The 288,358-nt window shown below is 44.7% G+C and overlaps 1 protein-coding gene across 1 annotated transcript; it reads left to right on the forward strand.

Moving 5' to 3' along the window:
- The first annotated feature begins 281,539 nt into the window (after positions 1-281,539).
- Positions 281,540-283,194, forward strand: LOC123429864. The gene is made up of 3 exons (XM_045113840.1): positions 281,540-281,637; positions 281,724-281,873; positions 281,964-283,194. The coding sequence occupies exon 3, from the start codon at positions 281,999-282,001 to the stop codon at positions 283,085-283,087; it is 1,089 nt and encodes a 362-aa protein (XP_044969775.1). The 5' UTR covers positions 281,540-281,637; positions 281,724-281,873; positions 281,964-281,998; the 3' UTR covers positions 283,088-283,194.
- The last annotated feature ends 5,164 nt before the right edge of the window (positions 283,195-288,358 follow it).

Consider the following 288,358-nt stretch of genomic DNA (forward strand, 5'->3'; position numbering starts at 1 on the left):
GATGGAGAAAGGTTGATGATGACGATGGCGATGATTTCCCCTCTCCGGAGCCCGAAATGGACTCCAGATCTACCCTCCTGATGAAGAACAAGATGTGGTGGCGCCTTCGTATCGCAAAATGCGATGAAACCTTCCTCTGATTTTTTTTCCAGGCGAAACGGAAGATATATAACTGAGATTGGGGGTGGTGGTGCCACGTGGGCCCCACAAGCCTGCACGGCGCGGCCATAGGGGGTGGCCGCGGCCTGTGGGCTTGTGGCCCACTGGCACGCCCCCTCCGGTGGATCTTTGCGCAGGATGTTGCGAGAACTTTTATTTCTGCACAAAAACAACACCATGGCAATTCTGCTGAAAACATCGTCAGTCCGGGTTAGTTCCATTCAAATCATGCAAATTAGAGTCCAAAACAAGGGCAAAAGAGTTCGGAAAATTAGATACGACGGAGACGTATCAACTCCCCCAAGCTTAAAGCCTTGCTTGTCCTCAAGCAACTCAGTTGATAAACTGAGAGAGACAAAAGAAAAACTTTGACGAACTCTGTTTGATCTTGTTGTTGCAACTATGTTTAACTCACAACTAGAATTTCAGCAAGATCACAATCAAACCTCATAAGCAAATGTCATCTAGGTCTCACGGTAAACTCATATAAATGGCATAATCGACTAGCGAGCAAATAATAATAAGTCTCAAGCGTCAACACTTCAATCAAAACAACATGAAGCAGTACGAATAGATGGTATCTCGCTAGCTCTTTCTGAGACCGCAAAACATAAATGCAAAGCACCTTCGAAGAACAAGGGCTGACTAAACATTGTAATTTCACGCAATGAGGATCCAGTCATAGTCATACTCAACACAATTAAAAGCAAAGCATAAAAATGACAAAGGTGCTCTCTAATTAGTGCTTTTGTAAGAGGAGGATGACTCAACAGGAAAATAACTAGACAGGCCCTTCGCAGAGGGAAGCATTGATTTGCAGAGGTGCCAGAGCTCGAGCTTTTCAAACAGAGATAATAATTTTGGGTGGCATGCTTTCATTGTCAACGCAATGACTAAGAGTTCTCAACATCTTCCACGCTACACATGCTATAGGCGGTTCCCAAACAGAAAAGTAAAGTTTTGACTCCCCCACCTCCAATCAATCACACTCCACGGCTAGCCGAATCCTCGGGTACCGTCCAAACCAACATCTATCTTGGGGAGTTTTTTTTGCAATTATCTTTTCGATTTGAACTTGGAACTGGGAATTCCAATTACCGACCCCTTTCTCGTGAATGATAGTGAATAAACACATATCGAGGATAACACTCCTAGCATGGAAGATACCAATAGCCCCCTATCACCACATGAGCGGTTCGGGCATGCAAAACATATTATTTCTTGACGGTTTAGAGAGTGGCACATGCAAATTTACTTGGAACGACAGGTAGATACCGCACATAGGTAGGTATGGTGGACTCATATGGCACAACTTTGGGTTTATGGAAGTGGATGCACAAGCAGTATTCCCGCTTAGTACAAGTGAAGGCTAGCAAAAGACTGGGAAGCGACCAACTAGAGAGCGACAACAGTCATCAAAATGCATTGAGATTAACTAACATTGTATGCAAGCATGAGTAGGACATAAATCACCATGAACATGAACATCATAGAGGCTATGTTGATTTTGTTTCAACTACATGCGTGAACATGCGCCAAGTCAAGTCACTTGAAACATTCAAAGGAGGATACCATCCTATCATACTACATCATAGTCATCTCAACATTCATGTGGGCATCCAAGACAAACCATTATAAGCTCCTAGCTAAGTAAGCATGGCATAAGCAACTATGATCTCTAAGTTGTCATTGCAAACATGTTTCTCTCACAACAAAGCTGAACTAGGAACAGTGAGTTAGTCATATTTACAAAAACAAAATAGATCGAGTTCATGCCAGCTTTTCCAGGCTCAGTCAGTTCATCGTATATCGTCATTATTGCCTTTCACTTGCACGACCGAATGATGTGAACAATAATAAGAGTGCTCGTGCATTGGACTACGCTGGAATCTGCAGGCAAACACAAAAGAGAAGACAAAGAAATATGGCTCTATGAAAGCTAAACAGGTATGCATGAAAGAGCCACTAAACATTGTAACCAATATCTTCTACCTTGACCTAAAGAAAAAGAAAACTATCTACACGGGAAAGCTCCCAACAAACAAAAGAAGAAAAAGGAAATCTTTTTGGTTTTTCTCAAACTAGACAGACACACAAAAAGAAAACGAGAAAATAAAATAAAACTAGCATGGATGATACAGTGGCAAAGTGTGAACACCGGCTAACAAAGTGAAAGCATAAGCAAGAATGCAAAGTCGGTGAGAACACGTACTCCCCCAAGCTTAGGCTTATGGCCTAACTTGGTCTACTCCCAAGGAGGGAAATAACCAGCTCCGGGGTACTTTTCCACCGGACGCTAAGATAGAAAACAGGGAAAACTAAACTAAATCTATCATTTTTCTTCTAAGCAACCTAAAGTGAAAGCTTGGAACAGAGATTTGTGACTCCTTGATTCATCTATCTCATGGTCATCATAAGAAATCCATCAATGGGGTTGATCAAATCCCCTCGACAAAAATTTCTCGAATCGCAAAAGAGAACAGAGAATTTTAGAATAGTCACTAGGTCACCTCAATGGGGATGTGTATCTCCCCAACAAGCAAATCATACTTCATCTTGACACGAGGAATAGGGCATTCAAAGCTCCCAATAAGAACCGATGAAGTTTTTTCGATAGGATTGATGCAATGTACTCGATATTGTTTCTTCGGAAAGTGCATCGTATGCTCATTACCGTTGACATGGAAAGTGACATTGCCTTTGTTGCAATCTATAACAGTCCTTGCAGTGTTTAAAAAGGGTCTTCCGAGGATGACAACCATGGCATCGTCCTCAGGAATATCCAAGATAACAAAGTCTGTTAAGATAGTGGTGTTAGCAACCACAACAGGGACATCCTCGCAAATGCCGATAGGGAAAGCAATTGATTTGTCGGCCATTTGCAGAGAGATTTCAGTGGGTGTCAACTTATCCAGTTCAACTCTACAATAAAGAGAGAGAGGCATAACACTAACACCGGCTCCAAGATCGCATAACGCAGTTCTAACGTAGTTGCCTTTAATGGAGCAAGGTATAGTGGGCACACCGGGATCACCTAATTTCTTGGGAGTTCCACCCTCCAAAGTGTAGTTGGCAAGCATCGCGGAGTTCTCAAGATGAGGTATCCTCCTCTTATTAGTCACAATATCTTCCGTATACTTAGCACACGGAGACATTTTGAGCATATCTGTCAAACGCATTTGCAGAAAGACAGGTCTGATCATTTCAACGAATCGCTCAAAATCCTCATCATCCTTTTTCTTGGATAGTTTGGGAGGAAAGGGCATATGTTTCTGAACCCATGGCTCCCTTTCTTTAGCATGCTTCCTAGCAGCGAAGTCATTCTTATCATATCTTCTATTCTTAGGTTGTGGGTTATCAAGATCAACACTAGGTTCAATCTCCACATCCTTTTCATTGCTAGGTTGAGCATCTTCATGAAAATCACTATTGATATCATCATTAGGCTCATGTTCATCACCAGATTGTGTTTCAGCATGAGAGACAGAGACATCGTTAGGACTCTCAGGGGTAGCAACAACAGGGTTGCTAGTGTGCAAGTTCCTATCATCTTTCTTCTCCTTTCTAGGATGAATAGGTGCATCAGTGCTGACTCCTTGAGAATCTTGTTCAATTCTCTTCGAATGACCCTCAGGATACAAAGGTTCCTGGGTCATTCTACCGCCTCTAGTAACGACTCTGACAGAATTGTCATTCAACTCAATGAGCAAGTCATTTTGAGCTTTAAGTACTTGTTCTATCTGAGTAGTTACCATAGAGGCATGCTTACTCAGAAGCTTAAGATCATTCATGTTTCTGTCCACACAAGCACTTAAATGACTAAGCATACGAGCATTATTTTCCAATTGTCTGCTAACATAATCATTGAAACTCAGTTGTTTGGCAACGAAGTTATCAAATTCATCCAGGCATAAGCTAGCATGTTTATCAAAAGGAATATAACTCTCATCAAACCTACATAGAGAATTTACTTCTACTACCTGTATCGGGTTATCGAGACCATGGATCTCTTCGATAGGTTTTTGACATCTTCAGATTTAATGCCTTTCTCTCGCATAGATTTCTTGGCTTCTTGCATATCTTCACGACTGAGGAATAGAATACCTCTTTTCTTCGGAGTTGGCTTAGGAGGTGGTTCGGGAATAGTCCAAGCATTCTCATTGCACAAGCTGTTATACAGTAGAATCTCAGCTTGTTCTACGGTTGTTCCCTAAAAATATTACCGGCACAACTATCTAGGTGGTCTTTGGAAGCATCGGTAAGTCCATTATAGAAGATATCAAGTATTTCGTTCTTCTCAAGAGGGTGATCAGGCAAAGCATTCAGTAGCTGGATAAGCCTCCCCCAAGCTTGTGGGAGACTCTCTTCTTCAGCTTGAGCAAAGTTGTATATTTCCTGCAAGGCAGCTTGCTTCTTATGGGGAGGGAAATATTTTTCAGAGAAGTAGTAGTCCATATCCTGGGGGCTACGCACACATCCAGGAGCAAGAGAAGTGAACCAGGTCTTAGCATCATCCTTTAGCGAGAAAGAAAACAGCTTGAGCATATAGTAGTGGCGGATCTTTTCCTCACTAATAGTGAATAGGGTGGCTATATCGTGCTGTTTGGTAAGATGGACTACAACCGTTTCAGACTCATAACCATGAAAGGGATCAGATTCGACAAGAGTGATTAACTCAGGGTCGACAGAGAATTCATAATCCTTATCGGTCACAAAGATAGGCGAAGTAGCAAACTTCGGGTCATATTTCATCCTAGCATTCAGAGATTTTTCTTTCCACTCGCGCAGAAGTTTCTCAAGACCATAGCTATCCTTACATGCAAGAAAGTCCTCAACTATCTCTCCCTCCATAACATAGCGCGTATCAGGCATAACAGGCAATTCAGGCATAGTAGCAGGTTCTACTTCAATAGTATCAGCAGTTTCAGAAGTATCATCACATCTAGCAGCAGCTCTAGCAATTCATGCATCAAGGGCACCTAATGGTAAAGCAGTATCAGGCATTGTATCAAGCATATCATCATCAGGCATAGTATCAAGCATAGCATCATCATGCATAGTATCAAGCATAGCATCATGAGGCATAGTATCAAGCATAGTAGCATCATCAAGCACAGGCCACATATCAAGATTTCTAGCAGGAGACGAAGTCGCAAACTTACTCAAAACTGAAGGTGAATCAAGTGTAGAGCTAGATGGCAGTTCCTTACCTCTCCTCGTAGTGGAAGGTAGGATTTTAGTTCTTGGATCTTTCAGATTCCTCATAGTGACCAGCAGATGTCAATCCCAAGTGAATCAGAGAATATAGTTGTGCCTCCCCGGCAATGGCGCCAGAAAAAACCTTGATGTCCCACCAGCGTATGGGATCGCAGCAGTTTTCGAGGGTAGAGTATTCAACCAAAATTTATTGATTCGCCAAGACGGGAAGCGAAAGAATATTCTCAAGTATTAGCAGCTGAATGTCTCAGATTCAACCACACCTGAAAGATTAGTGTCTGCAAGCAAAGTATCAGTAGCAAGGTAGTATGATAGCAACGATGCCAGAAACGATCTGTTGACGGCAGACTATTCCTAACTATTGTATCAAAGGCGCCAGCACGTGGACGGGGGATTATTCTTGAGAAGAATGCTTCCCCAGATACGGCTCCAAAAAAGTCTCGCAACAAGTAACAACGGAGTAGTAAGGAACAACAGTAGCAGCAGCAACAGAGTAACAAGTAACAACAGTAGTGACAGTAGCAGCAAAGGAGCCCAATCCCTTTGGTAGCAAGGGACAAGCCTAGGCAAAGTAACGTAGCGAGAACCAGTAGTAAAAGACTCGTAGGCAGTGGATCGGTGATGGATGAGTGTGATAGATGTGATTCATCATGTAACATCTATAACACAGAGAGATATGTAACTAGCTCCCGTTCGTCAATCTAATGTAGGCATGTATTCCGTATGTAGTCATACGTGCTTAGGGAAAAGAACTTGCATGACATCTATTGTCCATCCCTCCCATGGCAGCGGGGTCCTAATGGAAACTACGTGACATTTATTAAGGTTCTCCTTTTAATAAAGAACCGGACCAACGCATTAACACGTGGTGAATACATGAACTCCTCATACTATGGTCATCTCCGGGAGTGGTTCCGGCTATTATCACTCCGGGGTTGCCGGGTCATAACACATAGTAGGTGACTACAACTTGCAAGATAGGTTTTAAAACACACATATATTGGCGACAACATAATAGGTTCAGATCTGAAATCATGGCACTCGGGCCCTATTGACAAGCATTAAGCATAGCCAAGTAGTAGCAACATCAATCTAGAACATAGTGGATACTAGGGATCAATCCCCGTCAAGAACTAACTCGATTACATGATAGATCTCATCCAACTCATCACCGTCCAGCAAGCCTACGCTGATATTACTCACGAACGATGAAGACCATCATGGAATTGTCGATGGAGAAAGGTTGATGATGACGATGGCGATGATTTCCCCTCTCCGGAGCCCGAAATGGACTCCAGATCTACCCTCCTGATGAAGAACAAGATGTGGTGGCGCCTTCGTATCGCAAAATGCGATGAAACCTTCCTCTGATTTTTTTTCCAGGCGAAACAGAAGATATATAACTGAGATTGGGGGCGGTGGTGCCACGTGGGCCCCACAAGCCTGCACGGCGCGGCCATAGGGGGTGGCCGCGGCCTGTGGGCTTGTGGCCCACTGGCACGCCCCCTCCGGTGGATCTTTGCGCAGGATGTTGCGAGAACTTTTATTTCTGCACAAAAACAACACCATGGCAATTCTGCTGAAAACATCGTCAGTCCGGGTTAGTTCCATTCAAATCATGCAAATTAGAGTCCAAAACAAGGGCAAAAGAGTTCGGAAAATTAGATACGACGGAGACGTATCAACTCCCCCAAGCTTAAAGCCTTGCTTGTCCTCAAGCAACTCAGTTGATAAACTGAGAGAGACAAAAGAAAAACTTTGACGAACTCTGTTTGATCTTGTTGTTGCAACTATGTTTAACTCACAACTAGAATTTCAGCAAGATCACAATCAAAACTCATAAGCAAATGTCATCTAGGTCTCACGGTAAACTCATATAAATGGCATAATCGACTAGCGAGCAAATAATAATAAGTCTCAAGCGTCAACACTTCAATCAAAACAACATGAAGCAGTACGAATAGATGGTATCTCGCTAGCTCTTTCTGAGACCGCAAAACATAAATGCAGAGCACCTTCGAAGAACAAGGGCTGACTAAACATTGTAATTTCACGCAATGAGGATCCAGTCATAGTCATACTCAACACAATTAAAAGCAAAGCATAAAAATGACAAAGGTGCTCTCTAATTAGTGCTTTTGTAAGAGGAGGATGACTCAACAGGAAAATAACTAGACAGGCCCTTCGCAGAGGGAAGCATTGATTTGCAGAGGTGCCAGAGCTCGAGCTTTTCAAACAGAGATAATAATTTTGGGTGGCATGCTTTCATTGTCAACGCAATGACTAAGAGTTCTCAACATCTTCCACGCTACACATGCTATAGGCGGTTCCCAAACAGAAAAGTAAAGTTTTGACTCCCCCACCTCCAATCAATCACACTCCACGGCTAGCCGAATCCTCGGGTACCGTCCAAACCAACATCTATCTTGGGGAGTTTTTTTTGCAATTATCTTTTCGATTTGAACTTGGAACTGGGAATTCCAATTACCGACCCCTTTCTCGTGAATGATAGTGAATAAACACATATCGAGGATAACACTCCTAGCATGGAAGATACCAATAGCCCCCTATCACCACATGAGACGTATCGGTGGCTCTCTCTCAGAAAAATGAATCTGGCAATGAACTGTGTGCACCTAAAGTGGCCAACTCGGTGACAGCGAAGTCATGAACTCGGCGGTACCGACTTGCACAAAACACAACAACTTTTGAATCTTGGTGGAACCGATATACAGAACTCGATGGCACCGAAAAGGTGGCTAATGGCCAGATGACACAACTCGGTGGCACCGATATCCAAACTCAGAAATTCCGATTTTGTGTACCGAGGCAACAGAAAGTTGGTCACCTAAACTCGGTAGCATGGATATGGTTTCGGTTACACCAATTTGGTGGCCATGGCTAGGGTTCTGTTTAAGATGAAAATTGGTAGTGCCAAAACTGGAAAGTTGGTGGCACCGATTTTGTGTATGAGGCTTTGGATAGAATGATTATGTGGGAAACCAGTTAATTTTAATACCTCACCTCCTTTTAATAGTATTGGCTTTCCTATGGATTCAAAAGTGGTTTCTCAAATATAAAATGAAGAGTCTTCTAACTTGAAGACAATCTTATTCCTTTCTTGCATCTAGGGGCATCTCCACGTAATCCTATATTCAATGCTCTCTATGGACTAAACCTGAAATATACTAGGTCAAAGTGTTAGTCCAAGAGACAACGTATGTTGTCATGAATTATCAAACCGCAAAGGGAGCATATGTGATTTTAACACACGAACACCGGTTGCCGCGAACCTTGACACCATCGATGATTCCGGTGACCCTACGGCCATCTGACCAACGAGCTAGATGCGGACGAGCATGGGCTACCTCCTGGTGGTCTTCGCACATCCAACCTACGACATTTACACAACTCAGGCGTGAAACCGCTGTTGGTTTGGTCGCTGCCGGTGAAGCTCTAGCGATGTCCAACATGGCCAGCCATTAGCAGACTAATGCACTAATTAGTAAACCTAACAAACACTAACATTGGGCCCTACACTGGGTCAAAGCCCTAGCCAACTCTGGATTAACCCCGAGACAATGAAAAACGACCACTACCTATTAGGTTTGACCTGGCATGGACAGTTGACCTGCTGAGGTCATGCTCATGCTTTGGTGACGTAGTAAATCATTTTATGGTTTTAGAAATAAAGAGGAAAATCCAGAAATTGCCAAAAACTTCTAAAATTCATAGTAAATCAATCATAATTCATATGGAAAATATTTATATATGAAAATGATCAGAAAAATCCAAGGAAACCATTGGTTCTATTATAATGCATGTTAGAGCAAATTATACGTGCTGATAATGTCAAATCAATTAAATGGTATTTGAAATACCTCATGTGGAGTTTGAATTTGAACCTTTGGTTCAAACCAACTTAATTTAAACCTAATGGAAGTTGCATTAGCTCATTCAACATCATATTGCCATGAAATGCTCATGCATCATAGTGTTGCATTTCCATGAAGCAAAAGTTGTTCTTTTCCTGTTTGCTTGTGTGGTTGCCTCTAGGTAGACGTTGCTTCCGATGTTGTGATCGTTGACACTCATGAAGATAAGTGCTATCTTCAGATCTATCAGGCAAGCAACCCCCCTTGAGCATACCAATATAAACCCACTCTATTTCTCCTGCCCTTTGTTGTTCCATTAGGACAATCACGATTCAACTGTTACATGTTCTTGGTAGTTTAACCCATTCCATCACATGACCTGTCTTTGTCATAGTAGATAGTTGAAACCACTTAGCATGAGTAGCAACAACTTGAGCCTTGTTGTACTTACTCATCCATGCTTGCTTAATGTGTTTGCTATGCATGCAAAGAGTTGTGTCAGGTCTGATCCATCTGGGCGTTGAATCGGAATGATGTGTTCATGTTCTACTATGTGAGAGCTAAGTGTGTGAATCTGATTTGGTAAAGGTAATGATCAGAGGCCATGTAGGAGTATATTGCAGGTTGTCTCATTGGGACCGTCCTTAAGAACTGAGTTCTATGTATGTGATCCAAGATAGCTCCTACCACACTTTGGGCCCTGAAATATGACCCTGCTCGACCTATTAATCGCCTTGATCCTTGTCCAGGAGTTGCAACTAGTTTCTGGTGTTTGTAGGACAAGTATTGGCGGTCGTGTTTAGCGCTGCCTGACGGGGTGGGATTTAGTACGATAGAGGCACAGTGGCACGATGAACCAAGTGGCACCCGAACGGTTGGCTTGTGGAACCCTGTGCACATTGTTTGAGGCCGTAGAGGATAATTCGACCGGACTTCCTTGTGTGTTCAGTCTCAAATAGGTGACAAACCTGGACTAGGGTGTGGGATCACTACAAGGGATGTCTAGAGGGGGGGGGGGTGGATGAATAGACTACTTGACAAATTAAAACCTAGCCTTTTCCCAATTTTAATTGTTGGCAGAATTTAGCATTTATAGCAAGTCATTCACACCCTACAAATGCAAGTCTACGAGTATAACAGCGAAAATAAAGACATTCACATGGAAAGTAAGGAGTAGAGTCTAGGAAGATCAAATGCAAAGATGGAAACAATGATTTTTGGAGTAGTTCCGATAGGTGGTGCTATCATACGTCCAGGTTGATGGAGAGTTCAACCCATGGAGGGTAACGGATGTGCGAGTCCACGGAGTACTCGACCCATGAAGGGTTGACGGAGAAGCAACCTTGTATATTCCATCACGGCTATGTCCACGAAGGACTAGCCTCACTCGGGTAGATCATGATGAAGTAGGCGATCTCCTTGCACAAACAAACTTCTTGGTTCAAATCCACAGCATGAAGTAGGAGGCTCCCAAGCAACACCTAACAAATCTAGGAGACACCACTCTCCAAAAGGTAATAGAAGTGGTAGTACGATGAACTTCTTGCTCTTGTGCTTCAAAATATAGTCTCCTCAACACTCAATCACCCTCTCACAGATTTGTCTGGGTAGAAGATATTGATTGGGTGGAAATCAACTTGGGGAGGCTAGAAATCAAGATTCAAATTGTAGGGTTGGAATATCTTGATCTTAACACATGCGTAGGTTGCTCTCTCTCAGAAAATTTAATCTCGCAAGTGTATTTGTGTTATGAGTGCTTCCTCTGCGAATGAGAGGTGGTGGAGGGGTATATATAGACATCTCCAAAAATCCAACCATTACAACATTATTGCCCAACTCAGTGAAACGGATGTGAAACTCAGTGACACCGACTAGTGCAAAATGTGGCAACTTTTTCCTTTCTGGTGAGACCGATATATGAATCTCGGTGGTACCGATTTTGGCTCGCCTAGTTATTTTCCACAAATCGGTGAGACCAATTCACAAAACTCGGAAATTCCAATTTTAAGAAGTTGGTTAACAGAGTCTGGGGCACTGATTTCGGTGGCGCCCAAATGGAACTTGGTGGTACCAAGACTCTAAGCTATAGCATGGGGATTTGTGTGATGTAAATCTTGGTAGGGCCGAATGGAAAAAGTTGGTGGCATCGAATTTTGTACTTTGTGCATTTCGATAGAATATTTGTCGAAGAGTTTCATGAGTATTTTTGGTGGCTATCTCTAAGCACTTGAGCAACCATATCATCATAGTCACCTCATCCCCTTTTAATAGTATTGGCTTTCCTATGGACTCAAATGTGATTTCTCACAAAATGCAAAATGTAGAGTCTTGAAGCTTGGACAATCCTATTCCTTTCCTTCCTTGGGGATTCTCCTCACAATACTTAGCCAATCCTTTGTGTGGACTATATCTGAAATATACTGGATAGAAGTGCTAGTCCAAAAGACAATGTAAGTTGCCATGAATTATCAAAACCACCAAGGGATCATATGTGCCCCTATTTTTGTAATTGATGAAAACATACAATCAAAGCTTCAAAAAGATATATGTATTAGAATATGACAGCTTCAAAAGATACATGACTGATACAAGACCGCCCTAAATGTGTGCAACCCCTTTAAGAGATATTTGCTTTCGACTGCATGGGCACACACATGGTAGAAGGGACAAGACAAGTCATGTGAATCTTGGCTATATGCATCAAACATATGTGAATGAATGATTTCCATGTTCTAGACTCACTCTCGCAAACAATATGTGCAAGAGACAAGAGAACATCCTGAACAAGGATATGATGCATATACTTACCTTGAGGTTCTTGATCATCTTAGCAGTAGGAGTACACTTGAGAAAAAAATTGTTAGATAACACAAGTTTATTCTATTGTAAATATACGAAGAGCTTCAAGATTACCAAGATATGGAAGACATGTTGAAAGTAGGATTTGATGATAGATATGTCTCCAAGAATATTATAGAACTTTCTCCCCTATGTATGGATATGTAGGATTACCTCTCCCCCTGAATCATAGCATGTAGATATTGGGAGTAGGTAGGGTGAGACAAGTTTCCTTCTTATATTGGACTTAGATAACTCCCCTTCTTAATAATATCTCTCCCCTTAATGATATCTATCCCCCTGAAGATATTCCCCCCTGTAAGATATTTCTCCCTTGGAAGCTTTGATATATTTCTCCCCCTTTGGCATTAATTTCCAAAAAGGTCACATGGTAAGGGTTCCTTGAGAGTAAGGGATCCAGTATTTTTCTTCCTTTGTCAAGGGTTCCTTGATTCTTCTCCCACTTGAGTATAGATAATGGTTCCTTGATTCTTCTTCCCCTTGAGTATAGGTAAGGGTTCCCTAAAATTTCTCCCTGTTTTAGTAGGGATCCTAGATGTTTCTCGCCTTTTGAAATTTTGAGATCTTTATCAAAGAAGTACCCCTTTTGTGAAAATCCAGATAAATCTCTAAGAGCTCAGGTAGCATCATAATTCAGAATCTCCGAGGCAAAGTGGTTATGTACAACCGATATTGAATTTGGGACTGTGGGACAAGTCGATAAGACCAATTCTCCCAATTCGGAAAGTCCAAGTTCCTAACTAACACTTAGCTACTTGAAAATATGGAGTCAATTTAACTCTCACATAAGTCCTTCGTACCCATTTTTTCAATAAAATTCTCAGATATTTTGGCCAAAGCTCTAAGAAAGTATTCAAATGATTTTCAAGAAATTTTCAAAGAGATTTGCATGGAATTTATCACAACTAGATGAGAATCGAATGGTTCCAAGAAAGCTTGCAACAAAATATGAACCATACGAGAAACTTCAATTAGATGTTGGTCAGTGACTAGGTCACCTATATTAGAGAATATTGACTTGAGGAGCCAAGCAAGAATGCTTAATCATAGGTCATTCTTCGTTAAGATCAAAATGGGGTTACCTTTTTTGGTAAGCATTTTAATGTCTTCATATCACTTGAGTTTCTTTACCTCATGATTTGGTGTAAAGCTTTATCAAGGATATGAGTACATACCTTCAAATGATGTTGATGACGTGGCATGTAGGTGAACCTTTTTTGTGGATGGTCAATGTTGATGAAGATCATCTTGAGTTGCGAGCAATCCTTGTTGTTTTGGTTCACTTTTCAACTACATTTGTTAGTCATGAAAGGAAGAACATAATATATCCAAATGACAAGAGTGAATTTATTCATCAAATAGTTGTCAAGGTTATGATTTTGTTGTCTTCTTCCTCCATCTCCGAAGTAGGGGTTGTTGATACTTGGCCATGACAAGATTTATTTTGATGTGAGTTGATGGCAATCTTGTGAAGTGTAGTTCTTCCAACTACCTACAAAAGGTTAGATGGAATAAAGGGGTGCATAGTTTTCCAAGATATAAGATAGTGTCATATCAATAGAATCATGGAATAATCAACTAAGCTCATGCCTTTGCATGCATCCGAGTGAGTCTAGCTCAAGTTTGAAGCATCAATGATGTTCAACTCAATCCTTAAAAGACAAAACACTTTCAAATCAAGTGGCTTGGTAAAGATATCGAGCAATTATTTGTCGGTACGAACATCCTTGAGATTAATATCTCCTTTACCAACATGTTCACACATGAAATGATGTCAAACTTCAATATGTTCAGTTCGAGAATGTTGCACGGGATGATGAGCAATTTTAATAGCACTTTCATTATCATACAAAAATGGAACATGTTTCACATGAATGCCATAATCCTTAAGAGTTTGCGTCATCCATAGAAATTGCGCACAACATGATCTAGCGTCAATGTATTCCGCTTCAACGGTAGATAGAGATACCGAGTTTTGTTTCTTGGATGACCAAGACACAAGAGATCCCCCAAGAAATTGACATATACCCGAGGTGGTTTTCTATCAACCCCGTCTCTCGCATAGTCCGAGTCAGAATAGCCAACAAGACTAAAAGAAGATCCCTTGGGATACCATATGCCAAAGTTTCGTGTATGTATCAAGTATCTCACAATTATTTTCCCATCCTTTAGATGACACTCCTTTGGTGGCGCTTGCTATCAGGCACACATGTAAGCACTCAACATCATAACGGTATGGGAGGCACATAGATATAGCAATGAACTGATCATTAATCGATAAACTTTTGATCAAGCGATTTGTCCTCCTTGGTGAGGCCTATCGTGGGAATGAGCTTGATAGTAGAGGTGAGGGGTACATAAGGATAGGGAAGAGTCCTACCTACGGCGAGGTTGTACACACGATGTAGGAGTTCAGGCCCCTCTCATGGAGGTAACAGCCCTACGTCTCAGTGCTCAGGAGCTCTTGTCATGTGGAATATGTGTGTTACAGGGGGTGCGAACCCTTGTGCTAGAGGGGAGGGGTGGCTTATATAGAGTGCGCTACCCCTCATCAAGGCCGGGAAACCAAGGGTTTGATTAATAGAGATAAAGGTGTACGTTACTGATAACGTACGTAATAAATGTTACTTATGACAACCAGTCGAATGCCCGCTTGTTGGCCTGCCTCGAGTGGCTTCTAATCTTCTGTGATCGACTGGCTTCTAGTTCTTCCGAGTGAAAGTCTTCCGTCGACTGAAGGGAGAAAGTCTCCGAGTGGATGTTCTACAAAGAGACCCATGCACCATGGTGACTCATCCAGAGCCTTCCTTGTAATCTTTAAGTATTTAATGTAGTGCCTTGCGTATTACATGTAGGTCAGGCCTATGACCCTACCCTAGGTACATATCCCCATCATTAGCCCCCGAATCGATCGGGGTTTGAGTGGGAAAGGGGTCGATGCAGGTTCTGATAAGACATGCAAACTCCGAATGCACTTTAGGGCTTAGCAGAAGTGTGTGTCGATTGAAGTCTTTGTCATTCATCCTGATCGATTGTGTCTTGAAATGCATCCGAGTGAATTTGAAAGTGAAAATTGGTCCGAGTAATCAACATGATCTTTTGATGTAATGGGTCGTTTCGTCAGTTCCGGATTTCACGGGATTCGAAAATTTGGTAAGGGCACGCCACGCGATAATGATGCAATGACTCGGGAAAGTGGGAGCATGATGCCTCGATTATCATGTCGTCCTTATTGCCACATATCACGCTTCCTCTATTATCGGGATATAAAAAGATCTGGCGGCCCCATTGGTCAGCGACTCACTCGGAAGGTTATAAATGTGAAAGTGGTAGGGTTGGAACAAAGCTCCTCCTCAATTCCCCTCTGTTTCTCCACCACCTGTGCCTTACGAGAACTGCTCTCATCCGTCTCCACCGCTGCCATGGAGATGATGAAGGGGAAGACAGGGAAGCTCCAGCGGGCCAAGAAGCCATTGGACACATGTAACACCCCAAAAAATTTGCCAGAATTTTATTTATTGAATTTGGCCAGGATTATTTTGAATTTTTCATCTCTGGGTTTTCTTCTGATTTCAGAGCCTTTCCTATTCTTAGTTTTATGAAAAACTCTTTCTATGAGCTAGAGCTTTTTGAAAATTTATTTGTGACTTGAGTGTTGACTCAAACATTTATTTAGTGACTATTGAACAGAAGGCTTTTTCCATAAATATTATCTCCCAATTCTATTTATTCAAAACTGGTTTTAAACTACACTCACCTGTTAACTTCTTATAAAAATTCCACAATAAACTTGGAAATTACCTACTATGCTTGTTGATCAATTTTATATAATAATATAGCCAAGTGTTTTGCATAATTTAAGCAAACTAATTGATTTCCCTTTGTGATCCAATTGGAGTTTTGTACAACAACCTCTTAATAAAAGACTCCAAAAATTCTGCAAAAATTTGTAGTGGTCAAGGGATTCACATAAATGAGTTTTATGCAAAAATATATATTGGTCTTTTGAAAAATTTGAGCACCTCTTCTTGTTTTATGTTCACGACCAGATTGGCATTTATACTGCAACCCCACTATTTTCTTCCCCAATGACCTTGAATTTTTTTGCTTATAGTCCATCCTATAAAACCCTTAAGTATGAAACTTCAGCCCCATTGGAGTTCTTTTGACCCCTGTTGCATTGTCATCTTTTTTCTCACCAGAAATGGATTTTTGCTATAATTGCATTATGAAGTTGTTTGGTTGCTAGATCTAACCATACCACATTTGTTTGCATCCAAAGAAACTCCTATCTGGTAATTCTTGTGGTTAGCAAGTGCCTCTAGATGCCCTTGGCATTTTGTCAAACACCTGGTGTCCCTGACCAGATTTGGCATGAAGTTTTGTTTGTATGGTGGAGTTGAGCCCATGACCAAACCAGCATGTCTAGTTGAGATTTAGTAAGGCCCTTAGTCATTATGGAGAATTTCACCTCCAGCCTAAGCCCCTAGCTAACTATGGCATTTCACCAAGCACCTCGCAGGCATGCCAGAGCGCGCTCCAGAGCACGCGTGTTGCAGCTAGTGCAACCGAGCCGCCGCGTCGTAGAAGTGCCACCCCCTCGCTGTCTAAAGCGACCACAGCGCGTGAGCACGCCCGCATGATCTTCCTGTGCGCTCATGTTGCCCGTGCTGCCCCTGGATCCTCACAGCCGTGCTGGCCTTCGTTTAGATGCATTAGTTGCGCAGCAACGCAGTGCCGCCCAAGCCTCCCCGAGCGCTACCTGCCCCTAGGACCATCCCTCTGTGACGAGCCCCTCCTTCCTAGGACTGTTGCCACATCAGCCACCCCTCTGCCACTGTCAAGGTCTGTATCTGCCGAGCTTATCCATCTCCACCGTGGAACCGACCCCCGGGGCTATAAATAGGACCCCTAGTGGCCTCGGAGCAACCCAAGCCCTCCATGGTAGTCGTAGCCAGCCCTTTCGGCTCCTATTTGCATCGAGACCCCTTCGTCCCCAACTACGGTGACCTTCGATCACCGCAGCGCCTCGGGTCAATTCGGTCTGGTTAGAGCACCTCCGCCCCACCTAAGCCCATCGCTCGAACCCCCTAGACACAACGGAGCTGCCCACCCCTCGCTTTGAACCTAGGGCCCCTCCTGGCTAGCACCTCGTCGGACCCGAAGCTCCTCCGCCGTGGAGGAAGAGCTCCGCGCTCTCGACCTCCGTCACGGCTCCTAGTCCCAAAAATGGGTGCGCCAGGAACTCCCGAGCAGATGCATAGCTGGGGCGAGTCGAACGGCGCACGGTGTCACCGACAATCGTCGCCGGAGCCATCCCCTGCCACTGTCAGTGAACGCGGGAGGAGAGGGACGAACCCGACAGATGGGACCCATCCGTCGGCGAGTGGCCTAGCCACCGCAGCCACGCCAGGGAAAGCTTATTCGCCCGAGTACGTCTTCTTCTTGCGCTAGCGCATCTTCTCCCGAAACTTTTTCTTTTCTATTTGTTTTTAAAACAAATTTTTGACCTAACTTTTACTGGCTATAACTTTTTATAGAAAACTCCAAATGAATTGATTCTTTTTCTCACCTCTTTCAAATTCTGTCTAGTTTATTTTATTATTTATTTGAAAAATTTCTAAGACAACTTTCTCTGCTGTTTTTATATTGTGTGTTAATTAGCATATATTTTTAAATAGTCGTTGAAGAGAGGAGTCAAAACTTGCAAAAGTTTTGTGGTGAACCCTACCTCTCTATACTTTGAAAGCAAGCATCCTCAACCTACATTTATCTTGGTTATGTGTGGTTTACTTGGTGAAAATATCATAGAGTTATGTTATATATGTGGTGTCATTTCATGTGACAATCATGCATGTGGTTCATAATTTATGAGCGAAGATTGTTTCATTGTGGAGCATGTACAGTGGTCACCTTTTCTTACCCTACATGCCTACCTGATGGGATTCGGTAAAAGTCGATGTCGTGTGGAGACACGACCGTGGAATTGACACCTCATGGACGAGAGTGGTCAGCAAGGCATGTTAGGCGGGTAGTGACTCTGTCTGCATATGGTTTGTGCTAATCATGCAGGTAATATTTAAACCTCCCGAGTCGACCATAGATCGAGTCTTGTCAGTATGTCTCCTTATTTGCGTGCTACCATAGCTTCCTGGATAATGGATTTGGTATAGTCACTTGCGGACCTATTATCAGTCACACACCAGTAGAGGGGGCGGAATGAAGGTATCCACGACCGTGGTCTAAATCTAGTCATACGGTCAGGGGGCATGGGTGTTTCTGGTCTGGGACCGGAAGGGAGGGCACTCCCCGTTAGCGCGCGGTATTAACTATTTTTATCCCATGCTAGTCGAGGTCGGAGCCTCCACGTCTTATGGTTTTGCCTTGGTAGTGTAGTCCGGGTGAAGTCGGGCTTCACGGAGGTGAAATGGGTGTGTGCTAGTTCTAAGTGTCCATTTCTAAATTGCCGTACACAGAATTAGTCACGATGACCATTGAAAACCGTGAGCTATGGGGAAAGAGTACACGCTTTGCAGAGTCAAAACTATTCGAGTAGCCGTGTCCATGGTCAAGGACGTTGGTTGACTAGTCAAGTGCCGGTCTAAGTGTCGTTCTTCAGAGGTAGTTAAAGAAGTATGAGACTAATCGGGAAATATGGTGGATGAGTATAAACATTATTTGATTTTGTTGAATATCCCTGGGACGGTTTTACCTCCTCCGTATTCCTTATTATTTCATGTAAGCCTTTTATGTGGTGTCGCTCAGACGCCTGACTGTGGTATGTTTATTATTTCATATAAGCCCTTTATGTGGTGTCGCTGAGACGCCCGACTGTGGCATGTTTATTATTTCATATAAGCCCTTTATGTGGTGTCGCTGAGAAGCCCGACTATGGCATGTTTATTATTACATATAAGCCCTTTATGTGGTGTCGCTGAGATGCCCGACTACGGCATGTTTTATATTGCATCTGTTATTATTACCCTTATTGATTAGTTAATAAATTTCAGTATGATTATAATTTCACTACAAATGCTTGAGTAGTATTTTTGGGTTGACGCAGTATCATGGCATCATTATGAGTGTATAATTAACACTACAAATCATATGTCTGTTCCTTGATGTTTGCAAGTACATTCAAAGTACTGACTGGCTTGTCCCTGGCTATTGTCTTGGCCAGATTGCGAGCTTCGAGAGGATAAGCTTGATGATAAACCTGGAGCATAGGCATCTAGGACTGCAGCCGCGGGAGATAGGAGTTAACCCGGTCAGGCGTTCCTGTGGGAAATGGAGTCACATAGTCATTGGAGATCCCTGAACCTCTTCCGCCATCAACCCCTGGAAAATTTTTGATGTAATCATTACACCACCTTGGTCTTGTACCTCAATTTGTATTTATTTTGCTTGGACTTTTGTATCAAGGAAAGGTGTGCCAGCTAACAGTATTCCTGGGGCTGGTAAACTTAAGGGCCTTTTGAAGGGAAATTAATATCCCCGAAAATCCGGTCCCCACAACCTTGGTATCACAGCCATCCTGACCGTTGGTTAATCCTATCTTAGCCAGATCAATAAGCACTAGATAACCACCCATCAAACCAGTGCCATAGCCACGAGTCAAGTCTGTCCTAACTAGTAGCTGAATAGTGTTCGCCAACACCTTTCGGCAAAGCGGTTCCCAACCTATCACACTAGCCCTATGGTCACACGCCAATGACCCACGACCATCTTGTCCTTCTCGCAATCTTGCGAGAGAAGACTTCGTTCTCCTTTCTATAAAGGGAGAGATTTCCCAGCACAACACATCACGACCACAACCACCTCAAGATGCCAGGCCCCATTGTCCACAATGAGACCACTTCTACGGACCAAGGAGGTTTTGTAGCAATCCTAGCCAGCCTAACCCATTGTGCCTTTGCCATGGAAGAGCCTTCGGGGTATGTTGTGTACCAAGAGCGCACGAGTGGTGACATTCATTACTTCTAGGCCACAATACACATCTACAGCAAGAGTATCACCCAAGAGCGTCCCCATTGGTTCACCGGAAGGCCAAATTCCTACGAGCCCGACGCCAACCAGCTGTCAGCTCGAGAGGCAATAGTTCAACTCCCGCACAAGTCGCCAAGAGTTAACTGTCGCTCCTTCCACTACTATCCTAGTAGAGAAGGTTATGGTAGGCCGATTCAAGTCGCCAGCGGAGACCATGAGACAGACCTTGCCTTGTTGCACCATGTGCGCTACGTGAAAGCGCAAGAGGCACTATACGACCAGTTCACGCTCGACCTGATTGCAGCTTGTGCAGAGCTTGCTCGTCTGAGGAGGAGAGAAGCGGAGCCCGAAGCTAGCAACCCTGTAGTGCTGTTTGGGAGGCCAATTGAGCTCCAGCAGTCTGTCCCAGCTGCCAACCCAAATCATGCGGCTATCTCCCCCAAGGAGCTTCGCCCTTTTTTAGGATTTCCTCCAACAGAGCGGTAGCCACAACACCCCGCAATGGACACCACCGCTACCCTGACCTTGTAGCTCCACCCCCTTCCCTGAGCAACCGTGACACCGTAGTTCCAGTAAAGTCGACATCCGCAAGACCCGCCCACCTAGATGTAAACGAAGTACACTAAGCCTTGACCCTGTTGTAGAGTTCTCTTGCATGTAATGTATGACCTAGTATTTCATAAATGAGCAACTATTTTTGTTCTATTATTTTAAGCACTGTAGGTAATCACCTGTGTATGCTTTTAGACTGCAAAACTATAGTTGGACGTAACTGTGGCAGTCTACCACAGTAAGGTGTCACATTTCATGAACTTTTATCTATGGTCTTCACCAAACCCCGCTAGAGAGAAGCCAGCCACCGAGACCAACCCAACCCACGGCTTGTGTCCCAACCCCACCTATATAAGGGTCAACCAGTGATCTTCCCAGCAACCCTCACCTTGCGCACTGCTTTCACAACCTTTCGTCATGCTACCCCAAGGAAGTTACCTCAGAACTCCAGATGCAACTCCGGGCAGTTTTGTTAAAGTATTATGGGATTTTACCCGAAGTACCATGGGTTCTTTCCTTCCACCCTGATACGACCTGTCAAATCGTGGATCACTTCCACCACCTCAAAATATTGGGCAGTTGTGCACATTTGCCCAGTAGACCCTAACGAAGACCCCACGGAAATATTCTTCAGCGAAAAATCTATGCCTACCTTAAAAATGGCCATAGAGGTTGCTGCCTACGAAGCGGTTACTCGTCTTCGATATGCAGTACCATATGCCAGTGAAAGGGGGTACAATTATTTTCTGAGGGTAGAGCCCGGAGGAGCATCATCTTTTCCGGGAACCAGTTCACAGAGAGACCCCGTGTTGATCAGGCTCGTGCAATACGTCATTGATAACCCACAAGTACAGGGGATCGCAACAGTTTTCGAGGGCAGAGTATTCAACCCAAATTTGTTGATTAGACACAAGGGGAAGACAAAGAATATTCTCGAGTATTAGTAGTTGAGTTGTCAATTCAACCACACCTGAAAGACTTAGTATCCGCATCAAAGTATCAGTAGCAAAGTAGTGTGATAGCAACAGTAGCGATGGTAACAGTAGCAGGAGTGACAGCAATAGCGGCAAAGTAACATAGCAAGGACTAGTAGGAAAAGCTCGTAGGCATTGGATCGGTAATGGATAATTATGCCGGATGACATTCATCATGCAACGGTTATAACATGGGGAGATATGTAACTAGCTCCAGTTCGTCAATGTAATATAGGCATGTATTCCGTATATAGTCATACATGCTTATGAAAAGAACTTGCATGACATCTATTGTCCATCCCTCCCGTGGCAGCGGGGTCCTAATGGAAACTATCAGATATTAAGGTTCTCCTTTTAATAGAGAACCGGAACAACACATTAGCACTTAGTGAATACATGAACTCCTCATACTATGGTCATCTTCGGGAGTTGTTCCGGCTATTATCACTCCGGGGTTGCCGGGTCATAACACATAGTAGGTGACTACAACTTGCAAGATAGGATCTAGAACACACATATATTGACGAGAACATAATAGGTTCAGATCTGAAATCATGGCAATCGGGCCCTAGTGAGAAGCATTAAGTATGGAAAAGTAGTAGCAACATCAATCTCAAAACGTAGTGGATACTAGGGATTAATCCCCATCAAAACTAACTCGATGACATGATAGATCTCATCCAACCCATCACCATCCAGCAAGCCTACGATGAGATTACTCACGAACGATGAAGAGCATCATGGAATTGGCGATGAAGGAAGGTTGGTGTTGACGATGGCGATGATCTCCCCTCTCCGGAGCCCAGAACGGACTCTAGATCTGCCCTCTAGAGGAAGAACAGGTGGTGGTGGCGCCTCCGTATCGTAAAACGCGATGAACTCTTCTCCTCGATTTTTTTCCGGACGAAAGGGTCTAAATAGAGCTGGAGTTGGAGGCGGCGGAGCCCTGAGGGCCCCACAAGCCTGCTAGGCGCGGCCAGGGGGGCCCGCGGCTCCTGGGCTTGTGGGCTCTTTGCTCCACGCCCCCAATTGATTCTTGCGCTAGTATTTTTTATATATTCCACAAAAAATCCTCATAAATTTCCAGGTCATTCCAAGAACTTTCATTTTTGCGCAAAAACAACACCATGGCAATTCTGCTGAAAACATCGTTAGTTCGAGTAAGTTCCATTCAAATCATGCAAATTAGAGTCCAAAACAAGGGCAAAAGAGTTTGAAAAAGTAGATACGATGGAGACGTATTAACTCCCCCAAGCTTAAAGCCTTGCTTGTCCTCAAGCAATTCAGTTGACAAACTGAAAGAGACAAAAGAAAAACTTTTATGAACTCTGTTTGATCTTGTTGTTGTAATTATGTCTAACTCATATTCAGGGTTTTAGCAAGATCATAAGCTAACCAAATAAGCAATGACATTTAGGTCTCAAGGTAAACTCATATCAATGGCATAATCAACTAGCGAGCAATAATAATAAGTTTCAAACGTCAACACTTCAATCAAAGCAATCATGAAGCAATATGAACACATGGTATCTCGCTAGCTCTTTCTGAGACCGCAAAACATAAATGCAGAGCACTTTCAAAGACCAAGGGCTGACTGAACATTGTAATTCATGGCAAAGAAGATCCAGTCACGGTCATACTCAATAACAATTGAAAGCAAAGCATAAAAATGACGGAGGTGCTCTCTAATTGGTGATTTTTGAAAGAAGAGGATGACTCGACAGAAACATAAATAGATAGGCCCTTCGCAGAGGGAAGCATTGATTTGCAGAGGTGCTAGAGCTCAAGCTTTGAAGACACAGATAAATAATTTTGGGTGGCATGCTTTCATTGTCAACGCAATGACCAAGAGTTTTCACCATCTTCCATGGTACACATACTATAGGCGGTTCCCAAACAGAAAAGTAAAGTTTTGACTCCCCCACCACCGATCAATCACACTCCATGACTAGCCGAATATTCGGGTGCCGTCCATACCAACAACAATCCAGGGGGAGTTTTGTTTGCAATTATATTTTCGATTTGAGCATGGAACTGGATATTCCAGTTACCGTCCCCTTTCTCATGAATGATAGTGAATAAACACACATCTACGATAACACGCCTAGCATGGAAGATATTGATCGCCCCTTGTCACCACATGAGCGGTTCAGGATGCAAAACAGATTATTTCTTGAAGGTGTAGAGAGTGGCACATGCAAATTTACTTGGAACGGCAGGTAGATACCGCATATAGGTAGGTATGGTGGACTCATATGGAGCAACTTTTGGTTTATGGAAGTGGATGCACAAGCAGTATTCCCGCTTAGTACAAGTGAAGGCTAGCAAAAGATTGGGAAGCGACCAACTAGAGAGCGACAACAGTCATCAATATGCATTGAAATTAACCAACATTGAGTGCAAGCATGAGTAGGACATAAATCACCATAAACATGAATATCATAGAGGCTATGTTGATTTGTTTCAACTACATGCGTAAACATGCGCCAAGTCAAGCCTCTTGAATCATTCAAAGGTGGAAACCATCCTATCATACTACATCATAATCATCTCGAAATTCATGTTGGCATCCAAGACAAACCATTATAGGTCCTAGTTAATTAAGCATGGCATCGGAAACTATGATCTCTAAGTTTTCATTACAAACATGTTTCTCTCACAACAAAGCTGAATTAGGAACGATGAGCTAGTGATATTTACAAAAACGAAATAGATCAAGTTCATACCACCTTTTCCAGGCTCAGTCACTTCATCATATATCGTCATTATTGCCTTTCACTTGCACGACCAAATGATGTGAACAATAATAAGAGTGTTCATGCATTGGACTAAGCTGGAATCTGCAAGCAAACACAAAGGAGAAGACAAAGTAATATGGCTCCTTGACAGATAAATATATATATGCATGCGAGAGCCACTAAACATTGTAACCATGGTCTTCTACCTTGACCCAAAGAAAGAGAAAACTATTTACACGGGAAAGCTCCTAACAAGCAAAAGAAGAACGGGACGTCTTTTTGGGTTTTCTCAATCTAAACAAACACACGAGAAGAAAGTGAAAAAAATAAACTAGCATGGATGATACAGTGGCAAAGTGTGAACACTGACTAACAAAGTGAAAGCGTAAGCAAGAATATAAAGTCGGTGAGAAACACGTAGTCCCCCAAGTGTAGGCTTTTGGCCTAAGTTTGTCTACTCCCACGGCTGGAAGTAACTGTCTCCGGGGTACTCTGGAGTGTACTGAGGATGCCACTGCTGTGTGAGCTCCTCTGGATCCCACTGATAAACTGGTGTCTGGTACTCGACTGGTAGCTCGGGCACGGGCGCCTGTGGTGGCGCTATGCCCTAATATGTGTAGATGTCCGAGGGCATAATAATGTACCTACCTAGATGAAGATTGAACAAAGAAGCAGTAGGCAAAGTAATAGTCTCACGAGTACCCTGACTACATACCAGGTTATAAATCATCCTCTTATTTATATCTTTATCAAGAAAGTCATGGCGAACCATGCAATCATAATCTAGATAGCTCTTCGGAGGAAGAATCTCTTCTCCCTCGTGCAGTCTAATAGGTATCTCAAAATGTCTCGCAAGACGGGTAGAATAGATACCTCCATAAACAATGCATTTAGAACAGTTCGTATTCAACCGTTGAGCCACTATAGCGCCCAAGCTGTAAGTTTTATCATTATAAAAGGCTTCGCGCAAAACCGCAAGATCTGGGGAGCTAAGGGCCCCAGCTTTCCCATGGCCAATCAAACATTTTCCCACGAATAATGGGAAGTACCAAAGCACGGGAAAATGTATGCTAGCAACTCTAGCACAAGAGACTCCTCTCTCCTCTCCTACAACAATAGTATCTATGAAAGCCTCCAAGTCCCGTGGACGAGGTTCATGAATATCCCCAACATAAGGTAATTTGCAAACATTGCAAAAATCCTGAAGTGACATGCGCTCGGGGATATCATATAACTTGAACTCAACCATAGGAGGACTCTTCCTTGGATAGAAGTTAAAGTTTTGCACGAAAATATTAGTGAGGAGGAGGTATTGTGGATACTTATCTTCAACAAATGTGGTAAGACCTGCATTCTCCACCAAGTAATAAAAATCCTCATAAAGACCGGCGGCACGTAAGAACACATTGCTTGGCCACTCGCACGCTCGAACTTCTGCAACTCGGGGGACCGGATACTTGGGTTTCTTCTTCTCATTTTCATCATCCTTGGGGTCATGGCTTGAAGAGCCTCTTAGGAACCTCCTCATCTTTTCCTTTTTCTTTCTCTGAAAATTTCTGAAATCGTTAGTGACTCAAAGGAAAAGTGAACAAGGCTCAACGAAACCCATAGCAACTACTCCGACAAGTGCCTAGAGGCCATATCACGCATCAAAACTACTTGGGACTAGCTAAAATTAGCATGCAAAGCTCAAGAACAGGGTCACCAAGGTAGCAAAAATACGCAACGAATAAGGCACTGGAGCAAAAACTAATTGGACCAATGGAGGAGTCACATACCAAGGAACAATTTCCCCAAAATAGTTTGGTGAATGGGGCTTTGCACAAGGAGATTGAAAAACGCAGCAAGAGGAGCAAGAACACGGGTTTAAGCTATAGAATGAATTTTTCTGGAGGTAGGAGAAGGAGATGGGAGTTGGAATAAGTGGAGGGGGGACACGTGGGCCCCACAAGCCTAGTAGGCGCGGCCAGGGGGGTGCCCGTGCCTCCTGGGCTTGTGGCCCACTGGTGCATCCCCCTGACTAGCTCTCCGTCTCAGAATTTTTCAAAAATTCCAGAAAAAATCATATTTTATTTTCAGGGCATTTCAAGAACTTTTATTTTCGGGACACTTTACTACGGGACGCAAAAAGCAGAAAATAGGAGAAACTAAAGCTAAATCTATCATTTTTCTTCTAAACAACGGAAAGTAGATACGATGGCAATTCTGCTGAAAACAACGTTAGTCCGGGTTAGTTCCATTCAAATCATGCAAATTAGAGTCCAAAACAAGGGCAAAAGAGTTTGGAAAAGTAGATACGATGGAGACATATCAGTCATCGCTCAAGTGCGTTTGACACAACATGTGATGGATTTTCTCCAGAACCTCGCCATCCAGAACCCTCAAATCGCCATTGGCGAACCCTTGAGGATAGACCCAACAGGATGCATTCTGCGAGTCGTCCAACCTCTCGCCCCTGAAGACGAAGTGGATATTCCCCTGCCAGGAATATTCCCTCATGACCGTTGGATTTTTTTCTTTGCGTGCGCTGTAAACACCTAGCTGTATCTAATAGTATAGTTATGTTTGTGTAATGATATGATTGGGCCTTGTATTTTTATATCACCGCCTGCATGTGTTTTAATTTGTGTGGTCGCTGCAATTTTTTTGCCCTAGGTTGCTTCTCTTACAATGATACTTGCATAATTAATTATCTACTGCAGTAGGTATATTATTCAACAAGATTTTATTCGCATGCCGATCAGCTCACAAACTGTGCCAATGCACTAAGAGCAGAAACAAGCACACAGGACCCTAGCTAACTACCTCGCTAGCACCACAGTTTCTCTGAAAGGAATACACTGTGAGTAATTTATTTTCGTGAGACTGCTACCAGCACACTGGCAGCCACCCCGCATTTTAGCACGTGCCTAGTCTTCGTGTTCATCTCCCTTGCGGAGAGCCGCCACTCGAGGAGTAGTGTCACAACGATCATCTTGGATCATCGCACACAGCAGCGCCAAGAAACCGATCAGGTCCGCCACTAATCCAACCAGCAGGATGATTAGCCACCCTGGGGACTCATCAGCCATTGGAGCCTTGCTTCGAGCTCCTACAAACAGAGAGGAGGAAGAGGTGGAAGCAGGAAGGGTGAGGCCGAGAGTGAGGTAGCGGAGAGAACGACGCGGTCGTTTTATAGCCCGAGATCGGTGCGGGATGGATGCAGTCCACCAGCACCGCTCGTCGCTCGATCGCCGGTGTTCAGAAACGAATCCGCGAGCAGTGTAGACAAGGCACTGACCGCGACGTAAGTGCTCGCTACGTCGGCAGCTAGTACGCCGCGCACTAGCACGGTACGGCCCTAGACGCCTATAAGCTAGACACCACGCGTGGATAAAGCAGCATAAAGCGTGCAAGAGAGCGAGGAAAGAGGAGAGACGGAGGAAGAAGAAGAGACTGACCATGGGCCCTGGACCCACCTGTCAGCGAGAGAGAACACTATGCACTCGGGTACTGCAACCAAATTCAGAAATTGAAAATTTTCCTTTTTCGAAGTTTTTGTCATAGCCATTTTTAGCAACACCTTGTTTTCCTAACCGTATCTTTTGTCCGTATCACCAGTACCACACTATAGTTGCACCGATTATTGTTTTTATGGTGATTTCTTTATTTTTGTTTAGATCCAGTTTGTTATACTGTCCCTAACAAATCTCGAGGACGGGATTTTTTTTGGGGGGCTAGAGTTCGTAACACCCCAAATTTTTTGCCACAATTTTATTTATTGAATTTGGCCGGGATTATTTTGAATTTTTTATCTCTGGGTTTTCTTCTGATTTCAGAGCCTATCCTCTTCTTAGTTTTATGAAAAACTCTTTCTATGAGCTAGAGATTTTTGAAAATTTATTTGTGACTTAAGTTTTGACTCAAATATATTTTTTATTGACTATTGCAGAGAAGGCTTTTTCCATAAATATTATCTTCCAATTCTATTTATTCAAAACTAGTTTTAATTTTTCTAAAGGGTCCAGTTTTAAACTACAACCACATGTTAGATTCTTATAAAAATTCCACAATAAACTTGGAAATTACCTAGTATGCTTCCGGATCAATTTTATATAATAATATAGCCAAGTGTTTTGAATAATTTAAGCAAACTAATTGATTTTTCTTTGTGATCCAATTGAAGTTTTGTACAACAACCTCTTAATAAAAACCTCCAAAAATTCTACAAAAAATTGTAGTGGTGAAGGGATTCATATAAATGACTTTTATGCAAAAAATTATATTGGTCTTTTGAAAAATTTGAGCACCTCTTCTTGTTTTATGTTCTGGACCAGATTGGCATTTTATACTGCAACCCCACTATTTTCTTCCCCAATGACCTCGAAATTTTTTGTGCTTATAGTTCATCCTATAAAACCCTTAAGTATGAAATTTCAGTCCCATTGGAGTTGTTTTGGCCTGTGTTGCATTATCATCTTGTTTCTGTCCAGAAATGGACTTTTGCTATAATTGCATTATGAAGTTGTTTGGTTGCTAGATCTAGCCATACTACATTTGTTTGAATCCAAGGAGACTCCAATTTGGTAATTCTCGTGGCTAGCAAGTGCCCCTAGATGCACTTGGCATTTTGTCAAACACCTCGTGTCCATGACCAGATTTGGCATGAAATTTTTTTTGTATGGTGGAGTTGAGCCCAGGACCAAACCAGCATGCCTAGCTGAGCTTTTTTTGACGAGCTACTGTTGGGAATCACCTCATAGCCTTTTCTTTTATTCCAATATATAGAGAGCATATGTATATGAGAGGATTAGAATATACAATATGTATATGTCTATCTAAAGCTTTAGTAAGGCCCTTAGTCATTCTGGAGAATTTCACTTCCAGCCTAAGCCCCTAGCTAACCGTGGCATTTCACCAAGCACCTGGCTGGCATGCCAGAGCATGCTCTTGAGCACGCGTGTTGCAGCCAGTTTAACCGAGCCGCCGCATCCCTGCCCTCCTGCCCCTCGCTGTCTGAAGCGACCGCATCGCGTGAGCATGCCCTCACGAGCTTCCCCGTGCGCTCCTGTTGCCCCTGCTGCCCCTGTCGCCCCTGGATCCTCGTAGCCGCGTCGGCCGTCGTATAGATGTAAGAGCAGCACAGCGATGCAGCGCCGCCCAAGCCTCCCCCGAGCGCCACCAGCCCCTAGGACCACCCTCTCCGCGATGAGCCCCTCCTTCCCAGGACTATTGTCGCATCAGACGCCCCTCTACCGCCATCAGGATCTGTCGCCAGCGAGTTTATCCATCTCCACCGTGGAACCGACCCTCTGGGTCTATAAATAGGACCCCCAGTGGCCTCGGAGCAACCCAAGCCCTCCCCGATAGCCGTAGCCAGCCCCTCCGGCACCAATTTGCACCTAGACCCCTTCGTCCCCAACTACAGTGACTTTGGTCACCGCAGTGCCTCGGGTCGATTCGGTCTGGTTAGAGCACCTACGCCCCACCTAAGCCCACCGCTCGAACCCCCTAGACACAACGGAGCTTCTGCACCCGTCGCTTTGCACCTAGGGCCACTCCTGGCTAGCACCTTGTCGGACCCGAACCTCGTCTGACGTGGAGGAAGAGCTCCTCGCTCTCGACCTCCGTCGTGGCTCCCAGTCCCAAAAATGGGTGTACCAGTACGTCCCGAGCAGATGCATAGCTGGGGCGATTCGAACGGCGCACAGAGTCACCGTCAATCGTCGCCGGAGCCATCCCCTACCTCTATCAGTGAACGCGGGAGGAGAGGGACGAACCCGACAGATGGGACCCATCTATCGTCGAGTGCCCTAGCCACAGCAGCCGCGCCAGGGAAAGCGTCTTTGCCCGAGTACGTCTTCTCCTTGTGCTCCCGAAACGTTTTCTTTTCTAATTGTTTTTAAAACAGATTTTGACCAAACTTTGACTGGCTATAACGTTTTATAGTAAACTCCAAATGAATTGATTCTTTTTCTCACCTCTTTCAAATTCTGTCTAGTTTATTTTAGTATTTATTTGAAAATTTTCAAAGACAACTTTCTCTGTTGTTTTTGTATTGTGTGTTAATTAGCATATATTTTTAAATTGGCTTTGAAGAGAGAAGTCAAAACTTGCAAAAGTTTTGTGGTGAAGCCTACCTCTCTACACTTTGAAGGCAAGCATCCTCAAACTACATTTATCTTGGTTATGTGTGGTTTGCTTGGTGAAAATAGCATAGAGTTATGTTATATATGTGGTGTCATTTCATGTGACAATCATGCATGTGGTTCATAATTTGTGAGCACAGATTGTTGCATTGCGGAGCATGGACAATGGTCACCTTTTCCTACCCTACATGCCTACCGGATGGGATTCGGTGAAAGTCGGTGTCTTGTGTGAGACACGACCGTGGAATTTACACCTCGTGGACGAGAGTGGTCAGCAAGGCATGTTAGGCGGGTAGTGACTCTGTCTGCATATGGTTTGTGCTAATCATGCATGTAATATTTAAACCTCCTAAGTCGACCATAGATCGAGTCTTGTGAGTATGTCTCCTTATTTGCGTGCTACCATAGCTTCCTGGATAATGGATTTGGTATAGTGAGTTGCGTACCTATTATCAGTCACACACCAGTAGAGGGCCGGGATGAAGGTATCCATTGCCGTGGTCTAAATCCAGTCATACTGTCACGGGGCATGGGTGTTTCCGGTGTGGCACCGGAAGGGATGGTACTCCCCGTTAGCTCGGGGTATAAATTATTTTGATCCCATGCTAGTCGAGGTCGGTGCCTCCGTGTCTTAAGGTTTTGCCTTGGCAGCGTAGTCTGGGTGACGCCGGGCTTCGCGGAGGTGAAATGGGTGTGTGCTGGTTCTGAGTGTCCATTTCTAAACTGTCGTACGCGGAATTAGTCACGATGAATATTGAAAACCGTGAGCTATGGGGAAAGAGTCAAGGACGTTGGTTGACTAGTCAAGTGTCAGTCTAAATGTCGGTCTTCGGAGGTAGTTAAAGAAGTATGAGACTAATTGGGAAATATGGTGGATGAGTATAAACAATATTTTCTCTGGACTAACCCTTATGATTTGATTTTGTTGAATATCCCTGGGACGGTTTTACCTCCTGGATATTCCTTATGATTTCATGTGAGCTCTTTATGTGGTGTCGCTGAGTCGCCCGACTGTGGCATGTTTCTTATTTCATATAAGCTCTTTATGTGGTGTCGCTGAGACGCCCCACTGTGGCATGTTTATTATTTCATATAAGACCTTTATGTGGTGTCGCTGAGACGCCCGACTATGGCATGTTTATTATTTCATATAAGCCCTTTATGTGGTGTCGCTGAGACGTTTGACTGCGGCATGTTTATATTGCATCTATTATTATTACCCTTATTGATTACTTAATAATTTTCAGTATGATTATAATTTCACTACTAATGCTTGAGTAGTATTTTTGGGTTGACGCAGTATCATGGCATCATTATGAGTGTATAATTAACATTGCAAATCATATGTTTGTTCCTTGATATTTGCGAGTACATTCAAAGTACTCACTGGCTTGGCCCTCGCTATTGTCTTGGCCAGATTGCGAGCTTGGAGAGGATAAGCTTGATGATAAACCTGGAGCATAGGCATCAAGGACCGCAGCGGCGGGAGATACGAGTTAACCCAGTCAGCTGTTCGTGTATGAAATGGAGTCCCATAGTCATTGGAGATCCCTGAACCGCTTCTGCCATCTACCCCTAAAAACCGTTTGATGTACTAATTAGACCAACTTGGTCTTGTACCTCAATTTGTATTTTTTTTGCTTGGACTTTTGTATGAAGTAAAGGTGTGCCAACTAACAGTATTCTTAGGGCTGGTATACTTAAGGGCCATTTGAAGGGAAATTAAAATGCCCGAAAATCCGGTCCCCACAGTGCCCGATCTGCGGCGCCGCCGGGTGGATCGAAGGGGATTTCCTCCCGTCGGCCATCAAGGAGGTGGACGTCCTGGACCTTGTCAACGACGGGCTGATAGCCACTGATTCATGGAGTTCGCCGGAGCAGGAAGTCAAGCCGGAGCCGCGCAAAAGTAAGAGAGTCCTCCTCCTCACCCACGTCGAGCGAGGTTTTTCTTTGTCTCCTCACACATTCATCCGTGGATTCTTAAACTTGTTCGGTGCTCAACACCACCACTTTCCTCCAAATGCTATTGGACACCTTGTCGCGTTCATAATGTCGTGCGAATATTTCTTGGGTTGTTCCCCTCATTAGGGGTGTTCAAACATATCTTCACCGTACGTTCCCAGTCGGTAAAGAAAGCCAATCCTAGGTATAGTAGAACAAACGTCATCCAGCTGTGTGGTGTCTTGGGGATCCACAAGAGGAGTAAGAGTGCGTTTCTGTAAATGACTCTTCCTGAATCCGTCCGAGGCTGGCAGTCGACTTGGTTTTATTGCAAAGACATTGCAGCTCCAATATGTCGACTGACCTTCCCCCATTCACTTTGGAGCGACCCACTGCTCCGAGAATGATGAATGTGTTAGTCAATCTGATCTGTAGCGGGGTGACTGGGATGGACCTACTTCAGACATTTCTCAGTCGGTGAATCCAGCCTCTTCAAGCAAGAGACCACGCCATGTGGAATTATTCGGGTCCCGAGGACTCCACTCGGTCACACCTAGAGGAGGTCTCTGAAGAAACTGTGGCGCAGTGGCTCAGAAGCACACTGGGGCCTGTGACAACCCGCTGGGAGCCAAACTGGTCTTCCCATCTCTGTTGAGAATCGGTCGCCGAACATGGTGAGTTATGTCCTTGCCGAATATTTTCATATCTTTGTCGAGCCGAACATGGTGAGTTATGTCCCGGTCGGTTTGAGCCTCCCCATGTTGCCCATTCGTGTCCCCGACTAGCTCTCTATATCAGGGCAGCCTCAGGTCCCCTCCTCCCTCGCCGTGCTGACCGGAGCGACGCGTGCTCGCGCATGCCAGATTCGGCTAGAAGACCGCGACCATGCATGCACCCTCCTCCTCACTCTCTCTCCCTCTCAGTGGGTCACACGGGTCCTAAACCACGTCGGCATACCGTGGTTTTGACCCCAAGCACTCACTGCCCCTCCTGCGAGCTGCGGTGAAACCACCGACGCCACCGGCTTGGTGCATTGTCGGGGGCCTATAAATAGGCCTTCCCCCTCGCTCCAGCACCCCCATCCCACTCCTCGAGTGCCTAAATTCCACCCCTAGCCACTCCGTTTGAGCACAACAAGCTCCTATGCTCAAGATCGACCGAGGCCCTGCCGCTTCGGAGTTCCGTCGGTCTCGGGCTATGGGCCAGCTCTGACGCTCCTCTCACCTTCTTTGTGACCCTAGCAGCCTCAGCGAGCTTCCCCATCACCTCCCTGAGCTAATCCACGCCCATAGCACCTAGTTCATCAACCTCCCGAATCGGCTCCACAGCAGCCACCTCGTCGCCGGTGAACCAGGGCCTCCCCGTCGACCCCTGGACCACTAGCAGGTAGGCAACGGTGAGCTGGTTCCATTTCTGCCTTTGCTTGGACTCGAGGACATCGGTAGCGTCGCCGGCGTGCCTCTCCCCCCTCTGTGTTCCGAGGTGGAAGACGACCCCGACAAGTGGGGCTCACCTGTCGATGGCTCCTCTCTCTTCTCTCTATCGCTGACCGCAGGGGCCGCGCGTCAGGTTTGAACCTGGCCACGTGCGCGCCTGGGCTCGCTGTGTGGCTAGCTGGGCCGTCCCAAGCTACAGGCCGAGCTAGGCGTGAGCCTCAACCTCTTTTTCCTTTTCTGTTTAATCTAATTTTAAAAGATTTTTATAAAAATTGTTATCCAGTATATTTTTATTATTTTTCCACCATAATTCTTCTAAAAATGAGTAGAATTTAACAAAGCCTTTGCACAAATTTTTAAGACAACTTTTATGTTTTACAATAATTAAAAATGCTATTTGGAATATTTTTACTTCTGTTAAAATGATTTTTAAAATAATCCTTTCACTAAAACCAGAGACAAATATTTTTTAAAGGATTATATAGATTTATCAGAATGAGGAAATATTTTTAAGTGAGTTGGTGATCTGTTTTTGAGTGAGCTACTTATTCCTTCTTTATTTATTACGATGATAGAAAGCACGTTTGACAAAGGAGTTGGACTTGAAGACCACGAAGACCCCGGATACTTAGCTCATCAAGGCAAGCAGCCCTTGGACCATGTCTGAGAAAATACTATATTGCATGATGGTAGAGGAAATATTTCTGTTGCATGTGATCATAAGTATTCGGTAAATGATCGAGATGATGTTACCAATGGCTCCTCCGGAGCACTTGTATTTTGAGTATGATCCTACCACATATGAGGGTCACGCTAATACCATGTTGACAAGTAGAGCTAAGCATATTAGAAGCATGAGCATGATGATGGTAAATATAAAAGGTTTATGAAAACCCCGTCGGGTGCCACTAATGCCCGAGGGTGATGATGAGTTAGGTGGCCACTTTTGGTGAAGTGGTGCACCGGGTATTTTGGTGTGAGTAGTTTCGGAAATGGGAATTGATTTATGATGTGTCAACCGTCACAAACATACATGTGCGACCAGGTTACCCCTTTAGGGACGGGGCTTCGTTGACTACTCTGGTCGGTGCTAGGAAAGAGCCACATTACTAGTGGCGGGAGTGATGTGTGGTCGTGCCAGGTAGGACGACTATGCCGTTTTTACATATTCCGGGCACATCGTTGGTCCCTACATGGATGATACTGTCCAGAGACGGTGCTCGTAATACGTACATCATGTGGGCTGGGTACCAATCGAGTGTATCTCTTTGTCTAGTATCGTCAAATGAAAGGCATTGATCAGGTACTTACCTCGGGTATGTTATATACCTAGAGTCGTGGATGACACGGAAGTTTCCCGGATCTCGTGGGTACATCGTACAATCTCTGCAGAGTTTAAAACTATTCGAATAGTCGTCTCCACGGTCAAGGACAGTTGGGTAATCCTTCTTAACCTACATCCAGTCGTTTCCGCATAAACCAAGTGTGTGTGTGTGTGTGTGTGTGTGTGTGTTCAAGAGTTATCTGAAAGATTTGATATGACCAAGTTTGGTGACTTAGCATATTGGGTGAACCCGGAGTGTTCAACCCTTAATAGATATATTGATATCTATGACATGTTCTTCTAAATTCCTTCTAGCTTATGTTGCACATCCATCTATGATCATGTTTACTTATAGTTAAGCCGCTATCCACCAATATTGCATATTACTTGTTATCCTACAAAATGCATGGGCTGTTTGCGAGTACATTCAAAGTACTCATTGGCTTGCCACTAGTTATGTTATTGACCAGACATGGAAGGACCGGAGTTTGCAGAAGAGTACGTGATCAGAGACGGACATGCGAACTAGGACGCTTCCCAGTCAGAATGCCTGTTGGTGTAGGCTGATGGCATGGGCACCCGCTTAGCCCCAAGATTCCGCTATTAGTTGTATCATTGTGTTTTGGCCTTATAGGCCCTACCCATGTGAACTTGACCTTATTGGTCATGTGTTGTATTATTTCGGTATGTTGGACGTAAGACTCTTAATATTCAACATATGTGTGTTCGGTGAGCATTGATCTCCGGAATCACTGAGCACGTTCATTCGGCGATCTTGACTCGTAAGTCGGGTCCCCACAGGTTCGCAGCTAAGCCCCCAAGTGATAGGATTGCTCACCACTCGGAGTGTTTTTAACTTAGGCGAAGACTTGTTCGCAGCTAAGCCCCCGAGTGAGAGGATCACTTCTCGGAGTGTATTTTGAATTTAGGAAAAATCTGGTTCGGAGCTAAGTCTTCCAGTGAATAGATTGCTATTCACTCGGCTGGGTTTTAACTTAGGCGAAATCTGGTTCACATCTAAGCCCCCGAGTGAGAGGGTTGCTCGCCACTCGGAGTGTTTTTTTTAATACGAGATTGCACGATCGGAATCGTCAAAACCTGCGGGAGTCATAACTTTGATAATAAAACATTGTCTAGAACACTCTTATTACATCAAACCACTCAATCATCAAGTGTAAAAACGTCGCAGTAAATTTGCGTTCCAAGCACGTGGTTCATCGATTCTCTTCTTCAGGTTGAAGAGGTGGTAGGCCCCATTGTTCAGAACTTTGGTAATGATGAAATGACCTTCCCATGCGGGGGCTAGCTTGTGAGGCTGATGCTAATCAACTCGGAGCACAAGATTGCCTTTGTGGAACGACCGACTCCTAACATGCCTTGCATGGAAACGGCGCAGATCCTCCTCGTATACTGTCGACCAAATCAAGGCCACTTTGGTCTCTTCTTCCAAAAGGTCTACACCGTCCTGTCACGCCTGTTCAGCTTTAGCCTTAGAATAAAGCTCTACCCATGGTGAATTTTGAAGGAGATCACTCGGCAAGACGACTTCAGCTCCGTATACCAAGAAGAAAGGAGTATGTCTGGTCGACCGGTTAGGAGTCGTCCTCAAGCCTCACAGAACTAACGGTAATTCAGTAACCCAAGCTCCAGCTGCATGTTCCAGATCTCGCATGAGTCGAGGCTTCAACCCTTGAAGGATAAGGACATTTGCTCGCTCAGCTTGACCATTAGTTTGGGGGTGCGGGACAGACGCGTAATCCACTTGAGTGCCTTGGGCGGAGCAAAAGTATCTTAATTCTTCCGAGTCAAAGTTGGAACCACTGTTTGTAATGATACTATGGGGAACTCTATACTAGAACATTATTTCCTTCATGAACTCGATAGCAGTGCATGAATCCAGCTTTTTTATGGGTTTAGCTTCAATCCACTTAGTGAACTTGTCGATTGCTACAAGAAAATGTGTGAATCCACTCTGGCCCGTTCGAAGAGGACCGACCATATCCAAACCCCATACAGTGAACGACCAGACGAGTGGAATAGTCTTCAGCGTAGACGCATGCTTGTGTGACCAGTTTGAGTAATATTGGCAACCTTCGCAGTGATCCACGATTTCCTTAGCCATTTCATTAGCATGCGACTAGAAAAAACTAGCTCGGTATGCTTTGGCAACAATTGTATGAGAGGACGCATGATGACTACAGGTCCCTGAGTGAATTTCCTCCATAATCAATCGGCCTTCCTCGGGAGAGATGCACCGCTGAGCTACGCCCGTTACACTTGCTCTGTAAAGTTGTCCATCTATTACACTAAACGCCTTGGACCTATGGACAATGTGTCGAGCCTCAACCTCGTCTTCAGGGAGTTCTTGCCCAAATATGTATGCAATATATGGCACCGTCCAATCGGGCGTAGTCACCAAAATCTCCATGACCAGATCAATGGCTGCTCGAACATCAACCTCAATTGGGTTGGAAGTGCTTATCGCTTGTGCTAGCTCTTCAGTGAAGGGATCTTCTTGCACCGAAGGAGTATGTAAGTGTTCCAGAAAAACATTCCTAGCTACAGGCTTCCGAGTGGATCCAATTTTGGCTAGGTCGTCAGCTGCTTATTCTTCACTCGGGGAATATGATGGAGCTCCAAACCTTCAAACTTCTTCTCAAGCTTTCTCACTGCATGGCAATACCCAGTAATGGAAGGGTTCCTAACATCCCACTCCTTCATCACTTCATTAACCAGCAAATCTGAATCATCGTATACCATCAGGCGTCGGATGCCGAGTGAGATGGCCATACGTAACCCATAGAGGAGTGCCTCATATTCAGCTTCATTATTGGAGGAATGAAATTGAATCTGGAGGACATAGCTGAGCTTGTAACCCTTTGGAGATACCAAAACCACGTCGGCACCAGACCCATTTGATATTTTAGATCCACCAAAGAACATGGTCCAGTATGCCGAGTGAATTTGAATTGGCTGCTGCTGTTCTACCCACTCGGCCATGAAATCAACAAGCGCTTGAGACTGAATTTTCTTCTTTGCTTCAAATTTGATATCATAGTATAGGAGTTCGATGGCCCATTTGGCCACTCGACTAGCTCCATCTCGGTTGTTGATGATCTCACACAATGGAGCATCACTGACGACTAGGACTCAATGATCTTGAAAGTACTGTGCCACCTTCTTCGCTCATAAATATATGCCATAGAGGACCTTCTGATAATGAGGGTACCTTTGCTTCATAGGAGTCATGACTTCAAAAATATAGTAGACTAGACGTTGGACTTTGTAAGCTTTGCCCTCTTCTTCTCGCTCGATAGTTAGAACTGTGTTGACGACTTGGTTAGTAGCTGCAATATATAGGAGCAAGAGTTCTTTGTTGTGCAGAGCAGCAAGCACCGCCTCGTTGGAAAGCAGGGCTTTTAGATCGACAAATGATGCTTCTGCCTCGGGAGTCCACTTGAACACATTAGAGTTCTTCATGAGTCGGTATAAAGGCAATGCCTTCTCACCGAGGCGAGAAATGAACCTACTCAATGCCGCCAGGCAGCCTATGAGCCCCTGGAAATCTTGCACATGCTCAGGGCTTTTCATTCGGACGATGGCGTAGATCTTCTCGGGGTTGACGTTGATCCCCCGTTCGGAAATGAGGAAACCGAGTAACTTGCCACCAGGAACTCCTAAAGTGCACTTAGCCGGATTCAACTTGATGTCATATTTTCTCAGATTGGCGAACGTTTCTGCCAAGTCAGTCAGCAGGTCAGAACCTTTGCGAGACTTGACTACGATATCATTCATATAAGCCTTGACATTCCGACTGATTTGATAAAGAAGGCATTTCGAAATCATACGCACGAAAGTAGCGCCTGCATTTTTCAAACCAAAAGGCATGGTGATATAGTACAAACACCCGAAAGGGGTGACGAAGGCCGTCTTTATTTCATCTGGACCAAATAGACGGATCTGACGATAACCACAATATGCATCAAGAAAAGATAAACGCTCGCATCCCGCAGTCGACTCGACAATCTTATCAATGCGGGGGAGCGGAAAATGATCTTTCGGGCAGACCCGATTGATGTGTTTAAAATCCATACACATGTGGAGAGACTTGTCCTTCTTGGGGACCATGACGACATTCATGAGACACTCGGAGTGGTAAACTTCGCGTATGAGCTTTGCCTCCAAGAGTCGAGCCACCTCCTTGCCGATTGCTTTCTGTTTCTCTGCTGCCGATCGACGCAAATGCTCTTTGACGGGCTTTGCTTTTGGGTCAACCTTCAGTCGTGTCGGATTTCGGGCTCCGCAAAACCCTAAAGATTCGAACTTAGGGGCTTGTAAGAAGATCTCTCACTGGTTCGCCTCACCTAGATCGCTACTCGCTTCGGATGGCACGCAACTCACTCGATGGTGAAGGAAACACAGGACATAACAATTTAACCTGGTTCGGGCCGTTGTGAGGTGTAAAACCCTACTCCTGCTTTGGTGGATTGCCCCTCGCGGAGGTTAGTGGATGAACTAGTACAGTGCTTGGGCGCCTCCGGAGGCTGGGTGACCTTGCATGGTGCTAGTGGGTGAATGAATGGTTCGGGACCCCCCTCGATGAAGCAACCTATCCGCTATATGTAGTGGCGGCCCCGGTCCTCTTCCCTTACCGTTTTGGCAGGAAGGGATCCCACATTAGCCAATTTTGAAGGGGAAAAGGGGAACATGCTCCCCTGCCCAAAGGTAGTCTTCGCCTGCAAAGTGGTTGCCCGTGCTACAGGGACGGGCCCGAGGATGACGTTTGTCCTGGTGGCGGGCGGCGACGGCCTTGTTGCACCAGAAGGGAAACCTTTGGAACATGCCTTTTGAGACCTGGTACGTCCTTTCCCCCCTTTGCACTAAAGGCGAAACTGCTCCGCTCTGCTATCTGCTTCTCGCCTGTCCATCCCTTGCATCATCCTTGAGTCCTAAGGCCGGGCCTCGCCTCGGAATATCCGCCGCTCCGAAGGGGTCCTTTGGAGGCCCCCTACGGGTCTTGATGTCATTACTTCTTGTGTGGCTTGGCCCCTCACGAGGGCCTTGCCTTGAGTGGTGCCGAGCTCGTTGGTTTGCTTGATGAAGTGGGCTGGCCCGGGGCCACATGCAGGAAGGTCTGGGTATCCCCATTCCCAGAACGCCGATAGTAGCCCCCCGGCCCATGGTGCGCTCGAGTTGGCTTCTCGGCGAATCCTTGGGGAGACCTGAGACGTCGTGGGCTCTAGATGCGTGTGGGCCAGGCCGGTGCGCGTCACACGGCTGGCGTTGAGTCTTCCTTATCTTCCGTCTCTGCCCGAGTTATTAGGAGCCTTGCTTGTTGCTCAGTGCATTATTGCTTTCGTTCTCCCACACTCGCTCCTCGTCCTTGGTCTTCAACTCTAACCAGCATCCCTAGATCCAGCGTCGCGCCGCTCCCTCGCCAATCCAGCGATGGCGCCCGCTGGCAAGCACAAGCCAGAGGCGCAAGGTCCAGCCCCGGCTCCTCCACTCTTGGAGTGTGTCCTTTCCAAGGATGTGGATCTCACCCCCGTGCTTCCCTGGGTTGCGGCCGAGTCCAACAAGTATAGGCGGACCCTGGCCTGGCCTGGCGCCATAGAGGAGCGGCCAGCGTTGAAGGCGGTGTACCCCTTCTTCCTCCACAGTGTCTTTGCCGGGCTGGTGCAGCCTTTCTCCTTGTTCTTCACCGCCATCTTGAACCACTACGGGATACGTGGTCTTCACCTCCAGCCCAAATATGTCTTGCTCCTGTCCGTCTTCGCTTTCTTCTGTGAGGCTTTCGTAGGTGTGCAGTTTCAGTGCCCCTGTTCCGCCATTTCTTTAGCCTGCGTTTGCATGACGGCGCCCATTTGTCGACGGGTGTCTCCTTCGTGGCGGCCTAGAGCGGCAACCTGCTCCAGAAGGCCGGGAAGAAGGTGGAAAACTTCACACAACGTCGGGTTCTTATGAGCCTCAAGGAGGCCAACCCTATGCTAGAGGAGCCGAATGGGTTTCCGGAGAAGACCTCCCCGTGGAGCTCGGCGAAGCTTTCCGACCCTCGGGCCGCGCCCATACTGGAGTGCTTCTCCCATGACATCAGCACCAAGAGGCTGACTCGTGGGATGATAGTGAAGGAGTTCTTGGCGCAGCGCCTGGAGCCCCTTCAAGCCCACTCCAGGCCCATGTGGGACTACCGTGCTAGTGACAACGAGCTCAGGCTGTGGTCCCAGCACCTCCCTACTAATGAGTTGAGCAGGGTCGTGGCGATCTAGCTGGGCGGTGACCCTGGTGTCCTGCCTGAGGCTCTGGGCCCGTTGTACCGTCTTGACGAACGGGCCGACGTGATAGCCGGGCTTCCTATCTTTGATCAGACTGGGATCCTCCCAGCCGCGGGCTCCGATCCGGTAGAGGTGTCATCCGGTGATACATCCAGTGAGGGGGATCCGGTGAAGACCGTCAATGACAGCCTGGCGAGCGTGCCCCTCCCGTCACAGGCCATCCTTCTGTGCGAGCTCGCAAATGACGATGTCGCTGGTGAGGTCTCCACGGGTGTCCCCTCGCGCCCGATCTAGACCTCCAGGCGACCCGTGTCGACCCCACGTGCTATGCGTTTTGCGTGTGTGCCCGCCCCCCAGAAGTGCAAGGCCGGGTCATCCTTGGCGCATCCCGCCTTCGCCATTGGAAAATCTGAGGCGCCGGGCTCGCCCCCTCTGTGGGGGGTCCTGTTGCTCCCGCTGGCGCAGGGGCGGCGAAGAGGAAGAGGTGGATTGACCTAGAAGAGTAAGTCACTTGTCTTGGCATGCTACGTGCATTCAAAGCCCGCGCTTGGCTGATTCCCTATTTTGCCTTTTGTCCAGGGACGTCGTCTCGCTGAGGGCGAGGAGAAAGAAGTCGGGCGTCAAGCCGAAGGCGACTCCTGAGGCACCGCCAGCTCCCTCCAACGTGTCGCCGCCTGCCGATGGAGAGGGGAGGCTCGCAAGGCAACCTCCCAGGCCTCGATCGTCGTGACCCCCGAGCCCCCGAAGCGTCCTGAGGCGACCATGATGACACCGTTTCCCGAGGGGCAGCCTCTGGAGGGCCCTCAGCCTGCTGACGCACCAATGCCTGCAACCTCTAGGCAGCCTTCGGAGCCCCCTAATTCCTCGTGACGCTGCCTCCCCGACGGCACCGCCTGCAACATTATCGGAGGCTCTTCAGGAGGAGGTCCAGAGGACCTCGGTATTCACTGCCTTGCGCAATGTTGTAGTCGAGATGGGGAAAGGCGAGAGGGAGGCTAAGGCTGCCCACACTACGCATGAGGAGGTGCTGAAGGAAGCCAAGGCGGCTGCCGAACACTGCGAAGAGGTGGAGGCCCGCTTGCAGGCCTCCCAGGGAAGCAGACCAAGCTAGCTGAGCATCGTCACCTGCAGGAGGAGGGGCTTAAGGCCCGCGAGGCCAAGCTCGCCTCCCGGGAGGGAGAGCTGTCCCAGGAGGAGAATCGCCTCTGCATGAAGAAGGCGCGCTTGAAAGAGATGGACAAGGAGGCCGCTTCGAGGAAGGCCCACCTTGATGCCCAGCAGGAAGCCCTCGCTGCTGACGAGGATAAGAAGGTCGCGGAGCTGGCTTGCTTCCCTGACGTTGAGCTCGAGCTTCGCATGGCGCTCCGGTCCCTCTTCTAGAATGGGTTCGATGAGCCTCTGGACACCTCGAAGGACGGCTTTCCATGCTTGCGAAGGAACTCTCGTGGCACAGGAGGGCGCCGTCGTGCAGGTGGACAAGATCTTGGACAGCGAGTGTCGCAACCTCTTCTTCGCGGCTGCAACATGCGCCTTCAGCCACCTTGATCTTCGCGAGCCGGGATTTGACCTCGGCTTCGTGATCCTGCCGGTCCCTACCGAGACCCGCGACCGCGTCGCGGAGGCTGTCAAGGGCTCCGTGGAGGCATTGGTGAGAAGGTTCGCCCGCGTCGCAGCTCCTTTGTCTCTAGGTGCCACTGAAGCCGACAACGAGGAAGATGACGCTTCTGACATCGATGACCAGCCCCCTATGGAGGGGGCGACCGGTGGCGGCTCCTCCTGATTTCTTCTCCCTGTCTTTTCCTACAATGCACATCGTGTGTCGTGGAGGCGTTAAAATCATTTGCGTTTTCATGAACGTGCCAAGGCTTGTAATAACTGAATGCTTGAATGTTTTCTTGGCCTCGTTACTGTCATGTTTGCTGTGTTACTCTGTGTCGGCAGGGCCCGCCCCGCACGTAACTAACCGTGATTGGACCGACCAGAAACGGAGGACGACCCAAAGGGGGAAGGGGCTACGAGTGCAGTTAGGCCCCTGAGCCGCGATGCTCAGGGGTCCCCCTTGACGCGCGAGTGATACGTATCAAACGTATCTATAATTTTTTATGGTTCCATGCTCTTATCTTGTCATCTTTGGATGTTTTATGTACATTTTATATCTTTTTTGGGACTAACTTATTAATTCAGTGCCAAGTGCCATTTCCTGTTTTTTCTGTGTTTTTGGCTCTTTTCAGATCTGATTTTGGAACGGAGTCCAAACGGAATAAAATCCCCAAAATGTTTTAATCCCGAACGGAAAAAGATCAGGGGGCTTGTGGGCCAAGCCAGGAGGGCTACAGGGAGCCCACAATCCCCCCCCCTCCGCCACTAGGGGACGGCGGTGGGCAGGCTTGTGGCCTCCCTGGCGCCCCCCTGACCTAGGTCGTGCGCCTATATATTCCCTAAAATCCCGAAAAATCAAGGGATCCATGGAAATACTTTTCCGCCGTCGCAAGCTTCCGTTTCCGCAAGATCTCATCTGGAGACCCTTCCCGGTGCCCTGCCGGAGGGGACTCTGGAGTTGGAGGGCTTCTTCATCAACATCATCGCCCCTCCAATGACTCGTGAGTAGTTCACTTCAGACCTACGGGTCCGTAGTTAGTAGCTAGATGACTTCTTCTCTCTCTTGGATCTTCAATACAAAGTTCTCCATGATCTTCATGCAGATCTATCCGATGTAATCTTCTTTGGCGGTGTGTTTGTCGAGATCCGATGAATTGTGGATTTGTGATCAGATGATCTATGATATATATTTGAGTCTTTGCTGATTTATTATATGCATGATTTGATATCCTTGTAAGTCTCTCTGAGTCTTGGGTTTTGTCTCGCCAACTAGATCTATGATTCTTGCAATGGGAGAAGTGCTTGGTTTTGGGTTCTTACCGTGTGGTGACCTTTCCCAGTGATAGTAGGGGCAGCAAGGCATACATTGAGTAGTTGCCATCAAGGGTATCAAGGTGGGCTCTGTCGTAGATATGAGATTGTCCATCTACATCATGTCATCTTGCTTAAGGCGTTACTCTGTTCTTTTGGACTTAATACACTAGATGCATGCTGGATAGCGGTCGACATGTGGAGTAATAGTAGTAGATGCAGAAAGTATCGGTCTACTTGTTTTGGACGTGATGCCTATAGATATAATCATTGCCATATATGACGTCACGACTTTGCGCGGTTCTATCAATTGCTCGACAGTAATTTGTTCACCCACCGTCTACTTGCTTTCACGAGAGAAGCCACTAGTAAACACTACGGCCCCCGGGTCTATTCACACCTATCGTTTCCACTTTTGCTTTTACTTTGCTTTGTTACTTTGCTGCTTTCAGTTCTCACTTGGCGAACAGGTTCTTTGTGTTTGTGCAGGCACTTGTGATACTCCTTCACTGGATCGATACCTTGGTTCTCAAATTGACGGAAATACTTACCACCGCTGCGATACATCACCCTTTCCGCTTCGAGGGAACACCAACGCAAGGCTCCAAAGCCACGGGGGAAGTCCTTTGCATATTTTCCTAGGAAGTCCCTTAAGGCGTAGCTGTAGCAGAAGGATTCCTGGTCCCGTCAACACGACTATTTCTGGCGCCGTTGGAAGGTCTTTTGTTGCAGTAGAAAAAGTATTTGTGGCGCCGTTGCCGGGGAAGGAGAGATCTATCCAAGTAGGTCTCACAAACTCATCTCTTGCATTTACTTTTTTTCCAGTTGCCTCACGTTTTCCTCTCCCCCACTTCACATTTGCCTTTTGCCTTTTTCGTTCGCCCTTTTCTCTTGCTTGCTTTCTGTTCGCTTGTGTGCCATCTGCCTACAATATGCTTGCATCTTCGCTTGCTGAAAATCTAGTGATATGGATCCTCATCCACTAGGTAATCTCTTTAAGAGACCCACTTATGTGGAACGAGTTGCTAGTGAGTTGAGTGCACTTGACTATCTTTATGGAGTTTTGCTTGAGATGCGTGAATCTGAAAATTGTGAGGAACAAATTTATGAAGTGATTCACGAGGTCTCCTTGGATCAAAAGCATGATTGCAATGGTTTCACTATAAATTCTATTAGTGATAATCATGCTAAAATTATGCAAAACCCTAAGCTTGGGGATGCTAGTCTTGCTATGACCACTACTTGTTGCAAAGATCACGATTGGGGTGATGATTTTTCTTTTGATCTTGAAAATTTGTTCAAGCCTCAAGATGAATATGATATTTGCAATATTTTTGAAAGTGGGTTTGGAGAAGTCATGACTTTAGATGATAATCCCACTATTTTTGAAGAGCGTCAACTTTGCATACATGTGGATCATGAAAAGAATATCCTATGTGATAGTTACATTGTTGAATTCGATTATGATCCCACATGTAATTGCTATGAAAGAGAAAAATATTTTGGTAGAAACTTTCATGTTACCAAATTACCTCTCATTATGTTGAGATTGGTATTGTCTCTTTCTTCTTCCTTGCATTTGGTAACTATTGGTTGTCTTGCCAATTTGTTCTCCTATAAAATGCCTATGCATAGGAAGTATGTTACACTTAGATGTGCTTTTCACATGCTTTAGGATGCTCTCGTTGTGCTTCAATTCTTATCTTTTGTGAGAGCATCATTGAATGCCTAGCTAGGGGCGTTAAACAATAGCGCTTGTTGGGAGGCAACCCAACGAATCTATCATTTTTTTTCTGTTTTGTGTTTTCCAAAATTTCATAAAACCGTTATGATTAGACTTGGGGATGATCGTTTGGTCATGCTGGAAAAGACAGAAACTTTCTGCTCACGAAAAGAATTTTCATGTTTTTCTGTAAGAGCTTTTGAGCTGATTCTTTTTATGCTGTGTGCTACGCAAATTCTTCAGACTGTCGTAATTGTTCAGAATTTATGAAGTACCAGAAGTATACGAAATATACAGATTGCTACAGACTGGTCTGCTGTTAATAGATTCTGTTTTTGTTGTGTTGGTTGCTTATTTTGATGAAAATATGGATAGTATCGGGGGGGGGTATTAGCCATGGAAGATTGAAAATACAGTAACCCAACATCAGCATAAGTAGAATTTAAGTTTGCTTCAGTACCTAAGGAAGTGGTGGTTTGCTTTCTCATACTAATGTTATCACGAGTTTCTGTTTAAGTTTCGTGTTGTGAAGTTTTCAAGTTTTGGGTGAAGTTCTTATGGACAAAGAGATAAAGAGTGGCAAGAGCTCAAGCTTGGGGATGCCCAGGGCACCCCAAGAGATTCAAGGATGCCGTAAAAGCCTAAGCTTGGGGATGCCCCGGAAGGCATCCCCTCTCTCGTCTTCAATCCATCGGTATGTTACTTGGGGCTATATTTTTATTCACCACATGTTATGTGTTTTTGCTTGGAGCGTCTTGTACCTTAGGAGTCTTTTATTTTTTATTTTGTCACAATCATCCTTGGTGCACACCTAGAGAGAGAGACATCCACTCACCGTGATTTTGTCGAGCTTCACTTATATCTTTTGGAATACAATTCAGCTCACATGTGCTTCACTTATATCTTTTGAGCTAGATACTTTTGTTCTATGTGCTTCACTTATATTTTTTAGAGCACATCGGTGCATGGCTTGGTAGTTGATCTATGCTTTGAAAGTAATCTCAAAAGGGGTAGTTATCCAAAGGGATACGAAAACTTCCACCTTCATGTGCATTGAATAGTTAGAGAAGTTTGATTCATCTCAATTAGTTTTGAGTTGTGGTTTTGCTAATATTGAAGTCATGCTAGTAAGGTGTTGTGGATCTAGAAATACTTGTGTTGAAGTTAGTGAGTCCCGTAGCATGCACGTATGGTGAACTGCTATGTGATGAAGTGTGAGCATGATTAGTCTTTTGATTGCCATCCTTTGCGTGGCGGTCGGGATCGCGCGATGGTTTATACCTACCAACCCTTCCCCTAGGAGTATGCGTTGAATGCTTTGTTTCGATTACTAATAGAAGTTTTGCAACAAGTATATGAGTTCTTCATGACTAATGTTGAGTCCATGGTTTAGATGCATTTTCACCTTCCACCATCACTATCTTCTTAGTACCGTGCAACTTTCGGCGGTGCACAAAACCCACCATTAGCCTCCCTCAAAATAGCCACCATACCTACCTACTATGGATTTTTCAAAGTCATTCCAAGATATATTGCCATGCAACTACCACCATGACATGTGCCACCACATCTACATTGCCATTGCATGAACGTAAGATAGCTAGCATGATGTTTCCATTAATGTCTATGCCATGCTAGATCATTGTCACGGTACACTACCGAAGGCATTCCATAGAGTCATCGTTGCTCTAAGTTTTGAGTTGAAAATGTGATGATCATCATTGATGGAGCATTGTCCCATGTGAGGAAATAAAAGAGGACAAATATGCGCACCAAATGTTTTTAAAAAAAATAAGAGGCCAAATAGCCCACCAAAAAGATTAAAAAAAATATGAGAGAAAAAGAGAGAAGGGACAATGCTACCACTTTTCCAGAATTGTGCATATTAAGCACCATGATCTTCATGATTGAGAGTCTCTCATTTTTCACCACCATATAGCTAGTGGTAAATTTTCATTATATAACTTGGCTTGTATATTCCAATGATAGGCTTCCTCAAAATTGCCTTAGGTCTTCGTGAGCAAACAAGTTGGATGCACACCCACTAGTTTTCTTTAAGAGCTTTCACATACTCTTAGCTCTAGTGCATCATTTGTATGGCAATCCCTACTCATTCACATTGATATCTATTGATGAGCATCTCCATAGCTCATTGATATGCCTAGTTAATGTGACCATCTTCTCCTTTTTTTTGTCTTGCAACCTCCACCACACTCCACACCACTTATAGTGCTAAAACCATGGCTCACACTCATGTATTGCGTGAGAGTTGAAAAGGTTTGAGAAAATAAAGGTGTGAAACAATTACTTGGCCAATACCGGGATTGTGCATGATTTAAATTCGTTGTGCAATGATGATAGAGCATAGCCAGACTATATGCTTTTGTAGGGATAACTTTCTGTTGGCCTAGTTATTTTGAAAGTTCATGATTACATTGCTAGTTTGCTTGAATTATTATTGAAAGTTCATGATTACATTGCTAGTTATCTGAACATTCACGTCACATAAGAGGAGTTACAAAGGACATCTATGCTAGGTAGCTTGGAAGCATCAAAAATTCATTCTTTATCAGTTCCCTTCTCAAGGACGAGCACGAGTTAAGTTTGGGGATCCTTGATACGTATCAAACGTATCTATAATTTTTGATGGTTTCATGCTGTTATCTTGTCATCTTTGGATGTTTTATGTACCTTTTATATCTTTTTTGGGACTAACTTATTAATTCAATGCCAAGTGCCAGTTCCTGTTTTTTCTGTGTTTTTGGCTCTTTTCATATCTGATTTTGGAACGGAGTCCAAATGGAATAAAATCCCCGAAATGATTTTTTCCCGAACGGAAGAAGATCAGGGGGCTTGTGGGCCAAGCTAGGAGGGCTACAGGCAGCCCACAAGCCCCCCCCCTCCGCCACCAGGAGGCGCGGTGGGCAGGCTTGTGGCCTCCCTGGCGCCCCCTGACCTAGATCATGCGCCTATATATTCCCTAAAATACAGAAAAAAGCAAGGGATCCACGAAAATACTTTTCCGCCGCCGCAAGCTTCCGTTTCCGTGAGATCTCATCTGGAGACCCTTCGTGGTGCCCTGCCAGAGGGGACTTTGGAGTTGGAGGGCTTCTTCATCAACATCATCGCCCCTCCAATGACTCGTGAGTAGTTCACTTCAGACCTACGGGTCCGTAGTTAATAGCTAGATGGCTTCTTCTCTCTCTTGGATCTTCAATACAAAGTTCTCCAAGATCTTCATGGAGATCTATCCAATGTAATCTTCTTTGGCGGTGTGTTTGTCGAGATCCGATGAATTGTGGATTTGTGATCAGATTATCTATGATATATATTTGAGTCTTTGCTGATTTCTTATATGCATGATTTGATATCCTTGTAAGTCTCTCCGAGTCTTGGGTTTTGTATGGCCAACTAGATCTATGATTCTTGCAATGGGAGAAGTGCTTGGTTTTGGGTTCTTACCGTGTGGTGAACCTTCCTAGTGACAGTAGGGGCAGCAAGGCGCACATTGAGTAGTTGCCATCAAGGGTAACAAGGTGGGCTCTGTCGTAGATATGAGATTTTCCATCTACATCATGTCATCTTGCTTAAGGCGTTACTCTGTTCTTTTGGACTTAATACACTAGATGCATGCTGGATAGCGGTCGACGTGTGGAGTAATACTAGTAGATGCAGAAAGTCTCGGTCTACATGTTTTGGACGTGATGCCTATAGATATAATCATTGCCATAGATGACGTCACGAGTTTGTGCGGTTCTATCAATTGCTCAACGGTAATTTGTTCACCCACCGTCTACTTGCTTTCATGAGAGAAGCCACTAGTAAACACGACGGCCCTCGGGTCTATTCACACCTATCGTTTCCACTTTTGCTTTTACTTTCCTTTGTTACTTTGCTGCTTTCAGTTCTCACTTGGCGAAGAATCTATAAGGGATTGACAACCCCTTCATAGCGTTGGGAGCAGGTTCTTTGTGTTTGTGCAGGCACTTGTGATACTCCTTCACTGGATCGATACCTTGGTTCTCAAACTGAGGGAAATACTTACCACCGCTGCGCTACATCACCCTTTCCGCTTCGAGGGAACACCAACGCAAGGCTCCAAGGCCACGGGGAAAATCCTTTGCATATTTTCCTAGGAAGTCCCTTAAGACGTAGCCGTAGTAGAAGGATTCCTGGTGCCGTAAACACGACTATTTATGGCGATGTTGGAAGGTCTTTTGTTGCAGTAGTAGCGAGCTGCCCTCATGAGGAGAACGTGACGAGGATTGCAAAACTTCAGAACACCTTCAGCACTCCGCAGCGGCAGGGCTTGCCCCGCGCATACCTCCCCGCGATTGGACCAATCGGAAACCAAGGACGACCCAAAGGGGGAAGGGGTTACGGGCGCAATTCAGGATCCTGAGTCGACATGCTCAGGAACCCCCCTTGACGTAGGAGTGACTCCAGCATTCTTCCTAAAAGATATGAGGTGGCTTTTTGAGCGCACTAGGCTATACATCAGCAGGGCCCGACCCGCGCGTACCTCCCCATGATTGAACCGACCATAGTCCAAGGACGGACTGATATGTCCCAAACGTATCTATAATTTCTGCTTGTTCCATGATCTTTTGGGTGACATTGTTATATGTTTTGCTACACTTTTATATAATTTACACATATTTGGACTAACCTATTTACTCAGTGCACCCAATGCCAGTTTTTGTCACCTGATGTCTATTTTGCAGGGGTTTGACCCAATTTTCCGAAGCCCGAAAATTTCCAGGGAAAATATACAAAAAATCAGCAAAACAGAAACTTCCAGATCACCGAAGATGGGCCAGAGGGGGGCCAGGGGCTTCCCAAGGGACATGCTGGCAAGGACAAGCCTTTGGCCGCGGGAGGAGTCCGCCTGGTGGGCCCCACCTCCTTCGGTGCCCTCCTTTGGCCTATATTTAGAGCCCGAGAGGAAACGCTTCCACAACTTCCAGAATCATGAATTTCTCCATCGTTCCACCGTAGCAGCGCTTCCGTGATCAGGATCGTCAGGAGACCTCTTCCCGGCACCCCGTCGGAGGGAGGATTCACCTCGGGGAGCTTCTCCACCTCCATGGACGCTTCCCGGATGTGCCGTGAGTAGTTCTCCTTGGACCATGGGTCCATAACCAGTAGCTATGTGATGTATTCTCTCTAATCTTGTGCTTCAATGGTTAGTCCTTGTGAGCTGCCCTACATGATCAAGGCATCTATGTAATTATCTTGCTATTGTTATGCTCGGTTTGATGGTATCCGATGGATTATGAGATTATGTTCAGATTGTTATGAATTATATATTTGATTATCCTTTTATATTATGTTCCTTAGTGATTCATGCATGTTCTCCGTTGCTATTTATTGCTTTGGCCGAGTAGTAGATTGTAACTCCAAGAGGGAGCGTTATGCATGATTGTGGGTTCATGCCCCTCGATGTCTAGCTTGAGTGACTGAAACATGAGACTAGGGGATGTGTTGTTGCCACCAGGGAGAAAACAACGGTGCTTGTGACCACAGCTGCAAGGATTGTTTACCTTACGCATAGTTTGTTAATGCAGTTGTCTGTTGCTTTGAGTTTACACTTTGGGTGGGGCACACAACTTAATACCAGAGAGATGTTATGGATAAATATCTCAAGGTGGATGATTAGTAAGTAGAAGCTGATGAATAAACAGTCTAGTTGTCTTGGCGTACTGCACATTACTATCGAACCTCTAACTATCTAGTAGCATAATTAGCATTGCGGTGCGTTCATAATTCTGTCAATTGCCCAACTGTGATTTGTTTACCCAAGCATAGTTGTTTATCGTCTTTTGGGTGAGATACATCACTAGTGAACATCGTGTGACTCCGGTCGATATCACCATCATTGTTTACACCTCCATCATTTACCGCTTTCATTCACTTTTTCGTTACAATCATTATTAACTTCCCGCTTGTGTTTTGATACTTTGCAAACTATAAGACCAGAGAGATTGACAACATCTCTGTACTCGTTGGGAGCAAATTTATTTGTTGTGTGTGCAGGTCCACATCTTGTGCTAGCGCCAGGGTGGAAGACACCTACTTGTTGATCCTAGGAGTCCTCCTAGTTTGATAAACCTCACAGTCTCCGTGTGAGGGAAAACTTGCTGCTAACTACATCTTAACCTTCCACTTGGGGTAACCAACGAAGTTCGAGAAGTATATACATCATCTCGTCATCAAGCAAAGTTTTCTGGCACCATTGCCGGGGAACTGCAATCTTCAAGATAGGGGAGTTGCACGCTATCTTTTACCTTTGCTTTTTAGTCTTGTTAGTTTTATTTTTAGTTTTTTCTTTGGAGTCCTATGCCAGAAAACCACAAAAAAATTAGTTGCTTTCTTCTTGCTTGTTACCGCTGCTATGGGTTCCACTGAGAACACCAAGTTGTGTGACTTCACTAGTCACAACAACAATGACTTTATCTAAACTCCTATTGCTGCTCCCGCCACTTGGGTCACGTCCTATGAGATTAAACCTGCTTTGCTGAACCTAGTTATGAAAGATCAATTCTCTGGTGCTGGAGATGATGTTACCTTGCACTTGAACAATTTTGTTGAGCTCCGTGATATGCAAAAATATAAAGAAGTAGATGGTGATATTGTTAAACTTAAGCTTTTCCCTTTCTCCTTGAGAAGAGGATCTAAAGTGTGGCGTCAATCTTTTCCTAGGAATTGCAAAGATTCATGTCAACTACACTAGAGGAATTGTCAATCTTTTCCTAGGAATTGTCAATCTTTTCCTAGGAATTGCAGAACCTGTTAGACTCATCCACGGGAGGAACCTTCATGTCAACTACACTTGGTGTTGCCACAAAGCTATTGGATGAGATGATGACAAATTATTCTCAATGGCACACCAAGAGAGCTCCAACATGTAGGAAGGTAAACTCTGTTGAGGAGATCTCCTCCCTTAATGATAAGATTGACATGATCGTGACTCTACTTACTAAGCAAGCTCATATTGATCCTCATGATGTTCCTTTAAATTGTTTGGTTGCTTAATAAAGAGAGCAAGTGGATGTTAATTTTATCTCGTGGAACAACTTCAATAATAGTGCCTATAGGAGTAATTTTGGTAGCAGTCCTAGACCGTTCCCATCCAACAACTATGGGAACAACAACAATTATCCTAACACCATAACTCTACATCTGAATTGGAGAGCATGCTTAAAGATTTTATCACTTCTCAAAAAGCCTTCAACAAGAGTGTAGAAGAGAAACTAGAAAAATTATATAGTCTCTCTTTGAAGGTTGACAACATAGCTCATGATGTAGAGATGCTTAAAATAAGAACTTCCCCACTTGAGGAAAGGAGCATTACACCCATGAATGATATCCAAGTCCAAATTAATGAGAACATAAGAATGCTAGCCAAACTTAAAGATAGATGGGATAGTGAAAAGGAAGAGGAATAGAGAATTCAGAGCCTTCCTACACACACAACCATTGCTACTATACAAGTTGTTGAGGATCTCAAAACTTTTAGCACCCATCGCACTCCTAGTCCCAATGGACCTATTAATGGTGATGCTAATACCTCAACTATAGGACAAGAAAGTCCTTTGAATTTAGAGACTACAAAAAGAATGAGCTTAGATGACATTACTACCACTTTAATTAATGGCAGTAACCTTGATTTTGACAATTGTAGTCTCTCCGAAGTTATCACCTTTTCGCAAAGAATGGCTATTGACCCCCACACTATTACACTTATTATTGCCTTCACCGAGCATATTACCAATGCTCTTATCAAAGCTAGGGAGGAGAAACTCAAGTTCGAGACTTCTATTCCAAGAAAACTAGAAGATGGTTGGGATCCTATGGTCAAAATTAAATTTAATAATATCTCTTGCTTTGCATTGTGTGATGTTGGAGCTAGTGCCTCCGTTATGCCCAAAAGAATGCGTGATATGCTTGATTGGAAACCTTATGATCCATGTTCTTTTGGTGTTCGTCTTGTTGATTATTCCATAAAGAAACCTTTTGGGAGAATTGATGATGTACTTATTATTATCAATGATAATTATGTGCCCGTTGATTTTCTTATTATGGACATTGAATGTGATCCGTCATGTCCAATTATTTTGGGACGTCCTTTTCTCTGCATCGTTGGTGCTATCATTGACATGAAAGAGGGAATTATTAAATTCCAATTTCCTCTTAAAAAGGGAATGTAACACCTCCCTAGAAAGAATATTAAGTTACCTTATGAGTCCGTTACTCAGGCAAGTTATTCTTTTGGAGTTGATAACACTTGATCTTCTTGCATTATGCCTAGCTCAAAGGCATAAAAGAAAGCGCTTGTTGGGAGGCAACCCAATTTGTTTTTACTTTCTGTTTTAGTAGTCTTGATGCTTGTTACTACTGTAGCAACATCATTGTATCTTTATTATTAAGCTTTGTGCCAAGTTATAGCCTCCGATTGCATGAAAGCTCAAAAATTGTGACATGCTCTCGAGAAACAGATTATGTATGCTTGACGGAACAATTCGCCAAAAATCACCAAATCATCTTTTTGATATGAATTTTTTTGACAGCATGATATATATAATTTCCTTTCTCTCATATGGTCTGAGCTTTTTGATTTGAGTTGTAGAAGTGCCCCGAATAAATTATTTACCACCTGTTCTTCTGTATTTCATAGATTCTGCCATGTTTTGCGTTTCCATTGTTTTGCAAATTCTAAGCTTACTTTCTATATGAAAAAACTTTTTGGCAATCATGAGAAGCAGTAAATTTTCATGAAAATCTTTATTTCCAACAGGTAATGAATTATTTTATTAAGGGTACTAACCACTCTAATCAGCTTATGGTGAGTTTCGTATGAAGGGAGTTTTCAAGTATGCAATGGGAGATGATGAAAGAAGATACAGGAGTGTCAAGCGCTCAAGCTTGGGGATGCCCCCATGCACCCCAAGAAATATTCAAGGAGACTCAAGCATCTAAGCTTGGGGATGCCCCCATGCATCCCCTTCTCTATCAACAATCATCAGTTCGTCCATCTCCATGCTATATTTTTATCACTTCATATGTTAAGTGCTATGCTTGGAGCGTGCCGCTCTCTACTTTTTAGTTTGTTTTAGTTTTTCTTGATATTCATAACAATTCGGAACATAGCCTACCTTGTTTGGGAGAGAGACACGCTCCATTCCACTCTAGAACACAACATAGGTATTCATGCTTACCTTTTTTGTGTGTTCTCTATCTTTTCGTAGCTACTGTCATACTTACCTCTTAGTTTTCATGCTTATATTTTTAAGAGCTTTTATTTAGGTTTCTTTTGGAACTCTCTTGAGTTATCATGCTTATATTGTTTAGAGAGTTGGCTCACTGCACTGAGTTGTGTGTCTTGCATGAGTAGGTAATTGAGGTTGCTATTTAAGTATAGTAGTAACTTGCAATAGTTTTGAGGTATTAATTTGAGTAACGTTTGGACTATTGGTGCCAAGAGAGCCTATTAGTGATAGGTGTCGTATTTTGGGAAATCCGTGTGTTTTTCCAAAACTAAAAATAAGTTGAGAAATCTAGCAACTGAATTGATCGCTAACCTCTGGAGGTGTTGGAATATATAGAGTACCCTCACATTACCATGAGTCGAGGATGCGCAAGGATAACCAAACCCCCAAACACTCCTCCTCGGGGTACTTGTCTCTTTGTGAATTTCCTAACTAGATAGAGAGTTGCTGATAATAAGTGTATGAGTTCTTCCGACTAATGTGAGTATTCGACTGTTGGCACTTCCACCATCCATATTTTGCTAGCATCTTCGGTACGGTGCATCGCCCTTTCTCACATTGAGAGTTGGCGCAAACTCTGCCTATGCATCCAAACCCATGACATGATACGCTCTATCATACATAAGCCTCATTATATCTTTCCTCAAAACAATCAACATACCTACCTATTAAGGGATTTCCATAGCCTTTCCGAGATACATTGCCATGCAATATCCACCATCTCATGACTTGATCTTCATGTCATACATGCTTTTGCTTGATCATAGAGTCGCATGATAGTTGGGCCTTGCCCCAATTATTGCTACATGACGCGCTAGTATAATTGCATATCCTGCCACACTGGCAGAGGCATACATTTGCATACATCATGATAGTTTTCACTTGTCTTTATGTTGAGTACTTCTTATAAAGTGTGATGATCTTCTTTTTATTCATGTAAAACATAGAGTGTTGCCCTTAAGTGAGGAAAAGATCCCAAAGAGGACAAACAAAAGATCCCAAAGAGGACAAATGAGAGATAAATATAAAGAACCAAAGAGGCCACAAAAAAATAAAAAAGAAAAGAGAAAAAGAAAAATAAATAAAAAGAGAGAAGGGGGCAACACTACTATTCCTTTTGAAGATCCACACTCGTACTCCATTGCTATATTGGTACTACATAGAGATTATCATTCATGCATAACTATGTGGGGACCCTTACACTATAGAACTTGGTTTGCATATTCCAATGATGAGCCTCCTCAAATGAGCTCTAGGTCTTCATGAGCAAACAAGTTGGATGCACCCCTACTAGTTCCATTAGAGAGCTTACCTTAGCTCATATGTGCATCCATTACATGGCAATCCCTACTCCTCACATCATATTTATCATTTGGCTTTCTCTCACCTATGGTTGTCCTCATTGATATGAGCCTTTCACACCTTTTTGTCTTCCTTCTCCATCATTATTCTATTTGCCAACCTAAGTGCCAACATATCTTTCTTACGCTCATCCATTACATGAGTGCTCAAACTCGAAAGGGAGAGGATCATTTTGACTTGTGCCTGACTAGTGGTCTCGGGATGACTCAAAATAAGATTCCAAAGGAGACCAAGTGTGAAATTTTAGTAGATTGAGTTCTCAATTAAAAAATATGATCTCAACCCATCTCCCACTTCTTGCTCGCAAACACCATTTGGAGACATTCGAGTCACGGACAATGAGAGCTCTTGCACCTTTATGTTCTTACTTTGCTAAACTCAATACTAGATATAGACTCTTGCTTGTTATTATCTTGACTTGAATTGCATATCTTACTTGATTTACTTTGAAGTTCTTATATGTGTGTTAGCATGTCACCACAGAAATTATTGTGTTATCATTTATCTACTCGAGGACGAGCAGAAATTAAGCTTGGGGATGTTGATACATCCCAAACGTATCTATAATTTCTGCTTCTTCCATGATCTTTTGGGTGACATTGTTATATGTTTTGCTAAACTTTTATATCATTTTACACATATTTGGACTAACCTATTAACTCAGTGCACCCGGTGCCAGTTTCTGTCAGGTGATGTCTATTTTGCAGGGGCTTTTACCCAATTTTCCGAAGCCCGAAAAATTTGAGGGAAAATATATAAAAAATCAATGAAACGGATAGTTCTAGATCACCGAAGATGGGCCAGAGGGGGCCAGGGGCTGCCCAGGCGACCTGCTGGCGCGTCCAGGCCCTAGGCCGCGCCAGGAGGTCGCCTGGGTGGGCCCCACTTCCTCCGGTGCCATCCTTTGGCCTATATTTAGAGTCCCGAGAGGAAACCCTTCCACAACTTCTAGAATCGTGAATTTCTCCATCGTTTCGCCACCGCAACGCTTCCGAGATCGGGAGCGTCAGGAGACCTCTTCCCGGCACCCTGTCGGAGGGAGGATTGACCTCCGAGAGATTCTCCACCGCCATGAACGCTACTCGGACGTGCCGTGAGTAGTCCTCCTTGGACCATGGGTCCATGACCAGTAGCTATGTGATCTCTTCTCTCCAATCTTGTGCTTCAATGGTTAGTCCTTGTGAGCTGCCTTACATGATCAAGGCATCTTTGTAATTCTCTTCCTATTGTTATGCTCGGTTTGTTGGGATCCGGTGGATTATGAGATTATGTTCAGATTGTTATGAGTTATATATCTGATTATCCTTTCATATTTTGTTTCTTAGTGATTCATGCATGTTCTCCGTTGCTATTTATTGCTTTGGCCGAGTAGTAGATTATAAGTCCAAGAGGGAGCGTTATGCATGAGTGTGGGTTCATGCCCCTCGATGTCTAGCTTGAGTGACAGAAACATGAGACTAGGGGATGTGTTTTTGCCACCAGGGAGAAAAAAACGGTGCTAGTGACCACGGTTGCAAGGATTGTTTACCTTACGCATAGTTCGATAATGCAGTTGTCCGTTGCTTTGAGTTTACACTTTGGGTGGGGCTCTCAACTTAATACCGGAGAGATGTCCTGGATAGATATCTCAACGTTGATGATTAGTAAGTAGATGCTAATGAATAAACGGTTAACTTGTCTTGCGTACTGCCTATTACTATTGAACATCTAACTATCAAGTAGCATAATTAGCATTGCGGTGCATTCTTAATTATGTCAGTTGCCCAACTGTGATTTGTTTACCCAACCATAGTAGTTTATCATCTTTTGGGAGAGAGACATCACTACTGAACATCATGTGACTCCAGTGCAGATCACCATCATTGTTTTCACCTCCATCATTTACCGCTTTCATTTACTTTTCATTGCAATCACTATTACCTTCCCGCTTGTGTTTTGATCCTTTGCACACTACAAGGCCGGAGAGATTGACAACCTATGTGTACTCGTTGGGAGCAAAGTTATTTGTTGTGTGTGTAGGTACACATCTTCTACTCGCGCCAGGGTGGAAGACACCTACTTGTTGATCCTAGGAGTCCTCCTGGTTCGATAAACCTCACAGTCTCCGTGTGAGGGAAAAATTGATGCTGACTACATCTCAACATTCCACTTGGGTTAACCAACGTGGTGCGAGAAGTATATACATCATCTCATCATCACGGACCAAAGGGGGAAGTGGCTACGGGCGCAGTGAGGCCCCTGAGTCGTGATGCTCAGGGGTACCCCTTGACATACGAGCGGCGCCGTACCTCCAGTTGTCTGTCCCACGCACCGGGTGTGGGCGTAGCCACGGATGAATTGTTTTGATTTCCTTGCCAGCTGCGGGCGTAGCCATTGGCGGGTTGTGTTGGTGCCCGCTGCACGCATAGTCATTGGCGGACTGCGTTGGTGCCAGCTGCGGGCATAGTCATTGGCAGACTGTGTTGATTGCCTGCATCCGTACCTAGCGTGGAGCATAGGTCTTCCACTAGGCGTGTGGTGGACCCCTCCTCGTCCTCGTGGGGCCCTGGGCGTTTACAGCCTCGGCTCGTTATTACGTGAGAGTGGTATAATGGGGTGTATCTGGGAGGTCGCGAGGACGCTTTGGCCTCGCGAGTGTCCCTACCCCCGAGTCATTGGTGGACTGAGCTTCTCCCCAGTGCGGAGCATAGGGCTTCCACTAGGTGTGGGATGGACCCCTCCGCTTCCTCAGGGGGCCTTGAATGTATATAACCTCGGTTCGTTACTATGTGAGAGTGTCATGGTGGTGGTGTATCTAGGAGGTCGCGAGGACGCTTTGGCCACACGAGTGTCCCTACCCCCGAGTCATTGGTGGACTGAGCTTATTTTGGGTCATTGGTAAACCCTGTTGACTTCTTCTTCTTCGGGAGTGAAATTGGGTGTTTGACGCCTCAGGCGGCCTGCAAGGATAAGCTTCCACAGAAGCCCCCAAGCGGGGGTCGATAGCCAAAAGACGCAAGCAAAGTACAACGTTAGGGTCCAAAGAGGGTGAGGTGGAAACAACCGAAAGATGCTTAAATGAATGTAGTGTCTGGGAGTGCCCTGAGCTCCTGGAGGCCGCATGGCCCTGTGGGCACCCTCGGACAAGGTGAGCCAAAAAGTTACCTTGCAGCAGCCAACAAAAATTCACCTGGCAGCCATGCCGCTGAAGTGCCAAAAGCGTCGTTGTTGTCCGATCTCTTGTCTCCACGGTCGCGACCCTCACAGGTCTTCCGTCTCCCGAGGCTCGGGGCCTTCGCTCGGCCCGAGCATCTCCTCCTCTTCGTCGCCACGCCCTAGCAGGCCGGGCATGAGCATGGCCTGCTAGAGCCGCTGATAGGTGGCAGCCGTGTTCCCTATCCCGAAGAGCATGCAGGCACCAGCGCGTGGGTACACCCACCGGTGCTCAATTGGCACGGGACATAAAGGGCCTCGGGTCGCGGCTTTGTCGATTGCGAGCGTGTTGACGCAGATGCGGGGCCGTTCAACCATGCCGAGGACGGCGGCTGCAATTGGTGGTGCAAGGCAGCCCCCGCATTGCATGGCTTGGGCCTCTTTAAGTTCTTGGATTGCTCTGATAATGGACTCACGAGAGCTGAGCAGGCGCGTGCCAGAGCTCGGAGTCAAGTTGTGCTCGAGCGCCACCCTTGCCTCACCGATCAGGCCGGGAATCTCCCTGGTGGGAGCCCCCAGGCCTGACCCAAGGGGGGTGCCTAGCGCGCCTTCCGATGCGGTGGGAGGCATGGCCCCGTCCACCGGCTCAGGGCCTGAAGTCCCAGGGCACTCTGTGACGAGGAGCTGCTTCTTCTTCTTGTGTGGGTCCTTGTGATGAGCCTCGTCTCATTCGTTATGCGACCGTTCAACCGCCGCTTTGCGTTAGGCGCGCTCGAGGGTACAAACGGCATCCATCTCGTCGCAGGCGATGGTAATGATGTCGCCACTCCCTGGCATCTTGAGGATGTTGTAGCCATGGTGGGTCACTGTCACGAACTTGGCGAGAGACGGGTACCCAAGGATTGCATTGTACGGCAAGAGGATGTGCACGGCGTCGAAGATGATGATCTCGGTGTGGTAGTTCTTGCAATCGTCGAAGGTGACTCGCAGATGCACCTGCCCGATGGGCACGGTGGACCCCTCCGTGACTTCTAAGAAGGGCTTGGTCAGCAGGAGTTGTGCATACGATAGCTGGAGTTTCTCGAGGGTATCGATTGAGAGGATGTTGAGCCCCGCTCCACTGTCGATAAGGGTTTTGGTGATGAGGACGTTGCTGATGGTCGGGGTGCACATCATGGGGAGCTTGCCGGCCATGACCGAGCACCTGAGCTGAACACTTGGGTCGAAGGCGATGGTGCTCTGGGACCAGCTGAGGGGGCGCATCGCTTCCGGCTTCGGTAGAGCAGCATTCACCTCCCATGCGAACTGCTTGAAGGCGCGGTTGGAGGTTGGGGTCTGGGCGCCACCCAAGATGGAGGCCACCGCCCTGACCTCCTGGAAGCCCCAGCCCCATCATCTTGCCTATCTTCATCCCTCCTCCTGGGTGGCGGAGGCAGAGGCGGCAGTCCAGCCTCACGAGGGCGGACCTCACGAGGTTGACCGTGTCGTTGCCCCTCCTGAGGGTCGTTGCGCCAGTGGCCCTCCTGAGCCTAGCCGCGGCAGCGGTCCTCCAGAGGCTGGCCATCCAACGGTCTTCATGAGGCTGCTCGCACCACCCCTGAGGCGGCTCTCGGTTGTCCCAACGTCCTCCACCGCGGGTGGGGCTTCTGTCTCCCCGTCTAGGGCGCCTGCTCAAATTCTTGGCATGGGCCAGTCGAAGCTCTTGGCACTTAGAGGTATCATGGTCGCTGGTGCCATGGAAGATGCACATTGGCCACCCTCTTGACAGACGCTCTCCTCCTCGGCCGTACTTCGCCTCAGGCTCGGATGCGAGCACCATAGGAGCCTTGCGCTTCACTCCTTGGCCTTGGCCTTCTTCTCTTCTGGCTTCGCAGCCTGAGGCCCGAGGAGAGACAGGTGACCTTCCTCAGCCCTGGTGCACTTGTTTGCCAGGTTGAACATCTCGAGTGCGGTGCTCATTTCGTCACTCATGGCAAGCTCCTCCTTCATCTTGACGTCAGTGACTCCGTCGGAGAAGGCCGAGATGACGGCCTGCAACTTCTTGAGCTTGCGTTGGTTTTTCCCTTGAAGAGGAAAGGGTGATGCAGCAAAGTAGAGATAAGTATTTCCGTCAGTTTGAGAACCAAGGTATCAATCCAGTAGGAGTATCAAGATGAGGCACCAAGGCACCTGTGCAAAGACAAACAAACTTGCACCCAACACGATAAAGGGGTTATCAATCCCTTTACGATTACTTGCAAAGTGAGATCTGATAGTCATAATAGGTAAATATAAATAAATAAATAAAAGTGCAGCAAGGTATTTTTGGTATTTTTGTATGTAGATCTGAATATATAATGTGTAAAATAGACCCGGGGCCATAGTGTTCACTAGAGGCTTCTCTCATGATAGCAAGTATTACGGTGGGTGAACGAATTACTGTCGAGCAATTGATAGAATCGCGCAAAGTCATGACGATATATAAGGCAATGATCACACATATAGGCATCACGTCCGAGACAAGTAGACCGATACTTTCTGCATCTACTACTATTACTCCACACATTGACCGCTATCCAGCATGCATCTAGTGTATTAAGTTCATAACAAATAGAGTAACGCCTTAAGCAAGATCACATGATGTAGAGGGATAAATTCATGCAATATGATGTAAACCCCATCTTTTTAGCCTTGATGGCAACAACACGATGCGTGCCTCGCTACCCCTTCTGTCACTAGGTGAGGACACCACAAGGTATGAACCCAAAACCAAGCACTTCTCCCATTGCAAGAATTATAGATCAAGTTGGTCAAACGAAACCCATAACTCGAAGAGAATTACAAGGATACGAAATCATGCATATAAGAAATTAGAGGAGACTCAAATAATATTCATAGATAATCTGATCATAAATCCACAATTCATCGGATCTCGACAAACACACTGCAAAAGAAAGTTACATCGGATAGATCTCCATGAAGATCATGGAGAACTTTGTATTGAAGATCCAAGAGAGAGAATAAGCCATCTAGCTACTAGCTATGGACCCGAAAGTGTGTGGTGAACTACTCACGCATCATCGGAGAGGCAATGGTATTGATGAAGAAGCCCTCCATGTCCGAACACCCCTCCCGCAGGGCACCAGAACGGTCCCCAGATGGGATCTCACGGAAACAGAAGCTTGCAGCGGCGGAAAAGTATTTTCGTGGCTCTCCCTGCTGGTTTGGGGATTTTAGGGAATTTATATGCAAAAGAGGTAGGGCAAAGTAGGCAAGGGGGGCCACGAGCCTACTAGGCGTGCCCACCTGGGGCGCGCTTAGGGGGCTCGTGGCCTCCTCCGTGGCCCTCTGCCTTGGTTCTCAAGTCATCTGGATCCCTTCTGTTATGGAAAAAAAAATCATCCCCAAGGTTTTATTCCGTTTGGACTCCATTTAATATTCTTATCTGAAAAAGGTCAAAAACACGGAAAAAACAGAAACTGGCACTCGGCACTGAGTTAATAGGTTAGTCCCAAAAATGATATAAAATAGCATATAAATGCATATAAAACATCCCAAGTTGGTAATATAGTAGCATGGAACAATAAAAAAATTATAGATACGTTGGAGACGTATCAAGCATCCCCAAGCTTAACTCCTGCTCGTGCTCGAGTAGGGAAGTGATAAAGACCAAATTTTTGATGTGGAATGCTACCTAACATATTTGTTCTTTGTAACTTCTTTATTGTAGCATGAATGTTTAGATCCATAAGATTCCAAACAATAGTTTAATATTGACATGAAAACTAGTGGGTGTGCACCCAACTTGCTTGCTCACGAAGACCTAGGGCAATTTTGAGGAAGCCCATCATTGGAATATACAAGCCAAGTTATATAATGAAAATTACCACTAGTACATGAAAGTATCAAAACAAGAGACTGTCTATCATGAAGAACATGGTGCTATTTTGAAGCACAAGTGTGGAAAAAGATAGTAGCATTGTCCCTTCTCTCTTTTTCTCTTATTTTTTTGTATGGGCTCTTTGGCCTCTTTTTTTCATTTATTTTTTTTTCTTTTTTCTTGGTGGGCATCTTCGGCCTCTTTTTTTTAATTTGGGCTTCGCTGGCCTCTTTTATTATTTACTCACATAGGACAATGCTCTAATAATGATGATCATCACACTTTTATTTACTTACAACTCGATACTTAGAACAATAATAACTCTATATGAAATGCCTCCGGCAGTGTACCGGGATGTGCAACGATCTAGCTTAGCATATTACGTTGAAACATCTCGCTAGCTATCTTACGATCATGCAATGGCAATATGAAAGTGATGGCACATGTCATGAGACGAAACGGTGGAAGTTGCATGGCAATATATCTCGGAATGGCTATGAAAATGACATAATAGGTAGGTATGGTGGCTGTTTTGAGGAAGGTATATGGTGGTTTTGTGCACCGGCTAAAGATGTGCGGCACTAGAGAAGCTAGCACTGGTGGAAGGGTGAGAGTGCATCTATACCATGGACTCACATTAGTCATGAAGAACTCGTATACTTATTGCGAAACTTTTATTAGTAATCGAAACAAAGTGCTAAACGCTTACTCCTAGGGGAAGGGTTGGTAGGAGTTAACCATCGCGTGATCCCGACCGCCACACAAAGGATTACAATCAATAAATCAATTATGCTCTGACTTCATAACATAGCGGTTCACCATACGTGCATGCTACGGGAATCACTAACCTCAACACAAGTATTTCTAGATTCACAACACCATACTATCATAACTCTAATATTACCATATCCATATCTCGAAACTAATTGTGAGGAATCAAAGTTCTCTTACTAATCAATGCACTTGAATATGAAAGTTTTTATAATATCCTCTTCGGATGTCTATCATATTTAGGACTAATTTCATAACACACACCAATTACCAAGTTACTTAGAGAGAGCGCTCTCAAAATGATATAAGTGAAGATCGAGAGTTTTTATTTCTACAATATATGACACTGCCGTGCTCTACAAAGATTTAAGTGAAGCACTAGTGCAAAATTATCTAGCTCAAAATATATAAGTGAAGCTCATGGGAGAAAAATTATCTAGCTCAAAAGATATAAGTGAAGCACATGCGAGCTAAATTGCCTAACTCAATAAGTGAAGCTCATTGAGTATTCTAACAATTTCGTGATGAGTGCATGTCCCTCTCAAAAGGTGTGCAGCAAGGATGATTTTGATAAAACAAAAATCAAAGACTCCTATAATAAACGACGCTCCAAGAAAAACACATATCAAGTGGTAAATAAAAATATAGCTCCAAGTAACGTTACCGATGGATTGAAGACGAGAGAGGGGATGCCTTCCCGGGGCATCCCCAAGCTTAGGCTTTTTGGTGTCCTTGAATTTGGCTTGGGATGACTTGCGTATCCCCAGATTAGGCTCTTTCCACTCTTTATTCCATTGTCCATAAGAACATCACCCAAAACTTGAAAACTTCACAACACAAAACTTAAACAGAAACTCGTGATATCATTAGCATAAGAAAACAAACCACCAACTTTTTAGGTATTGTAGTGTAACGACTAAGATGTGGTCCTTTACGATTTGGGGATCGAGGCCCCGAATTGGAAAGAAGCGCATCTAAGTGTTTCGCAAACATGGTAACATAGCACATACATAAATACTAGAGGAGTGACAATAAGGGATTCAACTGTCATCTCATAAATATACCAGAGTTACATCATGCATCCAAACAAGGTAGTTCTACTACGGACTACAAAACAAGGGAAATGACTATGCTACCTTGCATGCTTTCCCATGATCACGACCACGCCTCAATCTTCTGGATAGTTCACGTACAGGCGGTCGTTCTCCTCATCGTACTGCCACGCCAGCTGCGTGCCGTCGGGATCACTTGTCTCGGGGGTACCTGAACCTGTTGGTGTTGTGAAGGAATCTATGAGCCACGGGGACTCAGCAATCTATGACCTCGGTGCCAGAACTAGTCAAGTTATTAGGTTGGATAGGTGGAGTATTTAGGTTGCAGCATCCTAAGCTTTATATGGTGGCTATCTTACGTAGAACTTTAATTGAAGGTGGTCTATTCTAGCGATCGATAATAGATGATCACTAAGTGATCATGAACACCTACCTACGTCAAACATAACCCCACCGTGTTCCTAATCGAAGAGAGATCTTTGAAGCGGGCAGTCACGGTTACACACATAGTTGGCAATTTTATCAGCTTATTTTTAAGTTATCTATTACCGGATGTTAAAAAATATTCCAAGTTGCCACATAACCGCGGGCACAACATTACGAAAGATTAAACCCTGCAGGGGTGCTCCAACTAGTCCATAACAAACGTACATGGGCCGCAAAGTAATCCTATATCACGGATCTCGTGATCTCGTCGGATTCCTTAGAGGAAAACCTCAACTCTGGGGAGAACCAAAGCTTCACCGGGATTCCTATACGCAAGATATATCGCTAAGGTAAAACAAGACTAGCAGGACCTCCTGTTATGTCGACGACCCTGATAAGAGCCGCGTATCTCAGTCTCAGGACACGACGGATGAGCTACGCGCACGATGGCCAGATAGAAATCACTCAAGTTGCCCTGAGTTGGCCCCTAACAGTGCTCAATTTGGACCAACACTCATGAGGAGTAGTGTTTCGGGTTGTTGATTCATTCCTCGGGGTAGCTATTCCCTATCTAGATTATTATTAAGTGATTAGCAAATTAACACCAATGTTGGGCCCTGTCGGACAAGTCTTAACACTACGCGATTTATTGAGGGGGTCCCCATAACAACCCCGAACGTGTTAGGAGCGATCATTATGGAATCAAACACCGGTAGCCGGTAACTATGGCGGTAATAACGGAACAAAACACCCGATAAAAGGCTAGGACTTCCGTTATATACCAAGTACATAGGTGCATTAATTAAACAACATAATTAAGATAATGATATCAAGCTCATGTTATCACATGAGGCAAAACACCTGCATCTAGCAACGCTAACATTATTAGCTGAGCAAAGCCTACCTAGCCATTCAAGATTTTCTAGGAAGGGATAAGTGTTTGGGTTTCATGGCAATTCAGGAGGCAATTATTTCGGTGGTAGGCAGCGAGCATATGATGGAAGAAACGTAATCTAGCATAACAAGTCTAGAGATGGAATCAAGGTCATTTCATCTTGCCTGTGATATCCTCATCTTGGAACTGTTCTTGTTTGTCCTCCACGTACTCTCCCGAATCCACGTACTCGTTCTCCGATCCCGATGCTACCCAACATAAGAATAACATCCAATGAACAATAGCACCTCAAGATGCAACAAGCACATGATGCATGAGATGAATATGAACATGCATCACTATTTCTATCACTAGCACAAGCATGAGAAGTAAATACATGTTCCTGGACAGAAATGCATTCTAAGCTATCTTGACATGCATGAGAATGACATGATCAGATGCGTCTCGTGAAAACGATGCAAAAGCATATAAAGAACATTACAAACGGAGCTACGGATCAACGGGAAACAATGAAACAAGAAATGAAGCCCTACGTGTCAAATTCATCACAACACACTCCAATGGCTCAACTCTGTTATTTCCAGGTAGCCAAAACATAAAACAAACCAACATGGATGGGGTGGTGCAAAGAATATCACCACACCATCAACTATACCCTCACAAACATCAAAACAGCAAAACTACACAATCTGCCATAAGCAGCATCATAACACTTTGTGAGCTACATGCAAAGCACCTAGAGTCACCCAAATATGCCAAATAATATATGTGGCAGTATCTATCCAAGAGTACTACAAGAACAAGCAAAAATATCACACAATGTAGTTAAACACAGAAAGTTACACAGCTGCAAACTTGTCCAAAAATATCAGATTTCAGGGACTTGGTGAAAATTCCAGATTCTCACTATCTGTTTATGCTCTGAAGCATTTTGACAGCAGCCAAAACAATATCTACAGAAATCCAAATGGAATGAAAATTTTCAGGGAGCTATACAAACACATAAGCTTCAACTTTCCAGTTCAAAGCTAAGGCTAAATCGCAACACATTGACCTGCACAAGCTCATCAACAGGAGAAGAAAATATAAACAGATTCTCAAACTTAGTGAAAATCTCAGATTTTCACTAATCTGGAATTTCAGCCACATGCCTACTTTGAATGGGCACCACTTGCACATATGATATCCTAAGAATGAAACAAAAGCATCAAGTAGTAGAGGAGGTCACCCTTAACTACCACAACCAAGAATCAAACCCTTGGGCACACCACATCTCATGGAACCAAGCTCTAAACATAGAACAAGTCTGAAATAAAGTCATGTCCAGAAAATATTCCAAAGGCAAAAATGACTTCACCAATGGATTCCTGGGATCTTTCTAATACATATGCACTTGCATAGAACAAATGGGCGCAAATTAGCAAATGAAATTTACATAGAATCCTATCTAGTGAATAATGCGTCATCACATGTCCTATTCACTAGAACTATATCTACACAAGCATATGCTTATGTCCACAACATCAATGCGGTACATGAGGGGTAGACCTCATACCCATGTGCCTTGGCACACCACCACATCACCCCAAGGACAAGCACAACATATAATCACCTACACTATCAAAGAGAGTATGCACACACTCCCATATGGACATGTGATGGTGCACACTTGTCTTAGTAGGTGGGGTGAATCCACACACACCCACACAACTACACACTCACATATGATCTCGCAAATCTATATATATATACATCCACCCATAACAACAATGCACTCCTATACATGATAATACTACACATGCTCTCCTAGTGCAAACACACACACATGCATATGACTTGAACCACATGCATATGCTCCTGCAAGCAACCTACACCAACATATATAAAAGGTGTGTGGGAGGGGAAAACCCATACACACACACACACACACACACACACACACTCAATTGCACCAAAGGCACAAACACAACATGGCAACAACAACTGCACATGCATACACTCTTGTTAGCAACACAAACACCACATGCAAGCTGTTTTAAGGAGAGGCTAATATCTCCCCGATGGTGTGAGGCACACCAAAGCTACATCTACACAAGCCAAAGGTGAACTACACAAGGACAAACAAAGCACAGCAAAAAAGGCGGGGGAAGGAGGGATCGAACCCTGTACCCCTCTGGTACTGCCCACAGATACAAACCACTCTGCTAGTGGCCTTGTGCTCGACAGAACAGAGCAGCCTAGCAGGTTAAACTACTCTGCTGCGCTAAACTAATGTGCCGAAGGAAATAAAACCGAAAAGGGTGCCGAGGGGGATCGAACCCGCAACCTCCAACTGGCAACAACAACACACTACCACTATGCTATGCATCGATGTCTGACAGAGAAGGGGGGTCCGCTGTTTTGAGCAACCCCTTCGGGATCCACTGCTGACCCACGATGGCCGGAACAGGGGAGCCACCTCGCCGGCGACACAAGCTAAATTACCCTCCGGCGCGTTGATGGAAGGATGCCCATGCATCCACGGTTCCATTTCCCTCGTTACATCTACTCGAGAGGCACTACTGCTACGCCTCTACGACGCGCGGAGGTGCCGGTGACAGGGAACAGCACAGCGGCGAACCTGCGGCTCCTACGCTCGATCTAAGATAGGGAAGGGCGAAGGAAGGATCTTCTCACCCCACAGCCGAAGAGACCGAGCCGGCCGGAGAGGAAGCAGAGGACGGAGAGGAAGGAGCCGCATCGGGGAAGTTTGTCGGAGCGGAAGGGGTCGTCGTCGACGCAGGGGAAGAAGAGGCGGTGTCGTCGTCCTAGCTGCGGGAATGGACTCCCTGGAGATCCCGTGAGCTTGACGACGCCTTGGAGAGGAAGCAGAGGCACAACAACTACGGCAGCGAGCTTCTTCACGATCCGGCCATGGCGGAAGCACCACTCCTCTTACCTGAGGTCGTCGACAGAGAGAGAGGGAGATGGGGAAGAAGTGGCAGCGGAGGAGGAGGAAACCTAGCTTTGGCATGGATGCCAAGGGGGATTAAATAGGGGAAGGAGAGGAGAGGGACGCGGCGCGGCCATGTGCGCGAGGAGCTCCGGTGGAAAGCAGAGGGGAACGGGATGGGACGCTGACAGTGGCCCCGGTATCGAGCTGGAAAGGAGGAAGAAGAGGGACGCGTTGCGGTCTCCTGCGCAAGAGAGAGGAGAAAGTGGGCCGGCCTGTGGGAGGAAGCTCACAGGGTGGCACAGGATACAAGAAATAAACCGTGGGAGGGTTTTCCATTTACAGAAAAGACAGAAAAGAAAAGAATGCACAAAGAAAACTACAAGTGCTGAAAATAAAACTAGCACATCCCTCGACATGATAAATCATGACCTATTTAATAAAAATAGAAACAAGAGTTTAGGAGCAAGTAAATATTTTACAAAACATAATTATAGGGTCTGTTTTGTAATTCCTTGCACCATCTACAACACCTTTTCAAAACAGCAAACCACACCTCCAATCACCACTAAACAAAGCTAGCACTTGGGCATTTTTAAATTAGGGTAGGCTCAAGTGAATCTTGAGCTTGGAATAAAAGGGAGAGGGAAGGGTTTTTTAAAACCTAAGCAAATCACAAGGTAGTTCCTACTAACACATGCATACTCCACACAAGCTACACATCTCACACCACCACATAAGATCACAAGCATCACATGACCTCATAAGAACACAATGCAACAACACAAGGATATGGACATGAAATAATATGGCATGCATGCATGCAAGGAAGAATAACAAGTGGCATCACATGAAATCATAGCATAGATAGCTCTCATGTCCATGACAAGTTGGACCCACATGAAGAAGGTTCCAAAAAGGGAAGGTTACACACTTGGGGCATTACATGTAGTAAACTTAATTTCCATTTATATTGATGTTATATTACTTTATTCTCACTTCTCCATGGCTCGTACCCCCCGATACTAACCATAGTTTCATCAAAATAAGCAATCAACACAACAACAAAAGAATCTGTCAAAAACAGAACAGTCTGTAGAAATCTGTATATTTCGTATACCTCTGCTATCCCAAAATTCCGAACAAATTATGAAAAATAGGGGAATTTGCAAATCAATCATCAGCAAAAAGAATCAACTCAAAATCTCTTTCTGGATAGGAATTAAAAATAATTTCGTGAGCACAAAGTTTCTGTCTTTTTTCAGCATGATTAAACAACTATCACCAAAACTAATCATAAAGGTTCTACTTGGCATAAACACTAAATAAAACCTAAAAAAACAATCTTAAAAGAATCATTATGGTGTGGACTCAACAAAACAGAAAGTAAAAAGCGAAAATAAATTTATTCATTGGGTTGCCTCCCAACAAGCGCTATTGTTTAACGCCCTTAGCTAGGCGTAAGGCAATATATTCAAGTGTTGTCATCTTTAGTGCTCAAACCATAAGTAGCTTTCATAATGGATTCATAAGGCAATTTTATTTTTTTCTAGGAAAGTGTTCCATGCCCCTCTTTAATGGAAATTGAAATTTAATATTCCCTTCCTTCATATCAATAACAACACCAATAGTCTTAAGGAAAGGTGTACCTAGAATAATGGGACATGTCGGATTGCAATCAATATCAAGCACAATGAAATCTACGGGCACATAGTTCCTATTTGCAATAATAAGAACATCACTGATCCTTCCCATAGGTTTCTTAATAGTAGAATCCGCAAGATGCAAACTAAGAGAGCACTCATCAATTTCATTGAAACCTAGAACATCATATAAATATTTTGGAATTGTGGAAACTCTAGCACCCAAATCACACAACGCATGGCATTAATAATTTCTAATCTTAATTTTTATACTAGGTTCCCACTTATCGTGAAGTTTTCTAGGAATAGATATTTCCAACTCAAGTTTCTCTTCAAGAGATTTCATCATAGCATCAACGATATGTTTGGTAAAAGCCTTATTTTGGCTATAAGCATCTGGAGAGTTTAGCATGGATTGCATGAAGGAAATACATTCAATCAAAGAGCAACTATCGTAATTAAATTCCTTGAAATCCAAAGTAGTAATTTCATCAATATTCAAAGTTTTGATATCCTCTACTCCACTTTTAGTATTTTTAGCATCAAGATAAATAGACTCCGAATCATTGGGGCATTTCTCAACCAAAGTGGATTCACATCGATCCCCATCATCATTAAGATTGACATTAGAAAACGAGGATTCAATAGGAGTCACGTCAAGCACTTTAAGATCTTCGTGATTCTCATCACGAGAACACGCCTTTTTAAACCATTCATGTCTAGCACGAATTTGGGCGGTTCTTTCTTTACTCTCATTCATGGAAACACTAATAGCTTTCAAAGTTTCATCAATATTAATCATATTCATGGAAACACACATCTCAATTTCAAAGCATCAATATCAAGAGACATTCTATCAATAGTCCTAGCCAAGTCATCAATATTAAGCAATTTTTCTTCTATGGAAGCATTGAAAATCTTTTGCAAATTAATAAACTCTTTAATATTACTCTCAAGATCATAGGGTATTTTATTATAATTTCCATGAGCATTGTTGTAGGAATTGCCAAAATTATTAGAGGGATTACCAGGAAAAGGCCTAGGATTAGAGTTACCTCTATAAGCATTGTTGTTACCAAAATTATTCCTACCAACAAAATTAACATCCAAATTTTCATTGATATTCTCAATCAAGGAAGATAAAAGCATATCATTTGGATCTAGAGGAGCACTTTTACTAGCAAACAACTTCATTAACTCGTCCATCTTAGCACTCAAAGAGTTAATTTCTTCTATAGCATGCACTTTATTACTAGTAGGTGACCTTTCAGTGTGCTTTCCATAAAAGTTCCACCAGAGGCGGAATCCAAGATATTTCTAGAAGCAAAATTCAAACTCGCATAGAAAATTTGTATAATCATCCAAAGATTTAGGCCATGAGCGGGACAATTTCTAATCATCAATTTCATTCTCTCCCAAGATTGTGCAACATGTTCATGATCTAGTTGCTTAAAGTTCATGATATCATTACGGAGAGAGATAATCTTAGCAGGTGGAAAGTACTTGGAAATAAAGGCATCTTTACACTTGTTCCATGAATCAATACTATTTTTGGGTAAAGATGAAAACCAAGTTTTTGCTCGATCTCGTAATGAGAACGGAAATAGCTTCAATTTAATCATATCATTATCCACATATTTCTTCTTTTGCATATCACATAACTCAATAAAGGTATTAATATGGGATGGGGCATCTTCACTAGGAAGGCCAGAAAATTGCTCTTTCATAAAAATATTCAACAAGGCAGCATTAATTTCATATGAATACGCACTAGTGGCGGGAGCAATTGGAGTACTAATAAAATCATTGTTATTAGTATTGGAGAAGTCACACAATTTAGTGTTTTCATACATGGTGACTTAGCAAGCAAACAAGCACACAAGCAAACAGAAAGCAAGCGAAACAAAGGGCGAATGAAAAGGCAAATAAAGAAAGGCAAATATTTTTGTAAATTTTGTTTTAGAAGTGGGGGAGAGGAAAAAGAGAGGCAGATGGCAAATAATGTAAATGCAAGAGATGAGTTTGCGATAGGTACTTTGGTGGATATGCTTCACTTGAATACTCCTCGACAACGGCGCCATAAATTCTTCCTGCTACTTCTTGAGCTTGCGTTGGTTTTTCCCTTCAAGAGGAAAGGGTGATGCAGCAAAGTAGAGATAAGTATTTCTCTCAGTTTGAGAACCAAGGTATCAATCCAGTAGGAGTATCAAGATGAGGCACCAAGGCACCTCCGCAAAGACAAACAAACTTGCACCCAACGCGATAAAGGGGTTGTCAATCCCTTTACGATTACTTGCAAAGTGAGATCTGATAGTGATAATATGTAAATATAAATAAATAAAAGTGCAGCAAGGTATTTTTGGTATTTTTGTATGTAGATCTGAATATATAATGTGTAAAATAGACCCGGGGCCATAGTGTTCACTAGAGGCTTATCTCATGATAGCAAGTATTACGGTGGGTGAACGAATTAGTGTCGAGCAATTGATAGAATCGTGCAAAGTCATGACGATATCTAAGGCAATGATTATACATATAGGCATCACGTCCGAGACAAGTAGACCGATACTTTCTGCATCTACTACTATTACTCCACACATCGACCGCTATCTAGCATGCATCTAGTGTATTAAGTTCATAACAAACAGAGTAACGCCTTAAGCAAGATGAAATGACGTAGAGGGATAAATTCATGCAATACGATATAACCCCCATCTTTTTACCCTTGATGGCAACAACACGATGCTGCCTCGCTACCCCTTCTATCACTAGGTGAGGACACCGCACAGTATGAACCCAAAACCAAGTACTTCTCCCATTGCAAGAATTATAGATCAACTTGGCCAAACGTAACCCATAACTCGAAGAGAATGACAAGGATACGAAATCATGCATATAAGAAATCAGAGGAGACTCAAATATTATTCATAGATAATCTGATCATAAATCCACAATTCATTGGATCTCGACAAACACACCGCAAAAGGAAGTTACATCGGATAGATCTTCATGAAGATCATGGGGAACTTTGTATTGAAGATCCAAGAGAGAGAAGAAGGCATCTAGCTACTAGCTATGGACCCGAATGTCTGTGGTGAACTACTCACGCATCATCGGAGAGTCAATGGTGTTGATGAATAAGCCCTCCGTGTCCGAATCCCCCTCTGGCAGGGCACCAGAACGGTCCCCAGATGGGATCTCGCGGAAACAGAAGCTTGCGGCGGCGGAAAAGTATTTTCGTGGCTCTCCCTGTTGGTTTGGGGATTTTAGGGAATTTATAAGGGAAAGACGTAGGGAAAAGGAGGCATAGGGGACCCACGAGCCTGCTAGGCATGCCCCCCTGGGGCCTGGGGCACGCCTAGGGGGCTCGTGGCCTCCTCCGTGGCCCTCTGCCTTGGTTCTCAAGTCTTCTGGATCTTGTGGAAAAATCATCCCAAAGGTTTTATTTCGTTTGGACTCCGTTTAATATTCTTATCTGAAAAAGGTCAAAAACACGGAAAAAACATAAACTGGCACTCGGCACTGAGTTAATAGGTTAGTCCCAAAAATGATATAAAATAGCATATAAATGCATAGAAAACAGCCCAAGTTGATAATATAGTAGCATGGAACAATCAAAAATTATAGATACGTTGGAGACGTATCACAGCCTCGTCTGACGCCTTGGGGATCTTGAGGCGCATGACCATGAAGCGGCGTATGAACTTGTGCAGGGTCTACCCCTCCCGCTGCTTGATGCGCCACGGGTCGTTCATGGTGGGGGCACAGTCTCGAGGGCCCTGTAAGTTGGCGACGAAGTGCTTGCGCAGGCTGTCACAAGAGGTGATGGACCCCTTCGGGAGGTTGAAGAGCCAAGAGAGCGCGCCCCCTTGAGCGCCATGGAGAACCAACACGCCATGACCTTGTCGCCTCCTCCTGCCGCCCTGATGCTCAGCGTGTAAAGTTGCAGGAACTCTACCGGGTCCAGGGTGCCATCATAGCACGGGGGTAGGTCGGGCTTGAACCTCCAAGGCCACGTAGTTGGGTAGAGTTCAGGGGCGATGGCGAGGCATACCACTGGCCCAACGGGTGTGGCACGCGCGGGAGCGGCCGGATCTTGTTGCTCCACCAGGTCTACTTCAAGCGGGACGTGCTCACGACGCGGGAGTTGCAACGCCGGGGGTGCGTGCGCGTCAGGGCGGAGCCGAGGAACCACCTGGCAGCTGGCTTCATTTCCTGGCCCCACCCTAGGCTCGCGAGGTTGGTCGCGGGGACGCGCTTCCCGTTTGGGCTAGGGACGCACGTCCTGCCGAGGTGGTGGGGGCGGCACAACTTGTTCCTCATCGTTTGCTTGGGATGGTTGGGGCCGAAACAAACAAGAGAGTGCTGCGGAGTCACCGGTGGTGGCAACGAGCTCCTCGATGCACTGGAACCAGTCGTGGTGGCGTTCAGGGGCGGGCCGGTAGCGGAGCAGCGCCGTGGCCATGGCGAGGGCGCGCCGGCTGTGTGGCATCTCCGGCCGGGCGTGCGAGGTCGCCCCGGAGGCTCGGACGAGTGACAGAGTGGTGGTTTGGCCGTCGCGGTACTCGGTAGCCAGCTGGGAAGAGCCCTGTTGTTCTTGAGCATCGGGGCCCGTGGCGGCGTTCACCACGGGCGATGGTGACCGCGTGCGCTGGCGGGGCCTGTGGGCGCCGTCTGAGCGACGCGGGCGGCGCGACGTTCGGCGCGAGCCCAGTGAGAGACAGCCATCGGAGCGACGAAGCTTCGTGAAGGTGGAACCTGGAGAAGACCTTGACACGCCCCCTACCTGGCGCGCCAAATGTTGGATTTCGGGCTCCGCAAAACCCTAAAGATTCAAACTCAGGGGCGTGTACGAAGATCTCTCACTGGTTCGCCTGACCTAGCTTGCTACTCACTTCGGATAGCAAGAAACTCACTCGATGGTGAAGGAAACACAGGACACAGCAGTTTACCCAGGTTTGGGCCGATGTGAGGCTTAAAACCCTACTACTGCTTTGGTTGATTACCTCTCGCGGAGGTTGGTGGATGAACTAGTATAGTGCTTGGGCGCCTCCGGAGGCTGGGTGACCTTGCGTGGTGCTAGTGGGTGAATGAATGGTTCGGGATCCCCCGCTACGAAGAAACGTATCCCCCATATATAGTGGCGGCTCCGGTCCTCTTCCCTTATAGTTTCGGCGGGAAGGGATCCCACGTTGGCTAATTTTGAAGGGGAACAGGGGAACATGCTCCCCTACCGAAAGGTGGTCTTCGCCTGCAAAGTGGTTGCCCGCGCTGCAGGGACGGGCCCGGGGATGATGTATGTGCTGCTTGTAGGAGGCGACGGCCTTGTTGCAACAGAAGGGAAACATTTGGAAGATGCCTTTGGAGCCCTAGTACGTCCTTGCCCCCCTTTGCACTAAAGGAGAAACTGCTTCGCTCTGTTGTCTACTACTCGCCTATCCTTCCCTTGCATCATCCTTGACTCCTGAGGCCCGGCCTCGCCTAGGAATATCCGCCGCTCCGGAGGGGTCGTGAGGAGGCCCCCTGCGTGTCTTTACGCCGTTCCTCCTCGTGAGGCTTGGCCCCGCACGAGGGCCTTGCCTTGAGTGGTCCCGAGCCCGTTGGTTTGCTTGATGAAGTGGGCCAGCCCTGGGCCACATGCAAGCAGGTCTGGGTATCCCCATTCCCAGAATGCCGACAAGTCGGTGCTCAACCAGTTCCCTAGGTAAACCCGACGTGTCAGAAGGCTTCCATGTGAAGATGTCCTAGTTCTCACGGAGGAACTGGATGAGCACGGTTTCCTATTTGTTGTCGAGTGTCATCGAGTTGTTGGTCGGGGCAGCATTGCGATATGTTGGGTGAACGCTCACGTTCTTCACATCACCTGCCGACTAAAAAGAAGACTCACAAGCGGACTTCTTGGAGCGCATCAGATCGGCAGGATCAGTGTTCTTCCGGTACTCTTCCAAGTCAACCACAACCATGTGTTCATCGGCAAGCTTGGAGCCTTGTTGTAAGCACTCCACAACCCTTTGTCAATTCCATGTGACTGTGATCACACCCTTGGGACGAGGCATCTTCATCTTGAGATACACGTAACATGGGCGGGCCATGAAACGGGCATAAGCTGGTCGACCAAGGATGGCGTGATATGCACTCTGGAAGTCCACAACTTCAAATGTCAACTTCTCCTTGCGAAAGTTCTTGGCAGCGCCAAACACTACGTTCAGCGCAATCTGGCCGAGGTACCTGGCCTTTTTCCCAGGGATAACTCCATGGAATTTCATGTTACTCTCGCTGAGTCGGGCCATGGGAATTCCCATCCCCTTCAGGGTATCTACATAAAAAATGTTCAACCACTTCCTCCATCCATCAGAACCTTGCGGAGACGAATGCCTCCCACAACTGGATCCACCACCAGAGCTTGTTGACCAGGGGCAGCGACGTGATCAGGGTCATCCGACTGATCAAATGTTATGAGGGTCTGAGACCACTTGAGGTATGTGGGGGTGGTGGGAACAGCCATGTTAATCTCCCTGTTCATAACCTTCAATCGAATTTCGCTCTCTACATCAGCAAAAATCATCAAAGTGGCATTAACCTCTGGGAAATCATCTTTATCTTCATCATCCTCCTTTTTAGGAGTTTTCACACCTGACCGGTCTTCTTTGATGTGTTGAATCACCAACCTGCATTGACGAGTGGTATGCTTGGGCAATATCAAATTTTCGTCCTCATCTTTCTTCGTGTGGATCGCACAGGGCAAATCTAGGACATATGTTCTTGACTGATTTTTCGACTTCTTGGGAGTAAATTTCCCTTTGGGCTACCCCTTATTCTTTCCCTATGCCGCCAGAGGTTTGCGCTTCTGCCTGAGAAGAACCATCAGCTTTGCGCTTCTGCTTCCGATTGGAATTGCCACCCCAAGTGTCATTGTCAACTGCATTTCCCTTACCGCTGTGGAGGCGGTCTTCCTCTTTGCCATTGGCGTACCGAGTGGCAATCTCCATTATCTTGCTCAAGGACATGTCCCATGTTCGACCAAACTTCAGATAAAGTTCCATGTACCTGACACCAGCCTTGAAGGTGCAGACTGCTTGATGCTCAGAAATGTTTTCCACCGTGTGATGAAGGGTGGTCCAACGTTGAAAGTAATCTCTCACAGTTTCACTCAGCTTCTGTACACAATGTTGTAACTCGGACAAACCAGCAGGATGTTTGCATGTGCCGTCGAAAGGTGTGATGGATACTCGGGCAAGGTCCTCCCAGCAATAGATGCTAGAAGGAGCCAACTGTTTCAGCCACGCTCAGGCTGAGCCATCCAACATCAGTGACAAATGCTTCATGGCTACATCGTCATTTCCTCCATCTATTTGCACAGCCACTCAGTAATCATCTAACCATGTTTTAGGCTTTGATTCTCCCGTAAACTTGCTTATACCGGCCACCAACCTGAAGTTGGGGGGAATGTCAGCGGATCAAATAGCTTTGCTGAAACACTCGGGGCTAGAGACAACGACACCACTTCCACTCGGACGATCTCTGTCATAACCATCTCTGTGAGCCGTGCCCCTCTCAATCTGCCTCTACGCGAGAACATTCCTCGCATCGAACTCGGGGCCCTGCTCATCGCCGAACGATTGCCTATCATCGTAGTGCCAGTGCGCATACGAACCACTCCGCAGGGGAGAATGCACTCGACGACGGTCATCATGGTGATAACGGGGAGCAAACTGATTTTGCCCCTGATCTCTGCACTGATCCTCAGGGAAACCTCTACCCCTGCAACGCTAAGGTGATCCTAGACTATAAACTAATCGAACTACGTCTGCCCTGGGTGAATTACTGTGCAATCTATTGAGCGACTGAGAAACATCCAAATTGCTTTTGCACTGCTTGAAGCAATGTACGAATATGCTCTAAGCCTCTGCCATCCTCTGAATTTGACGGCTGAGTGGAATCTTCTATTTTACCGGCGGCTGCAACATTCAGAACAAGAGTACAGAATACCTCGGCGCTGTTCTGAATTCCACTCGGAAACAACTGTTGTTGACATCGACCGGAAACTGGAGGACGTTGGCAGGCATGCTCACTCGACGGTCCTCCAACCTGGTGTGCGCCGCGGTCGAAACCACGCGTGCTATGTTGTGAACCCGCCATGAAAACCTCAGCCACAGGATTGCAGCTCTCGCACTCGTAAGGAACATTAGACTGGTCTGACACCGAGTTGAACGCGTCGCGAAGTGATTCGGCGGGATCAATAGCCGCAATCTATGGAGACGATGCTTGGCGAGCCACTGCATGCGTCACCCATCACTGGAGTCGGGAACGACCGGATCGCTTGTGGCGACAAACAATGGGAAGAGAAATAGACACCGGAGTCGATGGCTGCCGAACAAGAACGCCATAGGAACTTGCACGGAAGTGGGTCGCCCCGCGGATCGGGAGCGCCTCAATGTCGAGAGGCGCCTTGTGAAGCCATGCCGAGTCATTGGCATTGAAGGTGAGCACACCGAGACGTATTTCTCTTCCCAAGAACAAATCGCTGCCGAAAGACATGACAAAGAAGAAAATCGCAAACTTGTCGAAAGTCGCTTAGACGCCTGCCCCATGGTGGGCACCAACTGTCGTGGTATCGATTCCGACAATAGAAAGGGGGTAGGATAAAGGAGCATGAGCTATCGAGATGCAAATGGATGACGCATCGTCGTCACTCGATAGCTTGTGCGCTGTCATACAACTAAGTCATTCTTCACTTCGACACTAGATTCTATTAAATAATTGTTTCTGCATTGTCGGAATGTTAAGTAAGTCACACATGAAGTTTACTCGGAGGTCACACCATTGAGTGTACTTCTGCACTCGGTTGTTTATTTTCATGTCGGAACACTTCACTTCCACTTCATTTGGGTCCAGAACTCAAACGAGTTCAACCGGATCCTTCACTCTTTAAGACTCTTGCTGGTTCCGAACCAGCAATCACCTGGCACACCCAACGGGTGCAAATGGGTGTTATTTACACAAATCATTTCAGCAAACTCATATTACTTTGAGAAATTTTTACGTTGGCTTGTGCTATTTTTTGTACACAGGTTACACTGTCACTCAGACGCCCCTCGCATCGCCACTCGGCTGAGCGCATCTTCATCGCTTGGACACCCAGCGCGTCTCCACTCGGCTGGATGCATCTCCATCATCCAGCCGTCTCGCAAGCCGTCACTCGGCTGAGCACATCTACCTCACATGGCCGCCTCGCGCACCATAACTCTACTGAGCGCGCCTACATCACTTGGTCTTCCAGCGCGTCTTCACTCGGCTGGACACATCTCCATCATCCGGTTGTCTCGCGCGCCATCACTCGGCTGAGCACGCCTACATCATCCGGCTGCCTCACGCGCCGTCACTTGGCTGAGCACGTCTTCATCGCCTGGCCACCCAGGCATCGCCACTCGTCTGGATGCACCTCCATCATCTAGCCGCCTCGCGGGTCGTCACTTGACTAAGCACGCATTCGTCACATGGTTGCCTCGCGCGCCGTCACTCTGCTTAGCGCGCCTACATCGCTTGGCCACCCAGCGCGTCTCCACTCGGCTGGACGCATCTCCATCATCCGGCCGTTTCATACCCTGTCACTCGGTTAAGCGCGTCTTCTTCGCATGGCCGCCCCGCGCGTCGCCACTCTACTGGACGCGCCTACATCATCCGGCTGCCTCATGCGCCATCAGTTGGCTGAGCGCGCCTACATCATCCGGTCGCCTCACGCGCCGTCACTCGACTGAGCGCGTCTTCATTGCTTGGCCACCCAGCACGTTGCCACTCGGCTGGACGGATCTCCTTCATCCGGCCGCCTCACGCGTCATCACTGGGCTGAGCGCGTCTTCATCATCCGACAGCCTCACACGTCGTCACTCGGCTGAGCGCGTCTTCCTCACATGGCCGCCCTGCGCGTCGCCACTATGCTGAACACATCTACACCACAACCCCCACTGGGTGTAACACCCAATGGGTGACCTACTTAGTCGCGACTCTGTATTGCCTAAGTTAAAAACTATACCGAGTATGCACACGCTCCACACTCAAGAATTTAGCTGTGAACCTGACTTCGCCAAAGTAAAAAACTACTCTGAATACGAAAATGTTCTACACTCGGGAACTTAGCTGTGACTCCATATCGTCTAAGTTAAAAACAACTCCGAGTACGGATATGCTCCGCAGTCGGGGGCGTAGCTGCAAACCTAACTTTGCCTAAGTAAAAAACTACTCCGAGTATGGACACGCTCCACACTTGGGAACTTAGGTGTGAATCTGTATCACCTAAGTTAAAAACTACTCCATGTACGAACACACTCCACACTCGGGAACTTAGCTGCGACTTCGCATCGCCTAAGTTAAGAACTACTCCAAGTACGGACATGCTCCACACTCGGGTACTTAGTTGCGACACCGTATCGCCTAAGTTAAAACTACTCTGAGTACGGACATGCTCCACACTCGGGAACTTAGCTGCGACTCCGTATTGCCTAAGTTAAAAACTACTCCGAGTGCGGACATGCACCACACTACAGGGCTTAGCTGTGAACATGACTTCGCCTAGGTAAAAAACTACTCCGAGTACGGACACGCTCCACACTTGGGAACTTAGCTACGACTCCATATCACCTAAGTTAAAAACAACTCCGAGTGCGGGCGTGCTCCATGCTTGGGAACTTAGCTGCGACTCCGTATCGCCTAAGTTAAAAACTACTCCAAGTGCGGACATGCTCCACACTCGGGGTCTTAGCTGCGAACCTGACTTCGCCTAAGTAAAAAAACTACTCCGAGTACAGACACGCTCCACACTCGAAACTTAAGTGCGACTCTGTATCGTCTAAAGTTAAAAACTACTCCTAGTACGGAAATACTCCACACTCGGGAACTTAGCTGCGACTCTGTATCGCCTAAGTTAAAACTACTCCAAATACGGACACGCTCCACACTCGGGGACTTAGCTGCGACTCCGTATCGCCTAAGTTAAAAACAACTCTGACTGTGGACATCCTCCACACGCGGGGACTTAGCTGTGAACCTCACTTCGCCTAAGTTAAAAACTACTCCGAGTACAGACATCATCCATACTCGGGGGCTTAGCTATGACCCCGTATCGCCTAAGTTAAAAAATACACTCGAGGACTTGACCTTGGTCTAGAAATCATATAAGGCAGACTCAACAAACATTTGGCTTGATGAGCACTAGAAGACTTAAACCCTCTCCGGATTCATCTATTCCGACAGAGGCTCGGGGACTACACCGAGTGGGTTCACTAAGCATGCCCCCACTAGAAGAGAAATAGAAAAAAGAAACATTCTGCTTGGTCAGGTCCAGCAACAACATTCAAGTTCAACAGACTCTACAAACTCCAACCAACTACCAGCAATCAGTCAGAGTCTTAGGGGCTACTATTGGGGATACACAAAACATGTAGGCCCATGAAGGTTCGAAATACCATAATAGCATGGGGTCCATGCATGAGGTGGGTCCAGAAAAATACATACATACTATCCACTTAGAAAAGTACATTCCATCCACTCAGCTGATAGTCAACCACTCGGCCATATGACTCACTCGGGTATACGAAGACCAACAGTCGGCAAGGCAGTCGAAGCATAGAGGAGGTTCTGTAGTGTCCTGACATCATGGCATGAATGCCCCATCTTGTAATATAAGAGGTGAGGGGGTGGCGCACTCTATATAAGCACCCCCTCCACATAGTCAAGGGTGGCTCATTCTTCCCCCTTGGCTTCCGCGCCACTAGTCTCAGGACTTAGCTCAAGCATGAAGTGTTGGGTAACGTAGCATAAATTCAAAAAAATTCCTACGCATATTCAGATCTTCCTATGGAGAGACCAGAAACGAGAGGGGTGAGTGCATCTTCATACCTTTGAAGATCGCTAAGCGGAAGCGTTACTAGAACGCGGTTGATGGAGTCGTACTCGCGGCGATTCAGATCGCGGTGTGATTCCGATCTAGTGCGAACTATGGCACCTCCGCGTTCAACACACGTGCAGCCCGGTGACGTCTCCCGCACCTTGATCCAGCAAGGAGGAGGGAGAGCTTGGGGAAGAACTCCAGCAGCACGAGGGCATGGTGTCGATGGAGAGACGAGGTCTCCCGATAGGGCTTCGCCAAGCACCGGCAGAGAGGAGGAGGAAGAAGGGTAGGGCTGCGTCGAGAGAGAGAGAAAACCGTGTGTCAAACAGCTCCGAAACCTCAACTATATATAGGGGGAGGGGAGGGTGGTGCACCACCCCTAGTGTTCCCCCTAGGTGGTGCGGCAGCCATCATATGGGAGAGGGGGCGGCGGCCAGGGCAGGGAAAGGGGGGGCGCGCCATAGGTCGGCCTTGGGCCCTCCCCTGCGCCTAGGGTTCCCCCTCCCTCCCTCTCTGGTGCGCATGGGCTGGGTGGGGGCGCACCAGCCCACCTAGGGGCTGGTTCCCTTCGCCACTTGGCCCATCTAGCCTCCCAGGGTCGTTGCCCCCTTTCGGTGGACCCCCGGGGCCACCTCCGGTGGTCCCGGTGGTCCCGGTACGTTATCGGTGACGCCCAAAACACTTCCGGTGTCCGAAACCATCCATCCTATATATCAATCTTTACCTCTGGACCATTTCGGAGCTCCTCGTGACGTCCGGGTTCTCATCTGGGACTCCGAACAACTTTCGATAACCTCGTATAACAATTCCCTGTAACCCTAGCGTCATTGAACCTTAAGTGTGTAGACCCTACGGGTTCGGGAGACAGGCAGACATGACCGAGACACATCTCCGGTCAATAACCATCAGCAGGGTCTGGATACCCACGGTGGCTTCCACTTGCTCCACGATGATCTCATCGGATGAACCACGATGTCAAGGCTTCAATCAATCCCGTATACAATTCCCTTTGTCTGTCAGTATAGAACTTGCCCGAGATTCGATCGTCAGTATACCTATACCTTGTTCAATCTCATTACCGGTAAGTCTCTTTACTCGTTCCGTAGCACGTCATCGTGTGACTAACTCCTTAGTCACATTGAGCTCATGATGATGTTCTACCGAGTGGGCCTAGAGACACCTCTCCGTCACACGCAGTGACAAATCCCGATCTCGATTCGTACCAACTCAACAGACACTTTCAGAGATACCCGTAGTGCACCTTTATAGTCACCCAGTTACGTTTTGACATTTGATACACCCAAAGCACTCCTACGGTATCCGGGAGTTGCACAATCTCACGGTCGAAGGAAAAGACACTTGACATTAGAAAAGCTTTAGCATACGAACAATATGATCTAGTGCTATGCTCAGGATTGGGTCTTGTCCATCACATCATTCTCCCAATGATGTGATCCCGTTATGAACGACATCTAATGCCCATGACCAGGAAACCATGATCATCTATTGACTAACGAGCTAGCCAACTAGAGGCTTGTTAGGGACACAATGTGATCTATTTATTCACACATGTATTACTGTTTCCTCTTAATACAATTATAGCATGAACAATAGACGATTATCATGGACAAGGAAATATGATAATAACCTCTATGGCATATTTCCAACATGAAGATCCGTTCTTCCCTCTCTCCCTGAAATACACAATGTAACTTCATGTACAGGACAATAATCAAAGCCTCTTCATAGCACGAGACGTAGGGTTGTTATCTCCACCACGGGAGGCCCGAACTCGCAAAAATCACCGTGTCATCCATTTGCATCTCGATAGATCATGCTCCTTTATCCTACCCCCTTTCTATTGTCGGAATCGATACCACGACAAGGCCAAGATGTCCACTAGTAGGCATGGGAGTTTTCATACTTTTACACTCTTGCATGTTGAACTTCTTGATCTAGTCCTTGGTATACTTCGTTTGAGAGATAACCATACCTTCTCTCGTTTGTTTGATTTGCAAACCAAGAAAGAATTTTATCTCACACATCATGGACATCTCATATTTCTCGGACATCAACCTTCCAAACTTCTCACTAAAATGTGGGTTAGTTGATCCAAAGATAATATCATCCACATAAATTTGGTACATGAATAGTTCACCATTAACTCTTTTAGTGAATAAGGTTGCATCAATTTTACCAATCTCAAAACCCTTTTCAATGAGAAACTTTGTTAGGCATTAGGGGCTTGTTTAACACCATATAAAGCTTTAGAAGTTTATAAACATGATTTGGTTTCTTAGGGTTCACAGAGCTGTTAGGTTATTTGACATAAACTTCCCCCTCAATTTCACCATTTAGAAAAGAACTTTTGATGTCCGTTTGGTAAAGAGTAATATCGTGGTGATTGGCATAAGTGAGAGGAATATGAATGGCTCCAAGTCTAGCAACGGGGGCATAGGTCTCACTGAAGTCCATACCTTCAAATTGCATGTATCCTTGAGCTACGTGCCATGCCTTGTTGTGGATTACTTGGCCATGTTCATCTTACTTGTTTCGAAACACCCATTTTGTACCAATAATGTTGTGCTCGTCCTTGGGTTTCTCCACGAGTGTACAAACTTCATTCCTCTTGAAGTTGTGTAGCTCTTCATGCATGTCCTTTACCCAATCCGGGTCTTGAAGTGCTTCTTCTACCTTCATAGGCTGAATGCTAGAGATGAATGAGTAATGCTCACAAAAGTTAGCTAAACGAGTTTTAGAGCGAGTGATTCTCCTTGTTTGTATGTCAGCGAAGATTTGATTTAGCGGATGATTCTTGTCCACGTGTGCTCGAACTCGTGACAATTTTGTCATGTTCGATGGTGGAGCTTCCTCACCATCTTCTTATTTTTTGTTGTCGTTGGAGATATCATCTCCTTGAGGTGGTGGTGAAGAAGATTGAGGTGGATCATCATGATGCACTTCTTCCTCTTCTTCATCATGTCGTGTACCACTTGTGGATGACTCCATGTGGTTTTGTGGTTCGCCTTGATGCAAAGTAGGAGCTTCCACTTTTGTTGATGAAGTACTTTCTTTCAGCTCCTTGGGACGAATCTTGTCGATGGAAAAGTTTTGAATGGCTTCTGAAGGTTCCTTATCTCCTACATCATTTGGCAATTGTTCGACTTGCGAACCATTAGATTCATCAAACTTCATATCTAGCGTCTTTTCAAATTTTCAATTGAAGTTGTTGTAGACACGGTAAGTGTGATAGTTTGATTTGTAACCAAGTAGGAAACCTTCATGACATTTAGGAGAAAATTTAGAACGATGATGCTTAGCAAGAATGTAGCACTTTGAGACGAATACCCGAAAGTATCCAACTTGGGGTTTGTTACCAGTGAGTAGCTCGTATGTCGTTTTATCGAGTAGCTTGTGTAAGTAGACTCGGTTTGTGGCATGACAAGTTATTTCCACGGCTTCTCCCCAAAAGTGTCTTGGCTTCATATATTCGGTAAGCATCATTCTAGCCATCTCTGTGAGAGTCCAGTACTTCCTCTCAACAACTCCATTCTGTTGAAGTGTGTACGTCACCGAGAACTTCTGTGAGGTACCCTCTTCGTCAAGAAAAGTATCCACATTTGTGTTCTTGAACTCCGATCAGTTGCCGCTCCAAAATTTCTTGATCTTCACTTCAAACCGATTTTGAGCTTTCTCAGCGAATTCTTGAAGATCGTTTGTACCCGGGACTTGTCATCAGGAAAGAATACCCATGTAAACCTGGAAAAATCATCAACAATAACTAGACCAAAAGAATTTCCACCGAGGCTCTTGTAAGCATTAGCACCAAAGAGATCCATGTAAAGCAGCTCGAGTGACCTTCTAGTAGTCATGATGTTATTCACGGGATGACTTCCATCGACTTGTTTTCCTGCTTGACAAGCACTACAAAGTCTATCTTTGTCAAATATAACATCTTTAACACCTAGAATATGATCACCTTTGATAAGCCTGTCAAGATGACGCATACCAACATGTCCTAGCCTTCTAAGTCGTAACCAACCTGTACGAGGTTTGGATTTTTTAGTGAAATCGACAATGTATAGATCACCTCTAGGACAACTAGTATACACCATGTTATGATTATCTCGACAAAACACTTCGCAATCAACTTCCGTAAATAGCACACTGAACCCAAAATCCACTAATCCAGATACGGAAAGAAGATTGTAGCTAAGGGATTCAACAAGCATGACATTTTGAATGGAACTATCATGAGATATGGCCACCTTACCAAGACCAAGTACCTTATCGTTGGAGTTGTCTCCAAAAGTCACATACCTTCCTGGTCCATGGTTTGGTGTGATCTCATGAAAGATGTCTTTATCTCCGGTCATGTGATTGGTGCATCCACTGTCGAGTATCATCTCCTTTCCCCTTGCCATGTAGTATCTAAGGTTAGCCATAAGACTTAGGCTTCTCATGGTCTTCTCATACTTGATGCCAAACTTCTTGTCTTCATCATAGTAGCTATGCTCCACATTGTCATCGTCAAATGGAATATCATCGTCACAAGTATCAACAGATTCGTTTCAATTCTGACCATAACAATGTTCAAGTTTATGAATGCGAATGGCTTCCACAATGATGTTATTGATGGTAATGACATCTCCTTTAGCACTCATGGGGTCAAGAAGCTCAAATAGACAATTATCAAAGTTAGGATCATTGGGCTTCATTTTGTGAAAGATTATAGATTTTTGGAAAATGACATCAAGATTTTCCAAGTGTAGTCGGGATATCTTTTCTCCAAATCTTTCCATAAAGTATTAGCACACTCATATTTCTTCATTTGATTAACCACAATTCTTGGTAGTCCTCTAATGATGAGATTAACAGTTTTAAGATTGGCAAGCATATTAACTTCTTCATCATGAGAAAGGTGTAAGGGATAAATGGGAGGCACATAGGGGTTTTCAACACACTTTCTTACATGGAATTCATCAAATGTATCAAGCATCTCACCTTTCCATTAAATATAGTACTACACATTGAGAATAGGCGCTCTACAACTAAGTTTTCCTTAACTAGACACATCCATCTTCCTCCAATATGGTGATTAAACCAAGGCAATGGAGACCAAAGCTCTTATACCAATTGTGGGATCACTAGAAGGGATGTCTGATACGTCTCCAACGTATCTATAATTTTTGATGGTTCCATGACATTATCTTGTCAACTTTGGATGTTTTATATGCATGAATATGCTATTTTATATCTTTTTGGGGACTAACCTATTAACTCAGTGCCAAGTGCCAGTTTCTATTTTTTTCGTGTTTTTGGCCCATTTTCAGACGGAGTCCAAACAGAATGAAACTTTACGATGATTTTTTTAGACCAAAAGAGACCCCCGAAGCTTTGAAAGAAGGCGAGAAGAGCCACGAGGGAGTCACAAGCCCTGACGCCGCCACCACCCCCCTAGGTGGTGGCGACCAGGCTTGTGACCTCCTCGTGGGTCCAATTGACGCAATTCCACCGCCATAAATTCCTATAAATTCAGAAACCCCTAGAAAGAAACCTAGATCGGGAGTTCCGCCGCCGCAAGCCTCTGTAGCCACCAAAAACCAATCTGGAGCCCGTTCCGGCACCCTGCCGGAGGGGGAATCCATCTTCGGTGGCCATCTTCATAATCCCGGAGATCTCCATGACGAGGAGGGAGTAGTTCTCCCTCGGGGCTGAGGGTATGTACGAGTAGCTATGTGTTTGATCTCTCTCTCTCTCTCTCGTGTTCTTGAGATGTCTTGATCTCGATGTACCATGGGCTTTGCTACTATAGTTGGATCTTATGATGTTCTTCCCCGTCTCCCTCTTGTAATGAATTGAGTTTCCCCTTTGGAGTTATCTTATCGGATTGAGTCTTTGAGTTCACTTGATGTATGTCTTGCACGAGTCTATCTGCTGTGATCAACTTGCGGGTTTGTGACATTGGGAACCTATGCATATGGGTTGGCACACGTGGATTCATGTGAGTACTTGATGTATGTTTTGGTGATCAACTTGCGGGTTCGTGACATTGGGAACCTATGCACGGGGGTTGGCACACGTTTTGACTCTCCGGTAGAAACTTTGGGGCACTCTTTGAAGTTCTATGTGTTGGTTGAATAGATGATTCTGAGATTATGTGATGCATATCGTATAATCATGCCCACAGATACTTGAGGTGACAATGGAGTATCTAGGTGATATTAGGATCTTGGTCGATATGTATCTTAAGGTGTTATTCTAGTACAAACTCTATGATGGATCGAACGGAAAGAATACCTTCGTGTTATTTTACTACGGACTCTTGAATAGATCGATCAAAAAGAATAACTTTGTGGTGGTTTCGTACCTGACAATAATCTCTTCGTTTGTTCCCCGCTATTAGTGACTTTGGAGTGACTCATTGTTACATGTTGAGGGCTAGTTATATGATCCAATTATGTTATCATTGTTGAGAGAACTTCACTAGTGAAAGTATGAACCCTAGCCCTTGCTTCCATGCATTGCAATACCGTTCGTGCTCACTTTTGTTACTAGTTACCTTGCTGTTTTTGTAATTTCCTATCACAAAAACCTATATCTACCATCCATATTGCACTAGTATAAACATCTCTTCGCCGAACTAGTGGACCTATACAACTTACCATTGTAGTAGGTGTGTTGGGGACACAAGAGACTCTTTGTTATTTGGTTGCAGGATTGCTTGAGAGAGACCATCTTCATCCTACGCCTCCTGCGGATTGATAAACCTTAGGTCACCCAATTGAGGGAAAATTGCTACTGTCCTACAACCCTCTGCACTTGGAGGCCCAACAACGTCTACAAGGAGAAGGTTGCGTAGTAGACATCAAGCTCTTTTCTGGCACCGTGGCCAGGGAGGTTAGCGCTTGAAGGTATATCTTTAGATCTTGCAATCGAATCTTTTTGTTTCTAGTTCTTTCTCTAGAAAACTAAAAAAATGGAATTGAGGATGCCTCATTTGCTCCATCTTTTCAATGTCTTTCGTGAGCATGATGGGAAGGAAAATTGTGCTCAAGTGCTGAAAGAAGAATTACATAGAATGCTTGGCATAGAATATGTGAATGATGAGCATGATTGCAATGTTGTTAGCATGAATTCTTTGAATACCCATGATGCTAATGATATGCAAAGCCACAAGCTTGGGGATGCTATATTTGATGAAGATGATCTTTTTAGTTCTTCCACTTTGAATGATCAAAATCATTTTGATGAAAGCATGCCCCCTATCTATGATGATTATTGTGAGGATACTTATGCTATAAAGAAGAGGGATGATAAAACTTGTCATACTCTCGATAACCCCTTTGCTAAACCTCGCTTTTTCATTGTGGACACAATTTGTAGTGCTCAAGTCTTTTACGATACTCTCACTACTATTCTTGAGAATAGATTTCCTTATGTGGAGAGTAGTAAAATTCCTATGCTTGTAGATCATGAAAAGAAAGCCTTAGGTGCTGGTTATATTGTTGAATTCATTCATGAGGCTACTGAAAATTACTATGAGAGAGGATCATATGCTTCTACTTATTGCAATAGTATCAAGCTTCCTCTCCATATGTTGAAATTTTTGAAGCTATGCTTGTTTTGCCTTCCTATGCTAGTTGATTCTTGCTCCAATAAATTGTTTGATCACAAAATCCCTATGCATAGGAAGTGGGTTAGACTTAAATGTGCTAACCATTTGCTCCATGATGCTCTCGTTGTGTTTCAATCCTTACCTTTTATGTGAGCATCATTGAAATCAATGCCTAGCTAAGGGCATTAAACGAAAGCGCTTGTTGGGAGGCAACCCAATGAATAAATTTTTCTTTGCTTTTTGCTTCCTGTTTTGTTTTCTACACACCATCATAATTCTTTTATGATTGTGTATTTTGTGTTTATTTTTGTGTTTGTGCCAAGCAAAACCGTTATGATTAGTCTTGGTGATGATTGTTTGATCATGCTGGAAAAAGACAGATACTTTCTCCTCACGAAAAGAATTTTCATTTTTGTTCTGTGAGAGCTTTTGAGTTTATTCTTTTTCTGCTGATTTATATGCAATTTCTTCAAACTGTCGTAATTTTTCAGATTTTTTGAAGTACCATAAGTATACGAAGTATACAGATTGCTACAGACTGGTCTGCTGTTAACAGATTCTGTTTTTATTGAGTTAGTTGCTTATTTTGATGAAACTAGGGATAGTATCGGAGGGTACTAGACATGGAAAAGTGAAAATACAGCAACCCAACACCAACATAAGTAGAATTTAAGTTTTCTACAGCACCTAAGGAAGTGGTGATTTGCTTTCTTATACTAATGATATCACGAGTTTCTGTTTAAGTTTCATGTTGTGAAGTTTTCAAGTTTTGGGTGAAGTTCTTATGGAAAAAGAGATAGACAGTGGCAAGAGCTCAAGCTTGGGGATGCCCAAGGCACCCCAAGTTGATTCAAGGATGTCGTAAAAGACTAAGCTTGGGGATGCCCCGGGAAGGCATCCCCTCTTTCGTCTTCGATCCATCGGTAACGTTACTTGGGGCTATATTTTTATTCACCACATGTTATGTTTTTTGCTTGGAGCGTCTTGTATCGTAGGAGTATTTTATTTTTTGTTGTGTCACAATCATCCTTGCTGCACACCTAGAGAGAGAGACATGCACTCACTGTGATTTTGTCGAGCTTCACTTATATCCTTTGGTAGACAATTCAGCTCACATGTGCTTCACTTATATCTTTTGAGCTAGATACTTTTGCCCTATGTGCTTCACTTATATATTTTCGATCGCAGTGGTGCGTGGCTTCGTAGTTGATCTATGCTTTGAAAGTAGTCTCAAAAGGGGTAGTTATCCAAAGGGATACGAAAACTTCCACCTTCATGTGCATTGAATAGTTAGAGAAGTTTGATTCATCTCAATTAGTTTTGAGTTGTGGTTTTGGTAATATTGAAGTCATGCTAGTAAGGTGTTGTGGATCTAGAAATACTTGTGTTGAAGTTAGTGATTCCCGCAGCATGCACGTATGGTGAACCGCTATGTGATGAAGTCTGAGCATGATTAGTCTTTTGATTGTCATCCTTTGCGTGGCGGTCGGGATCGCGCCATGGTTTATACCTACCAACCCTTCCCCTAGGAGTATGCGTTGAATGCTTTGTTGCGATTACTAATAAATTTTTTGCAACAAGTATATGAGTTCTTCATGACTAACGTTGAGTCCATGGTTTAGATGCACTTTCACCATCCACCATCACTATCTTCTTAGTGACGTGCAACTTTCGCCGGTGCACAAAACCCACCATTAGCCTCCCTCAAAACAGCCACCATACCTACCTACTATGGCTTTTTCAAAGTCATTCAAGATATATTGCCATACAACTACCACCATGACATGCGCCACCACATCTACATTGTCATTGCATGATCATAAGATAGCTAGCATGATTTTTCCATTAATGTCTATGCCATGCTAGATCATTGTCACGGTACGCTACCAAAGGCATTCCATATAGAGTCATCGTTGCTCTAAGTTTTGAGTTGGAAGTGTGATGATCATCATTAATGGAGCATTGTCCCATGTGAGGAAATAAAAGAGGACAAAGATACCCACCAAAATAAAATTAAAAAAAGTGGCCAAAGATACCCACCAAAATAAAATTAAAAAAAGAGGCCAAAGAGCCCACCAAAAAAATAAAAAAATGAGAGAAAAAGAGAGAAGGGACAATGCTACCACTTTTTCCACACTTGTGCATATTAAGCACCATGATCTTCATGATTGAGAGTCTCTCGTTTTGTCACCACCACATATCTAGTGGGAAATTTTCATTATATAACTTGGCTTGTATATTCCTATGACGGGCTTCCTCAAAATTGCCTTAGGTCTTCGTCAGCAAGCAAGTTGGATGCACACCCACTAGTTTTCTTTAAGATCTTTCACATAGTCCTAGCTCTAGTGCATCATTTGTATGGCAATCCCTACTCATTCACGTTGATATCTATTGATGAGCATCTCCATAGCTCATTGATACGCCTAGTCAATGTGACCATCTTCTCCTTGTTTTCCTTGCAACCTCCACCACACTCCACACCACTTATAGTGCTAAAACCATGGCTCACGCTCATGTATTGCGTGAGAGTCGAAAAAGTTTGAGAAAGTAAAGGTGTGAAAACAATTACTTGGACAATACTGGGGTTGTGCATGATTTAAATTTTTTGTGCAAGGATGATAGAGCATAGCCAGACTATATGATTTTGTAGGGATAACTTTCTTTTGGCCTTTTTATTTTGAAAGTTCATGATTACCTTGCTAGTTTGCTTGAAGTATTATTGTCTCCACATCAATAGCAAACTATTGTTTTGAATCTAATGGATTTGAACATTCACGTCACATAAGAGGAGTTACAAAGGACATCTATGCTAGGTAGCATGAAAGCATCAAAAATTCATTCTTTATCACTTCCCTACTCGAGGACGAGGAGGAGTTAAGATTGGGGATGCTTGATACGTCTCCTACGTATCTATAATTTTTGATGGTTCCACGCTATTATCTTGTCAACTTTGGATGTTTTATATGCATGAATATGCTATTTTATATCTTTTTTCGGACTAACCTATTAACTTAGTGCCAAGTGTTAGTTTCTGTTTTTTCGTGTTTTTGGCCCATTTTCAGACGGAGTCCAAATGGAATGAAACTTTACGATGATTTTTTTTGGACCAAAAGAGACCCGCGAAGCTTTGAAAGAAGGCCAGAAGATCAACGAGGGAGTCAGAAGCCCTGACACGGCCACCACCCCCTAGGTGGTGGCGACCAGGCTTGTGACCTCCTCGTAGTTCCAACTGACGCAATTCCACCGCCATAAATTCCTATAAATTCAGAAACCCCTAGAAAGAAACCTAGATCGGGAGTTCCGCCGCCGCAAGCCTGTGTAGCCACCAAAAACCAATCTGGAGCCCGTTCCGGCACCTTGCCGGAGGGGGAATCCATCTTCGGTGGCCATCTTGATCATCCCAGCGATCTCCATGACGAGGAGCGAGTAGTTCTCCCTCGAGGATGAGGGTATGTACCAGTAGCTATGTGTTTTATCTCTCTCTTTCTCGTGTTCTTCAGATGTCTTGATCTCGATGTACCGCGGGCTTTGCTACTGTAGTTGGATCTTATGATGTTCTTCCCCCTCTCCCTTCTTGTAATGAATTGAGTTTCCCCTTTGAAGTTATCTTATCGGATTGAGTCTTTGAGAACACTTGATGTATGTCTTGCACGTGTCTATCTTTGGTGATCAACTTGCGGGTTTGTGACATTGGGAACCTATGCACAGGGGTTGGCACACGTTTTGACTCTCCGGTAGAAATTTTGGGGCACTCTTTGAAGTTCTATGTGTTGGTTGAATAGATGATTCTGAGATTATGTGATGTATATCGTATAATCATGCCCACGGATACTTGATGTGACAATGGAGTATCTACGTGACATTATGGTCTTGGTTGATATGTATCTTAAGGTGTTATTCTAGTACGAACTCTATGATGGATCGAACGGAAAGAATACCTTCGTGTTATTTTACTACGGACTCTTGAATAGATCGATCAGAAAGAATAACTTTGTGGTGGTTTCGTACCCAACAATAATCTCTTCGTTTGTTCCCCGCTATTAGTGACTTTGGAGTGACTCTTGGTTACATGTTAAGGGCTAGTTATATGATCCAAGTATGTTATCATTGTTGAGAGAACTTCACTAGTGAAAGTATGAACCCTAGGCCTTGTTTCCACGCATTGCAATACCGTTCGTGCTCACTTTTGTTACTAGTTACCTTGCTGTTTTTGTAATTTCAGATTACAAAAACCTATATCTACCATCCATATTGCACTTGTATAACCATCTCTTCGCCGAACTAGTGCACCTATACAACTTACCATTGTATTAGGTGTGTTGGGGACACAAGAGACTCTTTGTTATTTGGTTGCAGGGTTCCTTGAGAGCGACCATCTTCATCCTACGCCTCTCGCGGATTGATAAACCTTAGGTCACCCACTTGAGGGAAAATTGCTACTGTCCTACAACCCTCTGCACTTGGAGGCGCAACAACGTCTACAAGGAGAAGGTTGCGTAGTAGACATCAAGCTATTTTCTGGCGCCATTGCCGGGGAGGCTAGGTAAGCGGCACTAAAATCTCGTCAATGAAGCTCTTTTCTGGCGCCGTTGCCGGGGAGGTTAGCGCTTGAAGGTATATTTTTAGATCTTGCAATCAAATATTTTTGTTTCTTGTTCTTTCTCTAGAAAACTACAAAAAAATGGAATTGAGGATTCCTCATATGCTCCATCTTTTCAATGTCTTTCGTGAGCATGATGGGAAGGAAAATTGTGCTCAAGTGCTGAAAGAAGAATTACATAGAATGCTTGGCATAGAATATCTGAATGATGAGCATGATTGCAATGCTGTTAGCATGAATTCTTTGAATACCCATGATGCTAATGATATCCAAAGCCACAAGCTTGGGGATGCTATATTTGATGAAGATGATCTTTTTAGTTCTTCCACTTTGAATGATCAAAATCATTTTGATGAAAGCATGCCCCCTATCTATGATGATTATTGTGAGGATACTTATGCTATAAAGAAGAGGGATGATAAAACTTGTCATACTCTCGATAACCCATTTGCTAAACCTCGCTTTTTCATTGTGGACACAATTTGTAGTGCTCAAGTCTTTTACGATACTCCCACTACTATTCTTGAGAATAGATTTCCTTATGTGGAGGGTAGTAAAATTCCTATACTTGTAGATCATGAAAATAAAGCCTTAGGTGCTGGTTATATTGTTGAATTCATTCATGATGCTACTGAAAATTACTATGAGAGAGGATCATATGCTTCTACTTATTGCAATAGTATCAAGCTTCCTCTCCATGTGTTGAAATTTTTGAAGCTAAGCTTGTTTTGCCTTCCTATGCTAGTTGATTCTTGATCCAACAAGTTGTTTGTTCACAAAATCCCTATGCGTAGGAAGTGGGTTAGACTTAAATGTGCTAGCCATATGCTCCATGATGCTCTCGTTGTGCTTCAATCCTTATCTTTTATGTGAGCATCATTGAAATCATCATGCCTAGCTAAGGGTGTTAAACAATAGCCCTTGTTGGGAGGCAACCCAATGAATTTATTTCTTTTTCTTTCTGTTTTGTTGCGTCCACACCATCATCATTCTGTTATGATAGTGTATTTTTCGTTTCTTTTTGTGTTTGATCCAAGCAAAACCTTTATGACTAGTCTTGGTGATGGTTGTTTGATCCTGTTGGAAAAAGACAGAAACTTTTCGCTCACGAGATTATTTTTCATTTTTATTCAGAAAGAGCTTTTGAGTTGATTATTTTTTTTGCTGGTTTATATGCCTTTTTCCCACGCAGTCATAATTGTTCAGAATTTTTAGAGGTGCATAATTATGGTTAGCATTCAGATCATTACAGACTGTTCCGTTTTTGACAGATTCCGTTTTCAATGCATAATTTGCTTGTTTTGGTGTTTCCATAGATCATATTGAGTAATATAAATTGTGGAAATAGTTAGATACAGTAGGCATTGTGTGAAAAAATTACGAGTCTCATTTTGACAGTACCCAAGTGATTGATTTGCTCGTTACGATACTAACCCATCTCACGAAGTTCCGTTAAGTTTTGTGTTGTGAAGTTTTCATGGTTTGGGTAGTGTTTCGATGGACAAATGGACAAAGAGTGGAAAGAGCTCAAGATTGGGGATGCCCAAGGCATCCCAAGACAAATTCAAGGACACCAAAAAGCCTAAGCTTGGGGATGCCCCGGGAAGGCATCCCCTCTTTCGTCTTCAATCCATCGGTAACATTACTTGGACCTATATTTTTATTCACCACATGATATGTGTTTTGCTTGGAGCGTCTTGTATCGTAGGAGTCTTTTATTTTTGTTGTGTCACAATCATCCTTGACGCACACCTTTTGAGAGAGACATGCACTCATCGTGAATTCTCTAGAATGCTCATTATGCTTCACTTATATCTTTTGAGCTAGACCATTTTGCTCTATGTGCTTCACTTAGTTCTTTTAGAGCACGGCGGTGCGTTACTTGGTAGTTGGCTTGTGCTATGAAAGTAGTAACAAAGGTGATAAGTACCCAAAGAGGATACAAAAACTTCCATCTTCATGTGAATGGAGTAGAAAGATAGGTTTGATTCCTCTCAATTAGTTTTGAGACGTGGATTTGGTAATATTAAGAGTTATGTTAGTAGGGTGTTGTGAATCTAGAAATACTTGTGTCGAAGTTAGTGATTCCCGTAATACTTACGTATGGTGAACCGCTATGTTAGGAAGTCGGAGCATGATTTATTTATTGATTGTCATCCTTTATGTGGCAGTCGGGATCGCGCGATGGTTAACACCTACCAACCCTTCCCCTAGGAGTATGCGTTTAGCACTTTGTTTCGATTACTAATAAAAACTTTCGCAATAAGTATATGATTTCTTCATGACTAATGTGAGTCGTTGGTATAGATGCACTTTCACCTTCCACCATTGCTAGCCTCTCTAGTGCCACGCAACTCTCGCCGGTGCACAAACCCACCATATACCTTCCTCAAAACAGCCATCATACCTACCTATTATAGCATTTTCATAGCCATTCCGAGATATATTGCCATGCAACTCCGACCGTTCCATCTCATGACTTGTGTCGTCACTCTCATATTTCCATTGCATGATCGTAAGATAGCTAGCAAGATGTTTCAACGTCATACGCCAAGCTAGATCGTTGCACATCCCGGTACACTGCCGGAGGCATTTCCTATAGAGTCATCATCGTTCTGAGCTTTGAGCTCTGAGTAAATTAAAGTGTGATGATCATCATTATTAGAGCATTGTCCCATGTGAGGAAATGAAAAAATAAGAAGAGGCCAAAGAGCCCAAATAAAAGAAAGAGAGAAAAAAGAGGCCCAAGAGCCCAAATAAAAAAAATGAGAAAACGAGAGGAGGGACAATGCTACTATCTTTTTCCACACTTGTGCTTCATAATTGCACCATATTCTTCATGATTGAGAGCCTCTCGTTTCGTCACCACCATATGCTAGTGGGAATCTACATTATATAAGTTGGCTTGTATATTCCAATGATGGGCTTCCTCAAAATTTCCCTAGGTCTTCGTGAGCAAGCAAGTTGGATGCACACCCACTAGTTCTCCTTTTGAGCTTTCACATACTTTTAGTTCTAGTGCATCCTTTGTATGGCAATCCCTACTCATTCACATTGATATCTATTAATGGGCATCTCCATAACCCTTTGATATGTCGAGTCAATGTGACCATCTCCCCTTTTTTGTCTCACGACCACCACCACACTCTATTCCACCTATAGTGCTATATCCATGGCTCACGCTCATGTATTGCGTGATAGTTATAAAAGGTTTGAGAAAGTAAGAGAGCGAAAACAATTACTTGGACAATACCGGGGTTGTGCATGATTTAAATTCGTTGTGTGGGGATGATGGAGCATAGCACGACTATATGATTTTGTAGGGATAACCTTCTTTGGCCTTGTTATTTCAAAAGGTCATGATTACCTTGCTAGTTTTCTTGAAGTATTATTGTTTTCATGTCAATGGCAAACTATTGTTTTGAATCTTACGGATCTGAACATTCATGCCACAAGAAAGAAGTTACAAAGGACAAATATGTTAGGTAGCATTCCACATCAAAAATTCGGTCTTTATCACTTCCCTACTCGAGGACGAGCATGAGTTAAGCTTGGGGATGCTTGATACATCTCCAACGTATCTATATTTTTTGATGGTTCCATGCTATTATCTTGTCAACTTTGGATGTTTTATATGCATGAATATGCTATTTCATATCTTTTTTGGGACTAACCTATTCACTCAGTGCCAGTTTCTATTTATTTCCGTGTTTTTGACCCTGTTTCAGACGAAGTCCAAATGGAATAAACTTTTTACGATGATTTTTTTGGACCAAAAGAGACCCCCGAAGGTTTGGAAGAAGGCCAGAAGAGCCACGAGGGAGTCACAAGCCCGGGAGGCACGACCACCCCCCTAGGCCGCACCTACCAGGCTTTTGACCTCCTCGTGGGCCCAACCAACGTAATTCCACCGCCATAAATTCCTATAAATTCAGAAACCCCCAAAAAGAAACCTAGATCGGGAGTTCCGCCACCGCAAGCCTCTGTAGCCACCAAAAACCAATGTGGAGCCCATTCCGGCACCCTGCCGGAGGGGGAATCCATCTCCAGTGGCCATCTTCATCATCTCGGCGATCTCCATGACGTTATTGTTCCTGTGGTTATTGAACCATCACTTCGACTAGTGTGTAGTAGGGCATAGGAAATTGTTCCTGTGGTGCCTACACCAATTGAAGTGGAAGCTGATGATGGTGATGATTGAGCTTCGGATCAAGTTACTACAAACCTCGTAGGTCGACAAGGTCACGTACTACTACAGAGTGGTATGGTAACCCTGTGTTGGAGGTCATGCTATTGAACAATAATGAATCTACGAGCTGTGGAGAAGCGATGGTTCCGACAAATGGCTGGAGGCCATGAAATCCGAGAAAGGATCCATGTATGAAAACAAAGTGTAGACTTTGGAAGAACTACTTGATGGTCGTAGGACTATTGAGTAAAGATAGATCTTTAAAAGGAAGACAGACGACGATGGTGATAAGTCACTATTAAGAAAAGCTCGACTTGTCGCAAAGATGTTTCCGACATGATCAAACAGTTGACTATGGTGAGACTTTCTCACTCGTAGCGATGCTAAAAGTCTGTTAGAATTATGTTAGTAGTTGTTGCATTATTTTTGAAATATTGCACATAGGATGTCAAAACATTGTTTCCTCGACGGTTTCCTTGAGCAAACATTGTATGTGATACAACCAGAAGGTTTTGTCGATCCTAAAGATACTAACAAGTATGCAAGCTCCAGCGATCCTTCAATGGACTGTTGCAAGCATCTCGGAGTTGGAATATACACTTTGATGAGATGATCAAAGATTTTGGGTTTGTAAAAGGTTTATGAGAAACTTGTATTTCCAGAGAAGTGAGTGGGAGCACTATAGAATTTCTGATAAGTATATGTGGTTGACATATTGTTGATCAGAAGTAATGTAGAATTTCTGTGAAGCATAAAAGGTTGTTTGAAAGGAGTTTTTCAAAGGAATACCTGGATTGAGCTACTTGAACGTTGAGCATCAAGATCTATGGAGATAGATCAAAAACGCTTAATACAAGTTTCAACAAGATGCATGCCTTGACAAGTTTTTGAAGGAATTTGAAATAGATCAGCAAAGAAGAAGTTCTTGACTGTGTTGTAAGGTGTGAATTTGAGTAAGACTCAAAACCCGACCACGGCAGAATAAAGAGAATAGACGAAGGTCGTCTTCTATGCCTTAGCTGTAGACTCTAAAGTATGCCATGCTGAGTACCGCACCTGATGTGTGCCTTGCAGCAAGTCTGTTAAGAGGTACACAGAGTGATCCAGGATTGAATCACTGATCAGCGGTCAAAGTTATCCTTAGTAACTAAATAGACTAAGGAATTTTTCTCAATTATGGAGGTGGTTAAAGAGTTCGTCGTAAAGGTTTACGTCAATGCATGCTTTGACACTAATCCGAATAACTATGAGTAGTGAAACGGATTCGTATAGTAGAGTAGATATTTGGAGCAATCCGAATAGCACGTAGTAGCAGCATCGATAAGATGACGTAAAGATTTGTAAAGAACGCACGGATCTGAAAGTTTCAGAACCGTTGACTAAAACCTCTCTCACGAGCAAGACGTGATCAGACCCTAGAACTATATGGGTGTTGGATTCGTTGAAATCACATGGCGATGTGAACTAGATTATTGACTCTAGTGCAAGTGGGAGACTATTGGAAATATGCCCTAGAGGCAATAATATTTAGTTATCATTATATTTCTTTGTTCATGATAATCGTTTATTATCCATGCTATAATTGCATTGATTCGAAACACAATACTTGTGTGGATACATAGACTAAACACTGTCCCTAGTAAGCCTCTAGTTGACTAGCTCGTTGATCAAAGATGGTCAAGGTTTCCTGGCCATAGGCAAGTGTTGTTAGTTGATAACGGGATCACATCATTAGGAGAATCATGTGATGGACTAGACCCAAACTAATAGACGTAGCATGTTGATCGTGTCATTTTATTGCTACTGTTTTCTGCGTGTCAAGTATTTCTTCCTATGACTATGAGATCATATAACTCACTGACACCGGAGGAATGCTTTGTGTGTATCAAACGTCGCAACGTAACTGGGTGACTATAAAGATGGTCTACAGGTATCTCCGAAGGTGTTCGTTGAGTTAGTATGGATCAAGACTAGGATTTGTCACTCCGTATGACGGAGAGGTATCTCGGGGCCCACTCGGTAATACAACATCACACACAAGCCTTGCAAGCAATGTGACTTAGTGTAAGTTCCGGGATCTTGTATTACGGATAGAGTAAAGAGACTTGCCGGTAAACGAGATTGAAATAGGTATGCGGATACTGACGATCGAAAATCAGGCAAGCAACATACCGAAGGACAAAGGGAATGACATACGGGATTATATGAATCCTTGGCACTTAGGTTCAAACGATAAGATCTTCGTAGAATATGTAGGATCCAATATGGGAATCCAGGTCCCGCTATTGGATATTGACCGAGGAGTCTCTCGGGTCATGTCTACATAGTTCTCGAACCCGCAGGGTCTGCACACTTAAGGTTCGACGTTGTTTTATGCGTATTTGAGTTATATGGTTGGTTACCGAATGTTGTTCGGAGTCCCGGATGAGATCGCAGACGTCACGAGGGTTTCCGTAATGGTCCGGAAACAAAGATTGATATATAGGATGACCTCATTTGGTTACCCGAAGGTTTTCGTGCATTACCGGAAAAGTTTTGGGCTCATCGGTAGTGTACTAGCAGTGCCGGGAGGGGTGCCGGGGACCATCAGGAGGGGTGTCACGCCCCAAGGGATCTCATGGGCTATGGGAAGAGATAAACCAGCTCCTAGTGGGCTGGAATAAGTTCCCACTAAGGCCCATAAGGTTTGAGAAGGAAAAACACAAGGTGGAAAGAGTTTCCAAGTGGGAAGGTGGAATCCTACTCCAAGTAGGATTAGGTTTTGAGGCTGCCTCCTCCCCTCCCTCCCTCCTATATATAGTGGGGGTTTTAGGGCTGATTTGAGACAACTTTTGCCACGGCAGCCCGACCACATACCTCCACGGTTTTACCTCTAGATCGCGTTTCTGCGGAGCTCGGGCGGAGCCCTGCTGAGATTAGATCACCACCAACCTACGGAGCGCCGTCATGCTGCCGGAGAACTCATCTACCTCTCCATCTCTCTTGCTGGATCAAGAAAGTCGAGATCATCGTCGAGCTGTACGTGTGCTGAACGCGGAGGTGCCGTCCGTTCAGCACTAGATCGGAGCGGATCGTGGGATGGATCGCGGGACGGTTCGTTTGACGGTTCATGGGGCGGATCGAGGGACGTGAGGACGTTCCACTACATCAACCGCGTTTCATAACGCTTCTGCTGTGCGATCTACAAGGGTACGTAGATCGGAAATCCCCTCTCGTAGATGGACATCACCATGATAGGTCTTCGTGCGCGTAGGAATTTTTTTGTTTCCCATGCGATGTTCCCCAAAATATCCTACTACAAGAGAGAGGCTAAACGCAAAATATTACTACATTGTTGGTTGTTAATGAGATGGTTCCACCAACCAATTCTCATACCCAAGTTGTCAATATTACCCACGTCAATAAGATTTAATGGTTTTGAGAATTCTTGATAGTTTCAGTTCCTTCGGCTCAAGTTGTCCATGACCGTGGACACGGCTAATCGATTAGGTTTGAGTACTCTGCAGACTTTTGCACACATTCCCCACAAGATTCGATCGCCACCGTTGGAGTCCTCTCACTTCAGGATGTTTGAGAACCGGATGATCCAAACATGGTCTTTCAACGGGTTCCTCTGAGCCTCTGACAGTGCCCATCCAATCCTACCATTCTTCTACATCTCGTTGCACCGCTTGTCCAGAGTCACCACGTTTTCCAACCAAGCCAGAGACCATAATGACTTGTGGCTGTGCATTTAAGCCTTGGGTCTTGAAGTATCCATCCATCTCTTTGTGCCTGGGTGAAGCTTTCCGCAAGATGTCATGGCCCTTCTCCATGCAACCCGGGTCTTCCGCTGGTTTTTCCCAGGGAGCCCATCAAAAACGTCCTTCACCCAGAGGTATAATTTGTTTTGAGGTCTTGCGAGTCTTGGAGTCTTTAGGTCTTGATTATTAAGTTCCCACAACACTCATGATAAACACTCAACCAAACCCCGTCTACTAGGAGCATAGCAAAATAACGTCCCGGCCAAAGTAACAAGGTGATGGGTGCCTATCACATGATACTACATCAAGATCCAAATTTCCAAGTTCCTACTGTGCATGCAATTGGGTGAAGGACGTAGAACTACAATGCATATAAAATCATAGGTAAAAATATGATCAACGTGACTTGCCTTGTTGACTGAAAGTGCGTTATATCGACTAGAGGGGGTGAATAGGATATTTTAGAATTTCATCACTGAGGAAATTCATTTTGAGGAAATTCCTCACTGATGACTAACTTACAGCGGAAACAGTAAAGGATGACGAGTGCAAAGTTTCACAACAGCAGTTTTTCAGTGTGAGGAATGTGAAAACAGATTGCACAGTGAGCAGGCACGCAGAAAACAGATGAGGATTAACTAGCGTGAAGAATTTGGGGTTGAGGAATTTCAGATAAAGTCTTCAGCAAATTCTTCAAACAGTGATAGTGAAAGTCATCAACACATAATCTGAGGAATGTAAGGAGATGAGGAATTAGAACCCATTTCACAGCAAAGACAATAGTTGATGACCCAGTTCCAACTGTTGTGACAGTTGTACATCTGATTTGGAGCGGCTTGGTATTGAAACCAAAGGACACACAGTCCCGGGACACACAGTCCCTATCGTATTCTCCTTGGGCTAAGAACACACAGTCCTCGCCCAACACTCGTGGTAAGTCTTCAGGGCAGACTTCCAAACCCTCACAAACTTGGTCACCCGGCGATCCACAATTGGCTGCTGGATTGCTCTAGACCATGATGCCTAACCGTCTGGAGGATGCACAGTCCTCAAAGGTAATAGGCTTCAGTCCCACACAGGAAAAACTTCTTCAGTAATGCTCAATCAATTGGTTCTAGGTTTGTGGTTTGGTGTTTGGGGTATTTCCTCACTGATGAATTACTCTCGAAGACTCTGAGGAATTGGGTTGCTCTTATGACAAATGTCACTTTCTAACGGAGCAGCCAACCAGCTAATGGTTGTGGGGGGGGGGCTATTTATAGCCTGGGAGCATCCCGACATGATTCGACACTAATGCCCTTAAATAATATGACCGTTGGTGTGGATAAGACCAATGATGTGGCGTGGCTATCAAAACGGTCAAAACCCTCAACTGTGAGAGTCCTCATGTGACTCCTATTCCTCACTTGAGGCTTTTGGTAGGATTAGGCTTGGGTTGAGCATCATGAGGAAATTCATTCCAAAGTGAAACTTTGACCCCCTTTAACAGTACGGTGTTCCTATTACTCAAGTGTGAAGAAAACCAAACAGAAAGAGTAAATCTTCATGCTTCAAAGTCTTCAGAATGAGTTTCTTCAGGACACACCGAATTTCTCAATTTCAATATCTTCATGAGGAATATGAATTTCATAGCAGATTCTTCGCGATTCAATTCTTCAGCTTCATACCAATTTCTTCAACCGAAGATATACATTTTTAGGGGTCGATATTCATCAAATATTTCAAACTCCTAAGTGACTTATAGATCCTGTGTACACTCATGAACACATTAGATACTTAACCTATAAGTCTTCAAACCACCAAAATCACTAAGGGGAACTAGATGCACTTACAATCTCCCCCTTTTTGGTGGTTGATGACAATTAGGTTAAGTCTTCAACAAGTTGATGACAATACTCATTTGAGGAATTTGAAATCAAGATTAGAGAGACTCCCCCTAAAGATGTGCATATCTTGAGGATTTTGCTTTTCACATCAAATGCACATTGATGATTTATATCATGGAGATCCCCCCTGAGTCTTGTAAATCATGCATACATATAACATATAGTATGAAGAAAGTGAACATGCATGATGACAAATGGTATCTGACGAATTTTAGCATGTGTGCATTAAAAACTTGAGGAGTAAGCATGCGAAGAAAAACGTTCAAAATCGTCAGAGTACCATCGGGCTTAAGTTACAACTCATTACATAAAAACTTCAGAAGAGCCAAGAGTTTGTAACTTAAATATAGTTCATAAGCCCCAAAATATCCCGCTTGAAGACTAAATCTCAAGTTTCTCCCCTTTGTCATCAAGTGACAAAAAGGGACAAACTGAGGACTAACGCCTGTGAAGACTTCACTCCTTGGCGGTTGATGAAGATGTGTGGTGCTTCTTGGGAGTAGTCTTCTTTCTTGGACCGGTGGCAGTGTCGTGTTGTTCTTCATCAGATTCAGCAGTGCGGAATGAAGAAAAGGAACTGTCTTCAAGGTCTGGAACTGGAATTGGCCTGAACTTCTTCTTGGGAGACCACGACCAGTCAAAGTCTCGCTTAAACTCCAATTCTTCAAGTTCTGTCTGAGTCTTCAAATGAGCAAGTGTGGCCCAAGTGCGATCAAAAACCTCATGCAGATAGTGATGGTTAATCTTCACAAAGTTCTGTGTTTCAGTGAGGGTTTTCACAATGGCGCTGAACTGGCATTTTACCCACTTGTGATTGTGATCCAACTTCTGGTGAAGACTGAGGAGAAGCTCTCTTGTATTCATCACACGAGGAGCAACAGGGCTTGGAGGGTGAGTCTCAGTATCATCCCATGAATAATATGCTTCCGGCTCTCTAAACTGGCCATCAAGGGGCCTACGGCCTTCATCAATAACTGACTTGCCTTTTCCTTCAACTGGCTCGAAAGTATTCTTGTTGACCCTGATAGGAGGCATGTAACGAACATGGTTGTTGAAATCAGCATGGAAGTTGATGCCTGTCCTTGTCCTGATCAATCTCATGATCCATGGGGCATATATCTTGTGATCAAATGGACACATGGCATTGTCGGCCAAAGTCCTCAAGAAGAAATCATGTATGTTGATAGGAATACCATGGATGATGTTGAAGAGGATACTCTTCATGATGCCTACGACATCTTCTTCATCATCATGGCCTTTGATCGGCGCAAGAACACTGTAGAGGATTCTGTAAACAGACCTTGGTGTATATTTGAGCTCGTGGACGAGGAAGGTTTTTCTCGGTGGTTGCCCTTTAGCCAAAGGCTTCATGAGGACTTCCATCAGCCCGTTGAGCAGCTCACGCTCACCATAAAGCTTCATGGCCTCCTCTGAGGGAATTGATACTGGCAATTCATGCAGTAGCTTAGTAGCAGGAGCCTTGTAGTGAGTGTTTTGCGTCATCCAGTCAAACACCCAGGTGTTAATATCTTCAGGATCGCCAGAGATGTGAAGAGTGGCATAAAATTGAAGAATGAGCTCGCTGTTCCAATCAGAGATATCTGAGCACATTGGTAGCAGTCCAGCTTCATGAAGGGCGTTGAGGACTGGAGCCAGGCATGGTATTGCTTCAAGTTCAACATGAGGAATATGCATGTGATGGAATATCTTATTTCGTCCACACAGCACAGAGGCATAGTAATTCAGCTGTGTCCTCGTCCAAAACTTCAGATGCCTGATTTGAGGCTTGTCATAGGGATTTTCTCCAATGAAGTACATGCGTTCTTCAAAGAAGTTCTCCTTTTGAAACTGTGGTCGCTTGGAGAATGGCTGACGCTGCATTGGCCGAAGATTTTGCTGAGGAACTGGAGGGGAGACAACAATTGCAGTCTCTGGATTGAGCACGACGAAAGCATTGTCTTGGTCTGGTGCATTTTCCTCAGCATTGTCCTCAGGGTGAGGAATTTCATCAGCTTGGGCTTCAGACTGAGGAGCATGCTTGTGTTGTGCTTCAAGTTGAGGAACGGGATCTGGCTGTGCCTCAGGCTGAAGAATGTCATCAACTGGAGCATCCTGTTGAGGGTTCTTCTCAGAAGGAGGAGTAGGTTCATTCTGAGCCTCAGTGTGAAGATCTTGCTCAGGAGGAGGAGTTGGGTCAACCTGATCCTCGACTTGAGGATTTTTTGCAGGACTCTGAATTTCATCAGCTTGAGGATTTTCAGTTTGCTCTTCCTCAGCTTGCTTGGTGACCGAGCCAGATTCATCAGCTTGTGCAGCTGATCCTTTTGCAGTTGTTACCTGAGGAATGGAGGGCTGAGGACTGTCGTCAATGCGAATTTCTTTGTCAGTTTGTTCCTCAGATGCATCATCCTTCATTTCCTCATCTGGCCCTTTCCCCTGGTCTTAAAGGTGACCATTTCATAAGATGGAGCGACGTTGAGCGGCACAGGGTCCAGTGGAGCATTTTCTTCAAGCACTTTGAGGCGCTTGGCCTCAGTGTTTTCTTCTGCTGAGGAGGCCTTTCTCTTTTTGGCTTCCTTCTCAGCAGCCCTTGTCTTCTTCACGTCTGATGTAGACAGAGTCATCTTCTTCACCTTTGAAGCTTTTGGTGAAGGTGTTTCCTCAGCTGATTCATCAACTGGCTTTGAGGAACCAGCTGGTTCAGAGTCATCAGCTTGCTTTGAAGCAGCAGCTGGATCAGGGGCAGTCTCACCGGCTGTAGCAGATTCATCAGCTGGATTTTCCGTGGTGATTTCTTCAATTGCCGGTACATCCACACGGCTTTCTTGTAGTATTTCCTCAGCTTGAGGAGTTTCATTAGCTTGAGGAGATTTGTCGCCTGGCTCTTCAATCAGAGGTTGAGGAGTTGGCACTGGAGGGCAACCTTCTTGTTGTAGTCGTCAACAGCTTTAGTGGCAAATTTGATGAAACTGCTTTTGAGACTCTGACGATCAGATAGCTTGGAGTACTTATCTGTCAAAGTCTTCAACTCAGCCTGTGTTGACACCAGTGCATCAGGCGTCAGGTTGAGGAGATTCTGCTTGAGGACTTTCTCCTTTTTGAGCTTAGCAACTTTGGCCTGTTTGGCTTGCTGCTCCTTCCACTTGGCCTCGTTGATGAATGTGGCCACCATGTGGCTGATGGCAGGGGGAAGATTCAAATCATCAAGCGGAGTGTTGGGGTCCTCATACTAGATGTTTATGTAGTCTAGGAGGACTTTGGGGTCCATGGCCAGAGGAATGGTGCTACCAGAAGCTTGAGCTACCCTCTCCTGCTTGTTTCTGATTATAGCTTGCAGGGTTTCATCATCTTATTCATCACTACCCTCTGATGCTGAAGGGATTGTGATGATTTTTCTAGGGCTTGGTTTTGTTCCTCTTCCAGCAGACACCTGAGTCTTCATAGGAGGTGGTGAAGACTTTGTCTCCGAGCTGGTTGCAGCTGGGAGTCAGGAGTTGGAGGTAGCGGGCAGTGGCTTCATGACTGGCTTCAGTTCTGGTCTTGAAACGTGTGGTGGCGCTGAGGATTTTGGCGCTGAGGGTTTTGTAGCTGATGCCAGAGCTGGTTTCTCTTGAGGCTTTGAAGCCTTTGGTTTTGATGGCATAGACTTTTGTTGAGGAATTGCCGAACCAGAGGTCTCAGCAGCAGAGGAAGTAGCTGCAGTTGAAGCTGCAGCAGATGATTCATTGAATTTCCTCACCGCAGCATCTGCGTGCTTCTTAAGCTTAGCCAAGTGCTTGTCCTTTTCAGCGGGATAGTCATCAGGGGTCTTGAGGCTTGAGGGATGTGCTACTTGATGAGCCTCAAGTGGAGCCCGTTTGCCAGGAGGCTTCAGAACGAATTTCTTCGCATACATAGGAGTGACAAATCTGTATTCCTTCCACTCCTTAGCCCATCGGCGTTCTATCTTCTGAAGCCGAATCTTTCTCTTGGCCATTGTTTCATTTTCATCAGGTGTGCAATAGTCCAAGTAAATATCCTCAAGGATATCCAAAGCTGTATTCTGCTCAAGTTTCCTGCCTCCCTTCTGTTTCCTGTCATCCTCCATTTTCTTCAGCTTAGGATTTTGCTGATGAGATTGAACTCTTGAAGATTCTGATGAGACTTGAAGATTTTCTTCAAGAAACGCTGCAAATGAGTTAATGTGATGAGAACTGAGAGATTTATCAGCTGACTTGTGTGTACCTGTGCACAGAGTATAGTTGCGAGGAATTTGGAAAGGTCTTATGCGTTCTCAGATTTGAAGAAAATGGAAAAGTTTGACAGTTGAGGAATTTGACCACTGGTTGAGGAATTTGCCTAAGCATGCTGTTCTTGGGTTCCAGAGTTGTACAGATCCGAAAATTCGCACAATTGAGGAATCTCGTGAAAATCTTAGATGCTTAGTGAAGTTCATCAATAGTGTGGTGATAGGCAGTGTTTGAGGAATCAGATGCATATTGATTCTTGAGGAAAAACATATTTCAAATCTTAGATGTAGAATAGTAGATCTAACTTGCTGTAAAAATAGGGTTTTTATTTTCCCTAGATGGCGCGCACGAATAACAGAGGAGAGTTGTCGGGAGAACCTCTTCGGTGCGTGTCCAATGCGCCCTAACCCAGCAGCAGAGGACGTCTACGGCGGCGGCGGACGAAGATGGTCCGACTCCGGCGTGGTTTCGGCGACGGAAAAGTCAAGGCAGTGAAACTCTTCTTCGCCGACGACGATACTTCCAGCGGTGGCGCTAGGGTTCGGGGCTAGTGGTCAGTAGCAAAAAAGAATCAATTAAAAATATATTTTTAATCTCCATATTTAAGCAAAACAAGATTTAAACCAAATCTGTTTAAATTCAACTTTTATATCTTCAAACATGGACAAATTATATATCTACAGAAACTAAATTAAATTTGTGATCCAATGCAAAAAGAATCACCTCAATTGGAGTTATAGATTAAAAGTTATAATCAATCTAAAATTAGGTTCTAATCTGTTTCAAGAATTAAAAACATAAAAGAAAAAACAAAGGGGTGATGTGGCAGGTCCTGATTGGCTGATGGTGTGCATGATTTAGGCTTATCTAAAGGCCGGCCGCTATATACGAAAAACCCTTTCAGTTTTTATAATCTAACTAACAGAAAAACCGGTTTTTCTGACTAGACCAAAGGGGTAAGTTAAATCTAATCTACACCGTTGATATAAGAACTAATGGTGGAAAGAAAAATAGAGAGAAAGAGGAAGAGCTTACCTGCTACAGGGAGCTCCAACGACGGCAGGTGATGGGGCGGCAAGGTGGGGGGTGCTCCGGCGAGGGAAACCGATGGGGAGAGGTGGAACCAGCGGAGGAGCCTCGGCGGGGTTGGTTTTTTTCAAGGGCAACGGGGCAGTTACAAGGGGCGACGGGAGCTTCCTGGCGTGCTCCTGCTCGAGCGGTCCCTGGCAGGAAACGCCGAGGGGTGGGTCTGCAGGGTGAGGAGGTGGGAGGAGGCGGTGGTGGGGAGGCGCGGTAGGTGTGATGGCAGGATTCCAGGGGCTCTGGGGTTTCCTGGCGATGGAGGGCTGCCTCTAGGGCCTCTGGTTCGATCCTGCTTCGGTAGTTCGTGGCAGGAAACAGCGAGGGGTGGCATGGTGGCGTCGGGCAGGGAGGAGGGGATCTTTCTAGGGGAACGGAACGAGGAGAGGGAGGGGGTACTTATAGGGGTGGTGGGAGGTGCGGGGAGGAAGTGTATCTCGCGAAATCCGGAGAGGATCCTTCCTAGAAGGTGACTAGCATGGCCACGGAAAGGAAATGACGCGAGGAAGAAGAAACAGGTGTTATGGGCCAGATAGGTTTCCTAATATGGCCCAGATACCTTTCCTAATAAAAGCTAGTTTCCTATTTATTAAAAATAGGAAGGAAATCCCCGAAAAGGAAATTAATCTTTTTTAAAATAAATAGGTATTATATACCAAAATGCTCAGAAAGTTATTTGTTAAAAATCCAAATAAAATCCAAATTTTGCATTTAAATTTTTTGGCAGTATTGTTCTGACTTTTATTTTATTGGGTGTCATGTCACCTCATCTCATTTCTTGCCTGGCAAGTATTTTTCAAGAAAATTTGTGGATGAAATCTTGTGCCAAAAATAAATTCGAATTAAATACCGAAAGAAATTCAACTGCCACCATGATTCAAATTCTTTATAGTTGAAGAAGTCATGCTATCTTCTCTCACTGATTTTGAAAGGATGAATTTGAATTCATAGGAAAAAAGAGGAAAGTCATTTTATTCCCTCTCATTCAAAAGTTTTGTTTTTAAATATTTCAAATATCACTCAAGTTGCAATCACTCAAACAAACAAACAACCAATCTAATAATTATATTAACATTCCAAATTTTGGGATGTTACAAACCTACCACACTTAAAATGAATCTCGTCCTCGAGATTCGAAGAGGCTAGAAAAAAAAGGTTAGGGTTTGGGATCTTCTAATCAGATCCAATCTCCTACAAAGTCGGATCCTACCACACTTAAAATGAGGATTACTGGTCCCTCAAAATTTTAACAATCCTCTCGGGTCTTGGCATCTGACTCCTCACATTCTTCATGGTAACTTCTTTGGTGAAGCTCTTCCATTATATTCATAACGTTTCCATCAAAATCGAGGGTTCTTTCGTTGATATAAGCTTGTTCCGTCACTGAGTCTCCTTAAGTCTCGTGATCAATTCTAAATAACCTAACGATGATTCTCATGGTGCTCTACCATTTGTGGTTATCCTGCACAAAGAGGGGTCTTGGTTTCATCCTCACCGTAAAATTTCCTATGCGTGAAAACAAGTGACATGTACATGAGTCTTCATCATACCATTCTAAGGCTTAAACAAAAGCTTCAAAGAACGTCATCTCTCACTATGGGTAAGTCTCTCAGATTTACCATTCCGAATAGCAAGAGAATGATAAGAGTAAGTCGTCATGGTGGCCAAGCCATGTCGCACTAAACTCATTACCTTGTATAAGGTTTAGTGAATCTCGTATTCTAAACTTGGGCATCCTCACAAGCGTTGCAGAATTTCTCTTGTTCCCAAACGAAATTCAGATAACCCATTGATTTCTACAAGCTTAACCAACATCTATCGTTTCTTCACAACTCTCGGGTTTAGGCACGCTCCTAAGAAAATGTTTGCTAATCCATCATAGCTTCTTCCAAGTTTATTTCTTCATAAAGGTAGTGATTGATCCTTATTAGTCTCGGGGTTTGTGTGTTGCAGGCCCACTTTAACTCATACTTGGAATTACTCCCCATTTAAATCTTATGGTGTTCATTCCATCATACTCTTGGGGTAACCATCATATAATAATAATCCTCAGACTTATTTTTTGTACACACTCTACTTTGCGGGATACCCTTTTTTCCATTGGCGTGTTTACCATTAAAACGTATTGGTTCATCCATAAATCATATGCATTTCATACTCAATCCTTTATTACATCCTTAATTTTCTTCTCAAAACTCCAATTCAAAAGTACTTTATTACAAATGCTGCCATCTACATTGTTCGGTATGGTCAATTATTTCTGCCAACTTTAATCATTTGTCTCCCTTGGATATAATTTAATCCCACTGGAACTTTCCGACGTGCTCCTTGAAATCATCCTTATTTTGCTTTATCATGGTGGCCATGAGCTTCATCTCCGCATGCACTTCACTCAGGTATTCCTGGGTATGATGGAGTATTGCTTCAAGTATTTGTCCAATCTGACGTATGGCTTCCATGTCAGCTTCACAAACAGAATCAAAGAAGGTTGCTCGTGGTACTTGTGAAATGAAAAGGTATTGCCCCATAGTGTTTGGACAAACTCCTTTCACATGGTGGAGGTTTACTTACACATACCAAAGTTCCACTCCACTTTCCATGAAAGGGTAGACTTTGTAGACTGCATCTCCTTCAAGATGAATGTGCTTCATCATGTCCTTCAGGATTTTCGGGTAATCATGATCACTAGTCAAGGTCTTGATCGTTTCTGGGCCCTTAAGGAAGGACTCGTAGAGGGTTGTCATCTACAGGTGTCAGGAAATGGGTACTCACAGGAATGTATGTGTCTCCTTAGTATGCATGGTACATTCCTACTCATTGGATCCTATGGGTTTACCGATTACTACCACACTTAAAATGAAATATACTCATGCCTGCGTATTTTCTCACATTCTCATAAATGTTCAGAGATTTTTGTTCGTAGAGAAACAACACATACAATTTCAACATAGGCAATCATGACACAATAAATTTTATTGATTCATGAAGTTATTACAACCTTAGAGACTTCCATTACAAAATTCAACTCCATAATCTCATGAAAACAAGAGTGCTTCATGTCACACTTATTGTCATTGTCAAAACTTAACTACTCCATTTTAGCTTTCTTCCCCTGTGGACAATTACTAGCATAATGTCCTGCTTCCTTGCAATGAAAACAAATGAGTTACGATAAGTCTCGGGGCTTCTTGGAGTTGGCTATTACTCCTTGGTTTTCCTGCTTCCTTTTTGGGCACATATTTTTGTAGTGGCCAAATTCCATACACTTGAAACATTTGATATGACTCAGCTCTTTATGTGTAGGGATTTGACTCTGGCTGGTGTACTTTCTCTTCTTTCCGGACTCCTTCATTCTGGCCAGTTCTTCTACTTCAAGTGGATCCAACTCTACTTTTTCTATCGGGAAGTCTCCCAGATATTTATGGCTTTCCTTCGTGCAATCCTGTGAATAATGTCCTTCTTGTCCACATGAGTAGCATGCATTGGAGAAAAATCTGGTCAGGCCTTGTTCATCAGGGTCTTCTATATTTTCCTTCATCATAGGTTCTCATAGAATCTTGTTCTTGAGCGTTTCCTTCATTACTGCTTTCTGCTGCTTGACAACTTGTTGCACCTTGGGGTATATGTGACACTGGGCTGGGTAGTGGGTGCTTCCTTCACACAAGAAACAAGTCACCTGACTAGTTGGGCATTCCTCCGCTGGGTGATTCTCTTCACAATGAGGGCATTCATCCTGGTGTTCTTCCAGGGTGTGTCCTATTTCTCCACAGATCTTGCATGCACAAGGATTCTTCATCGGGTTAACATAACACTTTTGAATCAGACGGGATCTTAAGAGAGTCTTCTTGAATTCGCGTAAGTTTTTGCTCCACTAAATCTTTGTATGGCATGATGCATTTTCCACCAGATAGGAACACTTTGTGTAAAGTACTGAAGAGCGTGTGCCACTTCATACTTCCTTCAAATCAAATTGCTCCCGAAGTGGTTCTCCATGTTCTGAATCCATATTTCAGCCTCCAGCTGGGTCATTGGTCCACAGATTACAAGTCCAGCTTCATATGCCATCTATTGGGTCAAGGTTTTTGGGATGAGACGGGTAAGAGAGAGAGGGATAGAGGGAGATACACACAATACAAACAATATTTTTGAGAATAGGTTTTATTTGTGGCTGTCAAAAGAAATCACACACAAATGACGACTCACAAGTCATCGTATCTAACGTGGGCATATAACAGGGGTTTGGACTTCTAATGGCCATATAAATATTGGAACGCTTGAGGGTCTTCGAATTCTTCGGGTCTTTAGAGTCTTCAATTGGTGCAGCTTCAATTCTTCAAATGCATGTTGAAATCCTCTTTACTTTGAAGTGGGACTCAGTTGATCCTTCATGTGGTCAAAGGGGAAAGGGTATTGCCAAACTATTTGAGGTGAGAGAGAATATTTGATGAAATTAGAAGAGATGAGAAGCAAAGGATGTTCTTGGAAATAAAATTTTAGAGAGATCCTTTCCTAAGGGATCTCTAGTTCTAGGGTCACGTCCTACAATTAACATGTGTTGTGATACCATATCTGTAGCGACCCGACTCAAAACGAGTCAAGCCTCTGTGTATCTGTGCCATCCCTGGATCAGTATGCTGGCACACATAGTACAACAACGTATATATCAAAGTGCAATCACATGTAAATAACGTAAAACCGATATATACCTTAAAATCTCAGCGAAAACAGTCAAAGGGAGTGGAGTCCCAATAAACACCAACGGCAAGTTGAGTGTAGACAGTAATCCTGAATCATACTCTAACTCGTCGAAGAAATATCTGTAACATAAGACGTTGCAGCCCTGTAGGTCAGCATGTTGAATATGCCGGCAAGTCACAAAACAGGGGTAAAATATCATCTATACTATATGCATATTTGGCAGGTGTGGCTATAAGTTTTTTTAGTGGAAAGCAATGTTTTATCCCACAACAAGAGAGAGGCTAAAAGCAAAATATTACTACATTGTTGGTTGTTAATGAGATGGTTCACCAACCAATTCTCATACCCAAGTAGTCAATATTACCCACATCAATAAGATTTAATGGTGTTGAGAATTCCTGATAGTTTCAGTACCTTCGGCTCAATTTGTCCATGATTGTGGACACGGCTAATCGATTAGGTTTGAGTACTCTGCAGAGTTTTGCACACGTTCCCCACAAGATTTGATCGCCTCCATTGGAGTCCTCGCACTTCAGGATGTTTGAGAACCGGATGATCAAAACATGCTCTTTCAACGGGTTCCTTTGAGCCTCTGACGATGCCCATCCAATCCTACCGTTCTTCTACATCTCGTAGCACCGCCTATCCAGAGTCACCACGTTGTCCAACCAAGTCAGAGCCCATAATGACTTGTGACTGTGCAGGTAAGCCTTGGGTCTTGAAGTATCCATCCATCTCTTTGTGCCTAGGTGAAGCTTTCGGCAACATGTCATGGCGCTTCTCCATGCATCTCGGGTCCTCCGCTGGTGTTCCCAAGGAGCCCATCAGAACCGTCCTTCACCCATAGGTATAATTCGTTCCGAGGTCTTGCAGGTCTTGGAGTCTTCAGGTCTTGATTATTAAGTTCTCACAACACTCATGATAAACACTCAACCAAACCCCGTCTACTAGGAGCATAGCAAAATAACGTCCCGGCCAAAGTAACAAGGTGATGGGTGCCTATCACATGATACTACATCAAGATCCAAATTTCCAAGTTCTTACTTTGCATTTAATTGGGTGAAGGAGGTAGAACTACAATGCATATAAAATCATAGGTAAAAATAGGATCAACGTGACTTGCCTTGTTGACGATTGTCGAACTCGAGCGCGTCTAGATAACAAGCTTCGCACTCGAGATAATCTAACGAAGCAAAAAACCACACAATAAGCATCACAATAACAAGTAATCAAAATAACACAACAAACACAAATAGCTATAACATGTGAGAGGAAAAATTGTCTTTCGGGAACCAAAACAGAATCTGTTTTGTTGAAAACCCCAAGATAAAAATACCCTAAAAATTCTGAAATTAAACCTACTGATAAATAAGATTACTAGTGATCAGTAGTGAAAAGAATCAATTCAAAATCTATTTTTAAACTCCAGATATAAGCAAAAAAATATTTAAAGCAAATCTGTTTAAATTCAAATTTTATATTTTCTACAGAAACATGAAATTTGTGATCCAATGCAAAATGAATCACCTCAATTGGAGGTACAGATTAAAAGTTATAATCAATCTAAAATTAGGTTCTAATCTGTTTCAGGAATTAAAAACCGAAAAGAAAAAAACAAAGGGGTGATGTGGCAGATCCTGATTGGCTGATGGTGTGCACTATTTATGCTTATCTAAAGTTCGGCCGCTATATAAGAAAAACCCGTTCGGTTTTTATAATATAGCTAACAGAAAAAACGGTTTTTCTGACTAGTCCAAAGGGGTAAGTTAAATCTAATCTACACCGTTGATATAAGATCTAATGGTGGAAAGAAAAATAGAGAGAAACAGAAAGAGCTTACCTGCTACAGGGAGCTTCAACGACGACAGGTGATGGGGCGTCGAGGTGGGGGTGCTCCGGCGAGGGAAACCGATGGGGAGAGGTGGAACCGGCGGAGGAGCCTCGGCGGGGTCATTTTTTTCAGGGCGACGGGGCAGTTACCACAGGAGACGGCAACTTCCTGGCGTGCTCCTGCTCGAGCGGTCCGTGGCAGGAAACGACGAGGGGTGGTGTGCAGGGTGAGGAGGTGGGAGGAGGCGGTGGTGGGGAGGCGCGCCAGGTGTGACGGCGGGGTTCCAGGGGCTCTGGGGGTTTCCTGGCGATGGGGGGCTGTCTCCAGGGCCTCTAGTTCGGTCCTGCTTCGGTAGTTCTTGGTAGGAAATGGCGAGGGGTGGTGTGGTGGCATGGGACAGGGAGGAGGGGAGCTTTCTAGGGGAACGGAATGATAAGAGGGAGGGGGTACTTATAGGGGTGGTCGGAGGCGGGGGGAGGAAGTGTATCTCGCGAAATCCGGAGAGGATCCTTCATGGAAGGTGACTCCCATGGCTAGGGAAAGGAAATGACATGAGGAAGAAGAAGGAGGTGTTATGGGCCACATAGGTTTCCTAATATGGCCCACATAGCTTTCCTAATAAAAGCTAGTTTCCTATTTATTAAAAACAGGAAGGAAATCCCCGAAAAGGAAATTAATCTTTTTTGAAATAAATAGGTATTATATACCAAAATGCTCAGAAAATTATTTCCCAATACGTGGGCATTTTATTTTTAACAAAAGAAAATTTTCACAAAAAAATAATTTTTTGAAATCTAAATAAAATCCATTTTGCATTTAAATTTTTTGGCACTATTTTCTTCTGACTTTTATTTTCTTGGGGTGTCATGTGACCTCCTCTCATTTCTTGCTTGGCAAGTATTTGACAGGAAAATTTGTGGATGAAATCTTGTGCCAAAAATAAATTCAAATTTAATACCGAAAGAAATTCAACTGCCACCATGATTCAAATTCTTTATAGTTGAAGAAGTCATGCTATCTTCTCTCACTGATTTTAAAAGGATGAATTTGAATTCACAGGAAAAAACAGGAAAGACATTTTATTCCCTCTCATTCAAAAGTTTTTTTAAAATATTTCAAATTTCACTCAAGTTGCAATCACTCAAACAAAAAATCAATCTAATAATTATGTTAAGATTCCAAAATTTGGGATGTTACACATTGGATCACAAATTTTATGTAGTTTTTGTAGATATATAGTTCGTCCATGTTTGAAAATATAAAATTTTAATTTAAACAGATTTGGTTTAAATCTTGTTTTGCTTATATGTGGAGTTTAAAAATAGATTTTTCATTGATTCGTTTTGTTACTGATCACTAGTGATCTTATTTATCAGTAGGTACAATTTTAGAATGTTTGGAATATTTTAACTCATTATTTCGTGTGAAACAGATTATTTTTAGTTCTTTCTACAATTATTGCTACTTATTTTACTATAATTGTTTTTAATTCATTTTCTTTTATACTTGAGAATGGTTATATTTTGTTTTGTGTTAGTTAACAGTACGTTTTCAACAACAACAAAATTTTAGTTTATTTGATAGCATGAAATCAATTCTAGTTCAACAATAACTTGCAAATTGATTTCGATGCTAGTTGATTTCCTATTTTGAAAATACTTTCAAAATAATATAGTTTTATGAAAAATACTTTATGTTATCTTAGTTAATTTTATATTTCCGTTATTGTTATTATTTAGTGTTTTATTTTCTGTTAATTTTAATTACAACAAAAACTATTTAGTGATTGTTGTAGTAGAAGACTCCATAGTTTTTCTTTGGAATTTCCTTTGGATTTCTATTTGATCTTTCTTATTGATTTTGTTGCATCAATTTTATTGTTGTTTGTTATATCTATTGCTAGGATGATTTCTAGTATGATTGCTTATATGAATACTATGTTTGATTATATAGATTTCATCGGAGAGTGAGGAATAGTTCTATCAAGTAATTTTTGAGAGCGATATCTATCTCCATCAACCTTACGAGGCAAGTTCACATTGATCACAATTTTACCTATGGTTTTATTGCATTAGTTTCAACCTTCTTCACCCATTGCATGCAAGTAGGTACTTGGAAACTCTGGTTATTGAGTAGTATGTTAAATTAGGCATCCCTAAACCATTGTTACTTTGACCAGGACATTATTTTTGTTATGCTCCTAGTAGATGGGGTTTGGTTGAGTGTTTATCATGAGTGTTGTCAGAAACTTAATAATCAAGACCTGAAGACTCCAAGACTTGCAAGACCTCAGAATGAAATATACCTTTGGGTGAAGGACGGTTCAGATGGGCTCACTGGGAAAACCAGCGGAGGACCCGGGATGCATGGAGAAGCGCCATGACATCTTGCAGAAAGCTTCACTCAGGCTCAAAGATATGTATGGATATTTCAAGACCCAAGGCTTACCTGCACAGCCACAAGTCATTATGGGCTCTGGCTTGGTTGGACAACGTGGTGACTCTGGACGGGCGGTGCTACGAGATGTAGAAGAACAGTAGGATTGGATGGGCACCGACAGAGGCTCAGAGGAACCCGTTGAAATACCATGTTTTGATCATCCGGTTCTCAAACACCCTGAAGTGCGAGGACTTCAACGGAGGCGATCAAATCTTGTGGGGGAACGTGTGCAAAACTCTGCAGAGTACTCAAACCTAATCGATTAGCCGTGTCCACGGTCATGGACAACTTGAGTCAAAGAAAATGAAACTATCTGGAATTTTCAACACAAGTTATATTAATGATGCGGGTATTATTGACAACTTGGGTATGAGAATTGGTTGGTGGAACCTTCTCATTAACAACCAACAATTTAATAAGTTTTGCTTTTACTCTCTCTCTTGTTGTAGGAAAATTTGCTTTACGCAAAACTTAAACTACATCCCCACCTGCCATATATGCATGTAGTATAGATGATGTTTCACACCTCTTTTGTGACTTGCCGGTATATTCAATATGTAGACCTACACGGCTGCAACATCTTATGTTGTAGATATTTTCTTCGATGAGTAAGAGTACGATTCAGGGTTACGGTCTGCACTCAACTTACCATTGGTGTTTATTGGGACTCCACTCCCTTGACTATTTCCGTTGAGCTATTGAGGTATATATCAGTTTTACGTTATTTTACATGTGATTGCACTTTGATATATACATAGATGTATTGTGTGTGCCAGCATACTTATCCAGGGATGGCACAGATACACAAAGGCTTGACTCGTTTTGAGTCGGGTCGCTACAGTTGATCCCCCTGAGGATAAATGGTTTAAATATAATACACCTATTGAAAAAGTATTAGAGGAAACCATCAAAGATAAAGACGAAGCAATTGTTTATCATGTTGACCAAACTGTACCTGCCGCTTATATCGAGAAACTACCATTTCTTGTTAGAATTAGGGAACATGCTAAAGCTAAAACTATTGTTAATAAAATTCATGTTAGAACACCCAAACCTTCTGAACAAATAGATGTGGAGCCTAATATTACTATAGTTAAAGATCTCTTGGTTGATATACTGATGGGCATGTTATTTACTTCTATGTTGAAGCTGCTAGAATTGCAAAGAGTGTTTGAAATGAGCATGATAAGCTAGATAAAAACAAACCTGTTGTTGGCATGCCTGTTATTTCTGTTAAGATTGGAGAGCATTGTTGTCATGGTTTATGTGACATGGGTGCTAGTATTATCTCTATACATTTTACCATATATAAATAAATTATGAATGATATTGCACCCTCTGAGATTGAAGATATTGATGTCACTATTGAACTAGCAAATCGAGATACTATCTCGCCTCTTGGGATTGTTAAAGATGTTGAAGTCTTCCGTGGAAAGGTCAAATACCCCACTGACATCCTACACATCTCCTCCTTCATCACCGTGTGTGAGGCCTTCCTACCGGGTCATCCACACTTCGGCCTTTGGCTGAAGACCTTCAACGTCACGCCGAACTCGGTGAGCACCCAACACGTCGACTACGGCGGAGCCATGATAAGAAAGTTGTGTCTCGTGGCTTAGCCGGAGGGCACCTTGATCGATACCATCAAGGGCTGGCAAAAGGAGTGGTTCTAGATCACTAAGCCACGAGAAGCAAACTGGCCAGTGCCCGCCGAATTCAAGTCTGGGCCCCCGTGAGGATAACCTCATGGGTTAAAAAAGGTATAGACTGGGAATCGTCCTCGGATGTGAAGCTGTTGCGCAAGCGCATCAAGCAGATGGGAGTGGCAAACATCAATGTGACTGACATGATCCAAGTCGTGCTGCTTCGTCGCATCCTTCCCTGCCAACGTTGTTACACCCTGATGTGGGCCTACAAACCCGACGACAACGGGGTGGTATAGGAGTTCTACCGCACCGCCATGAGAATTTGTGGTGGATACTATTCAAGCCTCAGCAATGATGGTCGACCGAGGATGACGATGACGTCTTGGATGCCGAAAACTCACCTAAGGAGGTATGTCCAAGCTTATACTCGTCTAAAGCTTCAATTTCTTATCACAAGTCTTATCCTTTCTATTACTATCCCCATAGGACTGGTTGGCCATAGCCAGAAAAAATAGACGACCCAGCTCCACTGCTCGAGGGACCCAGATCGGCATTGCTGACTTCAATGCTGGTAGTGGCACCGTACACTGCGCTAGAGAAGAAGAAGTAGAAGGAGACCCGCGGAGGTCTTAGTTCAAGGGGTCCCCGGACACCAAGTCCGGGGATACTCGTGCCTCCTCCGCCAATGATGGGGAGGATGGGGAAGATGAGGAGGAGAAAGATTCCTCCGAAACAAGGAGGAGGGCCACGCGAGAGGAGGCCGAGGAGTTATTACCTCCTCGGGCCCCAAAAAGGTTGTGCAAGAGACAGATCATGCTGCTTGATGATTCTTATGAGGATCTCGGAGCCTTCGAGATGATTCCTCATCGAGCACCTAGGGTCAAGCCCCAGCCCAAAGATTTTGGAAGCCGATATCTTATTTATTGGATTTACACCAGGTTATTGTTAGTAAGCGGACGTGCATCTTTCTTGTCACAGTCCTGTCCGAGATCTCCCAACGGACCAAGTCTCAGAGGAGTTCCGTTGCCAACCAAGCTTGTGGAGAGCAGGAATGTGTCCTGCACCTCCCTTCAACGGGCTTTGGATGAGGCTGCGGAGGTGGCATCCCACCAGACCCCGTCTGACACGAGGGTCGAGGTGGTGATGGCAGAGGTGATTACCACAGAAGCGGAAGACCACGAGGTCCCGGCCACAAACAATGCGCTATTCAGAGAAGACCGGGAGGCCCTGGCCAAGGTCCACACCTCGACCGTCGGGGCCCAGGAGGTTGGTCCCTTCCCTGAAAGTGGAAAGGAGGACCAAATTTCATCCGAGCTTCCTCCAACCTCTTCGGTGCCGCCTTCGGTGCCTCCCATGACAGAGCGGGTTGTGGTCGGGTAGCCAACCTCTTTATCCGGCTCCTCCATCGCCGAGGAATAGCACACTCTTATGGGTGTAATCTTGCAGAGCATTCAATCCATTAAAAGCAGACTAAATGCAGCCTTGAAGGGCTTGCTGACGGACATTAAGGTAAGCATGCAATGTTGAGTTTGTTTTATACGTTTTATTATACCTTCGTGGGTATAACAGCCCCCAAGCCATGGGTGAGTTTGACAAAATCACCCGTGGCTCAAAAATAATTCATAGACATGAAGAAAATTAGCCCCAGGACTTCTGAATTATAACAGCTCATCGGGGAAATTCGGCCAAGCATCCTTAGTTTCGATAATTCCGAATTGTACTAACAAGCTGATTTGTCTTGCATGCCTCATCCTCGGCTCCCAATGCCAACGTGCTTGAGATTTTGGAGCTGAACCAGAAACTCAATGTTTCCGACGAAGCACTCGGCCATGTAAATAGTGGGCTTGATGAAAAGCAAGGTAAGTTTTAATGTGTTCCACAAAAATTCTTATTGCCCTTGGTAGTTAAGTACCACCCTGGATTTTGTCAGCAGCCCAGGACAAAGAGTTTGAGAAGCTCGGGGCCGAGTTGGAGAAGGGCAAGCAGGAGGCCGCTGCTCATAAAGTAGCGGCCAAACAAGAAGCTACAGAACTAAATTCTCTCAAGGTCGAAAGCACCAAGAATAAGGCTAGCGTGGCGGAGATTCAACAGGAGCTGCAAGAGGCAAGCTCTAAGTGTGAGGCCCTGGAGCAGAAATCTCGGGAGCAAATGACTGAATTCTCGACACTGTTCGGCGAGCTCAAATCAGAGGTGGTGGACACGAGGTTCTTTGAAGAGGAGGTGCGCCAGGCTAAGCTGATGGCAAACGGTAAGTGATACGTCCATTTTGCATCATGTTTTCATGTTGTTATTTATCGCTTCTTTTGTTGTTATTTCACTTCATGGTACTATTCTTATGCCTTTTCTCTCTTATTTTGCAAGGTTTACATGAAGAGGGAGAATACCGGCAACTGGAATTCTGGCCTGAAAGTGGAGCAAAGTTGAGATACCTATTCTGCGCAACTCCAAACACCGTGAAAATCAATGGGGATTTTTTCCCCCAATTTATCAAAAATATTGGGCCGAAGAAGTGCCAGAGGGGCACCAGGGGGTGCCCACAAGCCTGCACGGCGCGGCCACCCCCAGGCCTCGCCATGGGGGCTTGTGGGCAGCCCACTGGCCCACTGCCCCCCTCTTTTTCAATATGGAGGGTTTCGTCCAGGAAAAAATTAGGGAGGAGCTTTTTCATGGATTCGCCGCCGCCACGAGGCGAAACTTGAGCAGAAGAAATCTAGAGCTCCGGCAGGACGATCCTGCCAGGGAAACTTCCCTCCCGGAGGGGGAAATCGTCGCCATCGTCATCACCAAGACTCCTCTCATCGGACGGGACTCGTCACCATCAACATCTTCATCAGCACCATCTCATCTCCAAACCCTAGTTCATCACTTGTAACCAATCTCCGTCTCGCGACTCCATTGGTACTTGTAAGGTTGCTAGTAGTGTTGATTACTCTTTGTAGTTGATGCCCGTTGAATTGTTTGGTGGAAGAGTTTATGTTCAGATCCTTGATGATACTCATTACCTCTTTGGTCATGAATATGATTATGCTTTGTGAGTAGTTTCTTTTCTTCCTGAGGACATGGGATAAGTCATGCTAATAGTAGTCATGTGAATTTGGTATTCGTTCGATATTTTGATGTGTTGTATGTTGTTTTTCCTCTAGTGGTGTTATGCGAACATCGACTACATAACACTTCACCATTATTTGGGCCTAGAGGAAGGAATTGGGAAGTAGTAAGTAGATGATGGGTTGCTAGAGTGACAGAAGCTTAAACCCTAGTTTATGTGTTGCTTCGTAAGGGGCTGATTTGGATCCACTAGTTTAATGCTATGGTTAGACTTTGTCTTAATTCTTCTTTCCTAGTTGCGGATGTTTGCGAGAGCGGTTAATCATAAGTGGGATGCTTTTCCAAGTAAGGGCAGTACCCAAGCGCCAGTCCACCCACATATCAAACTATCAAAGTAATGAACGTGAATCATGTGAACATGATGAAAACTAGCATGACAGAAATTCATGTGTGTCCTCGGGAGCGTTTTTCCTCCTATAAGACTTTGTCCAGGCTTGTCCCTTGATACAAAAGGGATTGGGCCACTTTGTTGCACCATTGCTACTTTTGTTACTTGTTGCTCACTACGAATCATCTCACCACACAATCACTTGTTACCGACAATTTCAGTGCCTGCAGATTTTACCTTGCTGAAAACCACTTGTCAGATCCTTCTGCTCCTCGTTGGGTTCGACACTCTTACTTATCGAAAGGACTACGATTGATCCCCTATACTTGTGGGTCATCAAGTCTCTTTTCTGGCGCTGTTGCCGGGGAGTGAAGCGCCTTTGGTAAGTGGAACTTGGTAAGGAAACATTCATATAGTGTGCTGAAATTTCTTGTCACTTGTCACTATGGATACTAATCCTTTGTGGGGCTTGTTCGGGGTTATCTTCACCTCGAACGGAAGCACAAATAGTTGCTCCTCAACCTGCTGCACCTACTGAAAATATTTTCTTTGAATTTCCTTCGGGTATGCTTGAGAAACTGCTGGCTAATCCTTTTATAGGACATGGAACATCACATCCAGACTTGCATCTGATCTATGTAGATGAGGTTTGTGGTTTATTTAAGCTTGCAGGTGTGCCCGAAGATGAGGTCAAGAAGAAGGTCTTTCCTTTATCTTTGAAGTATAAGGCGTTGACATGGTATAGGCTATGTGATGATACTAGATCATGGGACTACAATCGGTTGAAATTGGAATTTCATCAAAAGTTTTATCCTATGCATTTAGTACATCGTGATCGAAATTATATTTACAACTTTTGCCCTCGTGACAGAGAAAGCATCGCTCAAGCTTGGGGGAGGCTTAAAACAATGCTATATTCATGCCCCAACCATGAGCTCTCGAGAGAAATTATCATTCAGAACTTCTATGCTCGGCTTTCTCATGATGATCGCACCATGCTTGATACTTCTTGTACCGGTTCTTTTATGAAGAGAGATATTGACTTCAAATGGAATTTATTGGAGAGAATTAAACGCAACTCTGAAGATTGGGAGCTTGAAGAAGGTAAGGAGTCACGTATGAATTTCACGTTTGATTGCGTTAAATCCTTTGTTGAGACAAATACTTTTTGTGAGTTTAGCGCTAAGTATGGACTTGACTCTGAGATAGTAGCTTCATTGTGTGAATCCTTTGCTGCTCATATTGATCTCCGTAAAGAGAAGTGGTTTAAATATCGTCCTCCGTTAGAAGTCAATGTAGTTAAACCCAATCCAGTTGAAGAGAAAGTCATTGCCTATAATTATCCTGTGGTACCCAGTGCTTACATTGAGAAACCACCTTTCCCTGTTAGGATAAAGGATCATTCTAAAGCTTCAATTGTGGTACGTAGAGGCTATATTAGAATACCTACGCCCCGTGAGCAAATTAGAGTTGAACCTAGCATTTCTATTATCAAAGATCTTCTGTCTGATGAAGTTGAGGGACATAATATTCACTTCTGTGAAGATGCTGCTAGAATTGCTAAAGCTCACATTAGAGACAAACATAGGCCTGTTGTTGGCATGCCTGTGGTTTCTTTTAAGATAGGAGATCATTGTTATCATGGCATATGTGACGTGGGTGCTAGTGTTAGTGCAATACCTCAATCCTTATATGATGAAATCAAAGATGAGATTGCACCTGTTGAGATAGAGCCTATTGATGTCACTATTCATCTTGCCAATAGAGATACTATCTGCCATGTGGGAATTGTTAGGGATGTTGAAGTCTTGTGTGGTAAAACGAAGTATCCTGCTGATTTCCTCGTTCTTGCTACTGCACAAGATAGCTTTTGTCCCATCATATTTGGCAGACCCTTCCTCAATACAGTCAATGCTCATATTGATTGTGAGAAGCAAACTGTCACTTTTGGCTTTGAAGGTGTGTCACACGAGTTCAATTTCTCTAAGTTTGGTAGACAACCTCATGAAAAGGAGTTACCTAGTAGGGATAAGACTATTGCCTTAGCTTCTATTGTCGTGCCTCCTACTGATCCCTTAGAGCAATACTTGCTTGAGCATGAAAATGATATGCATATGGATGAAAGGGATGAGATAGATAGAGTTTTCTTAGAACCATATCCTATCCTTAAGAATAACTTGCATGTTGGACTACTTGGGGATCCACCCCCACCAAAGGGTGATCCTGTGTTCGAGCTTAAACAGTTGCCTGATACTCTTAAGTATGCCTACCTTGATGAAAAGGAGATATATCCTGTCATTATTAGTGCTAGCCTCTCGGAGCATGAAGAAAAGAAGTTGCTAAAAACTCTAAGGAAGCATCGTGCTGCTATTGGATATACTCTTGATGATCTTAAGGGTATTAGTCCCACTCTATGCCAGCACAAGATCAAAACTGATCCTGAATTCAAACCAGTTGTTGAGCATCAAAGGAGATTGAATCCTAAGATAAAAGAAGTAGTAAGAAAAGAAATACTAAAGCTCCTGGATGCGGGTATTATCTATCCTGTTGCTCATAGAGATTGGGTGAGTCCGGTGCATTGCGTTCCTAAGAAGGGAGACATTACCGTTGTCCCTAATGATAAGGATGAATTGATCCCACAGAGGATTATTACTGGTTATAGGATGGTGATTGATTTCAGGAAACTGAATAAGGCCACTATGAAAGATCATTACCCTCTGCCCTTTATCGACCAAATGCTAGAAAGGCTGTCCAAACACACACACTTCTGCTTTCTAGACGATTATTCTGGTTTCTCCCAAATACCAGTTGCACAATATGATCAGGAGAAACCCACTTTCACCTGACCTTTCTGTACCTTTGCTTATAGACGTATGCCTTTTGGCTTGTGTAATGCACCTGCCACCATTCAAAGATGTATGATGGCTATATTCTCTGACTGTTGTGAAAAGATTGTTGATGTTTTCATGGATGACTTTTCCGTTTACGGGTCTTCCTTTGATAATTTCCTCAGCAACCTTGATCGAGTCTTCCAGCGATGTAAAGACACCAATCTTGTCTTGAATTGGGAGAAGTGCCACTTTATGGTTAATGAAGGCATCGTCTTAGGACATAAAATTTCTGAAAGAGGTATTGAAACCGATAAGGCTAAGGTTGATGCAATTGAGAAAATGCCATACCCCATAGATATCAAAGGTATAAGAAGTTTCCTTGGTCATGCTGGTTTCTGTAGAAGGTTCATCAAAGACTTCTCTAAGATGTCTAGGCCTCTTACCAATCTCTTCCAAAAGGATATTCCTTTTGTCTTTGACGATGATTGTGAGGAAGCCTTCGAAATACTTAAGAGGGCTTTGATAACTGCACCTATTGTTGAACCACCTAATTGGAACTTACCTTTTGAGATCATGTGTGACGCTACTGATTATGCTGTTGGTGTTGTCCTAGGGCAAAGAGTTGATAAGAAGTTGAATGTTATTCACTACGCTAGTAGAACTCTAGACAGTGCCCAAAGAAACTATGCTACTACGGAGAAGGAATTTTTAGCAGTCGTGTTTGCATGTGAAAAGTTCAGGTCTTACATAGCTGATTCCAAAGTCATTATTCACACTGATCACGCTGCTATTAAGTACCTCATGGAGAAGAAGGACACTAAACCTAGACTTATCAGATGGGTTCTCTTGCTACAAGAATTTGATTTGCACGTTGTCGACAGAAAGGGTACTGATAACCCAGTAGCAGATAACTTTTCTAGGTTGGAGAACGTTCTTGATGACCCACAACCTATTGATGATAGCTTTCCCATGAGCAATTGAATGTCATCAATGCTTCACGTAGTGCATCGTGGTATGCTGATTATGTAAACTATATCGTTGCCAAATACATACCACCTAGTTTCACGTACCAGCAAAAGAAGAAATTGTTCTTTGACTCGAGACACTACTTTTGGGATGATCCTCACCTTTATAAGGAAGGAGTAGATGGTGTTATTAGACGTTGTGTACCTGAACATGAACAGGGACAAATCCTACAGAAGTGTCACTCCGAGGCCTACGGAGGACACCATGCGGGAGATAGAACTGCACACAAGGTATTGCAATCAGGTTTCTATTGTCCCACTATCATCAAGGATGCCCGTAAATTTGTCTTGCCGTGTGACGAATGTCAAAGAATAGGTAATATTAGCAAACGTCACGAAATGCCTATGAAATATTCACTTGTCATTGAACCATTTGATGTCTGGGGCTTTGATTATATGGGACCTTTTCCAAAATCAAACGGGTATACTCATATCCTAGTTGTTGTTGATTACGTCACAAAGTGGGTAGAAGCTATCCCCACTAGTAGTGCTGATCACAACACCTCTATCAAGATGCTGAAAGAAGTTATCTTCCCTAGATTTGGAGTCCCTAGATATCTAATGACCGATAGTGGTTCACACTTCATTCATGGTGCTTTCCGTAAAATGCTCGCTAAGTACGATGTCAACCATAGAATTGCGTCTCCCTATCACCCTCTGTCCAGTGGTCAAGTAGAGCTAAGCAACAGAGAGATTAAACTGGTTTTGCAAAAGACTGTCAACAGGTCTAGAAAAAATTTGTCTAAGAAGCTCGATGATGCACTGTGGGCTTATAGGACTGCCTATAAGAATCCCATGGGCATGTCTCCATACAAAATGGTGTATGGGAAAGCATGTCACTTACCTCTTGAGCTAGAGCATAAAGCTTATTGGGCAATCAAAGCCGGTGAGAAGAGGTTATTTGACATTAGTTCGCTTGATGAGTGGAGAACTCAGGCATATGAGAATGCCAAGCTGTTCAAAGAGAAGGTTAAGAGGTGGCATGATAAGAGGATACAAAAGCGTTAGTTCAATGTAGGTGATTATGTCTTGCTATATAACTCTCGTTTAAGATTCTTTGCAGGAAAGCTTCTCTCTAAATGGGAAGGTACCTATGTTCTTGAGGAAGTATATCTTTCCGGTGCTATCAAGATCAACAACACGGAAGGTAATTGTTCGAGAGTGGTAAATGGGCAGAGAATCAAGCATTACATCTCAGGTACTCCCATAAATGTTGAAAGCAATATCATCAATACCATAACTCCGGAGGAATACCTAAGGGATGTTTATCAGCCTGTTTCAGACTCCGAAAACGAAGAGGTATGTGATTCGTTAAGAAAACAAAGTCCAAAACTTTTCCAATAGGAAATTTTCTCCGTTTTGGAATATTTGAAAAAAATACAAAAATTGGAAGTAGTCCGGAAAGTGTGCGAGGAGGCGACAAGCCTCCACGGCGCGGGCCCACCCCCTGGCCGCGTCGTGAGGGCTTATGGCCACCTCGTGCGCCTCCCGGACTCCGTTTTCATGCAGAGGACTCCTTCTGGTCCGGAAAAATCATTATATATACTTCCGTTTGGTCTGACCTCTGCATCACGCAGATTTCTTCTGTTTTTCGTTTCGAGCATGTTTCTGTTGCAAATCTAGATCGTCGTGACTTCCCCAAAAGATCCTAAGGACAAGATCTTCGAGAAGATCATCAATCCCTACCTCACGGAAGTGCTGCAACACCCTCAATCTATAGAGATGCGTGAGGGGATGTTGCACATCCGTGATGTTGAGGGGCCTAAGAAGACCGGAAGCATGGAGACGAGGCTCGAAGCAATGGAGCAACAAGTCTTCAAGTGCCAAGGGATGGTGGAGCGTGGACTCAATGCCAACCACATGATGATCACGGAGTTCACCAACAAGCACAGGATTCATGCCAATGACATTGGGAAGCATCTCTCGAGGCTCTATGACAGGGTTGATCAACTCTAGGGCCAGATCTATGACCTGCAGAACCAAAACTGTGAGTATGAGTATAGATTTAAATCAATAAGGTTGGCTGCAGATTTGAGGATTTCGGAGACTCGTTCATCTTTCCATGATGAAGCACCTATGCCTTGGAAGACGGAGGATCAAACTCATGTTGCAACAACACCACCATCAGCACCAAAGGAAGACAACTGAGCATTGGTATGGGCAATCCCCTTGGCTTGTGCAAGCTTGGGGGAGTTGCCCCGTTACCGTATCACCATCACATCTTTTTCCTTTACCTTTGTTTTAGTTTTCCTCTTAAGTTTTCTTTTTCTCTAGTAGTTTAAAAGTCTTAGTGTTTTAGTCTTGAGTTTTGCTTTGTGTCACCCCTGATGTATTCTTGCTCGTGAGCCATATAATAAAGAGTGTCTTAGTTGAAGGGCTTTGCCTCTTGCCATGATCAAAAGAGTGAGAATAGAACAAAAGCATGAAATATCATGTAATGATCTTATGGGAAGTGATGGCTTCACATATAAAAATAATGAGGATTGAAACTTGTTCATGCTAGGCAAACGTAGACCTTGGTCATTGTTGCAATTAATAGGAAGTGATAAAGAAGGAGAGGTCAACGTATAAATATATCATCTTTGACACCATCTATGATTGTGAACACTCACTAAACTATTGCATGCCTAGAAGTAGATGTTGGACAAGGAAGACAACATAATGAATTGTGTTTGCTTGGTTCCGAACAATGTTATATGATTAGAGATCCCTTAGCATGTGACGATTGCTTCCACCTCATATTAGCCAAAACCTCCCGAACTAAGTAGAGATACTACTTGTGCATCCATAAACCTTCAACCCAGTTTTTCCTTGAGTGTCCACCATACCTACCTATGGTTTGAAGAAGATCCCTCAAGTAAGTTGTCATCGGTGTAAGCAATAAAAATTGCTCTCTAATATGTATGATCTATTAGTGTGTGGAAAATAAGCTTTATACAAACCTGTGATGAGGAAGACATAAAAGCGACAGACTGCATAATAAAGTTCTTTATCACAGGAGGCAATATAAAGTGACGTTCCTCCGCACTAAGAGGACACGCCTCCAAACCCCAAAAGCGCATGACAACCTCTGCTTCCCTCTGCGAAGGGCCTATCTTGTACCTTTACTTTTTGTTCCTGAAAGAGTCATGGTGATCTTCACCAATTCCTTATTTTGCCTTTGTCTTGGCTACCGTCACATGCTTGGGAAAGATCTATATTCATATGTCAACCTGGAGGTAAGTATTCATGAATTATTGTTGTTGACATTACCCTTGAGGTAAGCAGTTGGGAGGCAAAACTGTAAGCCCCTATATTTCTCTGTGTCCAGCTGAAACTTTGATCTCATGAGTACCACGTGAGTTGTAGCAATTGTAGAGAACGAAAGAATGATTGAGTATGTGGATTTGCTTTACAAGCTCTTATTTGACTCTTTCTGATGTTGGGATAAATTGCAATTGGTTCAATGACTAAAGGCTATCGGTTGTTACTTCTCGGTAAGGTTCTTGATCCATGTTTTACTTTGTGAAGGAATTATCACTTTAGCATGAGAGATTATATGTTGGTATTGCTGTTCTGATCATGATCATGATGCATGCATGTTCGTATCTTGTTTTGTCGACACCTCTCTCCCTAAACATGTGGACATATTTATTGAGGACAAGCGAGGTCTAAGCTTGGGGGAGTTGATACATCCATTTTGCATCATGTTTTCATGTTGATATTTATGGCTTCTTTGGCTGTTATTTCACTTCACGGTACTATTCTTATGCCTTTTCTCTCTTATTTTGCACGGTTTACATGAAGAGGGAGAATACCGGGAACTGGAATTCTGGACTGAAAGTGGAGCAAAGTTGAGATATCTATTCTGCGCAACTCCAAACGCCGTGAAAATCAAAAGTGATTTTTTTCCCAATTTATCAAAAATACTGGGCCGAAGAAGTGCCAGAGGGGCACCAGGGGGCTTGTGGGCAACCCACTGGCCCACTGACCCCCTCTTTTGCTATATGGAGGGTTTCGTCCAGGAAAAAAATCAGGGAGGAGCTTTTCCGTGGATTCGCCGCCGCCACGAGGCGAAACTTGAGCAGAACCAATCTAGAGCTCCGGTAGGATGATCCTGCCGGGGAAACTTCCCTCCTGGAGGGGGAAATCGTTGCCATCGTCATCAACAAGACTCCTCTCATCCGAGGGGACTCATCACCATCAACATCTTCATCAGCACCACCTCATCTCCAAACCCTAGTTCATCACTTGTAACCAATCTCCGTCTCGCGACTCCGATTGGTACTTGTAAGGTTGCTAGTAGTGTTGATTACTCTTTGTAGTTGATGCTAGTTGGATTGTTTGGTGGAAGAGTTTATGTTCAGATCCTTGAGGCTACTCATTACCTCTCTGGTGATGAATATGATTTTGCATTGTGAGTAGTTACTTTTGTTCATGAGGACATGGGATAAGTCATGCTAATAGTAGTCATGTGAATTTGGTATTCGTTCGATATTTTGATGTGTTGTATGTTGTTTTTCCTCTGGTGGTGTTATGTGAACGTCGACTACATAACACTTCACCATTATTTGGGCCTAGAGGAAGGCATTGGGAAGTAGTAAGTAGATGATGGGTTGCTAGAGTGACAGAAGCTTAAACTCTAGTTTATGTGTTGCTTCGTAAGGGGCTGATTTGGATCCACTAGTTTAATGCTATGGTTAGACTTTGTATTAATTTTTCTTTCAAAGTTGCAGATGCTTGTGAGAGGGTTTAATCATAAGTGGGATGCTTGTCCAAGTAAGGGCAGTACCCAAGCGTCGGTCCACCCACATATCAAACTATCAAAGTAACGAACGTCAATCATGTGAACATGATGAAAACTAGCATGACAGAAATTCCCGTGTGTCCTCGGGAGTGTTTTTCCTCCTATAAGACTTTGTCCAGGCTTGTCCCTTGCTACAAAAGGGATTGGTCCACTTTGCTGCACCGTTGCTACTTTTTTTACTTGTTGCTCGCTACGAATCATCTCACGACACAATCACTTGTTACCGACAATATCAGTGCGTGCAGATTTTTCCTTGCTGAAAACCACTTGTCAGATCCTTCTGCTCCTCGTTAGGTTCGACACTCTTACTTATCAAAAGGACTACAATTGATCCCCTATACTTTTGGGTCATCAGTAAGTCATACTTACTTCAATGTGCCTTTGGTGGAAACAAGTTTGCCTTCCTTACGCAGATATACTTATTGCACTACGCGGCCCATGACGGGGACGTCGAGCATAGGCTTTTCTGGGATCAATTTCAGACTTCGGAACTCAACCCCAGTCTAATCTATCAGATGAAACAGCTCATGGAGCTTCATAGGATGGCGGAGCTGGCCATGAAGGATCTGTGTGTCCGGTTGTGGCCTACCGAGCCCTTGCCGAGAAGCTACTTCGCCTTAGTGCGAAAGTTGGTCGACATTGTGCATCAGATAGAGGTCCTGAAGCGCTCCATTTGTATAGAGGGATCTCGGATGGCCTTTGCGAGGACGATGATGCATTGGCCGGGGATAAAGCCCCTTAATATAGCAACCGATCCTCCGCCCACCGGAAAGGAGCATAGGCGTCCCGAGATATATTTCTCTTCCGCGATGGAAGGTGCTCGTGTTATCGAGGCTTAGTGCTTGAAAGATGTATTTTTTGAATGAATATGTTCTATTATGCCTTAGAACAATTTGTATTCGATAATTCTTGCCCCGAGTGAAGTACACTTTGTATTATTTTGACTCCTGTTTTGTACGTTTCATTTTGAAAGTTACCACTCGTCGGCTTCAGCCCCCATGTAGAGACTACTCGGGGTGTTTCAACGTTCGCACTTTAACCCTTAGCCGATGTATCGGTGCCGAAAGGTGCTAGTGCATGAAAGAAACAAGTCAATCGGACTATGTGGTTTTATCCCTTTCACTTAGCTGTATGAGCTTTAAATTCGGAGGATGGTTACAAGCCCCCAGCATTTTTGTAGTAATCGGATAAACCAAAATTCAAAATTATTACCACAAGGTTTGCATAGGTGCAACCCCCCCCCCCCGTATGACACGGCATAACCTCTATCGGCTTTCTACTTAAGCTCGGATTGCAGACCAATCCTCTCTTATTATGGCGGTCAATTTTCGGCTTCATCCATTGAGGTATTTCTAGCCAGGTCAGCTGGGAATACAATCGAAGTGGTTCTCCCTTTACCCATTTAGCCGAACTAGCGAAACGTAAGGGAGTACGCCCAGGAGCGGGGCAACCCAACTTTTGACCCAAGACATAATTCGGAACCGATGCATATAAAGAAAAATCCGAGAAACCGAACACTTAAGAAAAGAAGTAGTGACGGGGTAGTGCTTGGGGTGGTGTTATCATCCAAGCCCCCGGTCTATTAGCCGGTCACATTTTGATATGTATAAAACAAGATTGGCCTATCAGCACCGATGAGTATGGAACATGTATATGAAAAGATTTGAAAAAACTTTATGTGAAAGATGTGTGCAAGCATTTTTCATAATTAGTGGCACCAAGGTAGCTGTGACAGGTAACTATTGTTTGTGAGCTACATATTTTAAGGCAACATTTTCCCAGCGGCCTTCCACGAATGACTTGACGTCCGCCCAGTTTTTGGCTGCATTATCTCTCCTATTCTTCTTAGAGAGGAGGGGTAATATCCTATAGAGGTGGTTGTCATTGGCAGACGGGCCTTTAATGAAGGGTCTTGAGAAGTTGTTTATGTCGTTGATCTTGATGCTTGGGAAATTCTTCATGATATTCGGCCTTTGTCCGGGAAGATGTTGTTACCATAGCTAGGCCTAGCCGAGCATATGGTTCCTATTTGTGGGCCCCCGCAGCCGCCCATGGTATCTTGACAATGAAATTGTGTCTACGAGGAACATACCTTGAGGGTGTTCGGGCCACACTGTGGGTGGTGTATCCCTATTTACTCGGAGCTGAAGATTTCTCTGGGGGACTTGATTGAGCTCGCGCTGGCTTTCCTTCCAGTCGCACCTTGGTGATTGGCTTATGACATGATGCTTCGCTGTCGTGCTCACATTCCGCCGCCAAGGCGGCTGTGTGTTCCTTGGTCCGAAGGGAGCGTTATGTGTTGCCACTGACGATGATGACTCCTCTGGTTCCGTGCATCTTGAGCTTCAGGTAGGCATAGTGAGGCACAACATTGAAGCGGGCGAAGGTTGTGCGCCCGAGCAATGTGTGGTATCCACTGCGAAAGGGTGCGATGTTGAAGATCAAGTCTTCATTGCGGAAGTTGTGAGGTGAGCCGAACACAACTTCCAGTGTTATTGTTCCGGACCAGCAGGCCTCAACGCCTGGAATCACTCCTTTAAAAGTAATGTTGTTGGTTTTGATTCTTGATGGGTCTATATCCATCTTTTTCACCTTTTCTGAGTAATCAGGTTGAGGCTACTTCCTCCGTCCATAAGGACTCTGGTGAGGTGGTACCAATCTATAATGGTATCGAGGATGAGAGCGGCCGACCCTCCATCATGGATACTTGTTGGATGGTCCCTTCGGTCGAAGGTGATTGGGCAAGCTGAACACGGATTGTATTTCGGGGCTATGGGCTCTATGGCGTCGACCTCTCGAAGGGCTCGCTTCCTCTTCCTTTTGGGTATGTGGGCCACGTAGATCATGTTCACGGTTTTTACCTCGGGAGGGAACTGTTTTTGATCCCGAGCATTTGGGCTGCGAGGGTCCTCCTCGTCTTTGCTTTGTGGGCCCCTGCCCTATTCTTTGGCAGCTAGTTTGGTGGCCTCTTTGAACACCCAGAAGTTGCAGTTGGTGTGGGTGGTTGGCTTGTCTTGAGTGCCAAGAATCTGCCAGGGCCTTTGCATAAATTTTCCAATGGAGTTGGTTCATCTCTGTTCCCTTGAAAAGGTTTCTTCCATTGTCTAGGTTTGGAGCTACGGAATCCAGCATTTACTGTTGTGTCTTCGTTATCACCATTATGGTGGGGGCATTTGTTCTTGTTTCTTCTTGGCTTGCCATTTCCGTCCCAAACTTCAGAGCTTCCGGGGTCGTCCGCATTATGGCCACGCTGAGCTATCCAGATATCATCGCCCGTGCAAAAGTGGGTCATGAGGGCAGTGAGGGCGGACATTGTCCTCGGTCTATCCTGGCCGAGCTGGTGAGCCAACTATTCGTCCCAGATGTTATGCCTGAAAGAGGCTATTGCCTCGGCATCTGGGTAGTCCACACTTTGGTTTTTCTTTGTTAAGAACTGGTTCCAGAATTCACTGGATGATCTGCCCGCCTTTTGAACGACATTGCTTCGGTTGGAGGAATCCGGCGGCCGGACATGGGTTCCCTAGAAATTAGACAGGAAGGCTTCCCCGAGCTCTTCCGAGCTCCCAATGGAATCTTCGGGCAAGCTGTTTAAACAGTGCCATGTTGGTCCCTTTAATTTGAGGGGTAAGTACTTGACGGCATGGAGGTCATCTCCCCTGGCCATATGGATGTGGAGAAGAAAATCTTCTATGAACACGGGGGGGGGGGGGGGGGGGTCTATATTCCCATCATACTTTTCTATATTTACGGGTTTAGGCCCTTCCATGAATTTGTGCTACATTACGTCATCTATGAAGCACAGTGGGTGTGTGGTGACTCTGACCCAAGCTATATTGTGTCGGAGGTCCGCTCTGGGTTGAGCCTGGTATGGTTCCCGATCTTTGTTATTGTAGGTGCCCCAAGGTGGTTCTCCATCCCATCGAGTGGAGTATTACTTCTTGGATTCATAGATGGACCTGTTGTGACATGTTCTATTATCCAGGTCGTATCGTAGGTCGTGCCTACCCCGAGGTTCACATGTTCCTTTCCTTTTCTGTGGGGAGGCTCAGGTGTATACTTGGCTTCTCCGGTCGCTCTATCGCGCACTTGAGGCAGGCGATCAGGATGGTCATAGTCCGTGCACTTGGGGGACGCGGGCTTTGGGGCCTCATCGTCGAATTGTAGCAGTAGGCGCGTGTGTGGGTAGTTTTTCTTCTAAACTGGCCACCTAGTGTAGTATTCTTCTTCGCGGCCATTACTTTGGTCCACCTGTTGTTGATGGTATCATGTTCGGCGTGGAGCTATCGTTTCTTCGCTTTTAAGCTCCGGGCGGTAGCTATAAGTTGTTGTCACACTGTTCCTGACCCTCAAGGTCCTCCGGGATTGCGAAGTCTTTGTCTTCCAGGCCATTTTCATCATCAACGGGGGGGGGGGGGGGGAGGCTAATCATTGTCGTCCGACTTGTTGAGATCACCGGTGCCGTTCTGGTCTTCGGGCTTGTCCGGGTCCTCTTGTGGCTGCTTTGGGGTTGTGTTTTCCCCAGTGCCCCATGCAGAAGTGCTTCCCTTATTTGTCTTGGCATGCTTACGCTGCCTTCAGTATTCGTTGGCTCCTCCCTGGGTTTATCGCCATTTCCGGGGGGGGGGGGGGTAAGGTCACCTTTGTCATCAGGTGTGTCCACCATATAGACATCATAGGTGGATGTTGCAGTCTACCACCCGGTATTGGCTGGGATGGGGTCATCGGCCTCGTCGTCCATATCTTCGAACTCCTCGAAGGCGTAGTACAATGTGTCGGTTACCCCCCCCCCCCCCCCCCCCGTCGATGATGAAAATGGCCTAGAAGACAAAGAATTCACAATCCCGGAGGACCTTGAGGGTCAGGAACAGTGCGACAACAGCTTATAGCTACCGCTCGAAGCTTAAAAGCGAAGCAACGATAGCTCCACGCCGAACATGATACCATCAACAACAGGTGGACCAAAGTAATGGATGTGTCGACACGGTGGCTACCAAGTGGGTGGTGGGTGGGTATTAAAAGTACCCATACTCCTCCTCCTAGCCGAACTATGAATAGGTCGGACTCTGGACAACCAACATGCACGTCGATTGGATATGGTTGAGCGTCTCATTTAACATCGAGAGGTTGTCCTGATCAATCTCTTGGCGGTTTCTGGAGTCGGTCTTCTTGGCCTCCATGAGGGAGGAATGTCTCGCAAAGCCCATTTTCTATTGTCCGGGCACAGCGATCGGGTCTGAGCTAAAGGTTGACTCCTCGACAAAGAGGGGACCGAGACCATGGCCGAACGCGAGACCCGAAGTCAAAGATTCACGATCTCATCGGTCGAAGCCGTAATCTTGGCGGGGAACAGATTGCCCCTGGAATCAGCTGAGAATTCGAGACTCCCAAACCTTACTTGCTGATAGGGGACGAAGCCTCTGATCTGGCCAAGACGAGCAGTTAGGTCTACGCACAGCGTGACGATGCTGATTGAGAGAACGTGTCCGTGGACGAAGAAGTCCCCGTTGCTGATTTTATCGCTGACGATTAGGCGAGCGATCGATCCTTCCGACGATCCAAAAATAAACTCTCAATGAAAGCACCAATGTTGGTGTCAAAACCGGCAGATCTTGGGTAGGGGGTCTCGAGCTGTGGACCTTAGATCGATGGATTGCAGGAGATCGGTGGAGACAATATTTACCCAGGTTTGGGCTCTCTTGAGGAGGTAAAACACTACATCCTGCTTGATTATATAGATGTGGATGATGATTCCAGAGTTGATCTACCTTGAGATCGTATAAACTCAACCCTAGATGATTCAACTTGCCTATATGGATGAGAACCTCTCGTTTATATAGACACCAAGGTTCCTAAGGTATACGTGTTATCGACCTCAGCCGGGGACAGATGGGCTGATCTAGTCTTAACAACTTGGAGTACACGCCAGTCTTCGGAGCATTCCTTCCTGAGTATGAGGTCGTCATACAATCTGGTCTTCAATGATACGGCCCACCTATTCGGCCCACAAGAGATGGGTCAGCTGCCTGAGGACCCCTTAAGCTCGTGCTTTCGAAGGTAAGCTTTTATCTCCTCCGAGCTAGGCGCCGTCGTTGAAAACCCTGGAATTGTAGATGACATCCTTGTTGAGGATGGTAGCAAACTTCACCTGAATTCATCTGAACTCATGTATGCTATTTCCCGGGCTACTTTCCTTCATTTTCTTCCCCCATGCAATGACGTCTAAGTTTTTAAGGCATTCTCCCTCCTGTATGTACTCCTCCTTGTTGTGGATGACATAGTAGCCGTCTCACTATTTTTGGGTTGTTGCATGCAACAAAAGTTTGTTTTGTGGAAGAAGCATACCGTTTTCAATTTATCAAACTTCATATATACCTTTCTGATCAATCCTCCCCGTCTGGTACACTCAAAAAGTGCTTCATCCAAGAGTTTCTTGATGCGTGTGTAGTCTTTTTTATCTTTCCTTGTCGAATCCAAGAAATAAGTTTTGGCGAATTTCGAGGTAACAATGATGAGGACACAATGTTCTTTGCGTAATAAGGACGAGTTTATGGTTTTAGGTCGAAGCATGCACAATGAGACTGTACAAAATAAGTATACAATCAAGCTAGACAAAATTATTTGCTTCGGTTAGTTGGGCACGCGAAGGTAGTCTTTGTCCATGTTGGCAATCATGAAGTGTGTCAAATACTTTCGCATAGCTTGTGGGCGCTCAGGGTGATTGGCGTTGGTCTCGTGCATGAGGTACGGGTCCACTACCCCGAATCCTTGTTGAGCTCATATTTTGCAATGTAGGCAGCATTGACTTCCCATAGGCATACTAAGGAAGAACTAAGCTTCATTAGATGGAGCATGTTGAAGATGTCTTTGAACGACACATAGAATATTTCAGCGGGGAAATCGTCGCACAAACCAAGATTAGGTGGCACCATCACTCAAAAAAGGGGCAAAATCCACCTCCACAACAGAATCCATAGTTCTCCCTACATAGAACTGTGTCATGCAGAATCCTCAATTCTATCTGTAGAAGATCGCTAAGATCCTTCGGAAGGATGGGTGCACCAGGGGAATGGTAATTCTATCATGCAACGACTGGTCAAACTTGTTTACTCTTCTAAACCGGCTCGCTCGCATTGGTCTTCGTCTTATTACATGTTTTCTTTCTCTTCTTGCGTGTTGGGTTAGACTCGCTGGCTATATTGTCTAACAATGCATTTGTGACCGTCGCATTGAGTGTGTTTGGACTCAGCAATGCTCCCTTGTGTGGTGGGAGCTATGTGTCCGGTGACGTGGAGTACTCATTGAGTAGACTCTTCTGGCAAGGAACAACATGTTCGTGTTGACCAAGCGGAGGCATAGAGAATGCCTCGACAGGACCACCACACATCAGTCCATCAAGATTGTACATGCTCAAAGCTGATTTATGATATAAATCTTCGTCAATCAATATCACATCCTTAGTTTTAACTTTCTTTGTTAGTGCATTCATGCATGAATTTATTTTTTCAAATGAGTTCGAATTGGGGAATTATCAAGCCTCAGAAATCATTTTGGCAAAAATGAGCAAGATAAAAGTTGCTTCAAATAAGTCCAAGAAAATGTTCTTGATATTCACAGAAAATAGTGGCAAGAGGTAAAATGGAAACCAATATTTTGGAATCACGGAAATATTTATTTTGGACATTTGCGTTAATCCAAATATTATTTGCTTGGACTTATATTTGAGATGTATATAAAATATATGTCCAATTTCTGTGAGAATTACTATGTGGCTTTGGACACATCCATTTAATCCACATATAAAATTTTCATATTTTACGAAATGGTTTAGTATTTATTTGTAAGCCAAAAAAAATTGCAAAATAGAAAACAGAAAATGGAAATAGGAAAAGAGGCTTACCTCGCCACTTACCTGGCCCAAGAGGGAGCTGGCCTAGCCCAACAAGCCACTGTCAGTCGTCTTACACCTCCTCCTTTGTGCTCGAGGCCGCTGAGTGATGTCTACTATGCAACCTTCTCCTTGTAGACGTTGTTGGGCCTCCAAGTGCAGAGGGTTGTAGGACAGTAGTAATTTTCCCTCAAGTGGGTGACCTAAGTTTTATCAATCCGCGGGAGGCATAGGATGAAGATGGTCTCTCTCAAGCAACCCTGCAACCAAATAACAAAGAGTCTCTTGTGTCCCCAACACACCTAATACAATGGTAAGTTGTATAGGTGCACTAGTTGGCGAAGAGATGGTGATACAAGTGCAATATGGATGGTAAATATAGGTTTTTGTAATCTGAAATTACAAAAACAGCAAGGTAACAAATGGTAAAAGTGAGCACGAACGGTATTGCAATGCGTGGAAACAAGGCCTAGGGTTCATACTTTCACTAGTGAAGTTCTCTCAACAATGATAACATAATTGGATCATATAACTAGCCCTCAACATGCAACAAAGAGTCACTCCAAAGTCACTAATAGCGGGGAACAAACGAAGAGATTATTGTCGGGTACGAAACCACCACAAAGTTATTCTTTCTTATCGATCTATTCAAGAGTCCGTAGTAAAATAACACGAAGCTATTCTTTATGTTCGATCCATCATAGAGTTCGTACTAGAATAACACCTTAATATACATATCAACCAAGACCCTAATGTCACCTAGATACTCCATTGTCACCTCAAGTATCCGTGGGCAATATTATACGATATGCATCACATAATCACAGAATCATCTATTCAACCAACACATAGAACTTCAAAGAGTGCCCCAAAGTTTCAACCGGAGAGTCAAAACGTGTGCCAACCCCTATGCATAGGTTCCCAATGTCACGAACCCGCAAGTTGATCACCAAAACATACATCGAGTACTCACATGAATCCAGCGTGTGCCAACCCATGTACATAGGTTCCCAATGTCACAAACCCGCAAGTTGATCACACCAGATAGACACGTGCAAGACATACATCAAGTGTTCTCAAAGACTCAATGCGATAAGATAACTCCAAATAGGAAACTCAATTCATTACAAGAGGGAGAGGGGGAAGAACATCATAAGATCCAACTATAGTAGCAAAGCCCACGGTACACCGAGATCAAGACATCTCAAGAACACGAGAGAGAGAGAGATCAAACACATAGCTACTGGTACATACCCTGAGCCCCGAGGGAGAACTACACCCGAGGTACATATCATGGAGATCGCCAGGATGACGAAGATGGCCACCGGAGATGGATTCCCCCTCCGGCAGGGTGCTGGAACGGGCTCCAGATTGGTTTTTGGTGGCCACAGAGGCTTGCGGCGGTGGAACTCCCGATCTAGGTTTCTTTCTGGGGTTTTCTGAATTTATAGGAATTTATGGCGGTGGAATTGCGTCAGTTGGGCCCATGAGGAGGTCACAAGCCTGGTCGCCACCACCTAGGGGGGTGGTGGCGGCGTCAGGGCTTGTGACTCCCTCGTGGATCTTCTGGCCTTTTTTCAAGGCTTCGGGGGTCTCTTTTGGTCCAAAAAAAACATCGTAAAGTTTCATTCCATTTGGACTCCATCTGAAAATGGGCCAAAAACACGAAAAAAAACAGAAACTGGCACTTGGCACTGAGTTAATAGGTTAGTCCCAAAAAAGATATACAATAGCATATTCATGCATATAAAACATCCGAATTTGACAAGATAATAGCATGGAACCATCAAAAATTATAGATACGTTGGAGACGTATCACTGAGCTATCCTTATCTCGGTGCGGCGAGGATGGCCTCGATGTGGTGGTCCATTCCCCCTCTGCTCTCTCTCTCTCCTGCGCTCTCCTCTCTCTCTCTCTCTCTCCCGCCATGGCCGAAATATGCTCGAGCTCGCCATCGCTGCCCGCGTAGGTAGCGCCTTCCCCTCGTCTATCGTCGTGTCCCTCACGTCCACTTCAAACTCCTCGACCTTTGTGTGGAGCCAAGCGTCACTGGCAGCACCGCAGCATCGAGATCACCGTCTTCTTCAACCTCCAGACGCTGGACTGTCGTCGTCGATTTGCGCCACCCCATGGCTCCCCGAGCTCGCTATTGCCACCTCTAAAATCAAAGTTAGCCACCCTATATTTTCCCCTCTCTCTCGTGCTATTCTAACCTGGACTCTGTCGTCCTCGTGGCCTCCATCCTGAACTCCGACGTGATGAGAGGTCACCAGCTTTGAGGCTCGCCGGCCTGAGCCACTAGCTCGTGGGCCCTGCTAGTTAGGAGGTTAATTAGCCTCTAATTAAACCACTTATCGAGTGAGAGGTGGGCCGAGGCGCTTAATAACCTCGGGTTAGATTAAGTTTAAACATTGTTAAACACTTTAAACTTCGGGTGAGATGTGTTTAATAACCTCGGCCGAGGCGCTTTTGACCTGATGACGTCATGATGATGTGAGGCTTGCGCAACTAGTGACTTTCTGGAATAAAAATAATCCAGGAAATTTATGAAAACACTTTAAACTTTCAAAAGTCATTGAAATTAATCTATCACTCAGATTGAAATAAATTATACATGAAAAATGATCAAAAAAATCCAATCTTTACATTTGTGTCCTTTTCATACATCTTCGAACAACTATAGACACTATTTAGGACAATTCCATTGAAGGCATTGAAATGCTTATATCATGGAGTTGGAATTGATCTATATTGATCCAATGACCCCCATTTAACTTTTGATCACTTGCATTAGGTAAATACAGCACCATGTGAACATTTCATATTCATGCATCATTGTGAAGCATTTGTCGTGCTTATATTGTTCCTTGTCTGTTCTTGTTGATAGACTTGCGAGACGTAGTTATCGACGACATCGGAGGACAGCCTTGTCTTCCAATCTTTCATGCAAGCAAACCCCCTTGAGCATTTTGATACAACCCCACTCTCTCGCTCTTGCTCTCATTTCAATGAATTAGGACAATACGATTCAAATATTACTTGTGCTCCGGTAGTTGAACCCATTCCTTTGCACGTCGTGTCATTGTCATAGTAAATAGCCAAACCTTCATTGCACGATCAGGAGTTTCTTGAGCTATGTTGTGACCCTTCAACAATGTCATGCTTTATATGCTTAGAGTTGAGTTTGTCTGACCATCTGGGTGATGAGTTGGAATGAACATGTCCTACTAATGGGAGTGAAGTGTGTGAACCTGTTTTGGTAAAGGTAGTGATGAGAGGTCGTGTAGGAGTACATGGTGGGTTGTCTCATTGACACCACACTTAGGACATGAGACCTTGTGTTGGTATTCTAAGACTAGCTACTGCTACTGCAACAAAAGGCCTTCCAATGGCGCTAGAAATAGGTGTGTCGACGGCACCAGGAATCCTTCTGCTACGGCTACACCTTAAGGGTCTTCCTAGGCAAATATGCAAAGGATTTCCCCCGTGGCCTTGGAGCCTTGCGTTGGTGTTCCCTCGAAGCGGAAAGGGTGATGTAGCGCAGCGGTGGTAAGTATTTCCCATAGTTTTGAGAACCAAGGTATCGATCCAGTGAAGGAGTACCACAAGAGCCTGCACAAACACAAAAAGCTTGCTCCCAATGCTATGAAGGGGTTGTCAATCCCTTATAGATTGTTCGCCAAGTGAGAACTGAAAGCAACAAAGTAACAAAGCAAAGTAAAAGCGATAGTGGAAACGATAGATGTGAATAGACCCGGGGGCCGTAGAGTTTACTAGTGGCTTCTCTCATGAAAGCAAGTAGACGGTGGGTGAACAAATTACTGTCGAGCAATTGACAGAACCGCGCAAAGTCGTGACGTCATCTATGGCAATGAATATATCTATAGGCATCACGTCCAAAACAAGTAGATCGATACTTTCTGCATCTACTACTATTACTCCACACGTCGACCGCTATCCAGCATGCATCTAGTGTATTAAGTCCAAACGAACAGAGTAACGCCTTAAGCAAGATGACATGATGTAGATAGACAATCTCATATCTACGACAGAGCCCACCTTGTTACCCTTGATGGCAACTACAGGATGTGTGCCTTGCTACCCCTACTGTCATTGGGAAAGGTCACCACACTGTAAGAACCCAAAACCAAGCACTTCTCCCATTGCAAGAATCATAGATCTGGTTGGCCAAACAAAACCCAAGACTCGGAGAGACTTACAAGGATATCAAATCATGCATATAAGAAATCAGCAAATACTCAAATATATATCATAGATAATGTGATCACAAATCCACAATTAATCGGATCTCGACAAACACACCACCAAAGAAGATTACATCACATAGATCTCCATGAAGATCATGGAGAACTTTGTATTGAAGATCCAAGAGAGAGAAGAAGCCATCTAGCTACTAACTACGGACCCGTAGGGCTGAAGTGAACTACTCACGAGTCATTGGAGGGGCGATGATGATGATGAAGAAGCCCTCCAACTCCAAAGTCCCTCCGGCAGGGCACCGGGAAGGGTCTTCGGATGAGATACCGTAGAAACGGAATCTTGCGGCAGCGGAAAAGTAATTTCGTGGATCACCTAATTTTTTGCTGTATTTTAGGGAATATATAGGCCAAGGATCTAGGTCAGGGGGGCGCCAGGGAGGCCACAAGCCTGCCCACCGCCGCCTCCCCCTGGTGGCGGAGGGGGGGCTTGTGGGCTCCCTATAGCCCTCCTGGCTTGGCCCACAAGCCCCCTGATCTTCTTCCGTTCGGGAAAAAATCATATCGGGGATTTTTTTCCGTTTGGACTCCGTTCCAAAATCAGATCTGAAAAGAGCCAAAAACATAGAAAAAACAGGAACTGGCACTTGGCACTGAATTAATAAGTTATTCCCAAAAAGATATAAAAGGTACATAAAACATCCAAAGAAGACAAGATAACAGCATGAAACCATCAAAACTTATAGATACGTTTGAGAAGTATCAGTGATCCAGCCTCCCCACGGCCAATCAAACATTTTCCCACAAATAATGAGAAGTACCGAAGCACAGGAAAATGTATGCTAGCAATTCTAGCGCGAGACACTCCTCTCTCCTCTCCAACAGCAATAGTACCTATGAAAGCCTCCAAGTCCCGTGGACGACGATCATGAATATCCCCAACATAAGGTAATTTGCACACATTGCAAAAATCCTGTAGTGTCATGTGCTGGGGGATATCGTATAACATGAACTCAACCATAGGAGGATTCTTCCTCGGATAAAAGTTGAAACTTTGAACGAAAATATTGGTGAGGAGGAGGTATTGTGGGCACTTATGTTCAACGAACACGGTAATACCTGTGTTCTGCACCAAGTAATAAAAGTCTTCATAAAGCCTAGTGGTGCGCAAAAATTCATCACTTGGCCACTCGCACGCTCGTACTTCTGTGACTCGAGAAACCACGTACTTGGGGTGGTTTTTCTCATCCTCCTTGGGGTTACGTCTTGAAGAGCCTCTCAAGAACCTCCTCATCTTTTCCTTTTTCTAACTCTGAAAAATTCTGAAATTTTTAGAGACTTCGAAAGAAAAGTGAGTAAGGATTAACCCAACTCGTAGCAACTACTCCTACTAGTGCCTAGAGACCGTATCACGCGCTAAAACTACTTGGGACCAGCTACAATCAACATTTCTAGCTCAAGAACAGGGTCACCAAGGTAGCAAGAATACGCGAAGGATAAAGCACTAGAGTAGAAACTAATTGGACCAATGGAGGAGTCACTTACCAAGGAGTGATTTCCCCAAAACGGCTCGGAGAACGGTGCTTTGGGCAAAGAGATCAAAAATCTCAGCCAAATGTGCACGAACACGGGTTTGAGTTGCGAAACGATTTTTTCTGGAGGTAGAAGAAGGGGATGGGAGCTGGAATGAGTGGAGAGGGTCCCTGTGGGAGCCACAAGCTTGGTGGCCGCGGCCAGGGGGAGGCCGCGGCTACAAGGCTTCTGGCCCACTGGTGTGGCCCCCAGGCCAGCTCTCAGTCCGAGTATTTTTCAAAAAATCCAGAAAAAATCATATTTGATTTTCAGGACCATCGGAGAACTTTTATTTCCGGGGTACTTTTCTCCGGGACGCTAAAACAGAAAACAGGAAAAACTAAACTAAATCTATCATTTTTCTTCTAAGCAACACAAAGTGAAAGCTTAAAACAGAGGTTTGTGACTCCTCGATTCATCCATCTCATGGTCATCGAAACAAATTCGTCAATGGGGTTGATCAAATCCTCATGACAAAACCTTTTCAAATCGCAAAAGGAAATGGAGAATTGTCGAATAGCCACTAAGTCACCTCAATGGGGATATGAATCTCCCCAACATGCAAATCATACTTCATCTTGACACGAGGAATAGGGCATTCAAAGCTCCCACGAAGAATCGATGAAGTTTTTTCGATAGCATTGACGCGATGTACTTGATATCGTTTCTTCGGAAAGTGCACTGTATGCTCATTACCGTTGACATGGAAAGTGACATTGCCTTTGTACCAATCTATAACAGCCCCTGCAGTGTTTAAAAAGGGTCTTTCGATGATGACAACCATGGCATCGTCCTCGGGAATATCCAAGATGACAAAGTCTGTTAAGATAGTGGTGTTAGCAACCACAACAGGCACATCCTCGCAAATGCCGACAGGGAAAGCAGTTGATTTATCGGCCATTTGCAGAGAAATTTCAGTGGGTGTCAACTTATCCAGTTCAAGTCTACGATAAAGAGAGAGAGGCATAACACTAACACCGGCTCCAAGGTCACATAAGTCAGTTCTTACGTAGTTTCCTTTAATGGAGCAAGCTATAGTGGGCACTCCGGGATCACCAAGTTTCTTAGGAGTTCCACCTTTGAAAGTGTAATTGGCAAGCATGGTGGAGATCTCAAGATCTGGTATCTTCCGTTTATTAGTCACGATATATATTTCATGTACTTGGCATATGGAAACATTTTGAGCACATCCGTTAACTGCATCTGCAGAAAGACAGGTGTCAACATTTCAATAAAGCGCTCAAAATCCTCATCATCCTTTTTCTTGGATGGCTTAGGAGGAAAGGGCATAGGTCTCTGAACCCATGGCTCCCTTTCTTTACCATGCTTCATAGCAGTGAAGTCATTCTTATCGTATCTCTTAGGTTGTGGGTTATCAGGATTAACCGTAGGTTCAATCTCCACATCCTTATCATTGCTAGGTTGAGCATTATTATGAACATCGATGTCCATATTGTCACCAGGTTCATGTTCATCACCAGATTGTGTTTCTGCATCAGACGCATAAATATCATTTGGTTCTTCAGGTGTGACAGTATTTGGTGAACTGACATGTAGGTTTCTATCATCCTTCTTCTTATTCTTAGGATGACTGGGTGTATCAGCATTAATTCCTTGAGAATCTTGATCAATTCTCTTAGGATGGCCTTCAGGATACAAAGGTTCCTAAGTCATTTTGCCTCCTCTAAAAATGACTCTGACAGAGTTGTCATTTAATTCATTGAGCAAGTCATTCTGAGCTTTAAGTACTTGTTCTACCTGAGTAGTAATCATAGAGGCATGTTCACTCAGAAGCTTCAGATCATTGACATTTCTGTCTACACAAGCACTTAAATGACTAAGCATACGAGTACTTTGTTCCAATTGTCTGCTAACATAATCATTGAAACTCTATTGTTTGGCAACAAAGTTGTCAAATTCATCAAAGCATAGGCTACCAGGTTTGTCAAAAGGAATATCTCTCTCATTGAATCTACGCAGAGAATTCACCTCTACTACTTGTATCGGGTTATCGAGACCATGGATCTCTTCGATGGGCGGTAGATTTTTGACTTCTTCAGATCTAATGCCTTTCTCTTGCATAGATTACTTGGATTCTTGCATATCTTCGGGACTAAGGAAAAGAATACCTCTTTTCTTAGGAGTTGGCTTAGGAGGTGGTTCGGGAATAGTCCAAGCATTATCGTCGATCAAGATGTTATTCAGTAGAATCTCAGCTTGTTCTATAGTTCGTTCCCTAAAAACACAACCGGCACAACTATCTAGGTGGTCTCTAGGAGCATCGGTAAGTCCGTTATAGAAGATATCAAGTATCTTGTTCTTATTAAGAGGGTGATCAGGCAAAGCATTCTGTATCTGGATGAGCCTCCCCCAAGCTTGTGGGAGACTCTCTTCTTTGAGTTGAGCAAAGTTGTATATTTCCTGCAAGGCATCTTGCTTCCTATGGGCAGGGAAATATTTCTCACAGAAGTAATAGACCATATCCTGGGGACTACTCACACATCGAGGAGCAAGAGAAGTGAACCAGGCTTTAGCGTCATCCTTTAGAGAGAAAGGAACCAGCTTAAGGATATAGTAGTAGCAGATCTTCTCCTCACTAGTGAAAGGGTGGCTATATCGTGTAGTTTGGTAAGATGGGCTATGATACCTCAATTTTGCATCATGCTTTCATGTTGATATTTATTGCTTTATGGGCTGTTATATTACTTTGTGGTACCATATTTAGGCCTTTTCTCTCTTATTTTGCAAGGTTTATTTGAAGAGGGAGAATTCAGGCAGCTGGAATTCTAGACTGGAAAAGGAGCAAATCTTAGTCCACTATTTTGCACATCTCCAAATGCCCTGAAAAGTTACGTGGATTTTTTTGGGATTATATAAAAAATATTGGGCAAAGAAGTACCGGAGGGGGGCTGCCAGGGCGCCACAAGCCCTGCCACCGCCACCCCCTGGTGGCGGAGTGGGGGCTTGTGGGCTGCCTGAGGGCCCACTAGCCCTCCTCGTTTGCTATATGAAGGGTTTTGGTCTGGAAAAAATCATTCGGGGGCTTTTTCGTGGTTTCGGCGCCGCCACGAGGCGGAACTTGAGCAGATCCAATCTAGAGCTATGGCAGGACGATCCTGCCGGGGAAACTTCCCTCCGGAGGGGGAAATCGTCACGATCGTCATCACCAACACTCCTCTCGTCAGAGGGGAGGCATCTTCATCTCTTGTAACCAATCTTCATCTTGCAGCAACTCCGATTGGTACTTGTAAGGTTGCTAGTAGTGTTGACTACTCTTTGTAGTTGATGCTAGTTGGATTACTTGGTGGAAGAGTTTATGTTCAGATCCTTGATGCTATTCATTACACCTCTGATCATGATTATGATTATGTTTTTTGAGTAGTTACTTTTGTTCCTGAGGACATGGGATAAGTCATGCTGATAATAGTTATGTGAATTTTATATTCGTTCGGTATTTTGATATTTTGTATGTTTTTTTTCCTCTAGTGGTGTTATGTGAACGTCGACCCCATAACACTTCACCATATTTGGGTCTAGATAAAGGCATTGGGAAGTATTAAGTAGATGATGGGTTGCTGGAGTGACAGAAGCTTAAACCCTAGTCTATGTTATGGTTAGACTTTGTCTTAATTCTTCTTTTTAGTTGTGGATGCTTGCGAGAGAGGTTAATCATAAGTGGGATGCTTGTCCAAGTAAGGGCAGTACCCAAGCGCCGGTCCACCCACATATCAAACTATCAAAGTAACGAACGCGAATCGTATGAACATGATGAAACTAGCATGACAGAAATTCCCGTGTGTCCTCGGGAGTGTTTTTCCTCCTATAAGACTTTGTTCAGGCTTGTCCCTTGCTACAAAAGGAATTGGGCCACTTGCTGCACCATTGCTACTACTTGTTACTTGTTACTTTTCGCTTGCTACGTTTCACCTCACTACACAATCACTTGTTACCGCTACTTTCAGTGCTTGCAGTTCTTACCTTGCAGAAATCCGTTTATCAGAGCCTTCTACTCCTCGTTGGGTTCGACACTCCTACTTATCGAAAGGACTACAATTGATCCCCTATACTTGTTGGTCATCAATACTCTTTTCTGGCGCCGTTGCCGGGGAGTGAAGTGCCTTTGGTAAGTGGAAATTGGTAAGGAAACATTTTTATACTGTGCTGAAATTTATTGTCACTTCTCACTATGGAAACTGTTCCTTTGAGGAGTTTGTTCGGGGTATCTTCACAACGAACGGAAGCACGAGGAGTTGTTCCTCAACCTGAGGTACCTACTGAAAATATCTTTTATGAAATACCTTCGGGTATGCTTGAGAAACTGCTGGCTAATCCTTTCACAAGAGATGGATCTTCACATCCAGACTTGCATCTAATCTATGTAGATGAAGTTTGTGGTTTATTTAAGCTTGCAGGTTTTCCCGAGGATGAGGTAAAGAAGAAATTCTTTCCTTTATCTTTGAAGGATAAGGCGTTGACATGGTATAGGCTATGTGATGATACTGGATCACGGGCTACAATCGGTTGAAATTGGAATTTCATCAAAAGTTCTATCCTATGCATTTAGTACATCGTGATTGGAACTTTATTTATAACTTTTCGCCTCGTGACCGGGAAAGCATAGCTCAAGCTTGGGGAGGCTTAAATCAATGCTATATTCATGCCCCAATCATGAGCTCTCGAGAGAAATCATCACTCAAAAACTTTTATGCTCGGCTTTCTCATGAAGATCGTACCATGCTTGACACTTCTTGTACCGGTTCTTTTATGAAGAAGGATATTGATCACAAGTGGAATTTATTGGAGAGAATCAAATGCAACTCTGAAGATTGGGAGCTATAGGAAGGTAAGGAGTCAGGTATGAACTTCTAGTTTGATTGCGTTAAATCTTTTGTTGACACAAACACTTTTAGAGATTTTAGCGCTAAGTATGGACTTGACTCTGAGATGGTAGCTTCTCTATGTGAATCTTTTGCTGCTCATGTTGACCTTCCCAAAGATAAGTGGTTTATATATCATCCTCCTGTAGAAAGCAACATAGCCAAAACCAATCTAGTGGAGGAGAAAGTCATTGCTTTTAGTGATCCTGTTGTTCCTTGTGCTTACACTAAGAAACCACCATACCCTGCTAGGATAAAGGATTACTCTAAAGCTCCAACTATGATACGTAGGGGTTACATTAGACCACTTGCACCCCCTGAGGACATTAGAGTTGATCCTAGTGTTTCTATTATCAAATATATCTTAGCCGAAGACGTAGACGGGCATGTTATCAAATTCTGTGAGGATTCCGCTAGAATTGATAAACCTCACGCGGAAGACAAACACGGACATGTAGTTGGTCTGCCCGTTGTTCCTGTCAAGATAGGAGAGCACTGTTACCATGGTTTATGTGATATGGGAGCTAGTGTTAGTGCAATACCCCGTTCCTTATATGATGAAATCAAAGATGAGATTGCACCTGCTGAGTTAGAACCCATTGATGTCACTATTACGCTAGCTAATAGAGACACCATCTGCCCTCTAGGAATTGTGAGAGACGTAGAAGTCCTGTGTGGTAAGACGAAGTATCCTACTGATTTCCTCGTCCTTGGTACTTCACAAGATAGCTTTTGTCCCATCATATTCGGTAGACCCTTTCTCTACACTGTCAATGCTCACATTGATTGCATTAAGCAGATCGTCATAGTTAGTTTCGAGGGTGTGTCTCATGAATTTAACTTCTCCAAGTTTGGAAGACAACCCCATGAAAGAGAGTCGTCTAGTAGAGATGAAATCATTGCTCTTGCCTCTATTGCCGTACCTCCTATGGATCCCTTAGAGGAATATCCGCTTGAGCATGAAAATGATATGCATATGGACGAGAGAGATGAGATAGATAAAATTGTCTTATAACAATATCCTATTCTCAAGAATAATCTGCCTGTTGAACTACTTGGGGATCCTCCAGCACCAAAGGGTGATCCTGTGTTCGAGCTTAAACAGTTGCCTGATACTCTTAAGTATGCCTATCTTGATGAGAAGGAGATATATCATGTCATTATTAGTGCCCTCTTCTCAAAGCACGAAGAGAAGAAGTTACTAAGGACTCTGAGGAAGCACCGCGCTGCTATTATACTCTTGATGATCTTAAGGGTATTAGTCCTACTCTATGTCAGCACAAGATTAAAACCGATCCTGACTTTAAACCAATTGTTGATCATCAAAGGAGATTGAATAATAAGATGAAAGAGGTCGTTAGAAAAGAAATATCAAAGCTTCTGGAAGCAGGAATCATTTATCATGTTGCTCATAGTGATTGGGTAAGTCCAGTACATTGCGTACCTAAGAAGGGAGGTATCACCGTCGTTCCTAATGATAAGGATGAACTAATCCCACAAACGATTATTACCGGCTATAGGATGGTGATAGACTTACGGAAACTGAACAAGGCAACCAGGAAAGATCATTATACTTTGTCGTTTATCGACCAAATGCTAGAAAGGCTATCCAAACACACACACTTTTGCTTTCTAGACAGTTATTCAGGGTTCTCGCAAATACCTGTTGCACAATCTGATCAGGAGAAAACCACTTTCACCTGCCCCTTCGGTACCTTTGCCTATAGACGTACGCCTTTTGGCTTATGCAATGCACCTGCCACCTTCCAAAGATGTATGATGGCTATATTCCCTGACTTTTGTGACAAGATTGTCGAGGTTTTCATGGATGACTTCTCCGTTTACGGCTCTTCCTTTGATGATTGCCTCAGCAACCTTGATCGAGTCTTATAGAGATGCGAAGATACCAATCTCGTCTTGAACTGGGAGAAGTGCCACTTTATGGTTAATGAAGGCATCGTCTTAGGACACAAAATTTCTGAAAGAGGCATTGTAGTTGATAAGGCTAAGGTTGATGCAATTGAGAAAATGCCTTGCCCCACAGATATCAGAGGTATACGAAGTTTCCTAGGTAATGCTGCTTTCTATAGAAGGTTCATTAAAGACTTCTCTAAGATTTCTAGGCCTCTTACCAACCTCTTGCAGAAGGATGTACCTTTTGTTTTTTATGAGGATTGTGAGGAAGCCTTTCAAATACTTAAGAAGGCTTTGATAACCACACCTATTGTTCGACCACCTGACTCGAACTTGCCCTTTGAAATCATGTGCGACGCTAGTGATTATGCTGTTGGTGTTGTTCTAGGACAGAGAGTTGACAAGAAGTTGCATGTTATTCACTATGCTAGTAAAACTCTAGACAGTGCCCAAAGAAACTATGCCACTACGGAGAAGGAATTTTTAGCAGTCGTGTTTGCATGTGAAAAGTTCAGATCTTATATAGTTGACTCCAAAGTCACTATTCACTCTAATCATGCTGCTCTTAAGTACCTCATGGAGAAGAAGGACGCTAAGCCTAGACTGATTAGATGGGTTCTCCTGCTACAGGAATTTGATTTCCATGTTGTTGACCGAAAGGGTGCTGATAACCCTGTAGCAGATAACTTGTCTAGGCTAGAGAATGTTCTTGATGACCCACTACCTATTGATGACAGTTTTCCTGATGAGCAATTAAATGTCATCCGCACTTCACATAGTGCAGCGTGGTATGCCGATTATGCAAACTATATCGTAGCCAAATACATACCACCCAGTTTCACCTATCAGCAAAAGAAGAAGGTCTTCTTTGATTTGAGACACTACTTTTGGGATGATCCTCACCTTTATAAGGAAGGAGTAGATGGTGTTAGTAGACGTTGTGTGCCTGAACATGAACAGGGACAGATCTTGTAGAAGTGTCATTCCGAAGCCTACGGAGGACACCACGCTGGAGATAGAACTGCCCATAAGGTATTGCAATCAGGTTTCTATTGGCCCACTCTCTTCAAGGATGCCCGTAAGTTTGTCTTATCTTGTGACGAATGCCAAAGAATAGGGAACATCAGTAAGCGTCAGGAAATGCCTATGAACTATTCACTTGTCATTGAACCATTTGATGTCTGGGGCTTTGATTATATGGGACCCTTCCTGAGTTCCAATGGGTACACTCACAGCTTAGTTGTTGTGGATTACGTCACTAAGTGGGTAGAAGCTATGCCCACTAAAAATGTTGATCACCACACCTCTATTAAGATGCTTAAAGAAGACATATTCCCAAGATTTGGAGTCCCTGGATATTTGATGACTGATGGCGGTTCACACTTCATTCATGGTGTTTTCCGGAAGATGCTCACTAAGTATGATGTCAACCATAGAGTTGCATCTCCTTATCATCCTCAGTCTAGTGGTCAAGTGGAGTTGAGTAATAGGGAGATCAAGTTGATCCTACAAAAGACCGTCAATAGATCTCGAAAGAATTGGTCTAGCAAACTTGACAATGCACTATGGGCTTATAGGACTGCTTATAAGAATCCCATGGGCATGTCACCCTATAAAATGGTTTACAGTAAAGCCTGTCATTTACCTCTTGAGCTGGAACACAAAGCTTATTGGGCAATCAAAGAGCTCAGCTTTGATTTCAAACTTGCCGATGAGAAGCGGTTGTTTGATATCTTCTCGTTAGATGAATGGAGAGCCAAGACATATGAGAATGCCAAGTTTTTCAAGGAAAAGGTTAAGAGATGGCATGACAAACGAATACAGAAACGAGAGTTCAATGTAGGTGATTATGTCCTGTTATACAATTATCGTTTGAGATTCTTTGCAGGAAAGCTTCTCTATAAATGGGAAGGTCCTTACGTTATCGAGGAAGTATATCGTTCCGGTGCCATCAAAATCAATAACACGGAAGGCAATTTTCCTAGAGTGGTTAATGGGCAAAGAATCAAACATTACATCTCTGGTACTCCCATAAATGTTAAGACCAATATCATCAATGTCATAACTCCACAGGAGTACATAAGGGATATTTATCAGCCTGTTTTAGACCATGAAAACGAAGAGGTATCTGTTTCGGCAAGAAATTGAACTCCGATGCTTTTCCAATAGGAAATTTCCTCCGTTTTGGATTTTTTGGAAAATTAGAAAAATAAAAAGCAGTCCGGAGAGCGCACGAGGCGGCCACAAGCCCTGCCACCGCCCCCTACCCCCCTGGTGGCGGAGGGTAAGCTTGTGGGAACCTTGTGTGCCTCCCGGACTCCGTTTTCTTGCGGAGCACTGCTTCTCGTCAGAAAAAATCAATATATACTCGCCCAAAGGTTTTGATCTCTGTATCGCGCAATTTTCCTCTGTTTTCGTTTCGAGCTTGTTGTCTGCCGCAGGTTTAGGTCAAGATGTGTTCTCAAGATTCAGAAGAAGAGATCTATGTGGCCGATGATCGTGCTAACTCTAGGATTAATGGGGACATGGAACCATATGATTGCACCACTGATGAGGAAGAGGACTATGAGCCCAAGGGGAAGGAATAAACGAGTTTCGATGAAGAGGAGGCTCCTCTACCTCAACCTGCAAACACCCATGTGGAGTTCAAGAAGTCAAGCCTCCCCAACTACAGGAGGAAGCCTAAGACCATATTTATCCCATCTCGTTTCTTGCAGGAGAGTAAGCAGGAGCTTTGCCATAGAGTGTTGAACCTTGAGGAGGAAAATAACGATCTAAGGGAGCAGAACTTTTTGCTCAAGTGGAAATTAGACAAGCTCAAGACTGCTTCAACAACTCCACCACCATCACCACCAAAGGAAGACAACTAAGCATTGGTATGTGCAATCCCCTTGGCTTCTCCCAAGCTTCGGGAAGTTGCCCTAGTATCGTATCACCTTTATATATTTTTATTTTACCTTTGTTTTTGTTCTTTCCTTTTCAGTTTTTATTTCTTCTCTTAGAGGAATAAGTCTTTAGTTTTTAGTTTGAGTCTTTTGCTTTTTTCTCCCTCGACGTATTCGAGCTTACAAGCTATATAATAAAGAGTATCTTAGTCAAGGGCTTTGCTTTGTGCCATGATCAAAAGTATGAAAAGAACGATAGCATGAAAGCTCATGAGACGATCTTATGGAAAGGGATAACTTCACTTATGACATGTATGATGATTGAAACTTGTTGAGAATAAAACAAAATATACCTCAGTCATTGTTGCAATTAATAAGAAGTAATAAGGAAAGAGAGGTTCACATATAAATATATCATCTTAGACACTTTTTACAATTGTGAGCACTCACCAAACTATTACATGCTTAGGAGTAGATGTTGGACAAGGAAGACAACATAATGAATTGTGTTTCCTTGGTTCCAAACAATGTTATATGATTAGATATCCCTTAGTATGTGACGATTGCTTCCACCTCATATTAGCCAAAACTCCCGCACCAAGTAGAGATACTACTTGTGCATCCATAAACCTTCAACCCAGTTTTTCCATGAGAGTCCACCATACCTACCTATAGATTGAATAAGATCCTTTAAGTAAGTTATCATCGGTGCAAGCAATAAAAATTGCTCTCTATGTATGATCTATTAGTGTGTGGAAAATAAGCTTTGTATGAACCTGTGATGAGGAAGACATAAAAGCGACATACTGCATAATAAAGTTCTTTATCACAGGAGGCAACATAAAGTGACGTTCCTCCGCACTAAGAGGACACGCATTCAAACCTCAGAAGGGCATGACAACCTCTGCTTCCCTCTGCGAAGGGCCTATCTTGTACCTTTACTTTTTGACCTTGTTAGAGTCATGGTGATCTTCACCAATTCCCTATTTTTGCCTTTGACTTGGCTACCGTCACATGCTTGGGAAAGATCTATATTCATATATCAACTTGGAGTTGAGTACTCATGCTTTAGTATTGTTGAATTTACCCTTGAGTTAAATCGTTGGGAGGCAAAACTATAAGCCCCTATCTTCCTTTGTGTCCAGCTGAAACTTTAACACCATGAGTACCACGTGAGTTGTAACAATTGTAGAAAACAAACAGATGATTGAGTATGTGGATTTGCCTTACAAGCTCTTATTTGACTCTTTCCGATGTTGTGATAAATTGCAATTGCTTCAATGACAATGGAAGATTGTTGGTTACTTCTCGGTAAGGTTTTTGCTTCATCCTTTGCTTTGTGAAGGAATTGTTACTTTCCCATAAGAATATTTATGATGTATTGTTGTTCTATGTGTGATCATGATGCCCTCATGTACGTATTATGTTTTATCAACACCTTCGTCCCTCAACATGTGGACATGTTTATGGAACTTGGTTTTCGCTTGAGGACAAGCGAGGTCTAAGCTTTCGGGAGTTGATACGTCCATTTTGCATCACGCTTTCATGTTGATATTTATTGCTTTATGGGCTGTTATATTACTTTGTGGTACCATATTTATGCCTTTTCTCTCTTATTTTGCAAGGTTTATTTGAAGAGGGAGAATTCAGGTAGCTGGAATTCTGGACTGGAAAAGGAGCAAATCTTAGTCCACTATTCTGCACATCTCCAAATGCCCTGAAAAGTTACGTGGATTTTTTTGGGATTATACAAAAATTATTGGGCGAAAGAAATACCGGAGGGGGGCTGCCAGGGCGCCACAAGCCCTGCCACCACCACCCCCTGGTGGCGGAGTGGGGGCTTGTGGGCTCCCTGACGGCCCACTAGCCCCCCTCTTTTGCTATATGAAGGGTTTTGGTCTGGAAAAAAAATCATTCGGGAGCTTTTTCGTGGTTTTGCCGCCGCCACGAGGCGGAACTTGAGCAGATCCAATCTAGAGCTCCGGCAGGACGATCCTACCAGGAGAACTTCCCTCCCGGAGGGGGAAATCGTCGCCATCGTCATCACCAACACTCCTCTCGTCGAAGGGGAGCATCTTCATCAACATCTTCATCAGCACCATCTCCTCTCCAATCCCTAGTTCATCTCTTGTAACCAATATTCGTCTCGCAACTCCGATTGGTACTTGTAAGGTTGCTAGTAGTGTTGATTACTCTTTGTAGTTGATGCTAGTTGGATTACTTGGTGGAAGAGTTTATGTTCAGATCCTTCATGCTATTCATTACACGTCTGATCATGATTATGATTATGTTTTGTTAGTAGTTACTTTTGTTCCTGAGGACATGGGATAAGTCATGCTGATAATAGACATGTGAATTTGATATTCGTTCGACATTTTGATATGTTGTATGTTGTTTTTCCTCTAGTGGTGTTATGTGAACGTCGACTACATAACACTTCACCATATTTGGGCCTAGAGGAAGGCATTGGGAAGTAGTAAGTAGATGATGGGTTGCTGGAGTGACAGAAGCTTAAACCCCAGTCTATGCGTTGCTTCGTGAGGGGCTGATTTGGATCCAGTAGTTTAATGCTATGGTTAGACTTTGTCTTAATTCTTCTTTTGTAGTTGTGGATGCTTGCGAGAGAGGTTAGTCATAAGTGGGATGCTTGTCCAAGTAAGGGCAGTACCCAAGCGCCGGTCCAGCCACATATCAAACTATCAAAGTAATGAACGCGAATCATATGAACATGATGAAACTAGCATGACAGAAATTCCCGTGTGTCCTCGGGAGCGTTTTTCCTCCTATAAGACTTTGTTCAGGCTTGTCCCTTTCTACAAAAGGGATTGGGCCACTTGCTGCACCATTGCTACTACTTGTTACTTGTTACTTATCACTTGCTATGTTTCACCTCGCTACAGAATCACTTGTTACCGCTACTTTCAGTGCTTGCAGTTATTACCTTGCTGAAATCCGTTTATCAGAGCCTTCTGCTCCTCGTTGGTTTCGACACTCTTACTTATCGGAAGGACTATGATTGGTCCCCTATTCTTGTGGGTCATCAGGCTACGACCGTCTGAGACACATAACCATGGAAAGGATCAGATTCGACTATAGAGATTATCTCAGGGTCGACAGAGAATTCATAATCCTCATCGGTGATAAAGATAGGTGAAGTGACAAACTTCGGGTCGTATTTCATCCTAGCTTTTAGATATTTTTCCTTCCACTAGAGAAGTAATTTCTCAGCGTCATAGGCATCCTTACACATATGAAAATCCTCAGCTATCTCTCTCTCCCTCCATAACATAACCCTCAAGTATATCAGGCAATTCATATCTAGGAGAGCTAGATCTAGCAGGAGCAAAAGTAGGTTCTATCTCAATAGTATCGGCAGTTTCAGAAGCATCACGAGCATTGGTAGTAACTCTAGCAATATGAGCATCAAGGAACACCCCTACTGGCATATCAAGCAATGTAGTATCTCTAGCAGTATCAAGCATAGCATCATCAGGCAAAATAGCATCTCTAGCATCATCAGGCAAAGCAGTATTAGGCATAGCATCTCTAACAGTATCAGGCATAACATCTCTAGCAGTATCAGGCATAGTAGCATCATAAGCATCATCAAGCACAGGCGACATATCAAGATTTCCAGCAGGAGGTGGTGTCGCAAACTTACTCATAACTGAAGGTGAATCAAGTGCAGAGCTAGATGGCAGTTCCTTACCTCCCCTCGTAGTTGAGGGCAAGACTTTGGTTCTTGGATCTTTCAGATTCTCCATAGTGATCACCAGATATAAATCCCAAGTGACTCAGAGAATATAGCTATCCTTCCCCGGCAACGGTGCCAGAAAAATGTTGTTGACGTGCAACTATTCCTGACTTGATGCCTCCCCGGCAACGGCGCCATAAAAGAGCTACTTCCAGTTGCTCAACAATTAGCAATTGTCTTGCAATGGCCCACCAACGTGTGGGATCGCGGCAGTTTTCGAGGGTAGAGTATTCAACCCAAATTTGTTGGTTCGACACGATGGGAGTGAAAGGATATTCTCTAGTATTAGCAGTTGAGTTGTCAGCTCAACCACACCTGAAAGATTAGTATCTACAAGCAGGATATAAGCAGCAAAGGTAGTATGATAGCAACGGTGCCAGAAACGATCTGTTGACAAGGCAGACTATTCCTAACTGAAGTATCAATGGCGCCAGAAAAGTATTGTAGCAGATAGCAGCAGGGTAACGAGTAACAGCAGTGGCAAGGAACAACAATAGTGACAGCTGTAGCAAGTAGCAAAAGTAGTAATAGCAGTAGAGCAAAGCAAGTAACAGCAGCAGCAGGTAACAGTAGCAGCAAGTAACAGTAGCAGCAACACTAGTAACGGCAGAGCAAGTAACAATAGTAGTGGGACAAACTCGTAGGCAATGGATTGGTGATTTGTCGGATGACATTCATCATGCAACAATTATAACACGGAGACATATGTGACTAGCTCCCGTTCGTCAATGTGATGTAGGCATGCATTCCGTGTGTAGTCATACATGCTTAGGGAAAAGAACTTGCATGACATCTATTGTCCATCCCTCCCGTGGCAGCGGGGTCCAAATGGATACTACGGGATATTAAGGTTCTACTTTAAATAAAGAACCGGACCAACGCATTAGCACTTGGTGAACACATGAACTCCTCAAACTATGGTCATCACCGGGAGTGGTTCCGGTTATTATCACTCCGGGGTTGCCGGATCATAACACATAGTAGGTAACTACAACTTGCAAGATCGGATCTAAAACACACATATATTGGTGACAACATAATAATTTCAGATCTGAAATCATGGCACTCGGGCCCTAGTGACAAGCATTAAGCATGGCAAAGTAGTAGCAACATCAATCTCAGAACATAGTGGATACTAGGGATCAATCCGCGTCAAAACTAACTCGATTACATGATAGATCTCATCCTACTCATCACCGCCCAGCGAGCCTACGAATAGATTACTCACGAACGATGAAGAGCTTCATGGAATTGGATTGGGAAGAAGGTTGATGATGACGATGGCGACGATCTCCTTGATCCGGAGCCCAAAACGGACTCCAGATCTGCCCTCCAGGGCAAGAACGGGATGTGGCGGCGCCTCTGGATCGTGAAACGCGACGAAATCTTCTCTCTTGATTTTTTCTGCGACGAAAGGGAATAAATAGCGCTGGAATTGGGGGCGGCAGAGCCACGTGGGCCCCACAAGCCTGGTGGCCGGAGCTAGGTGGGAGGCCGCGGCTATAGGGCTTGTGGCCCACTGGCCCGTCCCCTCCGATGGATCTTTGCGCAGGTATTTTTCATATTTTCCAGAAATATTCTCCGTAAATTTTCAGGACGTTCCGAGAACTTTCATTTCTGCACAAAAACAACACCATGGCAATTCTGCTGAAAACAACGTCAGTCCGGGTTAGTTCCATTCAAATCATGCAAATTAGAGTCCAAAACAAGGGCAAAAGAGTTTGGAAAAGTAGATACGATGGAGACGTATCATATATCCCCGACATTAGGCCCCAGATTGAGTTGACCTTGTTCACGTCAAGTTAGTTTTGACACACAAATGAGCCAGCGACCAATGCCGGGTCAAGGTCTCTTCTTTGAGACTTGACATACCTTGAGTCTTTATTGACGTGACGTCATCAAGCCGACTACTGTTGTCTTAGGTCATCATGGCGAATCTTTTTTTTAAACAGCACTGAATCCGGTGTGGCGCGAAAATCTAGGTGCAAACTTAGCCGCTTTTTTCGTGCGACCATTCCATTTTGGTCCTCCCTTTCCTTATAAATAGGTGGGCAACCCTGCATGCTATTGTTTCCACCTTCTTCTTCCTTGCGTCTTCTACCATTACCATGTGTGTCACATCTTGATTGTCGCGGAGGAAACTCTTTGAGCGTCTCGCCGATCCACAAACCTTTGCTCTCCTCATTGAACTTTCCGAAGCCGTCAATCTTCTCTTCCGGCACCATCTGGTATGTATATTCCTTGTCGAGGGTTTGTAGATTTCCTGATGGTTTCATGTCATGTTTTTCGGGTCATCACAGAACAAAAGCTTCTTAGATCCATAACCTGGCACTACTATGTTGTTGATGCAGCCTTATCCCGAGTTGCAAAGTACTCAAACTGGGACCAAACCTTTTTTAGAACAGCTTTGTTAAAACAAACACTCATGTCAGCCTCTCCGCCACGTTTAGAACATATATTTTTATTATTTTCTGTTCAAATTTAGATCTGTCATGATAAGAGCACTTGTTTGTAATTTGTTTGTGAGGAAGTTTTTTTGCTAAGTCTTTCATGTACCTTTCCCTTCGAACTCCTCTCTCTGTTTCGCCGGCTTAAAAAACCCAGTTGTAACATTAGCCGGCTTAAAATGTCCTTGGTGGTAGTTTTGGCGACTTCAGCAATCAATAAGCCTGTCAATATCTCATGCTTGAACTTACTCCCACTTGTTTTATTTTCTAGTTGTCTCAACTCAGAGATGGCCCCTAAAAATTCCAAAGCTTGCAACTGGGCGAGATCTCAAGAATCCAAGCTTACTCTAGGCAATCTGGTCAGTGATGGACTTCTGCCACCCAAGAAAGAGATAAATTTATGAGCCCCCAAAGAAGAGACTTATTCTCAGCCTCGGGAAGAGGGAGTCATTGTGTTTACTGATCATTTGCTAAGAGGCTTCCGCCCTCCCGGCTCAAAATTCTTCAAGGATCTTCTACATTGTTTCAACCTGAGGCCGTAATACATTGCCCCCAATTCAATGACCAACATATGCCAGTTCTAGGTTTTATGCGAAGTATATCTCCAAATTGAGACAACGACAACCATATTCAAGGATTCTTCTATGCCAACCTCCAGCCCTTTTCCCGATTTTGGCGGAATTTATTTTCGGAAGAGGAAAAACAACCTTTTTCCTGAATCAAAATTGGTGAGTCATCCCAAAGGGTGGTACAAAAAGTTGATTTTACTGCAAGAATACCAACCCCGCAAATGAAAATCCCTTGTTGGGTTATAGGCTAGCGAGGATTGGCAAAAACGTGGTGCTGCATAGTTGGCCATCCGAAAAATGAAGATATGTAATGGCTTCCATCCGCACGAAGTTATGAGTCTTAGTCGCCCATGGCCTAACATGGATTGATTTGATCCGCTGCTGGCTGCAGTGGAGTATTCAACCTCTTAGCGTGAGACCCGGCTTAATGTGCGATTACTCAGGCTCGACATCCGACCCTCAACGCTTCTCTACCAACAAAATAACTAATGATGTTCTTATCAAAGAGACAAAGAAGTTCTTTGCTAATTCAAAGGAGAGGTGCGGTACCACTGGTTTGGGCCTGTTTTATTTGTTGAACCCTCCTCCTTAGGTATTGATCTTGTCCTCTTATATACACTTTGTTTCTGTGCTAGATTTATCTTTGACCCACCTTTAGTCATACTCCTTTGTTTTATGGGAAGATACTAGATTTTGGAATGTTACACCTCAAGCTCATGCCCCTTCCATGAGCCGAGGGAATGATCTGGCTCAAGGTGACTCGGCTCAAAGTTCATCTTTAGAGGAATCATAGGAGGTAGAAGTTGATTCGCTTGGTCACCTATTTATTGAACTTGCTGAAATGCCTTCTTCTCAGGAAAAATCCGAAGCCCATCGAGTCAGCAATGTTGAGGTAATTGCAATATTTTCCAGTTCTTCAGAAAATTTTATTGTGAGGAGGGCAAGGCGGGCCATCCGAAATGTAAAAATGTCAAATCCAAACGCAAGACCCGGAGCAATACGGGCGAGCTGGACCGAGGCTTGCCTCATGCACCGCCGGCTCGCAAACCTCGTGTTGAGGTAATAAGTTTGCCGGCTGCTTACTCAGGATGATCTGTGTTCAATACAAACTCTGAAACTTGAATCCTTCTTATTTTTTAGCAATCTTCCCGATCTTCAGGCGCCTCATGAGCAGCTCCACTTCCCACTTTCAACGCCAATCGTGGGTAAGTTTCTAAGTACAACTCGATTGCTTATTTTACTCTCTTAGTATAGTTACTTGACATCTCACTTGTGTAGGGTGAAGGCTAGTTTATCCAGCTGCATGGCAGGCTCATGTTCTGGTATTGATAAGCAAGATATCTTGGACCCCCAAACCAAAAAGGCAGTCGTCGAAGTTGATACTCCTGGAGTACATGTCCCGAGTGCCACGATTGATCCGGTGACTGTTGTTGAGACGTCCCTTTCGGATGAGCCAATTCTAATGGACGAAGCATCAAAACTCATTACTTCACCTGCCAAAACGATGAGCCCGGCTCGAGAACCCAGCCTGGCAACTCATACTAAAGTCCCCCTTCCGTCGGCTGATCAAAATGCTCCAGAGGTTGTTTTTGTCAAAGAACAATTTCAAGCTCCTACTACTTCCAGTACTCTTGCAAAAAATGTGGCTAAGGAAGAGATGATGAATCTTGACAATGGGAAATATCAGCTAGTGCTCCCAGATATATCCTCGTTGAGTGTTGGAGAATTCCTTCAGCAATACTTGACCCGACTCACTGAGAACCGGGATACTGAAGCTGATATGATTTGTGGTTTGAAGGAGAAATACGAGGTAAAGACTCATGCTTACTTATTTCAAAAATTGCTTTCTCTCTTTTTTATATATATCTCACTTGTAGCCCCCAACGACCAGCTTACCTCCATGAGATGAGTCGTGTCTATAAATTTAGAAATTTAATTCGACCTATAGTCCCCAAGGGCCAGCTCATCTCCTTGAGATGAGTCGGGTCTTTAACCATTAGTAATTGAATTTGACCTCTAGCCCCCAAGGGTCGGCTCATCTCCTTGAGATGAGTCGGGTCTTTTATACATTCTTTTTAAAGAACAGATACACATTAGCCCCCAAGGGCCAAGTATATTGCTTGCAATCTTCTTGGGACTTGTTTATATTTCCTCGTTATTTATCTGTGTCCTGCCTTCGGCTTGTCACCACCGTTGGGTATAAATTATCTTGAAAAGGCATTATACTTCCAATTTCTGATAAACTCCATATATTCGCTAGAATCTTGTAGGAAACACCGAATCCACAGCTGCGGATCTACAAAGGCTTCTCAAGATAGAAAAAAGGCTTCGGGCTAAAGATGAATCTATGGTGGCTCTTTTCCAAATCTCTGTTCATCAAATGCAGGATCGTCTTGATCAAGTCCACAAAGATTTTGAAAAAGAGAAAACGGCCCTCCTAGCCCGTGCTGAAAAAGCTGAAGGGAGACTTGGCCCTCTCAAGCAGAGTTACTCCACACCCGTGAAGCAAATTAACGAAGTGTTGACTGCCATCTTTGGTAAGTTTTGCAACTTTTCTATCCTTTATGCTCCTTATTTCTAATGTTCAAAAGGCGACTAAAAAAGTTTTGTATTTGTTTTTCTGTCTACAGGCTGAGAAGATCAATCCCTAGGACAGCCACCTTTTCCTATGTGGAATTCACCGAGAAGACTTTGCTCGCGTTATGAAGGAGATGCGGCCTCTGGCGACCATTCTTGCAAAGCAGGAGGACACATCTCATTGTTACCCAGCATAAATGCTGATAATGAGCGTGTTCTAATGCCTAAAGACGAGCCCTCCGAGCTTGTCCCACCTTATTATAAGAAAAAGACTTCCTTTGCCACCGGAGCTTCTACTTCAGCTGGGACCGCTTCAAATTTCCAATCTTTGAGATCAATTTGGTGGATCCAACAAGGCGAGGAACATATTGACGATGATGATGAGCCAGAAGAATCGGGTGTTGAATCGGCCAATGGCAAAAACTGATGGCGGGTCACAAATGACCTTACATGGGCAGAATAACTTTATCCTCTCATATTTTTGCTTCAAAACATATTTGGATTTTGATGACTCCTAATGTGAGTCCGTAATAGGGGTATTACAACTTTGAGGTGCTTCGGGTCAAGCCATTGAGCGTGCTTATATCAACTAGTCACCAGAGTCTTTATGGTCCTATCATTTGTAATCTAGTCGTCCATGATTATCCGATGAACAGCTTCTTCCCGAAAGGTTTAAGATATAATGCTTTTACCCTAAACCAGGTACATACAGTAGTCCGGCTCAATGGAACACGGTAAAACTGTCAATGTGAGCTTGGGTTGCATAACCTACCATCATCTCACAACATTGTTGTAGCAGAGAACTAACATTAAACTGGTTGTAGCATGTCATAATCCATTTTTATGATAGCTTTTTAGATGGTACCCCGTGATGAAAAAGATCTCTAAAAAACAATAAAGCACACAGAACATTAGTCATGATTCACATGCCCGCTTAGTGAGACACGGTTAAAAAATAGAAGATCGTCTTCTGAACCCCTAGCCTTGCTTCAACGAAGCGAGTGACATACCAATGTTTTAACCTTGCTGACTCAGGGTCCATAATGGATTGATCAGTCAAGAGTACATAGTCACCTTCTTTAGATTCGCAAAAACATACCGGCGGGTTAAATCATTTTGTGGCGTCTTTGCCGATCAAAAGGGTAAGAAGCTGAACTCGATGAGTTAGAAGCCCCCAAGTGACCTATGATCAGAATAGAAAGGTCTGGCATAGGATTGCAGAAGACAATGCTATTACTGCTAAACAACCTAGGGGCAGGTATCCCCTAGATAAGTCGGCTTAATTCCATTGACCATGATAATTTATTTGAACTTTGTAGCTTACAAATAACATAATGGATGGTAAAAAACTCAAGCTCAATTTTCATCTAAAATTGACATTTTATTAGATTCGAATATAATGGAAGTATGTACAGAATTTGGGGATCGGTATAAACAATAATGAGTCGGTAGCTCTTAGTATGGTAGGGTTGGAAATTGGTTGGGTTGAATTACTTAAACTGGTGGCTTACTTGAGGGAGGCTTCCCAAGCGCTATTTGTGAGGGGCTTTATTTTTTCAGCAGAACGGGCCGATTTAGGATAAGCCGTGCCTCCTTCCTCACATTCTTGAGCTATCTTTCTGATGCCTCCTACTGTTATGGTGCCTTTGGGACCCGGCATCTTGAGCTTGAGGTAGATATAACAAGGACGGGTCATAAACTGAGCATAAGCCGGCCTTCCAAGGAGAGCGTGATAAGGGCTTCTTATTTTTACCACCTCAAATGTTAGGGGTTCACATCTAGAATTATGTTCATCCCCAAAAGCAAAGCTAATCTTGATCTGCCCAACCGGGTATGCTAACCTTAGATGAATGATTCCATGAAAAACTGTGGACAAAGTTTGCAAGTTGTTATCCCGTAGGTACATCCACCTGAAAGTGTCATAGTATAAAATGTTGATGCCACTCAAGCCCATCCATGAAGACTTTTGTTAGGGTGTACCCACCAACCTGAGGTACTACTACCAAAGCTAGACCTCCCGGGTTATTGACTCAGGGTGGGTGATCCTCTCTGCTCCAAATAATTGGTTGTTCAAACCATTTGAGATATCTGGGAACTGCAGTCTCAACCATGTTGGTCGATGTCTATTGATACGTCTCCAACGTATCTATAATTTTTGCTGGTTCCATGCTATTATCTTGTCAAACTTTGGATGTTTTGTATGCCTTTTATATCTATTTTGGCACTAACTTATTAACTCAGTGCCAAGTGTCAGATCCTGTTTTTCCGTGTTTTTGACCCTTTTCAGAGGAGAATATTAAACGGAGTCCAAACGGAATAAAACTTCCAAAAAGATTTTTTTCCGGAACAGAAGATACGCAGGGGCGTGAGAACAAGGCAGAGGCCACCAGGGGAGGCCACGAGCCCGCTAGGCGCAGCCAGGGGGCCCCGCGCCTAGCAGGCTTGTGGGCCCCCTGTGGCTCGCCTGCCCTACTTCTTCCACCTATAAATCCCCGAAAAATCAAAAACCACGAGAGAGATCCACGAAAATACTTTTCCGCCACCACAAGCTTCTGTCTCCGCAAGATCCAATCTGGGGCACGTTCTGGTGCCCTATCGTAGGGGGGATTCGGATACGCAGGGCCTCTTCATCAAAACCATTGCCTCTCCGATGATGCGTGAGTAGTTCATCATAGACCTTCGGGTCCATAGCTAGTAGCTAGATGGCTTCCTCTCTCTCTTGGATCTTCAATACAAAGTTCTCCATGATCTTCATGGAGATCTATCCGATGTAATCTTCTTTTGCGGTGTGTTTGTCCAGATCCGATGAATTGTGGATTTATGATCAGATTATCTATGAATCTTATTTGAGTTTCTTGTGATCTCTTATATGCATGATTTCATATCCTTGTAATTCTCTTCGAGTTGTGGGTTTTGTTTTGCCAACTTAATCTATGATTCTTGCAATGGGAGAAGTGCTTAGTTTTGGGTTCATACCGTGCGGTGACCTCACCCAGTGACAGAAGGGGTAGCGAGGCATGCATCATGTTGTTGCCATCAAGGGTAAAAAGATGGGGTTTATATCTATTGCATGAATTTATCCCTATACATCATGTCATCTTGCTTAAGGCGTTACTTTGTTCGTCATGAGCTCAATACACTAGAAGCATGCTTGATAGCGGTCGATGTGTGGAGTAATAGTAGCAGATGCAGGCAGTATCGGTCTACTTGTCTCGGACGTGATGCCTATATGTATGATCATTCCCTTAGATATCGTCATGACTTTGCACGGTTCTATCAATTGCTCGACGGTAATTCGTTCACCCACCGCAATATTTTCTATCTTGAGAGAAGCCTCTAGTGAACACCATGGCCCCCCGGTCTACTTCACACCATATTTTCAGCCTTACACTTTTATTTCGTTGCACTTTGTGCCTTCAGATCTCACTTTGCAATCAATCTTGAAGGGATTGACAACCCCTTTATAGCGTTGGGTGCAATCTCATTTGTGTTTGCGCAGGTACTCTGGACACTTGGCTTGATTCTCCTACTGGATTGATACCTTGGTTCTCAAACTGATAGAAATCCTTACTGCTACTGTGCTGCATCACCCTTTCCTTTTCAACGGAAAAACCAACGCAAGCTCAAGAGGTAGCATCTACTTACACTTCCTATCCTCTTTGCAGCCACTAGTGGTGAAAACATGGTATTGACCATTATTCAGCCATTTAGGATTGCTCTGAAATCCAGACTAACTGCTATTTTGTTGATTTCCTTGGTCAGAATGTTGCCTCTTACCAGTATTCCCTTGGTGCTGATAATCTGATACAGAGCCTCCTGGTTTGTTAAATCCTGACCCTAAAAACCTCCACACGAGCCGCCTTGTCAGCCGAGTTGTCCATACTGACCAGGATGTCCACCACTAGCCCCCTGGTGGCCCTGGAAGGCTTGATTCCTAAGCTCTTGCATCATATAGAAATTCTCCCATGAATGATTAGTTGGTTTATCCTGAGTGCTATGCTTTGGGCAGGCGCCTTAATCACCTCATCATAATTGCATAGCTTATTCCCGTTGTAAGGTCCTCCAGAACGGCGCTGGTGTTTGAACCCAATGTTGGTATTGGCCATAAACTCTGAACCGCCCTCAGGCTACTTCCGTTTATTATTGTGGCTTCCTTGGTTTCCACTTTGTTGGTTACCCTTCCGCCTTCGCCTTTCTTGCCCTTGTCGGCCTTGTCCACATCTGATCCAGGGTCTTTCGTGTCATCTGTCTCGACATACCTAGTGAGGACGTCCATCAAGTCGCCCATGTCTTGAGTCTTTCGCTTTATACGACCCAACTTAACCACCAATGGCTGGAAATGACATTTTTTCTCCACGATCGGAATGGCATGTGAGGTTGTTATACTATCCGATGAATGGATTATTTCTTCAACCCGGCGATTCCAGTCATGGGCTGACTCGCCCGTGTGTTGAACGTAGTGCTGGAGGTCCACAGTTGTCATCGGGCATTTGCACGTTCAATGAATTTTTTTGATGTAATGTTCCTTCAACTCTGCCCAAGTGTTGACGGAATTGGGTGGAAGATTTTGAAGCCAACTTCGAGCCGTACCTTCTAACATCATCGTCACATACTTTGCATATACCGCATCGCTGATATCGAGCATCTCCATGGCTAGTTCGTAACTTTGAATCCATGCCACCGGCTCGAGACCCGTTGTATAGATTGGCACTTTGCAAGGTCCTTTGAAGCCTTTGGGCATGGACTCGCTATGAAGAGTCGGAGGTAAGCAGGGAACATCGACGGTCCTGGTGCTATTTCTAGCTCCATGCATTGCTGACTGGGGTTCCATTACATGTGGTTGAGCCGCCTGCCTTGCGGCCGCTTCTGCCTCCACCTGACGAGTGGCTCTTGCTGTGTCCACCAAATCTTGGGCATTCTGTAATCCTGGTCGGGTCGGGGAAACCCGAGGCTGCTGGCATCACGCGTTACAGGAAATAGTCGGTGTCATGGTATTTTCGCACGGCAGATGCCAAGGGTGGCTTAGAGAGCTGAGAGAAAGACCGTCATGGAGATCCGGAACGGGTTGGGCAACAACACATGGTGGTTTACCTAGGTTCGTGGCCCTCGCGTGGAGGTAACACCCCTACTCCTCCATGTGTTGTGTATATGGAGGGTATATGGTTGTCCATGGTTGCTCCTTGAGCTGTCTGGAGGAAGAAGAAGGAGGTTGTGAGCTCTCCTTTTCTCGTGGAGAGTGGGGAACGATAGAATGGGGGAGCCAGGGAGAATCCTCCCCCTCCTATGTGTGTGTCCTCGTGAGTTCGCTCCTGGGTAATCTTATAAAGGTTCCCAGGGGACAAAGGGTGGCCCACATGGCCTAACTTTATTGTTGGAGATGATGGGTGAGGGGGGCCACACAGCCTAACTTCACTACTGGAGGTGACGGGGGCGTAGTTATGCAGATTGGACTGTTGGGGCGCAGTGATGCAGGATGGAGGGTCATCGCGTCCTGTTTGATGGGACGTTGCAGCTGACTTTGCTTGGCTCCACACGGACGGTCTCCAGCTGGACGGGCTCAAGCTAGAGGATCTCCAGCCGAACGGGTCTCCAGCTGGACGGGTCTCCAGCCGGACGGGCTCCAGCCGGCAGCCGGCAGCCGGAGAGGTCTCAAGTCGGCAGCAAGACACGTCTCCAGCCGGCAGTTGGCAGCTGGAGAGATCTCATGTCGGTAGCAGGACACGTCTCCAGCCGGCAGCCGGACACGTCTTTTGTCTTCACTCCTTCGATTATCTTTGTTGATTTGCGGGGTATGGCGTATCACGGGCAACTCGCCCGATGTTTCGAAATGTTGTATTGTCTCCTTTAGCCTACCCGGGGTTTATCCCCCCGACAGTATTCTTCGAGCCTCCACGGGACTCGAGGAGTCGGGCAAAGGATTTTCCTTGTTATCGTAGAGAATGGCGGTGTCGAAACATGGCCAGGTGTGGGCTAGGAGTTCGCCGACTCTTGCGCTCGAAGCGCTACTAGGCGCGGACGTGGAGTCCGCTGATTCCTTTTGTATGGGGCACTGTCGTGCACGGACATGGAGTCCACTGGCTCTTGCGCATGAAGCACTGCCGTGCGTGGACGTGGAGTACACTGGCTCTCATGCACGGGGAACTACCATGCACGGATGTGGAGTCTAGTGGCTCTTGCGCTCGGAGCGCTGTCGTGCGTGGACGCGGAGTCCACTAGCTCTTGTGTGCGAGGCACTGTCGGTGTTCTGAGAATGGTGGTACCCAGACTTGCTTCTCTGTGGCCCAGGGCTCGCCCACTTCATCGACCAAGCACCAGGAGGCTTGACAAGGCCCTCGTGAGGGGCCAAGCCTCACGAGGAGGAACGGCATCAAGACCCGTAGGGGCCTCCCGAGGACCCCTCCGAAGCGGCAGACATTCTGAGGCAAGGCCCAGCCTGAGGTGTCAAGGATGATGCAGAAGGTGGATAGGTGAACCGCAGATGGCAGAGCAGTGCAACTCCCCCTTTGGTGCAAAGGGGGCAAGGACGTATGCGGGACCCGAAAGCATCTTCCAAAGGTTTCCACTTTGGTGTTACTAAGCCACCACCGCCCGCCAGCAGGGCGGACGTCACCCCTGCAGCGCGGGCAACCACTTTGCATGCGAAGACCACCTTTGGACATGAGAGCACGTTCCCCTGTTCCCCTTTAAAATTGGTTGTTGTGGGACCCTTCCCACCGAAATGATAAGGGAAGAGGACCATTTCCGCCAGTATATATAGAGGATAGGTTGCATCGTAGGGGGGATCAAAAACCCTAGCCATTCACTCTCCACCATCACAGCACCAAGGCCACCTAACCTCAGGTGGCCGAAGAACACTGTACTAGTTCATTCACAAACCTCCATGAGAGGAAATCCACCAAAGCAATAGTAGGGTTTTACGCTTCCCAGCGGCCCGAACCTGGGTAAACTGTTGTGTTCCTTGTCTTCCTCACCATCGCGTGAGTTCTCTGCCTTGCCCACCGAGTAGCGAGCCTAGGGATCGAATCTGCTACGTGGTCTCCGCGCGCGCCCCTGAGTTCGAATCCTTAGGGTTTTGCTGAGCCCAAAATCCGACATTTGGCGCACCACATATGGGGCTCGTGTCGGAGCCTCCATGCCAACAGCAATAGCTAGTCTCGCTCAGCGACTCCATGGCAAGCGCAACCACTAACAGCCGTCCGTCGGTGACGGTGGACGGTGTCCGAGCAAGCAGGGTCCTCCCTGCAGTCGCTCGTATTCTCGGGGGATCGCAGGCGCCACCGTCCGGCCGCCACGTCAAGTGTTTCCTGCAGTACGGCAGGACGGCTCGCCCAAGGCCCAAGCCCCCGGAACGCCGCGTGTGGCCACAGGTCAACATCACCTTCGGCCCCGACGATCACCCCATGGCCACGATGGCTGCCGGGGCGCTTCCCATGTTGTGCAAGCCGACCATATCTCGCGTGGCTGTCTCCAAAACCCTCATCGACGGCTACCGGGGCGCTTCCCATTTTTGTGCACGCTAACCATATCTGGCATGGCTGTCTCCAAAACCCTCATCGACTGCGGCGCGGGCCTCAACGTCAGCTCAATGGAGGCCTTCCACGCGTTGCGGTTACGCCGAGAACGGCTTGCATCCTCGAAGCCCTTCTCTGCGGTGGTGGTGGGATCCGTCGTCCCTGTGGGGTGGATCCGTCCCCTGTCACGTTCGGCACCCGCTCCAACTCCCCGCAAGCAGAGGGACTTGAGGCCGAGGCTGCAGGATCGTGTCAAGAGGTGCCTAGCCCCCTTGTGGCCCCGGTTCTTCCTCCGAACGACGAAACTCCCCGACCTCCTGAAGCCACTGAGGAGCATCACGCCCCGGGTGGACGCACCCTCGTCGAGCACCCAGTGTACTTCGTCAACACGGTACTGCAGGACGAGCGCTCGCGCTATCCCATGCAACAGAAACTCCTCTTAGAGCCCCTCATCGCCTCGCGCAAGCTGCGTCACGACTTTCAAGGACACCCGATCAAGGTCGTCTCCGCCTACCCCTTGGAGAAGATCCTGCACAACCCAAATGCGGCGGGAAGAGTTGCCGAATGGAACATCAAGCTTCAGGCCTTCAACATCGAATTCAACAGGACCAGATTCATCAAGGGGGCGGCCCTGGCTGACTTCGTGGTGGAATGGACGGACGCGTCGGACCGGGGGCTGGAAGGGAGCCAATCCCTTGCCCCCGTAGTGGAGGCACCCGAGAGATGGACCATGTACTTCGACGGAGCCTTCACGCGAAAAGGAGCAGGGGCTGGTGTCCTTCTCACTTCCCCGATGGGAGAGAGGCTTTGATACGCCATGCAGCTCTGCTTCCAGCATGGGGAGAAGGTCTCCAACAACATAGCAGAGTACGAGGGCCTCATCGCCGGCCTCAAGGCAGCGGCGGCCTTGGGGGTCCGGCGCCTCACCAAGATGGGCGACTCTCAGCTCCTCGTCAACTTCTCCAACAAAGAGTACACACCCAAGGACGAACATATGGAGGCATATCTGCAAGAGGTACGTAAGATTGAGAAACGTTTTCAGTGCCTGGGGGTGCAGCATGTCCCGCGAGGCGAAAACAAGGAGGCGGACGACATCACCAAAAGAGCTTCTCGTCGCCAGGCTCAACAGCCAGACGTTTTTGAGGAGTGACTCTTCAAGCCTTCCGCAACACCGTCACCTGAGGACCCGGCACCACGCGGAGAGGAGCTCCCCCCAGCACCACCCTCGGGGGCTCCGGACTGCGTGCAGACCTTGGGCGCTCGACTGCTCCTGGCCCTTGAGGCTCAAGACGATGACTGGATGCAGGAACTTGGGACATATCTGCTCCATGGGACATTGCAGGAGAAGGAGGAGGATGTGGAGTGTGTAGTACAGCCTCAACCTACTGCGTGCGAGACGGTGCCTTGTATCGTAGGTTCCCGAACGACGTCGCGTTGCGGTGCATTTGCAGGGAACAGGGGAGCGAACTCCTAACCGACATCCACGGAGAGCACTGCGGACATCACTCCTCTTCGCGCACGCTCGTAGGTAAAGCATTCAGGTCAGATTTCTACTGGCCTACAACATTGCACGATGCCACCGAGCTAGTTAGGTCTGGCGAGGCCTGCCAGTTCCACGCCAAGCAGATCCACCAGCCCGTGCAGGGCCTCTAGACCATCCTGCTTTCCTGGCCTTTTGCGGTCTGGGGGCTGGACATATTGGGGCACTTCCCGCGGGCGGGGGGGGGGGGGGGGGGGGGGCTTCCGCTACTTGTACATCGCCATCGACAAATTTACCAAGTGGGCGGAGGTGGAGCCTGTGCGCACCATCCCAGTCGGATCTATCGTCAAGTTCATCAAGGGCCTTGTGAGCCACTTCGGCATCCCCAACCGCATCATCATCGATAACCGTTCACAGTTCACAAGTCAGCTCTTCAAGATTTAGTGTGCTAACCTCGGTAAGAAGATATTCTATTCATCGGTGGCCCATCCGTGGAGCAATGGCCAGGCGGAGCGCGCCAACGCGGAGGTCCTGCGGGGTCTCAAAGTGAGGAGCTTCAAGAAGAAGCTTGAAGCTTGCGGTCGGGGTTGGGTCGACGAGCTCCCGTCGGTATTGTGGTCCATCCACACCACTGCAACTAAACCCACCGACGAAACCCCGTTCTTCCTCGTCTATGGCGCCGAGGTGGTCCTTCCCCACGAAATCAAGCACCGGTCCCCGCGGGTCTTGGTGTTCGATGAGGAGTGTCAGGAGGCTGTGCGGGGGGCGAACCTCGTACTTGGAGAGGAGGCACGCCGCCGGGCCTCTCTCCGAGCCGCTGGGTACCACAGGCCTTGCGGCGCTACCACTTTTGCAACATCCGCTACAGGACCCTCGAAGTCGGCGATCTCGTCCTGAGGCAGGTCCAATCTAGGGAAGGCTTGCATAAGCTTTCGCTCATGTGGGATGGCCCGTTCAATGTCGTCCACGTCTCCATGCCTGGCTCCGTGCGTCTGGAGACTCAAGATGGAGTTCCCATCCAGAACGCTTGGAACATCCAACACCTTCGCAAGTTCTACCCGTGACGACTCTGCACCGCCCCTGCACTGCCTCCGCGTCGCCTATGCATCGACCCTGCATCTTCCTTCATTTCTTCCGGAACCTACTTCATCCCGTGACACTCTCACGTAATAACGAGCCAAGGCTCTATACGCCCAGGGACCCCGAGGACGCGGAAGTGGTCCATCCCACGCCTAGTGGGGAAGACGGAGGAATCAACACAGTCCACCAATGACTTCCGGAATCACCCGCCTAATGCCTCGGGGGTAGGGACACACGCGAGGCCAAAGCATCCTCACGACCTCCCAGATACACCCCTACTGTGATACTCTCACGTAATAACGAGCCGAGGCTGTATATGCCCAGGGCCCCCTGAGGACGCGGAAGGGGTCAATCCCACGCCTAGTGGAAGCCCTATGCTCAGCGCCGGGGGCGATGGAGGCGGAGAATAGATTAGGTGCCGGAAGCGGCTTGCATTTTCTTTTTCTGGCTTGGATTTGCTGATATTTATGAAATCAAAACTCGGGGCCTTTCCAAATGAAGCTTTTGCAAAAACTTATTTTCCCTGCTACTCTTCGTACCTCGCTCTATTCCTCTAAGTCGAGGATCCGCATGTCCCCACCCGCTCGTACCTCGCGAGCGGGGGCTGGGGGGCACGGTGCCGGCACCTCGCCAAGGCCTTGGCGCCCGAACCCACGCGTGGTACTTACTAACAACATTTGGTTTTCCTCACAACAGTTGTTTCTCTTGGGACAATTTGAGTGCCTAAGGGGGCTCCTGAGCATAGCGCCTCAGAAGCCTTACCAATCACAAACCACCTGGCACCCCGGTGTCAGGGCTTGGCCCCATCAGGAACCACCTTGGTAACAGGTCGCGCCTCACGGCGGCAGGGAAATGTGTGGCACTAGGACCTGCTGACGCAGAGCTTCCTGAATGCAGACTAGGGATCCCCAAAAAACAGAACTCGCGAGGGCCTCTTGAACTCCTAAGGGGGCTCCTGAGCATCGCGCCTCAGGAACCTTACCGGTCACAAATCCACCTGGTGCCCGGGTGCCAGGGCCTTGTTCCGCGATGGCGACCTTGACGGGTCGTGCCTCACAGCAAGGAAATGTGCGGGACTGGGACCTGTCGACGTAGAGCCGCTTGAATGTGTAAGGGGGATCCTAAGCATAGCACCTCAGGAGCCTTACCGATACCAAAGCCACATGGCACCCTGGTGCCAGGGCTTTGGCCCATGAGGAACGACCTTGGTAACGGGTCGTGCCCCACGGCGGCAGGGAAATGTTCGGGACTGGGGCCAGCTAACATAGAGCACTGAGCCACTTCACCCGCAGCAAGGAAGAACCAACGGACCAACAGTCCCCCCCCCCCCCAGCGCAACAGTCATGCGTCACAACAAAGGAGTTCACTCAAGCACACGAAGCTAAGTATCCAAACCAGCATAGAAGCAACATCACTAACAAAGGGGGGCGGCCGCCCAAATCCATTACACGCCCAAAGGGCCTATCTCTGTTTCCATGGATGCAGGACAAGAAGCAAGGAGCAAGCATCTAGCAATGGAGATCCCAGAGGAGGGCTTCCGCCGCCGACGCCCGGCACCCGCACGGCGACACTCAGTCTGTGTCCTCCTTCTCCTTCACAGGCGCCGTAGGAGCAGACGAGTGGCACCATGCTTGGGGGCTCCTCCCCGAGGCTCGGGCATGGCGGCGGGGCGGCTCGTGTAGCTGTTGTCGCTCGGGCTCCTTCCGGAGTGGGTGTCGCTGTTGCTGGAGGTGTAGCGCCCATCGCCAGAGACGGGCTCATCCACGGGACCACCACGGTCGGCGTCTTCCGGGTAGCAACCCACACGATCGCCCTCGACACCGAAGATCTCGACAAAGAGCATTGCGTGCCCGTCAAACTTGAAGTGCAGGTAGCGCCTCCCCTTCAAGCCTCGGGCGCGGGCGAATGCCTACCACCTGCGGTTCAGATACACGTAGCCACAGGGGGTGACCTCGACATCCACCCAGGATGCCCCGCCACAGCTGTCGTTGGCCTGCAGCGAGAGGCCCGAGAGCCCGCCGGCCGGCAGCACCTTCGCGAAGAAGCTTGGGAGATGGAGCCAGGCGATCTCCGACATATCCACCCACGTCATGAACTCCATCACCGTATCAGTTGAGTGGAGCCACGGGCGAGGCTGACAGGTGGCCATCACCGACCTCCCACTCTGGCCACTACAGGCACCCGCACCAGTCGACGCCCCACCATCGCCGCCGATGGTGATCCCTGGGTGGGCAGAACCATGGGCCTGCCCGCCGAAGGCCGCTGTCAGCGCCGCCGTGTATTTCCGAGGGCGGCCTCGTCCCCTCTTGGTTGGTGGAGCAGCAAGACCTTTGACAGGGGCCTTCCCCTTATCGGCAGCAAAGAATCTCCTCACCTCCACCATGCTGAGAAAGTGGAGGGCTGAAGGTGGAAGGAGAAGAAGACTGAGGCGACGCAAGCCTTATCACCGTCTCCGGTTAAATAGGCAGCCGAGAGTAGGTCCCATCGCGTCCCCGGGCCCACGCAATTCGTGAGGGGACGCGACCGCGTGGAGTGTGTACAAGTGCCACCCCCAGGGAGCAATGATGGCTCGCGCAACATCCAGAGGTCGCATCAATTTGACCAGTCGCGCCTCTGGACGTTTCAGGAACTAGAGAGTTGCCACTGGGCTACGCGCCGCGTGTGAAGCCTGGCCCGCGGACATTTAGGTCCCGCGACGCTTTAGGCTGCCTTCAAGGTTTCGCCAGGAAGCCAGCCCGGGCGCGCCTTGGGCCCGGGGCTACTGTCGGTGTTCTGGGAACGAGGGTACCCAAACTTGCCTCTCTACGGCCCAGGGCTGGCCCACTTCATTGACCAAGCACCAGCACGCTCGACAAGGCCCTCATGAGGGGCCAAGCCTCACGAGGAGGAACGGCGTCAGGACCCGAAGGGGCCACCTCAGGACCCCTCCGGGGCGACAGACATTCCGAGGCAAGGTCCAGCCTCGGGAGGCAAGGATGACGCACAAGGTGGACACGCGAACCGCAGATGGCAGAGCAGTGCAGCTCCCCCTTTGGTGCGAAGGGGGCAAGGACATACGCAGGACCCTAAGGCATCTGCCGAAGGTTTCCATTTCGGTGTTACTACGCCACCGTCGTACGCCAGCAGGGCGGACGTCACCCCTGCAGCGCGGGCAGCCACTTTGCACGCGAAGACCACCTTTGGACAGGAGAGCACGTTCCCGTGTCCCCCTTCAAAATTGGCCGTTGTGGGATCCCTTCCCACCGAAATGATAAGGGAAGAGGACCATAGCCGCCTCAATATATAGAGGATAGGTTGCTTCGTAGGGGGATCGAAAACCCTAGCCATTCACTCTCCCACCATCACACCACCAAGGCCACTTAACCTCAGGAGGCCGAGGAACACTGTACTAGTTCATTCACCAACCTCCACGAGAGACAATCCTCCAAAGCAGGAGTAGGATTTTACGCTTCCCAGCACCATGAACATGGGTAAACTGTCGTGTTTCTTGTCTTCCTCACCATCACGTGAGTTCTCTGCCTTCCCCACCGAGTAGCGAGCCTAGGGATCAAATCTGCTACATGGTTGATAACCCACAAGTGTAGGGGATCGCAATAGTTTTTTAGGGCAGAGTATTCAACCCAAATTTACTGATTCGACACAAAGGGAAGCGAAAGATATTCTCAAGTATTAGTGGCTGAGTTTGTCAGTTTCAACCACACCTGAAAGATTAGTGTCTGCAAGCAAAGTATCAGTAGCAAAGTAGTATGATAGCAACGGTGTCAGAAAAAGATCTGTTGACGACAGACTATTCCTAACTTGTTGTATCAATGGCGCCAGTAAAAAGCATGTGGACGGGGAACTATTCTTCCCGAGCAACGGCTCCAGAAAAGTCTTGCAACAAGTAGCAACAAAGTAACAGCAGTAGTGACAGTAGTAGCAAGGAACAGCAGTAGTGACAACTGCAGCAAGTAACAGCAGAGTAACAGCAGTAGCGACAGCAGTAGCAGCAAAGTAACATGAGTAAAAGACTCGTAGGTAGTGGATCAGTGATGGATGAGTATACCAGATGTGATTCATCATGTAATAGCTATAACACGGAGAGATAAGTAACTAGCTCCCATTCGTCAATCTAATGTAGGCATGTATTCCGTATGTAGTCATACGTGCTTAGGGAAAAGAACTTGCATGACATCTATTGTCCATCCCTCCCATGGCAGCGGGGTCCTAATGGAAACTATGGGATATTAAGGTTCTCCTTTTAATAAAGAACCGGACCAACGCATTAACACGAGGTGAATACATGAACTCCTCATACAATGATCATCTCCAGGAGTGGTTCCAGCTATTGTCACTCCGGGGTTGCCGGGTCATAACACATAGTAGGTGACTACAACTTGCAAGATAGGATCTAAAACAAACATATATTGGCGACAAAATAATAGGTACAGATCTGAAATCATGGCACTCGGGCCCTAGTGACAAGCATTAAGCTGAGCCAAGTAGTAGCAACATCAATCTAGAACATAGTGGATACTAGGGATCAATCCCCGTCAAAACTAACTCGATTACATGATAGATCTCATCCAACTCATCACAGTCCAGCAAGCCTACGATGAGATGACTCACGAATGATGAAGAGAATCATCGAATTGTTGATGGAGGAAGGTTGATGATGACGATGGCGACGATTTCCCCTCTCCGGACCCCAGAACGGACTCCAGATCAGCCCTCCAGAGGAACAACAGGAGGTGGCGGCGCCTCTGTATCGTAAAACGCGATGAATCCTTCTCTATGATTTTTTTCCGGGCGAGACGGAATAAATCGAGCTGAGTTTGGGGGCGGTCGAGCCACGTGGGCCCCACAAGCCCTCACGGCGCGGCCTAGGGGGGTGGCCGCCGCCCAGGGGCTTGTGGCCCACTGGCATACCCCCTACGGTGGATCTTTGCGCACGTATTTTTCATTAATTCCAGAAAAATTCTCCGTAAATTTTCAGGAAATTCCGAGAACTTTTATTTCTACACAACAAAACACCATGGCAATTCTGCTGAAAATAGCGTTAGTCCGGGTTAGTTCCATTCGAATCATGCAAGTTAGAGTCCAAAACAAGGGCAAAAGAGTTCGAAAAAGTAGATACGACGGGGACGTATCAACTCCCCCAAGCTTAAAGCCTTGCTTGTCCTCAAGCAATTCAGTTGACAAACTGAAAGAGACAAAAGAAAAATTTTGACGAACTCTGTTTGATCTTGTTGTTGCAACTATGTCTAACTCATAACCATAATTTCAGCAAGATCACAAGTAAACCACATAAGCAAATGACATCTAGGTCTCACGATAAACTCATATCAATGGCATCATCAACTAGCGAGCAAATAATAATAAGTCTCAAACGTCAACACTTCAATCAAAACAACATGAAGCAGTACGAATAGATGGTATCTCGCTAGCTCTTTCTAAGACCACAAAACATAAACGCAGAGCACCTTGAAAGACCAAGGGCTGACTAAACATTGTAATTCAAGGCAATGAAGATCCAGTCACAGTCATACTCAACACAGTTAAAAGCAAAGCATAAAAATGATAGAGGTGCTCTCAAATTGGTGGTTTTGTAAGAGGAGGATGACTCAACAGGAACATAAATAGACAGGCCCTTCGCAGAGGGAAGCATTGATTTGCAGAGGTGCCAGAGCTCAGCTTTGAAAACAGAGATAATAATTTTGGGTGGCATGCTTTCATTGTCAACACAATGACTAAGAGTTCTCAACATCTTCCACGCTACACATGCTATAGGCGGTTCCCAAACAGAAAAGTAAAGTTTTGACTCCCCCACCACCAATCAATCACACTCCACGGCTAGCCGAATCCTTGGGTACCGTCCAAACCAACATCAATGCTTGGGGGGGTTTTGTTTGCAATTATCTTTTCGATTTGAGTATGGAACTGGGAATTCCAATTACCGGCCCCTTTCTCGTGAATGATAGTGAATAAACACATATCGAGTATAACGCCTAGCATGGAAGATACCAATAGCCCCGTGTCACCACATGAGCGGTTCGGGCATGCAAAACAGATTATTTCTTGAAGGTTTAGAGAGTGGCACATGCAAATTTACTTGGAACGGCAGGTAGATACCGCACATAGGTAGGTATGGTGGACTCACATGGAACAACTTTGGGTTTATGGGAGTGGATGCACTAAGCAGTATTCCTGCTTAGTACAAGTGAGGGCTAGCAAAAGACTGGGAAGCGACCAACTAGAGAGTGACAACAGTCATCAAAATGCATTGAGATTAACTAACATTGAGTGCAAGCATGAGTAGGATATAAATCACCATGAACATGAATATCATAGAGTCTATGTTGATTTTGTTTCAACTACATGCGTGAACATGCGCCAAGTCAAGCCACTTGAAACATTCAAGGGAGGATACCATCCTATCATACTACAACACAGTCATCTCAAAATTCATGTGGGTATCCAAGACAAACCATTATAAGCTCCCAACTAAGTAAGCATGGCATAAGCAACTATGATCTCTAAGTTGTAATTGCAAACATGTTTCTCTCACAAAAAAGCTGAATCAGGCATGATGAGCTAGTCATATTTACAAAAACAAAATAGATCGAGTTCATACCAGCTTTTCCACGCTCAGTCACTTCATCATATATCGTCATTATTGCCTTTCACTTGCACGACCTAATGTTGTGAACAATGATAAGAGTGCTCGTGCATTGGACTAAAGCTGGAATCTGTAGGCAAACACAAAGGATAAGACAAAGTAATATGGCTCTTTCACAGCTAAACAGGTATGCATGCGAGAGCCACTAAACATTGTAACCATGATCTTCTACCTTGACCCAAAGAAAAAGAAAACAACTTACACGGGAAAGCTCCCAACAAGAAAAAAGAAGAAAAGAAAATCTTTTTGGGTTTTCTCAAACTAGACAGACATACGAAAAGAAAACTAGAAAAAGAAAATAAACTAGCATGGATGATACAGTGGCAAAGTGTGAACACCGACGAACAAAGTGAAAGCATAACCAAGAATATAAAGTTGGTGAGAAACACGTACTCCCCCAAGCTTAGGCTTTTGGCCTAAGTTGGTCTACTCCCAAGGAGGGAAATGACCAGCTCCGGGGTACTTCGGAGTGGACTGAGGATGCCACTACTGTGTGAGCTCCTCTGGCTCCCACTGATAAACTGGCGTCTGGTACTCAACTGGTTGCTCGGGCACGGGCACCTGTGGTTGGGCTAAGCCCCAATATGCATAGATGTCCGAGGGCATAATAATGTACCTGCCTACATGAATATTGAACAAAGAAGGAGCAGGCAAAGTAATAATCTCACGAGTACCCTGACTAAATACCAGGTTATAAATCATCCTTCTATTTATATCTCTATCAAGAAAGTCATGGAGAACCATGCTATCGTAATCTAGATATCTCTCGGGAATAAGAATCTCTTCTTCCTCCTCCAGTCTAATGGGTATCTCAAAGTGTCTGGAAAGACGGGTAGCATAGATACCTCCATAGACAACACCTTTAGAATGGTTCAGGTTCAAACGTTGAGCTACTATAGCACCCAAGCTATAAGTTTTATCGCTATAAAGGGCTTCGCGCAAAACTGCAAGATCTGGGGAACTAAGTGACTCAGCTTTCCCACGACCAATCAAACATTTTCCCACAAAAAGTGAGAATTATCGAAGGAAGCGAAAATGAATACTAGCAGCTCTAGCGCAAGACACTCCTCTCTCCTCTCCTACAGCAATTGTATCAATGAAAGCTTCCAAGTCCCGTGGACGAGGTTCATGAATATCCCCAACGTAAGGTAATTTGCAAATATTGCAAAAATCATGGAGTGACATGCGCTGGGGGATATCATAAAGTTTGAACTCAACCATAGGAGGATTCTTCCTCGAATAGAAGTTAAAGCTTTGTACGAAGATATTAGTGAGGAGGAGGTATTGCGGACACTTATCTTCAAAGAAGGCGATAAGGCCTGCGTTTTCCACCAAGTGATAAAAGTCCTCATAAATTCCAGCGGCGCGTAAGAACACGTCACTTGGCCATTCGCACGCTCGAACTTCTGGGTATTCGAGGGACCAAATACTTGGGCTTCTTTTCACTTCCATATCTTTGGGGTCACGGCTTGAAGAGCCTCTTAAAAACCTCCTCATCTTTTCCCCTTTTCTATCTCTGAAAATTTCTGAAATTTTTAGTGACTCTAAGGAAAAGTGAATAAGGCTCAATGAAACTCGTAGCAACTACTCCCACAAGTGACTAGAGGCCATATTACGCATCAAAACTACTTGGGACCAGCTAAAATCAGCATGCAAAGCTCAAGAACATGGTCACCAGGGCAACAAAAATACGCGGAGTATAAGGCACTACAGCAAAAACTAATTGTAAAAAATGGAGGAGTCACTTACCAAGGAGTAATTTCCCCAAAATAGTTCGGAGAACGGTGATTTGAGTAAAGAGATCGAAAATCCCAGCAAGAGGAGCAAGAACACGGGTTTGTGCTGCGAAATGATTTTTTCTGGAGGTAGGAGAACCAGATGAGAGCAAGAATGAGTGGACGGGGTGCCTGTGGGCCCCACAAGATTGGGTGGCACGGCCAGCGGTGCCCGCGCCCCAAGGGCTTGTGGCCCACTGGTGCAGCCCCCACACAAGCTCTTTGTCTCAGAGTTTTTCAAAAATTCCAGAAAAAATCATACTTTATTTTCAGGACGTTCACAGAACTTCTATTTTCGGGGCACTTTTCTACTGGATGCTAAAACAGAAAACCCAGAAAACTAAACTAAATCTATCATTTTTCTTCTAAGCAACCTAAAGTGAAAGCTTGGAACAGAGGTTTGTTACTCCTCGATTCATCCATCTCATGGTCATCGAAAGAAATCTGTCAGTGAGGTTGATCAAGTCTCTTTGACAAACTTTTTCGAATCGCGAAAGAAGACGGAGAATTTTTGAATAGTCACTAGGTTACCTCAATGGGGATTTGTATCTCCCCAACAAGCAAATCATACTTCATCTTGACACGAGGAATAGGGCGTTCAAAGCTCCCAATGAGAATCGATGAAGTCTTTTTGATAGCATTGATGCAATGTACTCGATATTGTTTCTTCGGAAAGTGCACCGTATGCTCATTACCGTTGACATGGAAAGTGACATTGCCTTTGTTGGAATCTATAACAGCCCCTGCAGTGTTTAAAAAGGGTCTTCCAAGGATGACCGCCATGCCATCGTCCTCGGGAATATCCAAGATAACAAAGTCTGTTAAGATAGTGACATTAGCAACCACAAGAGGCACATCCTCGCAAATGCCGATAGGGAAAGCAGTTGATTTGTCGGCCATTTGCAGAGAGATTTCAGTGGGTCTCAACTTATCTAGTTCAAGTCTACGATAAAGATAGAGAGAGGCATAACACTAACACCAGCTCCAAGGTCGCATAAAGCAGTTCTAACGTAGTTACCTTTAATGGAGCAAGGTATAGTGGGCACACCGGGATCACCTAGTTTCTTAGGAGTTCCACCCTTGAAGGTGTAATTAGCAAGCATGGTGGAAATCTCAACCTCAGGTATCCTCCTCTTATTAGTCACAATACAGAGACATTTTGAGCATATCTGTCAAACGCATTTGCAGAAAGACATGTCTGATCATTTCAACGAATCGCTCAAAATCCTCATCATCTTTTTTCTTGGATGGTTTGGGAGGAAAGGGCATGGGTTTCTGAACCCATGGTTCCCTTTCTTTACCATGCTTCCTAGCAGCGAAGTCATTCTTATGGTATCTCTGAGTCTTAGGCTGTGGGTTATCAAGATCAACAGGTTCAATCTCCACATCCTTATCGTTGCTAGGTTGAGCATCTTCATGAACATCACTATTGATATTATCATTAGGCTCATGCTCATCACCAGATTGTGTTTCAGCATCAGAAACAGAGGCATCGTTTGGACTCACATGTGTAGCAAGGTTGCTAGCGTGCAGGTTCCTATCATATTTCTTCTTCTTTCTAGGATGACTAGGTGCATCAGTGCTAACTCCTTGAGAATCTTGTTCAATTCTCTTAGGATGACCCTCAGGATACAAAGAATATTGGGTCATTCTACCGCCTCTAGTAACGACTCTAACGAAATTGTCATTCAACTCATTGAGCAAGTCATTCTGAACTTTAATTACTTGTTCTACCTGAGTAGTAACCATAGAGGCATGTTTACTCAGAAGCTTAAGATCATTGACATATCTGTCCACACAAGCACTTAAATGACTAAGCATACGAGCATTCTTTTCCAATTGTCTGCTAACATAATCATTGAAACTCTGTTGTTTGGCAACAAAGTTATCAAATTCATCCAGGCATAAGCTAGCAGGTTTATCAAAAGGAATATCACTCTCATCAAACCTATGCAGAGAATTTACTTCTACTACCTGTATCGGGTTATCAAGACCATGGATCTCTTCGGTAGGTGGTAAATTTTTGACATCTTCAGATTTAATGCCTTTCTCTCTCATAGATTTCTTGGCTTCTTGCATATCTTCAGGACTGAGGAATAGAATACCTTTTTTCTTCGGAGTTGGCTTAGGAGGTGGTTTGGGAATAGTCCAAGCATTCTCATTGCACAAGATGTTATTCAGTAGAATCTCAGCTTGTTCTACGGTTCGTTCCCTAAAAACACAACCAACACAACTATCTAGGTGGTCTTTGCAAGCATCGGTAAGTCCATTATAGAATATATCAAGTATTTCATTCTTCTCAAGAGGGTGATCAGGCAAAGCATTCGGTAGCTGGATGAGTCTCCCCCAAGCTTGTGGGAGACTCTCTTCCTCAGCTTGAGCAAAGTTGTATATTTCCTGCAAGGCAGCTTGCTTCTTATGGGCAGGGAAATATTTTTCAGAGAAGTAGTAGACCATATCCTGGGGGCTATGCACACAACCAGGAGCAAGAGAAGTGAACCAAGTCTTAGCATCATCCTTTAGCGAGAAAGGAAACAGCTTGAGGATATAGTAGTGGCGGATCTTTTCCTCACTAGTGAATAGGGTGGCTATATCGTGCAGTTTGGTAAGATGGGCTACAACCGTTTAAGACTCATAACTGTGAAAAGGATCAGATTCGACCAGAGTGATTAACTCATGGTCGTTAGAAAATTCATAATCCTTATCGGTCACAAAGATAGGCGAAGTGGCAAACTTCAGGTCGTATTTCATCCTAGCTTTCAGAGATTTTTCTTTCCACTTGAGCAGTAGTTTCTCAACATCATAGCTATCCTTACACGCAAGAAAGTCCTCAGCTATCTCTCCCTCCATAACATAGCGCTCAGGCATAACAGGCAATTCAGACATAATAGCAGGTTCTACTTCAATAGTATCAGCAGTTTCAGAAGTATCATCACATCTAGCAATAACTCTAGCAATTTGTGCATCAAGGAATGCACCTAGTGGCAAAGTAGTATCAAGCATAGCATCATCAGGCATAGTATCAAGCATAGCATCATCATAAGCATCATGATCAGCAGAAGTAGCATCATCAAGCACAGGCGACATATCAAGATTTCTAGCAGGAGGCGAAGTCGCAAACTTACTATAACTGAAGGTGAATCAAGTGCAGAGCTAGATGGCAGTTCCTTACCTCTCCTCGTAGTGGAAGGCAATATTTCAGTTCTTGGATCTTTCGGATTCCTCGTAGCGACCAGCAGACGAAAATCCCAAGTGACTCAGAGAATATAGTTGTGCTTCCCCGGCAACGGCGCCACAAAATAGTCTTGATAACCCACAAGTGTAGGGGATCGCAACAGTTTTCGAGGGTAGATTATTCAACCCAAATTTATTGATTCGACACAAAGGTAAGCAAAATAATATTCTCAAGTATTAGCAGCTGAGTTTTTCAGTTTCAACCACACCTGAAAGATTAGTGTGTGCAAGCAAAGTATCAGTAGCAAAGTAGTATGATAGCAACGGTGTCAGAAAAAGATATGTTGTCGGCAGACTATTCCTAACATGTTGTATCAATGGCGCCAGTAAAGAGCACATGGACGGCGAACTATTCTTCCCTGGCAACGGCTCCAGAAAAGTCTTGCAACAAGTAGCAGCAAAGTAACTGTAGTAGCAAGGAACAACAGTAATGACAGCAGCAGCAAGTAACAGCAGAGTAACAGCAGTAGTGATAGCAGTAGCAGCAAAGTAACGTAGCAAGGACCAATAGTAAAAGACTCGTAGGCAGTGGATCGGTGATGGGTGAGTATACCGGATGTGATTCATCATGTAACAGCTATAACACGGAGAGATAAGTAACTAGCTCTCGTTCGTCAATCTAATGAAGGCATGTATTCCGTATGTAGTCATACGTGCTTAGGGAAAAGAACTTGCATGACATCTATTGTCCATCCCTCCCGTGGCAGCGGGGTCCTAATGGAAACTACGGGATATTAAGGTTCTCCTTTTAATAAAGAACCGGACCAACACATTAACACGTGGTGAATACATGAACTCCTCATACTATGATCATCTCCGGGAGTGGTTCCGGCTATTGTCACCCCAGGGTTGCCGGGTCATAACACATAGTAGGTGACTACAACTTGCAAGATAGGATCTAAAACACACATATATTGGCGACAACATAATAGGTTTAGATCTGAAATCATGGCACTCGGGCCCTAGTGACAAGCATTAAGAATAGCCAAGTAGTAGCAACATCAATCTAGAACATAGTGGATACTAGGGATCAATCCCCGTCAAAACTAACTCGATTACATGATAGATCTCATCCAACTCATCACCGTCCAGCAAGCCTACGATGAGATTACTCACGAACGGTGAAGAGCATCATGGAATTGTCGACGGAGGAAGGTTGATGATGATGATGGCTACGATTTCCCCTCTCCGGAGCCCAGAACGGACTCCAGATCAGCTGTCTAGACGAAGAACAGGAGGTGGCGGCGCCTCTGTATCGTAAAACGCGATGAATCCTTCTCTATGATTTTTTTCCGGGCGAGACGGAATAAATAGAGCTGAGTTTGGGGGCGGTCGAGCCACGTGGGCCCCACAAGCCCTCACGGCGCGGCCTAGGGGGTGGCCGCCGCCCAGGGGCTTGTGGCCCACTGACACACCCCCTACGGTGGATCTTTGCGCACGTATTTTTCATTAATTCCAGAAAAATTCTCCGTAAATTTTCAGGACATTCCGAGAACTTTTATTTCTGCACAAAAACAACACCATGGCAATTCTGCTGAAAACAGCGTTAGTCCGGGTTAGTTCCATTCAAATCATGCAAGTTAGAGTCCAAAACAAGGGCAAAAGAGTTCGGAAAAGTAGATACGATGGAGACGTATCAATTATCTCCGCGCACGCCCGTGAGTTCGAATCCGGAGGGTTTTGCGGAGCCCGAAATCTGACACGCACTGCCATGCAAGAACGCGGAGTTCGTTGGCTTTCGTGCGCGAGGCACTGCCATGCGCGGACGCGGAGTATGGTGGCTCTTGCGCGTAAAGCACTGCCATCCATGGATACGGAGTCTGGTTACTGTTGTGCACAGGGCTCTCCCATGCGCGGACACAAAGTCCGATGGCTCTTGCATGCGTAGTGCTGCCATGCGTGGACGCAGAGTCCAATGGCTGTTGTGCACGGTGCAATGCCATGTGCGGACGCGGAGTCCGGTGCCTCTTGCGCGTGAAGCGCTGCCATTCCTGGACGTGGAGTCCATTGACTCTTGTGCGCGGGGCACTTCCATGCGCGGTCACGGAGTCCGATGGCTCTTGCGCGTAAAGCGCTGCCGTGCATGGACACGAAGTTCACTAGCTCTTGTGCGCGGGGCACTTCCATGCGTGGACTAGGAGTCTGGTGGCTCCTGCACACGAAGCGTTGCCGTTGTCATGGCCGAGATTGTCGATGGTGGCCGACAGTGGGCTGCAGCCGGCAACAGCTTTCTTATAGTGGGGGCACGCTAGCGCACCCACTGGGCGTAGACTCCGAGATTCGGTCCAGCTACGTGGTTGCGTGGCAGCCGGGCCAAATCTTTGTCCTCTGATTTTTTTGTGCCCTCTTCTTAGGCGTCTTTCTTCCAATGGGGCGCACCAGCGCACTCAGTAGGTGTAGCCTCCGTGCCTCCGGGTGACTCGAAGAGTCGTGCAGAGGCTTCTTGCTATTATTGTAGCAAAAAGGTTGTCGATGGCAGCCGGCTGCGGGCTGCAGCAGGCGTAGCTTTCTTGCAGTGGGGGCGCGCCAGCGTACCCACTAGGTGTAGCCTTCGAGCCTCCGGGGGACTCAGAGAGTCGTGTGGAGGCTTCTTGTTGTTGATGTATCAAAAAGGTCGTCGACGGCGACCGGCTGTGGGCTACAGACGGTGTAGCTTTCTTCCAGTCGGCAAGCTCCAGCCGGACAGGACTCCAGCCGGACAGGTTCCAGACGGCAGGCGGCGGCCGGACAAGAGTAGCGAGCAGCCGTACATGTGGTGAGGGTTCGCTGCAAATATGATGGTGCAAGAGACAAAGTTAGTCAGTGCAGATTTATCAAATATTTAACTTTGGCCGCGCAAGTTTTATGAGGGTGGAATGTCGACTCAGTGTCGTCCGAGCCCCTTGGGTTATTTCTTGTCCCCTCGGATCTTTAGCTTTTGCTCTTGCTAGTCGGACAGACGCGATACAGTCTGTAGCTGAGACAAAGAGTGGGCCGCAGAGGGGAGCGCACAGTACTCTGACTCCGGGAGCATGGTCGGTCGGGTTGATATTCACGAAGGAAACGGCTGGTTCGCCCAAGCCGTTTTCTCCCCGGACGTTGTTCACGAGGTGACCTCCAACTTTGCTCTTGCTAGCCAGACAGTTGTGATACGGTCTGTAGCAGCGACGAAGAGTGGGCCTTTGCTACCGTAGCCGCTACTAGCTCCGTCTGCAGGGACGAACGAATCGGGCCAAACGGCCAGCACCGCGCCAAGACTAGCTGGCGTCGGGTGAGCAGCAAAGTAGCTGAAACGAATACGGTGATGGCCCCCGAGTGTCGCTCGGGGTTTTTTCTTTTGCACGTGGTGCGAGGATACACGAAGATATTCTCACATTGCTTTTGTGCAGACGAGGCAATTGTTGTCGATGGCAGCTGACATGGCTTTCTGCGATCGGAGCGCGCCGGGGCACCCAGTGGGTGTGACCGTCGAGAATTCGGAGGTCGATGGTTGTGTCAGGCGGCCGGGCCTGACGACCGAACATCGAAGCATATGGGCGACCAGGCCGGCCCGGTGTCCAACTAGGTGGGCGGACTGGCAAGGCAGCGACGCAGGCAAGCGAGCTGACCGAGTGGTGATGTTGGCGGGTGGGCGCAAATAACCCCTCTTTTTCTTTATCATCAGCAGCATTTTCTGGACTTCTCTCGACCAGTTATTTTTGCCATTGATACGTCTCCATCGTATCTACTTTTCCAAACTCTTTTGCCCTTGTTTTGGACTCTAATTTGCATGATTTGAATGGAACTAACCTGGACTGACGCTGTTTTCAGCAGAATTGCCTTGGTGTTGTTTTTGTGCAGAAATCAAAGTTCTCCAAACGTCCTGAAAATTTACAGGGAACATTTTTGGAAAATAAGAAAAATACCTGCGCGAAGATCCACCTGAGTGGGTGGGCCAGTGGGCCAAAAGCCTTGCCACCGCCACCCCCTGGTGGCTGTGGGCAAGCTTGTGGGGCCCACACGGCTCTGCCGCCCCCAATCTCAGCTCTATAAGTTCACTTTCGTCCCAGAAAAATAAAAAGAGAAGATTTCGTCGCGTTTGCGATATGGAGGCGCCGCCACAACCTGTTCTTCATCTCGAGGGCAGATCTGGAGTCTGTTTTGGGCTCCGAAGAGGGGAAATCGTCGCCATCATCATCATCAACCTTCTTCCCTCTCCAATTCCATAAAGCTCTTCGTCGTTTGTGAGTAATCTATTCGTAGGCTCGCTGGGCGGTGATGAGTAGGATGAGATCTATCATGTAATTGAGTTAGTTTTGATGGGGATTGATCCCTAGTATCCACTATGTTCTGAGATTGATGTTTCTACTACTTTGCCATGCTTAATGCTTGTCACTAGGGCCCGAGGTCCATGATTTCAGATCTGAAATTATTATGTTGTCACCAATATATGTGTGTTTTAGATCCGATCTTGCAAGTTGTAGTTACCTACTATGTGTTATGATCCGGCAACCCCGGAGTGACAATAACCGGAACCACTCCCGATGATGACCATAGTTTGAGGAGTTCATGTGTTCACCAAGTGCTAATGCGTTGGTCCGGTTCTTTATTAAAAGGAGAACCTTAATATCCCGTAGTTTCCTTTTGGACCCCGCTGCCACGGGAGGGATGGACAATAGATGTCATGCAAGTTCTTTTCCCTAAGCATGTATGACGACACACGGAATGCATGCCTACATCACATTGATGAACGGGAGCTAGCCACATATCTCTCCGTGTTATAACTGTTGCATGATGAATATCATCCAAACATATCACCGACCATTGCCTACGAGTTTGTCCTACTGCTGCTGTTACTTGTCTTGCTCTCCTGCTGTTACTTGTCTTGTTCTGCTGTTGTTACTTGTCTTGCTCTGCTGCTGTTACTTGTCTTGCTCTGCTGCTACTGCTGCTACTACTGTCGCTTGTTCTGTTGCTACTTGCTACTACTGTCACTACTGTTGTCCTTGCCACTGCCGTTACTCGCTACTTTGCTGTTACTACTTTGCTTGTAGATACTAATCTTTCAGGTGCGGTTGAATCAGACAAATTCAGCTGCTAATACACTAGAGTATTCTCTCACCTCCTCTTGGCGAATCAACAAATTTGGGTCGAATACTCTACCCTCGAAAACTACTGCGAACCCACGCGCTGGTGGGCCATCAACAGCATTCTTCTAGTTTCGTTGCCGGGGAGTGCTAGCAGCATTTTTCTGGCGCTGTTGCTAAAGATGTTATGCTTGATACTATGCCTGATACTGCTATGCTTGATACTGCTAGAGATGCTATGCTTGATACTGCTTTGCCTGATGATGCTAGAGATGCTATTTTGCCTGATGATGCTATGCTTGATACTGCTAGAGATGCTACTTTGCCTGATGTTCCACTAGGGGTATTCCTTGATGCTCATATTGCTAGAGTTACTGCCAATGCTCGTGATGCTTCTGAAAATGCCGATACTATTGAGATAGAACCTCATTTTGCTCCTGCTAGATCTAGCTCTCCTAGATATGAATTGCATGGTATACCTGAGGGTTACGTTATGGAGGGAGAGATAGCTTAGGATTTTCTTGCGTGTAAGGATGCCTATGACGCTGAGAAATTACTTCTCAAGTGGAAGGAAAAAATCTCTGAAAGCTAGGATGAAATACGACCCGAAGTTTGCCACTTCACCTATCAATATCACCGATAAGGATTATGAATTCTGTGTCGACCCTGAGATAATCTCTCTAGTTGAATCTGATCCTTTCCACGGTTATGAGTCTGAGACGGTCGTAGCCCATCTTGCCAAAATACACGATATAGCCACCCTTTTCACTAATGAGGAGAAGATCTGTCACTACTATATCCTTAAGTTGTTTCCTTTCTCTCTAAAGGATGACGCTAAAGCCTGGTTCACCTCTCTTACTCTTGGATGTGTGAGTAGTCCCCAGGATATGGTCTATTACTTCTGTGAGAAATATTTCCCTGCCCATAAGAATCAAGCTCCCTTGCAGGAAATATACAACTTTGCTCAACTCCAAGAAGAGAGTCTCTCACAAGCTTGGGGGAGGCTTGTCCAGCTACAGAATGCTTTGCCTGATCACCCTCTTAAGAAGAACGAGATACTTGATATCCTCTATAACGGACTTACTGATGCCTCTAGAGACCACCTAGATAGTTGTGCCGGTTGTGTTTTTAGGGAACGAACTGTAGAACAAGCTGAGACCCTACTGAATAACATCTTGATCAACGATAATGCTTGCACTATTCCTGAACCACCTCCTAAGCCAACTCCTAAGAAAAGAGGTATTCTATTCCTCAGTCCCGAAGATATGCAAGAGAAAGGCATTAGATCTGAAGACGTCAAAAATCTACCACCTATCGAAGATATCCATGGTCTCGGTAACCCGATACAAGTAGTAGAAGTCAATTCTCTGCGCAGGTTTGATGAGAGTGATATTCCTTTTGATAAACCTGCTAGCCTATGCTTTGATGAATTTGACAACTTTGTTGCCAAACAACAGAGTTTCAATGATTATGTTAGCAGACATTTGGAACAAAGTACTAGTTTGCTTAGCCATTTAAGTGCTTGTGTAGACAGAAATGTTAATGATCTGAAGCTTCTGAGTAAACATGCCTCTATGATTACTACTCAGGTAGAACAAGTACTTAAAGCTCAGAATGACCTGCTCAATGAATTAAATCAAAACTCTGTCACAGTCATTACTTGAGGAGGCAAAATGACTCAAGAACCTTCATATCCTGAAGGTCATCCTAAGAGAATTGATCAAGATTCTCAAGGAATCAATGTTGATACACCTAGTCATCCTAAGGAGAAGAAGAAGGATGATAGAAACCTACATGCCAGTTCACCAAATACTATCACACTTGAAGAACCTAATGATATTTCTGCGTCTGATGCAGAAACACAATCTGGTGATGAACATGAACCTGGTGACACTTCGGTTAATCCTAATAACCCACAACCTAAGAGATACGATAAGAATGACTTTACTGCTAGGAAGCATGGTAAAGAAAGGGAGCCATGGGTTCAGAGATCTATGCCCTTTCCTCCTAAGCCATCCAAGAAAAAGGATGATAAAGATTTTGAGCACTTCGTTGAGATGATAAGACCCATCTTTCTGCAGATGCGGTTAACTGATATGCTCAAGATATCTCCGTATGCCAAGTACATGAAAGATATCTTGACTAATAAACGGAAGATACCAGATCTTGAGATCTCCACCATGCTTGCCAATTACACTTGCAAAGGTGGAACTCCTAAGAAACTTGGTGATCCCGGAGTGCCCACTATACCTTGCTCCATTAAAGGAAACTATGTAAGAACTGCCTTATGTGACCTTGGACCCGGTGTTAGTGTTATGCCGCTCTCTCTTTATTGTAGACTTGAATTGGATAAGTTGACACCCACTGAAATTTCTCTGCAAATGGCCGACAAATCAACTGCTTTCCCTATCGGCATTTGCGAGGATGTGCCTCTTGTGGTTGCTAACACCACTATCTTAACAGACTTTGTTATCTTGGATATTCCCGAGGACGATACCATGGCTGTCATCCTCGGAAGACCCTTTTTAAACATTGCAGGGGCTGTTATAGATTGCAACAAAGGCAATTTCACTTTCCCTATCAATGGTAAGGAGCACACCGTGCACTCTCCGAAGAAACGATATCAAGTACATTGCATCAATACTATCGAAAAGACTTCATCGATTCTTATTGGGAGCTTTGAATGCCCTATTCCTCGTGTCAAGATGAAGTATGATTTGCTTGTTGGGAGATACATATCCCCATTGAGGTGACTTAGTGGCTATTCGACGATTCTCCGTTTCCTCTAGCGATTCGAAAAGGTTTTTTCATAAGGATTTGATCAACCCCATTGACGGATTTCTTTCGATGACCATGAAATTGATGAATCAAAGAGTCACATACCTGTGTTTTGAGCTTTCATTTTCTGTTACTTAGAAGAAAAATGATAAATTTAGTTTAGTTTTCCTATTTTCTGTTTTAGCGTCCTAGAGAAAAATACCTCGAAAATAAAAGTTCTTCGATGATCCTGAAAATTTAGTATGATTTTTTCTAGAATATTTGAAAATTACTAGGCCTGAGAGCTGGCCTAGGGGCCAGACCAGTGGGCCACAAGCCCTGCCACCACCACCCCTGCCCCCTGGTGGCAGAGAGCAAGCTTGTGGGGCCCACATGGACCTCCTCCACTCATTCCAGCTCCTAGCCTCTTCCTCCACCTCCAGAAAAAATTGTTTCGCAGCTCAAACAGGCGCGCGTGCCCGAGCTGCCAATCGAGTACCAGACGCCAGTTTATCAGTGGGAGCCAGAGGAGCTCACACAGCAGTGGCATCCACAGTCTGCTCCGGGGTATCCTGGAGCTGGTTATTTCCCACCATGGGAGTAGACCAAGCTAGGCCAAAACCCTAAGCTTGGGGGAGTACGTGTTCTCACCAACTTTACATTCATGCTTATGATTTCACTTTGTTAGCCGGTGTTCACACTTTGCCATTGTATTACCCATGCTAGTTTTTTTTTCTTCTTTTCTTGTTTTGTGTCCTTTTAAGAAAACCCAAAAATATTTTTCTTTTTTTTCTTTTGCCTATTGGGAGCTTTCCCGTGTAAATAGTTTTCTTTTTCTTTAGGTCAAGGTAGAAGATATTGGTTACAATCTTTAGTGGCTCTTGCATGCATACCTGTTTAGCTTTCAAAGAGCCATATTCTTTGTCTTCTCCTTTGTGTTTGCTTGCAGATTCAGCTTAGTCCAATGCACGAGCACTCTTATTATTGTTCACATCGTTCGATCGTGCAAATGAAAGGCAATAATGATTATATATGATGAAGTGACTGAGACTGAAAAGCTGGTATGTATGAACTCTATCTTTTTTTTGTAAATATGACTAGCTTATCGACCTAGATTTAGGTTTGTTGTGAGAGAACCATGTTTGCAATGACAACTTAGAGATCATAGTTTCTGATGCCATGCTTATTTAGCTGAGAGTTTATAATGGTTTGTCTTGAATGCCAACATAGATTTTGAGATGACTATGATGTAGTATGATAGGATGGTATTCTCCTTTGAATGATTCAAGTGGCTTGACTTGGCGCATGTCCTTGCATGTAGTTGAAACTAAATCAACATAGCCTCTATGATGTTCGTGTTCATGGTGATTTATATCATGTTCATGCTTGCATTCAATGTTAGTAAAACTCATTGCATCTTGACGAGTGTTGTCGCTCTCTAGTTCGTCGCTTCCCAGTCTTTTGCTAGCCTTCACTTGTACTAAGCGGAATACTGCTTGTGCATCCACTTCCATAAACCCAAAAGTTTTTCCATGAGAGTCCACCATACCTACCTATTTGCGGTATCTACCAGCCGTTCCAAGTAAATTTGCATGTGCCACTCTCTAAACCTTCAAGAAATAATATGTTTTGCATGCCCGAACCGCTCATGTGGTGACAAAGGGCTATTGGTATCTTCCATGCTAGGAGTGTTATCCTCGACATGTGTTTATTCACTGTCATTCACGAGAAAGGGGCCGGTAATTGGAATGCCCAGTTCCATTCTTTCAAAATTGGAATGCCCCCGGATTGATGTTGGTATGGACGGTACCCGAGGATTCGGCTAGTCGTGGAGTGTGATTGATTGGTGGTGGGGGAGTTAAAACTTTACTTTTCTGTTTGGGAACCGCCTTTAGCATGAGTAGCATGGAAGATATTGAGAACTCTTGGTCATTGCGTTGACAATGAAAGCATGCCACCCAAAATTAGTATCTATGTTTTCAAAGCTTGAGCTCTGGCACCTCTGCAAATCAATGCTTCCCTGTGCGAAGGGCCTGTCTATTTATTTTCCTTTGAGTCATCCTCTTCTTTTACAAGCACCAATTAGAGAGCACTTATGCCATTTTTATGCTTTTCTTTTGATTGATATTGAGTATGACTATGACTGGATCTTCGTTGCTATGAATTACAATGTTTAGTCAGCCCTTGATCTTTGAAAGTGCTCTGCATTTATGTTTTGCGGTCTCAAAACGAGCTAGCGAGATACCACCTATTCATATTGCTTCATGCTTGTTTTGATTGAAGTGTTGGTATTTGAAACTCATTATTATTTGCTCGTTAGTTGATTATGCCATTGATATTAGTTTACCGTGAGACTTTTGCGTCACTTGCTTTTGTGGTTAACTTGTGATCTTGCTGAAATTATGGTTATGAGTTAGACATAGTTGCAACAACAAGATCAAACAGAGTTTGTCAAAGTTTTTCTTTCTTTCTCAGTTTGTCAACTGAGTTGCTTGAGCACAAGCAAGGTTTTAAGCTTGGGGGAGTTGATACGTCTCCATCGTATCTACTTTTCCAAACTCTTTTGCCCTTGTTTTGGACTCTAATTTGCATGATTTTAATGGAACTAACCTGGACTGACGTTGTTTTCAGCAGAATTGCCTTGGTGTTGTTTTTGTGTAGAAATCAAAGTTCTCCAAACGTCCTGAAAATTTACGGGGAACATTTTTGGAAAATATGAATAATACCTGCGCGAAGATCCACCTGACGGGGTGGGCCAGTGGGCCACAAGCCCTACCACCGCCACCCCCCTGATGGCGGTGGGCAAGCTTGTGGGGCCCACACGGCTCTGCCGCCCCCAATCTCAGTTCTATAAGTTCACTTTCACGGCGATACGGAGGCGCCGCCACAACCTGTTCTTCATCTCGAGGGCAGATCTGGAGTCCGTTTTGGGCTCCGGAGAGGGGAAATCGTCGCCATCGTCATCATCAACCTTCTTCCCTCTCCAATTCCATGAAGCTCTTCGTCGTTCGTGAGTAATCCATTCGGAGGCTCGCTGGGCGGTGATAAGTAGGATGATATCTATCATGTAATCGAGTTAGTTTTGATGGGGATTGATCCCTAGTATCCACTATGTTCTGAGATTGATGTTGCTACTACTTTGCCATGCTTAATGCTTGTCACAAGGGCCCGAGTGCCATGATTTCAGATTTGAAATTATTATATTGTCACCAATATATGTGTGTTTTAGATCTGATCTTGCAAGTTGTGGTTACCTACTATGTGTTATGATCCGGCAACCCCGGAGTGACAATAACCAGAACCACTCCCGGTGATAACCATAGTTTGAGGAGTTCGTGTGTTCACCAAGTGCTAATGCGTTGGTCCAGTTCTTTAGTAAAAGGAGAACCTTAATATCCCGTAGTTTCCTTTTGGACCCCGCTGCCACGGGAGGGATGGACAATAGATGTCATGCAAGTTCTTTTCCCTAAGCACGTATGACGACACATGAAATGCATGCCTACATCACATTGACGGACGGGAGGTAGCCACATATCTCTCCGTGTTATAACTGTTGCATGATGAATATCAGCCAAACAAATCACCGACCCATTGCCTACGAGTTTGTCCTACTGCTGCTGTTACTTTTCTTGCTCTGTTGTTGTTACTTGTCTTGCTCTGCTGCTGTTACTTGTCTTGCTCTGATGTTGTTACTTGTCTTGCTCTGCTGCTACTGCTGCTACTACTGTCGCTTGTTCCGTTGCTACTTGCTACTGCTGTCACTACTGCTGTCCTTGCCACTGTCGTTACTCGCTACTTTGTTGTTACTACTTTGCTTGCAGATACTAATCTGTCAGGTGCGGTTGAATCAGACAAATTCAGATGCTAATACTCGAGAGTATCCTCTCACCTCCTGTTGGCGAATCAACAAATTTGGGTCGAATACTCTACCCTCAAAAATTGGTGCGAACCCACGCGCTGGTGGGCCATCAACAACATTCTTCTAGTTTCATTGCCGGGGAGTGGTAGCTACATTTTTTGGTGCCATTGCGGGGGAAGGTCTGTTGTTACAGAATCCGGCCACTTTTCTTTTGGGCTGCCGACCCACCCTTTGTTTTTTGCCCATGGGCAGCCGTCCACAGGAGAGCGATGTGGGGCATAGCCGGCATCGGCTGGTGGAGGCGGGCATGCGTGGTATGGACTTAAGACGGTGTGATGCATCCGGGCACAACGAGGTCGGGAAGGAGCTCTGGCACAGGAGCGAGGCGAGGCCGGCGCACACGTGGCCGAGCAGCGCGAGTGCGTGGGCCGACAACCGGCCGCGAGAGTGCAGGACGGCAGGCAGGACGGCGGCCCGACGAGAAGTAGAGCATGTTGGAATTATGCCCTAGAGGCAATAATAAATATAGTTATTATTATAATTCCAGTATCAAGATAATCGTTTATTATCCATGCTATAATTGTATTGAATGAAGACTCATTTACATGTGTGGATACATAGACAGAACACTGTCCCAAGCAAGCCTCTAGTTGGCTAGCCAGTTGATCAAAGATAGTCAGTGTCTTCTGATTATGAACAAGGTGTTGTTGCTTGATAACTGGATCACGTCATTAGGAGAATCACGTGATGGACTATACCCAAACTAATAGACGTAGCATGTTGATCGTGTCATTTTGTTGCTACTGTTTTCTGCGTGTCAAGTATTTGTTCCTATGATCATGAGATCATATAACTCACTAACACCGGAGGAATACCTTGTGTGTATCAAACGTCGCAACGTAACTGGGTGACTATAAAGATGCTCTACAGGTATCTCCGAAGGTGTTCGTTGAGTTAGTATGGATCAAGACTGGGATTTGTCACTCCGTGTGACGGAGAGGTATCTCGGGGCCCACTCGGTAATACAACATCACACACAAGCCTTGCAAGCAATGTGACTTAGTTTAAGTTGCGCGATCTTGTATTATGGAACGAGTAAAGAGACTTGTCGGTAAACGAGATTGAAATAGGTATGCGGATACTGACGATCGAATCTCGGGCAAGTAACATACCGAAGGACAAAGGGAATGACATACGGGATTATATGAATCCTTGGCACTGAGGTTCAAACGATAAGATCTTCGTAGAATATGTAGGATCCAATATGGGCATCCAGGTCCCGCTATTGGATATTGGGTGAGGAGTCTCTCGGGTCATGTCTACATAGTTCTGGAACCCGCAGGGTCTACACACTTAAGGTTCGACGTTGTTTTATTGGTATTTGAGTTATATGGTTGGTTACCGAATGTTGTTCGGAGTCCCGGATGAGATCACGGACGTCACGAGGATTTCCAGAATCGTCCGGAAACGAAGATTGATATATAGGATGACCTCATTTGATTACCGGAAGGTTTTCGGAGTTACCGGGAATGTACCGGGAATGACGAATGGGTTCCGGGAGTTCACCGGGGGGGCAACCCACCCCGGGGAAGCCCATAGGCCTTGAGGGTGACGCACCAGCCCTTAGTGGGCTGGTGGGACAGCCCAAAAGAGCCCTATGCGCATTGGAAGAAAAATCAAAGAGAAAAAGAAAAAAAAGGAGGAGGTGGGAAAGGGAAGAAGGACTCCACCTTCCAAACCAAGTAGGCCTCGGTTTGGGGGGGGACCTTCCCCCTTGGCTCGGCCGACCCCTTTGGGGCTCCTTGAGCCCCAAGGCAAGGCCCCCCTCTCCCACCTATATATACGGAGGTTTTAGGGCTGATTTGAGACGACTTTTCCACGGCAGCCCGCCCACATACCTCCACGGTTTTTCCTCTAGATCGCGTTTCTGCGGAGCTCGGGCGGAGCCCTGCTGAGACAAGATCATCACCAACCTCCGGAGCGCCATCACGCTGCCGGAGAACTCTTCTAACTCTCCGTCTCTCTTGCTGGATCAAGAAGGCCGAGATCATCATCGAGTTGTACGTGTGCTGAACGCTGAGGTGCCGTCCGTTCGGCACTACATCGTGGGACTGATCACGGGACCGATTGCGGGACGGTTCGCGGGGCGGATCAAGGGACGTGAGGACGTTCCACTACATCAACCGTGTTCACTAACGCTTCTGCTGTACGATCTACAAGGGTACGTAGATCACTCATCCCCTCTCGTAGATGCACATCACCATGATAGGTCTTCGTGCGCGTAGGAAATTTTTTGTTTCCCATGCGACGTTCCCCAACAGTGGCATCATGAGCTAGGTTCATGCGTAGATGTCTTCTCGAGTAGAACACAAAAGTATTTGTGGGCGGTGATGTGCGTTTTGCTGCCCTCCTTAGTCTTTTCTTGATTCCGCGGTATTGTTGGATTGAAGCGGCTTGGACCGACATTACTCGTACGCTTACGAGAGACTGGTTTCATCGCTACGAGTAACCCCGTTGCTCAAAGATGACTGGCAAGTGTCAGTTTCTCCAACTTTAGTTGAATCGGATTTGACCGAGGAGGTCCTTGGATGAGGTTAAATAGCAACTCATATATCTCCATTGTGGTGTTTGCGTAAGTAAGATGTGATCCTACTAGATTCCCATGGTCACCATGTAAAACATGCAACAACGAAATTAGAGGACGTCTAACTTGTTTTTGCAGGGTATGCTTGTGATGTGATATGGCCAACGATGTGATGTGATATAGTGGATGTATGAGATGATCATGTTGTAATAGATAATATCGACTTGCACGTCGATGGTACGGCAACCGGCAGGAACCATAGGGTTGTCTTTATAGTAACGTTTGTGCTTGCACATGCGTTTACTATTTTGCTAGGATGTAGCTTTAGTAGTAATAGCATGAGTAGCACGACAACCCCAATGGAGACACGTTGATGGAGATCATGGTGTGGCGCCGGTGACAAGAAGATCGTGCCGGTGCTTTGGTGATGGAGATCAAGGAGCACGTAATGATGGCCATATCATGTCACTTGTGAATTGCATGTGATGTTAATCCTTTTATGCACCTTATTTTGCTTAGAACGACGGTAGCATTATGAGGTGATCTCTCACTAAAATTTCAAGACGAAATTCTGATCTCCCCGACTGTGCACCGTTGCTACAGTTCGTCGTTTCGAGACACCACGTGATGATCGGGTGTGATAGACTCAACGTTCACATACAACGGGTGCAAAACAGTTGCGCACGCGGAACACTCCGGTTAAGCTTGACGAGCCTAGCATGTGCAGACATGGCCTCGGAACACATGAGACCGAAAGGTCGATCATGAATCATATAGATGATATGATTAGCATAGGGATGCTTACCACTGAAACTATACTCAACTCACGTGCTGATCGGACTTGAGCTAGTGTAAGTGGATCATGAACCACTCAAATGACTAGAGAGATGTACTTTTTGAGTGGGAGTTCAGCGAATAATTTGATTAAGTTAAACTATAATTATCTTGAACATAGTCTAAGTCCACTTTGAATATATTTGTGTTGTAGATCATGGCTCACGCGACAGTCACCCTGAATTTTAATACGTTCCTAGAGAAAGCTAAGTTGAAAGATGATGGAAGCAACTTTGTAGACTGGGCTCGTAATCTTAAGCTAATCTTACAAGCTGGGAAGAAGGTTTATGTCCTTAATGCTGCGCTAGGAGATGAACCACCCGCTACGGCTGATCAGGATGTTAAGAACGCTTGGTTAGCACGTAAGGAGGACTACTCAGTAGTTCAATGTGCAGTCCTGTATGGCTTAGAACCGGGACTTCAACGTCACTTTGAGCGTCATGGAGCATTTGAGATGTTCCAGGAGTTGAAGTTTATCTTTCAGAAGAACGCCCAGATCGAGAGGTATGAGACCTCCGATAAATTCTATGCTTGCAAGATGGAGGAGAACTCGTCTGTCAGTGAACATGTGCTCAAAATGTCTGGGTACTCAAACCGTCTAGCTAAGCTGGGGATTGAACTCCCGCAAGAGGCTATCACTGACAGAATCCTTCAATCACTGCCGCCAAGCTATAAAGGCTTTGTGTTGAACTACAACATGCAAGGGATGAACAAGTCTCCCGGCGAGTTGTTTGCGATGCTGAAAGTTGCAGAGTTTGAACTCCGTAAAGAGAATCAAGTGTTGATGGTGAATAAGACCACTAGTTTCAAGAGAAACGGCAAAGGCAAGAAGGTTAATTCAAAGAAGAGCGGCAAGCCTGTTGCCAATCCGACGAAGAAACCCAAAGCTGGACCTAAGCCTGAAAACAGAGTGTTACTATTGCAAGGGTATGGGTCACTGGAAGCGCAATTGCCCCAAGTATCTGGCAGATAAGAAGGCGGCCAAAGAAAAATCAGGTATATTTGATATACATGTCATTGATGTGTACTTGACCGGCTCTCGTAGTAGTGCCTGGGTATTCGATACCAGTTTTGTTCCTCATATTTGCAACTCGAAACAGGAACTGCGGAATAGACGAAGGCTGGCGAAAGATGAAGTGACGATGCGCGTAGGAAATGGTTCCAAGGTTGATGCAATCGCCGTCGGCACAGTTTCACTTCAGTTACCATCATGATTAGTTATGAACTTGAATCATTGTTATTTAGTGCCTGCGTTGAGCATGAACATTATATCTGGATCTTGTTTATTGCGAGACGGTTACTCTTTTTAAGTCAGAGAATAATGGTTGTTCTATTTCTATGAGTAACATCTTTTATGGTCATGCACCCAATGTGAGAGGATTGTTCATATTGAATCTTGATAGCAATACACACATACATAACATTGAGACCTAAAGAGTTAGAGTTAACAATGATAGCGCCATATTTTTGTGGCACTGCCGCTTAGGTCATATTGGTGTAAAGCGCATGAAGAAACTCCATGCCGATGGACTTTTGGAGTCACTTGACTTTGATTCACTTGACACGTGCGAACCATGCCTCATGGGCAAGATGACTAAAACTACGTTCTCCGAAACAATGGAGCGTGCAAGTGACTTGTTGGAAATCATACATACCGATGTGTGTGGTCCGATGAGCGTAGAGGCACGCGGCGGATATCGTTATTTTCTCACCTTCACTAACGATTTGAGTAGATATGGTTATGTCTACTTAATGAAGCACAAGTCTGAAACATTTGAAAAGTTCAAGCAATTTCAGAGTGAAGTTGAAAATCATTGTAACAAGAAGATCAAGGTCCTACGGTCTGATCGTGGGGGTGAATATCTGACTTTCGAGTTTGGTGCTCACTTAAGACAATGTGGAATTGTTTCCCAGTTGACACCGCCTGGAACACCACAGCGTAATGGTGTGTCCGAACATCGTAATCGTACTTTATTAGAGATGGTGCGATCTATGATGTCTCTTACTGATTTGTCGTTATGGTTTTGGGGTTATGCATTAGAAACAGCTGCATTCACTTTATATAGGGCACCATCAAAATCCGTTGAGACGACACCATACGAACTGTGGTATGGCAAAAGGCCAAAGTTGTCGTTTCTTAAAATTTGGGGATGTGATGCTTATGTCAAAAAGCTTCAGCCTGAAAAGCTGGAACCCAAAGCGGAAAAGTGCATCTTCATAGGTTACCCAAAAGAGACAGTTGGGTACACCTTCTATCTCAAATCCGAGGGCAAAGTGTTTGTTGCTAAAAACGGAGCTTTTCTCGAGAAGGAGTTTCTCTCGAGAGAATTGAGTGGGAGGAAGATAGAACTTGACGAGGTTGTCGAACCTCTCATCCCTCTGGATGGTGGCGCAGGGCAAGACGAAACTTCTGTCGTTGCGACGCCAGTTGAGGAGGAAGTTAATGATGATGATCATGAAACTCCGGTTCAAGTTTCTGTCGAACCACGCAGGTCGACGAGACCACGTGCTGCTCCAGAGTGGTACGGTAATCCCGTCTTATCAATCATGTTGTTGGACAACAATGAACCTGCAAATTATGAAGAAGCAATGGTGGGCCCAGATTCCAACAAATGGCTAGAAGCCATGAAGTCCGAGATAGGATCCATGTATGAGAACAAAGTGTGGACTTTGGAGGTACTGCCTGAGGGCCGCAAGGGTATTCAGAACAAATGGATCTTTAAGAGGAAGACGGACGCTGACGGCAATGTGACCGCTTATAAAGCTCGACTTGTGGCAAAGGGTTTTTCACAAGTTCAAGGAGTTGACTACGATGAGACATTCTCACCCGTAGCGATGCTTAAGTCCGTCAGAATCATGTTAGCAATAGCTGCATTTTTCGATTATGAAATCTGGCAGATGGATGTCAAAACGGCGTTCCTTAACGGTTTCCTTAAGGAAGAATTGTATATGATGCAACCCGAAGGTTTTGTCGATCCTAAGAATGCTAACAAGGTGTGCAAGCTCCAGCGTTCCATTTATGGACTGGTGCAAGCATCTCGGAGTTGGAACAAACGCTTTGATGAGGTGATCAAAGCATTTGGGTTTATACAAGTGGTTGGAGAATCTTGTATTTACAAGAAAGTGAGTGGGAGCTCTGTGGCGTTTCAAATATTATATGTGGATGACATATTGTTGATTGGAAACAACGTAGAGTTTTTGGAGAGCATAAAGGATTACTTGAATAAAAGTTTCTCTATGAAGGATCTAGGAGAAGCTGCTTACATTCTAGGCATTAAGATCTATTGGGATAGATCAAAACGCCTGACAGGACTTTCACAAAGCACATACCTTGATAAAGTTTTGAAGAGGTTCAAAATGGAACAGTTCAAGAAGGGGTTCTTGCCAGTTTTACAAGGTACGAGATTGAGTAAGACTCAGTGCCCAGCAACTGATGAGGATAGAGAGCATATGCGCTCCGTCCCCTATGCTTCAGCCATAGGCTCTATCATGTATGCAATGCTGTGCACTAGACCGGACGTTAGCCTGGCCATAATTATGGCAGGTAGGTTCCAGAGTAATCCAGGAGTGGATCACTGGACAGCGGTCAAGAATATCCTGAAGTACCTGAAAAGGACTAAGGAGATGTTTCTCGTGTATGGAGGTGACGAAGAGCTCGCCGTAAAAGGTTATGTCGATGCAAGCTTTGACACAGATCTGGACGACTCTAAGTCGCAAACCGGATACGTATTTATTCTTAATGGGGGTGCGGTAAGCTGGTGCAGTTCCAAGCAAAGCGTCGTAGCAGATTCTACATGTGAAGCGGAGTACATGGCTGCCTCGAAGGCGGCTAAGGAGGGTGTGTGGATGAAGCAGTTCATGATGGATCTTGGAGTGGTGCCAAGCGCACTGAATCCAATAACGTTGTTGTGTGACAACACGGGTGCCATTGCCTTAGCAAAGGAACCACGGTTTCACAAGAAGTCCAGACACATCAAACGACGCTTCAACCTCATCCGCGACTACGTCGAAGGAGAGGACGTGAATATAACCAAGGTGCACACGGATCTGAATGTAGCAGACCCGCTGACTAAACCTCTTCCACGGCCAAAGCATGATCAACACCAGAACTGTATGGGTGTTAGATTTATTACAATGTAATTCGCATGATGATGTGAGGGCTAGATTATTGACTCTAGTGCAAGTGGGATACTGTTGGAATTATGCCCTAGAGGCAATAATAAATATAGTTATTATTATAATTCCTGTATCAAGATAATCGTTTATTATCCATGCTATAATTGTATTGAATGAAGACTCATTTACATGTGTGGATACATAGACAAAACACTGTCCCTAGCAAGCCTCTAGTTGGCTAGCCAGTTGATCAAAGATAGTCAATGTCTTCTGATTATGAACAAGGTGTTGTTGCTTGATAACTGGATCACGTCATTAGGAGAATCACGTGATGGACTAGACCCAAACTAATAGACGTAGCATGTTGATCGTGTCATTTTGTTGCTACTGTTTTCTGCGTGTCAAGTATTTGTTCCTATGACCATGAGATCATATAACTCACTAACACCGGAGGAATACCTTGTGTGTATCAAACGTCGCAACGTAACTGGGTGACTATAAAGATGCTCTACAGGTATCTCCGAAGGTGTTCATTGAGTTAGTATGGATCAAGACTGGGATTTGTCACTTCGTGTGACGGAGAGGTATCTCGGGGCCCACTCGGTAATACAACATCACACACAAGCCTTGCAAGCAATGTGACTTAGTGTAAGTTGCGGGATCTTGTATTATGGAACGAGTAAAGAGACTTGCTGGTAAACGAGATTGAAATAGGTATGCGGATACTGACGATCGAATCTCGGGCAAGTAACATAACGAAGGACAAAGGGAATGACATACGGGATTATATGAATCCTTGGCACTGAGGTTCAAACGATAAGATCTTCGTAGAATATGTAGGATCCAATATGGGCATCCAGGTGCCGCTATTGGATATTGGCCAAGGAGTCTCTCGGGTCATGTCTACATAGTTCTCGAACCCGCAGGGTCTGCACACTTAAGGTTCGACGTTGTTTTATGCGTATTTGAGTTATATGGTTGGTTACCGAATGTTGTTCGGAGTCCCGGATGAGGTCACAGACGTCACGAGGGTTTCCGGAATGGTCCGGAAATGAAGATTGATATATAGGATGACCTCATTTGATTACCGGAAGGTTTTCGGTGTTACCGGGAATGTACCGGGAATGACGAATGGGTTCCGGGAGTTCAACGGGGGGGCAACCCACCCCGGGGAAGCCCATAGGCCTTGAGGGTGGCGCACCAGCCCTTAGTGGGCTGGTGGGACAGCCCGAAAGAGCCCTATGCGCATTGGAAGAAAAATCAAAGAGAAAAAGAAAAGAAAAAAGGAGGAGGTGGGAAAGGGAAGAAGGACTCCACCTTCCAAACCAAGTAGGACTCGGTTTGGGGGGGGAGACCTTCCCATTTGGCTCGGCCGACCCCCTTGGGGCTCCTTGAGCCCCAAGGCAAGGCCCCCCTCTCCCACCTATATATACGGAGGTTTTAGGGCTGATTTGAGACGACTTTTCCACGGCAGCCCGACCACATACCTCCACGGTTTTTCCTCTAGATTGCGTTTCTGCGGAGCTCGGGCGGAGCCCTGCTAAGACAAGATCATCACCAACCTCCGGAGCGCCGTCACGCTGCCGGAGAACTCTTCTACCTCTCCGTCTCTCTTGCTGGATTAAGAAGGCCGAGATCATCATCGAGCTGTATGTGTGCTGAACGCGGAGGTGCCGTCTGTTCGGCACTAGATCGTGGGACTGATCGCGGGACTGATCGCGGGACGGTTCACGGGGCGGATCGAGGGACGTGAGGATGTTGCACTACATCAACCGCGTTCACTAACGCTTCTGCTGTACGATCTACAAGGGTACGTAGATCACTCATCCCCTCTCGTAGATGGACATCACCATGATAGGTCTTCGTGCGCGTTGGAAAATTTTTGTTTCCCATGCGACGTTCCCCAACAGAGCAGGCGCCCATGAGGGTGGAGCCAACAGGCGGCGCGCGGCTGGGTGATGCAGCGGCGCTGTCGGGGAGGCAGAGCCGACAGGCGGCCTGGACGGGTGGAGCACGGGAAAAGCGTGGGCGGACGCGGCCATGGGCGCATGGCGGAACTGGCCGCCAAGGCGTGGGGAGGCACAGGCGTCGAACCAATGGGGCGGCCGAGGCGATGGACTGGCCGCAGGGGAGGACGGAGCCGGCGAGACGTGCAAGGGCACGGGCAAGCCGGCTGACGATGAGGCGGCCGTGGGGCGAACGGGACCGACGGGTACGGAAAGCTAGCCAGAGGATGTAGCATCGCTGGCTGGTGGGTGTTGAGGAGGACGCCAGCTAGCTGGCTAGCTGCCGAGCGGCAGGCGACACTTGAGCGCAGGGGGTGGAGCCGGTAGCGAGGCCCGTACGGGGCGGAGTAGATGCCGGAGTGGCGCGACAGCGTGTGAGGGTGAGGGAGGAGGCCGGAGCGGCGCGAGGGTGACGTCGGCCGGCGGAGCCAGCAACGCGACCGTGATGCGACGATGAGGCGGAGCCTACAAGCAGCGCACGCGGAGCCGCGGAGTAGCGTGGGGGTGGAGCCAGTAGCGAGGCCCGTATGGGGCGAAGTAGATGACGGAGCGGCGCGACAACATGTGAGGGTGAGGGAGAAGGCCAGAGCGGCGCGAGGGCGACGTCGACCGACGGAGCCAGCAACGCGACCGCGATGCGACGATGAGGCGGAGCCTACAAGCGGCGCGTGCGGGCGATGTTGTGGTGCGGCGATGGGCGATGTTGTGGTGCGGTGATGGGCGCAAGAGGGCGGAGGCAGAGCACTGGCGGTGAGACGAGGAGTGGAGGAGGTCGTCGGACAAAGCTGCAGAGGGAAAAAATGATGTCGGGGGCATCCTAAGTGGTGGCGCCCACGGGGCACGAGACGCGCGGTGGAGGCGAGGCTGTTGGGTGGACGCGCGGTGGGGCGACGCATTGAGCTGATGGGTGCAGCAAGCAGGCCGGGGTGCACAGACGGCTAGCTGAACGAGCAAACCGGCGAGTGGTACCGCGGCGTCGTCCCGCGAGGCCGAAGCACATGCAGGTGTTAGGAAGGTTGGCGTGGGGATGGCCGACAACGCGAGGCACAACGCAAAAATGCCATTGCCTGGCCATGGTCTCGGAAGTGTCTCGCGAGAATACACGGTATATTACGGGGATTATCTGGCATGTATGAGTGTTGTATGCCTTGCGTATGGGATGCGGCAGCAGCCACAACAAATGGTGGCAAAGCCCAACGCAAACCGGCAAGTCCCCCCTGGGTTGCAACGCTGGAGAGGAGGGGGCTCGAAGGCGGAGCAGAGAGCTTGGCAGTGCGGCATGCAAGCGAGAGCATCCATGGAGAAGAAAACGAGACCGACATTCGCTCGGGGGTGTGTCGATGTCAAGCCCTCGAGCACCGGCGGCAGGACAGCGGCGACGTCGTGGTAGTGATGACGAAGAGGGTCCCATCCAGACCGAGTTCCAGCAGCAGCATGCCCCACGGTGGGCGCCAACTGTCGTAGTATTTTCACATGGCACATGCCAGGGGTGGCTTAGAGAGGTGAGAGCAAGGCCGCCGTGGAGATCCGAAACGGGTTGGGCAACAGCACGGGGTGGTTTACCCAGGTTCGAAGCCCTCACGTGAAGGTAACACCCCTACACGTGCATGTGTGGTGTATATGGAGGGTATACTGTTGTACATGGTTCCTCCTTGGGATGTCTCGGGAAGGAGGAGGTTGTGAGCTCCCCTCTTCTCCTGGAGAGTGGGGAACAAGAGAATGGGGGAGCCATGGAGAATCCTCCCCCTCCTGTGTGTGTATTCCCGTGGACTGGCTCCCTGGGTCACCTTATAAAGCGGTGCCCAGGGGACAAAGGGTGGCCCACATGGCGTAACTTTACTGTTGGAGATGATGGGTGAGGGGGTAACATAGCCTAATTTCACTATTGGAGATGACGGGTGTGCAGTGATGTAGATTGGACTGTTGGGGTGCTGTGATGTAGGCTACAGCATCCTCACGTCTTGTCTGATGGGACATTGCAGCTGACTTCGTTGGGATCCACTCGGACGGTCTCCAGCCAGACGGGTTCCAGTCGGACGGGACTCCAGCCGGCAGCCGGACAGGTCTCTGGCCGGTAGCCGGACAGGTCTTCTATCTTCACTCCTTCGATTGTCTTTGTTGATTCGCGAGGTATGTCGTATCGGGGGAAACTCCCCCTATGTTTTGAAACATTGTATTGTCTCCTTTAGCCTGCCCGGGGGTCATCCCCCCGACAGCTGGCGACTCCCCATGAAAGCTGATATATGGTGTGGAGTGCATTCGATCTCGACTGTATGAGTAGTGCACCTGTTGGGCCACTGTTGTCTTGAGCATCTCAATGGCGTTACTAGCTTCAATTTCCATCAGGTTGTGTCCGTCTATAGGGAGCGCCTCCAGGTTACGTGTTACAGCCAACATATTGTCAACAGGTTTGAAAAAATGACCATGCGGTGTGTGAGAACGATGTGGTGACGCCTGAGCTGGCTGAGCTTGAGCCGATGGTGGTTGTGCTAGTTGTCCCTGACCAGGTGGCGGGTTCTACGCAACACCCTGGGTGCGGGACTAGCAAATAGGTGTGTTGGTGTTATGTCTGGTGGTAACTGAGATTGATTTATCCTCAGGTGAACCGCCTCATTGGCCTCTTACCAAAGTCCAAACCGCCACGCATGTGCCCGTAAATGTTCTGACTCATCACGGATTCGAGTTTGCACCTCTACCATCCGAACATTTTCACTATCCATCTCTTTCTAGATATTGACCATTTGTGTATGAAGTCTTGCTAGTTCTGCATTACGCTCTTCCCGGTTCTCCTTAGTGGGTGTATCCTCCAAGATTTTTGTTATCTCGTTCACCAGGTCTCTCATGGCTTGAGCCGGTGTTTTGCTCACACGCCAGCCCCATCGATGGCTCCTTCCACAGATGGACTTGGTGCACGCGCGACTCCAGCCATGTAAATAGTGACTTGTCGAGGCGGGTCGCCTAGCTCCCCGACAACTTCTTCCTTCGGACCTCCTCCAAGGTCGTGACTGAGGGGAAAGATGGATCCATTGTCTCCTATGGAAGATTTGTCATTATGATTGTGGCTGTCGAGGATGTCATTGCTGCTCGCCGGTTCATCCACAAGGCCGAGCCCCTTGGTGAATCTGACGAAGATGTGATGACTACTGATGAGGAGTTGATGGATATAGTTCTTGCCCCTCGTTGGTTACCCCAAGTGGAAGGTGGAGATGTAGTCAGCAGAAAATTTCCCTTTAACGGGGACTGTAAGGTTTATCCAACCAGGAGGACTCCGAGGATCAACAAGTAGGTGTCCGCTGCTCTGGCGCTAGTAGAAGATGTGGACCTCCACACACAACAAATAAATTTTCTCCCAACTAGTTCACAGAGGTTGTCAATCTCTCCAGCCTTGTAGTTTGCAAAGGATCAAAACACATGCGGGAATAGAGATAGTGATTGCAACGGAAAAATAAATAAAAGCAGTAAATGGTGGAGGTGTAAACAATGGTGGTAATATGGACCAGAGTTCCATGATGTTCACTAGTGATGTCTCTCTCCCAAAAGACGATAAACAACTATGCTGGGTAAACAAATTACAGCTGGGTAATTGACAGAATTATAAACACACTGCAATGCTAATCATGCTACTAGAAAGTTAGAGGCTCAAAAGTAATGGGCAGTATGCCAAGACAAGTAGACTGTTTATCCATCAACATCTACTCTCTAATTATCCACCTTGAGATATTTATCCAGAACATCTCGCTGGTATTAAGTTGCGAGCCCCACCCAAAGTGTGAACTCAAAGCAACGGACAACTGCATTAACGAGCTTTGCATAAGGTAAACAATCCTTGCAACCATGGTCACAAGCACCGTTGTTTTCTCCCTGGTGGCAACAGCACATCCCCTAGTCTCATGTTTCTGTCACTCAAGCTAGACATCAGGGGCATGAAACCACAATCATGCATAACGCTCCCTCTTGGAGTTACAATCTACTACTCGGCCAAAGCAATAAAAAGCAACGGAGAACATGCATGAATTACTCAAGAACATAATATAAATGGAGAACCAAATATATAACTCATCACAATCTGAACTAATCTCATAATCCATCGGATCCCAGCAAACCAAGCATAGCAACAGTAGGTAAATTACATAGATGCCTTGATCATGTAGGGCAGCTCACAAGGGCTAAGCATTGAAGCACAAGATTGGAGAGAAGACATCACATAGCTACTGGTCATGGACTCGTGGTCCAAGGAGGACTACTCACGGCACGTCCAGGAAGCATCCATGGTGGTGGAAAAGCTCCTGGGTGTCAATCCTCCCTCCGGCAGGATGCCAGGAAGAGGTCTTCTCGCGCTCCCGATCTCGAAAGCGTTGCAACAGCAGAACAGTGGAGAAATTCGCGATTCTCGATATGTTCCAAGGGTTTTCTATCGAAGAAGTAAATATAGGCCAAAGGAGGGCACCAGAGGAGGTGGGCCCCACCCAAGCGGCCTGGTGGCGCGGCCAGGAGGGAGCCCGCGCAGGGAGTCCGCCTGGGCAGGCCCAGGCTCCACTCTGGCCCACCTTAGGTGCTTGTGAAGCTTCCGTCACGCTGATTTTCATATATTTTTCCTGAAATTTTTGGGGCTCTGGAAATTGGGGTAAAAGTCCCTACAAAAAAGACATCAGTAGACAGAAACTGGCACTGGGTGCACTGAGTTAGTAGTTTAGTCCAAATATGTGTAAAAAGGTATAAAAGTGTAGCAAAACAAATAACAATATCACTCAAAAGATCATGGAACAAACAGAAATTATAGATACGTTTGGGACGTATCAAGATCCCCAAGCTTAATTCCTGCTCGTCCTCGAGTAGGTAAATGATAACACAAATAATTTATGTGGTGACATGCTAACACACATATAAGAACTTCAAAGTAAATCAAGTAAGATATGCAATTCAAGTCAAGACAATAACAAGCAAAAGTCTATATTTAGTATTGAAATTAGCGAAGTAAGAACATAAAGGTGCAAGAGCTCTCGCTGTCCGTGACTTGAATGTCTCCAAATGGTGTTTGCGTGCAAGAAGTGGGAGATGGATTTAGAGCATAAAAATATTTTGTAGTTTAATTTAGAACTCAATCTACTAAAACTTCACACTTGGTCTCCTTCAGAATCTTATTTTGACTCATGCCGAGACCACTAGTGAGGCACAAGTCAAAATGATCATCTCCCTTTCGACTTTCAGCACTCATGCAATAGATGAGCGCAAGCAAGATATGTTCGCACTTAGGATGGAAAAGAGAATAATGATGTGGAAGAAAGACAAAAAAGGTTTTAAAGGCTCTCATCAATGAGGCAATCATAGGCGAGAGAAAGCCAAATGATAGATATGATGTGAGCAGTAGGGATTGCTATGCAACGGATGCACATATGAGCTAAGGTAAGCTCTCCAATGGAACTAGTGGGGTGCATCCAACTTGCTTGCTCATGAAGACCTAGAGATATTTTGAGGAGGCTCATCGTTGGAATATACAGTCCAAGTTCTATAGTGTAGGTCCCCACATAGTTACGCATGAATGATAATCTCTATGGAGTACAAGTATAACAATGGAGTACGAGTGTGGGTCTTTCAAACGGAATAGTAGTGTTGCCCCTTCTCTCTTTTTATTTCTTTTTTTCTTTTTCTTTATTTTTTTTTATTTTTTTGTGGCCTCTTTGCCTCTTTATATTTATCTCTCATTTTTCCTCTTTGGGATCTTTTCATGTGTCCTCTTTTGGGATCTTTTAATTTGTCCTCTTTGGGATCTTTTCATCACTTAAGGGCAACACTCTATGTTTTACAAGAATAAAAGAAGATCTTCACACTTTATAAGGAGTACTCAACATAAATACAAATGTAAACTATCATGATGTATGCAAATGTATGCCTCTGCAAGTGTAGCAGGATATGCAATGAAACTAGCGTGTCATGTAGAAATAATAAGGGCAAGTCCAAACTAGCATGCGGCTCCTCGGTCAAGAAAAAGCATGTATGACATGAAGATCAAGTCATGAGATGGTGGATGTTGCATGGCAATGTATCTTGGAAAGGCTATGGAAATGCCTTAATAGGTAGGTATGGTGGCTGTTTTGAGGAAAGATATAATGAGGCTTATGATGACATAGTGTATCATGCCAAGGGTTTGGATGCACCGGTGAAGTTTGCACCAACTCTCAAGATGAGAAAGGGCAATGCACGGTACCAAAGAGGCTTAGCAAAATATGGATGGTGGAAGTGCCAACAATCGAATACTCGCATTAGTCCGAAGAAATCATGCACTTCTTATCGGTAACTCTCTATATAGTTAGGACATTCACAAAGAGACAAGTACCCCGAGGAGGAGTGTTTGGGGGTTTGGTTATCCTTGCGCATCCTTGACCCATGATAACGTGAGGGTACTCTATATATTCCAATCCCTCCAGAGGTTAGCGATCCATCTAGTAGCTAGAGTTCTGAACTAATTTTTTGGTTCATGAAAATACACACAGATTTCCCAAAATACGACACCTATCACTTAATAGGCTCAAGATCTTGACACCAATAGTCCAAACATTACTCAAATTAATACCTCAAAACTATTGCAAGTTACTACTATACTTAAATAGCAACCTCAATTACCTACTCATGCAAGACACACAACTCAGTGCAATAATCCAACTCTCTAAACAAGATAAGCATGATAAGTCAAGAGAGCTCCAAAAGCAACCTAAATAAAATCTCTTAAAAAGATAAAGCATGAAAACTAAGAGCTAAGCATGACAACAACTATGAAAAGATAAAGAACACACAAAAAAGATAAGAATGAAACCCTATGTTGTGTTCTAGGGTGGAGTGGAGCGTGTTTCTCTCCCAAACAAAGAAGGCTAAGTTCCAACTTCTTACGAACAGCAAGCAAAACTAAAACAAACTAAAAAGTAAAGAGCAAGACGCTCCAAGCATAGCACATAACATATGAAGTGATAAAAATATAGCATGGAGAAGGACGAACTGATGATTGTCACTTAGACGCTTGAGTCTCTTTGAATATTTCTTGGGGTGCATGGGAGCATCCCCAAGCTTGAGCGCTCGACACTCTTGGATCTTCTTTCATCATCTTCCATCGCATACTTGAAAACTCCCTTCGTAAAAACTCATAATAAGCTGATTAGAGTGGTTAGTGACCATAATAAAATAATTTATTCTCTACTAGAAATAAATATTTTCAGGAAGAGCTACGGCTTCTAAATATTACCAAGTGTTTTTTGCAAATAAAAAGCAAGCTTAATATTTACAAAACAATGAAAACGCAAAACAGGGCAGAATCTGGGAAAAACAGAACAACAGGTAGTAAATATTTTTTTCGGGGCACTTATGCAACTCAAATCAAAAAACTCATAACAGATGACAGAAAGATAAATATATAGAGCATACTGTCAAAAACATTCAGATCAAAAAGATGATGTGGTAAATTTTGGTGAATTTTTTCGTCAAGCAGACAGAATCTGTTTCTGGACAGCATGTCACCACTTTTGAACTTTCTTGCAATCGGAGGCTAAAACTTGGCACCAAACTTGAAAATAAAGATACAATGATGATGCTAAAGTAGTAACAAGCATCAAGACCACTAAAAATGAAAGTAAAAACAAATTGGGTTGCCTCCCAACAAGAGCATTCTTTTATGCCTTTGAGCTAGGCATGATGCAAAAAGAAGGATCAAAATTCACCAAGGTCATCGGAATCATCAAAACCTTCAAATGGATCCTCAACAAGTTCATCCTTATTTTTCCTAGGGAACAGGTACGTTCATTTCCCTTTCCCACGTAAGCGTATGTGTCCTTTACCTATATCAATGAAGCCTTTCATGGCTCGGAGGAAGTCCCTTCCAAGCACTATGTTTCCTTGGTTTGGCTTCATGATGAAGAAATCAACCGTTGCATTCCTTTTATAGAATGTAACCTGGACATCTTTTACCTTTCCGTGGATTTCAGAAATATCGCCATTAACATGTTCATGATAAGATAAAAAAATTGTCCATGTTTAAAAGGCTTAGAGAATCATAAACAACTTTTGGCATTGTAGAAACCATGGATCCAATATCACAATAAGCAAGGAAGTCTTGGTTAGAGATGCTAATTCTAACAAAAGGCTCCCACTCATCATCTATTTTCAAAATCTTTTTCTTATCAACCATGGATTTCTCTCTTCCTCTTAAGTCTAGAGCATATATTCTTCTTTCAATGGTAGAAAGTCTATCTATAATAGTGTCAAATCCACGATCATAAACAAGGTATTCAGATAGACAAGTAGGTGTCCGCTGCTCTGGCGCTAGCAGAAGACGTGGACCTGCACACACAACAAATAACTTTGCTCCCAACGAGTTCAGAGAGGTTGTCAATCTCTCCGGTCTTGTAGTTTGCAAAGGATCAAAACACAAGCGGGAATAGTGATTGTGATTGCAAAGGAAAAGTAAATAAAAGCAGTAAATGGTGGATGTGTAAACAATGGTGGTAATATGGACCAGAGTCCCATGGTGTTCACTAGTGATGTCTCTCTCCCAAAAGACGATAAACAACTATGCTAGGTAAACAAATTACAGTTGGGCAATTGACAGAATTATAAACGCACCGCAATGCTAATCATGCTACTAGAAAGTTAGAGGCTCAAAAGTAATGGGCAGTATGCCAATACAAGTAGACCGTTTATCCATCAGCATCTACTCTCTAATCATCCACCTTGAGATATTGCTACCTCTTGAGCTTGCGTTGGTTTTTCCCTTGAAGAGGAAAGGGCGATGCAGCACAGTACTAGTAAGTATTTCCCTTAGTTTGAGAACCAAAGTATCAATCCAGTAGGAGTATCAAGGCAAGTCTCCAGAGTACCTGCGCAATAACAGCAAACTTGCACCCAACGCTACAAAGGGGTTGTCAATCCCTTCACGATTGATTGCAAGGTGAGATCTGAAGGAAGAAAGTGCAGCAAAGTAAAAGTGTAGGGCTGAAAATATGAGGTGAAGTAGACCGGGGGCCATAGTGTTCACTAGAGGCTTCTCTCATGATAGCAAATATTATGGTGGGTGAACGAATTACTGTCGAGCAATTGATAGAACCGCGTAAAGTCATGATGATATCTAAGGCAATGATCACACATATAGGCATCATGTCCCAGACAAGTAGACTGATACTTTCTGCATCTACTACTATTACTCCACACATCGACCGCTATCCAGCATGCATCTAGTGTATTCAGTTCATAACAAACAGAGTAACGCCTTAAGCAAGATGACATGATGTAGAGGGATAAATTCATGCAATAGATATAAACACCATCTTTTTATCCTTGATGGCAACAACATGATGCATGCCTCGCTACCCCTTCTCTCACTAGGTGAGGTCACCGCACGGTATGAACCCAAAACCAAGCACTTCTCCCATTGCAAGAATCATAGATCTAGTTGGCCAGACAAAACCCACAACTCGAAGAGAATTACAAGGATATGAAATCATGCATATAAGAGATCAGAAGAAACTCAAATAAGATTCATAGATAATCTGATCATAAATCTACAATTCATCGGATCTCGACATACACACCGCAAAAGAAGATTACATCGGATAGATCTCCATGCAGATCATGGAGAACTTTTTATTGAAGATCCAAGAGAGAGAAGAAGCCATCTAGCTACTAGCTATGGACCCGAAGGTCTGTGGTGAACTACTCGCGCATCATCGAAGAGGCAATGGTGTTGATGAAGAAGCCCTCCGTATCCGGAGCCCCCCTCCGGCAGGGCACCAGAACATGCCCAGATGGGATCTTGCGGAGACAGAAGCTTGCGGCGGCGGAAAAGTATTTTCATATCTCTCTCTCGTGGTTTCAGATTTTTCGGGGATTTATAGGCGGAAGAAGTAGGGCAACGGAGCCACGGGGGGGGGGGGGGCACATGCCTGCTAGGCGCCCCCTCAGGCCACGGCTAGGGGGCTTGTGGCCTCCCCCGGGACCCTTTGCCATGGTTCTCAAGCTTCCTCTGTATCTTCTGTTCCGGAAAAAAATCTTTTCGGAGGTTTTATTCCGTTTGGACTCCGTTTGATATTCTCCTCTGAAAAAGGTCAAAAACATGGAAAAAAACAGGAACTGGCACTTGGAACTGAGTTAATAAGTTAGTCCCAAAAAATATATAAAATGCATACAAAACATCCAAAGTTTGACAAGATAATAGCATGGAACCATCAAAAATTATAGATACGTTGGAGACGTATCAAGCATCCCCAAGCTTAACTCCTGCTCGTCGTCGAGTAGGGAAGTGATTAAGACTGAATTTTTGATGTGGAATGCTACCTAGCATATTTGTCCTTTGTAACTTCTTTCATGTGACATGAATGTTCAGATCCATAAGATTCAAAACAATAGTTTGCTATTGACATGCAAACAATAATACTTCAAGCAAACTAGCAAGGTAATCATGAACTTTCGAAATAACAAGGCGAAAGGAAGTTATCCCTACAAAATCATATAGTCTGGCTATGCTCCATCATCCCCACACAACGAATTTAAATCATGCACAACCCCGGTATTGGCCAAGTAATTGTTTTCGCACTCTTACTTTCTCAAACTTTTTCAACTCTCGCGCAATACATGAGCGTGAGCCATGGATATAGCACTATAGGTGGAATAGAGTACGGTGAAGGTTGTGAGGCAAAAAGAAGGAGATGGTCACATCGACTCGACGTATCAACGGGCTATGGAGATGCCCATCAATAGATATCAATGTGAATGAGTAGGGATTACCATGCAACGGATGCACTTAGAGCTATAAGTGTGTGAAAGCTCAAAAGGAAAACTAGTGGGTGTGCACCCAACTTGCTTGCTCACGAAGACCTAGGCCAATTTTGAGGAAGCCCATCATTGGAATATACAAGCCAAGTTATATAATGAAGATTCCCACTAGTATAAGGAGGTGACAAAACAAGAGACTCTCAATCATGAAGAACATGGTGCTATTATGAAGCACAAGTGTGGAAAAATATAGTAGCATTGTCCCTTCTCTCTTTTTCTCTCTTTTTTTGTTTGGGATCTTCGGCTCTTTTCATTCTATTTCTTTTTTTTGGTGGGCATCTTTGGCCTCTTTTCATTTTTCCTCACATGGGACAATGCTCTAATAATGATGATCATCACACTTTTATTTACTCACAACTCAACACTTAGAGCAATGATGACTCTATAGGAAAGGCCTCCGGCAGTGTACCGGGATGTGCAACGATCTAGCTTAGCGTATGACATTGAAACATCTCACTTGCTATCTTACGATCATGCAATGGCAATATGAAAGTGGCGGCACATGTCATGAGACGGAACGGTGGGACTTGCATGGCAATATATCTCGGAATGGCTATGAAAAGGCCATGATAGGTAGGTATGGTGGCTGTTTTGAGGAAGGTATATGGTGGTTTTGTGCACCGGCGAAAGTTGCACGTCACTAGAGAAGCTAGCAATGGTGGAAGGTGAAAGTGCATCTATACCATGGACTCACATTAGTCATGAAGTACTCATATACTTATTGCGAAAGTTTTATTAGTAATTGAAACAAAGTGCTAAATGCATACTCCTAGGGGAAGGGTTGGTAGGTGTTAACCTTCATGCAATCCCAACCGCCACACAAAGGATGACAATCAATAAATCAATTATGCTCCGACTTCCTAACATAGCGGTTCACCATACGTGCATGTTACGGGAATCACTAACTTCAACACAAGTATTTCTAGATTCACAACACCCTACTAACATAACTCTAATATTACCATATCCATGTCTCAAAACTAATTGAGAGGAATCAAAATTCTCTTTACTAATCAATGCACATGAATATGGAAGTTTTTACTATATCCTCTTTGGATGCCTATCATCTTTAGGACTACTTTCATAGCACAAGCCAACTACCAAGTTACTCAGAGAGAGCACTCTCAAAAAGATATAAGTGAAGATCAAGAGTTCTTATTTCTCCAAAATATGACACCACCGTGCTCTAAAAATATCTAAGTGAAGCACTAGAGCAAATTTATCTAGCTCAAAACATATAAGTGAACCACACGCGAGCTAAATTGCCTAACTCAAAAGATATAAGCGAAGCTCAATGAGTATTCTAGAAAATTCACGATGAGTGCATGTCTCTCTCAAAAGGTGTGCAGCAAGGATGATTGTGACACAACAAAAAGAAAATACTCCTATAATACACGACGCTCCAAGCAAAACACATATCATGTGGTGAATAAAAATATAGCTCCAAGTACCGTTACCGATGGATTGAAGACGAAAGAGGGGATGCCTTCCCGGGGCATCCCCAAGCTTAAGCTTTTTGGTGTCCTTTAATTTGTCTTGGGATGCCTTGGGAATCCCCAAGCTTGAGCTCTTTCCACTCTTTATCTCATCGTCCATGAGAACATCACCCAAAACTTAAAAACTTCACAACACAAAACATAAACAGAAACTCGTGATATCATTAGCATAAGAAAACAAACTAACACCTCTTTAGGTACTGTAGAAAACTTGATTTCTATTTATATTGGTGTTATATTACTGTATTATAACTTTTCCATGGCTAGTACCCCCCCCCCCCCCCGATAATATCCATAGTTTCATCAAAATAAGCAATCAGCACAACAAAAACAGAATCTGTAAAAAACAGACCAGTCTGTAGCAATCTGTATACTTCGTATACTTATGGTATCTCAAAAATTCTGAAAAATTATGACAATTTGGGAAATTTGCGTATAAACCAGCAGCAAAAATAATCAACTCAAAAGCTCTTTCTCTATAGGAATTAAAAATAATTTCGTGAGTGCAAAGTTTCTGTCTTTTCCAACAAGATCAAACAACCATCACCAAAACTAGTCATAAAGGTTTTACTTCACACAAACACAAGAAGAAACACAAAAAACACAATCATAACAGAATTATAATGGTGTGGACACAACAAAACATAAAGCAAAAAAGCAAAGATAAATTCATTGGGTTGCCTCCCAACAAGCGCTATTGTTTAACGCCCTTAGCTAGGCATATGGCGATAGAATCATGTATCGTCGTCTTTGGTGCTCAAACCATAAGTAGCCCTCATCATGGATTCATAAGGCAATATTATTTTCTTTCTAGGAAAATGTTCCATGCACTTCTTTAATGGAAATTGAAATCTAATATTCCCTTCCTTCATATCGATGACAACATCAACATTTCTTAGGAAAGGTCTACCAAGAATGATGGGATGTGTAGGATTGCAATCAATATCAAGCACAATGAAATCGATGGGTACATAGTTCCTATTTGAAATAATAAGAACATAATTGGTCCTTCCCATAGGTTTCTTAATAGTAGAATCCGCAAGATGCAAATTAAGAGAGCACTCATCAATCTCATTGAAGCCTAGAATATCACATAAAGACTTTGGTATAGCGGAAACACTAGCACCCAAATCACACAAAGCATTGCATTCATAGTTTTTTATCTTGATTTTGATAGTAGGTTCCCACTCATCATGAAGTTTTCTAGGAATAGAAACTTCCAATTCAAGTTTCTCTTCAAGATATTTCATCATAGCATCAACGATATGATCGGTAAAGGCCTTGTTTTGATATAAGCGTGTGGAGATTTTAGCATGGATTGCATCAAGGAAATACATTCAATCAAAGAGCAACTATCATAATTGAATTCCTTGAAATCCAAAGTAGTAATTTCATTACTACTCAAAGTTTCGATATCCTCTACTCCACTTTCAATGCTTTTAGCATCAAGATAGATAGACTCCGAATCATTGGAGCGTTTTTCAACCAAAGTGGATTCATATACAGCCCCATCATCATTAGGTTTGGCATTAGAAAACAAGGTTTCAATGGGAGTCACACCAAGAACTTTAAGATCTTCGTGATTCCCATCACGAGAACACGCCTTTTTAAGCCGTTCATGTCTAGCACGAATTTGGGCGGTTGTTTCTTTACTCTCATTCATGGAAACAGGCATAGCTTTCAAAGTTTCATCCAGATTGATCTTGGGAGGAGCACATCTCAATTTCAAAGCATCAATATCAAGAGACATTGTATCAACGGTCCTTGCAAAGTCATCAATTTTGAGCAGTTTTTCTTCTATGGACGCATTGAAGATCTTTTGCGAGTTGATAAACTCTTTAATATTACTCTCTAAACCAGAGGGTAATTTATTGTAATTTCCATGAGCATTGTTGTAGGAATTGCCAAAGTTATTAGAGGGATTACTTGGAAAAGGCCTAGGAATATAGTTACCTCTAAAAGCATTGTTGTGGCCAAAATTATTCCTACCAACAAAATTAACATCCAAGCTCTAATTGCTACTCTCAATCAAGGAAGACAAGGGCATATCATTTGGATCTAAAGGAGCACCCTTACTAGCAAATAATTTCATTAACTCATCCATCTTAGCACTGAAAGAGTTAATTTCTTCTATAGCGTGCACTTTTTTACTGGTAGGTGACCTTTCAGTGTGCCATTGAGAATAGTTTGTCATGATATTGTCTAGGAGTTTTGTGGCTTCTCCTACTGTGATTCCCATGAAAGTTCCACCAGAGGCGGAATCAAGGATATTTCTAGAAGCAAAATTCAAACCAGCATAGAAGATTTGTATAACCATCCAAAGACTCAAGCCATGAGCGGGACAATTTCTAATCATCAATTTCATTATCTCCCAAGATTGTGCAACATGTTCATGATCTAGTTGCTTAAAATTCATGATATCATTACGGAGAGAGATAATATTAGCCGGTGGAAAATACTTGGATATATAAGCATCTTTGCACTTGTTCCAAGAATCAATACTATTTTTGGGCAAAGATGAAAACCAAGTTTTTGCTCCATCTCGCAATGAGAACGGAAATAGCTTCAATTTAATCACATCCTTATCCACATATTTCTTCTTTTGCATATCGCATAACTCAATGAAGGTATTAAGATGGGATGCTGCATCTTCACTAGGAAGGCCGGAAAATTCTCTTTCATAACAAGATTCAGCAAAGCAGCATTGATTTCATATGATTCCGCACTAGTGGTGGGAGCAATCGGAGTACTAAAAAAATCATTATTATTAGTATTCGAGAAATCACTAAGTTTGGTGTTTTCAATCATGGTGACTTCAGCAAGCAAACAAGCACACAAGCGAACAGAAAGCAAGCGAAAGAAAAGGGCGAAGAAAAAGGTAAATATTTTTGTAAATTTTTGTTTTTCAGAAGTTGGGGAGAGGAAAACGAGAGGCAAAAAAGTAAATGCAAGAGATGAGTTTGCGACAGTTACTTGGATAAGCTTCACTTAGAATAGTCCCCGATGCCAGAAATTGACACGTTGGAGGAAGACTATTCTTGACTTGATACTCCCTGGCAATGGCGCCAGAAATTATTCTTGCTACCTCTTTAGCTTGCGTTGGTTTTTCCCTTGAAGAGGAAAGGGTGATGCAGCACAGTAGCAGTAAGTATTTCCCTCAGTTTGAGAACCAAGGTCTCAATCCAGTAAGAGTATCAAGGCAAGTCACCAGAGTACCTGCGCAAAAACAGCAAACTTGCACCCAACGCTACAAAGGGGTTGTCAATCCCTTCACGATTCATTGCAAGGTGAGATCTGAAGGCGGAAAGTGCAACAAAGTAAAAGTGTAGGGCTAAAAATATGAGGTGAAGTAGACCCCGGGGCCATAGTGTTCACTAGAGGCTTCTCTCATGATAGCAAATATTACGGTGGGTGAATGAATTACTGTCGAGCAATTGATAGAACCGCGCAAAGTCATGATGATATCTAAGGCAATGATCATACATATAGGCATCACGTTCGAGACAAGTAGACCGATACTTTCTGCATCTACTACTATTACTCCACACATCGACCGTTATCCAGCATGCATCTAGTGTATTGAGTTTATAACAAACAGAGTAACACCTTAAGCAAGACGAATTGATGTAGAGGGATAAATTCATGCAATAGATATAAACCCCATCTTTTTATCCTTGATGGCAACAACACGATGCGTGCCTCGCTACCCCTTTTGTCACTGGGTGAGGTCACCGCATGGTATGAACCCAAAACCAAGCACTTCTCCCATTGCAAGAACTGTAGATCAAGTTGGCCAATCGAAACCCACAACTCGAAGAGAATTACAAGGATGTGAAATCATGCATATAAGAGATCAGAAGAAACTCAAATAAGATTCATAGATAATCTGATCATAAATACACAATTCATCGGATCTCGACAAACACACCACGAAAGAATATTACATTGGATAGATCTCCATGAAGATCATGGAGAACTTTGTATTAAAGATCCAAGAGAGAAGAAGTCATCTAGCTACTAGCTATGGACCCGAAGGTTTGTGGTGAACTACTCACGCATCATCGGAGAGGCAATGGTGTTGATGAGGAAGCCCTCCATGTCCGAATCCCCCCCCCCGGCAGGGCACCAGAACATGCCCCAGATGGGATCTTGCGGAAACAGAAGTTTGCGGAGGCGGAAAAGTATTTTTGTGACTCTCTCTCGTGGTTTTAGATTGTTTGGGGATTTACAAGCGGAAGAAGTAGGGCAAAGGATCCACGGGGGGCCCACAAGCCGGCTAGGCGCCCCCCCCCTAGGCCGCGGCTAGGGGGCTTGTGGCCTCCCCCGGGACCCTTTGCCTTGGTTCTCAAGCTCCCTGCGTATCTTCTGTTCCAGAAAAAAATCTTTCAGAGGTTTTATTCCGTTTGGACTCCGTTTGATATACTCCTCTGAAAAAGGTCAAAAACACGGAAAAAAAAACAGGAACTGGCACTTGGCACTGAGTTAATAAGTTAGTCCCAAAAAAGATATAAAATGCATACAAAACATCCAAAGTTTGACAAGACAATAGCATGGAACCATCAAAAATTATTGATACGTTGGAGACGTATCAGATATCTATCCAGAACATCTCACTGGTATTAAGTTGCGAGCCCCACCCAAAGTGTAAACTCAAAGCAACGAACAACTGCATTAACGAACATTGCGTAAGGTAAACAATCCTTGCAACCATGGTCACAAGCATCGTTCTTTTCTCCCTGGTGGCAACAGCACATCCCCTAGTCTCATGTTTCTGTCACTCAAGCTAGACATCAGGGGGCATGAAACCACAATCATGCATAAAGCTCCCTCTTGGAGTTACAATCTGCTACTCGGCCAAAGCAATAAAAAGCAACGGAGAACATGCATGAATTACTCAAGAACATAATATAAAAGGAGAACCAAATATATAACTCATCACAATCTCAACATAATCTCATAATCCATCGGATCCCAGCAAACCAAGCATAGCAACAGCAGGTAAATTACATAGATGCGTTGATCATGTAGGGAAGCTCACAAGGGCTAAGCATTGAAGCACCATATTGGAGAGAAGACATCACATAGCTACTGGTCATGGGCTCATGGTCCAAGGAGGACTACTCACGGCACGTCCAGGAAGCATCCATGGTGGTGGAGAAGCTCCCGGAGGTCAATCCTCCCTCTGGCAGGGTGTCGGGAAGAGGTCTTTTGGCACTCCCAATCTCACAACTGCCATGGTGGTGGAACGGTGGAGAAATTTGCGATTCTCGATCTGTTCCAAGGGTTTTCTGTCAGAGAGGTAAATATAGGCCGAAGGAGGGCGCTAGAGGGGTGGGCCTCACCCACGTGGCTAGGTGGCGCGGACAGGAGGGAGCCCGTGCAAGGAGGCCATCTGGGCAGGCCTTGGCCCACCTTTGCTGCTCGTGAAGCTTCCGTCACGCTGATTTTTATATATTTTTCCTGGAATTTTTGGGGCTCTGGAAATTAGGGGAAAGTCCCTGCAAAAAAGACATCAGCAGACAGAAACTGGGACTGGGTGCACTGAGTTAGTAGGTTAGCCCAAAAATGTGTAAAAAGGTATAAAAGTGTAGCAAAACATGTAACAATGTCACTCAAAAGATAATGGAACAAACATAAATTATAGATACGTTTGGGACGTATCAACGACCAACTTGAAGTCGATCGCATTGGTCATGCCGAGTCGACTCGTTGATGGTGGTGTGGATGTGTGACGTATCGTTGCGTAGATCTGATCAAAGGGGATCTGTGGATTAGTTTCTGCTAAGGCAGCCTTATAGACCCAACCTGCATTGTCGATGTACTGATTGTTGCGGCGAATCTCGATCATCATAGCCAATGACTGACTCCCAAATCCCGGAAGAGCTCCCTTCGAGAACTCAACTCCACTTTGCGATAGTCCCACGTGGGTGCCAATTTTCGTGGTTTTGTCACAGCACATGTCCTCGAACGGACATAGAGATGAGGCCATCATCATGATGTAGCGACTTGAAGGGGTTGATTGGAAATGAGAGGATGATTTACCCAGGTTCGGCCCCTCCAATGGAGGTAAAAGCCTACGTCCTACTTTGTGTTGTCCTGATGGGAATCTCGATTACAAGGCTGCAGAATCGCTAACCTAAGTCTCGGGGGTTTCTTACTTGATCTTTCTGACTTGAGGGCTCTCCTTTATATATAAGTAGAAGCCCCAACTTTACAATAGAGTCCGGGTGGAATAACACATGTGTCCTATGACAGATCTACCTTATCTTTCTTCCCAAGTTAGGAAAACTTCTGGCGTCTCTTGCCCTGTAGTCTTTGAGCTGCCGCCTTCTAGTGATGGGCCGCTTAGTGGCTTGTCGACTAAGTCATCCGGCCTAGCTTCTCATGCCGTCCATGCAGCTTGACCCGGCCCCAGAGGGTGGGTTAAATCCCGAGGTTATATCCCCGACACCATGTGTCCTCAGGAGCAATTCTTTTATACAAGAGAAATCTCAGGCTTATCCTTTGCTATAAAAAGGATTGGGCTACCTTGCTGCAGCTTTTCTACTATAGTTACTTGTCACTTGTTATGAATTCTTGTTACCAAACTGTCTATCACTGTTACTTCACCACTTGTAGAGAATCTCTTGCTGAAAACTACTTATTATTTCCTTCTGCTCCTCGTTGGGTTCGGCACTCTTACTTATTGAAAGGACTACAATTGGTCCCATATACTTGTGAGTCATCAAGACTCTTTCCTCGCACCATTGTCAGGGAGTGAAGCGCCTTTGATAAGTGGCAATTGGTAAGGAAACATTTTTGGTACGTGCAGAAATTTACTATTGCTTGTCACTATGAATGGTCACCCTTTCAGTGGCTTGTTCGGGGCATATTTACCGCGAATGGAAATTGAAAAAAATTGTTCCTCAACCTACTGAAAATATTTATTATCAGATTCCTTCAGGTATGGTAGATAAACCGCTAGCTAATCCTTATAATGGTTCAACTCATCCTCATTACCATTTGATATATGTTGACGAGATTTCTGGACTGTTTAAGCTTTCGGGTTTACCAGGAGATAAAGTTAAGAAGAAAGTTTTCCCTTTATCTTTGGACGTAAAATCACTAATGTGGTACATGCTATTGGATGATATCGTATCATGGGATTGGAATCGCTTGAAGCTGGAATTTCATCAGAAGTTTTATCCTAGGCATCTAATCCATCATGATCAGAATTTTATTTATAATTGTTGGCCTCGTGAAGGAGAAAGCATCGCTCAAGCTTGGGGGAGGCTTACATCTATGATGCACACCTGCCCCAACCATGAGCTCTCAGAGGAATTTATTATATGGAATTTTTATGCTCGGCTTTCTCATGATGATCAAACATCACTTGATGCTTGTGTTGTCGGTTCCTATATGAAGAAGACTATTGAATTCATGTGGGATCTTCTGAAAAAGATTAAATGCAACGCTGAAGACTGGGAACTTAATGAAGGTAAAGAGTCGGGTATAAAGCTTAATTTTGATTGTGTCAAATCTTTTATGGAAACTTCTCCTTTTCATGAGTTTAGCAACAAATATGGTCTTGACACTAAGATAGTAGCTTCTTTTTGCGAAACTTTTGCTACCTATGTTGACCTGCCTAAGGAAAAGTGATTCAAATATCACCCCAATTGAAAAATTACCCGAGGAACCTCTTCGAATTAAGGAGGAAGAAATAATTTTTAACCATGTTGATCCAATTGTTCCTACTGCTTACATTGAGAAACCTCCTTTCCCTATTAAGATTAGACAACATGCTAAGGCTACAACAGTGGTTAATAAGTGTTATGTTAGAACACCTACACCTTTTGAACAAATAAATGTTGACCCTAATGTAGCTATAGTTAAAGATTGCCTAGTCGATAATAGTGATGGTCAGGTTATTTACCTCTGTGAAGAAACTGCTAGAATTGCAAAACATGTTAGAAACAAACGAGATAAACTAGATAAAAATAAACCGATGGTAGGCACACCTGTCATCTCAGTTAAAATTGGAGAACATTGATATCATCGCTTGTGTGATGTTGGTGCTAGTATTAGTGCTATACCCTTTACATTATATCAAGAAATTATGCACGATATAGCACCCTCTGAAATCGAAGATATTGATGACACTATTAAGCTTGCAAACCGTGATACTATTTCACCACTGGGAATTGTTAGGGATGTTGAATTCTTGTGCAAAAAGGTCAAGTACCCCACTGATTTCTTAGTACTTGGTTCGGAACAAGATAATTTATGTCCCATCATATTTGGTAGACCCTTCCTGAATATGGTTAATGCTGAAATTAATTGTGCTACTGAGAAGTTTAAAGTGAGATTTGGTGATATTTCTCATGAGTTTAACTTCTCTAAATTTAGAAAGTAGCCACATGAAAAATAATTACCTAGTAAGGATGAAATAATTGGTCTTGCTTCTATTGTTGTACCTCCTTTAGATCCACTAGAACAATATTTGCTAGACCATGAGAATGATATGCATTTGAATGAAATAAATTAAATAGATAGGATACTCGTTTGTCAACAACCTATCCTTAAGCACAATTTTCTAGTTGAAATTTTAGGTGATACTCCTCCACCCAATGGGGATCTTGTATTTGAGCTTAAGGATTTACCTTATACTTAGAAATATGCTTATTTGATGACAAGAAGATATATCATGTTATTATTAGTGCTAACCTTTCAAAACATGAAGAAAGGAGATTACTCAAAACTTTAAAGAAGCACCGGGCTGCTATTGGATATATACTTGATGAATTTAAAGGCATAAGCCGCACTCTCCGCCAGCACAATATTAATATGGAACCTGATGCTAAACCGGTTGTTGATCATCAACGCCATCTCAACCCTAAAATGAAAGAGGTGGTAAGAACTAAAACTTCTTGAAGAAGGTATAATCTACCCTATTTTTGATACTAGGTGGGTGAGTCATGTTCACTGTGTCCCTAAGAAAGGTGGTATAACCGTTGTTCCTAATGATAAAAATGAACTTATTCCACAAAGGATAGTAACTGGTTATAGGATGGTAATTGATTATTTAGAAATTGAATAAAGCCACTAGAAACCATCATTACTACTTTCCTTTTATTGATCAAATGTTAAAAATATTATCTAAGCACACCCACTTTTGCTTTCTTGATGGTTACTCTGGGTTCTCTCAAATACCTGTGTTAAAAGAGGACCAAGAGAAAACTACCTTTACTTACCTCTTTCGAACTTATGCTTATAGGCGTATGCATTTTGGTCTATGCAATGCACCTGCTACCTTTCAAAGATGTATGACTGTTATATTCTCTGACTTTTGTGAAAATATTGTTGAGGTCTTCATGGATGATTTTTTTCGTTTATGGGACTTCCTTTAATGATTGCTTGTGCAACCTTGATCGAGTTTTGCAAAGATGTGAAGAAACTAATCTTGTCTTGAATTGGGAGAAGTGCCACTTTATGGTGAATGAAGGTATAGTGCTTGGGCATAAAATTTCTGAACGTGGTATTGAGGTGGATAAGGCCAAAGTTGATGCAATAGAGAAAATGCCTTGTCAAAGGTATAAGAAGATTCCTTGGTCATGCTCGTTTCTATAAGTGTTTCATTAAATATTTCTGGACCATTAACTAATCTTCTCCAAAAAGATGTTCCTTTTTTATTTTTATGATGATTGTGTAGAAGCCTTTGAAATACTTAAGAAAGCCTTAATTTCTGCTCCTATTGTTCAACCACCTGATTGGAACCTACCATTTGAGATTATGTGTGATGGTAGTGATTATGTTGTTGGTGGTGTTCTACGTCAAATAGTAGATAAGAAATTGAATGTTATTCATTATGCTAGTAAGACCCTAGACACCGCTCATAAAAATTATGCTACTACTGAAAAGGAATTTTTAGCAGTTGTGTTTGCATGTTATAAGTTTAGACCTTATATTGTTGATTCTAAAGTAACTATTCACACTGATCAAGCTGCTATTAACTACCTTATGGAAAAGAAAGTGCTAAACCTAGACTTATTAGATGGGTGTTACTACTCCAAGCATTTGATTTGCATATCATTGATAGGAAGGGAGTTGATAACCCTATAGCAGATAACTTGTCTAGGATGGCAAATATTCTTGATGAACCACTGCCTATTGATGATAATTTTCCTGATGAGCAACTTGTTGTTATAAACACTTCACGTAGTACTCCTTGGTATGCAGACTGTGCCAATTACCTTGTTGCTAAATATACTCCACCAGGTTTCACCTATCAACAAAAGAAAATTTTCTTCTATGATTTATGACATTACTTTTGGGATGACCCACATCTTTATAAAGAAGCAGTAGAAGGTGTTATTAGGCGTTGTATACTTGAGCATGAGCAGGAACAAATTCTAAGTAAGTGTCATTCCAAGGCTTATGGAGGACATCATGCTGGTGACAAAACTGCACACAAGGTATTACAATCTGGTTCCTATTGGCCTACACTTTTTAAAGATGCTCGTAAGTACGTCTTTTCTTGTGATGAATGCCAAAGAGTAGGTAATATTATTGAACGTCGGGAAATGCCCATGAGTTGTTCACTTGATATTGAATCATTTGATGTGTGGGGTTTTGACTTTATGGGACCTTTTCCTTCCTCAAATGGATATACTCATATTCTAGTTGCTCTTGATTACATTACTAAATGTGTAGAAGCTATTCTAACTAGTAGTGATGTTCATAACACTTCTATTAAAATTATTAAAGATATTATCTTTCCGAGGTTTGGAGTCCCTAGATATTTAATGTCTGGTGGTGGTTCACATTTTATTCATGGTGCTTTCCTTAAACTACTAGCTAAGTATGATGTTAACCATCGAATTGCATCACATTATCATCCTCAGTCTAGCGGTCAAGTTGAACTAAGCAATTATGAAATAAAACTATTTTTTGCAAAAGATAGTCAATAGGTCCAGAAAGAATTGGTCTAAGAAACTTGATGATGCTTTGTGGGCTTATAGGACCACTTATAAGAATCCCATGGGGATGTCCCCATATAAATAGGTCTATGGGAAAATTTGTCATTTACATCTTGAGTTAGAACATAAAGCATGTTGGGTAATTAAAGAACTTAACTATGATTTTAAACTTGCCGGTGAGACAAGGTTATTTATATTAGCTCACTGGATGAATGGAGGACACAAGCTTATGAAAATGCTAAGTTCTTTAAGAAAAAGTTTAAAATATGGCATGACAAAAGAATTCAAAAACTAGAATTCAATGTAGGAGACTTAGTGCTCTTGTACAATTCTCATTTTAGTTTTTTGCAGGAAAACTCCTCTCCAAATGGGAAGGACCCTATGTTGTCGAGGAGGTCTATCGTTCTAGTGCTATAAAAATCAATAACTACGAAGGTAAAAACCCAAGAGTGGTGAATGAGCAAAGAATCAAGCATTATATTTAAGGTACACCCATCAAAGAGGAAACTAATTTCATCCAAGTCATAACACCGCAGGAACACATAAAGGAAGTCTTTCGGAACACTGTAGAAACCTGAAAAGGGGGCACGTATTTGGTAAGGTAAGTAAACCTAGTCAAAAAATTGCAAAAAATAATAATTTTTACTGGGTTTGGTACTTTAGAGAAAATACAAAAATAAAATGGAGTCTTCCGTACCCATAAGGGAGGCACAAGCTAACAGGACGCGGCCTCCCTCACCGCGCCCTGATAGCTTGTGGGGCCCTCGTGAGCCTCCCGGGCTCAAAATTCTTCCTGAGCACGTATTCTTATGTGGAAAAAATCCTTATATATACTCCCGGGTGTTTTGATCACCGCATCGAGATTTTCTCCTCTGTTCTTGTTACGAGCTATTTTTCTGGCAGGCCTGAGAATATGTCGTCTCAAGATTCGGATGGAGAGAGTTACGTGTCCCACTAAATTTCACACCCAAAGATCTTTGGGGACATATATCCCTACCTTTGGTCCACTAATGAGGAATAGGACAATGATTTGGAGGAAACAAAGGAAGCCAACTCAGATGAAGATGAAGTTCCACTACCTCAACCCGAAGATACGCATGTGGAATTTAAGAAGTCGAGTCTCCCAAACAGGGTAAAGAAATCTAAGGATCAATTTATCCCATCACGTTTTCTATAGGAAAGCAAGATGGCATTATGCAAAAAGATATTTAAGCTCGAGCAAGAGAACGCTGACTTGAGGGAGGAGAATTTTATCCTCCGACGTAAGTTTGAGAAGAAGAATGCTACTACACCACCACCATCACCTGAGAAGGACGCTTGAGTACTTGGGTATGGGTACCACCCTTGGCTTGTTCCATGTTCGGGGGAGGTTCCCCAGTATCATATCACCATCACTTCCATCATTATTATCTATTTTTAGTTCGTTCCTTAGTTGTTTCGTGATTTAGAGAAATAAATTTCAGATTTTCTTTGCTTAGCATTTTTTGCTTTGAGTTCCATCTATCCTTGTAATCGAGTATGTGAGATATATAATAAATATTATTTGAGATTTTGTGGTTTACTCGTGGGCACCCATCATCATATCATGTCAATAAAAAGAAAGATAGAGATATGCTCATCCCAGGAGAAGTAATGACATCACACGAAAAGGGGCATAAGTGATAAAAGTTGTTGATAATAAACAAACATAGTATTTGTCATTGTTGCAATCTAAGAAAGATTATGATAGAGGAGAGGACACTCACGTACAACTACACTATCCAGGGCATCTTTTATGAGTGCGAGCCTTCATCAAATACTATATAATGATCAAGTGTTTATGTTGGACATGGAGGACAACGTAATGATCATGGTAGTTTATATTCACATAGAAGTTATATGGTCTTGGATCCTTCAACATGTGATGCTTGCCTTAGATCCTTTGCTAGCCCCAAAATTCCACACCAAGTAGAGATACTACTTGTGCATCCATAACCCTAAAACCCAGTTTCCTGCCAAGAGAGTCCACAATACCTGCCTATGTATTGAGTAAGATCCTTCAAGTAAGTTGTCATCGGCGCACCAAGCAATAAAAATTGCTCCTAAATATGTATGATCTTTTATTGGAGCGAAAAATAAGCTCTGTACGATCTTGTGATGGCAAAGAAATAAAAGCGACAGAGTGCATAATAAAGTTTGCTATAATAAGGGCAATATAAAGTGACGTTCCCTTGCATTAAGAGTTCACACATCCAACAAATTAAAATCACATGAAAACCTCTGCTTCCCTCTGCCAAGGGCCTGTCTTTTACTTTCACGAGTTTAACTGTGCTTGAGTCCTTAAATTTTGTTCCTTTTCCAACCTAATGATATATAGTGGCAAACATCATGTGTTGAGGAAAGATTCAGATTTATATATCCAAGTGGATGTAGATGATCATGATTTATTATTGTTGACATTATCCTTGAGATAAATAAGTTGGTTGGCAAATCATTTAAGCACTTATCTTCCTATGTGTCCTACAGAACCATGAGCTCCAAAAATATGCCTTCAGTGTGAGCCATCAAAGAATATTAAATGATAGTTGAGTATGTCAACTTGCTAAAAATAAAGCTCTTACATAGACTCTCCTTTGGATTATGATGAATTATGAATTCCCAAGTGACTAAGAACATAGTTTGTTGATTTCAATGAAGTTTATGCTTCATACTCCAAGAGTTGTGAAAGGATTGGTACCTATTTATGAGAGGTTATATGATTAAATACTTGTTTCTATGTTAATATTCATGATGCTCTCGTGCTCGTATTCTATTTTTATCAACACCTTTCTCTCAAATCATGTCGTCATTATTTTCGAGCTCGACTTTCGCTTCAAGACAAGTCAGGACTAAGCTTGGGGGAGTTGATACGCTCATTTTTCATCATGAATTACAATAGATATTTATGTTTACCATGTTCATTATCCATTATTATCACAGAATTGTTATGCATTTTCTCTCTAAATATGCAAGGTACATCACTAAGAGGGAAATATCTCGAAACTGGAATTCTGGACCGGGAAACTGAGAAAAAGGCAGAAAAATCAACTTGCTCCAAATGACCTAAATTTTACGAAGATTTTTTTTGGAATAGTTAAGAATTTTTGGGCCAAAAATATTCCGAAGAGGGGCCACCAGCTGGGCACAAGCCATCAGGGCGCCCCCTGGGCGCACTGTGATAGCTTGTGGGGCCCTGGCTAGCCTTCTAGTGACTGTCTTCTCCTATATGGTGTGTTTTACCCTAGAAAAAAAATCAAAAGCTATATTTTGGGACGAAGCACCGCCTTCTCGAGGCAGAAACCTGGGCAGAGACCCTTTTAATTGCTCTCCGATGGAGAGATTCTACCGGGGGAATTCCCCCTCCGGGAGGGGGAAATCGAAGCCATCATCATCACCAATGCTTCCTACTTCGTGGGAGGACCAATCTTCATAAACATATTCACCAACACCATCTCATCTCCAAACCTAGTTCATCACATGTATTCAATCTTTGTCTCGAAACCTCAAAATTAGTACCTGTGGGTTGCTAGTAGTGCTGATTACATCTTGTAGTTGATGCTTGTGGGATTACTTGGTTTAAGACAGTATATTCAGATCCTTAATTATTATTATTACACCTCTGATCTTGAACATGTTGATGTTGTGTGAGTGGTAATTATTGTTCCCAAGGACATGGGAGAAGTCTTGTTATAGGTAATCATCAAAGTTTGTATTCGTTCGATATTTTGATGATATGGATGTTGTTACTTCTCTTACTGGTGTCATGTGAATGTTGACTACATGAAACTTCACCATGTTATGGGCCTAAGGGAAGTCATTCTGGAGTAACAAATAGATGATGGGTTGCGAGAGTGACAGAAGCTTAAACCCCAGTTTATGTGTTGCTTCATAAGGGGCTGATTTGGATCCACATGTTTCATGATATGGTTAGTTTATTCTTAATTCTTCTTTCGTAGTTGTGGATGCTTGCGAGAGGGGGTAATCATAAGTAGGTTGTTAGTTCAAGTAAGAACATCACCTTAGCACTGGTCCACCCACATATCAAATCATCAAAGTAGCGAACGCGAATCAACTTAATATCATGAACATGATTACACAAGAATTCCAATGTGTCCTTGGGAGCGTTTGTTTTATATAAGATAACTCTCAGGCATCTTCTTTGCTACAAAAAGGATTAGGCTACCTTGTTGCACCTTTGCTACTATTGTTACTTGTCACTTGTTACGAATTATCTTGTTACAAAACTATCTATCACTGTTACTTACACCACTTGTAGAGAATTCCTTGCTGAAAACTACTTACCATTTCCTTCTCCTCCTCGTTGGGTTCGACACTCTTACTTATTGAAATGACTCCGATTGATCCCCTATACTTGTGGGTCATCATGATTGCCTATGCTTCTTGACACTTGCATCCACATGCGGAGAATTATGCAACACACGATCTGGAACTTGCCGTTGTAGTTCATGCACTTCTGACTTGGCGACATTACCTTCACGGTAATTATTGTGAATTATGCACTCATCACCAGAGTCTCAAGTATATATTCACCCAACTGTATTTGAATCTCGGGCAAATACATTGGCTTGAGTTAATTACGGATTATGACTTCGGAATATCTTACACCCCATGCAAAGCCAATGTCATGCCCGATGCACTAAGTTGTAAATCCTATTGTAGCAACCTCATGTTGCTAAAAGTCAACCACTTCTCCAGAGGAAATTTGTAAGCTTAATCTTCAAATTGTTCCTCGAGGACTGCTTTCTACCTTGGTGGCAAACCAACTCTTGAGGATCAGGTCATAGAAGCCCAGAAATGTGATCCGGGTATTTTTCAAATCAAGAGCAATATTGCTAGTGGAGCTGCTAGATGTTTCTCTGAGAATGCTCAAGGTGACGTATTCTTCAAGAACGATCTCGTGGTTCCCAAGGTATGGAACTTAAGGTAGTTAATCCTTAAAGAAGCTCATGAATCTCCTCTCACGATTCATCCCAGTAGTACTAAGATGTATCAGGACCTATGCCATAGGTTCTTGTGGACTAGGATGAAGAAAATCGCTCAATTCATTGCTAACTGTGATGTTTGTCATCGCATTAAGGCAGATCATCAAAGGTCTGCTGATACTCTTCATCCCTTGGCTATTCCCGCGTGGAAATAGTACACGGATGGTATGAATTTCTTCTGGATTTTCAATGACTGAGAAAGGGAATAATGCCATCTTCACGGTTATCGATCGCCTATCTAAAGTTGCTCATTTCCTTACAATTCAAGAAAGTATAACTGCTAGTCAGTTAACAAACCTGTATATTTCTCGAATAGTTTCTAGTCATGGTGTTCCTCTAGGGATCAATTCAGACCGTGGAAGTCTTTTCACCTCTGGATTTTGGGGAAGTTTCCAGAATGCTATGTGAACCCATCTCTCCTTTAGGACTGCTTATCGCCCTCACTCAAGTGGTCAAGTAGAAAGAGGCAATCAAATTCTTGAAGATATACTCAGAGCGTGTGTTATCTCATTCGGAATGAATTGGGAAAAATGTCTTCCTTTCACCAAATTTGCTTATAACAATAACTTCCAGTCTAGTATGGGAAAAGCTCCTTTCGAAGTGTTGTATGGACCAAGATGTCGGACGCCATTAAATTGGTGAGAAACTGGTGAAAGACAATTATTTGGACCAGATACGATCTAGGAGGCAAAAGAGCAAGTTTGCATCATTCTTGAAAAATTGAAAACTGCCCAGTCTCATCAAAAGAGCCAATATGACCGTCGTCATAAGGATAGTTATGAAGTTGATGGGAAGTCTTATCTTCGAGTTTCACCTCTGAAAGGTACCCATCACTTTGGTATCAAAGGAAAATTGGCTCCTCGTTACATTGATCCTTTTCACATTCTCACTAAAGAAGGAGAAGTTGCCTACCAATTGGAACTACCTCCACAACTTTCCAAAGTTCATAATGTATTCTACGTTTCTCAACTCATGTGTTGCTTCAAGGATCCTATCCGCGAAGTAGACCACTAAATGCTTGATCTCCACAATGGCATTTCATATCGAGAATACCATGTTTGTATTCTCGATGAAGCTGAGCGCAGCACTCGGCGTCGCAACATCAATTTTCTCATGGTTTAGTGCTCTCACCATTCCTACGACGAAGCAACCTCGGGGCACGAATATCGTCTTTCACTTGAGTACCCCGTCCTCTCCCTGACGAGTTCTAAATCTCAGGACGAGAATTTTGTTTAGTGAGGGTGAGTTGTGACAGCCCTAGTTTTAACTTTTCTTGTTAGTGTATTCTTGCATGCATTTATTTTTCAAATGAATTTGAATTAGGAAATTATCAAGCTTCTGAAACATTTTTCCAAAATGAGTGTCAGTGTCAAAACCGGTAGATCTCGGGTAGGGGGTCCCGAACTGTGGACCTTTGATCGATGGATTGCAGGAGAAGGGGGAGACAGTAGTTACCTAGGTTCGGGCCCTCTTGACAAGGTAAAACCCTACGTCCTTCTCGATTATATTGATGTGGATGATTACAGAGTTGATCTACCTCGAGATCATAGAAGCTAAACCGTAGATGATTCAATCTCCCCCATACGAATGAGAACCTTGGTTTATATAGACACCAGGGTCCCTAGGGTTGCATACAACCGACCACTCATCATGGGCAGATGGGCCGACCTAGACTACCTTACTTGATCGTCACGCTAGTCTTAGGTGCTTTCCTTCTTGGATACGAGGCAATCATGTAGTCCGATCTTCAATCAATACGGCCCACTGGGTCGGCCCGTAACAACCGAGCCGACCACTTGAGGACCCCTTTATCCTGAACTCCCTCGGTAACCCCCGAACTGGCCTCCAATGCCAATGTATAATGCTCTTCGACAGCTTGTATCCAGAGGGCTCAGCTTGCGAGGCGAGTTCCCCCTCTGATTTGTAAAGCGATGATCTAGTCTTCGACGAGTCCACGATTACCGAAGCATAGCTGGGACCATAGCTTTTAAGTCCAATCCCAAATTAGTAACAACTCTCGAACTTCATGCACCTTGATGAAGGCAAGTGTCTCAGCAGTTCCTGATGAAATTGTCCCTTATTAACTGAGGGAGGTGACATCCCTTATAAATAAATCAAGAATCAGGTCTAGGGCATCATCCCCCCTCCCGAGTGCCACCGAAAAACCCTAAAGCTTCAGCACTCAACACCATGGCAGGCTCCTCTCCGCGTCCCCTTGGCCCACTCCCACGGGATTGGGCAAGTTGCTCCGTCTCCTATCTACGGCTGCAGGATCTTGAAACTCAAGGATACCTTCCCATGTCAGTGTTGGAGAACGACGCATGGGAAACAAAAAATTTCCTACGCGCACGAAGACCTATCATGGTGATGTCCATCTACGAGAGGAGATTTGGATCAACGTACCCTTGTAGATCGCACAACAGGAAGCGTTAAGAAATGCGGTTGATGTAGTGGAACGTCTTCACGTCCCTCGAACCGCCCCATGAACCGTCCCGCGATCCGTCCCACGATCTGTCCCGTGATCCGTCCCACGAACCGTCCCGCGATCCGTCCCACGAACCGTCTCGCGATCCGTTGCACGAACCGTCTTGCGATCCGTCTCATGATCCGTTCCGATCTAGTGCCGAATGGACGGCACCTCCGCGTTCAGCACACGTACAGCTCGATGACGATCTCCACCTTCTTGATCGAGCAAGAGGGGGCGGAGGGGTAGAAGAGTTCTCCGGCAGCGTGACGGCGCGCCGGTGGTGGTGATGATCTACTCCGGCAGGGCTTCGCCTAAGCTCCGCAGAAATACGATCTAGAGGAAAAACTGCGTGTATAGGGTCGAGCAGCACGTGGCAAAGTTGTGTCTCAAAAACCCTCAATACATCTAGTATATATAGGAGGGAGGGAGGGGAGGAGGCAGCCTCAAACCCTCATGGTTTGTCCGAAATTGGAGGTGGAGGAGTCCTACTCCAATCCTAATTGGAGTAGGATTCCACCTTCCCACTTGGAAACTCTTTCCACCTTGTCTTTTTTCCTTCTCAAACCTTATGGGCCTTACTGGGAACTGTTGGAAATATGCCCTAGAGGCAATAATAAATTTGTTATTATTATATTTCTTAGTTCATGATAATCGTTTATTATCCATGCTATAATTGTATTGATTGGAAACACAGTGCATGTGTGGATACATAGACAAAACACTATCCCTAGTAAGCCTCTAGTTGACTAGCTCGTTGATCAAAGATGGTCAAGGTTTCCTGACCATAGACAAGTGTTGTCACTAGATAACGGGATCACATCATTAGGAGAATCATGTGATGGACTAGACCCAAACTAATAGACGTAGCATGTTGATCGTGTCATTTTGTTGCTACTGTTTTCTGCGTGTCAAGTATTTGTTCCTATGACCATGAGATCATATAACTCACTGACACCGGAGGAATGCTTTGTGTGTATCAAATGTCGCAACGTAACTGGATGATTATAAAGATGCTCTACAGATATCTCCGAAGGTGTTCGTTGAGTTAGTATGGATCAAGACTGGGATTTGTCACTCCGTGTGACGGAGAGGTATCTCGGGGCCCACTCGGTAATACAACATCACACACAAGCCTTGCAAGCAATGTGACTTAGTGTAAGTTGCGGGATCTTGTATTACGGAACGAGTAAAGAGACTTGCCTGTAAACGAGATTGAAATAGGTATGCGGATACTGACGATTGAATCTCGGGAAAGTAACATACCGAAGGACAAAGGGAATGACATACGGGATTATATGAATCCTTGGCACTGAGGTTCAAACGATAAGATCTTCGTATAATATGTAGGATCCAATATGGGCATCCAGGTCCCGCTATTGGATATTGACCGAGGAGTCTCTCGGGTCATGTCTACATAGTTCTCGAACCCGCAGGGTCTGCACACTTAAGGTTTGACGTTGTTTTATGCGTATTTGAGTTATATGGTTGGTTACCGAATGTTGTTCGGAGTCCCGGATGAGATCACGGACGTCACGAGGGTTTCCCGAATGGTCCAGAATCGAAGATTGATATATAGGATGACCTCATTTGATTACCGGAAGGTTTTCGGAGTTACGGGGAATGTACCGGGAATGACGAATGGGTTCCGGGTGTTCACCGGGGGGCAACCCACCCCGGGGAAGCCCATAGGCCATGGGGGTGGCGCACCAGCCCTTAGTGGGCTGGTGGGACAGCCCAAGAAGGCCCTATGCGCAATAGGAAGAAAATCAAAGAAAAAAGAAAAAAAAAGAGGAGGTGGGAAAAGGGGGAAGGACTCCTCCTTCCAAACCTAGTTGGATTCGGTTTGGAAGGGGAGAACTCCCCCCCTTGGCTCGGCCGACTCCCTTGGGGCCTCTTGAGCCCCAAGGCAAGGCTCCCCCTCTTCCCCCTATATATACGGAGGTTTTAGGGTTGATTTGACACAACTTTGCCACGGCATCCCGGCCACATATCTCCACGGTTTTACCTCTAGATCGCGTTTCTGCGGAGCTCGGGCGGAGCCCTGCTGAGATAAGATCACCACCAACCTCCGGAGCGCTGTCATGCTGCTGGAGAACTCATCTACCTCTCCGTCTCTCTTGCTGGATCAAGAAGGCCGAGATCATCGTCGAGCTGTACGTGTGCTGAACGCGGAGGTGCCGTCCGTTCGGCACTAGATCGTGGGACTGATCGCGGGACGGTTCGCGGGGCGGATCGAGGGACGTGAGGACGTTCCACTACATCAACCACGTTCACTAACGCTTCTGCTGTGCGGCCTACAAGGGTACGTAGATCGAATATCCCCTCTCGTAGATGGACATCACCATGATAGGTCTTCGTGCGCGTAGGAAATTTTTTGTTTCCCATGCGACATTCCCCAACAGTGGTATCAGAGCCAGGTTCATGCGTAGATGTCTTCTCGAGTAGAACACAAAAGTTTTTGTGGGCGGTGATGTGCGTTTTGCTGCCCTCCTTAGTCTTTTCTTGATTCCGCGGTATTGTTGGATTGAAGCGGCTTGGACCGACATTACTCGTACGCTTACGAGAGACTGGTTTCATCGCTACGAGTAACCCCGTTGCTCAAATATGACTGGCAAGTGTCAGTTTCTCCAACTTTAGTTGAATCGGATTTGACCGAGGAGGTCCTTGTATAAGGTTAAATAGCAATTCATATATCTCCGTTGTGGTGTTTGCGTAAGTAAGATGCGATCCTACTAGATACCCATGGTCACCACGTAAAACATGCAACAACAAAATTAGAGGACGTCTAACTTGTTTTTGCAGGGTATGCTTGTGATGTGATATGGCCAACGATGTGATGTGATATATTGGATGTATGAGATGATCATGTTGTAACATATAATATCGACTTGCACGTCGATGGTACGGCAACCGGCAGGAGCCATAGGGTTGTCTTTAAACTAACGTTTGTGCTTGCAGATGCGTTTACTATTTTGCTAGGATGTAGCTTTAGTAGTAATAGCATGAGTACCACGACAACCCCGATGGAGACACGTTGATGGAGATCATGGTGTGGCACCGGTGACAAGAAGATCGTGCCGGTGCTTTGGTGATGAACATCAAGGAGCACGTGATGATGGCCATATCATGTCACTTATGAATTGCATGTGATGTTAATCCTTTTATGCACCTTATTTTGCTTAGAACGACGGTTGCATGATGGGGTGATCTCTCACTTAAATTTCAAGACGAAATTGTGTTCTCCCCGACTGTGCACCGTTGCTACAGTTCGTCCTTTCGAGACACCACGTGATGATCGGGTGTGATAGACTCGATGTTCACATACAACGGGTGCAAAACAGTTGCGCACGCGGAACACTCGGGTTAAGCTTGACGAGCCTAGCATGTGCAGACATGGCCTCGGAACACATGAGACCGAAAGGTCGAGCATGAATCGTATAGTTGATATGATTAGCATAGAGATGCTTACCACTGAAACTATTCTCGACTCACGTGATGATCGGACTTGAGATAGTGGATTTGGATCATGTACCACTCAAATGACTAGAGAGATGTACTTTTTGAGTGGGAGTTCTTAAGTAATATGATTAATTGAACTAATTGTCATGAACATAGTCTAATGGTCTTTCCGAATTATGATGCGTTATAGCTCTACTGTTTTTATATGTTCCTAGAGAAAATTTAGTTGAAAGTTGATAGTAGCAAACTTTGCAGACTGAGTCTGTAAAACCGAGGACTGTCCTCGTTGCTGCGCAGAAGGCTTATGTCCTTAATGCACCACTCGGTGTGCTGCACCTCGAGCGTCGTCTGTGGATGCTGTGAACATCCGACATACACGTTTCTGATGACTACACGATAGTTCAGTGCAAAGTACTTAATGGCTTAGAAGCAAGGCGCCGAAGATGTTTTGAAACTTCACGGAACATAAGTGATATTCTAAAGAGATGAAATTGTGATTTCATGCTTGTGCCCTTGTTAAGAGGTACGAGACCTCCGACAAGATTCTTTGTCCCCAAAGTAAAGGAGAAAAGCTCAATCGTTCAGCGTGTGCTCAGATTGTTTGAGTACGACAATCGCATGAATCAAGTGGGAGTTAATCTTCCAGATGAGATAGTGATCATTCTCCAAAGTCACTGCCACCAAGCTGTGAGAGCTTCGTGATGAACTATAACATATCAAGGATAGATACAATGATCCTTGAGCGATTCACGATGTTTGACACTGCGAAAGTAGAAATCAAGAAGGAGCATCAATAGTTGATGGTTTGTAAAACCACTAAGTTTCAAGAAAGGCAAGGGCTAGAAGGGATACTTCGTGAAACAGCAAAACAGTTGCTGCACTAATGAAGGGACCCAAGATTAAACCCAAACCTGAGACTAAGTGCTTCTGTAATGAGGGGAACAGTCACTGAGGCAGAGAAACTCTAGATACTTGGTAGATAAGAAGGCTGGCAAAAGTCGAAAGAAGTATATTTGATATACATGATGTGTACTTTACTAGTACTCCTAGTAGCATGAGGGTATTAGATACCGGTTCGGTTGCTAAATGATTAGTAACACGAAATGAAAGCTACGGCATAAACGGAGACTAGCTAAAGGCGAGGTGACGATACGTGTTGGAAGTGTTTCCAAGGTTGATATGATCAAACGTCGCACGCTCCCTGTACCATCGGGATTGGTGTTAAACCTAAATAATTGTTATTTGGTGCTTGCGTTAAGCATGAACATGATTGGATCGTGTTTATAGCAATACGATTATTCATTTAAAGAGAATAATGGTTCCTCTATTTGCTTGAATAATCACCTTCAATGGTTTATTGAATCTCGATCGTAGTGTTACACATGTTCATAATATTGGTGCCAAAAGATACGAGGTAATGATGTTAGTACCACTTACTTGTGGCACTGCCGCTTGAGTCATGTTAGTATAAATTGCATGAAGAGGCTCCATCCTGATGGATCTTTATATTCACTTGATTTTGAATCACTAGTGACATGCTAAATCATACCACATGAGCAAGGCCTTGTTTTCATTGAGATGAAACAAGATAGTAACTTGTTGGAAGTGATACATTTTGATGTACGCAGTCCAATGGGTGTTGAGGCACGCAGTGGATATCATTATGTTATTACTTCAATGACGATTTAAGTAGATGCAAGAGTATTTACTTAATGAATCACAAGTCTGAAATATTGAAAAGTTCAATTCTGTTTCAGAGTGAAGTTCGTCGTAACAAGAGGATAAACTGTCTACGATATGATCATAGAAATGAATATCTGAGTTACGAGTTTTGGTACGCAGTTAAGACAATGTGGAAATTGTTTCGGAGTTCATGCCACCTGGAACATCATAGTGTGATGATGTGTCTGAACGTTATAGCCACGCACTATTTAGTATGGTGCATGCTATGATGTCTCTTATCGAATTACCACTATCGTTTATGGGTTATGCATTAGAGACAACCGCATTCACTTTAAATAGGGCACCGCGTATTTCCGTTGAGATGACACAGTATAGACTGAGGTTTAGAGAAATCTAAACTGTCGTTTCTTGAAAGTTTGGGGCTTCGACACTTATGTGAAAAAGCTTCAGTCTGATAAGCTCGAACCCAAAGCGGATAAATGCATCTTCATAGGATATCCAAAACAGTTGGGTACATCTCCTATCTCAGATCCGAAAGCAAAGTGTTTGTTTCTAGAAACGGATCCTTTCTCGATGGAAGGTTTCTCTCGAAAGAATTGAGTGGGAGGGTGGTAGAACTTGATGAGGTTATTGAACCATCACTTCGACCAGTGTGTAGCAGGGCGCAGGAAGTTGTTCCTGTGGCGCGTACACCAATAGAAGTGAAAGCTGATGATGGTGATCATCGAGCATCGGATCAAGTTACTACAAGCCTCGTAGGTTGACAAGGTCGCGTATTACTGCAAGAGTGGTACGGTAACCCTGTCTTGGAGGTCATGTTGTTGAGAAACAGTGAACCTACGAGTTATGGAGAAAGCAATGGTGGGCCCGGGTTCAGACAAATGGCTGGAAGCCATGAAATCCGAGAGAGGATCCATGTATGAAAACAAAGTGTAGACTTTGGAAGAACTACTTGATGGTCATAGGACTATTGAGTAAAGATGGATCTTTAAAAGGAAGACAGACGATGATGGTGATAAGTCACTATTAAGAAAAGCTCGACTTGTCGCAAAGATGTTTCCGACAAGATCAAACAGTTGACTATGATGAGACTTTCTCACTCGTAGCGATGCTAAAAGTCTGTTAGAATTATGTTAGTAGTTGCTGCATTATTTATGAAATATTGCACATAGGATGGCAAAACATTGTTTCCTCGACGGTTTCCTTGAGCAAACATTGTATGTGATACAACTAGGAGGTTTTGTCGATCCTAAATATACTAGCAAGTATGCAAGCTCCAGTGATCCTTCAATGGACTGGTGCAAGCATCTCGGAGTTGGAATATACACTTTGATGAGATGATCAAAGATTTTGGGTTTGTACAAGGTTTATGAGAAACTTGTATTTCCAAAGAAGTGAGTGGGAGCACTATAGAATTTCTGATAAGTATATGTGGTTGACATATTGTGGATCAGAAGTAATGTAGAATTTCTGTAAAGCATACAAGGTTGTTTGAAAGGAGTTTTCAAAGGAATACCTGGATTGCGCTACTTGAACGTTGAGCATCAAAGATCTACGGAGATAGATCAAAAGCGCTTAATGGAAGTTTCAACAAGATGCATGACTTGACAAGTTTTTGAAGGAGTTCAAAATAGATCAGCAAAGAAGGAGTTCTTGGTTGCGTTGTAAGGTGTGAATTTGAGTAAGACTCAAAACCCGACCGCGGCAGACTAAAGAGAATAGACGAAGGTCGTCTTCTATGCCTTAGCCGTAGACTCTAAAGTATGCCATGCTGAGTACCGCACCTGATGTGTGCCTTGCAGCAAGTCTGTTAAGAGGTACACAGAGTGATCCAGGATTGAATCACTGATCAGCGGTCAAAGTTATCCTTAGTAACTGAATAGACTAAGGAATTTTTCTCGATTATGGAGGTGGTTAAAGAGTTCGTCGTAAAGGGTTACGTCGATGCAAGCTTTGACACTAATCCGAATAACTATGAGTAGTGAAACGGATTCGTATAGTAGAGTAGTTATTTGGAGCATTTCCGAATAGCACGTAGTAGCAGCATCTATAAGATGACATAAAGATTTGTAAAGAACGCACGGATCTGAAAGTTTCAGAACCGTTGACTAAAACCTCTCTCACGAGCAAGACGTGATCAGACCCCAGAACTATATGGGTGTTGGATTCGTTGAAATCACATGGTGATGTGAACTAGATTATTGACTCTAGTGCAAGTGGGAGACTGTTGGAAATATGCCCTAGAGGCAATAATAAATTAGTTATTATTATATTTCTTAGTTCATGATAATCGTTTATTATCCATGCTATAATTGTATTGATTGGAAACACAGTGCATGTGTGGATACATAGACAAAACACTGTCCCTAGTAAGCCTCTAGTTGACTAGCTCGTTGATCAAAGATGGTCAAGGTTTCCTGACCATAGACAGGTGTTGTCACTTGATAACGGGATCACATCATTAGGAGAATCATGTGATGGACTAGACCCAAACTAATAGACGTAGCATGTTGATCATGTCATTGTGTTGCTACTGTTTTCTGCGTGTCAAGTATTTGTTCCTATGACCATGAGATCATATAACTCACTGACACCGGAGGAATGCTTTGTGTGTATCAAACGTCACAACGTAACTGGGTGACTATAAAGATGCTCTACAGGTATCTCCGAAGGTGTTCGTTGAGTTAGTATGGATCGAGACTGGGATTTGTCACTCCGTGTGACGGAGAGGTATCTCGGGGCCCACTCGGTAATACAACATCACACACAAGCCTTGCAAGCAATGTGACTTAGTGTAAGTTGCGGGATCTTGTATTACGGAACAAGTAAAGAGACTTGCCGGTAAACGAGATTGAAATAGGTATGCGGATACTGACGATTGAATCTCGGGAAAGTAACATACCGAAGGACAAAGGGAATGACATACGGGATTATATGAATCCTTGGCACTGAGGTTCAAACGATAAGATCTTCGTAGAATATGTAGGATCCAATATGGGCATCCAGGTCCCGCTATTGGATATTGACCGAGGAGTCTCTCGGGTCATGTCTACATAGTTCTCGAACCCGCAGGGTCTGCACACTTAAGGTTTGACGTTGTTTTATGCGTATTTGAGTTATATGGTTGGTTAGCGAATGTTGTTCGGAGTCCCGAATGAGATCACGGACGTCACGAGGGTTTTCGGAATGGTCCGTAAACAAAGATTGATATATAGGTTGACCTCATTTGATTACCGGAAGGTTTTCGGAGTTACGGGGAATGTACCGGGAATGACGAATGGGTTCCGGGTGTTCACCGGGGGGGTGGGGGCAACCCACCCCGGGGAAGCCCATAGTCCTTGGGGGTGGCACACCAGCCCTTAGTGGGCTGGTGGGACAGCCCAAGAAGGCCCTATGCGCCATAGGAAGAAAATCAAAGAGAAAAAAAAGAGGAGGTGGGAAAAGGGGGAAGGACTCCTCCTTCCAAACCTAGTTGGATTCGGTTTGGAAGGGGAGAACTCCCCCCCTTGGCTCGGCCGACTCCCTTGGGGCCTCTTGAGCCCCGAGGCGAGGCTCCCCCTCTTCCCCCTATATATATGGATGTTTTAGGGCTGATTTGACACAACTTTGCCACGGCAGCCCGGCCACATATCTTCACGGTTTTACCTCTAGATCGCGTTTCTGCGGAGCTCGGGCGGAGCCCTGCTGAGATAAGATCACCACCAACCTCCGGAGCGCCGTCACGCTGCCGGAGAACTAATCTACCTCTCCGTCTCTCTTGCTGGATCAAGAAGGCCGAGATCATCGTCGAGCTGTACGTGTGTTGAACGCGGAGGTGCCGTCCGTTCGGCACTAGATCGTGGCACTGATCGCGGGACGGTTCGCGGGGCGGATCGAGGGACGTGAGGATGTTGCACTACATCAACCGCGTTCACTAACGCTTATGCTGTGCGGTCTACAAGGGTACGTAGATCAAATATCCCCTCTCGTAGATGGACATCACCATAATAGGTCTTCGTGCGCGTAGGAAAAATTTTGTTTCCCATGCGACGTTCCCCAACAGGAACTTATTACAGCCTACTAGGGGCTGGTTTATCTCTTCCCATAGCCCATGAGACCCCTTGGGGCGTGACACCCCTCCCGATGGTCCCCGGCACCCCTCGCGGTACTCCCCGTACACTACCGATGAGTTCAAAACTTTTCCGGTGACCAAAACAGGACTTCCTATATATCAATCTTTACCTCCGGACCATTCCGGAGCTCCTCGTGACGTCCTGGATCTCATCCAGGACTCCGAAAAACATTCAGTAACCAACCATATAACTCAAATACGCATAAAACATCTCGAACCTTAAGTGTGCAGACCCTGCGGGTTCGAGAACTATGTAGACATGACCCGAGAGACTCCTCGGTCAATATCCAATAGCGGGACCTGGATGCCCATATTGGATCCTACATATTCTTCGAAGATCTTATAGGTCGAACCTAAGTGTCAAGGATTCATATAATCTCGTATGTCATTCCCTTTGTCCTTTGGTATGTTACTTGCCCGAGATTCGATCGGCGGTATCCGCATACCTATTTCAATCTCGTTTACCGGCAAGTCTCTTTACTCGTTCCGTAATACAAGATCCCGTGACTTACACTAAGTAACGTTGCTTGCAAGGCTTGTGTGTGATGTTGTATTACCGAGTGGGCCCTGAGATACCTCTCCGTCACACGTAGTGACAAATCCCAGTCTTGATCCATAGTAACTCAACGGACACCTTCGGAGATACCTGTAGAGCATCTTTATAGTCACCCAGTTACGTTGTGACGTTTGATACACACAAGGCATTCCTTCGGTGTTAGTACGTTATATGATCTCATGGTCATAGGAATAAATACTTGACACGCAGAAAAACAGTAGCAACAAAATGACACGATCAACATGCTACGTTCATTAGTTTGGGTCTAGTCCATCACATGATTCTCCTAATGATGTGATCCCGTTATCAAGTGACAACACTTGCCTATGGTCAGGAAACCTTGACCATCTTTGATCAACGAGCTAGTCAACTAGAGGCTTACTAGGGAAAGTGTTTTGTCTATGTATCCACACAAGTATTGTGTTTCCAATCCATACAACTATAGCATGGATAATAAACGATTATCATGAACAAAGAAATATAATAATAGCTAATTTATTATTGCCTCTAGGGCATATTTCCAACAGTCAGATCTCGCACCCATGCGCACTGGTTTAACCTCTGCCAATGGCGAAGCCTTCGCAGAGGAATTCCCTGCCCCGCGAAGGGGCGAAATGGTCTGCTTCGTTTCCTTCCAACTGCGCGTGCTGGGATTCCCAATTCACCCCTTCCTGAGGGGTTTGCTAGAGTTCTACAGGCTGCAGCTCCATAACCTCACCCCATGCTCCATCCTTCACATCTCAGGTTTTGTGCCCCTATGCGAGATGTTTTTGGGTTGTGAGCCCCACTTCGACCTATGGAGAAAGTATTTATGTCTCGTCCCCCGGACTAGGGGAATGTCTATTCGGAAGTGGGCGAAGCCGAGGTGTGGCACATAGCCGCTACCGGATACCCGGTCGGGATGCCAAAGAAGGTGACCAACGATTGGTCTTCGGAGTGGTTCTATATCAAACATATTCCCCTTTTCAAACCAGTTCGGAGGGGTCTACCCGAATACTCTGAGGCTCCTTTGAAGAAGCGATTCAACTAGCGTTCGAAGAGTTCTTCCGAAAAACAGAGCTCCAAAGTGAGGCTCCTATCCACCAAGGTTAGGATGCTTGCTCACAGCAGGCTGACCATCATCGATGTGATGGCCACGAGAATTACCCGGTCCGTCCAACCACTTCAGCAACGCATACAGCGGGATGAGCGATTCTAGCCGTTCCAAGCGGCAGGGACCAGACAATCTGGAGGCTTTAGCTGTCGTTCTGGTTGATCTTTTCAAGGGGGGAAAGGAAGATTTCATCCACCTTGCCCTTAAGGAAGGATTTTCGGCGTATAATCCTATTGAATGGGTAAGTATGACTATATTCACAACTCGTACATTCATGCCCGGTCATTGACCCCTAATCCTTCATCACAGACTTGGAGGCGCTAGATTGAGATGGTGAACTGTCTAGCCCCCCAGCCCAAGGACTTTGCCCATGATGACGACCCCCGATTCCATGAGGATCCGGAGATTTCAATTATTTTTTAAGAGGGGGTGTTTTATCAAGAGAATGTCAATGAGCAAAAGGTGGCCTTTTTGGTCGACAACCCCAGGTCCCTTCCCTCTTTAGGAAGCAAGAAGAATACAACTACCCGACGGGGGAATGTGCCCTCGGGTCGTTGGAACACACACCGAACAGCTTCCCGAGCTACACCAGTCGGGATCGCGCCAGCCGAGAATCAAGTTCCAGAACAAGAGATGGCAGAAAACACGTCGGTCGTTCCTTTGGCTAAGAGGTACACCCAATCAACCCTCTCCTTTACAGTTGTGGTTTCCTTATTAAATGTTCATGACCCCTCGTCGATAAATGTAGGAAACATGCATGACCCTCCTCGTACGAAGGCATGGTCAAGGTATTGGGGAGCCAACCAAACACAATGTCCTCGGTCGACGCAGGGGCCCCGAACACAGGCCCGGTGCATGAAAGTTTTGAAGGATTCTCAGTGAGAAACTCTAAAATTGAGGGTGCTATGAACCATCGACACCGGAAGGAGTCATTGCGGCACCCTATATTCTCCGAACAAGAGTTCAATGCTCTAAAACCGGCTCATCATTACCTTGGGGTTGCAAGGGTCGGGCTTAAAGAAGTGGCCCAACAGATGTCTGCTAAACTGCATGTATATCATCCGTATTTTGATAAACGAACAAAAATTTCGGACCCAATATCCCTCGAGCCTTAATTTGGTAGGCACGACTGTGTTAAGGGTCGACATGACCTTTTACCCCCTTGCATGCTTTAAAGGAGGAAAATGACAAATTATCCAAGGATTTCCAGCTAAGCCAAGCCAAACTACAAGCTAGCGGGACCGAACTGGAGGATGTGAAAAAATCACGAGAGAAGCACATGGTAAGGGTAATTATTTGTGATGTGCTAAATTTCGGTTGGACTACCTATATAACAACAGATTTTCGATATAGCACGCGAATTCATAGGCCAGTTGCAAAAGGATTTAGAAGCTTCTCGAGATTCCTAGAGGTACGTCGAATCTTAGCTTGACGCTAGTCATCGCATATTAACGCGATGCCGTGAGGAAAGCAACCAACTCAAAAAAGAGAAGAAAAGGAAAGCCGAAGAGATTGAGACTTTGAAAGCCCAATTGTCACAAAACCACGAAGAGAATCAGAATTTAAAGAGCGGTATATACTGTAAGTAAAATCCCTGACATGTTGTGTGATAAATCACTGTTTTATGACGGTAATCTTAAGAATTTGCGTCTTCTTTTGAAAAGGTCTCTTGACTCGGTGTCTCGGGCAAGAAATCGGCTCCTTTGGAGGGGATCTGCTGAAGGAGCTCTCCGTTGTGCATGAGTGGGCTCGAAGGGCTATGCGGAGTATTATCCGAGCTTTATGGCCAAATCAAACTCCTCCACAAGGGATGTCCGAACTTGCCGAGCTATTCGAAGGAGCCCGGAGCCGTTTTGAGCTATGGAAGATCTCGGCCTGCCGAGAAGGAGCTGGGGAAGCATGGTCTATGGTGAAGACCCGCTTCGCCCGTCTTGATCCCGAACACATGGCCCGGGTTGGACCGGCGGGGGCCTATGGTACGGAGATCCCCCTACACCTGGTTTATGACCAAGTGATGCCAGCAGCCCGCCTGTCGCAAGAAGACTGTGCTTTAGATGCTATGATAGATAATCTTGACCAACCACCAAGGGTGTAATCATGTGTAATGTTATATTTGTGTATGAAGACACTTCCCTTCATTTTTGAAAATATTTGTCATTAACCGGCCATCAGCTTCTACCTCCCTTGTTTAATAACTAGGTAGTGTTTCGTACTTTATATCCTATGGTAACAGGAATCAGCTTCCAATAACTAGGCAATCCGGTCATGTGGTACTAACAGACAAAGAGTGCATGATGGGATTATGTTATATTACGGTACGACATAAGAAACATCTTCCGGAAAAATAGTTCCTTGATGGGTTCCTTTTTCTGGGATGCTACATAAACTATAGTCGTTGTAGCTATGTTTCCGTGGAGTATGGATATGTGTTATGTATGGAAAAAAATGTCGATTAGATGGACCTCATTGGCAGCCGACCAAGTTATATCTTAATAAATGCTAGCTTTCGGCTTTACCCATCCGAGGTACGTATCGAGGCGATCCAATCGTAACAATCGCAGAGGTGCTCCCTTTACCCTCTAGCAGAACATACCAGGAACGTAGAGGGTAAGCACAGGAGCGAGGCAACCAAGCTTTGCAAGAATCTTGAGTTTAATTGATGCATATAGTGGCGCGAATTTATGTTGAATCAAGTTTTATAAATTTAAACATGTAGGTGTGATGAAACCATAGGATTGCTTCGTTATGAAGCCCCCAGGTGCTACTTTGAACATTCTATTTGACATGAATATTGGACATAAATTCTGAGCAATTCGGTTGAGCCGAACACATCCGGGGACAGTCTAATAAAACCCTACAAAATAAAAACAAGGAATGTTTGACAAAAGGAAAAAGAGTAATATGAAGAGATTGACGTTGTTGGTATAGCCGTAGAAACGTCGAAGGCGGGCTGCATTCCACGGGTTTGGCTCGAGGCGATTGTCTCCTGGATTGCGTAGACGATAAGCTCCTCATGTTAAAACTTCATCAATTATGAAAGGGCCTTCCCACTTTGGGTGAAGTTTATGCTTCTGCTTCTCTCGGAGGCATAGGACGGGTTCTCCCATGTTGTATGCTTTTGCCCGAACTTCTCTGCTTTGATAGCACCGAGCTTGATGCTCGTAAAAAGCGGATCGAGCCCGAGCTATGTCGTGCTCATCTTCTAAGGTGTCCAAGTTGTCCTGCTGATCTAACTCAGCCTCCTTTTCCTCGCACATGTGCACACGAGGTGCGTCATTGATAATATCACAGAGGAGAACCGCTTCGGCCCCGTACACCATGAAAAATGGCGTTTACCCTGTAGAATGATTCGGGGTGGTACGCAAGCCCCATAGTACAGACTCGAGCTCCTACACCCAGTGGTAGTCATACTCTGTGAGAGAGCGGACTAGCCGCGGTTTAATATCACTCATGATGAGCCCATTGGCTCGTTCGACCTATCCATTGTTTTGTGGCTGGTATAGTGAGGCATAATCGAGCTTTATGCCCAAATTTGTGCACCAATCCATCACCTCCTGGGCGGTGAAATTGGATCCATTAACGATTATTATGCTATGCGGGACACCATAACAATGTACGACGCCGAATATGAAATCGATGACTGCTATCCGACAGACAACAGCGCCAGAAATTGACACGTTGACAGAGGTTGGGCTTGCGTTGGTTTTTCCCTTGAAGAGGAAAGGGTGATGCAGCACAAGAGCAGTAAGTATTTCCCTCAGTTTGAGAACCAAGGTATCGATCTAGAAGGAGGGTCTCGTCAAGTCCAGATTACCTACGCAAACACAAACAAGCTTGCACCCAACGCTTCAAAGGGGTTGTCAATGCCTTCAAGATTGTTTGCAAAGTGAGATCTGAAGGCGAAAAGTGCAACGAAGTAAAAAGTGTAAGGCTGAAAATATGGTGTGGAGTAGACCCTGGGGGCCATAGTGTTCACTAGCGGCTTCTCTCAGAATAGCAAGTATTACGGTGGGTGAACAAATTACTGCCGAGCAATTGATAGAACCGCGCAAAGTCATGACGATATCTAAGGAAATGATCATACATATAGGCATCACGTCCGAGACAAGTAGACCGATACTTTCTGCATCTACTATTATTACTCCACACATCAACCGCTTTCCAGCATGCATCTCGTGTATTGAGTTCATGACGAACAGAGTAACGCTTTAAGCAAGATGACATGATGTAGAGGGATAATCTCAAACCAATGATGAAAACCCCATCTTTTTACCCTTGATGGCAACGACACGATGCGTGCCTTGCTACCCCTTCTGTCACTGGGTGAGGTCACCGCACAGTATGAACCCAAAACCAAGCACTGTTGGAAATATGCCCTAGAGGCAATAATAAATTAGTTATTATTATATTTCTTAGTTCATGATAATCGTTTATTATCCATGCTATAATTGTATTGATTGGAAACACAATACTTGTGTGGATACATAGACAAAACACTGTCCCTAGTAAGCCTCTAGTTGACTAGCTCATTGATCAAAGATGGTCAAGGTTTCCTCGCCATAGGCAAGTGTTGTCACTTGATAACGGGATCACATCATTAGGAGAATCATGTGATGGACTAGACCCAAACTAATAGACGTAGCATGTTGATCGTGTCATTTTGTTGCTACTGTTTTCTGCGTGTCAAGTATTTGTTCCTATGACCATGAGATCATATAACTCACGGACACCGGAGGAATGCTTTGTGTGTATCAAATGTCGCAACGTAACTGGGTGACTATAAAGATGCTCTACAGGTATCTCCGAAGGTGTTCGTTGAGTTAGTATAGATCGAGACTGGGATTTGTCACTCCGTGTGACGGAGAGGTATCTCGGGGCCCACTCGGTAATACAACATCACAGACAAGCCTTGCAAGCAATGTAACTTAATGTAAGTTGCGGGATCTTGTATTACGGAACGAGTAAAGAGACTTGCCGGTAAATGATATTGAAATAGGTATGCGGATACTAACGATCGAATCTCGGGCAAGTAACATACCGAAGGACAAAGGGAATGACATACGGGATTATATGAATCCTTGGCACTGAGGTTCAAACGATAAGATCTTCGTAGAATATGTAGGATCCAATATGGGCATCCAGGTCCCGCTATTGGATATTGACCGAGGAGTCCCTCGGGTCATGTCTACATAGTTCTCGAACCCGCAGGGTCTGCACACTTAAGGTTCGACGTTGTTTTATGCGTATTTGAGTTATATGGTTGGTTACCGAATGTTGTTCGGAGTCCCGGATGAGATCACGGACGTCACGAGGGTTTCCAGAATGGTCCGGAAACGAAGATTGATATATAGGATGACCTCATTTGGTTACTGGAAGGTTTTCGTGCATTACCGGAAAAGTTTCGGGCTCATCGGTAGTGTACCGGGAGTGCCGGGAGGGGTGTCGGGGACCATCGGGAGGGGTGTCACGCCCCAAGGGGTCTCATGGGCTATGGGAAGAGATAAACCAGCCCCTAGTGGGCTGGAATAAGTTCCCACTAAGGCCCATAAGGTTTGAGAAGGAAAAAACACAAGGTGGAAAGAGTTTCCAAGTGGGAAGGTGGAATCCTACTCCAAGTAGGATTGGAGTAGGACTCCTCCACCTCCAATTTCGGCCAAACCTTTAGGTTTTGAGGCTGCCTCCTCCCCTCCCTCCCACCTATATATACGGAGGTTTTAGGGCTGATTTGAGACGACTTTTCCACGGCAGCCCGACCACATACCTCCACGGTTTTTCCTCTAGATCGCGTTTCTGCAGAGCTCGGGCGGAGCCCTGCTGAGACAAGGTCATCACCAACCTCCGGAGCGCCGTCACGCTGCCGGAGAACTCTTCTACCTCTCCGTCTCTCTTGCTGGATCAAGAAGGCCGAGATCATCGTCGAGCTGTACGTGTGCTGAACGCGGAGGTGCCGTCCGTTCGGTACTAGATCGTGGGACTGATCGCGGGATTGTTCGCGGGGCGGATCGAGGGACGTGAGGACGTTCCACTACATCAACCGCGTTCACTAACGCTTCTGCTGTACGATCTACAAGGGTACATAGATCACTCATCCCCTCTCGTAGATGGACATCACCATGATAGATCTTCGTGCGCGTAGGAAAATTTTTGTTTCCCATGCGACGTTCCCCAACAGTGGCATCATGAGCTAGGTTCATGCGTAGATGTCTTCTCGAGTAGAACACAAAAGTTTTTGTGGGCGGTGATGTGCGTTTTGCTGCCCTCCTTAGTCTTTTCTTGATTCCGCGGTATTGTTGGATTGAAGCGGCTTGGACCGACATTACTCGTACGCTTACGAGAGACTGGTTTCATCGTTACGAGTAACCCCCTTTGCTCAAAGATGACTGGCAAGTGACGGTTTCTCCAACTTTAGTTGAATCGGATTTGACCGAGGAGGTCCTTGGATGAGGTTAAATAGCAACTCATATATCTCCGTTGTGGTGTTTGCGTAAGTAAGATGCGATCCTACAAGATACCCTTGGTCACCACGTAAAACATGCAACAACAAAATTAGAGGACGTCTAACTTGTTTTTGCAGGGTATGATTGTGATGTGATATGGCCAATGATGTGATGTGATATATTGGATGTATGAGATGATCATGTTGTAATAGAAATATCGACTTGCACGTCGATGGTACGGCAACCGGCAGGAGCCATAGGGTTGTCTTTATACTAACGTTTGTGCTTGCAGATGCGTTTACTATTTTGCTAGGATGTAGCTTTAGTAGTAATAGCATAAGTAGCACGACAACCCCGATGGCAACACGTTGATGGATGATCATGGTGTGGCGCCGGTGACAAGAAGATCGTGCCGGTGCTTTGGTGATGGAGATCAAGAAGCACGTAATGATGGCCATATCATGTCACTTATGAATTGCATGTGATGTTAATACTTTTATGCACCTTATTTTGCTTAGAACGACGGTAGCATTATGAGGTGATCTCTCACTAAAATTTCAAGACGAAATTGTGTTCTCCTTGACTGTGCACCGTTGCTACAGTTCGTCGTTTCGAGACACCACGTGATGATCGGGTGTGATAGACTCAACGTTCACATACAACGGGTTAAGCTTGACGAGCCTAGCATGTGCAGACATGGCTTCGGAACACATGAGACCGAAAGGTCGAGCATGAATCGTATAGTTGATATGATTAGCATAGAGATGCTTACCACTGAAACTATTCTCGACTCACGTGATGATCGGACTTGAGATAGAGGATTTGGATCATGTACCACTCAAATGACTAGAGAGATGTACTTTTTGAGTGGGAGTTCTTAAGTAATATGATTAATTGAACTAATTGTCATGAACATAGTCTAATGGTCTTTGCGAATTACGATGTAGCTTGCGCTATAGCTCTACTGTTTTTATATGTTCCTAGAGAAAATTTAGTTGAAAGTTGATAGTAGCAAACTTTGCAGACTAAGTCTGTAAAACCGAGGATTGTCCTCGTTGCCGCGCAGAAGGCTTATGTCCTTAATGCACCACTCAGTGTGCTGCACCTCGAGCGTCGTGTGTGGATGCTGTGAACATCCGACATACACGTTTCTGATGACTACATGATAGTTCAGTGCAAAGTACTTAATGGCTTAGAAGCAAGGCACCGAAAACGTTTTAAAACGTCACGGAACATAAGTGATGTTCTAAAGAGATGAAATTGTGATTTCATGCTTGTGCCCTTGTTAAGAGGTACGAGACCTTCAACAAGATTCTTTGACCACAAAGTAAAGGAGAAAAGCTCAATCGTTGAGCGTGTGCTCAGATTGTCTGAGTACGACAATCACTTGAATCAAGTGGGAGCTAATCTTCCAGATGAGATAGTGATGGTTCTCCAAAAGTCACTGCCACCAAGCTTTGAGAGCTTCATGATGAACTATAACATATCAAGGATAGATACAATGATCCTTGAGCGATTCGCGACGTTTGACACTGCGAAAGTAGAAATCAAGAAGGAGCATCAATAGTTGATGGTTTGTAAAACCACTAAGTTTCAAGAAAGGCAAGGGCTAGAAGGGATACTTCGTGAAACGGCAAAACAGTTGCTGCACTAATGAAGAGACCCAAGATTAAACCCAAACCCGAGACTAAGTGCTTTTGTAATGAGGGGAACAGTCACTGAGGCGGAGCAACTCTAGATACTTCGTAGATAGGAAGGCTGGCAAAAGTCGAGAGAAGTATATTTGATATACATAATGTTGATGTGTACTTTACTAGTACTCCTAGTAGCACGAGGGTATTGGATACCGGTTCGGTTGCTAAGTGATTAGTAACGCAAAATGAAAGCTACGGCATAAACGGAGACTAGCTAAAGGCAAGGTGACGATACGTGTTGGAAGTGTTTCCAAGGTTGATATGATCAAACGTCGCACGCTCCCTCTACCATCGGGATTGGTGTTGAACCTAAATAATTGTTATTTGGTGCTTGCGTTAAGCATGAACATGATTGGTCGTGTTTATTGCAATACGATTGTTCATTCAAGGAGAATAATGGTTACTCTATTTGCTTGAATAAACACCTTCAATGGTTTATTGAATCTCGATTGTAGTGTTACACATTGGTGCCAAAAGATACGAGTTAATGATGATAGTACCACTTACTTGTGGCACTGCCGCTTGAGTCATGTTAGTATAAACTGCATGAAGAGGCTCCATGCTGATGGATCTTTACTCACCTGATTTCGAATCACTAGTGACATGCAAATCATACCACATGAGCAAGGCCTTGTTTTCATTGAGATGAAATAAGATAGTAACTTATTGGAAGTGATACATTTTGATGTATGCAGTCCAATGGGTGCTGAGGCACGCAGTGGATATCATTATGTTCTTACTTCAATGATGATTTGAGTAGATACTAGAGTATTTACTTAATGAAACACAAGTCTGAAATATTGAAAAGTTCAATTCTGTTTCGGAGTGAAGTTCGTCGTAACAAGAGGATAAACTGTCTACGATATGATCATAGAAATGAATATCTGAGTTACGAGTTTTGGTACGCAGTTAAGACAATGTGGAAATTGTTTCGCAGTTCATGCCACCTGGAAACATCATAGTGTGATGATGTGTCTGAACGTCATAGCCAGGCACTATTTGGTATGGTGCATGCTATGATGTTTCTTATCGAATTACCACTATCGTTTATGGGTTATGCATTAGAGACAACCGCACTCACTTTAAATAGGGCACCGCGTATTTCCGTTAAGATGACACAGTATAGACTGAGGTTTAGAGAAATCTAAACTGTCGTTTCTTGAAAGTTTGGGGTTTCGACACTTATCTGAAAAAGTTTCAGTCTGATAAGCTCGAACCCAAAGCGGATAAATGCATCTTCATAGGCTATCCAAAACAGTTGGGTACATCTCCTATCTCAGATCCGAAAGCAAAGTGTTTGTTTCTAGAAACGGATCCTTTCTCGAGGAAAGGTTTCTCTCGAAAGAATTGAGTGGGAGGGTAGTAGAACTTGATGAGGTTATTGAACCATCACTTCAACCAGTGTGTAGCAGGGCGCAGGAAGTTGTTCATGTGGCGCCTACACCAATTGAAGTGGAAGCTGATGATGATGATCATTGAGCTTCGAATCAAGTTACTACAAACCTCGTAGGTCGACAAGGTCGCGTACTGCTGCAGAGTAGTACGGTAACCCTGTCTTGGAGGTCATGTTGTTGAGCAACAGTGAACCAACGAGTTATGGAGAAAGCGATGGTGGGCCCAGATTCCGACAAATAGCTGGAAGCCATGAAATCCGAGAGAGGATCCATGTGTGAAAACAAAGTGTAGACTTTGGTAGAACTACTTGATGGTCATAGGACTATTGAGTAAAAATGGATCTTTAAAAGAAGACAGACGATGATGGTGATAAGTCACTATTAATAAAAGCTCGACTTGTCGCAAAGATGTTTTCGATAAGATCAAACAGTTGACTATGATGAGACTTTCTCACTCGTAGCGATGCTAAAAGTCTGTTAGAATTATGTTAGTTGTTGATGCATTATTTATGAAATATTGCACGTAGGATGTCAAAACATTGTTTTCTCGACGGTTTCCTTGAGCAAATATTGTATGTGATACAACCAGAAGGTTTTGTCGATCCAAAAGATACTAGCAAGTATGCAAGCTCCAGTAATCCTTCAATGGACTGTGCAAGCATCTCGGAGTTGGAATGTACACTTTGATGAGATGATCAAAGATTTTGTGTTTGTACAACTTGTATTTCCAAAGAAATGAGTGGGAGCACTATAGAATTTCTGATAGGTATATGTGGTTGACATATTGTGGATCAGAAGTAATGTAGAATTTCTGTAAAGCATACAAGGTTGTTTGAAAGAAGTTTTCAAAGGAGTACCTGGATTACGCTACTTGAACGTTGAGCATCAAAGATCTATGGAGATAGATCGAAAGCGCTTAATAGAAGTTTGAACAAGATGCATGCCTTGACAAGTTTTTGAAAGAGTTCAAAATAGACCAGCAAAGAAGGAGTTCTTGGTTGCGTTGTGAGGTGTGAATTTGAGTAAGACTCAAAACCCGACCACGGCAGAATAAAGAGAATAGACGAAGGTTGTCTTCTATGCCTTAGCTGTAGAATCTAAAGAATGCCATGATGTGTACCGCACCTGAAGTGTGCCTTGACTCAAAGTATGTTGAGAGGTACAGAGAGTGATCCATGATTGAATCACTAGCAGCGGTCGAAATTTATCCTTAGTAACTAATGGACTAAGGAATTTTTCTCGATTATGGAGGTGGTTAAAGAGTTTGTCGTAAAGGGTTACGTCGATGCAAGCTTTGACACTGATCCGAATAACTATGAATAGTGAAACGGATTCGTATAGTAGAGTAGATATTTGGAGCATTTCCGAATAGCACGTAGTAGCAGCATCTATAAGATGACATAAAGATTTGTAAAGAATGCACGGATCTGAAAGTTTCAGAACCGTTGACTAAAACCTCTCTCACGAGCAAGACGTGATCAGACCCCATAACTATATGGGTGTTGGATTCGTTGGAATCACATGGTGATGTGAACTAGATTATTGACTCTAGTGCAAGTGGGAGACTGTTGGAAATATTCCCTAGAGGCAATAATAAATTAGTTATTATTATATTTCTTAGTTCATGATAATCGTTTATTATCCATGCTATAATTGTATTGATTGGAAACACAATACTTGTGTGGATACATAGACAAAACACTGTCCCTAGTAAGCCTCTAGTTGACTAGCTCGTTGATCAAAGATGGTCAAGGTTTCCTGGCCATAGGCAAGTGTTGTCACTTGATAACGGGATCACATCATTAGGAGAATCATGTGATGGACTAGACCCAAACTAATAGACGTAGCATGTTGATCGTGTCATTTTGTTGCTACTGTTTTCTGCGTGTCAAGTATTTGTTCCTATGACCATGAGATCATATAACTCACGGACACCGGAGGAATGCTTTGTGTGTATCAAACGTCGCAACGTAACTGGGTGACTATAAAGATGCTCTACAGGTATCTCCGAAGGTGTTCGTTGAGTTAGTATAGATCGAGACTGGGATTTGTCACTCCGTGTGACGGAGAGGTATCTCGGGGCCCACTCGGTAATACAACATCACACACAAGCCTTGCAAGCAATGTAACTTAATGTAAGTTGCGGGATCTTTTATTACGGAACGAGTAAAGAGACTTGCCGGTAAACGAGATTGAAATAGGTATGCGGATACTAACGATCGAATCTCGGGCAAGTAACATACCGAAGGACAAAGGGAATGACATACGGGATTATATGAATCCTTGGCACTGAGGTTCACACGATAAGATCTTCGTAGAATATGTAGCATCCAATATGGGCATCCAGGTCCCGCTATTGGATATTGACCGAGGAGTCTCTCGGGTCATGTCTACATAGTTCTCGAACCCGCAGGGTCTGCACACTTAAGGTTCGACGTTGTTTTATGCGTATTTGAGTTATATGGTTGGTTACCGAATGTTGTTCGGAGTCCCGGATGAGATCACGGACGTCACGAGGGTTTCCAGAATGGTCCGGAAACGAAGATTGATATATAGGATGACCTCATTTGGTTACTGGAAGGTTTTCGTGCATTACCGGAAAAGTTTCGGGCTCATCGGTAGTGTACCGGGAGTGCCGGGAGGGGTGTCGGGGACCATCGGGAGGGGTGTCACGCCCCAAGGGGTCTCATGGGCTATGGGAAGAGATAAACCAGCCCCTAGTGGGCTGGAATAAGTTCCCACTAAGGCCCATAAGGTTTGAGAAGGAAAAAACACAAGGTGGAAAGAGTTTCCAAGTGGGAAGGTGGAATCCTACTCCAAGTAGGATTGGAGTAGGACTCCTCCACCTCCAATTTCGGCCAAACCTTTAGGTTTTGAGGCTGCCTCCTCCCCTCCCTCCCACCTATATATACGGAGGTTTTAGGTCTGATTTGAGACGACTTTTCCACGGCATCCCGACCACATACCTCCACGGTTTTTCCTCTAGATCGCGTTTCTGCAGAGCTCGGGCGGAGCCCTGCTGAGACAAGGTCATCACCAACCTCCGGAGCGCCGTCACGCTGCCGGAGAACTCTTCTACCTCTCCGTCTCTCTTGCTGGATCAAGAAGGCCGAGATCATCGTCGAGCTGTACGTGTGCTGAACGCGGAGGTGCCGTCCATTCGGTACTAGATCGTGGGACTGATCGCGGGATTGTTCGCGGGGCGGATCGAGGGACGTGAGGACGTTCCACTACATCAACCGCGTTCACTAACGCTTCTGCTGTACGATCTACAAGGGTACGTAGATCACTCATCCCCTCTCGTAGATGGACATCACCATGATAGATCTTCGTGCGCGTAGGAAAATTTTTGTTTCCCATGCGACGTTCCCCAACAAGCACTTCTCCCATTGCAAGAATCATAGATCTAGTTGGCCAGACAAAACCCACAACTCAAAGAGAATTACAAGGATATGAAATCATGCATAAGAGAGATCAGAAGAAACTCAAATAAGATTCATAGATAATCTGATCATAAATCCACAATTCATCGGATCTCGACAAACACACCGCAAAAGAAGATTACATCGGATAGATCTCCATGAAGATCATGGAGAACTTTGTATTGAAGATCCAAGAGAGAGAAGAAGCCATCTAGTTACTAGCTATGGACCCGTAGGTCTATGGTGAACTACTCACGCATCATCGGAGAGGTCATGGTGTTGATGAAGAAGCCCTCCGTATTCGAATCCCCCCTCCGGCAGGGCACCAGAACGTGCCGAGATGGGATCTTGCGGAGACAGAAGCTTGCGGCGGTGGAAAAGTACTTTCGATGATCTCCTGATTTTTTTGGGATTTTTAGGGAATTTATAGGCGCAACCCCTAGGTCAGGGGGCGCTCAGGGGGCCCACAAGCCTGGATGGCGCGGCCTCCCCTGGCCACGGGGGTGGGGGCTTGTGGGGCCCCTGAGGCTCCCCTGCCTTTGCTCCCAAGCTTCCCGATCTACTTCCGTTCCAGAAAACATCTTTTCGGGGATTTTCTTCCGTTTGGACTCCGTTTCAAAATCTCCTCTGAAAGGGGTCAAAAACATGGAAAAAACAGGAACTGGCACTTGGCACTGAGTTAATAAGTTAGTCCCAAAAAAATATAAAAGGCATGCAAAACATCCAAAGTTTGACAAGATAATAGCATGAAACCATCAAAAATTATGGATACATTGGATACGTATCAATGACCGGCCCGGCTTTAGCGGAACTGACCGGCTTTGCCTCGATCCATTTGGTAAACTTGTCGACCACAACCAGGAGGTATTTCATTTTCTTGGTCCCCCTTTAAGTGGGCCGACCATATCTAGACCTGAGACCACGAAGGGTGAGGTCATTGGAATTGTCCGAAAGGCTGTTGGGGGCATGTGGCTTTGATTCATGAAGAGTTGACATCCTGCACAACGCTAAACGAGTGCGTGGGCATCCTCTCGGGATGTTGGCAGAAAAACCAAACTCACAAAGCCTTGCTGACTGATACGTCTCCAACGTATCTATAATTTTTTATGGTTCCATGCTATTATCTTGTCAACTTTGGATGTTTTATATGCATGAATATGCTATTTTATATCTTTTTTGGGACTAACCAATTAACTCAGTGCCAAGTGCCAGTTTCTGTTTTTTCCGTGTTTTTGGCCCATTCTCAGACGGAGTACAAATGGAATGAAACTTTACGATGATTTTTTTGGACCAAAAGGGACCCCCGAAGCTTTGGGAGAAGGCCGGATGGGCCATGAGGGAGTCACAAGCCCTCACGCCGCCACCACCCCCCCCCCCCCGGTGGTGGCGCGCAGGCTTGTGACCTCATCATGGGCCCAACTGACGCAATTCCACCGCCATAAATTCCTATAAATTCATAAACCCCCAAAAAGGAAACCTAGATCGGGAGTTCCGCCGCCGCAAGCCTCTATAGCCACCAAAAACCAATCTGGAGCCCGTTCCAGCACCCTGCTGGAGGGGGAATCCATCTCCGGTGGCCATCTTCATCATCCCGGCGATCTCCATGACGAGGAGGGAGTAGTTCTCCCTCGGGGCTGAGGGTATGTACCAGTAGCTATGTGTTTGATCTCTCTCTCTCGTGTTCTTGAGATGTCTTGATCTCGATGTACCATGGGCTTTGCTACTATAGTTGGATCTTATGATGTTCTTCCCCCTCTCCTTCTTGTAATGAATTGAGTTTCCCCTTTGGAGTTATCTTATCGGATTGAGTCTTTGAGAACACTTGATATATGTCTTGCACGTGTCTATCTGTTGTGATCAACTTGCGGGTTTGTGACAATTGGGAACCTATGCATATGGGTTGGCGCACGTGGATTCATGTGAGTACTGGATGTATGTTTTGGTGATAAACTTGTGGGTTCGTGACATTGGGAACCTATGCACAGGGGTTGGCACACGTTTTGACTCTCTAGTAGAAACTTTGGGGCACTCTTTGAAGTTCTATGTGTTTGTTGAATAGATGATTCTGAGATTATGTGATGCATATCGTATAATCATACCCACGGATACTTGAGGTGACAATGGAGTATCTAGGTGACATTAGGGTCTTGGTTGATATGTATCTTAAGGTGTTATTCTAGTACGAACTCTATGATAGATCGATCACAAAGAATAACTTTGTGGTGGTTTTGTACCCGACAATAATCTCTTCGTTTGTTCCCCGCTATTAGTGACTTTGGAGTGACTCTTTGTTGCATGTTGAGGGCTAGTTATATGATCCAATTATGTTATCATTGTTGAGAGAACTTCACTAGTCAAAGTATGAACCCTAGGCCTTGTTTCCACGCATTGCAATACTGTTCGTGCTCACTTTTACCATTTGTTACCTTGCTGTTTTTGTAATTTCAGATTACAAAAACCTATATCTACCATCCATATTGCACTTGTTTCACCATCTCTTCGCCGAACTACTGCACCTATACAACTTACCATTGTATTGGGTGTGTTGGGGACACAAGAGACTCTTTGTTATTTGGTTGCAGGGTTGCCTGAGAGAGACCATCTTCATCCTACGCCTCCCGCGGATTGATAAACCTTAGGTCACCCACTTGAGGGAAAATTGCTACAGTCCTACAAACCTCTGCACTTGGAGGCCCAACAACGTCTACAAGGAGAAGGTTGCGTGGTAGACATCAAGCTCTTTTCTGGCGCCGTTGCTGGGGAGGCTAGGTAAGCGGCACTAACATTCCATCAACGAAGCTCTTTTTTGGCGCTGTTGACGAGGAGGTTAGCGCTTGAAGGTATATCTTTAGATCTTGCAATCGAATCTTTTTGTTTCTTGTTCTTTCGCTAGAAAATTACAAAAAAATGGAATTGAGGATGCCTCATATGCTCCATCTTTTCAATGTCTTTTGTGAGCATCATGGGAAGGAAAATTGTGCTCAAGTGCTGAAAGAAGAATTACATAGAATGCTTGGCATAGAATATGTGAATGATGAGCATGATTGCAATGTTGTTAGCATGAATTCTATGAATAGGAAGTGGGTTAGACTTAAATGTGCTAGCCATTTGCTCCATGATGCTCTCGTTGTGTTTCAATCCTTACCTTTTATGTGAGCATCATTGAAATCAATGCCTAGCTAAGGGCGTTAAACGATAGCGCTTGTTGGGAGGCAACCCAATGAATAAATTTTTCTTTGCTTTTTGCTTCCTGTTTTGTTTTCTCCACACCATCATAATTCTGTTATGATTGTGTCTTTTGTGTTTCTTTTTGTGTTTGTGCCAAGCAAAACCGTTATGATTAGTCTTGGTGATGATTGTTTGATCATGCTGGAAAAGACAGAAACTTTTTGCTCAAGAAAATAATTTTCATTTTTATTCCGTAAGAGCTGTTGAGTTTATTCTTTCTGCCGCTGATTTCTATGCAATTTCTTCAAACTGTCATAATTTCTCAAAAATTTTGAAGTACCAGAAGTATACGAAGTATACAAATTGCTACAGACTGGTCTGCTGTTAACAGATTTTGTTTTTGTTGAGTTGGTTGCTTGTTTTGATGAAACTATGGTTAGTATCAGGGGGTACTAGCCATGGAAAAGTGAAAATACGGCAACCCAACACCAACATAAGTAGAATTTAAGTTTGCTACAGTACCTAAGGAAGTGGTGATTTGCTTTCTTATACTAATGATATCACGAGTTTCTGTTTAAGTTTCGTGTTGTGAAGTTTTCAAGTTTTGGGTGAAGTTCTTATGGACAAAGAGATAAAGAGTGGAAAGAGCTCAAGCTTGGGGATGCCCAAGGCACCCCAAGAGATTCAAGTATGTCGTAAAAGCCTAAGCTTGGGGATGCCCCGGGAAGGCATCCCCTCTCTCGTCTTCAATCCATCGGTAACGTTACTTGGGGCTATATTTTTATTCACCACATGATATGTGTTTTGCTTGGAGCATCTTGTATCATAGGAGTCTTTTATTTTTGTTGTGTCACAATCAACCTTGCTGCACACCTAGATAGAGAGACATGCACTCACCATGATTTTGTCGAGCTTCACTTATATCCTTTGGCAGACAATTCAGCTCACATGTGCTTCACTTATATCTTTTGAGCTAGATACTTTTGCTCTATGTGCTTCACTTATATCTTTTAGAGCGCAGCGGTGCGTGGCTTGGTAGTTGATATATGCTTTGAAAGTAGTCTCAAAAGGGGTAGTTATCCAAAGGGATACGAGAACATCCACCTTCATGTGCATTGAATAGTTAGAGAAGTTTGATTCATCTCAATTAGTTTTTAGTTGTGGTTATGGTAATATTGAAGTTATGCTAGTAAGGTGTCGTGGAACTAGAAATACTTGTGTTGAAGTTAGTACTTCCCGTAGCATGCACGTATGGTGAACCGCTATGTGATGAAGTCTGAGCATGATTAGTCTATTGATTGTCATCCTTTGCGTGGCGGTCGGGATCGCACGATGGTTTATACCTACCAACCCTTCCCCTAGGAGTATGCGTTGAATGCTTTGTTTCGATTACTAATAAAACTTTTGCAACAAGTATATGAGTTATTCATGACTAATGTTGAGTCCATGGTTTAGATGCACTTTCACCTTCCACCATCACTATCTTCTTAGTGTCGTGCAACTTTCGTCGGTGCGCAAAACCCACCATTAGCCTCCCTCAAAACAGCCACCATACCTACCTACTATGGCTTTTTCAAAGCCATTCCGAGATATATTGCCATGCAACTACCACCATGACATGTGCCACCACGCCTACATTGCCATTGCATGATCGTAAGATAGCTAGCATGATGTTTCCATTAATGTCTATGCCATGCTAGATCATTGTCACGGTACACTACCGAAGGCATTCCATATAGAGTCATCGTTGCTCTAAGTTTTGAGTTGAAAGTGTGATGATCATCATTGATGGAGCATTGTCCCATGTGAGGAAATAAAAGAGGCCAAAGATGTCCACCAAAAAAAAGAGGCCAAAGAGCCCACCAAAAAAATAATATAAAAAAGAGAGAAAAAGAGAGTAGGGACAATGCTACCACTTTTCCACACTTGTGCATATTAAGCACCATGATCTTCATGATTGAGAGTCTCTTGTTTTGTCACCACCATATAGCTAGTGGGAAATTTTCATTATATAACTTTGCTTGTATATTCCAATGATAGGCTTCCTCAAAATTGCCTTAGGTCTTCGTGAGCAAGCAAGTTGGATGCACACCCACTAGTTTTCTTTAAGAGCTTTCACATACTCTTAGCTCTAGTGCATCATTTGTATGGCAATCCCTACTCATTCACGTTGATATCTATTGATGAGCATCTCCATAGCTCATTGATATGCCTAGTCAATGTGACCATCTTCTCTTTTTTTTGTCTCACAACCTCCACCACTCCATTCCACCTATAGTGCTATAACCATGGCTCACGCTCATGTATTGCGTGAGAGTTGAAAAAGTTTGAGAAAGTAAAGGTGTGAAAACAATTACTTGGCCAATACCGGGGTTGTGCATGATTTAAATTCGTTGTGCAATGATGATAGAGCATAGCCAGACTATATGCTTTTGTAGGGATAACTTTCTTTTGGCCTTGTTATTTTGAAAGTTCATGATTACCTTGCTAGTTTGCTTGAATTATTATTGTTTCCACATCAATAGCAAACTATTGTTTTGAATCTCACGGATCTGAACATTCATGTCACGTGAGAGAAGTTACAAAGGACAACTATGTTAGGTAGCATGCAACATCAAAAATTCATTCTTTATCACTTCCCAACTCGAGGACGAGCAGGAGTTAAGCTTGGGGATGCTTGATACGTCTCCAACGTATCTATAATTTTTGATGGTTCCATGCTATTATCTTGTCAACTTTGGATGTTTTATATGCATGAATATGGTATTTTATATCTTTTTTGGGACTAACCTATTAACTCAGTGCCAAGTGCCAGTTTCTGTTTTTTCCGTATTTTTGGCCCATTTTCAGACGAAGTCCAAATGGAATAAAACTTTACGATGATTTTTTTTTGGACCAAAAGAGACCCCCGAAGCTTTGGGAGAAGGGCAGATGGGCCACGAGGGAGTCACAAGCCCTCACGCCGCCACCCCTCCCGGTGGTGGCGCGCAGGCTTGTGACCTCATCGTGGGCCCAACTGACGCAATTCCACCGCCATAAATTCCTATAAATTCAGAAACCCCCAAAAAAGAAACCTAGATCGGGAGTTCCGCCACCGCAAGCCTGTGTAGCCACCAAAAACCAATCTGGAGCCCGTTCCAGCACCCTGCTGGAGAGGGAATCCATCTCCGGTGGCCATCTTCATCATCCCAGCGATCTCCATGACGAGGAGGGAGTAGTTCTCCCTCGGGGCTGAGGGTATGTACCAGTAGCTATGTGTTTGATCTCTCTCTCTCGTGTTCTTGAGATGTCTTGATCTCGATGTACCATGGGCTTTGCTACTATAGTTGGATCTTATGATGTTCTTCCCCCTCTCCTTCTTGTAATGAATTAAGTTTCCCCTTTGGAGTTATCTTATCGGATTGAGTCTTTGAGAACACTTGATGTATGTCTTGCACGTGTCTATCTGCTGTCATCAACTTGCAGATTTGAGACAATTGGGAACCTATGCATATGGGTTGGCACACATGGATTCATGTGAGTACTTGATGTATGTTTTGGTGATCAACTTGCGGGTTCGTGACATTGGGAACCTATGCACAGTGGTTGGCACACGTTTTGACTCTCTAGTAGAAACTTTGGGGCACTCTTTGAAGTTCTATGTGTTGGCTGAATAGATGATTCTGAGATTATGTGATGCATATCGTATAATCATACCCACGGATACTTGAGGTGACAATGGAGTATCTAGGTGACATTAGGGTATTGGTTGATATGTATCTTAAGGTGTTATTCTAGTACGAACTCTATGATAGATCGATGAGAAAGAATAACTTTGTGGTGGTTTTGTACCCGACAATAATCTCTTCGTTTGTCCCCCGCTATTAGTGACTTTGGAGTGACTCTTTGTTGCATGTTGAGGGCTAGTTATATGATCCAATTATGTTATCATTGTTGAGAGAACTTCACTAGTGAAAGTATGAACCCTAGGCCTTGTTTCCACACATTGCAATACCGTTCGTGCTCACTTTTACCATTTGTTACCTTGCTTTTTTCGTAACTTCAGATTACAAAAACCTATATCTACCATCCATATTGCACTTGTTTCACCATCTCTTCGCCGAACTAGTGCACCTATACAACTTACCATTGTATTGGGTGTGTTGGGGACACAAGAGACTCTTTGTTATTTGGTTGCAGGGTTGCTTGAGAGAGACCATCTTCATCCTACGCCTCCCGCGATTGATAAACCTTAGGTCACCCACTTGAGGGAAAATTGCTACTGTCCTACAAACCTCTGCACTTGGTGGCCCAACAACTCTACAAGGCGAAGGTTGCGTAGTAGACATCACTGACGAGGGCCTATGCTGCTGCATGGTGACCGCCCGTACCTGTGTGTACTTCAGCCAAAAGTTGCCTCCCTTCTTCCTCGGATATGCACCGTTTGAGGACTCTTGTGGTGCTCTTCTTATATAGCTCTCCCTCGTGGACCTTTTAAGCCTTTGATCGGCGGACGATGGGTCGCGCCTCGGTATGGTCTTCGAGGAGTTCCTTGTGCAATAGATAGGCAAGGAATGGTTTGGTCCATGGAGCGATCACTGCCATGACCTCGTGGGCCAAAGGGGTTTCCTCAATTGAAGTTCCGCCGATGACTTGAGTGTCTCTCTCGATTGTGGGGGGTATGGTCTGCTCTACACCATCGGCTGTTGTGCTACGAGACTCGTCCTGCCATACCACACATGGCTTAAAGAGCCTTTCCAGGAATGTGTTGTTGGGGATGGGGTCATGCTTTGTGCCTAAGCGGGCGAGGACGTCTGCGACTTGGTTGTTGTCTCTCGAGACGTGGTGGAGTTCCAATCCCTCGAATTGTGCTGATATCTTGAGGATGGCATTTCTATATGCTGTCAATTTTTGGATTCTTTGCATCGAATTCATCGTTAATTTGTGAGATGTCGAGCTTAGATTCTCCTCATACCTCGAGAAGTTGTATATCCATTGAGACCACCATCCGAAGACCGTGTAGTAGTGCCTCATATTCTGCTGCGTTGTTTGAGTCGACATACATAATCTATAGCAGATACCGGACATTATCACCGTTAGGGGATGTGAGGATCACCCCGGCTCCCAGACCAGTGAGAGTTTTGGACCCGTCAAAGTACATGGTCCAATGAGCGTGAGTGTTATACTGTCTAGGTAGTTTGGCCTCTCTCCATTCAGTGACAAAGTCGGATAGCACTTGAGATTTGATAGCTCGTCGTGGCTTGTAGGTGATCTCAAACGGAAGGAGCTCGATGGCCCATTTGGCAATTCGTCTGGTGGCGTACTTGTTGTTAATTGTGTCGTTCAGGGGTACTTCTGATGTCACCATGACCGCGCATTCCTGAAAATAGTGTCTGAGTTTGAGCGATGCCATAAATACCATGTAAGCGATTTTTTGGTAGTGCGTGTATCTTGTTTTACATGGGGTGAGCACCTCAGATACATAGTAAACATGCCTTTGTATCTGCAGTTGGTGACCCTGAGCTTCTCGCTCTATGACGACAACCGCCTCACCACTTGATTGGTGGTTGAGATGTATAGCAACATCAGCTCCCCTGCGTAGGGTGCCGCGAGGATGGGGTTGCTAGCCATTAGCATTTTGATTTATTCTAGAGCTTCCATGGCCTCCTCGGTCCATTCTTCAGCAACCTATAGAGAGGCTTTCTCGCCGAGGCGAGAGATGAACCGGCTTAAAGCCACCACGCAACCTGCCAATTTTTGGACGTGTTGTAGCTCTGTTGGGATGCCAAGTTGTGACAGTGCTCGGATATTGGCCGGATTGGCCTCAAATCCTTGTTGTGACACTATAAACCCGAGGAGTTTGCCGACTAGGATTCCGAAGATACATTTGTCTGAATTAAGCCATATGTCGTATGCCTGTAGGCTGGCAAAGGTTTCCTTAAGATCGTCTACCAGCTAGTTGACGTGTCGGGTCTTAACAACCACATCGTCCTCATATGCCTCCATGGTTTTGCCGATTTGTTTTTCCAAGCATGTCTGGATCATGCACTGGTAAGTGGCGCCTGCATTTTTCAACCCGAAAGGCATTGTATTAAAGCAGAATGGCCAGTAGGGGTTATAGAGGCAGTTGCGGCCTGATCGGATTCCTTCATTTTGATCAGATGGTATTCGGAGTAAGCGTTGAGAAAGCATAGGGAGTCATGTCCGGCTATCGCGTTGATCATTTGGTCTATTCGGGATAAGGGAAAAGGGTCCTTGGGGCAGGCTTTATTGACGTCTTTGAAATCGAGGCATAGCCGCTAGGATTTATCCTTCTTTGGTACCATGCTAGGTTTGCCAACCAGTCGGGGTGTTTAATGTCTTCGATGAACCCGGCTTTGAGTAGCTTGGCAAGTTCTTCCCCCATAGCTTGACACTTAGGTTCAGAAAATCGGCACAAGGTCTGTTTGACAGGCTTGAAGCCTGCTATTATGTTCATGTTGTGTTCCGCCAACCCCCGGAGAATTCCTGGCATGTCTGAAGGGTGCCAGGAAAATATGTCCCAATTTTCTCACAAGAAAGCGTGTAATGCTTCATCTACTGCGGGCTCCACGTGGGCTCCAATGTACGCGATTTTATTGGGATCCCTTGTGTGTACTTGGAATTTAATGGTCTCGTCCTTCACTGACGTGGACTTGGGCCGCTTACCAAGGATTACGTTGTCTTTGTCCACCATGGAACATAGAGCTGTGAGTTCCTCCGCGGTGAGGGTCTCCGCTAGTACCTCTAGGGCTAGGAATGTCGTTTTATTTTTGGATCAGAGTGCTTTGTGGGGATCACTTTCCAACGTGATCACGCCGTTTGCCCCCAGCATTTTGAGCCTCATGTATCCGTAGTGTGGTATGGCCTGAAATCTTGTGAAAGCTTCGCGTTCTAACAGGGTATGGTAACCGCTATGAAACGGGACGATATGGAAAAGGGGTTCTTCGAATCGATAGTTTTCGGGGGTACCGAATACCACGTCCACTGTGATGCGACCGGTACAGCGGGCCTCTCTCCCGGGGACAATACCTCGAAAGGTGGTTATGCTTTGCTCGATTCAAGATCAGTCAAATTGCATTTTCCCAAGCGTGTCCTCGTGGATAAGGTTAAGGCCAGTGCCCCTCCATTAGTACTTTGTTTAATTTCAAGCCATCCAGGATGGGGTTCTGAACTAGGGCGGCGGGTGTTCGGCCTGTGCAGGTCATCGGCTGATCGTCTTGGTCAAAGATTATTGGTGTGTTCGACCATGAGTTTGCCGCCACAACATGCTGGATTTGATGGAGTTCTCGAAAGGCTCTCTTTCGCTGACTCAACGAGGAGAATGTTTCGTAGATAGCTAGGATCTCCGCAATAATATTTGGCAGTGCCTGGGACGCCTCTGCACGTGGTGCCTTAAGCATGTGTTCCCCACTTTTTGCACTTTGCTTGACGACCCAACATGCTCAAAGGTCGTGGGTGGAAATTGAGTCCGACATGGCAGAATGTATGGGGCATGGTTTGTCCAATAGTACGTCGAGGACCGACTTAGCCCTTGTCTGTGTTCTGTTTATCTTTTCTACATGCCCGGAGGTAACCAGCCTCATAAGTGGGGGTGAGCGCCTTCTCCGAATTTGCCTATTCTGCTCGATGTAATTAGGCTCGATGCACAATTTCTGCATTTGCCACGTGCTTTCTGTGGCGCAGTACTTGAGCACTAGGCTTGACATTTCGGTGAAGGTTTGGACCCGACGATGGGCTACGGCGTTGAGGATGCCCTCATCCCTGCAATGCTTTCGGAAAGTGCTTATTATCTCACGGTCGCCGTGACCTTCTTTCCTTTGGTTGAGGAGGAATCTGGTGCAAAAGTGTTGTATTGATTCACCTGTTCGTTGAATGACCGCGTGCGGGTCTAGTAAACCGAACTATGTTGCTTTTCCCAAGGGATGATCGAGTTGGGTGGTGGGTGGGACGAAGATTTGAATTCTCATTAGTTGTGGGTTTGGAATTTCGGCGACCGCGTCCTTGACATGGCTGCATATTGAATCAGTCATTGGCCCCGAATTGTACCCGGGGTGAGGTGGAGGCTTCAGATTGTTTGGTAAGTGCGGGTGATTGGTGTGGGTAGCCCTTAACTGGTCACTCGACAATGCTGATCAGATGTGTGATGGGCGGGACGCGGATTTCCCTGTCATCGGGTCTGAGCCCGATCTGAGCGTAGATCGTAGCTTGACTGTCCGTCATACCCATAGCTTGGATCTGGTTGAGTAATTCGTGCAGTACCTGGATCTCGATGGAGTTCATGTCGCTTGTGTGTTTGGGGCTAACATGTGTCACTGATCCCTCGGCGGCGCTTGAGGTCACCTCTCGAGAGGGCTCGACTGATACGAGTTCGGACGTGCCGAGCACATTGGACTCCAAGGGTGGATGAGGGGTGAAGGTCGTCCCGATAGCAGGGTTCATGGCCTTAGAGGCCGAAGCGTCGAGGACCGTGGGCTCCTCGAGAGGAGCAAAGAGCCTTGTTAAGACAAGGTCTCCCCGGGGGTCAGCGATGAACTCCAGGCTTCCAAACCTGACTTCCTGACCGGGGGTAAAATTTCTGACCTTACCGAGACGACTGGCCGTGTCAGCATGCAAAACGATGCTTCCGAACGCGAAGATTTGCTTGGGACGAAAAAGTCCCTGTTGCAGATCTCTTCGCTGATGACTAAGCGTGCCATCGAACCTTCCGGCGACCCAACAACGAAACCCTCAATGAAAGCACCAATGTGAGTCTCAAAACCGGCAGTTCTCGGGTAGGGGTCCCGAACTGTGGACCTTGGATCGATGGATTGCACGAGAAGGGGGAGACAGTAGTTACCTAGGTTCGGGCCCTGTTGATGAGCTAAAACCCTACGTCCTGCTCGATTATATTGATGTGGTTGATTATAGAGTTGATCTACCTCGAGATCATATAAGTTAAACCCTAGATTATTCAACCTCCCCCATACTGATCAAAACCTGTGGTTTATATAGAGACCAGGGTCCCTAGGGCTACGTACAACCGACCTCTCGTCGGGGACAGATGGGTCGACCTAGACTACCTTACTTGATCGTCATGCCAGTCTTCGGTACTTTCCTTCTTGGATACGAGGCAATCATGTAGTCCGATCTTCAATCAATACGACCCATTGGGTCGGCCCTTAACAAGCGAGCCAGCCACCCGAGGACCCCTATCCCGAACTCCATCAATGAGCAAGATAAAAATTGCTTCAAATAAGTCCAAGAAAATGTTCCTAATATTCTTTGAAAATATTGGCAAGAGGTAAAATGCAAATCAATATTTTTGGAATCATAGAAATATTAATTTTGGGCATTTGAGTTAATACAAATATTATTTGCTTTGACTTATATTTGATAGATATATAAAATATATGTCCAATATCTCTGAGGATTATTATGTGGCTTTGGACAAGTCCATTTAGTCCACATATAAAATTTTCAGATTTTAGAAAATGGTTTAGTATTTATTTCTAAACCAAAAAAACAATTTGTGAAGTAGAAAATAGAAAAGAAAATAGGAAAAGAGGCATACGTGGCCACTTACCTCGTCGAGGAGGGAGCCGGTACATCCCAACTAGTCGGTGTGAGTCGTCATCCACCTGTGCGAGTAGGCAGAGGCGAAGGCGAGCATGAAGAGTGACCATGACGCCTCGTGCTTTGTGCTCGAGGCTGCTGAGCCATCCTTATCGCTGCTCCGCGAGGATGTCGTGGATGTGTTGATTCATCCCCCCTATGCTCTCTCTCTCTCCGACCGTCTGCTATCTCTCTCTCTCTCCTGCCATGGCTGATCTTTACTTGAGTGGCCGCCCACGTATCTAGCGCCTCCCCTCATCTGTCATCGCGTCTTTGAGGTTTGCTGAAACCCCCTCGACCTCTCTGTGGATCCAAGCAACATCGGGAGCACTACAACACTGAGACTGTCATCTTCTTTAACCTTCGGTCGCACGACTGTCGTGATACTTGTGATCTGAGTTGGGTTTTTCGTAAAGAGGAACGGGTTATCGTATCACAATATGGGTAAATATTTCCCTGAGTTATGAAACCAATGTTTATCAAACCAATAGGAACATCAACCACAACTGTCTTCAGCGGCTGCACACAAAAGAACAAACAACTTGTATCCAACGCGGGCAAGAGGGTTGGCAATTCCCTTGGTCTCGTTATTTGCAAGCAAGTAAGGTGCGTAGATAGTTGTAGATAATTGTAAACTACAAAATAAAATAAAAACAAATAAATGACAACAAGGTATTGAAGCTTTTGTAAATATGTTGTGAATAGATCCGGGGCCATAGTTTTCCCTAATAGCATCTGTCATGGGAAATAGCATATGGTAGGTAAATAAATTACTGTTGGACAATTGATAGAAATACGAATAATTATACAATTTTCACGGCAATGATCAAGTGTATATAGGCTCCCCCGGAGTGAGAGGCACACAGAGAAAGCTGTGCAATTCTACCAGGGACAATCGATCCGATTGATCGAGTCGAAGCTAGCAAAGGCGTTCACGTGTATGTGCGTGTTAATCAAGCGTGTAGAAGAATCAATCAAGCTATCTTTTTCTTAGCATAATTCAGACGCAAACGTTTATATACACGTGCATACACTCATCCTTATAAACGTATACACGTACACCCTATCCTTATGAACACCTTCGAGAGACTGAGCCGGTATATCATCTTGAGATTTATGAAGTCATTGTAGGCACTTCATCATCAACGAAAACGTCTCCTTCCACCGAATGTGCATCTCCAAAAATCCTGAAATAAATCCAGAAAAAAATGCGAGCACCAAGATTTGAATCTTGATGGGCTAGAGATACCACAGTCCCTCTAAGGATACAATCAGAGGTTGATTCGTATCAATCAAGCTATGTGTGTACTTGTTTGAGGCTAGCTTCGCACGTAAGGGCAAAATGTTCTTTTCACCCCACACTTAACACAATTAGTGTCTAAAATGGACAAAAATGTCATATAAGGAACACAGTTTACTGTAAATGTTAAATAGAGAAGAAGAAAATATTTTGGATCTAATAGAAAAGCAAATTTTAAGAAAGGGTCAAAGAAGGAATTCTCTCTTATAAAAATCCCATTTCTTTTAAAATCATGTACTTTCTTAAAATTGTGTATATGTTTTTTTATCAGGAACATTGTTTCTCTAAATTTTCGAATTTATTTAAAATTTAAATTTTTTAATTTTTAATCTTTAAAAAAATTCATGAAGTCTTTTAATTCGTGATTTTTTAATGTTGATTGTTTTCTAAATTTTGTGAATTTTAAAATATATATTAGTTTCATAGAATTTTGTTGAGATGATTTATTTAAACTTGTTTTGTAAGAAAGTGGACTCTTTATTAAATATTTATATTCAAAAAAATACAGATAATATCGAACAAACGGAATGCCACTCGTGGTGTCGAGCAGGAAGACAAGAAGCTGCCTTGTCATTATGTTTTCTCTTCTCATGAATGAATTTAAGCTTGTTGATGGTTGATCTCCTTCAAAATCCAAAGCAACACAACATTTCCATTATGTTTTCTCTTCTCATGGATGAATTGAAGATCCCGAAAGTACCCGTGTTGATTGTGTGAAAATGAAACTTATTGGCAAGGAGCACCAGTCTCAACGTTCGCCACCACCTTCACACAATCCAAAACAACACACGCAGAATCTAAGTGAAGTTTTATTGCCGCAATGCTCCATTGCAGGCTTGAGCTTCAAGTGTAGCAGGGTTCATGAGGCCATCAAAGACGACGACGGATGCGACTATGAACTGGCCATTTTTATCCCTACAAATTGTTGTCACCGCACCTTGGGAGCCGTTCCCAGGGAGGCCACCATCCATGTTTATTTTCATGGCATGAGTTACAGGGCGAAGCCAAGCATTAGAGATAGCGCCGACTCTGTCACACTACCACATGCATGTCCCAGGAATTGCATGCACGTCCATGATATTCACATGCAGGCCCTTCGATGACGGATGCACGTCCTTAGAAGTAGCGATGTTAAGTGTAGGGACAAGATCAAGATCTTCCAAGAATGTCTAAATGAAACAGTTGGTGCTCATAGGACTTTGAAACTGATCACCATGGATATATAAGACGTCATTTGACCCACCAAATCGCCCACATCGTGACTAATGTTCCAAAATCATTAATTAAGGAGTACTTTTTTTCAAAGATCACTCATCTTGTAAGTTTGCGCCAAGTGACGTGTTGTATGTGTGCCACTTGTCGTAAACTCGGAATTTCTCTTTTTTCATAGAATCATTTATTTAAAATGTTTTATCTCTTGAACCGTACGCCCAAATCTCGAATCGTTTTCTCTGTTGGATTTCTCGCGTCGATATCTTCAAAACTAGATCCCTGATAATTGAACAAACTTTTTTTCATGAAAAAAAGAATGAAGAAACTAAACCGGGAAGCACGTTTCTTTCCTTTTCGAAGAGGCACTAGTCGAGAGGCACGCCGTGCCTCTCGCGGAAGCAAATCCGTGTCTCCATGAAAATTAAATACGTGCCTCCCACGAAACAAAATAAAGTTAAAAATGTATTTTTTCCTTTCCGAGAGTCATGACTCGTGCCTTTCATGAAATGAAAAAAAACACGTTTTCTTTTAAAATCGAGTTTTTTTCCAAGAGAAAAAAAATCCATACCTGACCCTTATGAAGGCTCTGGAATAAATACTTGCTTTCATAATATCCATGTTAAATCGCGCGGGCGAAAGTGTGTCCACAAGCCATAGTACTCAAATCTTAGGATTTTTCGAGCCTTTTTCTTTACATAAGGATCTTCCGAGACGGTAGGAGATTATGATCTGTAAAAAAACAAATAGGCTCAATCCCCGAAGAGGCCCATGTGTGCGCTCTCACTTGGAATGGGCCAAGCCGCACTGACGCGTGCGGAATTCGTGAAGGCAAAATCGTTTGGAGACGAACCGACGAATTTCAGGCGCCTGAATTGGAATAGCAGACGCGCAAAAAAAGAAAAAAAAAATAGAATAGCAGACGTGCAAAGAAGAAGAAGAAAAATGGAGGGGCGGAGCGCCGCCGGCCACACCCACATTCGGCGACTACGGGAGGGACGGCGCGGCCACACCAAGGTCTTGGTGACCTCGAGTGGGGCGGCGCGTCTCCACTGTAGACAACGATGAGGCTGTCAAAGATGACGATGGACGCACCCATGAACTCGCCGTTTTTATCCCTACAGATTGTTGTCACCACACATTGGGAGTCGTTCCTAGAGAGATCACCATCCACATTTATTTTCATGTCATGAGTTAGAGGGCAAAGCTAGGCATTAGAGATAGCGCCGACTCTGTCACCATATCACATGCATGCCCCAGGAATTGCATGCACGTCCATGATATTCACATGCAAGCCCTCCAATGACCAGAGCACGTCCTTAGAAGTAGTGTCATTAAGTGTAGGGAAAAGATCAACATCTTCCAAGAATGTCTCAATGAAACAATTGGTGCTTATAGGACTTGGAAAATGATCACCATGGATATATAAGACGTCATCTGGCCCACCAAACCGTCCACATCGTGACTAATGTTCCAAAATCATTAGTTAAGGAGTACTTTTTTCAAAGATCACTAATCTTGTCAGGTTGCGCCAAGTGACGTGCTGCATGTGCGTCACTTGTTGTAAACTAAGGATTTCCTTTTTTTCATAAATCATTTATTTAAAATGTTGTATCTCTTGAACCGTAATCTCTAATCGTTTTCACTGTCGGATTTCTCACGTCGATATCTTCAAAACTAGATCCATGTTAATAGATTTCAACACAATTTTTTCATGAAAAAGCGAACGAAAAAACTAAACCGGGAAGCACATTTCTTTCCTTTCCGAAGAGGCATGGGTCGAGAGGCACGTCGTGGAAGCAAATCTGTGTCTCCACGAAAATTAAATACATGCCTCTCATGAAACGAAAAAAAATGAAAATGTATTTTTCCCTTTTCAAGAGGCACGACTCGTGCCTCTCGTGAAACAAAAAAACACGTGTTTTCCTCTCGCGGAACAAAAAAAAGTAGTTTTTTCATTTTTCCAAGAGAAAAAAATTCGTATGAGCGGTTGAGAGCGCGCTAGATGATCCTTATGGAGGCTCTTGAATAAGTACTCCATCCATTCCTAAATATAAGTCTTTTAAACGATTTCACTAAGGGTCTACATACGGAGCAAAATGATTGAATCTATACTCTAAAGTATGTCTATATACATCCGCATGTAGTCCACTAGTGAAATCTCTATAAAGACTTATATTTAAGAACGGAGGGAGTACTTGCTTTCATAATACCCTATTAAATCCCGCGGCGAAAGTGTGTCCATAAGCCATAGTACCCAAATCTTAGGATTTTTGGAGCCTTTTTCTTTACATAAGGATCTTCCGAGCCGGTAGGAGACTATGAACTCTAAAGAAACAAATAGGCTCAATCCCGGAACAGGCCCATGTGTGCGCTCTGGTTATCCATCGGAATGGGCCGAGCCACATTGGCGTGTGCGGAATTCGTGGAAGCAAAATCGACTAGAGACGAACCGATGAATTTTCGAAATCACTAATTAATGAATACATCTTTCAACTATTAATCCCACATTCACAGGTTACGGCAAATGGCACATTACATGCGTGTTATTTGTCATAACCTGAAAGTTTATCCTTTTTTCATATATTTGTATGTTTAAAACGTTTTATCTTTTACACCATGCGTCTAAATATCGAACCGTTATTATTGTTGGCTTTCTCCACTGCCTTATAGCCACACGGGCGCTCCGGCAACTCCAGATTTTCCACGGGAGTGGAGCACGAGCGCGGCGGCGACTCCTCCGGCGACCACGGCGCGGTTCTCGCGTGACCAGGTGACCCGTTTTTCCTTTCAATCCCGATTACACTCTTGATTCGGCTCCCCTCTCCCAACCCTAGTTCCCTCCTGGCTCTCCTGTAGGGCGTTCACCAGGGTCAGGGTGGTTCTGCTCCGACTCGGGCTCTAGGCCGTTGCCTATCTGCAATCCGAGCCCGGCTGGGAGTTCGATTAGTTAGTCATCCCGACGCTCCCACTTGATAAATAAGGGGAGGGATCCCACTTCATCGCCAGGTTAGATCTGGATTCTAGTCACATTGTCGTCTCCTTGCCTTCCGTTTGTCTATAAATTCCTTCTCCTGGTCCTGAAAATTCAATCTTTAGATCCAGTTAGGACCGGAAAATCGATAGGAGGAGACATGTCTAAACGTCAGCACTCCCACCTCGACGGCGACCGCACCGGAAAAAGGCCGCGGCGTGCGCCGAAGAAGCACCTCTACCTGGTGCTGGATGATTGGGACACGGGCTTCAGCATCTACAAGGTTGATGCCGACACTTTGCAAGATACCTGCACCGACGTGCAGCTTGGGTTCCTTGACCCTCCCGTCCTCCGGTTTCCCGTACGCCGTCATGACATGGGCTTCACAGCCTTTGGTAACAGCATCTTCATCGCCACCAACCCACGCTGTCCACAGACTCCCACCCTCATATATGATACCGAGACAGCGGGAATCACCATCGGGCCAAGCCTACCACGTTCACTGCTCGGTGGCATTGACATCTCTGTGGCTCTCGGTGGTATGCTGTATGCGTTGAGATCTTGCCATGTCGGCGAGCAGCACTCTTTTGAGGCCATGTCATGGGCAGCCACGGGAAATGATGAGCTGTGGTATCCACGGCCAGACATGGATTGGTCCTGGAAAAGTGTGCCATCACCGCCGCCATTTGCCGCAGATGATATAATTTCCTCTTACGCGCTGCACCCAGACGGGCACACCATATTCATGTCTGCACACGACAGATATTATCAACATGTTCCAAAGGGTACATTCTCATTTGACACTAAGCGTTCTGAGTGGAGGTGGCATGGGGAGTGGGCGCTACCTTTCCAAGGGCAAGGCTACTACGACAGCGAGCTAGACGCATGGATTGGGCTGTGTAATGACGGGTACATTTGTGCCTGTGAAGTTGCCTCCCGCAGCAGCGAAAGTGATTTGCAGCCATATTGGAAGATTGTGAAGGAGAAGATGTTCCTCAAAGTCCCGGAGCGGCGACTGGCAGCAACAAGTGCCACTCTCGCCTACATGGGCAACAGCAACTTTTGCCTTGTCGATTGTGTGCAGCGCGAGGGAGTGGAATCCGTCTTCGATTGTTGTGTGCTCCATATGAGCACGTTTGGCCTTAAGTATGATCGCAGGGGAGAGCTGCAAACCACGCGTCACTGCTCTAACTCTTGTGTAGTGTCTAAGCATATCCTGTCCTTTTCTCCTCTAGTGTTCTGGATGTAAGAAGTGTTTTGCTTGTTCTATGCAAGCCTGCTGTGTAATCTTGATGTAAGCTGTGTGATATGTGGCACCACGAAGAGAAATAAAAAGAAGTCAGTTCCCTTCTGCAATTTTCTTGAACCTGAGCCCAGAGATGGTCACATGTTTCAACAACTAGAATCGTTGTACTTTTGTTGCTTGCGATATCACGATTGACAGAGATTAGAAAAGGTGGTGCAACTAAAGTAGTGTTTATTAAAAAAAAACCATCCAAAGATTAGATACTCCTGTATCTAACTGCCGTAATCACTCTTTCACAACTAAGAGTCAAGATCCCCATTTCGAGCTTCACCACAAGTCTTACTAGTACTAGACTGCCGAAGGTGACCCCTCGGGTGGAGCATATTAGTCACACTCCTGGCCTATTCATGAGTTTACTAGAGATCACCCAAATCTCATAGACTGTGACCACCAGTCAAGCTCGTATAGGTGTGTTCCTCCAAAGATCGCTCTGTAGGACAGCATCTTGCTTACATATAAGCCTTAGAACACATTAAGACAGTAGTCATCCTACCATACAGTATCCGAGAGTATTGCATCTCCAACGGAGTGGGTTAGTAAGGTTACTCTCCTCAGTTCACCACTGGCTTGTTTTCCCAGGTCCTACTTCACGGGATCTCCGATCATATAGGTTGGGTTACTACCATGGCAACTCAAGTGGGTCTCATACCCATCTCCCTCGATGCACTATCTATCACAATACGTGATAGCCCTTTAGTAAAGGGATCTGCTAGATTCTTAGCCGTTTGGATATAATCCAACGCTATCACTCCGGAGTTTCTCAAACGTCTGACAGACTTCAATCTCATTCTTATATGTTTGTTGGACTTCATATTGTCCTTTGAACTCTTCACTTTAACAACAACCGTCTGATTATCGCAGTTCATAAGGATAGCCGGAACCGGCTTCTCAACCATAGGTAAGTCCATCAAAAGATCTCGAAGAAATCTGCTTCGACACCAGATGTGTCTAATGCTGTTAATTCTGCTTCCATTGTCGATCTTGTTAAGATCGTTTGCTTGCAAGACTTCCAGGAAACAGCACCACCCCCAAGAGTAAACATATACCCAGTAGTGGCCTTCATCTCATCAGCATCAGAGATCCAATTCGCATCACTATACCCTTCAAGTACCGATGGGAATCCCGTATAGTGAAGCCCGTGGTTGACAGTACCTTTCAAGTAGCGCATAATTCTTTCAACAACATGCCAATGAACATCGCCCGGGTTTGCAACAAACCGGCTAAGTTTGCTCACAGCAAACGCGATGTCAGGCCTCGTTGCGCTAGCTAGGTACATAAGTGAACCGATAATTTGAGAGAATCTCAATTGATCTATAGCCGTGCCTTTAAACTTTCTAATAAGCACACTAGGATCATATGGTGTTTGAGAAATTTTGCAGTCTGAATATCCAAAGCGACTCAAAATCTTCTCAACATAGTGGGATTGCAGAAGTGTAATCCCACCCTCATCATCTCTCAACAGCTTGATGTTCAAGATAACATCAGCCACCCCAAGGTCCTTCATCTCAAAGTTTTGAGACAGAAAAGACTTAACCTCCTCAATTACTTTGAGGTTGGTTCCAAATATCAGTATGTCATCAACATACAAGCACAATATAACTCCTTCACCCCCACGATGGCGATAGTATACACATTCGTCAGCTTCATTAACAACGAAGCCAACAGATGTCAGAGTTGTATTAAACTTCTCATGCCATTGCTTAGGTGCTTGTCTCAGACCATATAAAGATTTCAGCAACTTACACACCTTTCCTTCCTGACCTTCTATCACAAAGCCATCTGGCTGTTGCATATAGATTTTCTCATTTAACTCTCCATTCAGGAAAGCCGTCTTAACGTCCATTTGATGAACGAGAAGACCATGAGAGGCCGCCAATGAGAGTAGTACTCGAATGGTGGTTAGTCTAGCCACATGTGAATAAGTATCGAAGAAATCTTCTTCTTCTTTCTAGGCATAGCCCTTGGCCACAAGCCTAGCCTTGTACTTTTCAATCGTACCATCGGGCCTAAGCTTCTTTTTGAACACCCACTTGCATCCCAATGGTTTGCAACCATAGGGACGATCAGTGATTTCCCATGTCCCGTTAGCCATGATGGAATCCATCTCGCTACGGACCGCAGCTTTCCAGTAATCAGCATCTGGAGAAGCATACGCTTCTGAAATAGAAGAGGGATTATCATCCACGAGGTATACGAAGAAATCATCACCAAAGGTCTTTGCAGTCCTTTGTCTCTTGCCCCTACCACGGGCTTCCTCGTCATCCTCCTCAGGATTTTCATCATGTGTTTGTTCATAGTATTCCATAGGAATGGCAGGCTCAGGAGTTATCTCAGATTCCTGTCTAGAAGTGCTTTGCATATGTCTCATGGGAAATATATCCTCAAAGAATGTAGCATCCCTCGACTCCATTATTGTACCGACCTTCACGTCAGGTACCTCAGATTTCACTACTAGAAATCTATAGCCTACGCTATTCTTAGCGTATCCCAAATTAACGCAATCCACAGTCTTTGGTCCAAGCTTACGCTTCTTGGGGATCGGTACATTGACTTTCGCCAAGCAGCCCCAAGTACGTAAGTACGAGAGCGTCGTCCTTCTCTTCGACCACTCCTCGTAGGGAGTGACCTCATTATCTTTTGTAGGAACTTTATTCAGGACATGACACGCGGTCAATATAGCCTCCCCCCACCATGCCTTGGATAAACCCGATGTATCTAACATGGCGTTAACCAAATCAGTTAGAGTACGGTTTTTCCGCTCGGCAACCCCGTTTGACTGGGGTGAATAGGGAGGCGTCCTCTCATGAATAATGCCGTGTTCCGCACAAAATGAATCAAATTCGTTTGAGAAGTACTCTCCACCACGATCAGACCGGACTCGTTTAATTTTCTTTTCAAGTTGATTCTCAACTTCTGCCTTATAGATTTTGTCGTGGATATAAGCCTGGCAGTAGATGTGTAGGGTACGAATGAGATGGGCAGAGTCCTAGCTACGGCGAGGTTGTATGAGTTCAGGCCCCTCTACGGTGGAGGTAACATCCCTACGTCTTAGTGCTCTCGGAGCTTGTTACCGAGTGTGATATGGAGTACAAAGATTTGCTAACCCCTTTACCAGTGGGGGAGGGCGGCTTATATAGAGTGCGCTGCCCTCCACAACGGTTATGATTCAGGGGTGGAGTAGTGGCGATTGAATGCATACGTTACAGGTAACATATGCTCTAAATGCTAGTAAATGCACCCGGAAACGTACAGCAGTTACCCTCCAGAGAGGTTACGACGTACCGAGTGTATCCAGTCGGTAGGCCCGGTGCTCTCCGAATGTTAGTCTTCGACTGGATGATTCTGGGCCTGTTACCGACTGGATGATGGGGGCACCTTAATTCAGTCGGGGCATACTTAAGGTCCTGTCCCTCGTGTGGGGTAGTCCTTGGGTAGGACATGTAGGGCAGGCCTATGACCCTACCCTAGGACCATGACCCCATCATTAGTCCTCGAATGGATTGGGGTTGAAACGTCGAAGCAGTGCTCGAGGTTCAGATCCGACTGGACTAGGTTCAGCTTGGGCGTTGCTTGCCTCTATCCATTTTATCTCTCCTGACTAACGATCCGAGTGGAGGTGTTTTGCGAAACAGACTGTCGGGAACCGAGTGCTTTCGCGACATCTTTTGATGCGACCGGTCAACTGACAACGGAGGATTTTCCGGGATCTCAAATTTCGGGTTCCGCGCGCTCAGCGGGGACGACGTCAGCGCGCTCGAGTAGCGCCTGACTCCTCGATTCCCGCGCCTTCAACTCCTCCACTGATATCGCCGTGGCCGGTTGGGCGGATAAGATTTCGGGCCCGCTCGCGAGCGACCCAGTCGGTGTTCTATATAAATCTGGGCGACGAGACTCCTCGGTTACGCTCGCCGAATCCTTTGCTCTTGCCTGCCCCGTCTTCCTCGCCACCTCATCGCTCATACACCCCTCTCTTTTCCTCCTTCTCGAGAGCTCGCCGTCGCCTCCATGACCAAAGGTCAGACCAGCAAGATGGAGGCGAGGAAGAAGAAGAACAAGGCGGCGGCTGCTCAGCGGCGGCAGCGGCCGTTGCCGGCGGGGTGGATCCAGGGAGACTTTCTCCCCTCCACGGTGACGGAGGGGGACCTGCTGGAGCTGGTAGAGCACGACCTGCTCGTGCATAAGTCCTGGAGGTTGCCGGCGGACGACGAGGTCGAGCCGGCGCCACGGGAGGGGAGTGCGTCTTGTTCCTCAGCCATGTTCACAGAGGTTTCTCTCTGCCCCCGCATCCCTTCTTCGAAGGCATCATGAATCATTTTGGTGCTCAACTCCATCACTTCCCTCCGAATGCCATCACCCATCTTTCTGCATTCATTGTTTTGTGTGAGTGCTTTATCGGTTGCCCCCCCATTGGGGTTTATTCAAACATATCTTCTCCGTCCGCTCTCAAACCATCAAACGTCTTAGTCAGTCGGATGACAAGACGCATCTCCTCCAGCTCTGCGGGGGTTTAGGGTTTCAGAAGAAGAGTCGGAGTAGCTATCCCGCTCTCCAGTTGAGCGAGTCGGTCAGGAACTGGCAGTCGACGTGGTTCTACTGCCAGGACATAGCCTGTCCGAATGCATCGACTGGGCTGCCTCCGTTTAGTCTAGACCGTCCCGCTCCGCCCAAACAACTCGCGCTCTCCAAGGCCGAGAAGAACGATATCCAGCCTTTGGTTGAGGCACTGGTGGACGTTGTCAGGAGAGGAGTCACCGGTATAGACTTGCTGGAAGTCTTCATCGGTCGGCGGATCCAGCCTCTGCGGGCTCGGGACCACACTATGTGGCACTACACGGGGCCCGAGGATTCCACTCGGACTATCGTGGTGGACATACTCGAGGAGAAGGTGACCTCGTTGGTGCTCCAAATCACGGGTCCTTGTGAGAACCCTAAAGGAGCTCGCCGAGTGGTGCCTTACAGCGCGGACAACCCTCCACCGAATCAGGTGAGTGGCATCGGCCAAGTGCATCGAATCGTCTTTATTCCAGTCGTTTACTTATATCTCCGCGTGATGCTTAATGTTTCCGACTGAAATTCATGCAGGCGTGGACCAACTGGTTCTCCCCCGTCTCGAACGGGAATCCGGAGGAGGAGGAGGAAGAAGTCAGCCAGGAGGGGAGCGTGGAGAGCGCCGAATACGTCTCCGACAGCGGGGAGTCGGAGGAGGAAAACAGC

This window comes from Hordeum vulgare, chromosome 2H (genome assembly GCF_904849725.1).
Source record: "Hordeum vulgare subsp. vulgare chromosome 2H, MorexV3_pseudomolecules_assembly, whole genome shotgun sequence".
NCBI lineage: Eukaryota > Viridiplantae > Streptophyta > Magnoliopsida > Poales > Poaceae > Hordeum > Hordeum vulgare.

What these genes read in the sequence shown, in the direction of transcription:
- LOC123429864 (XM_045113840.1), top strand. Translation starts at nt 281,999, where the DNA reads ATGTCTAAACGTCAGCACTCCCACCTCGACGGCGACCGCACCGGAAAA.